This window comes from Carassius auratus, chromosome 17 (genome assembly GCF_003368295.1).
Source record: "Carassius auratus strain Wakin chromosome 17, ASM336829v1, whole genome shotgun sequence".
NCBI lineage: Eukaryota > Metazoa > Chordata > Actinopteri > Cypriniformes > Cyprinidae > Carassius > Carassius auratus.
This window is the reverse complement of record NC_039259.1, coordinates 17,680,534-17,968,891: the sequence shown is the minus strand read 5'-3', so window position 1 is coordinate 17,968,891 and position 288,358 is coordinate 17,680,534. Positions and strand designations below refer to the sequence as shown.

At 36.8% G+C, this 288,358-nt stretch overlaps 12 protein-coding genes and 1 pseudogene across 28 annotated transcripts in view; 6 read left to right on the top strand and 7 right to left on the bottom strand.

The window, feature by feature from the left end:
• The window catches only part of gdf7 (growth differentiation factor 7), a 7,605-nt gene extending 6,870 nt beyond the window's left edge, over positions 1–735 (top strand). The window contains exon 2 of the mRNA XM_026286168.1: positions 1–735. This exon is cut by the window's left edge and continues 3,407 nt beyond it. The gene's annotated coding sequence lies outside the window, so the exon portion shown is untranslated.
• A 4,628-nt stretch (positions 736–5,363) lies between these two features.
• On the bottom strand, positions 5,364–44,416 carry ldah (lipid droplet associated hydrolase). 3 transcript variants are annotated; one of them, XM_026286165.1, is made up of 7 exons: positions 44,321–44,416; positions 43,378–43,572; positions 34,718–34,852; positions 26,694–26,863; positions 19,867–20,107; positions 9,583–9,665; positions 5,364–6,246 (listed from the first exon to the last, which is right to left on the bottom strand). In XM_026286165.1, the coding sequence occupies exons 2-7, from the start codon at positions 43,535–43,537 to the stop codon at positions 6,067–6,069; spliced, it is 969 nt and encodes a 322-aa protein (XP_026141950.1). In that variant the 5' UTR covers positions 43,538–43,572; positions 44,321–44,416; the 3' UTR covers positions 5,364–6,066. The 3 variants fall into 3 exon arrangements, with proteins under 3 accessions (XP_026141950.1, XP_026141949.1, XP_026141951.1); XM_026286164.1 differs by having other exon boundaries at positions 44,251–44,368; XM_026286166.1 differs by lacking the exon at positions 44,321–44,416 and adding an exon at positions 43,706–43,851.
• A 10,292-nt stretch (positions 44,417–54,708) lies between these two features.
• Positions 54,709–74,132, bottom strand: apoba (apolipoprotein Ba). The gene is made up of 29 exons (XM_026286163.1): positions 73,995–74,132; positions 73,595–73,651; positions 73,067–73,179; positions 72,577–72,722; positions 72,280–72,427; positions 71,823–71,975; positions 71,597–71,721; positions 71,247–71,335; positions 70,677–71,124; positions 70,440–70,554; positions 70,207–70,350; positions 69,824–70,029; positions 69,105–69,309; positions 68,831–69,010; positions 68,553–68,756; positions 68,268–68,435; positions 67,982–68,187; positions 67,624–67,806; positions 67,408–67,538; positions 66,419–66,629; positions 66,163–66,335; positions 65,903–66,078; positions 65,659–65,780; positions 65,020–65,393; positions 57,306–64,889; positions 57,005–57,116; positions 56,893–56,922; positions 56,625–56,811; positions 54,709–56,543 (listed from the first exon to the last, which is right to left on the bottom strand). The coding sequence occupies exons 1-29, from the start codon at positions 74,044–74,046 to the stop codon at positions 55,323–55,325; spliced, it is 13,263 nt and encodes a 4,420-aa protein (XP_026141948.1). The 5' UTR covers positions 74,047–74,132; the 3' UTR covers positions 54,709–55,322.
• A 1,690-nt stretch (positions 74,133–75,822) lies between these two features.
• On the top strand, positions 75,823–77,508 carry LOC113117466 (uncharacterized protein C1orf115 homolog). Its single transcript, XM_026286162.1, has 2 exons — positions 75,823–76,204; positions 76,797–77,508. Exons 1-2 carry the CDS (start codon positions 75,911–75,913, stop codon positions 76,932–76,934), a joined length of 432 nt encoding a protein of 143 aa, XP_026141947.1. The 5' UTR covers positions 75,823–75,910; the 3' UTR covers positions 76,935–77,508.
• Positions 77,509–87,595: 10,087 nt separating this feature from the next.
• On the bottom strand, positions 87,596–92,810 carry LOC113117465 (uncharacterized). 3 transcript variants are annotated; one of them, XR_003294166.1, is made up of 5 exons: positions 92,785–92,810; positions 89,519–89,587; positions 89,241–89,409; positions 89,029–89,161; positions 87,596–88,803 (listed from the first exon to the last, which is right to left on the bottom strand). XR_003294166.1 is itself a non-coding variant. In XM_026286161.1 (5 exons), exons 1-4 carry the CDS (start codon positions 90,311–90,313, stop codon positions 89,032–89,034), a joined length of 990 nt encoding a protein of 329 aa, XP_026141946.1. In that variant the 5' UTR covers positions 90,314–91,055; the 3' UTR covers positions 87,596–88,803; positions 89,029–89,031. The 3 variants fall into 3 exon arrangements, 1 of the variants encoding a protein (XP_026141946.1); XM_026286161.1 differs by lacking the exon at positions 92,785–92,810 and adding an exon at positions 89,692–91,055; XR_003294165.1 differs by having other exon boundaries at positions 89,241–89,587; positions 92,785–92,808.
• Positions 92,811–101,393: 8,583 nt separating this feature from the next.
• LOC113117464 (ALK and LTK ligand 2-like) lies at positions 101,394–105,274 on the top strand (annotated as a pseudogene).
• A 6,600-nt stretch (positions 105,275–111,874) lies between these two features.
• Positions 111,875–135,457, top strand: LOC113117463 (SH3 domain-containing YSC84-like protein 1). Of its 2 annotated transcripts, XR_003294164.1 has the most exons (8): positions 111,875–112,009; positions 117,434–117,509; positions 118,710–118,823; positions 120,195–120,241; positions 126,630–126,702; positions 126,869–126,925; positions 134,102–134,666; positions 134,747–135,457. XR_003294164.1 is itself a non-coding variant. In XM_026286159.1 (7 exons), the coding sequence occupies exons 2-7, from the start codon at positions 117,485–117,487 to the stop codon at positions 134,149–134,151; spliced, it is 366 nt and encodes a 121-aa protein (XP_026141944.1). In that variant the 5' UTR covers positions 111,875–112,009; positions 117,434–117,484; the 3' UTR covers positions 134,152–135,457. The 2 variants fall into 2 exon arrangements, 1 of the variants encoding a protein (XP_026141944.1); XM_026286159.1 differs by having other exon boundaries at positions 134,102–135,457.
• A 175-nt stretch (positions 135,458–135,632) lies between these two features.
• LOC113117462 (solute carrier family 22 member 8-like) lies at positions 135,633–140,960 on the bottom strand. The gene is made up of 10 exons (XM_026286158.1): positions 139,822–140,960; positions 139,636–139,736; positions 139,389–139,543; positions 138,917–139,085; positions 138,703–138,805; positions 138,484–138,614; positions 137,833–138,050; positions 137,578–137,686; positions 136,564–136,794; positions 135,633–136,262 (listed from the first exon to the last, which is right to left on the bottom strand). The coding sequence occupies exons 1-10, from the start codon at positions 140,047–140,049 to the stop codon at positions 136,169–136,171; spliced, it is 1,539 nt and encodes a 512-aa protein (XP_026141943.1). The 5' UTR covers positions 140,050–140,960; the 3' UTR covers positions 135,633–136,168.
• Positions 140,961–143,847: 2,887 nt separating this feature from the next.
• LOC113117461 (NHS-like protein 1) lies at positions 143,848–190,247 on the bottom strand. 7 transcript variants are annotated; one of them, XM_026286153.1, is made up of 9 exons: positions 189,801–190,247; positions 158,868–159,020; positions 155,207–155,334; positions 153,844–154,030; positions 152,661–152,792; positions 148,824–151,991; positions 148,014–148,137; positions 145,495–146,096; positions 143,848–145,442 (listed from the first exon to the last, which is right to left on the bottom strand). In XM_026286153.1, exons 1-8 carry the CDS (start codon positions 190,084–190,086, stop codon positions 145,496–145,498), a joined length of 4,779 nt encoding a protein of 1,592 aa, XP_026141938.1. In that variant the 5' UTR covers positions 190,087–190,247; the 3' UTR covers positions 143,848–145,442; position 145,495. The 7 variants fall into 7 exon arrangements, with proteins under 7 accessions (XP_026141938.1, XP_026141936.1, XP_026141935.1 ...); XM_026286151.1 differs by lacking the exon at positions 189,801–190,247 and adding an exon at positions 167,871–168,564 and having other exon boundaries at positions 143,849–146,096; XM_026286150.1 differs by having other exon boundaries at positions 143,850–146,096.
• A 2,240-nt stretch (positions 190,248–192,487) lies between these two features.
• LOC113117460 (intersectin-2-like) lies at positions 192,488–222,209 on the top strand. Of its 2 annotated transcripts, XM_026286148.1 has the most exons (39): positions 192,488–192,712; positions 197,406–197,481; positions 198,930–199,022; positions 199,230–199,293; positions 199,375–199,541; positions 200,382–200,588; positions 201,401–201,482; positions 201,587–201,729; positions 202,492–202,555; positions 203,946–204,083; positions 204,237–204,340; positions 204,781–205,043; positions 205,124–205,273; positions 205,392–205,532; positions 205,654–205,741; positions 206,410–206,549; positions 207,806–207,942; positions 208,074–208,831; positions 208,918–209,042; positions 210,219–210,376; positions 210,712–210,802; positions 210,895–211,091; positions 211,349–211,392; positions 212,348–212,514; positions 212,598–212,643; positions 212,738–212,859; positions 213,103–213,199; positions 213,317–213,511; positions 215,506–215,627; positions 216,720–216,826; positions 216,905–217,088; positions 217,687–217,785; positions 218,199–218,366; positions 218,930–219,142; positions 219,244–219,365; positions 219,611–219,693; positions 220,167–220,250; positions 220,699–220,872; positions 221,015–222,209. In XM_026286148.1, the coding sequence occupies exons 2-39, from the start codon at positions 197,475–197,477 to the stop codon at positions 221,170–221,172; spliced, it is 5,502 nt and encodes a 1,833-aa protein (XP_026141933.1). In that variant the 5' UTR covers positions 192,488–192,712; positions 197,406–197,474; the 3' UTR covers positions 221,173–222,209. The 2 variants fall into 2 exon arrangements, with proteins under 2 accessions (XP_026141933.1, XP_026141934.1); XM_026286149.1 differs by lacking the exons at positions 210,712–210,802; positions 210,895–211,091.
• A 129-nt stretch (positions 222,210–222,338) lies between these two features.
• On the top strand, positions 222,339–227,203 carry LOC113117459 (profilin-4-like). Of its 2 annotated transcripts, none has more exons than XM_026286147.1 (5): positions 222,339–222,549; positions 222,671–222,805; positions 223,255–223,360; positions 223,438–223,578; positions 227,117–227,203. In XM_026286147.1, exons 1-4 carry the CDS (start codon positions 222,436–222,438, stop codon positions 223,464–223,466), a joined length of 384 nt encoding a protein of 127 aa, XP_026141932.1. In that variant the 5' UTR covers positions 222,339–222,435; the 3' UTR covers positions 223,467–223,578; positions 227,117–227,203. The 2 variants fall into 2 exon arrangements, with proteins under 2 accessions (XP_026141932.1, XP_026141931.1); XM_026286146.1 differs by lacking the exon at positions 227,117–227,203 and adding an exon at positions 226,956–227,057.
• Positions 224,551–241,066, bottom strand: LOC113117458 (phosphatidate phosphatase LPIN1-like). Of its 3 annotated transcripts, none has more exons than XM_026286143.1 (22): positions 240,581–241,066; positions 237,017–237,217; positions 235,924–236,019; positions 233,834–234,135; positions 232,366–232,455; positions 231,636–231,734; positions 230,802–230,931; positions 230,432–230,717; positions 230,237–230,330; positions 229,966–230,147; positions 229,532–229,625; positions 229,323–229,392; positions 228,635–228,712; positions 228,427–228,519; positions 228,205–228,266; positions 227,142–227,280; positions 226,908–227,056; positions 226,736–226,822; positions 226,497–226,649; positions 226,286–226,400; positions 226,103–226,206; positions 224,551–225,639 (listed from the first exon to the last, which is right to left on the bottom strand). In XM_026286143.1, exons 2-22 carry the CDS (start codon positions 237,206–237,208, stop codon positions 225,480–225,482), a joined length of 2,775 nt encoding a protein of 924 aa, XP_026141928.1. In that variant the 5' UTR covers positions 237,209–237,217; positions 240,581–241,066; the 3' UTR covers positions 224,551–225,479. The 3 variants fall into 3 exon arrangements, with proteins under 3 accessions (XP_026141928.1, XP_026141927.1, XP_026141930.1); XM_026286142.1 differs by having other exon boundaries at positions 240,590–241,064; XM_026286145.1 differs by lacking the exon at positions 228,635–228,712 and having other exon boundaries at positions 224,552–225,639; positions 240,590–241,062.
• Positions 241,067–249,168: 8,102 nt separating this feature from the next.
• On the bottom strand, positions 249,169–273,205 carry greb1 (growth regulating estrogen receptor binding 1). Of its 2 annotated transcripts, XM_026286141.1 has the most exons (32): positions 273,071–273,205; positions 267,084–267,243; positions 266,885–266,989; positions 266,570–266,746; positions 265,680–265,862; positions 265,004–265,126; positions 264,728–264,859; positions 263,316–263,438; positions 261,159–261,281; positions 260,609–260,794; positions 259,294–259,644; positions 258,679–258,807; positions 258,493–258,594; positions 258,199–258,396; positions 256,984–257,164; positions 256,716–256,899; positions 256,483–256,619; positions 256,041–256,389; positions 255,808–255,923; positions 254,870–255,075; positions 253,560–254,035; positions 253,376–253,478; positions 252,777–252,932; positions 252,523–252,662; positions 252,239–252,391; positions 251,889–252,093; positions 251,638–251,800; positions 251,282–251,503; positions 251,059–251,194; positions 250,745–250,945; positions 249,883–250,021; positions 249,170–249,790 (listed from the first exon to the last, which is right to left on the bottom strand). In XM_026286141.1, the coding sequence occupies exons 2-32, from the start codon at positions 267,238–267,240 to the stop codon at positions 249,627–249,629; spliced, it is 5,520 nt and encodes a 1,839-aa protein (XP_026141926.1). In that variant the 5' UTR covers positions 267,241–267,243; positions 273,071–273,205; the 3' UTR covers positions 249,170–249,626. The 2 variants fall into 2 exon arrangements, with proteins under 2 accessions (XP_026141925.1, XP_026141926.1); XM_026286140.1 differs by having other exon boundaries at positions 249,169–249,790; positions 258,199–258,594.
• Between the last annotated feature and the right edge of the window lie 15,153 nt (positions 273,206–288,358).

The following is a 288,358-nucleotide window of genomic DNA, read 5'->3' as shown; positions in this document are numbered from 1 at the left end:
AGCCTTTATTTTAGTATTGACATGATCATGATACCACACCTAGCTGGAAAAGAATAACATTTGGGGACGCCATCTTTGGTTCAAGGAGATAAAGCAGCATGAAGAGTGCCTTTGCCGCGTCGGTTTTCGGAGGTCTGGAGGTTATCAGCTTAAGCGCTGCATGGGTTACCTCAGTTGTGCCTCGCTATTTGACTAAAGTGAAAAGCCTCAGGAGACATTAAGTAGAGAAGGAGTTTCAATTTACTATGCCAAGTGCTCTCAGAGAAATGAATGCAAAGCCTGCAGGACTGTCATGGTTCAGTTAAGGGGTTTGGCACCCCTGGAATATACATGCTGATCAGTGCTAAGCAATGTTAACTTACCTTCACCGACATCTGTTTTACTTTACTGTACTTAAGCTGGTAAAATATATGTTGCTTAAAAAAATATGGAGGGGACCATAAAGCCGTGACTGATTTGTTTTATTAGAACAAAGGGTTCAAATATAAGTGTAAATTATTGTACACTTGCCAAAGTGCTTTTCCTAATTTAATGCATTTAGTGTATTTATCTGGCTAAGAAAATTATCATTTTATACTACAAAAAAATGGGAGAATGTCTTTTTTTGTTATTGACTTTTTATTGTAAATGCACTGTGTATGTGAGAGTATGTATACTGTTAGATAAGGAAGTGTACATAATTCAAATGTAAATATCTGCAATATATTGCTTTCTTTTCTTTTTCTTTTGGATATATTGTTTACTGGTTTATATATATGAAATAAATATATAAAAAAACTAACTGTAATGTAAAAACAAAATGTAAACACACTTAGTATCTTTTCACTGTCTTTCACTGTCATTTGTTGTTCAGATGATAAAAAAAAAAAAAAAGTGTATTGATGGAAAGAAAAAAAAAAACAGTCCCGCACTCCCGCAGCAAATCTTCTTTCCCAGACATCCACATGAAAGTGAACCCTCAGTGACTGTCTGACTCACCCACGGTTCCGGAATCATTGTTGGGTTTGTATTTTGTCTCATTTTTTTGCCAGCAAGTATTCAGGAAGTTTCCAGGTGATTGTAAATTCCATACAACACCGGGTGAAGAGGGGGATATGGTATTGTCAGGCGCTGGTAGGGGAGCTGTGCTGAACTCCAGGAACTTTTTTTAATGAATGACTTTGTGCCCTGCCATTGAGCAAATGTCCAGAGAAGGTTATGATGTAACAGCAACTGGAGGAGATGGATCATCAGTCATTTTTATTACAATACCTCCAATATTTAAAAAGGAGTAACAGAGATAACTTATTCAAATGCCGTCTGCTAATCTGTATTTGATGGATAGTATAACTAATCTAAATCAAGGTCACTAATATTTCCTTTGCTGTGTCTACAGATACTGCAATAATACACTATATCAAACAATTATTAGGGACAGAAAATAGGTGGCCTCTAACCAAGTCCATTTCTCCGATGGTTTTAAATGAGCGCTGACTCCCAAATATTTGAACAACTGCCTGGAGTCCATGAGAACAGGGGATGCAGTTTTTCTTTAAGAGAGGAAGGATGTTTTTAAACACGCTTGTTTCTTTTTTACTGAATCATGTCACAGTCACAATTGAGACCAAAAACAGCACTGCAGTGTCCAGACTTTGACATCTGTCCAGACGTCTTTTCCTGAGAGCCACTTTGGTCATATAAATTCTCATTCAGGTCAAAAAGTTGATAGACATTTTGAGCTGGAGGAAATGATGAGGCTGTCATCCAAATGTTTCCTTGGCATTTGGAACAAATACAGTCTGATGCTGTAGTACTACTGGCCTGAATCTTTCATTTAGAAATCAAGGCTTAACATTTGAAAGTGGGTACTAATGCTGTTTTTAAAGATAATAAATATATATGACGCAATAAATATTTTAAACTCAAAAAAGATTTTTGATAAGCTGCAATATATTGGTCATTTATTTATTTCTACATGATTTTTATTGAAATATTTGAAACAAAGCAATCCTTAAGTGTAAAAGTCTATAATTTCAACAAGTAGTGAAATGTCCATTGCGAGTGCATGTCTTAACTGCATATTTCAAACAGGTTCATTATAAATACAAAGGGGAAACTGTAGGATCACATGCATTCATAACGGTTTTCTAATAGGATACATTTTAGTTTGCACTTAAAATACAACTGTATAATGAAACCCATGTTCTTTCCAAAAGATTTGGGCATTTTACTATTTTATAAAGCTTTTCCAGAACTGTGAATCAGCTTGCCAAATTTTTCACACCTGTTTCATGCGTCCCTTCTGAATGTACGATATGCAATATGCAGCATTACATAGACCTTAATTATGAAACTAGCGCCCACAAAATACTAAAGACTGGTAAAGTAGTAACTGAAGCATTTCATGCACATGGTTATCAGAACTTTAATATTAGCTGAATACAAAGGCAGGTCATTTCATCAAACTCAGCATTGGCCGGCTTGTCTTATAGTGTGTTTTTCCCATTAAGATTTTCATACATTTCTGCTCATTGTATTTCACTTCATCTTCAAGCATATGATTCCACTGTTACACTCTGACGTTAATGTAAATACTGAATTAAAACTAAACTAATTCCCCTAAACCGAATCAATAGCAATGATGGGCCACCGTGGGGGACAATTCTGGCTCTCTGTAAGTTACACAATCTGAAAAACATTTTCAATACTCCCGTGAGAACAGGCTTGTGGGATGGGATGCACTGTTTGCTTTTCCTACACTCACAGTTTGTGTCATTGTAGGAGAATGTGGGACCTGAATTATATATATGCATAGGAAATGGCCACAGTATTGTTGCTGATAATAAGAAAATACTGTTTTGGAAGACAAACCTTACAACACCACCAAATGCAGTAGGCTTACATATAGTAGAAAAGATCTATTTCGGTTTTATCCCCAGATCAGTGTGTATCAGATGATGTTAAGTTGGTACAAAATTGAGAGAGAGGGGAACAAAGAGTAACTATTGCCATGTCAAAACAAAACATAACACAAACCAGGGGAAAAGAAAACGATCTATTGCAGATGATATTTGGCAGGAAAATACCAGAATATCTCTGGAATGATTCTTCATCACCACAAGAGAACCCAAACCACTCTGGAGACATAAAACAGTAAAGCTTGTTTGCTTTGCCACAATTCAATCCACCCGGGCAGGATTACTCCATTTCCTTCTATGAACTAGCCCTGCCTCCTGGTTTAAATCAAGGATAAGCAAATTAAGGGGCTTTGTCATTCTTTTTGAGAAGCCTGGAATGGAAGATTAAAGAGACCTGGGCTTACACGGAGAGTCCCGACTCTCCGAGAGAAGGGGAAACGGATCAGCTGGAAATATTTATTCTCCGTTTGCTGAGCCGCTTGGATGCGCCAATCACTGCCAGAGTGTACAGGACGTCCTGGTACTGAAGAAGACAGATTTCAAATCAACTGAACAAGTTGGTGTGGAAGGGCCATGTGGCGATGCTTGTTGAGGATCAGTATGGTGTTGTACCAAAGCCTGTCCCCATTTCTAAATAAATAGCTCACCCATAAATGAAAATGCTGTACTCATTTAATGACCCTCAAGTGAATTAGAATAGCCACGTTTTGACATATACTTAAAGCACTTGTGCTGTTAAGCTCCAAAGTGGCAAAAAAAGCACAATGAGGGCCAGTCCACACACTGAAAAAACTGTTGATGAAACCATTTTCACTTAGAAACGGCTAGTAAATTTCATAAATAATTACAAAGAAATGGCAAGTGATACATTGAATGAAGTTTCTTATAAAACACCAATAATCATGTACTTTGTAATAAATAATCAACTCTAAAAAAGAAAAGAAAAAACATTGTTAAAAGTGCAGAACACTACTTTGTTTCACTGTGTTGCTTTTAAGATGCAATATCTGTAATTATTTTAACATGTGCTAGACTTATGTCTTTGAGATCGAGTCGCACCTCACTTACAAAGAAACGAGTAGAAATCCTGCCTTGATTTCCAGTAAACAACATTGCGCCTCTGCAGTTGGACCCTATTTTAAAATGCAAAAATGCATCTCTGTAAACAGACCCTAAAAGTATCACAAAAGTGGTCCAAGTGACTCATGCACTATATTCTAAGTCTTTTGAAGCAGACTGAAATTTAGTTATTGACTCATATCAGTGGGCTGTTAATCGTTTCAACAAGGCTGAGACAATGAATTGAACTTGAGAACCCGAAGATCTGATTTGTAAACAAATCTTTCCAATGATTTGTTGAAAAGATCTCACTCAAAAGAATGATTAGTTTAGGAATTGGACATCACCACTTCCCTCAGGAATGCAGCAGGGGGAAAATGGTGAATCTCACGCCTTTGTAAAAAAAATAAAAATTACTGATCTACATTTTGGTCTTAGGCTTTAGATTCATGCGGACCATTTTATGACACATTTATGGTGCTTTCTTTTGTCATTTTGGAGCTTGACGGTTAAAGTTCTTGTTAATTTTCATGAAATATAAAGGAAGTCATACAGGTTTGAAACTGTGAGTAAATGATTACAGAATATTCATTTTCGGGTGAACTGTTCCTTTAAGGTCAGGAATACCATATCAAGTCAATTTGAGCATCAGAGTAAAATATGAGAGTTTTGATGTTTCAATACATTGACTGAGGTGGTTAGAGGACTGAATTATATTACTAGTCCCTGGGCTGTTGAGGTAAACTGTCAAAATATTTCACTTGGTAACCCCCAGGAAGCCACGCAAGCAGAGAACAAACCTACAGCAGGCTTTTCTTATAAGGGGCCCCGCTTTGGCTCCTCCATTCACCATAAACCAAACTCTTGGGAGGTGTCAGGAGCCAAGCTGATTCCTAAAGAATCCAAATAGATCAGCTTTACAGGTACAGCGCTATTCCAAAGTCCTGCTGATGCCGTCTGGAAAATAAAAATGATCCAGGGGTAATGTTGAGGTCCATTCATATGGAGAAAGCTCAAATATGCAGAATTTTCCAGCCTTCGATGAGGGTTAGCCAGAGCTTCGTTAAAATTCATAATTTTGTGGTTCTACAAGGTCCCAGTTCATTGCTGACAGGACCGTATTTGACCCGTTCTAGTACAGGCAAGTTCACTTCAGACAGAAATAAAATCACATGTAACATGTTTTATGTGTGAAACAATTCACTGAAAAACCTGAAAGAATCATACAAGAGTGCTATACAATGGGAAATAAATATTAAGCATAAGCAAAAACTCTTAACATACTACGGATTTAAAATATTTTATTCATAATGAACATTGTTATTTAACTGTATTAAATGAATATAGTAATACATAGAAGTACAAATGTTACATTTGAAATTAGCAAAAAAAAAAAAAATGGACAAGTTTGTCTCTTAACCAGCTTTTATTGATTCAACTGCAAATGTGTTTATTAACAATGGGACATTCTATGAACAGAAACGCAGTTTTAATCTTTTGCGGTCTAAATAATTATCTGTGAAGGTAGTAATATGCATTGTTTTTTAACCTTCTGATGTTATTGAATAATAATATAAAATAATTTAAATTATAAAAATAAATTTTCCATCAAGAGATCAATATCTTTATTCCAGGTTGATATATATAAGAAGTTTCTTCTTATGTGAGCGGTCTGGTTAACTCAAGTTCAAAAGATAACCATGTTCCACTATAATAAATAAATAATTGACTTGTGTCCTGCTCCACACTCCACTGCACATTTGTGTGTTTAGAAATCATTCCCATAAACATCACAAACAGACAATTACAATTTCCACTTGACAGAAACGAGAGATTCTTGAAGTAAACTACAGCAATACACCGCATAACAATAATAACCAGATATTTTACAATCATGAATATTTGAAAAATAAAATGCCATCAATACATCAGTGATACCGCACCTTTTTAAAGTGTTTTGTTACAAGCATGATGCTTTGCCATGGAAATAGGTACGTAATACATCTTAAAATATTGGTTGCATTAAAAAACACAGAGGGGGCTCAGTTTGAATACTTGGCTGGTAGAGGTTAAAGAGGAATGAAATGTTAATCTTGCAGTCAGAGCGTCCTCAATTATCAAAGATCCACTCTGCCGTCATGTTAGCCATTTCCTCCCCTGCATCCAGGACAAATGCATGCCGGATGCCCCTTTCACACAGACGGATGTCCCCTTCAGGGAAGTCTTTTTTGATATCATGGTAATACTGCACAGGGCACCAGTGATCCGTGGCTCCGTAGTAAAAAATAAGCTGACAGAAGAAAACAAAATCAGCAGAGCCGATTAAGACATTAACATGATTTAAGTTTCTTCTCATACTGTATGTGGGATTCACCGCTATGACCATGTCTCATAAGGGCAGAACTAAAACAATATATACATCGAAAGGTTTTTCTGTTTTTCTGACAGCCACTTAAGCGAGAGCTAGTACCTGTATGTCATTGCTCGATAAAAACCTCATCTTTCATTTTAAAGGCACAATCGGTGATGTTAGAATAATAAAAGTAGCAGCCCTCCCATTTGATTTACATAGAAACTCAGACCACCACTGGAGTCTGCAGTATGCTGCTCCTTCATGTTCCTCAGCACACCTCAAGATGTCAGAAGGAACTAGAAGTATCAAATTATGAATGATGTCTTAGTTTGAAGCTCTAAAACTTTTTTTTGCTTTGTGAAAAAGTTTAACCAATGGATGTCAATTAAAACATTTATCGAATTGAATGGCATTATGCACTAATGACAAATGACTGCATCAATCAATATTTGTTGAGGAAAGCCCCAATATAAAAGATCATTTGTCTGATTAAAATACAGTGACCCTGGACCACAGTCATAAAGGCAATTTTTTTAAAATTGAGATTTATACATCACCCGAAAGCTGAATAAATAAGCTTTCAATTTATGTATGGTTTATTTGGCTGAGATACAACTATTTGAAAATCTGGAATCTGAGGGTAAAAAAAAAAAAAAAATCTCAATATTGAGAAAATTGCCTTTAAAGTTGTCGAAATTTAGTCTTTAGCAATGCATATTACTAATCAAAAATTAAGTTTTTATATATTTACGGTAGGAAATTTGCAAAATATCTCCATGGAAGATGATCTTTACTTAATATCCTAATGATTTCTGGTATAAAAGAAAAATCGTTAATTGTGACCCATACTATGTATTTTTGGCTATTGCTATTAATATACCCATGCTACTTAAGACATAATTAAGGCAATAAATTGACAGCTCAAGTCAAGATATAAACAGTCACATCTTTGGCAGATAAAATTCATCATGTGCCATAAATCTCTAAAGCAGAATAACTTAATAAATCATATAGAAAGTCTTTAACAAAGGCGAGGCACACTGAGAACTTCACAGAGGATCCAAATGGGAAAACAATCAAGATTGTGTTTCAATAAAACTAAATTTAAGAAAGATTGACATTAAATCCACAACGTCTACCACGTCCCCTCGGACACCAGTGTGGACACTTGAAGGGTTTTTCCTTGCCGTAACCTCGGCCGAACGGTGCCAATAACATCAATGCGAAAGGAAAAACCACCCGTGCAGATTTCTAAAGGCTATTTATTGGTGAGACTTCGAGAGCCATACACAATAGAAAGATCAAATTCTCTTGTCAACTGCTTTGCATGATTTCTATGACAAACTGCATAATGTTTGGCTTTTGCCGACTGTACCAGTTAATCGTGATGGGTTCTACATCTGTCGGCCTGATCGATTTCACCACAGCCCATAAATCTAATAGAGAAGTCAGATGCATGTGGTTTAAGGCTGAGAGGGGTTTAAACATATGACCTCCTGTCTTCACCTTCAGCTTTTTCGGAAGACAATTATTCTAGCATTATATTGGCAAACAAGACGGACTGCGAAGCCGATACCAAAGAACACCACATACACTGACACCCATACAGACAATGGTTGTCAGAGTAATGGAAGAGCTTCCTTCCTCCCTCGAATTATGGGTGGGATGCACAAATCAGACCGGGAAAAATTCGACCCGTTTCCAGGCTCAAGGGATTTTCTGAAGCTTTGACGAGGAATTTGCTAAGTGTAACATTAGACACAGGTCTTGAGTATGCGACTCTTAAGAGCAGTGAAGATATCACCTATTTAACTGATGACAGAAATAGACCATCAGCAGCCCTGTCCTCCTCCCTCTGCATATGTACGCAGTCTCTGCTTTGCATCACACCATGGTATTGAAAGGTACATATGGTTCTTCCGCCCATGCATCCGATGAGAAAACGGAAGGGTTGGTTGGAGGAACGTGCTTTGAGATCTTATATTGTTTGATTGGTTATCAGCTCTCCAAGGGTGAGTCAGTGTGGGCTTCATCTGTGTCTAACATGTTTAGAGGCTTCCCAAATCTCTTTGATCAGTGCCGTTAATATGTAGGAAATTAAGGAGAGCTGCGTCATCAAATTGTTCCAGTAAAACAAACACCCGTGCATGGGGAACAACGCTTTTGGCAAGATACTGCACTTATTTGTTGAATTTATTACAGTCATCTTCTAGTTATGCATTAACATCCCACAGACTAAGAAAAATGGCCAAAATATGAACAAGAACCTCTATTTGAAAAGGGATGCACAACATATCTGAAGTATATTGATCATCAGTAATTATTAGTTTTTTTTATTTTTTTTAAATCCGTAACATTCAATTTTCCATATTTAATTGTGCATTCCACTATTTTACATTGAGATTACCGTTGCGATCATACAACGCTCACTTTAAGATACTTTTAAAAAACAATAATAAATGTGATCTGTAGCAAAGTAAATATGCAATATAATAAGTACATTATGATGCCTAAATTCACTTGTAGCATTTAAAATGACTGCTTTTAGTCTTTTAATTGTATTTATTCAGACAAAATAGTATAAAAATAGTATTACTGGCCATCTATTAGCAACATAATTTTTATATCATTTTAATATCACTGAATCCCTACCTAATTCTAATATTTATCTATGTTAAATATAATAATGTTTTTCTGGAAGTGACAGTGGATGTGTACATTGACTGATCAATATACAGATCACACTTGTTTGACTTATGCAGGGACAGTAGCTATGTTTCCATCCACCCATTTTTATGCACATTTTGGAATATCGCATAAAAAAAAGAACACTGGATGGAATGCCAAGATGCACATAAATTCTAAAAATGCACATAAAAATAATGTATGTTTTATTCACAAATGTTTTTTTTTTGCAATATTCCTGTTTCACGCACAAGTTAAATTTGCATCTTTGGATGGAAACATAGCTCGCGATAGTCTAATGCAACATTGCATGTAATGCACTGAAGGATACAGATGTTCTTGTATTAGACACAAATCAGTTCAAGATGGCTCGGAGTTTGTTTAAAGTCAATTGATAAATTTTGACACTTATTTCTATACTGTCAACAACATTTCAAATATTGTTTCTTCCTTCCTACGTGAAGAACCCAGTTCCCTTTAAAAGATATCTTCAAAATATTAATAGAAATGTTTGTTATTCCAAACAAAGGCTAATTTAGAATTAGTGTTTTTGTTTTATTTACTGTTCAAATGTTGTGTGATCATTACCTTGCTGAGGTGTTGACGTACAGTTGCGTTGTCTCTTTCTACAACCAGTCTCATTTCTTGGCTTCCCATGTACATACCGTTGGCTGCAGAGACAACAACAGAGACAAACATGTAGATTAGTATGTTACAAAACTGTAATAAATCAGGTAGTGCAAACATAACTTAGTAAACATTTGCATAACATATCAGCCTCTGTGGGTTTACTAAACACGAAGTGTATCAAAATGAAACACACACACACACAGCCACAACCTCAAAGGCCAGAGCTCGTACAAACACAGAAACAGCAACCAGATCATGAGGATTACATCTGTTCCCATTCACATTTACTGGATGTACACTCCTACTAACAGTTTAATGGTGTGCAATGATGTCATTGTTTTCACGTTTAGATTCTGTGTGTTGAAATGATTTGTGTCTTTTGTGAAGATTTCATACTGCGTGCCCCCAGTTTATGAAAAAATGAGTTGCGTGATACAAATTACTGATATCTTTTTTGCATTTCAATATAAAGCAATTTATATTTTATATTAAACACAAACAGTATCATATATATATATATATATATATATATATATATATATATATATATATATATATATATATTTCTATATAAAACATGTCTGTCTCTTGATCAGTGCCATCCAGCAGACATAGTTTTGAATTTAGCAGCTGATGTATGTATGTGCGTATGTTCTAATCACGCTGTTGTGATTGCATAAAATATAAAAAACATTATTCAGCAATTTATTTATTTATTTTCACATAACTCAAAATCTGAGGCACACTTGCCTCTGTCTGTGTGTGTGTGTGTGTGTGTGTGTGTGTGTGTGTGTGTGTGTGTATTTGTGTATCACATATCACATTATATACACACACACACACACACACACATGTATATATAAGATGCCGGTATATATATAAAAAAAAAAATTTAAATAAATAAATAAAACATTTTTTTTTTCAAAGATACCACAAAATAAATCAAAATTTTCAATGCTGCATTTGAAAGAAACTACTTTTTTTTTAATCAGCAGAGCTACTGTCATGCCGCTAAAAATGGAAGTTAAATTAGTAGCATTGCTACTTTTAGTTAGTTAAATAAAACCGGTCCACGCTCAGCAGTCTGGACATCACAGAGGTCTTTCACACACATATCCCTGCTCAAAACTCTAAGATTCATGAGTAAATACAAGCTGCTTGACCTGGATGACCTTGGCAGCTATTCAGAGAGACCGATCCTGATCTTGTGCAGACTAAACGTTTGGCCAAGAGATGTGTTAATATCCTTTCTCATCAGGACATTCTTCACAGTGATGATTGTTCAGCCTCAGACTGTGGAGGAAGTGTGTACATATGTGTGTGTGTGTGCGGGGGTACATGAAGAAAGCATGTGTGTGTTGTGTGTGTGTGTGTGTGTGTGTGTAAGGGAAAAACTCAAATGACTTGCTTCCACTGAGTGAAGAGGAAGTGTGGGTATGATCACACATCCGCACGGCTTTAACACTATAATATTAATCACGGCCTGTGTACTATATCATCCAGCACTGTTACCACATTTCACAAGACTCAGAGCTACATACTAAAAAGGGGGAACGAAAGGAGAGTAATCAATTTGATCCCTTTCTTAATGCAGAAAAACATGGAATTAAAAAAAAAAAAAATTAAGTTACGCCATGTTTCATTAGAATGTTCATTCTTAATGATTAATTCAGCACTATATTTAATTTTACAGAGGAAATGATTTTTGGAAATGGGGAAAACTGAATGAAAGCCTTCTGTGCAGAAAACTAAGGGGTTTTCCATTTTTCATTAGTGTTGCTTGCAAAAAGTATCCTAGGTCTGAATATGCCCGTTTCCCTACTAAATAGTTAGCAAAAAACACAGTGCTTTAAATCACTATTAAGTCGAAATCCAAAGTATTCATAAAAGAATGAAAATACCCAGATCACGTACTGCTTGTGCCAAAACTTTCCTGTCCCAAGAGGCATGGAAATGCTGAGCAACAATGACACAGCTGTTGTCATAGGTCACAGACATGCATACAGAAAATACTTTATTATTGGTCAAGAAGTTAAATAAAAGCAGAGTTATCTGACTGTACTGTACCGAATGAGGTGAGCTGCTGCTGCCACATTATTGACTATTTTCTCCCTGGTGGACAATAAAACAAGAAGAAAAAAATCCCATAGATAGCGGGAACGAGCCGTATCTCTAGACTAGAATATCAAAGCTTGGAGGCGAAACGGAGAGTGCCAGTCATATTTCAAAGAACTGAGTGAGAGAGACTCATGGCAGAATGTGTCCTGTATTCCCAGCATCAGAGAGATTTCAGAGTCCCTTATGTGTGTTTGGGTTGGCTGCGTGTTTGCTTCTAAATAAATGTTAAAGCTACATGTATGCTTTCCTTAGCATTTTGATGTGTGCTAAAGGGAGACATAAGTCATTTGAGATGAGGTGCAAACAAATATTTACCAAAGAATACAATGAACTCACTGAACACTCAGTGAGATATCTAATTTTATTACACTAAACAACATCTCCACCCACTGAGGTAAACTGGTTTAGAGGATGTTTAAACTAGAGGGTTTACAGAAGAGTAAAGTTCACTGCGTTTCCACTACTTTACCTTTGACTGTAGGCAAATTACCCTCTTGTTGCAGTTATTTTAACCAAATCATCGTAATCTGTGATGACTACAATCACTGTGCAGTTTAAATACTGTTCACCTATCTTATATCTAAACAAGAACATATTTCTGGTATTTTCTGGCACATTAAGAGTTTGATTCACCTTAGTTTTTTAAATTCTCAAACTTAAAAGGTATTTATTTATTTGGTATTTCCTAATTAGCATACCCTATTAATTACATTTTGGGTGTTTATCAGTATTTTTAAAGCATTTATTCTACATGATCATATTCTAGATCCCTAATCCCAACCAATACTTAAACTTAACTCAATTTTAATAAGCAGCAAATTAGGAGTTTATTGAGGCAAAAGTCGTAGTTAATGGTTTATTAATAGTGAGAATTGGACCTTAAAATTGACTGCCCTATAATACACCCTGCCCAATGCAAAAGTGGAAAGAAAGAAAGAAAGAAAGAAAGAAAGAAAGAAAGAAAGAGAGAAAGAAAGAAGAAAAAAAGAAGCTTGATGGTTGAAAATAAAGAAAAATAAGACAGAAATGTTGCATATTATTTGTGATAAACAAATAAATAAAAGTATTCTTTATTTTATTCATATTCAAGTGGGCATATTACAAAAAACACGAGAGCAAATGGAGATTGTAATTACATTTATTGAAACATTATTAAGAAATTTTATTTAATATTTAGAATTTTTGAATAATATTTCTCAACCCTGTGAAATTATTTGTAAATAATCATCAGTCAAAATTTGAGAAATGTTTCAGACTTTTGGTTTGGGGTGGAGGGGGGAGGAAGACAAATATACATACCGGTACATACACACAGTGCCCTAGTATTGTAAGTATTGTAACAGTAAAGACAAAATTGTTCTATTTGCTGTGGAGTCAAGAAATCTGCAAGTATGATTAAAGATGAATATGAGACAAAACAGTATTTCACATTTTATTATTGGGCGATTCAACACAAAGATGTTTTAGCAGCTAAGAATATCAGCACTTTTAGAGTTTCATCTTCCTATCTGATGTGAGCATAAGTATTGGAACAGTTGCCTCACAGGTCTTTCTAAGTGTCCTGCTGCATGAATTTTTCAGATATTAAAAGCAGGGAATGTGTCGTATCAGTTATATCCATCGTTTCTGCATTCTAAGTCTTGCATTCAGCAATGACACACACAAACCAGGATGAAGACAAAGAAGCTGACTGAGAGAAAAGCAAGCTATTTGGATGCTAAAAGAAAAGAGGAAGTCAATTAGAACTATAGGAAAAACAAAGGGCATGGAAACTACCGGCGACATCAGCAACCAACGATGACCTGACCTGAAGACAAACAACAGTTGTCGATGACAGACAAATCATAAAAGCTGTGAAAAAGTATGGTGACCCATTCATGCTCTGCATTTAACCCATCCAAATTGCACACACACACAGCAGTGAACACACACAAACCGTGATCACACACCCGGAGCAGTGGGCAGCCATTCATGCCGTGGCGCCCGGGAGCAGTTGGGGGTTCAGTGCCTTGCTCAAGGGCGCCTCAGTCATGGTAGTGCCAGCCCGAGACTCAAACCCACAACCTTAGGGTTAGGAGTCAAACACTCTAACCACTAATTTGACACAGAATTACACAGCAAGAAGCTACACAGCAAGATGCAAATCTCTGATAAGCGCCAAAAATAGAAAGGCAAGATTCTTCACAATTGTGAGCCAGTAGAGTTTTAGAACTGAGTTGATGGACCGATGAGACAAAGATTAACTTTTATCTAAGTGCTTGGAAAGCAAAAGTGTGGAGAAAAAAGGAAACTGCAAATGATCCTAGGCAATCAATCCCATCTGTAAAGCTTGGTGGAGGTGGTGTCATGGGCATGCATGGCTGTCTCTAGAACAGGACCTCTTAATTTTAATGATGACTCAATGTATGATGGCTGTAGCAGAATGAATTTGGTATGGTACAAAATCATCTTGGCTATCAATGTTCAAGAAAATGCCACTAATTAGAAAGCACTTCATACTGTTTCAGGACAATGACCCAAAACACCCTGCCAGTTCAGTCAATGAGTTTATCAGGGCAAAGAAATGTAAAGTCTTAGATTTCCCAAATCAGTCTCTAGATTTAAATCCGACTGAACATTAATTTCACCAGCTGAAGGGGAGACTAAAGACAGAAACTCCCCAAAACAAGCAACAGCTGGAATTGTCTGCATTAAAGGCTGGGAAAAGCATTTCAAAGGATGAGACCAAGAGTCTGGTGAAGTCTATGGGTCACAGACTCACTGCTCTGACTACATGCAAGGGATCTGCAACTAAATATTAGCTTTTAATCTTTTATATCTGTCTTAAATTCAACTTTTCCAATACTTATGCTCACATCAAATAGTGGGATGAACTCTAAAAGTGCTGTTCTTTTTATTTGTTAAAACGTGTGTGTCGAAAGACCTAATAATAAAATGTGACATTCTGTAGTTTTGTCACATATTGATCTTTTAATCATATTTGTCTTGACTCCACAGCAGAGAAAGCCATTTTATCTTTACTGTTCCAATACTTCTGGAGGGCACTATATATATATATATATATATTTTTTTTTTTTTTTTTTTTACCAGGGGTCCACTGCAAAATATTTTGAGTTTTTTTTGGATTATTTAAATTAAATGATTGTATAAATGTATGGCCATTTTCAAATAACAAACTTTATACAGGTAATGCAAATGTTAGGACTATACGTGTAGGAGGAAAATCCCATGAATGAGGAGAAGGTACGGGAAAAGGAGGGAGACGGGTGTGCCAGTCTTGGGGCAGTGATCTGCGAGACATCCCCTGTTCTTTCTCACTTATCTCCAGGGGGGTATGGGGCTGGGGGGTTTGGCAGGGCACAGCATTCCAGTCAATTTTACACATCCTCACACATGCACCTAGTTAACAACTGACTGGAGAGGTAGAAATGAGGGATACGTGCACAAAAAACACACACACAGACACAAACAGACAAGCACGTGGTGATATTTTATAATCTCCCGTGAGCATCCTTCCATGTGGCAAGACACAAAAACGAGATGGGTATTTGAACAGAACGTTTTCGATGTGGATTTTCTACATCCACATTAAGATTTTATTTTAGTTTCAGAAAGTTTAGTACATTTCTGTTGAAATTGCCAGATCAACTAACCATATCCACACTGAAAGTGATCAAGCTGATTATAATTCATAATTGAGCCAAATGTTCGACTACTAATCAAAGTAAACATCTAATCTTTTATAGAAGAAAATCAACTGTAAAACACTGTCGTGATTCAAGGAGCAGAAGGAGCCTCACAAATAAACAAAAGCTTTTAAATGTTTCATCCTGTTCAGTTCAGATACAGATGGGAACAAAAAGTTTTCTTCTTCCACTGTGCCTAATGTGCCCCTTTACTCCTTGCATTTGCTTTAAATTGTCCTGTCGATATTTATTTTACACCACACACTCCTTTATTGGTTCTAAAACCATCAATTTACTTCTTTCTTCCAGTCACTTTGCATTAGTCACACAAACAGGACAATTTTAAGTTCATGACGGCAAAAATGTCTGAATTCCACGGACACAGAAAGTCCAGCGTATTATCCAGTCTCTCCTCCGTTTACACAGACCACAGAATCACAATGTGCTTCTCTTTATTCTATTTGCCTTTAAAAGAGCTAAGCGAATGTGACAATTATATTCTCCCTTCCAATTCAATAACGCAAAAGCCACATCAGCCGAAATACAACACAGGTTTCATTTTCGTTACTTTAAAAACAGCACAAAGTGGGTGGCCGTGATCCCTTGCACCTCAAGTAAAGTCACACAGAGCAGAAATTTAGGAGAGTTACATTAATAAACAAACCTTGCATTATCATCTGTCATCACTTTTTCATTCATGAACCCCAAATGAACAGGATATTCTTGTTCGGCCCTTTGGGGTGGCTTGTGTTGTCTTTTTTCATGATATATCACACCTGATGACCAGATTGTGAAATTAACTATAACTACTGTACTAACTACTACTAGAGAAACTACAATTTCAGCATGGCTTTATTATTAGGAAAGGTCAACCGTTCAGCCATATATCAAAAACCACAACGAGAAAATGACTGCCGTTACATACTGGATGAGGGAAAAAAATCCACATTTTTAGGGGATTTTTACTGCCCTCTGGGCTAACACAAGAGTTGCAGATGTGGTTCTTGGATCTCAAGTAAAATAATAATATAAAAATAATATAAATGACTAGCCCATGGACACAATGTCATAAAATGACAAACCTTTAATATCAGGAGGCACAACGCTCTCCGGAGTGTGGAAAATCAGGAATCTATGTATTCAGCTTCAACATGATCAAAACCTGACACTCCATTGTATTACATAATGATTTTCAAATGGAGTAAATGATGCAAGTCACAATCCTCGGCCCTTCAAACCTTCAACAGATAATGAAAGCAAACCAAGTTCTCATCACATCTGTGATTATAACAGACAATGACACCACATTTAGTTCTTAACAAAAGCTCAGGATAATCAAAATTACCTGACTACAATGCAATTTAACTCTAACACTGACAACAGATGCAACAAGCTCATCCATAAAAAAAGGATATTTCCAATCCAAAAGAGGTCTTATCATGTGGATCGGCTTATTTTAAGATTTAAAAGATGATCCTGTCCGTTTTGTAAAACCGTTATGGTAAGTATCTCAAAGATGCCTGGCACCACATTGAGCACTGCATCTTTCTATAGCGTCCTGCTCCATCTAATGGTGATGTGCAGGCAAATACTAGAACAGCTTCTTCCATGGACATGGTGACTAAACTGTTTTAAGACTACTTCTTGTTAGGGTTGCCGGATGATGTACTGTATCTTTTGTCTGTTAATGCAAAATGGTCCAGATGAGTCTTTCTCAAGGTTATAAAATAAGAACATCTGCAAGGAAATAGACTGATGACTGTAAAACATGGTAGAGCATTATGGTTATATGTCTGACATCATGAATGTTATATGGCTACTGCCAAGACGCTTAAAGGGGCAGTTCATCCAAAAATTACAGTTCTGTCATTAACTTGCCTTCATGTCATTCCAAATCCGTATGACATTTTTTATTCTAAAAAAAAAAACAAGAATGTTGGTAAACAAACATTAAATTACAACGTATTGACAAAATTTGTCAAAAAAAGGAAAGTCATACAGGTTTGGAACAACATGTGGGTGAGTAAATGCTGACAGGATGTTCCCTTTTGAGTGAACAAACCTCAAAACAAAAACAAAAAATACCACTAGACTTCCCATTGTGCTTTGACCGTCAGTGAGGAACAAAACTTACAGGAAGCAACAATAATTGATCAACAGCCAAGTAATTTTGTGTTTTGTTCAGTTACATTTCTACTAATATAAAGGTGTTCCGCATACTAGCCGACTTTCCAACCAGAAACAGGTGGCCGGAGGAGGAAGTGAACAGGACTCAAAAGCAAGGTGGCAGATAAGAAGTTCAGGAGTTTAGCCTCTAGGTTCCAAAATCAGGTCGACGTTAACTTTGTTCCGCTCTAACGGGAAAGGAAGCCACTTGCCGCTACGCTCTGTTTTCCCGCTTTGCCAGGTGAGTCAAATTATGATTGGAACAGCAAAAAGAACTAAAGACAGAGGAGTTTAATCTGAGTCTCCAAAGATGGTGGGTCAAATCTCTCGGTTCTCATGAATTAGGCCAACAGAAGCCTGGATAGAAAAGTGTTATGGGTGTTCAATCATAAAAAACATGTCATGAGAACTGGCACAAGTGGTTAGGCGAGTGGAAACAGAAGCTGTGTGGAAGTGTTGCAGTCTACTGAAAGGATAAAGCATATTAGAGACCGTTACATAGCCGCTTTCCCTACGGATTTGCAAGCAGGCACGCCTCATTGACGTTTATGCTCCTAGATGCAGAACCTTGATGTCTGCATGACAGACATTGTATGCATGCTCCACATGCAGTTAACATCAAAATATCAACATTCTCCGTTTCAAGGAAAGGGATTTCTGAGCAAATAAATCCTTAAATGTGCCCAGGAAGTTCCAGCTAATAGCAACATGCTTTCTTAATTAAGTCTGTCAACTCGCCATTAATTACGGATGTAATACAAGACAGAGAGTCGGCGCAGCTTTTGGTACGCAGTCACGGGCCAGCACTCAATAGTACAAAACGCATGCATGCACATGTGTACATACAGGACCACCTGGCCTTTTCAATGAATAACAAGAGCTTAAACTTCCCCGCAGCAAAGTATTTCAACATTTGTTGGTATTTAATAAGCAACGGGGAAAAAAGTTGAACATTTGAACACTTGAACATTTGAAACCTAAATCCATTCCAATTGACACTACATGAGAAGTGCTAATGATTAAAAGCATGCTTACAAGCGCTGTCAGGAGCAAAAACCTCCAACTCCCTCCGCAACATAGGGAGAGAAAAAGAGAAAAGAACCTAAAGGTAGAACTGACAGCATGAAAAAAGGAGAAAAGAAGTGCGAGCGAGCGAGAGAACTGGTTCTTCAGAGCGACTAGAGAGTGGAGCTCACACTAATGCCTCTGGGCTCTACTGAGGCCTCTTTGGCAGAGACTCTCCGGCCATCACAACATCCATCACTCTCCTCCCAGGACAGACAGGGAAAACACTCAGCCTTTCACCTAGAGAGAGACTACGTTAGCAGTCGGTTCGCTCGTCGGAGAGGCCTCTTAATTACTCCTACTCACAACACTTCATCTGCACCATTAGTTCATGTACCGAAAGCCTTAGAGATTAAATATGAGTTATGATAAATAAAACTTTATTCAAAACAATGAGAGACAATGCTCTCTTGGCTGCCACTCAAATATTATTAGCCTTTTCCCCCTCTTCAGCCTCGACTTTTTTTATCGGCCAAACCATCTTTGAAGTGGTGATATACTTCTTATCGTCCGATAAAAAGAGAGAGAAACTCATCTGAGCACTCGGGGTTTGGAGGGATGCCAGCATGTGAACTTTAGAAGGTTTCAGCACCTCATTGAAACAAGGATTAGGTCCAAACTGGAAATGGAGAAGTGAGGGGACATCGCTGAGGTTGCGTGAGAGTTACACTTTAGCGGAATATTAAAGATTCTGCACTAGATTATCACATGCTGAGATGCATCTGACAACAAGAAATCATCACCGCTGCCAGCTGACATCTCTGGGCCAAAAAACACATTATTATTAGTTGCTTAGAAATTAATTAACTTATTTAATAAACAAACACACAAGGGCTGGAAGAACCAGCCAGTATTTGGTTATTTATTGTAAAAGTCAATAAATGTTCTAACCAGGAATAAAAGCTGTATATTTGAAACGATTTAAAGTTTAAACATGTACAGATTTTGTGTAAACTGTACACAAGTCAAATATTAGTGCAGATAGGAATCAATAATTAAAAAATATAATACTTGATTCATGTAAATTCAGCACTTTTGTGCACATTTGACTTTTGTGCACACGCGCACACACACACACACAATTAATTAATTAATTAACTACAGAAAAATCGTTTTGGTTATTCACAAAATTACACCACCCAACACACATTAAAATGGATTTCTGGAGCTTGTTCTATCGAAACAACAAAGTAAAGCGTTTACTCACCTGCACAGTCTACATTGATCAGGCTGACAGTGGCTGGGATGATGGAGGTATCCACTGCATAAATGTTCCTCAGAGCCAGATTCACTATGCTGACCTTCAGCCTCTCTGGAAGGAGGGAGAGCAGGAAGATGGGCAGATAGAAGACGTACCGCAGCCGGCAGAGCACTGGGGTCATGACCTTGCCTTGAGGGCTACAGGCCATGCGCTCAATCGTGGGGAAGAGCATCACCGCCTTCACAACCTGAGGATGACAAGTACAGATGGATTATAGAGATGAATGTAGGTCAGGAGAACTCAGCTTTCTCTACAACCATCTACTTTTGGTTGACTGTTTGGTTAAGTAACAGACACTTAGGAAAAACAAGAGCAGCAGAGCAATATGTGACTTGCTGAGATGCAACGTTTAATATTTATGACAGCAATGCGAGCAGTTTTAATCATAACAAATGACATAACTAAATTTCAATGCTCAAGAGTTATCAAGCTATGAAAAATGACATTTCTGTGTTCTCACTATATTATGAAATCGATAGGAGAGACAAAGGAAGGAGGGAACCGAGAGGAGAGAGAGACTTCCAGAAACAGGAAACACCTGCCTCTGTTTGGCCATTGAGTAGAAGGCAGCTAGACTCATTCAGTGAGTAAGACAGAGTGGATGTGCTTCATCTGTCTCTACAATCCTTTGCAGTTGCAGCCAAGTATTTTTCAATGAAACTAAACAGTGCAATATCTTCAATTCTCTTGTGTAAAATATGTGATAGCCAGCACAATTCTTTGTCAGCAGTGCCAAATGCAATCTATTCAGCTTCAAACCACTAAACTTCAAACTCAGCTAGTTCTGCAATCCTGAAAGAGTGCTGGTTTCATCACGCCCCGGCAACAGGCAAAGTTCTGCTGCCGCTGAATTTATCTTCTGAATGGGCCTTATGGAACTGAAAAATATCTATTGCTGTCAGTGGAAAAGATATCAAACCCCAAATGGATGAGAGGTTTCCAATCCAGAGTCCCTCTGTCATAACAATTACACTACAAACCATCAAATGAGCGGAGATTAAATGAGTTGTTAATAATCAGATTTCTTCAATATACAAAGTACTCAACTATAAACTACTTTTTTGGAGTGAGTGTGAACAGTGCTTGAGGTGTAAAACCATGATGCTAGGTGTTCTGGGTGGTTGCCAAGACTCTACTATGCAGTTGCTCGTGTTTTCTGAACAATTGTTAGCACATTGCTATGTGTTTGTTGCCACTCTAAGCAGCTGTAAGCACATTACAATGCAGCTGACAGTGTGTTCAAAGGTGCTAGCATCTTACTGTATGTTTGCTTGTGAGTTCTAAACGTATACTTATTTTTCCACATTCTACTTTATCTTGTGCACAGTATGTCCACACAGCTTTCAAAAGTATGGGTCTGTCCAAAAACCCTCACTTGCACTCTTGGTCACTTGAAAAAGCGTGCACAAAACAGTGCGCAAGCCTGTCCCAAGTCTTAAAAATGCCAAAGCACACTAAATCCACACTATCCAAACCACTCCGGAGCGGTGTTCGAGGCTATAATTATCCCATCATGCAACTTATGGAAATAAATTGGGAGACTTTTTCCAGAGATCTTACGAAATTTCATAGAAACATTTACAGTCTAATATTAATGATAATTAGATACCATCTATAATTTGGTAGTAAAACAAAATGTTCTACATTTTAGTATTTAGACAAGCCCTAAACTCACTCTTGGATGAATGAGTTTGACACATGCAGTACCACCTTGTGGATTCACCTTGTGCCTGCGCTGTTACACGTGGTCTGTCCACACAAACACAAAAAATGGATTTGCAGAACAGAATGCAGACACTTTTGATTACGAAATCAGCATCACGCAGACAGTGTACGGACTGTGGAAAGTGGATGGACGAAGTATATTTAAGCAGTTCTTAACACGTTAACTATGTGTTTGTGAAGGTATTCCAAGCACACTGCTATGCAAATGACCCTTTGCAAATACCCCCCCCCCTTAGTTATTATTGCTATGACTGACAAGCCATGCCGCTCTCATGCCACACATCATGTTCTCACGCAATGAAAATAATATTATGGAGGAAGAGGACACTGACAATACTCCAACAGACAAGACAGAGCAGGTTAGTTTTGGTATGAAACAAAGTCTTAGATTTAATTTCATAAAAAAAAAAAAATCTAATATAAATACAGTTTTCTGTCTCTTCAATGTGTGGTGACAGATAATTGTAGCGCCTCAGTTCAAGCAGCACACAAACAAATAATCTCTTCCTTTTTACTACTTATTATAGCATAAAATAAACATGAATGAACATCAGAGGGAATGAAAATGTTGTTTCAACCGCGGAATGACGTCAATACACACCATTTCTTAAGTTAAAGTTCACAGACATTAATACAGTAACTCATCAGATTTGTAAATGCAGATTCTACTTTATGATTGGTCACATCTCCGATCAATCAAATTCCCTGTGAACAATACTAAGATATTCTGCTGCTGCATAGTTTCTAATGTGTTTTGGGTGCTTTTCAGAGTGTTCAAACCCAGTTCTTCCCAACACTGTTGCTAGGTTATTCTAAGTGGATGTTAATACATTGCTTTGCAGATGCTAAGTATGAATAAGCATAATAGTTATAATGACAGTGGGCACTAATAAATCTAGACAAAACCATCTAGTCCACATACTGCTCCAGGAAGCATTCCACCCCCACATAATACATTTCATCTGCTATTTCACTGCTCATCCTGATGCCCATCAGTTGTCAGACAAAGAGAGAGAGAGTGGAAAAGAAGCAGTGAAAGAGAGAGGGAAAGGTGAAGAAGAGGGAGTGTGTTCAGAGCAGGTGATCTTTGATGTGCAAGTAGTAGTGCTTTTGACAAGAAGCAGTTCCTCTTCCTGGAGGTCACTGGAATGTAACAGAGAACACAGAACAATCTGACAGAGTCTTTGGGAGTGTCTCTTTAATCAGAGAGACAGACGGCTAAGTCACACACACACACACACACACACACACGCACACTTCTACTTTTAGAGGGTTCCTTCTCTGGTACTGCTGAGGTCAGGAAGGGGGAAGGAGTTCTCTGCATCTGGAGAAGGGGCGAAGAGAGTTTAAACGTCACAATCTGACTTCCACGGATCTGAGATGTGAGGGTGCGATCTGATAGTGGAGGAATGTTAATGATGCACAGATCTACTGGAGCTTCAGACAGCATGATGGATCATGCGGCAGTCCAGACCACATCTCTTTCAACTCAACCACTTACAGCGAGTATCTCAATGGGAATGTGTTGCAAGGGCCGCCTCCACTCACGTCAACACTGCTCCGCTGTTTTCGAACGTAGCCTTGCTGCCAGGCTCCAGAGTGGGAACAGGCATGATAGCTGAGTGGTGACATAATGAAAACTGCTGGAAGGCCCACCTGAAGTTGACAGTGCCCTGTCACAGCTAACCTTAAATGCCAAATGCCTCTTTGGGAAAAAACACTGGTCAGCTCCTCATAGGTCCCAGGAGAAAGCATAAAGGAGATCCTAGGGGTGGGCAATATGACCAAAATCTTATATCACAACATAAGTCATGGACAACAGTCCAAAATCTCTACAAGTTGACAATTTCTTTCTACAAAATCAAGTCTATCGGTATAAATGCCCACCCTTAGGAAATCCCATGTCACTTTTATTTAGACAAAAAATGAAAACACCAGGTCAAGCCAGGATGCCACGCCACCATAAACTATGCTCTGCAGAGGGTCAAGGGAACCCACTGCTTTTGCATCCCAAAAATGAACAATAACAAAAAATGTCATTGCAAGTGTTTTCTCAACCATGTGACTGCATGTCCAGTGGGCTGGACTGTCCGTGTTCACGTCTGGGAGCTTTAAAATCTGGAGATGTTGTGAGGGTAATCTGAGCCAGGTCTATGTGCTGTAATGTTTCTGCTTGTGTTTGGCTAATGACTGTGACAATGTTTTATTTGAGTGAAGTATGAAATCATACCAATACTTCAGTACTGTCGGTGTGACCTCTGCTCCCCGAATAGAGGCCCACCCAGAACGCTGCGACACACACTCGTACACAAGTTAATCTACACACCCAAATCGTCATGCCCTGGACAAGAAAGAAACATTGTAGTTTCAGGGGAACTTGAGCGTGCCATCAGTCCACTGAAAAGAATGACAGGACTTGTTAAGTATTCTTCCTAGAAACCATCTCCAATCCTTCCAATAGAATGCATCTGGTACAGATAAGAACATAAATGATAACGATTTAGAACAACATGAGGGTGAGGAACAGAATTGAGATGACCTTTCCCTTTAATCTACTTTTGATTGCAATCAGAGTAGTTCACTGTCATAAGAAATGTTATCTGTTAATAATTAAACTCAAAGCAACACTTGCAGTCAACAGCTGTTAAACTAAACTATACATCTGTGCATACAGATGTAGGAAATGGCATCACCTTCATGGGGCAGAATGCAAGATGGTTGCTACAGGAGGACGTATAAAGAATTTTCCTCCTCACCTAAAAGTCCCAAGAGCTCTACCTCAGGCTGAGGTGTCAGGTGGAAAAAGGTATTTTCTGCAGCCTCACATCTGACTTTCTTTGGACTGTCTATTCTACAACTGACACATATACAGTGTCACTTTCTTACAACAAGCAAGTACTTCAAAGGCAACAGGGAAGACTTGTGAACTGAACTCATGTCAGACATACAATTGAACACCTCCATATGCAGTTAGTCAAACTCTTCCTCTAGTTTTAGGGAGGTTTTCCAACCTCTCTCATGCTGCTCATGGTCTGAGGCTGAAATCGGCAAACATTCTCCTCCAGAAATGAACTAAAGAAACCCCTACCATCATTTAAACTGACTGGTCTCTTCCATTCCAAAGTAAATATCTAGAGCCCATAGTAACAGTTTCTGATTATCACACATCATATGTTACCAGGCATAATCGCCAGGTTGGCTTCCTGGCAGCCTGCAATCTGGGACGAAAAAGGACATATTTTTCTCCTTTGTGCATGTTTACTCCGAGCCATGCCATATCTGCCTACATCGTAGAGGGAACTAGCCATAATTCGAAAAGAACAGATTCAGACAAGTAACAAAAAAGGTCTACATGGTTGGCAATGTTTTAATGACCTGGAATTAAAATTTTTTCACAGATTATGAAAGAGGACCTTAAAATCTATGAGTGAGATTGAGATTGGGACCAGCTTTTCAACTGAAGTTCCTGAACTAAATCCCTAAATGTAGTTTGGACGTGGACTGTCTCCAAAAGTATCAGAACATATTTTTATCGCACTGCAAAAAGTGGTACATAACTGCACTGGCCCCATTAATGAAGCTAAAATACATTTCTCTTTGCCAGGAGGAATACATGCCCCTCTAGTTAGAGGAAATACTAAAAAAAAAAAAAAAAAAAGTTGAAAGAGAAAAAGAAAAAAAAAAAGATTTCTGGGTAGAGAAAATGCTTAAATATAAAAATGATGAAGAGCACATCTTAGAGCAGGAAAACCCCAGAGGGAGAAAGAAAATCAAGGTTCTTTTCCATGTTATTTAATCTCCTGACCTTCTACACAGCAAGGAAAGGGAACAGAAGTGTCTTATTATGCTGCTGATTGGCAGAGTCTCACTTTGCTTTCACACATTACATACTTTCTTGCAGCGTCCATGTTTTGGCGGCATGTCCTATAATGGCAAAGTTGCAAATCGCTGAGGTGGTCTGCGGAGGTTATGCAGACAGCAATACTGTAGACATTATTCATACTGTTTTAAGTGTAGAATCAGACAGAATCAGTAGATAGTCTAGGCATTTATTAGAAATAATTTAAATAAAAAATAAATAAAATGAATGAATTAAAATCAAATAAAATAATATATTCAATGTCACAATTTTATATGGCTTGGAATTTAAACTGAATGAAAAAAAATGATGCAAGTTTGCTTTGCAATTTGTAAATTGTAGTTTATAACTGATTCTGAATCTGCTGAAATTTGCCTGTACAATATACATTTTAATTGTTACTTTAATGTTGTTTTTGCATTTAAATGTTAAATTAAAAATTTATAAATTAATTTACTATAAAATAATACATGCAATTTTGAATTCCACATACACAATAATATATTATTTATACATATATACAAACCCTGGTTCTCATAAGAGCACCTGGAGATTTGGTTTGGTCCACAGACTACACATTGTGTAACCCATTAAAAATAACTATAAAAAAAAAAAAAAAGTAATAATATTATCGCATTTTATTTATTTAGCTTTTTTAAATAAAATAAACAAAATAATAAAGTGTGATAATACTATCATAATACTATAAAAAATGGAGTATTAAATAAAAATACAATTCTAATATTTACTTTTTTTAAATTAACTTTCATCAGTTTGAAACTTAAAATCAGCAAGCTTTTATTTTGGTGCGTTGTCAGGAAGTAAGTATATGCGCTACTGGGTTTATCGCTGCCCATTCAAGAGTTCTGAAAACGGCAGTGGATAGCCTTGAATTATGCTTTCAGCTTGAATAGAAAATATATTCAGTATTACAGTTTGTCAATATAAAATTGTAATTTTGCATCAATAGCTGTTCACCATGTCGGTATGCAAATGAGAAGTCTATACTTACACAGCGCATTTTTTATTTTGGTTGTGCATGTGCACCTACATACCACTTATGTGCACAATAAATATAATACTGTTCATATAATATAGTAATGCATTCCTTAAAAAGTCTGACCATATCCAGCAACTAGTAGGATGCGTGCTTCATTAACCGTTTTCCTTCTTAACAAGTTGTTTATACCTTTAGCTCTGGGTCTCTCTTCAGCATCTCCAAAATGATGTAGCAACCGATGGAGTGACCAATCAGCAGCAGGTTCATGTCCCGAGGCACATGCTTTCGAAGGAAGGCCAGCTTGTGTTCAATCTGCCCGTTTAGCCCAAAAACATCCTCCTTCTCAGTCACAGATGCATCTTGAAATAAAAAGAGGGGAAAAAAAACTGCATAAAGCTCTCACACCGAACCCAATGTACATCACCACATGGTGGCCAGGACTGTTGCCAGTCCTTTCATCATGACCTAGAACTAATAAATACAGCAAATAATATAATTAGACAAAGCTGCCTAGTTTGATCGATTGTGGAGCTCCGATCACAGCTGAATGAGAACTGTAAAGGATCCAGAAGACACATTCAATTGTTAAGCGCTCCATATAAGAAGTTTTCTTTCATCATCTTGATCTTGTTCTTCATTATTTCTTTGGAAAGGAGTAAAATTACGCTCTGTTGAACAATCGCAGTAACTGGAGATCCTGATAATGCTTGGCAGGCTTTGATATTAATATCTTCCTACAGGTGCTGAATTCACCAGTTTGAACCCGAGAAAGGGTAAGAATTAGAAAGACAATGGACTGCTCAGAAACAAAGGAATGACAGAGGAAGAGAGAAGAAGCTGGACTGAGGTGGGGTGAGGCTGAAGCATTCATCACTATGATGAGTTATGGGAGCAGAACTGTTAATGATGAGACAGGGGGAGAGAGGAGTACCAGAGGGGAGAGAGAAATAACTCATATTAGCTTCAAGACATAAATAGACAAAGTGCTCCTTCATGAGACATCTCACAATATATGGTTCCTGGAGCACTCTGCATCTTCTCTTCTTTCTAAAATAATAAAGATATCTCAGCTGACGTAGTTGCACATGGCTAATTACTTCGACCTTTTATGATGAGATGTGCTGGGACAACAAATCCTGAGGGTCTCGTGGATAACCTCGGATTGGACTATTGTTGAAAGACAAATTAAGGTATTTTATAAACTGTCTGCAACACAGAGAAGGGACACCCTCAAAAAAATTTTTTATTTTTATTAAAAACAATTATTTTCAAGGAAAGTTACATTCATGAAGTGTGCAATACTGTAAAAGAGATCTGCTACTTCCACGGATCTTCAAATTTATACAGAAGATAAAAACAGATTTCAAAAAGGAAAGGATGTTGGATGGGGGTATTAGAGGGTGAGCAGGATGGATGGAGGAACAGGAGGGGGACCAAAAAGGAGTGCATATGACCTTAAGGTACAGACTCATGCAGGAGAGATAAAAAAGAAGCCGAAGAGAGGAGGAACCTATGAAACCCATTCAAAAGGTTCAAAACATTAAATCATTTTCATTACATAAAATACCAGTGGATGTACAAGAATGATAAGATAAGATGGTAAAAAAAAAAGAATAGAAACACATTCTGAGACTAAAGGCAAAAGTGAAAACTACATGCCATGTGCAATACAGCTTAAAGCTTGGTTTGGGTTTGATGGACAATTGCTGTGGTACAAAGCAGGCAAATTCACTGCCAAGCATTAATATATCAGGAGAAAATATAGACTTGATTAAAGATTCACCAGCTATGTCTGTTCGACATAAAAAATAAAAAAAGTTCATAGAACAAATCAGCCAATAACATGTTAAAGTATTATGAGTACTGAGTATGTATTATGGGTTATGATTTCACAAATAACTGAGTCTGCTCAATCTAGAAATCTTTCATGGGAGAGCAGAAAATGTTAATGTTATAGGCTATCCATACAGTGATGTTATACAGATTAAAAAAAATAAAAAATATCCAAGAAATTAATCATATTAATAATTTTATTAAGCAAAGGCACAATAAATCATTCAAAAGTCATTAAATCAATCAAAAAAATTTAAAGATGCATCAGAACAGCAGCACAACTGCTTTCAAGATTGGTGATATTAAGAAATGTTTCTTGAGCAGCAAATAAGCTCTAGAATGATTTCTGATGGATCATGTGACACTGAAGATGGAGTAAGAGCTGCTCAAACTAAATTACTTAAAAAGATTTATATTTCAGTAGAAAACATGTATTTTAAATTGTAATAATATTTCACATTGTTATTGTTTTTACTGTCTTTGTGATCAAATGAATTCAGTATCCGAGGAACATAAGAGACGTCTTTATTATAACTATTTATTGGATACGACAGTTTTGGGACACTGAGTAGGACCTTGAAAGGGACACACTCTACAGCAGCAAACACATAAATTCAGAAAAAAGTATTTACGCAATAATATTTTTTTAAAGGTACTGACAGGCACTCAATCCAGGGCTATTTTCATTCATGAATGTAAGTGAGAGATCAGACAGTGAGCAATGAAGTCAGTGACCTGTGCATGCACACACATTTAGCTCTCCCCAACCACTCCTTACCCCTCATTTCCCATTTTCCAAATCCGATCTTGATTTTTTCCGAAGTTTCCCACTGAAGTTTGGCTACAAAGGGGCCCTACATGTTTATCTACCAGCACAGAGGGGCACTATGAGCTCAGAGCCCAAACACCAATGAGAGCAGTTTACACATTGAGTGGCCTCTCAGGATTACCTCATGAACATTTAAGACTATCCTACTCGTAAAACATACAAAACCTACATCCAGCTACAATGATTAACTACAGTCACTTATATGAAAGAAATCTTTAATTGTGGGAAAGTGGTTAGACAAAAAAGTAAATAAATATAATCCAAACATACAAGATAATGTGCACGGTTGACCTGTGCATAATAAGACCGGGAATGATTACTGAGAAACTAAATATATAAGCCAATTTGGACTTCATGTTGATCTTAAGGCTGTATAGGTTTATCCTATGGTAAGAAATCCAAAGGATATCCTTCTGGATATGGAACAGGAACAAAATCAGAGCAACCTGTAATGGGTCCAAAGAAACATGTATGCAACATATGGCAAACACAAATTCCTCAATATAAAATAACGATCTGTTGGCAAGAGCAAGCGATGTATAGGGAGCAGGCTGTTAAGTGATTATATCCCCCTCTAAAAAATGTGCAATAAATGTGTGGTGCATGTTTCATCCAGGGATCAGTTTACTGAATATTAATGTCAAGAGGAACCACAACAGAGTTGTGTTGATGATTAAAAAATGGGTTGATACAGCGGGCTTCTCATTTTGCTTTTGCTCAGAGAATCTTACAAAAAAAAAAGAGAGAGAGAGAGAGCTGCAAGATTTTTCAAACACAGGAGAATGCTGTTTACATGTAAAGTATGTGTGTGCATTAATGCCTAAAGAAATACATGAAAATGTATTCACACTCAGGGAATACAAGATGTAGATGAGATTGTTTCTTCATCGGAACCGATTTGGAGAAATGTAGCATTTGCTTTCGATCACCAGTGAATCCTCTGCAGTGAATGGGTGCTGTTAGAATGAGGGCATAAACAGCTGATAAAAAACATCTTAAAATAATTCACAAGTAATGTAATTAATCGACAAACTGTGTTTTTGTAATAAACAAAAATATGTCAGTGGATTTTAAAATAAAATGTTTTGCCTTTATTATGATAGGACAGTATGTAGACAGGAAGCAAAGTTTGGGAGAGAGGGGCGGGGATTGTGAAAAGTCCATGAGTCTGGATTCGAACTTGGGACACACAAAGCGCAACGACGCTCTATGTCTTTTATTTGTATGTGAGAAGAGAATAAGGGATGGACTTTTCACTGAAGGAAGCATTATTATGGGTTACGGACTGGTATTTGGCCAGAAGTGACCGTTTAAATTTAAAATGCTTTATTGATGCAAACACAGCTTTCTGCTTCACAAGACATTCATTGGTGGACTGAAGGATTACTTATGGATTATTGTGATGTTTTTTATAAGTTGTTTGGACTCCCATTCTGACGGCACGCATTCACTGGTGATTGGTGATCAAGTGATATAATGCTAAATTTCTCCAAATCTGTTCTGATGAAGAAACTCAGTTATATCGAGGCTGGCCTGAGGGTGAGTAAACTTTCTGCAAACATAGGTGAACCATGAATGCATCTTACATCAGCCTCTACTGCCAAATACAACTAATGTAAAGGTAATCTGTAGCATTCAAAATAAACCATTACAACCAACCAACAATTATTTCAAAGAGGTATTAGACAACTCTTGTTTTAAATGCTAAACGTTAAAAAGGGCCAATAGGCTTCCCACCAATGCCCATGCCTCCCATCAGCAAGACAAACATGAAACCCAACCTGACTACAACTGGTCACAAAAAGTCACATCAACCAAACTGCTCAGAACAATCTATTTCCCCTTTACTATACCCCAGGCAATCTTACAAGAATGAGGGAAATTCCTTTTTTTGCCTATTTTAATAGCCTGGGCATAAATGGAGGGTAATTTAGTCATATCAGAGAAGGGAAAGTAGATTTTGAGTAGTAGCTCTCTTAACACGCTCTGACAAAATGAATGAGATGTGTAAGTCTGGAGGACGGCTTGACCCAGGGCAGGGTTATTGACATTGGCAAAGTCCAAAATGTTCCCCATGTTTGCATTAACAGATATTTTTACTGTAATCAAAAGGCATCAATCACGAATCGCCAACCACAGGAACAGTTCCTCCACAGAGATTTGGCATGTTTACCCCACTACCATTTCCCCCGCTTTTGTTTATGTTTCCAAGACACAGGGATGTAATATCACTTAATGTATGCCATTAAATACGACCAGCCCTATATTGCCAATGGGAATGAAATGTTTGGCATTGAGAGTTTAAGATCTCATCAATGAACTCAATGAAGTCTCTCTGTGGCTGTGCTGGACTCGATGAAGTGAGGTTTCTGTGGGCTCCGAATGGCTGTGCCTGCTGCTGACCGCTGGCTGACCAAGAGCTCTTTGAACAGTAGTAAATCAATGGGCAGCATTCACATGGAAAGCCACCAGTGACTTCTGGACAAGGAAGTTGAATTTGAAAACCAAAAGCTGTTTGAAGGGTCATCATAAGAAGAAACCGCAAACTAGATCTGATGCCCAAGTCAGTGACGCCATCGTCTTACGGAAACCAAATTCTACAATCAGCTCTTTTTAACATAATAAAAGTGATTAGTAAAAATATCAACGTTTTCAAATATAGTTTAAATAGTGAGTTTCAAATTAATTAAATGTTAATTTAGTTAATTAAAAAAATACTTGAACAGTGTTATTTTAGCATTATTTATATACTATAATAGTTTTTTACGAATGTTAAATTAACATTTTCATTGAAATGTTATTTGAAAGTAATTTTTATTAGTTTTTAATCACTATTTATATTATAGTTTTAATAATTTATTTATTTACATTTAGTAATTTTAGCACTTCATCTTATTTCAGTTAGTTGCCATTGTAACATCTCATTTTTTTATCAGTTTAAGTTATTTTATCTGATATTTATATTCTACGTTATTTTAATTACAATCAACAAAATTGATTTAGTTAACAATAATGAGATAATAAGCCTAATTATTTACATATTAATTAGATCATTTCTGTGTCACTAGTTTCAATAAATAAGAACAGCAAAAATAAAGTTTCTTGGACACACCCACTGTCCGCCATTGGGCAGCTAAATGGATAGTCCCCCCCTCACATCGTCCCACTGGTTGATCTAACATTGCCCTTTTAGCCTGCAAAAGCGAAAAGAAAACTAAAAACTATCCAAACTACTTAAATAGTTAATTTAATCTAACAACAAAAAAATATATATATATTCTGCACATGCCTGCACAATAAAAAACAAAAGTTTTCAATGATCTCTTTAGCAGTTTTCAGTTGATTGCAGTCTGATATACTAAATCCTCAGCATGAGAAGCAACACAATCAGCTATTTCCTTAGACAGGGGCATCTGCGAACCAAATGGCAGAACATGATGAGGGATGGATCATTGAGATGAACAAGACAATGTGCCGTGGAAAGAAAAGTCCAGCGTATTTGATACCGCCCTCCTTAAGACAGCCATTGATTGTAATCAAGATTGTCACTCAAATCGCGAGATTGGGGAAATGAAATATAACTGTTAATTGCGTCCCCTCTTTCATCTGCGCTGGCTTGGCAAACGCCTGCCGCTTGTTGTCATCTCTTGGCACATCTGAATCCACTGCCGAGATTTGACTTTTAATCATCCAGCTCGTGATTGCACAACATTATATGAACAGCCATGGATGTCACTGTCTGTTGTGTGAGCCAGAGATCAGCTGTCTGTCACTGAATACTTTAAGACTGTGATTCCGGTAAAAAGTATTCCATGTGTTCACATTCAAAAAAGCAGTTGTTTGATACTTAGTTTAAGAATAATATATACTTGAACCAGCTACGAGATTGCCAGAAAATTTCAGAGGATTTCAGACTTCAGGAAGTTTTGCTGTTCGTGAGCAAGCTTGTCTGTCCGAACAGCAGACCTGATGTGACCAACGTTCACCTAGACTGTCCAATCCATCAAGCGAGCCAGTACAAATGCTGTTTTTGGAGATCTGAGCCATCTGCATGTGGTTTGTCTTATTACAGGTGAGGGCTTGGTAATGTCTTTCCCACGTAGCAAGCTCAATAAAAACGTCCATGCTGCTTTATGGATGAACATGCTGGACTTTCATATACTGGTTCAGGCAGAGGAGGGAGACGAGGCTTGGCTCGTTCGTCAGTCCCGGATGCATTCCACCTTACTGTTCGCTCTGTGAAAGGATTCCAGGAGGAGCATCCAGCAACCTGACAGACACTACAAACCAGCATATCAGTCAGGACAGTGTACGGCGGTGTCTGAAACTGTCAGGGGACTTCACGGCCAGTGTTTGTGTGTGAAGGTACAACATGTCCTAAATAAATTTGTTTCAGAGTCTTTCAAGTCTTTCACCATAATGTGTTGTTTAATAATTTACTCAAGTGAGCTTTAGTGATAACTAAGGCTGATTAAATATAAATCAGAATACATTAATAGAATTATATGCATCATAAATTGATATTTATATTGAAACAAGAACCTGAACCATGCAATATTGTGAGAAAATTAAGTGATAACCAAATGCAAATTTATTTATTTGAAAAAATAAAGAATGTTTTATATGAATTAATTATTTATGATAATAGCATTAATTAATGATAGTCTTATAATAATAATAATAATAATATTCTTAATTAACGACAATTATTTAATAATAGTAGCACTTTATTTTACAGTCCTGTTCCTAGTGTACATACTACGTACTTATTATAGTAATTACAATAACTATGTAATACTAGGTACAAACCCTGAACCTACCCAATAAACCTAACCCTAACCCATGTAGTTACCTTGTATTACCAGAAGTTTCTTAGATAGTTTACTTACGGTGTATTTAAGTACATGTAAGTACACGTACTGTAAAATAAAGTGCAACCGTAATGATAATAATAATATCTTGAATGGTAAATAAAGGGGAAAAACTATCTAAAAATTACAAAATTATAAACAATTATTCCCCTAAATAACCAAAGTCCCTTAATTATCTGCTGCCATCTACTGTCTCATTTATAACAGTGGTAATGACATCATGCTGAGAGTGAGAGGACAGCAAACAGTGGTTTCTGCACATCACTCAAAGATCGTTCTCTATATGAAATTTATGTAGAACCAAAAAGCTTTAAGAAGTGCTTAAATGTTAGCTCATGAGAAGAAAAACTATTTTGACTATTTGTAATATAGTTCACATCTGAAAAGGCTGACACTTTGAGTTAACTTTTAAAACCACAAGCTACTTTGAAGTCCGTGGACAACTCTGAATTGGGACAGATCATATGTCAACCACTTACATGACTGTCCTTTATTGTTTTCAATATGGGCCACTTCAGGTGATCACTTCACCTTCAGAAGGACTGTACCATAACTGTATGTTGGATTTTATACACCGGTCAGACATGGCATAGCTGAAATACCCAATCTGAATAATTAGAAAGCAGGTGTCCACATGTACTTTTGGCTGTGCAGTGAATGTAAAGAGGAAAATATCCCACCTTCAATCATATCATAGGTGTCTGGAGGCATACAGTGTCCAGCATGGCTCACAGCCCACACTGGATATCTCTGGATGAATGTCTGATACAGCGTCCACATGTATGTCTTGTAGAAGCCCACCACACCTGGGTTACCTGTGGAAAGGTGAAAACTTAATTTAGCTCAACTTTCACTTCAGTATAAGGATTGTTGTGAGACATGGTGTTCATTGTTTAGACAAGAGCAGACCAGGTCTGCTGATGTAGCTCTGCTGCTCTTCACAGATGAGGTTAACTGCAAGTGAGGGGAGATAAGGGGATAAATGGCATCTCTGATACCCAGCTGCCTTCAGTGCAGAACAATGGGCACTCTGTGTGGTCACAGGGAACTCACTCTCTCGCTCCAAAGAGTATCGATGGGCCACAGCCTCGCAGACCGATCCGTTAACCACAACTGTTGTGTGTCTACTTGAGGTGAGATTACACGTAAATGCATCTCACAAGTGTTTGAATAATAATGTTTAAATTGGCTAAGTATTAAAGAATCACTCATCATATTCATAGGACATATTTAAACTAATTATGGCACTTTTGTGAGTTATGTAAATGTAACCCAAAAGTACTTCAATCCAGGCTAGTAAACCTGTTTTTTCTTTTCCAATTCATATTAACATGCAAAACACAATATACTCTGACATTACAAAGTAACATCAAATTCTAAATGGTCCCATATACTATACAATGAAAAGTAAATATACTAGATAAGTGTGACATATGAAAAAAAATGTATATTAAAAAATATTATAAATATATATATAAAATATCAAAGAATTGTGGTTTCGAATGTGAGGTGTAAAACATAATGCAAAAAATAACAATATAAATTATGAATACGTTTACTATAGCTTTTACAGCAAAAAATACATGTACTGTCCCACGAACTGAAGGGGGCTGTTTTTGGACGTTTTCACACAAGATTGCCCTTTACGTGCTAAAAAGTATGTACCATCTATCAGAAAGCAGAAGGAATGTAGTAGATTGTATGCAACAGGTTTTTCAGCAGTTTTGATAATTTTACTATTTAAGAGGCCTAGGAGTTCATGCATCAAATATGACACAATAGGTTTTTTGGGTTAAAGCATGACTAGTGAAGCAAAGTTCTCCACCATCCGTCCCAGTCTTCACAGCAGGGGCAGTGTTCGCTGAGATACACTGCTCTGATATGAGCAGCGAGGGCCAACAGCAGCCCTTCTCGGCTCTTTTCAAACTGATTAATTCCATTTGTATGTTTTTATTCATGCTGAAGGTTCCCAAATCTCTTTCAGATGGAACTTGACGTGCTCAAAGTCCGAACTGCTTCAAGCCAGTGTTATTAGAAATGGCAGGTTTTTCCCAACCAGTCACCACAATAAAGTCACAGGCTCTCTCGCTCTAAATGCAGATGGAATCAAAGAATGCACTGTCACACATGGGCCCATGGATAGATTTCATCTATAGGGGCAGGGGAGGTCGAAGAGGAGACAAGTGCTCTACAGCTTTAAACACCGCTCCACCCTTGATCTAGCCGAAAATCACATCTGCTTTCCAATTTTTCTGTCCACACTGTAGGTGAAAATGCTGCACAAAACTAAAAGCAATAAAACCACAGACAATCAGACAAATTTTCACTATGTGGGATGCATTGCTGGTCCAATGAGATTTCACTTTGAGAAACCAAGCAACCAACAAAATGCCTTGTTTCTTGACATGACGCAGCTGTGAAGAACAGAAACTGAAATTCAAGGGAAATCCTGTCATCATTTACTCACCCTCATGTCCTTTCAGACCCGTATGAGTTTCTTTCTTCCATAAAATGAAAGTGGATGGAAACCATGAGCTGTGAAGCTCCACAAAGGATGCATTGTAAAAACAGTCCATATAACTTATTCATTCTGAAACAGCTAATACAGCTTGTGAGAGGGAGAGAATGAAATTTAAATTTAAACAATTTAACAGTTGTCACCAGTTTACTCTCAACAGGGATGCACTAATATTAGAAATCAGGCTGATACTGATGTATTTATGTCAGATAACCAATAAACTATTATATAACCGATAACCGATAAAGATAACCGATAAATGAGAAGTAAACTAAATTTAAAAACAGGAAAATAAGCTGTATCCAGTTTCAACTAATACCAATAAATTATCTAAATTATCTATAAAAATCTAATAGCAGCCGATAACCAATATTGAACAAATATATTGTGTATCCCTACCAAATAGCCATTACCACCATTCACTTTCATTATGTGAAGCTTGGAAACGTCATTATAAATAACACCCATTTATGGTGAATAAATGATGACAATATTCAATTTTGGACGACCATTAACTTATTTCTTTAATACTTTGTTGAGTTGCACCATGTTTTGACACTGAATAGTCTCAATCATGACTATATTTGAATGTCTAATTCTCTCTATTAACTATGACTTTTGCCTCAATAAACTCCTACTTTGCTGCTTATTAATAGTTAGTAAGGTAGATGTTAAATTTTGTCATTAAAATATGGTCATGCAAAATATACGCTTATTAGTCCTGATAAACAGCCAATGTGTTAATAACAGGCGTGCTAATAAGCAACTAGTTAACAGTGTCACTGGTCCCTATATTAAAGTGTTATCTTTGGTTTTGTGTGTGTATCAGTACACCAGGGAATTGCTGTAGAAGATCTTCTCCCCTTGTTAATTGTGTCTGTTCCATTCCTGGGTTAAAACTATAACAGCCTCTCTATATGGACATCACAGAGCTTACAGTGAGTCCAGACTAGCGTTTGCCTCTGTGTGGGGAGAAAGAATGCAAAGGAGGCATTCCTACCAGAAAAAGACGACAGAAGCATGAGCTATCCTCTCCTCTCCCACACGTTATCATTTCCCCCTCTCCCTGAGTTCATAAATTCAGGGCTGCTCACCGGGACATTAAACAGATACCCTGCCTGCCGTCTCTGACCCCAAGGCTGCCTGGACTACCACACCACTGACGTAGCCCTGCAGGTGCAGGACCCACTCACACACACCCCATCCTGCTTGCTTACCAACCACACTGATTCACAAATACACACAAGGGAAGCCACTAAATCAATGCATAAACACCAGCAGTGATGTAGGACCCTAGTGGATATCAAAAAATAAAATGCACAGTTGAAAATATATTGCCACTCAAATAAAGAGTCTCCTTCTGGTTTAGTTTGTGAATGCTGCATTAAACCAGTGTTATTTTAGCATCATTGAGATACTATTAGTTTTGTTTTATGGTTTATTTATATATTTATTCTATTTTCATTAAAATTTTGGTTAAGGTTTTAGTAGTTTCATTTGTTGCTTTTGGGCATTTTTATTATAGCTATTTGAATGTTTAAAAAAATATATAAAAAAGGGGATTTTATTATTATTTTTTCATCATTTTAAGATAAAAATTATAAATATTGCTTCTGGCAACAAGCTAAAATAATTGTTTATTTATTTTTTATTTTTTTCATTTTATCTCACAGGAACAAAGTTTTTTAAACGGATTTAGTTAACTATAATAACCTTGCATTTAACATATATTTTAGCATTTAATCTTTCATAGAAAATGTCTGTCAACAGACACCACCATTTAATAGCATTAAAGTGCAGACAAAAACAGGAATGGAGTTAAACAGGTTAAGGAGACCTGCCGTAAGGAAGGCATTAGCAAGTGCTGGAATTCGTTCATGCAGACAGTGTGTGAAGTTGTCTTTAACTTATTAGCTCCAACATGCCATAAAGCTGATCCAGTCTGCAGAGAGAGAAGAACAAGTGAAAATGCTTATTGACTCTGGCAAACATGCAGACACAAGGGTGACTAAAGCCAGATCTCCTGACAGATTGCCCTCTGAGGGTTGTTTCAATCTATTCAAGAGGTATTGTAATCCAGGATAAAAAGCAGTAGGGGAGTTGTCAACCTCAGGAGGTGGAAAAGTTTGGATGGATGAGGAACAATTTACGAATCAACAGAGAATACCACAACAGGTATTTTTAATATAACAGTCAGTTTAAACTCAATTGGCCCAGTAAATGTGCCTTACTGTATTGTCTGAGTTTACAAATACTATTCAAACAAACAAGAAAAACACCACAAAAACTCAAAGTTAATACAAGCATGTTTATATATTTAAATATGTCAAGCACACTAATGAATAGCATTTACACACATTTGTGCATTTTGGAATTGTGAGGCTGTTTAGAAAGAAACGATCAAAATTCAATCAATCAAAGAGTCCTGAAAAAATGATGAGGGTTTCCACAAAAATATTAGGCGGCACTCTTTTCAACATTGATAATAATAATAAGAAATGTCTATTGATGACTAAATCAACAATTTATTACATTACATACAAGTGTATTAAAATAATAAAGAGTAAAGGACTCGCTGCAAGACTAGAAGGGAGGGTAAAAGGTCACTGCTGGACTGGCAATCAAATACAACCTCCGGGTAACATTCCTGAAAGCATTATGCCAGAAATCCCAGAAATGCATGAAAAAGCAAAAATAATAACCTCCTTGGCAAGCCCATCGTAACTCCTGATCCACCTGCTCATCAAATGCAAGCAAGGGAATCGTAATTGCAGAACGTATACAATTTTATATAGTAGCAAGGTGGTCAGCGGAGTTGGCTGGAGTGGAGTTGTTCCATGAAAACTGACATAAATATTAGTTTCCATATCCAAAAAGAGAGGGAAACCCCTTGGAAACTTTTGGTGATTAAAAAAAGGCCATGTTATAAGGAACAGAGAGTAAAGTTCACACTGATTTACTCTGTGAACACAATGTGCCTCAACCTCAAGTGGAAACCAACATACTGTCGAAAGATGACAAAGAAAAGAAGAATCTTTGTAAGATTATTATGAATTATCAAACAATGTGATACTGTGGGCTATTGGATGCAGCTGGTGGGACAAGCAGAGTGCTTTGCACAGCAGGTTCCTGTGAATCAAAACCATCTGGATAAGCTATCCCTGACCCATTGAACATCTCTGGGCTTTAAATAGGACTCATCATAAGCAATTTTTCTTCTTTTGAAATGATAAGGGGCTGAACAATTTTCTTTTACAATTCAATATATAAAATAGCCTTCATTATACTTATAAATCATTATACATTCTGCGAGGTCAGACGAGATCACCTTTAAGTCTGATGTACTTTAGCTGAAAACATGACAATTTGTTATCGACAGTGGGACATTTAGATAAAAAGACATATCTAAAAACATTTGAAACAGATTAAATATGAACAACATGTAGATAAGTCTAAAAGCTCTCTAAAAGAAAGATTTCAAACAGACAGTTCCTATAAAACAACAAAAACAATTGCTAAGCTGACTGCTAAACTAATTCATGTTAGCCGGCTAATTTCAGTGCTGTACTATTACAGTTCCACTGAAAACTTTTCGAGATAGGAAACAACATTGAAACAGTTCATGTTCAGCAGGGGACATACAAAATCAGAAATAACACAGCAAACCTGCTGCCATCCAGTGGTTTAGTCAGTTAACACGGTTAGCATGCTACGTGAACTGAGGTGATTTAGCATTTATGCATCGCACACAAATCTCAGTGTGACGGTTTCTAACGGGACTGAATTGGAACCTGAACTTTTTCGGAGATATATGCCTTAAATACATAAAAAGACACTCAACAATTTGTATTTTGATTAACAATAACTATTAACGAGTAACACTCATTAATAAATCCAGATCTTTCTGGGAAAGCATGATTGCTTTGTTACACCATGCAATAAAAATGTTCAATTTAGTATCATTTACACTAAGCTGGTGTAAAAAGACTATATAATGTTTAAAAAAAAATCTTCCAATGGCAAATAAAATATTATTTGTGTTTGTATCCTTTTACTCTCCTCAGTCAGTGTGCTTGTTTCAATAATACAACACCGATCCTCATACTTATAGCGTGAGCCCATTAAAACAGTAGCACCTGCGCCGGCTCTGGAGGATATAAGAGCCAAGGGAGCCTCTGGCCAGACTGCAGAGATTATTGCTGTTATCTCTGGAGAAAAGGGCACAGGTTCTACAATAACAGTGTCGGCGTATGGGCTCTCCATTTCCCATAAAGACTCTATTGAGCACAATGCTCAGTGACATTCAGAGCCTGGTGAAAAGCGGCCCTCTTTAAGGTCATCAGTTTGACCGTGCTCTCTCTGCAGGACATCTGCAGCTGGGGTTTCTCTTTTTTTAATAGCTTACGTCAGGAATTTAAAAAGTGCTATATGTACACCGTTATTTAAAAAAAGACTGGGCAGTAACTTTTGTTGGTTAAAATTAATAAATTGAAATTGTTTTATTCAGGAAGGACATGCAACTGATCAAAACTGACAGTAAAGACATTTATAAAGATGTTCATCAAATGTTAAAAAAATCCTGAAAAAAATAATTTTCTCGGTTTCCACAAAAATTTTCAGTAACAAAGCCGTTTTCAACAGTGATGATACGAAATGTTTCTTAAGCAGCAATTTAGCATATAAGAATGATTTCTGAAAGATCATGTGACTCTGAAGACTGGAGTAATGGCTGTTGAAAATTCAGCTTTGCATCACAGGAATAAATAACATGTTTAAATATATTCAAAAAGACAACATTTCTTTTAATTTCATTTGTAATGAAAGCATAAGAGACTTCTTTCAAAAGCATTTAAAAAAATGTTTTACCAACCCCAAACCTTTGAATGATAGTATAAATCATTCCAAAATGAGAATAAAGAGACTTTGTTAGCTTTCTATATTTGGAGATGGACAAACAAAGAGGAACTGGGAGATGAGATTTCATAAGTATGACATTTGGTGACAACATAAGACGCTTCACTGAAAGCTAAACTGCTTTAAGAAGAAACTATAAAAAAAAAAACGTGCTATGCAGTAATTCAATGAATCAGGAACACATGACGACTGCCTGGACATGATAGCTTTCGGCAAAACTAAGCTGTCTTTGTTATGAACATTCATAAACAGCAATGGATATGACTAGAGCGTTCAATCTTCAAGAAAAGAATCATAAAATTGGCATAAAATTGGTCCATATAACTTGTATAACTTGTTATTGTTACTCCAACAGATTCATATTGATGAACAATTTGTTCTTTGGAGGCTGAGTTTTTCAATGATTTGGCCAATTTGGCTCACAAAACGGACCTGAATTGTTTACGAACATAGTTTTTCTGACTTGGTGTAATAGTCTGAAATAATATTTTTAGTGCTTAACATCTGCCCCTGAGCTACACAGCTTTTCCATGAAGTCAGTGTGCTAGAAGCTGCTGTCAGGGGAAGAATGGTGGCCCGTAGAGCCATTTTCCACTGGGGTTTTCCTCTTGACCCAGAGCCAAGTGTAAAAAAGGTAGACTCCCGACTGCGCTGAACTTTTCCTCATATCCCCTGCATCTGTTGGACTGTGTTATGTCCAATTCTTCAGATAGCTGTGACGCACTCACCCACCTGTGTACCAATCACTGCTAAACAAGTTTGGCTAGATCCATTAGTTATGTTTATTTATGCCTTGGAAACCAAGACCTAACACAGCTCAGTCTACAATATGCATTTCGGCTCAAGACAGGTTTATTTGGTGCTTGGTCTTAATTATGGAAGTGAAGTCATAGGAATGAAGCTGAACAAAACTTAAAAAGATTGAATGTTCATGCAAACAATGACTGACATTCAAAATGTAACATTCAAAAATATTATGTATAGAAACAGCAAAATAAAAAATAAAACAGAAAGTATACATAGCAATGCCCAAGTTGGATATTTTGGCTGTCTTATTTTAAAATAAAATAAAATAAAATATAGAATTATATTATATAAAATATAATATAATATAGTTATCGTGCAATATATATTAAAAACTTTTTTTGCCATTGTTGTATCATTGAGTTGAAATGCTTGAGTTGAGGAGCTAAAAGGAATAAAATACAATTTGTAATATAAAAATATAAGATATCATACAAAACAAAATCTATTATAATTAGGGCTGATGATTTAACAGGTTAATCAGGCAAGATTAATTATGGAAAAAAGGGCTAAAACTAGGCCTAGACCAAGACCTGTTGCTCACGAGTCACGAACACGATGAAGGACGACTCACTGCACAATAGCCTTTATATGATCCTAAAATTCAAGATATGAGGGCAAAAAATGCACCTGTGGGGTTTTGTTTTAAATCAAGTGATACCTTTTAAGCAATATGAAATGAGCAAGAGTGCTGTTTTTCCCAGTTGCAAATATTATATTGATTTTATTCAAGAGTAAAAAAAAAAAAAAAAAAATGTGTTATATTTTGGACACAATATTGTCACTATTGCCTGTTTTGTTCAATCTCACCAGTGAAAATAGATCTAAACAAAGCTACAGAAGAACAGTTATGCCGGTCTGAGCTACACACAGCACTGTTTGTTACTGAATGGATCCACATTTTTGAACTAATCAAATGAGCTAGTGATTCAGAAATATGACTTATTTTAGAATACATTCAAAATTCTATTTTAATATACAAACAGTATATTAAAATATAAAGGAAGGTCTGAACTGTTGTTTCTTCCTAATTTACAAGCTAAATATATATTGAAAACTAACTACAAACAATATTGTATATTTAGACTTCTTGAGCCATCTTACCTGGAATGACAAGGATGAGCATTTTGGGAGGATTGGGGCTTCTGCTGGCAGCATGCAGGTCTGTTGGTCCATATTTAAGCAGCTCTGTGATTGCTCCGCTGCAGTACACAAACTCTACAGAGGCATCCTCTCCAGGCCCCCCCGATCCTGGACTGCACATCACATCAACCGAATCAGCTCCACACAGTTCTGGGCCTAAATAAAGAAATCAGACAAAAGCAACTGATTATATTATATAAAACCTGCTACACTACAACTAACCAATAAGAGATAAATGTCAAAAGGGAAGGTATTAAAGTACTATAAATTATGAAATCTATTTTCTTACTCAGAGAAAAAAAATATGAATTGAATAATTAAGATGCAGCTACAAGTTGCTGATTAAATGCACAGTAAAACACAGCTTAAAAAAATTGTTGAATCAGCCTGTATTGATTATGGTCACAACAAGCTGCAGAACTCTGTCCCAGAATCCCTGCAATCAGTTCTCAAAGAGCCAGCTGAGCTGCTGCATGATCAAAAGTCAACCTCTGACACCTAATGCCAAAATGACAGCTTGCAACACACTGAACTTTGTAGTTTAGAGTCTGTTATCTTGTTAAGTCCTTTGTTCAGATCATTCAGTTCAGGCCCAACATGCATACAGAAACAATAGAATAGAATAGAATAGAATAGAATAGAATAGAATAGAATAGAATAGAGCAAAGTACAGGTAATTTATATTCAAGCAATTAATTTTGTTATTATCTGGAATCGAAGCTTGTCACTGAAGGTCTTCGATATAATCACTAGTAAATCTACCTTCGACTTTAAACATAAAATTCCAACTTTAACACGCCTGTGTCATTTGAATGACTTCGTCGCATTTCTTACCGACAGACGGTATTCTTTTGAGTGTTTGTGAACGGAGAAAGTTTGTAAGGAGAGATGGAATGACATTTACCGGTAATCTTCCCAAAGCAGGTACCATTAAACCCAAGGAGCGAAACACTTCCTAATATTTCTTCTCCTCAGTCTGAGAACCAACCGAAGCTTATATCGCCACCTACTGTACTGTATGTACTCATTCATACTTTATACACTCAGTTTTACAAGGAATCAAAAATAGAGGGGGTTACTTATATGTAAGCATATGCCATAATTTTTTCAAATTTATTTATCAATTGAACGACTTTTTATCCCTCTTTTTAATCATACATTTTTGATTTAAAACTGTTGATTTTAATATAATTTGATAAAAATCATGTCTTGTCTAAAAAAAATAGCCTAAATGAAATGTTATTGTTACAGCTACATCATAGATTACATGTTTGTCATTGTATGTAATTATCTCAATACCTCACAATTAATTCACATGTCAGGAAACAAACAGGAGTTATACACACACACACACACACACACACACACACATATATATGTATGTATATATATATATATATATATATATATATATATATATATATATATATATACAGCTCTTAAAATTTTGCATATGAACTCTTCACACACACACAGAAACACACACACATGTTTTTTTTTTTGTTTTTTTTTTGTGAAAAGTGGGGACATCCTATAGGTGTCATCTAGGTTGTCCTCAGACGAGCCTTGCATCGTTGCCTCCAGTCATCCCGATTCTCCATGCATCTGGCCAGTTCATTGGTACTCTGGGCTCCTGCATCCCTCTTGAGTATGTCCACGTAAGTTAGCGAGGGACGTCCTCTTGACCGATGGCCATGTGTTGGTTCCCATAGCACCAGCTTGCTGGCTGGCAGCTCTCGATGCCTTCGGCAATGTCCTATAAAACTCATTCTCCTCAAAGCAATCTTATTGCTCACTCTTGGTACTCCCTCATACAGGATTTTGTTGGTTACATGCTCACTCTTGCTGATATTAAGCACTGATATTGTAGCACCCGTCCAGGGACTTCTCTAAGGTTGGATTCAGGTTCCAGCATTCACTGCCATAAGAAGCTGAGCTTGATTTTGGCGGGAAAGGTTGGAGTTCCATACACTGTTCATGCCGTTCAGGGCCCTCCATGCAAGTGCCTTCCTCACTTTTAGATCTTGCTCAGTTGAGTTGACCCATGCGCCCAGGTGTTTGAAGTCCTCAACTTCTTTCAGCACAGTGTCTCCTGCTGTGTAATGGTTTTTATACAGTAGAAACTGTATGTTCTATGGCCCTACACCAACCCTACCCCTAACCCTAACCCTCACAGGAAACTTTGTGCATTTTTACTTTCTCAAAAAAACTAATTCTGTATGATTTAAAAGCGTTTTGAAAAATGGGGACATGGGTTATGTCCTCATAAGTCACTCTCTCCTTGTAATACCTGTGTCATACCCATGTCATTACTCATTATAGTACAAAGTTGTATCCTGATATGTCACAAAAACATGCACACACACACACACATACACACACACACATACTTTATGTATGAAGAGTTCAGATGTAAAAGTTTCAGTGCATTATTATTTTTTTTAATTTCACTTTATGGCAATAAAAATAACCTATTCATTGCACAAATGAAATTACTGAACCTACACATAGAAGCCTGAAAAAATGCCAATGATATATGTACAAATGCACACACTCACACATGACATGATCATTCCCATTTATTGAATAAAATGTAGCCCCATTTAACCTTAATTTCGCCCATGTGTGATATTGCATTGATTGTTGTTGATAACAGGTTTTGCTATCAGGTCCACATAGCACATTCCAATAGTTTGCATCATCTGCACAACTATGCTGGAAAGTCCCCATTGCCTGCATTAGGTCATCTGCATATGTGTGAGAAAGAAAGAGCACAAAATGTCCTTGAATTTTTGGGCTGGGGAACTAAAGAAAACAAAAGATAAGGCACAAAAAGATGATGGCATATACTATTTCGATAGGAGACACACGTATTTAGGGCTGGACAACCGGGAACGTTGTCCCAGACCTTATAAGAAAGCGGGCCTGCTAAATGCATCTTTACACAATACTTTAATTGCGAATTCAAGCAACAGCCACGATCACATTTTGCCACTGTCATTACATTATATGACAAACACTCAGTTTGACCTCCCAGAACTGGTCAGTTTCAGCAGATGTCCTGGATCCCCGCCCCGACGTGTGGACTCGAACCTGCAGGCCACACACAGCAGCGCTCTACAAATACATTTACCTTTAGATATCAAATAGAATCTTTATCTAGTCGCATGCTGTGAGCTTTCAGAAAGACGAATGCATAGTAACAGACTAACTGCCTTCTGTTGCATGCGTATCCAATAAGTCTCAACTGCAACTGTTTTAAATATCAGTCTTAACCATCATGAGTTCCACAGTGATATCTGGACATAATCCATTCTGGTACAGAAATATGTTGAATCTGATTTTCTGCCGCTGCTGTGACAGCCAGTAAAATGTCAGCAGTAAATCCAAGCAAAGCACAAAAGGCTCCAATACTGGCTGAGGCAGTAATCTCAGTATTCTTTCAACACACTATCACAAAATCATGAGTCAATCACTGAAAGAAATGAACTGATTAAAACTTTAAAAAAAAAAAAAGTTTTAGGAGCCAAATGGGGAAAAGAGTTCCACACACTTTTTATTAGATCAAGATTAGTTTCAGGAAAGAGCATGCAATATGACATTATACCTTTGCACTGTACCTGTGTTTTCTCATGTTGGACAGATACTGTGACACAGGCTTAGATGCAGATTTCTCATACAGAATCAGGTGTCCTGTGAGTTCTCACCTGAAAGTAAACCCATATGTAATCAGCAGCCAGATCGATGTTTGATGTATTAGGTCCAATACCGCAAGCGCACATGTAAGCAGACTGAGACAGCGTCACCTAGCAACATAATTTAAAAGGTATTCAGAGAATATCTGGAAAGTGTAAGTCTTACTCACTCTAATAAACTGGTCCTTTGACAAAAAGATACATTTTGTGATGCCTAAAGGGGGTTTTGGCGTATTAATGTCTAAAATAAAATGTATTCATGATAATGTTCACAGAAAAAAAACAAATATTTAAAAGTAAGAAAGAGAAGACAAAGTGCTGCAAATTTCACTTTTGCTGGCCTGCTCAATGTGACAGAGGTTAGTGAGACAGCTGTAAATACTGTGAATGTCTTAATAATTAATTTAAATGCTTGATCAAAGTTATTCAGCTGACTAATAAGAAGTAAGCCAAACCTTGTCAAACCGGTTCTCAAAAGCACACACTGATGTATCTTGCATTCTTGTAAAAATAAGTACATAATTTCATAAATTATAATTTCAATAGATATGATTAGAAAATAATAAGGAAATCGTCTTTAATTGTATATGTTGTTTGTTGTGCACTTTTAGCCATGCAAAGCAGCGTTTCTCAACTTTAATATATAAAAGGTTAGCATCGCTTGAATTCTGGGATATGAGACATTGCAGATTGTGAAGCCAAGGATACATAATATGAATCGATGCAGTGTTATTTTTTATTAGAGGCGGTTCACAAAGAACAAGATTTGAATTCCACTCCGCTGCTTTTCTATTGCTTGTCTATGTAAACATGCAACAACGATAAATGAGCATATTTTACTTTTGAGCATTGCTTCTATTAAAAACTTGCTTGAGGAAATTTCACAATCTTTTTTACCATTGCACTGTCCTGCTCCTTACATTTTTAATTTTGGTAATGGCCGGTGTGATGTAAAATGCAATGGCTATTTGTTTAGCAACAAGCCACCAATCAGAAACGGAATAGCACTTGCCTCTTTAAATATTTATGCTTTGTATAGTCATAGAAATTTCCATGCTCTGTATTTTAAATCTTATTGCAGTTTGAATGATAATCACTGGATTCTTATAATCTGAAAAGTGTGAAAAGCTTTTTAGGGTGTGTTTTAAACAGGAGGAAATAAGCTTGACTTTAATATTTTCTGGTGTAAAGATTGTCAGATCACCCCTGACCCCCACATACAGTATTTGGTCTCAAACATATGCTTATGCCATTGGTCTAAAGAGCATTGCTTATATACATACTATTTATGTCTGCAGATATGCCAAGAATTCCATGCTTCTGACCTGACATTCTCACATCTCAATCTAATCAATAATAATGATATTTTACTGGAAACACATTTAACGTTTAACCACACACACAGTCAAACACATTTACTCCAAGCTGCTTGAGGACAAAAGGGAATACTTAGTGCACCTGTGAAAACACAGTATCAAAATATTGGTAGAGAGATCTGTTGTTTGAATATGAAAAAAGAGAGATTATAATGTTAAGTATTTCCTGAATACATCTTGATGCATGACAATGTGAATATCAGTCATTCATTAATAAACATAACACAGCTGCTTTTCTTGGTATGTTCCTTCTTTTTTTCCTTTTTAACTAAGAGAATTAATCAAAAGTTTCACAAGACTTGAGGACTGAGGACACAAGACTGAAGTTCAGATGTGATTACAAGGAATCAGCTATATGTGGTTTTTGATATTCATATGAATTCACAAACAAAAAGAGGCATGACACTTTAACTTTACAGAGAAACATAGAGAAATGTTACAAGTGAATGCATTTTATTCCTGATCCTAAAGATGATGTTTGCCTAAAGATATAAATTTGTTTTTTAGGCCAAGGCCAAGCAATAACACTGATTTGTACTGCAAAAAGTATGAGCATGAAATGTTGATCATATTTAAAGGTTAATTAATTGATTTCAGGATAGAAAGGTAAATGTAATGACAGGTGAAGGAACCCCGCAATGTTACTAGGTCCCCAACATGGGATGGATCCCGGAATCAATCCCGGGACGTGTTTGCAATATGGCAAACACGCAATATTGATCAAACATTTGAAAACTAAAAACTAAATTTTTTTTAAAAGATTAATAATATAACAGCTGCATAAACAGCTTCATTTTGCATGGAGCACCTCCTGAGGTTGACTACTTTCCATCACATGACCAGCCATGTACAAACCAAGTTAATCTCAGCCACCTCCATGCTATTAAAGAACTTTCCTTGTGAAATCAATTAATCATAGCTCCCTGCAAATAAAGCATTTCTTTAATGCCATTGGTAGCTGAAAGTATTTACGATGCCGCATCCACACCACTAATTTTCAGACGATTATTGTCCAGTGCAACATACACAAAAATACTGCAATTAAAATCTATTTGCATGTCATCCGTTTTTTTTTTAAGACACTAATCACTTTGAATGAATGGCTAAACGCAGCTTCCACACATCTGACACAAAAGTGCCTGGAAATGTTTCAAAATTCCAAGTGCCACACAGAAAGGATTCACTCTGCTGCCATATCTGTAAAATGTTGCTCAGTCAGTGGCCAGCTGTTGTTTTATGCTCCAGCTTGGTTGTAAATCGTCACAAGATTTAGAGAGACACTTTGAAACCTGCTGCAGTGATTTACTTGTAAGACAGACCCAACAGGTTGAGCTACATTATCTGAGCTCTCAAGGGGGGAACTGCTGTCCATTAGAGGGACTGCACAACCCACACATACATTATCTGTAGCCAAAATGGCTAGAAACAGATGCATCCAAAATCTTCAAGTGCCCTGTGTGGTTAAAAGTTCGTATTAGTGTCTTGCTCCTGTGGGGCCTTTAGTTCTTGAGAGCATGTGTGAGCATGGCGTGTGTGTGTATTAGTGAAAAGAAGGTGATTTACACATGCAGGGGTCAGAAGGAAGAGGGGGCGCCTGGTGTTTGCTAAAGCACCTGGCCCGTCATATCTGATCGCATCAGTTTCTTCTTTCTCCCCTTTGTTACTCGGAGACATTTATCAAACAAGTTCTTCATCACTACAACCTCTAAATCCTGCCTCAGCACATCTGAAGAAAAAACTTTCCCCATTCAACCATCTGTGCCTTTATTCAAAGAATAATACAGAATTTATTGCTTTATTGTTAAGGAAGTAGTGCCCTGGAAAGGTGTCCAGGGCACTTTTCAATATGCATTTAGAGCTAATTTTAGTTTGTTTTGAATTTCTTACATAAGAGAATTATATATATATATATATATATATATATATATATATGAAATATTATTAGCTTATATTTAAATATTAATAAATAAATAATTAAAAAATTATTTATATTATAATTTAAAAACATTATGCACTGCTATTTATAAATTAACTATATGTCATATTTATGATTTTACATACACGCAAATAGTCACAAATCAGCACTTTATATTAATGATAATAATAATTCATTACATCTATATAGTGCTTTTCTAGTCACTCAAAGCACTTTACATTGTGAGGGGGAGACAGAGCAGATTTGGGGATTTTTAGGAGTCCAATGGGCAAAGTTGGCCAGGATGCCGAGGTCACACCTCTGAAGAACATCCTGGGATTTTACAATATATTAGAATTAGTTAATACGAATATAGGCCTATGTATTCGCAGAAGCGTTACAACTGAATATGCAATAGCTTTAACTTGAAAATCATGCTAAACAAAATTAAATCACAATATTATTTTCCATCTGGTTCAGTGCCCATATATGATACCACACGCTCTGTACTGGTGGTGTGTGTCTATGATGGGCTGCAATTATGTCATTTCCTGCCTGTTACTAGTGGCAAATTCATCCAGCAGATTTCATTACATTTGACATTTCAAACAGAAAAAAATGGCAGCGCTGCTCTTTGTCTGGCAAGGCTTGTCCAGCATCAGGTCTCTGTTACTGGGTGATGGGGCAAACTGGTTTAGGGTCACCCTCAGCTGCCATTAATTAAACACAGAAAGCAAAGATGAATGACAGACTGTCACCACTGCCAGCATGTGCCTTTCAACCTTTACATATGAAACTGTTTTATGTAATTAAAGAGATGACCATTGCAATATTCTCTGTCCACAGCCAAAACATTGAGGGCACAAGGGGGTTTCCTTGATGTCTCAAGGGTTGATTTGAATTAAAACTAAACTTACAAAGAAATTTTTTTTATTTATATAGCATTATTTTTTTTTTTATATTGCATAGTCCATTAAAATGGTTTCAAAAACATATATACGAATATATATATATATATATATATATATATATATATATATATATATATATATTTTTTTTTTTTCATAGGCCTTTTATGTATTTTAGATTTGTACCATCATTTAAAGCACAACAAAATAAACAAAGTTTTGTAAAGTATATAAAAATGTAAATAAAACATATAAAGAAAAATAAATAAATCAATTTTAGTTTAATTTCTAAATGTGTCTGTGTCCATAGAAACACCTATGTGTGTTTTTCAGCTCTGCCTGGCTTCTCAACCTCTAAATTTGAGAGCATTTATATTATATGGTATGCATTTTCATCAGTTGACTTAGCACCATATAGAGGAAACGTAAAACAGGCTACTTATTTTAGCTTCCAAACTTCTTGAAAATGTCAGTAGATGGTCGGGAGCCACATGAAATCACCATTTTAACGTGTGGAAGGTAATACATCATTTCAAGCCTTCATGCTGTCATAACTGTGATGTATTCAGTAGAATGCATTTGAAGAAATGTTTACAAATCAATGCAGTGCCATGTAGATATTTACACAAACTGACAGAAAACACTGCAATATTGTTATACTGCAATATGTTTGACATTAAAAACTAAATATGATGGTAAAATTATCTCCTTCATTTAAAATAACAATAATACAAAATAATAGACCAATTCATTGCAATGAATGAAGTTCTTTGGAAGTTTGAAGAAAGGCCTTATTTGCTCCTGCACCATTTGAGGGTCCGAGAGCATGTAATAAATAGATGAGTAAAAGTACAAATGGGAAATCTGAAACCTGCTCATCCACCGAACTTTCTTTTTAAAAGTTCCCTCAAAATACTAAAATCCCTGTAATTTATGAACAGCCAAGCATAGATGATTATAAAGATTTTTGTTTTGTTTTGTCTCTGTGGAAAAAAAGAAAGACATGCATATTGGAAAATGTATAAATTCTAACTGGTGTTTACTGCATGAAAAAAAAGCACCAGTGTGTCACATTAAGTTTAACTCTTAAGCCACCTGATTAGCTTAAACAAGAAAGTAGACAGGTTTCAATTTTTCACAAATTTTCATTTTAGTTTGTAGTCAATCAGCTTGAACTGTGTCACTCTGTATGAAAAGTTCACTAAGGAGTGGAGAAAATGAATGACCTTTTGATAAATATGATGCTGGTGTGAGGAGCTGATGATACCCAAATGCCAGCGACTAGCAGAGAGACGGACAGCATTTGATCTGTAAGAAGGTCAAGTGAAAAGCGAAACAGCTAAGAAGCATGAAATCATCTGTCCATGTGATTTTTTTTTTTTTATCAGCTTCCAGCTGCAGCAAATCTGGATGGTGGAGTGGGTGGAGCGGCGTCGAGCAGCGCGTGTTTTATTGCTTTTTCCACACCCTGTAAATCATTGACATTTTGTTTTCACCTGTTAACCTAATCCTCTGTAAAAATGAGATTATTTAGAGCTGGCACTGAATCAGATCAGGGATATATGAAGATCAGGGATGTTGTTATGAAATGTCTTGCTAACATCTGTGCATATGTTACTGAAGCTGCTTTGTTTAGGCTTTTAACTTTGCTACTTATTGGATTCTAGCTAAATCCGCAACACAGACAAGTGTACTTTCACTGCAATGTTTAAGTATTTTACTATTCATTTGATTACTATTCAGTATTTTACTATAAACATCTTAAGAAAAAAAACGGGAGTAAAATTTAATTGGACATTAAGATTATTTTTTATGAATTTTTTTATGGAAAGTTTTGGAAAATTTATGTTTTTTGCTGTTGCAATAAAATAAAACAAGAAAAGAAATAATCTTTAGGAGTTAATCACCAGTAAAAAAAAAAAAATATATATATATAGCAGGTGGCTATTGATTTTAGACCGGTGTCTTTAACAATCTTGTTAATTCTTGCTTAAATGTGATTTATCTAAAGGTCAAAATCATGCCCAACAGAATGAATCTTCACTGAACTTTTAACCAACCCAATGTATGAACACTGTCTGTTAGGAAAAAGCAATATGTTATGTCTGGGTGATCACACACTACAAAAATGTTGGGGGTCACAACTGGGAGGCTGATTCTACATCTTCACATGCTGTGGCTCCACAATATAAGGCGACCTTGAATAAAACTAACAACAAACGTCCTTTGATTCACAGCATCATCAAATATTTCAGTGTATTTTTTGGATACTTCTTCCAAATTTAAGGCAGAGATATTATATATGAATCTCGGGATTGGGAACCCCAGTGGTGAGAGGAAAAAAAAGTTTAGCAACCAATTTACTTGCTGCTTCCATTTGGAAATCCTTCGGAAAACAGCAGACAGCTACTCTGTGCTACTCCGTTCCTTGTGAAACATCAACTAAAGTTGTTTTGCCAAGTATCCATGGCTAAATAATAACTGGCATACTCTTCGGAGTGTTACATTAAACCTCTGACAGGTGAATGAACGAAAGCCAAAAGAAATGGAAAACGTCTTTCCTAAGAAAGCACTTCATCATGAATATGGTAGCAGGCTACTGCTTTAATTCCCTTTATTCCAGGAGCAGATGCACTAATGTTGATAGTACTTTTGGCAAGACAAAAATAATCACATCCTGAAGAACTGAATATGGAAACGCAATCCATCAAATGCACCGAACCGATTTTATGCTTTTATTACACATGTACCTTGTCATCAAACTTCAGTTTTTTTATATTAAGGCTGGTCAAACGGATCAGCTATCAAAAGCAGATATGTTATCCATCTGTTGCATGAGATTTAGAAAGAGAAATTATTATTTGAAAGGCTCACATCTTTCTAGCGCCATGATGCATAGTTGGAATAATATTGACAAGTTCCTAAGAAACAACACAGGTTTTGATGCAATATGAGCGTGAAGACATTCTTTGGGTCTAGACGTCACCATAAACTCAGGCTATGCTTAGTGTGTGTAAGGATTTGTGGCTGTCAATTTGGAAGAAAAAATTATGTACTGCATCCAGGTACCAAAAAACAAACAAACAAACAAAAAACAGATGAGGCTTACATCCTATCCTTCACACCCCCACTCTGGTGCTGATGACCTTTGACCTTGTCTAAAAAGACTGCTGTGGGAAAAGCAGCACGCACTTGGACATAGCACAGACCCAGATTCCAAACAGGTGGCAGTCTCTCTGCTTAGCAACATTTGTTTTGGGGCTCTTTTGATGAGGTTATATGAAATAACGGCAGGAGGGAACTGTTCCCCACCAGGTAACCAGGGGCAGTATATGGTGGGAATGTAACCCACTATATTAGACTGGTGTGACCATGCACTGAGTTGAGTGAAACGCATGGCTGGTTAACCATTTATTATTGTACAAGGTGCCAGAAGTGAAATCCACAGCTGTGCGGTCATTTGTTGTCATGAAGACATCGCCCTCTTTTGGCTAAAACCTGTAAACACTGTAATCACAAATCCAATGGCGTAATATATTAACAATGTTGCAGAACTGTAAAGGACATTTCTAAGAATGTGTCATCCAGTATCTGTTGCAGCACCAGCAAACAACAATCTGATGACCTGAGGATTGTTATTCTTTCAACACTTCATTAAATAAGCATACACCAGCACTCCAAAGTCCTCTGATTATGTAAACACTTGTTTTTGTGATTATCTTTGCACACTGCATATGGCTTTTACTCCAATTTAAGTTATGTCTTGCAGCTTTTTATTTATACATTTCTTTAAATACAATATTTTCCAAAATCATGTAATCTTAATTACATTCTCAAAACAATGTTCACCAAGACAGACATTCATTACATAAGTATATTATTTATACTTTAATTTACTGCAATTAAATTAAATTAAATACTACAATGACATACAAAAGTCAAAAACACTAATGGACAGAAGAAAACGGTAGACAAAAAAACTGTTTCTACTGCAGAATTTTTAGATAAAAGATTATGTCATGCTGGGCCATTCACTAAAAGATTTCCAATAGAAAGGAAGAGGAATATCCACATCCGTCTTTTTGTTAGAAACCCGTACATATGGCTCTGTATATGAAGGCAATGATTTCATTAATGCAATGTAGCTCTTAAACAGACTACTGATGTAAGAATCGACCAGCATGAGAAAATCATTTAGATAAGAGATGAGCTTCTCCATTGATATTTCATCGTAGAGCTCCTGGATTTTATTTTTGCTGAAGTCTTTGAGCTCAGATGAACCTCTTTTAGCCTCCCGCATCCATTCACGAATCTTCTGCGTAACTTGTAAATTCCCAACTTCTTTGTAAATCCCATTGATGTGAGAGTAAACTTCTTCCAGTTTTTCAGTCTTGAGAGAGTTCAGGAACTCCTCTGCGTTTTGGACGTAAACCTTTACAGAGTTTAACAGATCCTGGAACACTTTCTCCACTTTGAGGTTTTCCCATCCCTCTATCGCTTGCATGATCTGATTTTTAGCTGATTTCATGGCAGCCCTCAGATCCTTCAAAATTTTCTTCCCACTAATAACCTTAGTGGTACCAGGAACAGTAAAATCTATTTTGTTAATGTGACCTGAAACAGTGTCAGCAATGGCTTCCATGAGACTAAAAAAACTTGTAGTGGCTCTATCAGTCACTTTGGAAATGGACTGCCTGATCCTATTGTACAACTCCTGCCCAGTAAGCTTCTCCTCCAGACCTGGCAAGTGGAATTTGGTATCCCTCAAGAACTTCATGGCAGCATCCAAAAGAACCCGCATGTTTGACTCATACTTCTGAAGGAATTCATTAGTGCTGATGAAGAAACTTCTGCTCAACTCTTGAAGATCAATTTGGGGTAAGTTCTCCAGCATTCTCCTCCACATCTTTTTACCCTGTTGTCTGAACTGCTCAAATGAGTTCTGCAGAGCATCAATTGTGCGTGGGATCTCCTGGTAAGCTCTGTCAATGCCATTGGAGAGTGCGTTCTTCAGCTTTAGGGCAGCACGGTTAAGGTCTATGCCAAGGTAACTGATGTGGTACTGGTTGATAAACTTTTGAAGAGATGCTATGATGGAAGGAAGTCTGTTTTTAAGGCCATTTATCATGTCTGATAGTCCATTGATATGATAGCCAACCTGAATACTCAGCTTTTCAGAGTTCTTCAACGTCACCTTGAAACTCATCAGGTCTGTGTCCTTGTCAGAGGTTGACTGAATAAACAATACAGACATTTTGTTAGAATATTTCAATAAGCTATACAAACTGCTGACTAAAGATTACCATTCTCTTACCAAATATCTGCTGAAAAGTTTCGCATAAAATTGAGATGGTGATCTTCTAGTGAACTGGAACCCGACGAAGCCGGCTGCTGGTGTGGATATCGAGGATGTGATTCCATTGTTGTGTGATGCATAACGAAAGCTCAAGTCAGCAAAAGTCTGGCTTATTACATCAATGCCCAGTGTATGCCGTGAGGGACTGTGGAGTTAAAACACATTGCTATTTTGGTACACGTAAAGCAAAACAAGGCCAATGTAAAACAAAAATTCAAGAGATTACCTGGAACCTGAAGACTCATCCCGTCTCATTCTGAAGAAACATCAAACATTATTAGGAAACTATGACAGGAGACTGTATGTGTAGGTTTGAGAAATTAATATGTTGTTCTTACCTTAGATTCTGACGAAGATCATGCTTCCAGTTTATATTCACATCCTGATGGGTAAAGGTACATTTTCCATCTAGACCCACAGCTCCATTTTCAAGAAGGATGGTGGCAGTCGCTAAAATTGGAAATGTGAAATGGAATAAATAGAATATCAATATCAATTAATCATATTCATTGACAAACATTGCACAATGCTTGACAAATGAATTGTATATATACGTTTAATTATTTGTTTAGTATGATATAATATTATGTTTGTGCTATTAAATACTTATATGAAAATGTAAAAGCCTTTTAAGCTTACCATCCAAACTATACTCCAGGAAAACCATGGTGGAAGTGCAGGTGGACTTCAATGCACATACAATTCCTGACTCTGTGTTTTCTACATTTCCAGTCCATGTATTGTTATAAACTGGAGAAAACACTTTGACAGTGGCCGACAAGGAACCAAAGGTTGGAATAAACACACCAACTGGGAGATGAAGTGATATCTCTGGGACTTCGATTTTTTGTTCTGGGATGACAACATCGGGCATTTCAAAATGATAGAGTGTTTTTGTGATGTCATCCAGACGAATTGGGTAGTCACCAATGTCAAATGCTTTGGGAAGGATAAATGGTGAGATGGTGATTTCATAATGTGGAAAACTGACAAACAAATGAGCCATTTTTTCTTTCAGATATTTGGTTTTTACATTAATGCTAGGGATTTCCACTTTTGGTAAACCAGGCAAAGTAATATCAAAGGTAGGTGTACTGATATCATTGGGGATTTTTAGATTTGTCAAATCAATGACAAAGGATGGTACGTAGAGAGAAGTAAAAGGTATGGTAAAATCTGGAACAGTTATTAATGGTGGTATTGAAATATAATCCTGCTGGTCAGGTTCTATAAATCGCATATCCACTTCCCTAATAATTTTCAGAAGTTCTTTAGACCAATTAGGAACTCCGACTGTTATTTGTGGGATATTAAACGTGACTCCATTTTCAAACAATCTTGTAGGTAATGCAAATAGGGTTCCCTCCTTGCTCTTAGTGTATATCACAACAGTCGAAGCATTGAGGAACTGCATTTGGTCAGTACTGGTCACCTCACCAAATTTAAATATGTCCCATAGACTCTTATGGTAGACTGGTAATTTGACAGTCTTCAAGAATGCAACATTGCCCTCAATGGATTCAGACAATTCCATGCGGATTTCAGACTGATCGTTTGATAGTGTCAGATCAGAGGAATGGATCAATGTTGCTAGTTGTTCCTTGCCACTCCAAAGTAATTTTTGCTTGTCTGAAGTGATGGACAGATCTACGTTCTGCACTATGCCAACATGACCGAGGTTACTAGGTTGTGATATATCAATACCAAGATTAGCTGATAAAGTTGTCAGTGGAACAAACTCAAGCACTGCCCTCATATTTTGCTTTCCGTTTGTTGAAAATGATGCAATACTAGCTGCATTGTTGCTTGTGTATGTCAATGTAGCATAAACACGTCGCAGAGAAGCTTCGAGAGCGAGGTTCTTAGTGGCATCCATATTCCAGGAACCAACATTTTTGTGATAGACCTTAGAGGTTAAATCAGTTTTCAGTGTGGAGCGAAAACCATTGGCATTCAAATAAATAGTTGCTTCATTGTCTAAAGATCCAGCAATATTCGCACTCTCCATGATGGTTGCATCTGTTGTTCCTTTCCAAGTGCTTTCTAAAGAGAAGTAAGATGATAGCGCTTCGAGAGCAAAATTGTGATCAATGCTGCCTTGCATCTCTATTACGGGAAAATTACAAAGGTAGCTAACTTTGATTTTAGAGGCTATATTAGGTTTTCCCTTAGTATTAGCTTGGAGCACTTGATTTAGGTCCATCGTAAAAACTGGGAGCTTAACTTTAGCCAGGTTTGTTAAGGAAGCCTCCATATTCCTCTTGGTGAGGCTCACAGTGCTTTCATGACTACATTCAGCATTCATATGTACAAAGGACAAACTTGAGGCCATCTTTAGACCTCTCCGTTTATTGATGGTGGTACTGCCGTCAAGTTTACCTTTGAGGACATCAAACACGGATGTTGACGAGACATCAAACTTGATCACAACATCAGACTGATTATACAGGCCACCATTGGCATTCAGAGTTATTACAGGGGACTTGACTGAGAACTCGTACGTCATATTTCCAAATGCAGGTATCAAAATGTTATTCTGAATTTCTGGTATTGTAAATGTGGGCAGGGTCAAGACTCGAAGGGTCTCAGGGACATGCAAGACTGGTAGCTCAAAAGATGGAAGCACAAGGGTGTATGATGGTACTGAAAAGCCCATTAAAGGAACTTTAAAGCTTGGTGTGCTTACCTCCTTGGGTATGAAATAACTGAATGCGGGCAATTCTGCTCGGAAGGCTGAAACCTCAATGTTTAGCATAGGTATTGTGTATCCAGGAACAGTGAAATATCTTGGTGGCTGATTTGACGTGTCAATTTTGTACTTTTCATACTGAATTCTGGCTTCATTGTAGGAATTGGTGAGTGCATCCAAAATATGGTCTCGTCTGAGTTCAAAATGCAGACTCAATATCTTTGCATTTTCAATGAAAGCTTCGTAGATTGGCTCAAGGTTTAGATCAAATGTGTGTTTGTCAGGGTTTTTCTGATACAAGAGCTTGAAATCAATGTCAAATGATTGTTGAGGAGTGATCAGAAGATGTTTCAGACCGTAATCATCCCAAAGAGAAAACTCTTCAATTTTTGGTGTTTTCATATCCAGGTATGGGATTATAATTTCTGGGATACTGAGTGGAACAGTCAAGAAGTCAAGATTGGCTTCACCATCAACAAAAGCATAGATTCCAGCTTCATTTTCACTGTTATCCAAAGTAAAGTTGTGTTTATATTTGTACTGATTGAAGCGCGCCAGACCTACCCAAAATACATTTTGCTTATTGTAGTTCAAAGTAAATCCAAAGTCATCTTGGAGATCAATTTTTCCAGTCAACTTCAGAGGCAAGAGAATTTTAGAGTTCCCTTTATTTCTGCAATCAAGTGTGACCTCAAATGGTTGAGCCAAGAACTCACATCCATTGGATATACTTCCACTCACTTTTCCAATGAGCTCAGCCTTATGTGAAATTCCTATTTCCAGTCGGACATCCTCCATTTGAGCCTTTCCTTTAAGTGTCAAAATACTGCCCTTGATGAAGGGCGCCTCAGTCTCAGCCCTGGCATCAACGGTGATGTGGCTCAGAATGACAGACTCTGCATTAACCGACTGCTTCATCTTAAGGTTTCTGCTGTTTGTTTCTCCATCAAAATTGAGCTTTGCTGTGCCAGCATTGACAGTGAACTCCAAATTGCTCTTGTGTGTAATTTCATCAGAATAGTCATCAATGGATTTGGTGGTCCTTGATGGACTTGATGGAGACCACTTTCCACTTCCCACTGTTCCAACTGTTAAGGATATTGTTCCGGATTCAAAGCGAGCCACTGCTGTTTTGGTTATTATAGCCTGACTGGAAAGATCTATGATGGGGATGTTCAGATTATGGGTGTACGTTGTGTCCATATTTGCTGATATTCCATTCTTTAAAGCAATGCCTATATTATTAATCAAATCAGCTGTGTATATATGAGTGGTGAATTTGGCAGCTGTCTTGGCTGTTGCTTCTGCTGAGGTACCACTTAAGATGACAGAACCCTCATGGTCAATTCCAAAGGCCATGTGACTGACTTTCATGGTCTCACTAATAACCATTTTTCTCATTTTTGGAGCTTCTATTAGAAGCATTGCATCCAGATTATGGTCAAGGAATTCAAGGTTTCCCTTTGACTTTCCTTTTGAGTTCAGTGTAGCTTTTAACTGTGGCGATTTCAGCGTTCTTGTTGTGTTCTCAAGAGCTGCTGATGTCAACAATGTATAATGAGGAGAATCTACTTTGAATTCTCCATAAAGTTTTCCAAAAGCTGGTAGACATGGTTCAAATGAAATTTCAGGGATTTTGACTTCAGGGATGGGCAACATGGTAATCTCAAAACTCTCCAGTTTCAGTTTTGGAACAGTTATCTCTGGGAATTTGATCTCTGAAAGAGTGATCTCTGAGAAAGTAAAATCAGGCAAATCGGAAAGGTAAAGGGCTCGTAAATCCCCAAAGATGGCATCAGGATCCACTTCTGGCATTTCTATCTGGCGAACTTTGTCAATGATGTCAATAATGCTCTGCTTGATTTTATCAAAGTCAACTGTGATGGATGGAAGACTGAACAAGTCCAGAATGGTGAATTCCGGTATTTTTATCAGTGCTGGAATTGTAATATCATGTATCCTTGACATTTTAATCTTGAAGGCAGGAACCTGAAGAGTTGTGAATGGAAGAACAAAGGTGGGAACATCAAATTCTGCTGTCTTTAGAGCATTGAGAACTCCCTCCACAGCTTGATTGATTTGATTGAGGAGCTCCTTATCTTCAACCATTTTCTTAATTTCATCAAAGAGTTTTGTGAACTGTGATGAAATGTATTCGATCATATTGACGTAACCAACACTCGCTCTTTCCAAGTAAACTGAGATTTCATATCTGATGTCCATGTCACTTATTCTTTGCCTCACATCATCAATAATGTCTTGGATCTTCAGTTTTATGTCTTTATATGCAGTAGTGTCAATTACATCTATAATATTCCTGCAAACCTCAGCTATTCTTGTATTTTTTAGTTTCTCCAAATAATCAACAACAGTCACCTGCATCTCTTTTATAAATTCTCTGGATGCCTCTATTTTTTGTGGGATTTTATAAACTTCATTTATCTGCTTGTTAATATAATTGACTACATCCTTAAGTTTTTCATTTACGTCATCAACAAATGTGTTGTAATCAAAAGTTCTTAAGGTATTTATAATCAAGAGAATGTACTCATTTAAATCATTTAAAATCTGTTTGAAATCCATCAGCTTCAATAGAGAAACAACACTGTCTAATACCTCCATAACCTTATCTGAGATGTACTCAAACTGGATAGATTTTAAAGTATCCACTACAGCCTGTACCAACTCTTGGATTCTGTACTGCTTGACTAATATAATGGCCTGCTCCACAAAAACTTCAATTTTCTTGTCAATTTCATACCGTAAAATAAGCTCTTGTGCATTTAAGTACACTCTGTTGATTTTCTCTGGAATTTCATACTCCTCTATCCAGTTTACAATTACATCTTTTGCAGTATCCAGCACTCTCTCTATGTCTTCATATGGAACTTGATCAGACAGTTCTTCCACATATTCAGTCAAGTCAAATGAAATTATATATTCTCTCAGACCCTCAAGTAACATCTTGATGTCAAATGTTTCAACAATGTTCCTCAGTTCACTAAGCTTATCCTGAAGTTTGGTTTTAATTTCGTATTTTTTATCTAGTTGTTTCAACCAAGCTGCACTGCTGTCCTGCAGCTTTTGTAAATCAATCTGTCTTATTATATCTTCAATACCATCAATGCCTCTGATGATTGTTTTGGTTATTTCATACTTCTCATCAAAAACTTTAAGTTCATCTCCAATTTGTATCAAAATGTCAGAGACAGAATTGGCCCACGATCCACTCTCAATGCCATCTTTGATTTTAATAATCAGGTCCCTAATTCTTGTTGCTAAATCAATAATATTCTTTTTTGAAGACTCCTTAAATTTCTCAGCATATGCATCAAGGTCATCTATTGATATAGTGTAGTCATGTATGAAGGAAATCAGCTGGTCCTTGACAATGTTTACTTTATTCTCTAGGTCCATGTCTACTATGATGTCATTCACTTTTTGAGGGAGTTCATCCAACTTGTTCCTAAAATGACCAATCAATCCATTGATATCTAGGCTGTTGAGGTAGTTTTGGAGGGATTCAAATGTATGCAGAATTGCATTTTTCATTCTTTCAAAGGCAGCTGGAAAGCTCTCAATGAATGGGAAATAAATACTGTGACAGCCACTGTTCTTATCATACTTGACAAACCCAGAAGCACTAAACTTTTGATTGTCTAATGGAATATCACTAGATTTTGATTCTGTGTTCAAAAGGTTGGTTTGAAGCACTCCAGAGAGCTGGACCCCCATGTCATCTTCTTTGTTGTAAATATTGACATCTTGGTTGTAGGCATGATTATTTAGCTTTGACTTAAACTTCCACAACGCAGACTGTTCATTAGGTATCAGCAAGCTGTCAAACTTGCTTTCAATGTGCGTTTCAACTGACTCTCCATTTCGCAACATGTGTACACCAGAAGCTCTGTATTCATGGGACTTAGCAATGGCCAATGGCTCAGCTTTCAAAAGGAACTTACTGTAGAGGTGACCAGTGTGTTTTCCATAAAACTTCACAGTGCCATCGCTGTTCAAAATGGCATCGATCGTGAGGCTAAATGGCATGGCCATTGTGCGAATGTCATTTTCAAGACGTAAAGATTCACAATTTACTTGTGTCTTGCTGTGCATAACAGAAGACAGTCCTGCAAAATCCAAGTCAAAGTTGTTACTTATCTGGGAATCGAAAACGTTTGCTGTTGTATTGCACTTCATGGTGCCAGCCATATCTGCGTAAGTAAACTGACAGCTGTGCTTAACGTTGTCCTCTTCCCCATACTTTCCACTGAGGCTTCCAGCTACATCCATCTTGAATGGCTCCATCTTAAGGTGGCCATCACCGCTCAGTCCAAAATCAAAAATCTCAAGTTCATTATTTGAACTTATCGATGTGACAAATGGCCTCATATTAACCTTAATGTCATGGTTGTAGGATGCTCCATCACAGATGAAATTGTCAGTTTTGGAGCGGAAAGCCAAGGTCCATAAAGTAACAGTCAGGGTATGTGTGCACTCTGATCGCATTTTCTGTAAAGTACCCATCATAGTATTAGACAGACTCAGTCCTTGCTTATTAAAACCAAAGTTCATTGTGTTTCTTGCAGTTCCATCAAAGGCATTCCCTTTAACAACACTGGTTAGATACACTTCTTTGGGTGAAATCTTACCCTCCGCACTTAGCTCAAATGTGTTATCCTGTGCTGATCCTTTTGATACAAGAGACAAAGAGGCTCCATCACCATCGATACCAGCATTGATGGTATTCTCAAAAGTCAAAGTGTTTCCCTCAATGGTTGTCATGCAACTGGTGGTCAACCCATTTGCTCCTAAAGTAAGTGTGCCTTTGTGTGTCCCACGTCCATCTTTGAAATTCAGCAAACTTTCTATGTTCATTTCAAGACCGTTACTGTTGAGGGATCCAGTAAGAAGGGAGTATGCACGATGTGTTGCATCATCAACCTGGGTTTCAACTTTCAGTCTGGCTTCTTCACTCATGACATCAAGTTCAGCTTTACAGCTCAGAGCATTTCCAAGGCCTGTCGTACTACCATCCGACTTCACAGACAGCTGGCCTTTCTTGTGCTTTAACTCTGCTACATGCTTCAGAACATCATTTTGTGCATTTGTTTTGGACAAAAGCGACAGTTCTCCATTGACATAGGATCCTTTGATCACATTCTGACCCTGGATGATTGAGGAGTCAAACTTTAATGTGGACTCTCCTTTTCCTTCTCTTTTGAGCATATTGAAGATATAGGATTGGCTGAGGGTGGAGTTGGCATAGAGAGAGCCTATCCTGATAAATCCATCTAAGTTTCCATCTCCAGTGATCTCATCATTCATGGAAGCTGACTGAGCCGAATAATACACAGAGGTGTGCAGACCAAGTGGACTAGATGCTTCAATCCTGTAGTTGGTCCTACCACTGATTTTATCAGCCATACTCATAGTTTCAAAGACACTCATGCTGGCATCAAGTAAAAAATGACTGACAGATCCATTTACAAGGTACTTCAGCGTATCATTGACTGTACCAGTGATCATGCCCATACCTATGTGAAAAGGAAAAGAAATCTATATTTAAATGTAAGTGAACAAAAACAAATTCCAACAAATTGAAGATTCCATAATGAAAGTCAACTTTGTAGATTAGGATAATATGATTTTTGATGACATGAATACCTTCAATTTTGTATGACAGTGGTGTCACAGGGCAGCTGGCCATCATTTTGTACTTAGCAATGTAATTGGGAACATCAACAGTGTTGTTTCCCCCTAAGATAGAGCCTTCCCAATCATAAAAGTTGCTGTTCATCTTGACAGACAATTCTGCTAAACCTAACATGGGTAAAGAGAAATCCAAAGCTCGGGGAATTGTGAACGATGGAATCTTGTAGTTGTTCTCAGGAATATCCAGGCCAATGAGGGGAATTTGAATCTGTGGGAGTCTGAGGGTGGGAGGGATGTTGAGTTCAGCAGATGACTTTCCTCCCAAGAGAAGAGGAAGTGAAATGGAGATTCTGCCTTTGTTGAACTGGTATCTCATCAATGCATCACTGAACACAAAAAAGAGAGCTAAGTTTATAGTCAATATCAATGTATATAATATACCTGTATATAAAGATCAGTCAGAAGTTTGGGCACACATCATTGTATTTTCATTATATTGCATAAAATATAATACAAAACGTCTTTTGTGACAACATGCCCTAATCCAATCCTAATTTCCATATATGCCTCATCTGACACCTAGCCTCTCCCCTATATGATTTTTTATTTTGTTTGGAATCTATCAAAAAGTATCAAAAAGTTATCACTCACGATTTAAGATATAATTTTTCTGGCAAAGATGGCAAGGTGAGATCTGGTGTGCTTCTCTTGCTCCTCTGTACGTTTACAAATGTACTGCCTGCCGCTAATTTATCCAGCCATATATTCACTGCCTAGGGACAAAATGATTGATTATGAAATGTTAATTTTCAACAAAGCCATTCAAAAATGTAAATGTAAATGGTAAGAAAACATGTAATTTATACAAATCTCAAGCTTGATTTAATGCACTTACCTCCAACCCTTTCGAAACAATGTGACGAAGTTTCATGTCAGTCTTGGTGACTTTCTGATCAAGGACATCATCAATTCTCGCCTCCAGCAGGCTACGGTACTCCTCCATATTTGGGAAAAGTTTATCAACTTCAGAATTTATGTCTGACTTCATTTCAAGTTCAACCTTGTTGTTATCTGCAGATTCACCAAGAAACTAGTTAAAAAACCAACGTCAAATTAATTTCAGGAACATTTGCTTCATTAAGCATGCTTCATTACCGTATCTGAGGATGGCTTTCTGCACAGATGTAGTCTCTGGCATGTTAAGGGCTGTTTCAAGCTGCAGGATGAGCCCGTTGTTATTCTTTAGGGTGGCAGTGGCAGAGGTGTCCATCTGTAGTGCTGGCACTGCCAACTTAAGTTCAATCAGACCATCCCTCATAGACTCTAACCTGCTCAAAAACACATAAATATCTAGGTTAACATCAATCTTATGTTACTATACTACATTTTTTTAATTTTTTTTTTACTATACCTGGCATGTCCAACTAGGGAAAGCTGTGGGATGTCTTTGTTTGTTACATCAATCGTAATGCCATGCATCTTCTTTCCTTTAGCATTGCTATCTGTAACTGCCAACTTGATCCCAGCTTCGAGGTCATAATCAGGGATCTGAAGGTCGGTGGTGAGAATGTTCTTATTGCGGTTGTATTTTACAACTGCTGTGGCTTCAGTTGGCTCAGCACCTAAAATAAGAGGAACATATATTTAGATAGATTTCAAATTCATACACATCAGATAACTCTCATTCACAGAAATGCAAGCAATGTTGAACAAATAAATAAGTTTAAAAGTGCACGATTTCCTGAGTTTACGTATTTTTTATTAAATAGCCCAATTTAGTTACATCACAGCCTTGAACAATGATTTACTACTTGTTAATTGGTTGCAGGTGGATTTGACTGGAGAAAATCTGTGTAGTGTAAGATTATCCTTACTTTGTTTTCTCAAAAGGTAGAAATGGCACATTTTTAAAGCATGTACACAACCGCTAAAATGTGGAGTTTTCAATGTTTATGAAAGAAGTTTCTTATGCTCACAAAGCTGCATTTATTTGATCATAAATACAGTAAAATCTGTAATATTGAGAAACATTATTACGTGCTCAAGAAACAAACAAAAAAAGAAACATTTGAAAACAATTGATAATATTTTTGTTAAAACCATGATGCATTATCCAGTATTATTTTAAGAATAAAAAGCATTTATTTGAAATATAATTTTTGTAATATTGTAAATGTGTTCACTGCCGTCATTGCTTAAAGTATTAATTTATTAAATAAAAATAATGCTAATAATAACTTTTAATGATTTAAAGATAGTTTATGCATATGACCTTAAAAACATAAAAATCACAAAACATTTGAATCTATGCTTCTTAAAGCATAAAGATATATGTTCGATGCCACTGTTAGAAATAAAATAAGAAACTAGTAATATCATTAAAATTTTCTGAGGACTTGCCTTCAGCCTTGAGAACAATTTTCACAGAGTCGACTTTATGGCGCCCCTCCTTTCCTTCCCTCAGCAATGCATAGGCAATGGTTGCCGTATACTCAGGTACTTCGCCTGTTGGTTGAAGTTCCAGAGCAAGCCTGGAAAGAAATGTTTTTTTTTAAGCACATAGATCTTGGAAGTACTGTCAGTTGTCAACAAACTCTACATCCAACTGTTTCTCACCTTGTCTCTCCTGTGAGAGGATAGTATGGAGCATTATTGGTGGAACTAGCATTTGAATAGCGCAAAATAGTGCAGTAATTCATCCCTGGAAAGATAGGATTACATTCTGTAGAGTCGATCCTGTCCTCTACCATGGAAGGGACAATCTTAGTCTGAGTGGAGGTCACTGAGAGCATCTTGTTGCTGTAGTGGAAGAAAGAGAAGAAACATCTATTACATTCTAGTTTTTGCTAAATCGGTACTACAAAATAAAAGTGATCCTTAAATATGTCAAAATATGCCAAAGTATGACTGCATGGTAAGAGAGCATCTGATAAGGAACAGTAAATGTAGGATGCAGAGAGTTCAGATGGCCTACCTGATGCTAAAGAGCTGGATGTTTCCCTGTGGTGCAGGGATGGAGAGCTTGATCTCACGGTCACTTACGGTGACCTTGGCATTCACAGCGCTTTCATGGTACATGTTTGTGTGTGTTTCAATCCCAGCTGCCACAAACTCTGGGATATAAACACCCATTTGGGTAACAAACTCCATTCCCGCAGAAGGCATGAATGAGAGCTGTTGCTGTGAACAACAACAGAAAACATCAACACTCTGCTACTTCATTGTGACATCACAAAATTCACACTAGTGAGAAGGATTACCATCATGCGGTCAATGGTCAGGCCTCCTTTGGCCCCAGGGGCTAAAACTCCAGATAGGGAAAGCTTCAGTGGAAAACCAGCACTTGTAGGTAGCGTAAAGGCTTTGTCCAGGAACATATAGTGGACAAAAAGCTCATTCTCTAAACTAGATATCAGCCTTCCCATAAACTGCAATAAAAAGAGATTAACACAAATACTACAGTTAGATTTGGTTGAAGAAGACTTATATTTTCAGGGTTGTACAGTTAATATATCATATTTTCAAAATCTATGGATAACACTTACATTCACAGTCATTGACTTAAATGTTTCAGTGTAAAGTTTAATGTAGTGAATAATGAGATTGAGCTCATTAGTCTTCAAATATCCCAGTTCTGTTCCCATAAACCGCAGGTAGGCTAAGCCTTTAGGAGCATCTTCGGTCTGTTCAAGGCGTTTTTTGAACTCTGAGAGGTATTCTTCAACACCCCTCATGATATCCTGAGGGACCTAAGGGAGAAGATGTTTTTAAGCTTAATTTGATGAATTTTCATTATACACTCAAAACATTCTTTATTACATACCTGTCTTTTCATCCTTTCACCTCTTAGTGGGGAAATCCACTTATCCAAAACCCTTTTAACGGGATGTGGAATCTTTTCGTTGACCCAATACATGGCTTTTGAGATGGTATCGGGGAAGAAACCGTTTTCACCAAAGAGAACTTCAATGGCTGGCTCAAAGCCTTCACCTTCAAAACCAATCTAAGAAAGAAGTCATCACATGCATTCAAAAAAGGTAAAATATGGGTACAACACATAGAATATACAGCCTTTTAATGATAAACTCATACACTACCTCCAGTATTTCTGCATTTAAACTGTCAAGAGTGGTGGCTAACATGACTTCTCTGGGCATGTAATTGGCAGAGTCAAAAATCATGTTACTTTCTACTGAGCCAACCAGTGGGACTTCAATTTTGTAGTTATGTGAGAACTTTGTGAAGTCTGCAGGTTTAAAGCTTGCATCCCCCATTACAGCTTTAAGAATGTAGTCCTTTGTTCTAAAAAATAAACAAAAAATTATTAGGGATGCACAATACAGTATATCTTTACCTATATTATTTATCGACCAATATTATAATGTTATGATGCTTATATTCACTTATAGCTTTTTAAACAACTCCCTTTAGTTTTTTGTGTTTTATTTTTAATTTGTTATGACAAAATAATGCATAAGTTTAATATTAGCAACTTATCAGTTATCTGCAATAACATGAAATTAATTATAACTGTTAATATTAATGCATTCCTAAAGTTATGTCTGATAAAAGTTATAAAGTCTGAGGCTATCTAGACAACATGAAAAGTATTAATTTAGTTTGAGGTTAGAATTTATCTTCTAGAGACAAAGATCTTTATAGACAACGCTGCCAAAATTTCAAACTGTTTTGAACATTCTTTGTTCAACATCCTCAGCACATTTTCTGTTTCCAACAAAAACATCAAGATAAATAATTTTGAACTATAAGGTCTTAATAATAAATACATTCAGCATTTGAAGTATTTTGTACATACGTGCTCAGAGTTGGGTCTTCTGATTCCAATATGTTAGCGATATGGGAGGAGACAAAGCTTTTAACTTGCTGATTTTGCTCTCTCTTAATTGTCCTCAGCACCTTGTTTGCCTCCTCGGGGTCCCTCATGAGCATCAGATATGCGGCAATGCGTTTTTGGGCAGGTGCCTCTGAATTGTCATACTGTTGTACCAGGGCAGTTTTCACCTAGTAACAAGAAATCCAAAAATCAAGCACTTTAGCAATAAATCATGATCATATTGGCTGTGTGTATGTTTCAAGTACTAAATTTAAATTATTTGGCTGACTGATGCATCTTTAAGAAATTCTAGTTTGGAATAAGGATCATTTAAACACTGTAAATCTTAACAAGAGTTGATTTACATCTGAATCCATTTCCATGAGTCTGAAAGCCTGGATAGCTGCTTTCTGTACTGGCAGAGAAGCGTACGTCTGGCCCATGCATTTTAGGAGAGAAGACTTCAGAGATGGGAATCCCTCCATGTACTTTCCCATGACACCAATAACCTATACAAGAAATACTTGGGTTAATATTGAATAATTAATGTTCATTACATATACATAGATAGACAGAGTCTTTTTACATGGATACATACCCTTAATGTGAGGTAAGTACTGTCTTCATCTCCAGAACAATCACCTAGCATGAACTCCATGAATTCAGCTACTTCCTTAACTTCTGGTGTTGATGTTGCTTGGTCTTGAGGAAGTCTGGTGCAAAATATGGACATTTATCCATAATAATTTCAATTAATATAATCTGATTCTGAACAAACAAACAAAAATCACATGATCTACAGTATCCTAACTGAGTAAATATCATTAGCACTTACTGTTTCACTGTGTTGGCAAGAGCATACATGATGACTTTGCTTGGCTTGTTTTGGGCCATGCTTAGCATATCTCTAACCTTCTGGGGGCTGGCCTGGGGTAAGAGACTCAAAGCATAAACTATAGCATCCACTTCTCTGGCTGACTCATCAAAAGTCCTGAGGATCTGCATGATGGCACTGGTGCATTCATCAGTTCCACACTGAAAGAGCGTCTGCCACGTTAGCCACTCTGAGATCTTCATCATCTCATCAGCGGCTCCAGACAGTGTCTCGTTTTTCAAGCCACGGATTTCAGACACCAACTTGTGGAAGAGGCTGGCTCTCTGTTGACTTTTTCCTGAGCTACTAAGCATATTTAGCTCTCTCATTGTGGTAAGCACATCATCCTTTGACTGAATAGGAAGTTTGTCCTCCACCTCCTCTAAAAAGAGCTTCTTCTCAAGAGTGTCTGCACAGAGAAAAGATGTTTGCTTGTTCGTATTTTCATACCTCTAAACATCTGAAAATCTGAATAGTTCTTGTAAAATACCAAGTATTTTTTTATTATTCTTACAACTTAATGCTACCCACCATCTTTGTTGAAATATCTGTTGTTTATTTTCACGGAATCCTGTAGAATTAGACTCTGTTTTACTTCTGAGGAGATACCATACTGCCCCCTATAGGATAAAAAATATATCACATTTACGCTTCGTGAACACAAGATGTACACGTTCTGTCATCATTTAATTGTTATTAATTGATATTTAATTAAGTATTAAATGAAATCATTCCCCTAACTATCAAATCAAATTGACTGCAGCATAATATTACCATATTATCTATATATATATTATATCATATATGTGCTATGGCAGGTTTGACATCAGTTGTGATGTCATCATTATGAAACAAAGCATTTCTGGGCAGAGATTACATACTCATGTGAGAATGGGATAAAGAGATGCTTCTCTGTACACTGAGCTTCAGTCATGTGCTTTCTCCTGTTATCAAACTGATAGTTGCAAGTCTGTGTGCTTCTGATAAGCTTGGAAATAAGCCCATTCTGCAAAGATAAATTTGTTCCAAAGTTGTTTGAATAACATTTTTGACTGACACTAACATGAAAGAATAAATATTGAAAGAAATAAGGCATGTTTGTCCTACCAGGCCAGGCAAGAGGGACAAGGGGCTGGTGGGGAGACTGTGAGGTGAGAAATGGCTGCAGTCGGACAGATCTCTGACCACAGTGACATCCGTGTCGATATCTTTCCGTGTGTTGACTGTGACATCAGTCTTGCATATACCATGAATTGTACTCTTAAAAATTTTAGAACAGAGAAGTAGTTAGGGAAAATCTTTAGCGTGGGATCCAAAGTCTGAAACCACATTGAAAATCAGCATATTTTGAACCTTGAAATAAACAAAGTATCTCTATTCTGGCTCACTACTCAAACATGAAAGCAAATGTATGACACTGACCACACTGAAACAGGATGACAAGTGATCTTATTGCACATAGGAAATTATGTGTTTTATAAGTCATTTACACAAACAACAAATGAAACATTAATTATGTAGACTGTGTTTATGTGAGCACTTTACATTTTAGTTTTAATCTCACCATTTTTCCATTGTGTTCTTTCTCCGGCACTGGCACGAGAAGAGCAGAGATGATTCCTCTTTTGATGTTCAAAATGTTTTCTGGTTCATCCTTCTCTGGATAAATGGAAACACTGGTTACCTGCTCCACCACAAAATTCAGAGGGTTCCTGGAAAGGGGGTTTTATAAGCAAATGCTCAATGACCAAAATACAAGATGCATCATCATTACGGAAGGAACATGTATTTATTTCCTGTTTCTTCTAAGGGGGGGGGGGGGGGTGTATGACAGATATTAATTATGGGCTGTTCCACATACTTCTCCATGGCGAGCTGGAAGGCCTCGGCTCCAGCAGCCTGCTTGTAAACAGGCTGGCCCTGTGCATCGATGACGGACACCTCGCTCAGGACACATTCTGTTGTGCGAAGGACAAAGCTGCAGGTCTGTGGGACCTCAATTTCAACCTGATGGTGGAGAGAGAAAATACAGGAAGAGTATATGCATGAAATAAAGCATTTTGATAAAATAGACTACGTGTAATGTTATAATAATTTTAAACAGCACACATTTTTACAACAGTGATAATAATAAGAAATGTTTTTTGAGCACCAAATCAGCATAATAGAATGATATCTGAAGGATCTAATTTTTTAATTGGTTATATAAAATCGAAAAAAAATAGGATTTGAGAACACAAGAGTGTTAAAGAATGTTTCTTTCTTCAAAAACAGTACAGACCCCAAAGTTTTGAACAGTATGTGTGCTTATATAAAAGGAGGTTGTGCCATATTAATGATTTTTTTTGTACCTGACAGGAGATCTTTGGCCCATTCCTGAGGTTAGCTGTACCCGTCACCCCATTTTTGCTCTCGGCTGAATACTGATAAACATATTTTCTGAGGTTCTTGAACCTTGCAGACACTTTAAAAGAAAAACAAGCATTTAATAATTGTACATAGGTGTTACTAGGATGCCAATGATAAATATAACAACTTTGTTGTTGTAATTGTTTCACAGTTATCTGGTTTCACACGTTTAGAGTTGATCGTGATTTGTGCAGCATTTCAGAGTCAGTTCTAAGTAATCAGATGAGCTGGAGACCTTTGGACCACTTGTTGACAGAGGGGCACCTCTCTGATTCAATACTCTCGTACTCTCAACACATACATACACAAGGTTCATGTACCAGGGTTCACCGCTGATATCTTCTGCAGTCAATAGTAGCACAGTAGGCCAGACTAAAGAAACTAATCCTGATTGGTTACAGACAAGTCACAACTAGCTGACCTAAGGGTTAGTTAGATGAGAATCAACATGTTGTGAATTGGTCACTTACATGGGCATACGGGTAGCTGTCCTTCTCCACTGTCTTCCTCAACTACCTCAGTGTTTGCTTCAACAGAGGCATGGAAAAAAATGGCAGAATTAAATAAGTTTTATTTGACAAAACACAACAAATCTACGTAACTAGACTTCTATTTTAGGAAAGGAGGACAGAAAACTCTAAATTAAATGTAAGAACTTCTAGATTTGCGTTCAATCACTGCAATATCTTAACATTTATAATGAACACTAAAAAATCTATTAAAAAAAGACAAGGTATATGAGTTAATACTTTCAAAGGTTTTAATATTTTCAAAGGATGAAAATTATAAAAAAAAAAAAAAAAGGGTAAATAGCATAAATATTACAGGAGAAATAAGAAAATACATATAAAGATACATATAAAATCTTACCTGTCAGTAAATGTGCACCAAGGATGAGTAATAGACACAACTTAGTGTCCATCGTTATGGGCACTGAAACTTCTTCTTATGTTTTTTCACCAGCTTCTCTTTAATACTCCCACCCGAGCCTTTATAACATAATCACCCCCCACCCCTGGGCCTCCAAATGAAACCTCCTCCAATCAGTCAAAAGACCACAAAATGACCACTCTGACTTGTCATTCAAAGTTCAGCGCATGAGCACATCCAATCCACACAAGGATAACACAAGACAAAAATACCATTATAAATGCAATGCACAAATTCTTGACTAATGAAAAAAGTGTATTACAATACATACAATTGCAAAATAAAATTTGAGTAAAATGAAATTGCAAGTTGCAGGAGGTGATGTTTCATGGTCAATTAAAACTTAAGTGACAATTTCTGGGGTCTTCAACCCCTGTACTGTTTCCTAACTTTCTGACTGTACTGTATTTACCCACTGTCCTACTTTAAAAGGCAAGTTGTAACACCTGATTCACACGTGTAATCAAGATGTTAATTAAGGAACAGTGTATAGGAGTCCAAGCTGATATGTTCAACATGTAATGTAACTTTCAAATAGTTACTACATAGGAGCGGTGCATAATATTCACAATCATCCTGACAGTGGGGTACAAAGTTAGCATTTAAACCTCTTCTTAAAGTTATAAAACAAAACAAATAGCAATTTCACAATGCATACAATGTGTATGTACATTTGTTGATAAACAGGCACACATCTTGTGGTCATTATGTGCAACTTCCACTGATGTTTGTTATAAAACACAGTGATTAGTAGAGGTGGGCAGATCGATACTAATATCGATAATATCGATACCAACGTTGGTATCGGTATTGATCGATACCAACGGGAAAATATCGATACTTAAGTTTCAGTTTCTCTCGTTTTGCCACCTGGCCGTGTTTGTCAAAATGCTGCTGCTGTCACAGAGCAGAGCAAGCTCTAAGAGTGCTGCTCGTGCTCGACACTGCTCTCCTCTCCCTCTCCTGTGTTGTACCGTCACGTGACTCACCACTAGCGCTACCACCAGCAGTCAGGCGCGCGCACCGCTCAGCCGCGCATTTCTAACAGCAGTCAGTCAGAGGCGGAGAGAAAGAAGAGCGTTGTATGGCTGTATTTTCAGGCCGATCTACCCTTTTTGTGTTAGCTGTGAAAGGGATACTAGTTTCTATATTTAAACTTCACCTAGATGTGCACCAGAATTAATTATTTTTTATTATTTTATCAATAACTGATTCTCCAAGAGCAGTGGATATTACAAGGCGCCTATCAGAAATGATTGTGAAGGACCTGCAGCCTCTTTCCATAGTGGAAGAGGTCGGCTTCAGGAATTTTGTATAAGGAGAATTTGTTTTACAATTGTGAAGTAAAACGTTGTGACTTTAAGAAAACAATCCTGAAAAGAAGTGCACAAGAGGAGAAACATTTTTTTATTAACATGCTACTTGAAAAGAGAATTTGTTTTTACATTTTTTATATTTGTGAAGTAATCATTTTGTAACTTTGTTTATTTAAATAAATCAGAAGTAACCAAAAGTTGTTTCTGAACAAAAGCTTTCGTAGTACTGATTAATAACCCAAAATGCAAATCACAAAAACAAATTAAAAGTCATGAAAATTCATTTAGATTTAGGTTGAAGACGCATCCACCTTAATTATTAAAAAGTATCGATATTGGTATCGGTATCGGCGATACTGGCCCTGTATTTACTTGGTATCGGATCGTTACCAAATCTAGCGGTATCGCACACCTCTAGTGATTAGGCCGCGCTGACCTGCGCATGCGCAGAACTATTCTGGTCGAAGTTCCGTGGAGTGAACTTCGCACCTGACACCTTCAGTAGATTCCGATGGACAGTGTACTTTAGATGTGAGTAAAATGTCTCTAAAACGCGTCAAATCCAAGCGCAAATCAAATCATAAAAAGAAGAACAAATCTAAAATAGTTTCTTCGAACTACGATCAACCAGCTAAGGAAGAACTCAAGGTTCAAGACGAGCCGCCTGTGCTGAACTCATCGACGAGCGTGAACAAGAAAAAGAAGTCCGCCAAACAAGCGCGCATCGCTTTTCTACCAGAGAAATACCAACCGCTGGTCGAGGATGAGATTGTTGACCATCCACGAGATGACAATATCAAGAAAAAACAAGACAAATATAAAAAGTTAAGAAAAGTACGTGATTTACTTTGAAAGTTCGTTGTTTGTCTGATCATGATTATTTACACAAATAGTTAACACTGCTTAACGTCTGAGTATCTCACAAATAATTGTTTAATGGAGACAGACAGAAACAGTATTGCGCATTTTTTTAAAATCAACTACAAATTATTTGAAAAATGTATGTATTTTTGTGAGTTTCATAACTGGTTGGGTATAGGCTGTTTTATCATGTAAACACAGAGACCAAATAATAATAATTAGGCTACTATATTATATATTAATTACATTTCTTTTTTTCCATTTTCCATTTCCATTTACTTATTTTGTTAACTGTTCTTATTCAATACCATAGGCCTATAGCTATTTTTGAAACGTAATCACATTACCACAGATAAATATTTTAATGTTAAAATAATACATTTTAACCAGAGATTCTCTTTAACAACAACAACAATAATCGTTTAAAAACAAGCTGCTTCATCATTGGTAGTTTGCATGTATTTGCAAAGGAACTTAGAATGTCTAAAGTGGACTACCAAAATAAAGTGTAACCTCATATTCAAACTCAATATCTTTGTTTATCCAACCTTTTTTTTTCTTACAGAATATGGGGAAGGCTCTTCGTTACAGCTGGAAGTGTCTGGTGGTTGGATTGCAGAATCTGAGCACAGCCTATTCTATGCCGTTGGGTGCCGGTGCCACAATAGTGCCAGACATCCACAGAGCCAGAGCTCACGTCTAACACGTGACCCGAGACCAGCCGGTTACATCATGAGTAGAACAGTATAATCACTGTTGGATCTCCATTTTTACTACAGCCACTTATCTGTGATATGAACCTCTGATTTGGAAGTGCAATAAATGTATTTTTACCACATTTTTACCACTGTTGGCAAGAGAGAATTGCATGGAGGAGACAAAAATATTAAGTAGCAGATGCTGTGATGGACTGTGATTAACACTTCTATTCTATTCTATTCTCTTTTGTAATTAACACACATTCTTCTGGTAATGCACAACTCATTTAAAGGGATAGTTCACCTAAATTATTATTTTGTGATTATTTACTCATCCTCATGTTGTTCAAAACCTTTATGAGTTTGTTTCTTATGTTGAACATAAAATAAGATATTTTGAAGAATGCTGGTAATCAAAGAGTTGATGGTACCCATTGACTTCCATAGTATTTCTTTAAAGTCAGTGGAGACCAAGAACTGTTTGGTTCTTCAAAATTCTTTCTTTTGTGTTCAAAACTCATACAGGTTTGGAACAACATGAAGATGAGTAAATGATCAAAACATTATAATTATAATTTAACTTTAAATTCATTGCTTTCATGTTTCAGGTCTGCACATACTGCAGCCAACAGGCACGTTGATGGAATGGAATGAGCGTGACAAAGTCAGTGCATATGAACTACATTCACCGCAACATACCATATAGTGTAAGCCTATGCATGGAAAGCCACCAGATAAGTTCTAGGCATTTGTAAAGTGAATTCAACATATAAACCACTGCTGTTTCACAAAGGGAGGGATGGTAAAAGTCAGCCAACAAGATGGCCATCAGCAAGGAGGGGAGCAGCTGTTACAGAGATAAGAGTTTGAGACTTAAACTGCACTTTTTTTTATTTATCAGAGGGCGTTGGACAGGGATGCATGGCTGAAGTGTGATCTATGGACCAAAGGAGATTAAAGGTTCATGGGTGTATTCAGCTGGCACTCTCCTCCTTACAGGTGCTATGGTAGAACATGACTTAATAGGTGGGCTGTGATCACTCAGTTACGAGATAAGAAAATGCTCTTGTCGCCAGGCCATTCTTCAGTATGGAGTGAAGAAATGGACATGTTTTTATGAACAGACCTAATAATAACACACTCATTACTTAATAATCTAAAAGTCATAATAAAGAACAAAAATGTATTAGTGCTCATATTTTTGAGTTGATTTGAGAGGCATTTAAGACAACCACTTGCCACCAGAAATATATCAGCAGTAATTTGAAATAAAAATGAAATGCATACTTTATGTATTTTTTTTTTTTTTTTAGATTTTTGTATTATTCTAATATTTTGTTTTATACTTTTTAGATACTTTTACATTAGAAATCATTCATTTTTATGTTTGTATTTTTGTCATTTTGTTGTTTTGTATACAATATATATATATATATATATATATATATATATTTTTTTTTTTTTTTTTTTTTTTTTTTTTTTTTGTTAAGATGAACCCAATTTTACACAATGTAGACAATGTAGTTAAAAAAAAGAAAAAACACTACAAAAACACAAGAACAAATCTGTTTTTGTTCCCAAAGCATCTTCTTACTGATGAAGGCCATTGTGTTACAAGAAATAATATTCTGATTATTATAATAATATTTTCACTTTGATCTTATCAAGTTATCCCGTTAACAGTAATTGTCAAACTAATTCAAGTCAACATCAACCATTTTTTTAAAGTCTGCCAATATTCCACACAGCTTTCTGTTGTATTGCCATTATTTATTAGACCTCCCAAAAGCTGAATTTAGAAAGCTGAATCCAATTAAAAAGACATGATGCCACTGATGTTGTCTGATAAATGAGGTATTTACTTCCAGCTCCCTATATTCATTTTCAATTACTGTCAGTTAGTCTCATTTAATAAATTTAAGCAAGGTGTTTTTGTTAGGGATAAAACCCAAAGTCTTGTAGTCTATGACGAACATGCCTCTCTGATAAAAAAAGACAGCTGAGAAATTATTAGAAGCAGGAGGCTGCAATTATTAAAATCTGCCATTCAGTCCCAAAGTTCATCCTTCTGCTGGTCAGCTTGGCCTTATGTGGGTTAATATCGGTCATGCAATTACTCCAAGACACAAAAGGATGCGATGACTTCATCATCTAAATAATCTGCCTTTGTCAATAAATATACTGGGTGCAAATTAAAAAGCAGAAATCTTCCCAGCACTTGAAGACATTGACAGTTTGAGTTCATAATGTCACAATCAAACACAGACTGTTTCTGACGCCGTTCCAATAATATCATCTGACCTACAAAGACGACCTGGTGGAATATTTAAACTTGGAATATTTTCTAATTTATTGCAACAAAAAAGATCGGAGACAACAACATTTGGATAACAGGATATAACTGGCAACATTTCTATTTCAGTTTTGCCTTGTTAAATCTACGAAACAAAAACTATGACAAAATATTACTGATATTATATTAATAGTACCATTATATGAAGGCGGTCAAAAGAGTTGAATGTAAATCTAAAACCAAAAAAAAAAAAAACCTCCCAGTTACTTACTGATAAACTAATCTAAAACTAAATGTCTAATAATATATAATAAAATAATAATAATATATAAATAACACTTTGAGTTTAAACAAACATATTTTTGGTTTAGTGTCAATTTAAGGGAGCCTTAGTGATGAAGCTGTGAAGCTACGAATGACATAAAACATATTGTGAAACGCTGTGTCCGATTAATCATTCACTTCATAAAGAATCCAAACCTTTAAAACCTGTTTTAAATTTACTGTTGCTCTTATGATATACCTGGCTTATTGATCACGGGTGGATGGTGCAGGGCTCCTATCACGGAGGTCTCTGCTCCGGCTGGCTGAGTCACTGCTTCAGGCACCTTATTAATCAAACTACGCCTACACTATCTCTAGCCCTCTGATACATCTCTCTCTAACACTGACATTTAGCTATCCGGCCACCAATCAAGAGCGCTGCTATTTAACCCAGCCCAATTTAACCTCAGCGTTTGGGCTCTTGCCAATGAGACATTTTACTGAAAAATGACAACATATGAAAACGGCAAGGACACATCAGGATATAAATGTATGATTATAATACAGAGTTTGAATGTATAAGCTAGGGAAATCAAAATAACTTTTTTAGTTGGAATATATTTTAATATTTAATTCATTCCTGTGATGAAAAGCTGAAATTTCAGCAACCATTAGTGCAGTCTGTGGAAACATTTCTTCTTATTATCAGTGTTGTGCTGCGTATTTTGGTTTTAGAAACCCGGGTACATTTTCTTCAGGCTTCTTTGATCAAAAGAACAGCCTTTATCTGAAACATGAATCTTTTGTAACATTATGAATATATTTGACTAAATAGCACTTTCTTGTGGTCAATTAAATATATAAAAGTAGCAATTTCTTAAAAATTTTTAAATCTTACTGACCCCAAACTCTTACAGCACTTTTTGTCCATACAGTAGATCATGCAGCTCCTTTACAGCTTCCAAAACTTAAAGGCAATTACATAAACTGCGTATGAATTCAGGAATGTTGGACGATGCTCAGTGAACTATGAGGTATGCCAGCATACAGGTGTGTATTATTGCTTAATGTAGATAACTGGGATCTGATAAGGATTTAATACTCACTTAAGGCCCAAAAACGTGCATCTGGGTCTAACTGAAGAATGGTTAGACAACGTTTTCAGTGTCGTCACAACAATAATGACTGGATCATTAGATGTGTACAGCATACATCATGTTTTTCCTCGTCTAGAAATATCCACTGACCATGCATTTGCAGTTCTACTAAAACCTAGCTTTGCAATTAAAGGAAATCCATGTCGGAGTCTTTTAATTGATGAAATACAAAATCTCTTAAGACAAGTATGCCTTTCTCATCCAAGTGTGGGTGGCTAAATAGGATCAGCCTGTAGTCACTTTGAACCATCAAATACTTTGCTGTGGCTTATGGTGGATTAGCCTTAAGTCACCTTGTGTGAGCTACTTACCAGCTTACCAGCTAGCTTGAACTGAGACACAGGGAACCAGCAATCGCTCTATCAATAAAGTTCTTTAGATCACAGATTCAGAGCTGTGAATTCACTTTGTGGGTTTTTAGTTGGATTAGCTCATCCACAAACTCATGGGGGCAGAAAATCTTCAGATCTCCTCTTACACGGTGTAGACACTTCTTGACACAGATGAACATTTTGCTGCTCAGACGTTGACTTAAAACTTTCCCCTGAAATTCCTAAAGAGAAATAAAGACAATGAGAGAGTTAGGATTGGCATACGCTCTCAGGAAAAAAAAGGTTACTGGGGGAGAACCCTTTCAAAAGGAACACATTTGTATTTTATTTACCCCTAAAGTATATATATTGGTACCCTAAAGGTGCAAACTCTTATCTAAAGTATGCATATTATTACCTAAATGGTACATATTTGTACGTTTTGAAAATATACAGCTTTTGTACCTTTTATCTCTCTTAGTGTGTATACAGTAAGACTATGAAGTTATCAAATTAATATTTACAGCATAGCTCTGATAATTGGCCTTAGTGTACTTGCAATTCTGATCTTTTTTTATCTGCACTGAAGCCTTTTTTTCCTTTTAACAATAGTAAATACTCAACATCCACTACTGTTTAAAGGTTTGGAGTCAGTAAGATTTGTCCATGTTTTTGAAAGAAGTACCTTATGCTCACCTGTATTTATTTAATCAAAAATATAGTTCAAACTAATATATATATATATATATATATATATATATATATATATATATATATATATATATATATATATATATATATATATTAGTTTGAACTATATTTTTGATTAAATAAATACAGGTAAGCATATATATATATCACAATTTAAAGTAACCATTGTCTATTCTAATGTAATTTATTCCAGTGATGGTAAATCTAAATTGTATGCAGCCATTCTTCAGTGTTACAGGATTTGTTTGTTGTTACATGATACATGAAAAAGTGCAAAGGGACATTGCATTAATTAACAGCATTAATTGGTCACTTTTGATCAATTTAATGCATCCAAAAGTACTAATATATATCTTTTGAATTACTACCCCTAATTTTGAACGGCAGTGTAGTATGCCAGTCATCTCCATTGGCATTTTCAGTTGTTCCTGATGAAGGCATAGATAAGACAGAAGACAAAAACATAACAGGACAGTACATTATTTCATAAGTTCATTGCAAGAGCAGTTGCAAGCTTGCGTTAAGTGCCAGCACACTACACGCTCAGCTGCTTAGATAAATATGTAGCATTGGGCTGTTAAAGCTGAAGAGAAAACTTGAGAGGGATAAATAAATACAAATATATATTACACACACACATGCTCTACACAGTCAAAAGACGGGCTTTGTTTTAGCCTGCCGACTGTGCAGCTGGTAAGTGATGATATGGGGCAGTAACACCTGCAGTAGCAGCCAAGATGTGGGCCTGTCTTATAAACTATAGACACACTCCCCAAGAAAGATCCATCAGGCCTGACTGACCAGGTGGAATCCTGCATTGTGCAATTTTGTGAACAGAGGTTATATTAGGATACAGAACAAACAAGAGCTTGCCAAGATCAATAAACACATGACTTCCTACAGACAAAATGGCAATTCAGTTACTTCAGTTTGAGAAATAAACCATTGGTTTACATTTCTTCGAGTTCTTTCTAAACATTTTCTGGCTGATTTGCTAATGTTTTCCCACAGGAAAGAAAAATCATAAAGGAGCTCTTTTTAATCTTGGTTATTTCCTGCCAGGATAAGAAATATGCAATTAATAGGCAAATGTTTTCCATGGTGCCCTCAGTTTGTAAGAGGAGCATCTGAGAAGTTAACAGTTAATTGAAACTTAAGTACAGTATAAACTCCAATAAGACTATGAGCTTTGAAAGAGCATCCTCTGAGCAATACGATTTGGGTTGTTTTGAATGTGAAATACACAGAATGTCTTCTGTTTGTCTTCAGCTTCTTTCTCACAGCACAGAAGCTGAAATCCCTCCCTATTTACAAATCTTCAACATTTTTTATTTGTAAGTCAGATATGGTAAAAGAATGTGTCAGTGGACATTAAGAAAACAATAAATTAACAAATCTCAGTTTCAAGAATTGCAAGATTTCATAACATGAAATATTGCCAGATACATTAGTTCCACTGCATACTGGAATCTTTATTAAGCATATTATAATGAGCTCCTTTTAGTGAATTTACATAAGGCCTTATGTATTCATTATTACAGAAGCCACTGAAATATAACATGTCATACTGTATTTTAAAATATCTGGTACTAAGTTTTAGTCAGTTTGTGCATTTTAGCAATCACATTTTATAAGTTATTTTCTCATATTTCACTGATAATTACCATCAATAGTGTGTTGAGTTCTACTCAAATACAAATATGTAATAATGAACAGAAAGTAAACAATAACAGTTGTAAATTATATAGTTGCAAAGCACTAGACATACAGTAGTACATAAAAAACCCTCAGACCTCAAACCATCCAGCTTCTAATCTGATCTGATCCAAAAATTCTAATATGTCAAATGTGGAAACTTCTTGTTCTTGATAGTGAAATAAAAATAAATATGTAACCCTTAAGTCTCTCTCAACATTTCCTCAAAAGACTTGCCTAGATGAGGTAAACAGAGGGTTTTCCTGTCCGATTTGCTCTGCAGCTTGTTGTTCCGATGCTTTGATCTCGGAGCAAGAGGGATTCCCTCATGTTCAGAGCTACCGTAACAGCAGATTGGGGACAGCTGAGGTCTGTGATCTGAAATCAACCCACGTATCTTTCTCCCACGGTTGGAGATTTTCAAAGCCCACATATATATGGCATATATATATGGAACTTGTAAAACGTATGTCCACCTAGACCTCCTAACTTACAGACAAGCAGAATTAATTTTACAGTGAAAAGTTTTTGACTAACTAACTGTAACACATTCTGGAGGGGGATTATTTTGCCTCAGATAAACTTTCAGAGCCACAGCACCAGGAGGAGCTGATTCAAAATAATGATTCATTTCCAGCCTCCCCTCAATTGCAAGAAAACTCTTCCACAACATAATTTATGAATGGTATGTAGTATAATTCAAAGTAACATTACGTTTTTTTTTTCTTAACAGTCGGTCTTAAATAAATCCATGGAAAATTTTAGGCTTATACTTTGTGCTGTTATAACCTCTACAAAATATAACCTCTCTAAAGTCCACAAAAGCGGTTTTCCCTGTCATATTTAAATGAAGGAGGCAGTGGCATGCACATATTTCTCTTTTGGTAAACCTTCTCCTTTTGATGCTAATTTCTTAAACAAACAATAAAACAGTTTTCCTGACAGTCTCCTTTAATATGTCAAATGTGGAAACTTCTTGTTCTTGATAGTGAAATAAAAATAAATATGTAACCCTTAAGTCTCTCTCAACATTTCCTCAAAAGACTTGCCTAGATGAGGTAAACAGAGGGTTTTCCTGTCCGATTTGCTCTGCAGCTTGTTGTTCCGATGCTTTGATCTCGGAGCAAGAGGGATTCCCTCATGTTCAGAGCTACCGTAACAGCAGATTGGGGACAGCTGAGGTCTGTGATCTGAAATCAACCCACGTATCTTTCTCCCACGGTTGGAGATTTTCAAAGCCCACATATATATGGCATATATATATGGAACTTGTAAAAACGTATGTCCACCTAGACCTCCTAACTTACAGACAAGCAGAATTAATTTTACAGTGAAAAGTTTTTTGACTAACTAACTGTAACACATTCTGGAGGGGGATTATTTTGCCTCAGATAAACTTTCAGAGCCACAGCACCAGGAGGAGCTGATTCAAAATAATGATTCATTTCCAGCCTCCCCTCAACTGCAAGAAAACTCTTCCACAACATAATTTATGAATGGTATGTAGTATAAATTCAAAGTAACATTACGTTTTTTTTTTCTTAACAGTCGGTCTTAAATAAATCCATGGAAAATTGTAGGCTTATACTTTGTGCTGTTATAACCTCTACAAAATATAACCTCTCTAAAGTCCACAAAAGCGGTTTTCCCTGTCATATTAAATGAAGGAGGCAGTGTGCATGCACATATTTCTCTTTTGGTAAACCTTCTCCGTTTTGATGCTAATTTCTTAAACAAACAATAAAACAGTTTTCCTGACAGTCTCCTTTAACAGCCTCTCCTTTCTTCACGTCAACATCCATATACACTCCCCTAAAAATAAAAGCGCTTAAAAGGTTCTTCACAGCGATGCCATGCTAGAAGAACCATTTTTGGTTCCACAAAAAAACATTCAGTCAAAGATTCTTTATAGGAAAAATCTCTTTCTTACTTTTTTATAATCTGAAAAGCCTTCTTTCTCCACAAAGAACCTTTCTTCAGATGTTAAAGGCACTTAACTGAACCATTTAAACAAAAAAAGGTTCCTCTATGGATTCATGAAGCACCTTTTTTTATTAAGAGTTGTAAACGTTTTCAAGTATATATTTATCATTCTAAGGCACACTGTAAAAAATAAATGGATTTTTACAGAAAAAAAACGGTAGAATTTAACAGTATTATGACATTTTGACCAGAACTGTGAAATTCCATAAAAATGCTAACTTTTACATCTAATGTACATTTTCCCTGTTTTTTAACTATTTAAATTTGTTACTGCAAAAAAATTACATTTTCCTTTAAATAACAGTATAGTTGTTGTCTATTGTTATCCTGACATGTCCTTAAAAAAACATTCCTGTATATTTTTTGGTCAGAGTTGAAAAAAAATTTAGTTTTACAGAGAAAACCAGTAGAATTTCACAGTCATTTCTCATTTTCATCAGAACGGTGAAATTCCACTAAAAATGCATACATTAACACCAAATATAGCCTACATTTTTCCAGTTGAATTAGGCAGTGACTATGCACTAAGTGCAAAAAGCAACAGTTGTGATTTACACTAAAAACAAATAGCTATATATTCTATTTACATCATGTAAATGTCGCGAAAGTTTGCAATAAGTGTAAATAGTAATTAGATATTCTATATTTTGGCAGATTCTGTTTGCATCTCAGTAATTGTGTACATTAACAGGATGCAATAATAGTATAAAGTGTTTTATTAAACACTCGTTAGACACTTTATTTCTACTTCATTTTTGTTGAAAATAAATGCCTTTTCGATGTGATTTGTGATACCAAAAGGTATAAACTACAGTTTCGAACCAAGGACTTTGAAACAAGCATCAAATAAACGAGGCTTCCACACTAGTGCCTGTGCCACTGAAGACATTAGGTTAAATTGCGCATCTTTTCTAAACTTTATTGGTGATGTTGTTTCCTTGATTTATAGTCAGCGTTTAGCCTACTATTGTCTACTATTGTTGTTATGCATATCATACATATCGTTCGTTTGTTAAAGAAGCGATCTGGCGCTGGACTGTGTTGTTTATAAAACCTGTTGTTTTTTTGCCGCTGTGGTTAATGGTGAAAGGCATCAGTTTTCTCTTGTGGCTGTTAGAGAATTTTATTACTGTGGGGTCAGTTGTAGCTTAGTGGTTAGAGAGTCGGGCTTGTAACCAAAGAGTTGCCGGTTCGAGTCTCACGGCCAGCGTGTTGCGACTTATCCTAATTGCTCCCTGCACTGCTCCGGGGGTGTGTGTGCTCACCCCTCACTGAGATGGGTTAAAGAGGTCACATTTCGAGTATGCGTTTCACTTATTGGTATCCTCATCCAAACACACACTCCTGTCCAACCCACTTGTTACACCACTTTAGGAAAATCATTCCTTGTTAAGGTAAGCTAATTGTCATGATTTCCATATCAAAATCCGAAGTAACCAGCAGTAGATGATATTTACTACGGAGCCCTCAAAGGGACGTGGTGGTGGAAATTTTTTTGCAAATCTTTTGCCTTCACCCGAGAAACTTAGCGTTCCCACGTAAAACCTGTTTTGAGCTCGGACAGACACTTCCTGTTTAATGTCCCGCTGGCAGTGTTTCAGAGCTCCGTATACGTTAATGGAGCGTTTCATAGTGTTTGAACTTGGACTCAAATATAAAGAAATGTGGTCAGTTCTTAACTCAAGAAGGAGTTTAGTGAAGTTGGTAATATTCACATAGGCTATTCGAACTTCCCTATTCTTGAGCTAAACGTTAAAACACAAATGACACCTATTTAAAATCACAGTCACCTAGACAACGAGCTACAACCCAATTAATTTTTACGTAATGCTATTTACATTAGGTGTAAATAATTTTCATTTAATAAATAGAATTATCAAATTTGCAGTAAGTGTAAATACTAATTAGATGCTATCTATATCGGCAGATAGTTGCACCTTACTATTTTTGTAGATTAACAGGATCCAATAATTATCAGAGTGCAAATGATTATATTAAAATTGTTAAATGGATGCTACATTGTTGTGAGAATAAAAGCCCTTATACACCGACCCCTAAGCCTACCCAATAAATACTTTATTTTTAATAAACACTCTTCTCTTAATAAAGCACTTTATTTCCACTTTTCAAACATTTTCTAAATTTTCATTGCAAATAAATAAATTTAATCACAAAAAAGCCAAATCTATAAGCCAGTGGTTCTTAAACTTCCTCGGTGTACATTAGTCAAAATAAAATAATTTGTTCTGCTAACCACAAAGAAAGTTATACAACCTGAGAGTACAAGACAGATTTTCAGTTTTATCACATTAAAGGTAAATAGCAAGCATCTTAACTTAAAATGTGCTAATATTGTTTTTGGCAGAGAAAATACAACTAACTTCAGGATGAATTTGAATGTTTTCTACGAGTAAACTATCAATGTGCAAGAACAGAATTGCAGCAGCTCCCTTCCATAATGACCAAATAAAAAATAAGTGCAATTAGCAACCATTACTGGCAGGTCAGGCACAAAAAGGGTTAAGGGACGCTTTCATAAAGGAAATTTCCTACAAATGCATATCCAATAAAGATGCAATAATCACTGTATATGCCTTTCTATCATGTCTTCTGAAAACCCTGACACATTCAGAAAGTGTGCACTGCCACAAATAGTTAGCAAATCTGGGCTTACATGTTTTCATGCCATAATCTTTTTCTAGTGAATTTATTTATTTAAACCAAATGTAGAGGGACATCTTTGTATACTGTGTGACAGAAGTAATGCTAAAAACTAATTAAAAATACTCTTGAAACACAAATTTTTGTAAAATGTTATACAATAAATTATGGTAGCCAGAGTATTGCTGTAAACAACTTCAGCTTTTTATTATATAGCAAACCTTCAAGATCAAACAATGGAAAAACACTTCCCAGCAAAAGTCATGTTTTAGAAAACAAATTTGTTCAATTAAAAAAAAAAAAAAAAAAATCGACATTAATTCTGATAATCCTGAACATGTCACATGGAGAAAATGGATAAAGCATGTTTCAGAACACAAATGTGTTCAGTTTAAAAGAAACAAAAACACTGGGCCTGGATTCTGATAATTTTGAAGTTGAATGAATTTTCAAGTATTAGGTGAATATTGTATACGGGGCTTTAGCTAATTTATTGATAAACGATGTACTAACTGTAGATGTAAATTTTATTATGTAATGTTTTGTGACCCGTGTGATTTTAGCCGTGGGACTACGGATGGAAATTAGCCTTTGGCTACAATCCAGCATGTTTACATGCATGTATTCCATGTTTGTTCATTAACATGCACTGTCCCAATCAAATAAATAAATATAAACTAAATCCTAATCACGTCACAAGGTAATAAAAATGATTTAAGCAACAAAGCGCTGCACTGAAGTACAAAAAGTCGGTCGGTCCTGTTCTTCAGCGAAATGTCAATCTTCTGAAAGACCACATCTGTGGGGACACAAACAGTTACAATTAAAACCCAAACCAAAAGAAGAGCAGAGACAGCAACAAGCCTTAACCAAATACTCTCAGTTTTGGCCACAGACAATTACATCACATTTATTGGAGTTAATTCTAAAAATGATTGTCCTTTGGTCCACTTTATCATCGATGAATGATAAACACAGAAGATGAAGTCTACCACTACTATACAAGACAACAGAGCTTCTATACCTGTTACTCTCCCCAATCAAATGCAGCAATTTTTGATGTCAGACTCAATACTCTGGGGTTGACAGAGTACGCTCTCTTTTTCTCTCTCTTTTCCACCTTGGTACCTTTATGAGGATTTATCCTAAAGATGCACCTTTAAAACACAACACAAACAATATCCTTAAATAATTGTTGTATGCTTCTTAACCAAAGGAATGCAGTCTATGAAATACCTTTGCAAGAATTCTAGTGTGGCTCCCAGTTCTACAGGGTAACTGATGTTCAATATATAGTAAAGAGAGAACATCAGATACAGGGCTTCTGTAAAACTCAAGAGATGGTCATTTACAATCATCTGGTCTACTGCTACCATGTACACACTGGCTGTCAGTGGGTTCTCTCCTTTGAAAAAACACAAAATCAGTAAGACATAATATTTAACAGAATGTGAGTTCTGATCACCCAAAACCAGGAATTATTGTGTTGCAAGATCATAGTAAATAATACCCACCACACACTACTATACATGGTGTTGCTGGAAGCTGTTCTGAGCATATATCACTTGGAACAGAGGTGTCTTCTACCATCACAAGAAAGTGGTCTTGGTCATTTTTGAAATGGGTTAGCAGCAACATCTTTCTGTGCACTGAAATTGAAAGTAGTCCAATATTCTTCTGAACTTACTGGAAGCAGATTCTTCAAAGCTGTTGTTTATGTCAATGCCAGTGAGCTCTTTAAAGTGTGCTTTCATTCCTGCTGGCTGAAAAAGATATGGCCACTCATCAAGTAAATCTTTGGTTTCCTTTCCAGATTGGATGCTGTTTCTTTGAGGGGTGTATGTAGAAGTCATTAAGTCATAGATTGTCTTTACATCACTTTCATTATTTTGAAACATTACTACCAACTTCTCTTTCTTTTCCTGCTGCAATTCAGATGTTTCTCCAACTAGCAGTTGTGGATCAGAATTTATACAACCATATAACAATTTTTGTTTCTTTGTTGATACTTCTAGAGTACCACAAAGTGGTATACTAATAGCTTTTGCTCTTTTCAAATTGTCAATTCTACACACCAGTTGTTTGAGGAGAGAATCATATCCACTTCCTACAACCTGGGAATTAATCTCATCTCTGAAAGACTTTGGGTATGCAATCACCATTTGTCGGGCTATTTCTGATACATGTTTTTTTGCTGGACATTTGCTGACTTCCAGGATCTCAGAAGCAACAATGCGGACCGACTTTCTTCTCTCAGAGCAACTTGGCCTTCCGCCATTTTGCAACTTTCCCATAAAACTTGCTGGCATTTTTTGTCATGGAACATCAAAACTATAATGCCAGTCATGGTCATAAAACGAAGTTTCACAGCTACTGTCACCTAGAAGATAAGCCAATGTCCACAGGTTACAGGATGAACACTTTTCATGCAGCTGTAATTTTTTGGCAAAATTGCCTATTCCCAAGCTGCAGATTTATTGAAGTTTAATAACGGACAAACAGAGATGGCATGGGGCTTTGTGGGTTGTTCATGTGCCACTATATATAGTATGCATTTAAAGTGGTGCACAGACTTGTTTTATGTCCGCAGTGCATTATTGTCAGAGGGGAGACGGTTGTGCATTTTTCACAGGGACCACAGGACCACAGTGCAACAAATCACTAGCATGAAATGGGCACATGTAACGTGTTGCTGGTGATTTGCTGCACTGTGGCCCTGTAGTTGCTCTGAACAATGCACAACAGTCTTCACTCTCCGCTGGCATTAGCTGCGGACTCAACTGGAGACGTTTTGGCCATTCATGCACCAGGTAATCACCACAGTGGCACATGTATGGATCACAATGTATGCAATTTCCAAAATCAATGTTTTGAGGCCCCGTGCCATCACAGTTTGATTTGTACCATCAAACTACACTAGTCAAAATTTTAAGAGGATCAAAACCTTTCATAATAGTTGTCTTAAAACCAATACCCAAAACTCTTCAAATGTTGACTAGTGTACAATAAATCTGCAGATTTGTATACATATACGCCTACACATATACAAACCCGATTCCAAAAAAGTTGGGACACTGTAGAAATTGTGAGTAAAAAAGGAATGGAATAATTTACAAATCTCATAAACTTCTATTTTATTTACAATAGAATATAGATAACATCAAATGTTGAAAGTGAGACATTTTGAAATGTCATGCCAAATATTGGCTCATTTTAGATTTCATGAGAGCTACACATTCCAAAAAAGTTGGGACAAGGCCATGTTTACCACTGTGTGTCATCCCCTCTTCTTTTTATAACAGTCTGCAAACGTCTGGGGACTGAGGAGACAAGTTGCTCAAGTTTAGGAATAGGAATGTTGTCCCATTCTTGTCTAATACAAGCTTCTAGTTGCTCAACTGTCTTAGGTCTTCTTTGTCGCATCTTCCTCTTTACGATGTGCCAAATGTTTTCTAAGGGTGAAAGATCTGGACTGCAGGCTGGCCATTTCAGTACCCGGATCCTTCTACGCAGCCATGATGTTGTAATTGATGCAGTATGTGGTCTGGCATTGTCATTTTAAATGAGCCTTGGCCCAGAGAAAATGCCCTGCACTTCTGAATCATGTTTAGATATGGCTTCTTTTTTGACCTATAGAGTTTTAGCCGGCAACGGCGAATGGCTCGGTGGATCGTGTTCACAGACAATGTTTTCTGGAAGTATTCCTGAGCCCATGTTGTGATTTCCATTACAGAAGCATTCCTGTACGTGATGCAGTGCCATCTAAGGGCCCGAAGATGGTTTTCTGGCCTTGACCCTTACGCACAGTGATTGTTCCAGATTCTCTGAATGATATTATGCACTGCAGATGATGATAACTTCAAACTCTTTGCAATTTTTCTCTGAGAAATTCCTTTCTGATATTGCTCCACTATCATCTGAATGGTTGACGATGGCACCAGGTATTTTGCTTGTAGCTGCATATAAAACAGGCAGAGATTTTTCATGTACAATGACTTTGCGTTACATTTCGTCAGGGAGTCAGTGAATTCACTTTCATCAACCTCCTCCTCAGTAACATCAAAAAATGCTGAAGAAGGTTGCTCAGATAAAGTATCCATAATCCGTACTTGTGCAAATGTAGAAGTCCTGTGCTTTCGTGAAACATGGGCAGTGAAACTTGATCTTAAACTGAAATTTTTGTCACATTTTTCAAAAGGACAACACACCACCTCTCCCTTGGCTAAATGTGACCTGAGATGAGAAAGGACATTGTTCATGTCTGTAAATTGTTGTTGACAGTCTGTATTGTTGCAAACAAACGTGCCCGTCGAATCATCAAAATGAGTATGTGGTCTTTTGTGATGGCGATAAACATGAGCTTTGAGAGCATTGTATTTTGAGAATTTAAATTTGCATTCTGGGAAGCAACATGGAAACTGAGCATTTGCTTCATGTCGGTGTACGATTTGATGATTAACATATCCCTTAACTGTCTTCAGAGAGCAATCACAAAATTTGCACAAATACATCATCATCCATATGGTTAAAGGTAACACACCTCATAAGATGAAATCCGTTGTCCATGCATATGAGTGTTCTTAAATGATTGTGAAAGCAACGTTCTAAAACAACAACACAATTCTGAAACACCTTTATACTTTTTAATGCAACTTGCGTCAAACATTAAGAATAAGATTTCAAAACGTATGTGATTAGCCATTGTAATTGTATTCACCTGTTGCAAATTAACTTTTAAATTACGTTGGATGATACGTCAACAGATTTTTTTAACACTTACCCTTCACCACTCGACATCGAGGTCCATGATTGTTTTGTTGACATTCTGTAATATATTGCATGCATACAGCAGAATATGTTGCCTTAACGGTCACGTTTACTCACAAAGCTACTTAACAAAGTCACTTACGATTTTTGAAAACAAACTGACGCCTGTAAATATTCCAGCGAACCCAACTCCCCTCCGTGTTTTAGCTTATTTGCCATGTCAATGAGCACGTTTCCCGACCAAAACAAAAACAGAGATTTTTTCCTTGAGGTATTTGTACGCTGTTTTGGAGCCATGATGTGCCACCTGCAGTTAACAGGCTGCTGCTTTGTCTCTTGGCTGATGCCGTTGGGCCGAGGCCAATGATTGAGAAGCAGTTTGACCAATGGCGTGCGTAAGGCGGGACTTAACAAAAAAGGTCAAAACAGTGCAGAAACGCACACAAAAAAATTGTCTACCATAGAAAGCAAAAGGGGAAATTTCCTGTGACATTGTGAGGTCATCATACTGGGTAAATATGCTGGCATGTAATATTAAATATAAAATTGTAATCAACAAGTGTTACTGTATTTACGTTGTTTCTTCTGTTGCAGTGCACCCTTGGCCTTGTCAGTGGGTGAGGTCACATCACTAAACTGTCTGAAGAAGTAAGGTGTCATGGACCATCATAAAATTTGTAAGTGCATTACATATTTAATGAACAAAAAAAATTTTGAAGTAAAAAAACAATATTTTTTTTTTATGTACGAAACTCAAGAACATATAAAAAGAGTAACATGATCAGACATAATGAATATAGATATGTGATGTATGATATATAACCATTTTCTCTCTTATTTTTTAAAGGCATCAACATGGAGATTGAGTTGGAGACCATTGTTCTGTTCGAAGTGTAGTTTGTGGAAGATGCAATGATGAAATTAATTTGAATTGTCAGTGTTGTATTTTAAGCATATAAGCGATGTTCAGATGATGGTACTGTAGCACTGTTTAAAGTTTTTAATATTGTTGTTATTTACAATGGAAACTACTGTAACAGAAGAAAATAAAGAGGGAAAAATACAAATTATTTTCTCTAATTACTTTTTGTGACATATAACATACATTTCATGAACTACATATACAATTATCTGTGAGCCATAATCAAAATCAAAATGCTGTACATCCCTTTCAAAATTATGGTCCATCACAGTTCATTTTTTCAAATAACGGTCAACACATGTTATTTCAATTTACAGTCAAACTGTTAAATAATGATCAAAACATGATTTCAGTTTACAGTCAAAACATGCTTTATAAAGTAATGTTGTCAACATGTCATTTATATCTACATTCAAATCATGTTTAGTTAAACAACTGCTACACCAAGTTTTTACATTTACAGTTAAAACATGTTTTATTAAATAAGGGTTTAAACATGTTACGTGAACTTACAGTCAAATAATGCCATTACATTTAATGGTCTATGCATGTATTTGCAATTATACAGACAAAATATGTTATTTCAGATTACGTTTTAAACATTTTATAGTACTGTATGGTCAATGTTCTTTTTTCCTGTTGCTGTGTAAGCATGTTACTTCAGTTCATGAGGTTTTACCGTTATTTTCATTAATGGCAAACGTTTGGCACCCTGTGCTGCCATGCATTTGCTCGTTTTTTTTCATGTTTTTTTTTTACAGTGCAGCAAAAGATGCTCATCTGTAGTCCAAAGTCTTGAAGAATGAATCAGCTTTTGGACATCACAGAGGAATTTTCTGCACAGAATGTATGAGGCTCTTCATCACATGCAGGACTGCCTAAAATGTCTTTTCTCTGATGACTTTTAGGGAGTTGTGCACTGATGACCTTTATGTCTACACAAGGGACGTGTTAAAATTACTCACACAGAGTGATTTCAGCCTTCACTATTGCAGTCTTTCTCAAAAGATTTAGATATAGCTTAAGAGACTAATTAGTCTCACATTTTTTTTGTTTTGTGGTGTCTGAATGCACATGATGTCATCATAAAATGATTTAACCCTTTAAAAGAATAGGCTAGTTCACCCAATTTGTTGACAATTTACTCACCCTCAGGTCATCCAAGATGTAGATGAGTTTGTTTCTTCATCGGACCAGGTTTGGAGAAATGTAGCATTGCATCACTTGCGCACCAATTGAGAGCCATGACATCAGATTGGATGAGCAAGTGCATGCAAAAATTTTCCAAACCTGTTCCAATGAAAAAACATACTTATCACCCAATTGTGAGTAAATTACTTGCAAATGATTTTTTTGTTACTATTTTCTCAATCAACTGGTATATTTTGATAGCACATGGTGAAAATTAAGGGTGAATAGAGTGTGAACTATTTCAATCATTTCATTCACACTCCTACATTTTACAGTATGTTCATATTTTACGGATTTAGAATATTCATGTTTTAAAATACGTAAAAATGCTATTTGTTTTATGTATTTTTTAATAAAATACAAATGACAGGAATTCATAGCAAAAATTCAGAAACAGCTCGAGCTGTAATCAGCTTTAATGTGAGTAGTTATATTTTAGAAACAAGACTATTTGAACTTTTAAAACTGAAACGCGGTTTTGGCTCCACATTCTCTTGTACGTGTGATTCTTCAGGTAGTGATTTGACACCCGTCAAGTTCATGTTTGCATTATGTATCTTAAGTAATCTCAGCACAGAGCTTTAAAAAAGGTTTCTATGTAAAAGTGTCAGAAAAATGTCGATTAGTTATCATTACAGCTTTTGGCAAGGCACAGAGTGTGTAATGACATTAATGGTCTTTAGCTAATGCCATCGTAAAGCTTTCGAAATCCTTCTGAGCTTTTGAAATCCTTAGCAAATGTGTTGTTGTCACTTACTGAGATTTTTTGACTCGCTAGTAGAGAAATTAATAGAACAGAAGAGCAATATCTGTTTGCAACACAAACTGAACCAGTGGTTTTTCATTGCCATAAGGTTCCTTTAATTTAGTTTGTATTAATGTACATTTTTTTGTTTGGTTTTACAGAGTGAATATCGTGAGGACATAATTAGCAGATAATTTCCCACCAGGTCTGATGAAGGTAAGAGACATTACTATTGATTATTGTTTTCCAGGTATTTTATCTGCTGTGGATAGTAAGATGATATGCTATTCATTTTCTCTGTTAGCGTCATAAGGATATTCCATCAGACTGGAGCTCAGTCTCTCAGTACATACCACCATCCATAAATTATCAAAAGGAATTCCCTCTTTCATTTAGGCCGTCAAATTTAAACATCAAAGAGAAATATTAACAGATGACAGTATCAGTGTGAGCTTTGAAAGTACGACTGCAAAATGAATCACAGTGATTTTGACTTACCTGATAGATTTGCTAAAAAAAAAAAAAAAATAATAATCTTAAATGAACGTGCCATCAAACTTTGTAGTATTTACAAAATGCACACAAGAACAGACAGACTGGTATGGAGTCTCTATTACCATAATATCAACTTTAAAAATCTGAAAATTCAGGGAAATGTTAAAATAAACTGTCATGGTTGAGCTCTACTGTATATGTAAAAAGCTTGTATACAGTATGCCACACTTTTATAGAAAGTCATTTGTGTGGTATAAGCCCTTGAGCAACGGTAAATCTTTTTCCAGTGTGGTGTCAAACCGACTGCTTGTCTGAAAGATCCTGTGAAATTACTCTTCAAGTGAAGTCATGTTTTACTAAGGATTTCTGGCTTTTCACAAAGGTCTATGGGCTTTCAAAAAAGATAGATGGGAATAGAAATGTATGAATTCGTAATCCTGTATAAACAATAACCACATAGTTTGTCTTCAAACTACTCAATGCTTCGTCCGTCACAGAAGCTTTCACTCTGAAGATTGTTCACAAGCCTCAACACAGACGTTTTATTCCATCAAAACACCGCAGTGGATTTCTGTAGACAGGCTGTTAGTAAGACAAAGCAGCAGAGAATCCTAATGATTAAAGGAATTTTTCACCCTAGAACTAAAATTCTGTCTTTATTTACACACCTTCATGTATTTCCAAACCCGTTTTTTTTTTTTTGGTATATCTGTGCAAAACAGAAAAAAATGGCCAGTTTATCAGTGTATGGGAAAGAGCTGCATTTGTCATTCTCCAAAAAGGACAACAGCACAACAAGTTTGGAATGATATGACGGTGAGAAAATAATGACCAAATGTTTTTTTGGATGAACTATTCCTTTAAGATTAAATCCGTTTACATGCATTCTGCCCCTGAATGAGTCATTTCAGAAGTGTCTCTGCTTGCTTGTCTCTAAGGTTACCGACGATAAACCACATACACACATCCAGAGATGGGATAATAGTTTTGCTGGATACATGAGACATGTTCACACATCTATTTCCCAACAGGAAAACGACCAACGTTTTCGCATTCATGAGTTCAGGTTCCTCATACCATGAAATCAAATTGTCCTTGATGTTTTGAAATAAAACAGGGAAATTATATAAGAAAATATCCTGCAGCTTTTAAAACTTGAAACTATACTGTAAAAAGAACAGCAATTATCTAACTAAAACCCTAAATAAATTAAATTATGACTGTTATAAAAGTTATAAAGTTATCCTGTCTGCTTACTTGAAGCAAAAATAAATAAATAAATAAATAATAATAATATATATATATATATTTCAGCAAGACCCCTGCGTCTTTTCTAAGTGGGATTCCTTGGTGATGCTAAATAATCAGAACATGTGCTCTAACATATTACTGTTCTTTAACTCTGCACACATGCTATTTATGGATGCATGCTTAGTAAAACGAACCTGACAATCAAACTTTGTGTTTTATTAAAAATAAATTCATAAACTTATGCTGCACAATCAATCAATATATATTAGATCCCTAACCATTGATAACCATTCAAAATGTACACTACCGTTTAAAAGAAATGAATACTTACAGTATATTCTGCAAGGATAGCTACAGTAAATTGATCAGAAGTTACAGAAAATATATTTATAATGTTACAAAAGATTTCTGTGTAAAATAAAGTCTATTCATTAAAAGAACACTAAAAAAAAGTATCAAAACTTTTACAAAAATATTAAACAGCAGTTTGTTTTCAACATGGTTGTTTCTTGAGCAGTAAATCAGCATATTAGAAAGATTTCTGAATGATCATGTGACACTAAAGAGATGGGAAGAATGATGCAGAAAATTCAGCTTTGTCAACACAGGAAAAAAATACATTTTAAAATATATTAAAATAGAAACAGTTATTTTAAATTGTAGTTTTATTTTACAATATTACTGTTTTTAAGGATTTATTTTTTTAATTTTTTTTTATTAAATAAATGTAGCCTTGGTGAGCATGAGAGATTTCTTTTTAAAAACATAAAAAAAATCTTAACCTTTGAACATTAGTGGGTGAAGAAACAGTTATTTTTACAATTGACTTTAGTGCTGGAAATAATACATTTTACTTTTAAGCTACTTGAGCAGTCTAGTCATTTTACTAGACACTTGAGCAGACTAGTTATTAGTGACAACCTTTAAGTAAAGCATGGCACTACAAATACAGCATTAGCTAACCAAGCTCACTGACTCAGCAGGTTTACACTGTAAAAAGCTCCCAACAAACTTTCTGTTACAAACAAGTCTCAGAATGCCTGGAAAAACTGGAATCATCAGGTATGGCCGTGTATGGACAGCTGCTTTGGCGTTCAGTCAAAACCAAACATATGGTGCTGACGTGACATCGAACAGACGTAACTAATCACGCAAACATATCAAAACTGCTGTCAAAGTTGTCTGTGATATCAAATATGGCAAAGAGGTCAGCAGGGATTAAGGCTGCGGACAGGGAACTGGCATGAGCCAAGATTAATGAGTTAAAAGCTGAAAGAAGATCAGTGGATTTTAGGATCAGTGGCTGTGTGTGTAAGCTGAACCGTGCACTGCATGTTTGGATACGGGGCGACATGGCTGGTGTCATGCTAAGCACTGAAATACGACTGATCTGGAGCGCTTATTATGTGATAGTAGATGTAGAGGATCACTGCAGCTAGTTCTAGTGGATGAGAGCAGGATCTGTTGTTTGTTAAGAAAGAGTCTGATGACAGATTGGTCTGTAGGGAGGCAGAGAGGAGATAAAGGCCACACGTGGGAGGCTTACTGTCGCTGTTTGTGCCGTATCAAGCATGTGCTGCATACTTAATTATCTTGCAGTGAAATAAGTTTAAGCGCAAACTTGTAGAACAGTTGCCATTCTCATAGTATACAGTTGGAATGTACGATGCATTTCATATTCAACAAGTGATGCTTAGCAGGAAGGGGCATTTTTTGTGTTTTGGGAGTTCAAACTAATTTAGCGGGTTTAATTGTATTTAATGATTTAATTATTATTATTATTTATTTTATTTATTTTTGACTTGATTTGTGGTTGTATGCAGTTAGATTATCTTACTGTTTATCTCACAAGACCTATAGGGGGCAATATGCATGCATTTAAGAGTACATATATAAGATACATACAGTATATGTATCATTAAATGGTTTATATCAATCTCCTGCTCAATACCTTTTTAAATTTAAATTCAAATTCAATTAATCTTAAATGAATTCAAATTCTTAAATTAGAATTAATTCACATTTAATTCATGTATAGTAAGCTATTTAGTAACAGGTTTCCATTGTCACAAAGACCATAGTGTCATTGTGAAAAGTACCATGTTGTCACAATAGGTTGATGCATGTAAATTAACTATATTTTTACTGTGCAGGAATAAGACTTACCTTAAAAAAAATGACTGGGCAAAAGTCAAACTTGGATAACATTTTTTTAAAAAGTCTCCCCAATAAGCTCTGGGAAAACATAAAAAATATGTGTCGAGCATGTGCTGCATAAATTATGCCTACTACTTAATTTTCTTGCATTGTTTTAATTCAATAAAGTATTTATAAAGGAATACAATTTTAACATTTACATACTGAATAAGTATTCAATTAATGCTAAAAAAAATTACAGCTTTCCCCAGTCTTTCCAAATATACACTCTAAGTAAAAAATAAAAACTTTTAAAACACTGATTCTGTTTTCGGAATACTCACAATTTTTGGAAGGGCATTTTGTTAAAAATTAGTTGGTTGAAAAAATATCTACATTGAAAAACAAATTGTAGATACTGTTTTCACTCAGGAATTGCAAGTCAATTTCCCAATTAATTGCAATTAAATCTGATAATTTGATATACTAACATATTCATTTCTTGTAAAATGTACTCCAATACTTTGTTTCATTTAACTTTTACATGTTTTTTAGAGTATATGCACATTTAGTAGAAAACTAAAATAACTTCACAAACCAAACATAAATGGAATGCAGCTTTGAACCAATGATAATATCAACGCTGAGATGGGGCTCAAAAATCTTGTGGTTTCAAGGTCTCCGCAATGTTACAGTGCACACAATAGTGTATCTGTAAGATGTCGTCCGTAAACAACACAGAATACTTCACACATGTAGGAATTGTGGGCGACAGCTTGCCACTACTTGTGTTGTTATCTTGTACCCGCTCATGTGGTGCATTATCTCAAGTTTAGTAAGTCGCTTAGGGGCAGCTTTGAAGAACATTTTAACCACAGATGATAAAATAAGGGAAGCAGGAACATTTCATTCACAAGTACAGTATGGCTAATTTGTGAAGAGACAGTGAGAGAGAGAGAGAGAGAGAGAGAGGATGGAGAAAAGTGAGGGTGGGGCAGGATTAAAAGATAGAGGGTCTGGGGGCAATAAATGAGAGGAGATGGGCTATTAATAAAATGCAACAATGCATCATTTACTGGCACAAAGACAGGAACAACTGTGTGGCCACTGATGTGAGAGTGAGTTACTCTCTTAAGTTCTTTAAAAAAGCTTTTATCAATATTTTATAGCTTTACATGTCATTCATTTAATCTGTCACGATTTGTGATTTCTACTCATTTTTTGAGATTTAATTGCGCTGAACTCATAACTTTATGCTGCAACTTTGGAACAACTTGGTTTTAATGAAAACATTTATGAATGCAATTATATTTACGTTTATTCATTTAGCAGAAACTTTTATCCAAAGTGACTCATAAATGAAAAACATCATAAACAATTTATCATAAGACACAAGTAATTAAAGTTAAGTTAAGTTTAGTTCAAGTTAAGTTTTCTAGTTCAGTGGGTTTATTGTGCAAGGTAACTTTTTATATTTCATGTGCGTTATGATCAAGTTAAAGGAATAGTCCATTTACTCCAATTTGCTTCCTTCTCTCTCTATATATTTTTTAAAGATTACAATTTTTAAATAATTGTATTTAGAAGAAATGAAGTCATACAGGTTTGAAACTACAACAGGGTGATTAAACGATGACAGAATTTTATTTATTTATTTATTTATTTAAATAAAATCTCTATAAGACACCGTATGTTTACCTTGTGAACATTTCACAACACTTATCAAACTAACGCATTCACACTGTGTGGCACTGTTGAGCTGTGCCTCAACACCGCATCGCGTTATCCCAGAGAAATCCATGCAACATGATTAATAATAGTTCCCAAGGTATATAATCCTGATTATCATCAGCTATGGGCATGGAAGCGCGCAGCAGAATGGTGTGCAACGCTGATTTAAAACCGTTTGCGAGCCAAAGAGGAGGGGAATGAAATATGAGTGATTTTTTTTTCTATACTCAAAGGGAGTGGTATAATGTCGAGATTGAGAACGAAACCAATATTGGAGAAGGCCTCAGTCTTCTCATAAACGCTGCTGTGGAGAAGTCTCCAGGAGATTCTGCCTTCCCAATCCAGCTCTAACCATGATGCTTTCTGCTGGTATTTTGCGCTGAAATACAAAACTGCAGCATCCTCTTTGGGGAAACTTTGAAGATAAAGGAGCACAGAAGCACCGCGCGTACGTACTTGATAAGAAAATACAAAGAGGCATTGGGACAGAAACACTTCTGGTGAGAATCTTTCCACTCGTGCCAAATTGGACCACCGGAAGATGCGCGTTACGAGACGGTGATCCAACAGAATTAAAATGCATTTTTTAAGGAGTGCTCTTAACGCGTTTCTAATTAAAGACATGCCGGGGTAATCCACATGGGACAGCTCCTTACGTCTGCAACTGATAATAAAAAGTGAGGAACCCATGCCGGATGATCTGAAGCAACTTTACGCACTGGAGGGGGAAATAAATAAATAAAAAGCTGCGGACTTTCGTCAATTTCCACCCACTTCGAGTCAACACGATCAACAGATGACCACGGCTGTCTTTAAACATATAAAAGGGACTCGCTCTGCTCGTGTCATGGTGCGCTAGAGCCTGTGGAAGTACCTTTGGAGAAGCGACGCCAGCGGAGTCTATTTGATGTGTTTTGCGTTAACATTATTAATCTTTAAACACGCGGGAAGGCTGTCAAACAAGTGTAAACTAAATCTGCATTGAGGAGAAACAGGTAATTCGTTACTTTTTCAAACAGACACTTGTTTCCAAACCGTATTTGCGCAAGAGCGTAAAAGGGAAGAGAACTCGGGATTCTTGCGTGGATCTGTGATACTGTGATTTGTATACTTAGTATCGGACAGTGCCTGAAGCTACATTTACTTGTTTTAAAGTGAATCGAAAACGTATTTATTGCACGTTACAACTTAATATTAATAGAAAGGATATAATAATGCGTAATATGTGTATTACCAGAATATTATTAAACTAACAACAAACATTCAGCATTTGTATGTAGCTATGTTGTTGACAAAAATACCTGTTGGAAGTTGCTCTACGTCATCTAAAACGTTTTTAAACAACTTTTTGTTAATTATTTTAGAATTATACATGCAGCTTTCTTGACCTCATACAATGGCGTAGAAACAGTTTTTACTCTGAAATTGCTAAATTTTACAATTAATTACAAAGTAGCAGCAAGTAACTCTTTGAATCAAACGAGTATTTTGGATGTAAAAAAAAAAGAAGTCGTTTTTAAACTTCTCCAGTAATCTATTTACTTTAATGACTTGGATTTTTTTCTTTTATTATTATTATTTTTATTTATTTTTTTATAATGTATTGACTGAAAGATCCACAAAATATTTGTAATTTTAAAATGTTTAAAATTGTCAAACTTAAAAGACGTGTACATTCATACACATTCCATCCTCAAATCTTTAAATATCCCTAGAAATTATATTTCAACTACATATAAATGGCGTATTTTAAGCAGATTTACATGAATCGATTAATCAAGTATTGGCACTGGGCACTGAAATGATCTTGTTGTGTTTGCAGGGCTATACGACTGGACGCAGGGCAGAGGGGCTCTCGTTGCCCACCTTTCAGCATGAGTGCAGTGCGCACACCTGTCTTCATAGGGCTCCTTTTGATGATCCTCACCACTGGCTACTGCAGACCGAGAGACAGGGACGACACCAGTCTGCTGGACCTCCTAAGAGACAGAGGGAGACTAGCACAGGAGCATCACAGTGAGGGAAACACACAGCATCCCCCCGAGATCGCCGAGCACTCGGCAGAAACAAAAGGCGTTAATAAAGTTACAAAGTCATATCAGCATGAACGCATTCTTGGTAAGCATCACCACATTCAATCGCTGACAAAATGAGATAAGGAGAACTGCTCGAATACTTGAATACAGTAGTGGTTGTTTGATCTGTTGGGTGGCATTACATATCTTGTGAGCAGTATATGAATAATACATTTTATGTACAACAATTTACAAGCTGAGGAATTTCTCCATTTTTAACAGAGGTCTTTCCGAGAGATATTCAACCGAAGGATAAGATTTTAAAACATTTAACAGGTGAGCAAGTGTCAGCATCTCTATTCCCGTTCTCCATTATGTTTGCAAATTGAAAGCAACTTAAAACCTGTCTTTTTCTGTGTTTGCAGGGCCGCTTTATTTTAGCCCCAAATGCAGCAAACACTTTTATAAACTGTATAATAATACCAGGGACTGCACAATACCAGCCTGTAAGTGCCACCTCATTGAATAGCATTCGCATGACTTTATAAGCGTTGGGAGTGTTAGAAATATTTACCTTGAATAATTAATCTGAACTGTTTTGCCATATATTCAGGTAAATAATTGCGCATGCACATTTTTTATTTGGATGTTTTTACACTATTTTGATTATGATTTTCTGTATGGTGCCATGTTTTAAATCTGTTTAACTCTTGTTTTTTTTTCTTTTCTTTCTAGATTATAAAAGATGTGCCCGGCTTCTTACAAGGCTAGCAGGAAGCCAGCGGTGCTCAGAGGGATAGATGTCACAGGTGAATAGTTAACATAATGTATACATTGATTGATTTAATAGGAAACTTGTTTCCGCTGTGTGATATATTACTGCTAAAATGTTTGTTATGGAAATTTTTGCCCAGAACACACAATAAGTGATCAAATGTCTGTTTGTTTGTTTTAAGGACACAATCATCCCACTGTTCTTGCTACTACATTCTAAAAAAAAAAGAACTTGATAGACAGTTTATGGTTACACACGGTGTCTTATCTACGTACAGAAGTATAAAACGTAACTCTGCGTAAGAAATATTCCACCTGTTTTATGACCTTTCTAATATTACAGAGTACCCAGATTATCTTTTACTTCACCTGATTGGAATGAAAGGGTTTGCACATTTTAGCTAAAAGGCTGTTTTGGTGGAGCTTCTAGTGCAGAGGTTAAATAGTTAAGTTAGTTCCTCTAATTAAACACAAATATCAGAAAAGCAAAAACAGGTGGCACCCGTACATCTGTCAAAGAAAGTACATGAATATAATCAGGGATTACATTCTCAATTGACTGTAAATGGCATGTTAACCATTTGAAGTTAAGAGCCACACTTGTGGACAATGGCCCTTTTCTTAATGACACTGCTTTAGTTCTCAATGTAACATTAAACCTTCAGTCCTTTCACATCTGTGTTGCACAATTTGCTCTTCTGTGGTGTTTTGTACCCACACTATTGTGCCTTTGAGGAGCAGAAACTATATAATATATAAAGGTTTATTTGAGATCTTTTCATCCTCTGCCCAGTAAAAACTAATTATAGCTATAACTTGCATTTATAATGGCTTTCTATACTAAAATAAAAAGAATTGGCAATATTTTCCAAATAGAAATGTTAAAATAAATACATAAGGAGATATCTAGGTGGATAATAATAATACTTATTTTTCTTAAATAAATAACATCAGAACTTTCTAATGTCCCCTTTTATTTTTTGCATGAATCAGTTCTCCAGCATGAATTTCTAGTATGTATTTTAGACATTTTACCAGCGTCCCAAAGGGTTTTATTAAGGTTTATTATGTTGAAGTAATTTTTGTTCATGTCAATCGTTTTGTTTCGTTTTACAGATTTCAAAAGACCTGAAGAATTAAAGAGAACCAAGAAAAGTGCCTTGGAGAAAAACAGGGAAACGAAATGAATTCTGAACAATCATATTTATCATGTGAACAGCTTTTTTTTTTTTTTGCAATGAAATAGAACTCCTCTTTTTATCTTTTCTTCTCACATACAGCTTGTGAATCTTGTGAGTTGACAAAACTGATGTTAGAACCAAGTTTACTGGCAATGGTCATGGTGAAAATGAAGAAGACAATGTTTTATGGGAAAAACAAACACAAAAAAGTCCTGCTGCCAAATAATAAACTCTGGGTGTCACATTCGACTGCATATATTCGAAGTTGAATTTGCCTTCACAGGTTGTGTGTCCAGTAGTTTTTGATTGAAGAAGAATTTAGATGTGGTTTTGCAGATGTTTAAAGGTGTTTACTGGCTGAACGCAGCCTTTGGTCCAATATTCCTGACAACCTCAAAGTCACATTCCTCAAAGCCAGAGCTAAATCCTTTGATTGAATTATGAAATACGGGATTTTTTCTTGCCTTTTTTTGTCTTTACAAGACATGACTTGGCAGTGATTAACGCTGGTTGCAGTTTATTCTGTGAAAGAAATTAATTGCATTTTGCTAATATTGAATGTCTCATATTATGTATTTATACATTCAAGCTATTAAATATTGCTATTGTCAAATAAACATCTAAGTTAGAGTTCAGTTTGTAAATATTGTAAATATATACAGTATATATATATATAACATATGATCTTTAAAATAAACATGTTTGTTATATAATGTTTAAAGAGTGTTGAATTTTAAGTTATTTTTTTCTAATAAATGCTAAATCTATTGCTGCTTTTCATAGTTTCCCACTCCATTTTGGCTGTAAATCCATCTTTGAGAGGTATGAGACCCATTTAAGGGTGTGGGAAAGCAGTACTCTGCTCTCAGCTGATGTCATAAAAGCACATTTAAGTGACAGTCTTCTAAAATAATGTTTGCATTGGCATTCTACTCAGGATAAAAAGCAAAAAAGAAAACATTTCAAATTGTTAAGGAAAAACAAGGGGGATTTTTTTGTGTTTGTCGGCAAACTCTATTAGTGTCCATTAAGCAGAGGAAGTATATAATTTCATCATTACAGCTAGTTAGAATCCAATCTAACTTACTGTGTTCAAATCAGCCAGTCCATATGTATTTACAGTGCATTTATTAGTCTATATAAGTCTATGCCCATCAATTTGACTTAGAAGTTAATGCATGTCATAAGTATGCTGTCTATTAAACCATGGTAAAACCCTCTATTATCTCTAGTTTACTATTACAGAGTTCTTCTACTTGATTTGTCTAGACATGCTAGTGACACTTGTGCTCAAGCTTAAGTAAGCGAAAGATTAATTTCAGAAAAGTTTTTGAAATGCGCTACCTTTCTACAAGAACATTTTAGTTAGAAAAAAATCTAGTTAGCAGAATCACTACATATCAGTAGATGAAGAGAATTCTTGTTTTGCCAAAAGCACCAGTGTAGCATCCAAGTTTACTGCATAAACGTTCTGTTGTTACGTTCAGCCATATTGCAAGCAATTATATCAGTCTGCTGAGGTAATGCATGTGTATCTCTTTCTTGCTTTCTTAGGAACTCCCACTAGTTACCTGATGCCAACACTGTGGTTTAGCTGGTCTGACTATAATTTTGGGCTGCGGCCAAGTAAGAGTAAGAGTACAAAGCAACAAATGGTACATTTACCATTAGGACTTTACTGACCATCAAGAGAAGAATATTAAGACTTTGGAATATCTGTAACTTAATAATGTAGAAATTCAATGCACACAGGTTATAAGGATTTGGAATTTGTCACAGCCATACGGTTTTAAACAGCCACTGATGGCAATGTAAAGTGACACGGATGGCCGGAGAGCAGTGATTTAAAACCAAAGATCAGGAACAAAACTGGCCAAATCTGACCTGATGATTATAAATGAACCGTTCAAAATTTGGTGACTCATACTTCCACGTCAGCCTTAACCGCATACAATGAATGTGACACAAGCAACTGAGCAACAGCACTGCAATATGTGTTTGCTTTATAATCTAGTCTAGAAGTCGAGATATTCATCAAGAAACTCGTTCCATATCAAAAAAATATCATGGATGAAATATATGCAAAAAATGGCCAAAAATATATTGCTAATATGGATGTTAAATATATTTATATTTATATGTTTTGCATTCACAAATGCATTCTAGGAATTTTGGATTATGTCTTTAGAAAGAGATTTTGTGCTTTGTAATTTACAAAGTTGAAGGACAATTTCTTCGAGACAGCTCTAACAGAAGCCAAAACCATTGTCTGGAAAGTTGTCTGGATAGGTGTCCCACAAAATGCCATTCTAGGCTTAATGCTCATTCCCCTTTCCCACTTCAGTTGGTAATATGCTGGAAAAAGTTCCCGGAAAGGTGACATTAAGCATTCAAAGAACTCCATAAGCTGATTACTGGACCTATGTTGAGCACATGATCTGAGATTGTTCAAAGTAACAATGTATCTGCCAATGAAAGCGCCTCAAGCATCTATAGCATCAGATAAAATTAATAAATCAGATAAGATTCCGATAAAATTTGAGAAAAGATATATACCCATCCTTTTCTTTATAAACAATACTGCCATTAAAACTGCCAGATTTGTTATTATTATAAATGCTGAAACCAGTTGTGCTGCTTAATATTTTGTGGAAACAGATATTTTTTTTCAGTATTCTTGAAGGAATACAAAATTTCAAAGAACAGCATTTATTTGAAATAGAAATTGTTTGTAACATCGTAAAAGTCTTCACTGTCAGTTGATAAATATTCTGCATCCTTGCTGAGTGAAAGTATTATTTCCAAAAATAGTTATAAATAACTCTACAAATTATTGACAAAAAAAATATGTCTATCCTAGATGATTTTCACATTATAAGACCCTCAAGCATCACATTATAGGACCTAAGCCTGAAAATCTGTTACAATGAAATTACTAAAATAACCCCTGAGAATCTCTTCCATTGGTTATGGTCATTGGTCATGTTCAGAACTTAAGAGTCAAAATCAATTAGAAGATTTTCCAAATATCCAAAGTGCAGTCTTTAATCCTCTAATTTAGGATTTCTGCAGAGTCAGAGTTCAAACAGTGGTGTTACAGACTCTTGAGAGGATCACAGACTTTGGAAAGCTGTGTTGAACCCATCAGACTTGGCTTTGTTTACGTTGAAGCCATGCAGGTGTTTGTTAAATGCCAGAATGCGGTCTACTACGCAGAGGATGAGACACACGTTACATTTCTTACATAGCTGGGTGTGGATGACTGACAGCCAAGGGGGTGGTTGTATAAAGCCCAGACGGGAGCAGCGAGCTGCACGCCTTTCTCTCAGCTTCCAAACAGAGGCATGCCTCTGCCATTTAGAAGTCAGAACATAGCGGGTCATCTCAGGCAAAGGGTCTTAAAATTCTGCCTGTTTGATCACTTGAGATCAGAGCGCACATGACACACCAGATCTGCCAAGAGCCCACCAGATGAATGGCTAAGTGATAATGTGTGAGGATAGCATGAAAATAGTCTCTGTGTTTTCATAATTTCATAAAAAATCTATTAATGCTATATAAGTGATATTAACGCTAAGTCCATTTCAAATAAATTCTGTTCACTCAGCAGTCATATTTGCAAACCCTCTGGACAGATATTTTGGGCATCCAAGACAAAGTCCTACCTACTTGAATTCATTTTAAAACTAAATCTGACATAAACTGTCCCATAGATATTGTTTCTTCTGCTCAAATATAAAAAAGGTTATATTTTAGGCTGGTCTAGCCAAAGCAGTTCTAAGACATTGATTAAACGGGTCATGATGTGATTTCAATTTTTCCTTTCTCTTTGGAGTGTTACAAGCCCTTGGTGCAAAGATCTATAAAGTTGCAAAGACTAAAGTCTCAAATCCAAAGAGATATTGTTTATGAAAGATAAGAGTCAACCATGACATCCTAAAACGGCTCATTCAAACACAAATGTTCACGCAAAGAAAGAAGGCGTAACTTTGATTCACGCTGTTGCCACCAGCACCACGTCGTGGCGATGTTGTGTGTTTCATTGTGAAAGCAAAACTACTTTGTTTGGCCTTTCAAAAGAGGACACAACTAGAAATCAGTGGTTAAGTTGTATTTACAACCAATATTCATATGTGTGCACTGCACTTTACAGAGGACAAGAAATGTTTCCAAAACCAGCCTACAATGCTTCTGTGCACAAAGGCTTTTTCTATAAAATGGGGCAATATCAACTTTGTAAGAACAGTCTGACGCTTCTGACTCACAGTCTGTAAGTACGTTTACATATTTAAAGAATTTGCCACTGACGATTCAAATGTGAGTTTTTAGCAGTGTAGAGTAATGCTTGTTGTTTGTTGTTTCTCCAATCACAAATGCAGACATGGGTTTATATTGACGGAGCGTGATATGCATAAAAAGATAGTACAAGTTATTATAATCAGTAATTATGTCCCCACTGGATGAAACAAATGGTGTTTGTAATGTTTGTAATGGGTTTTATTGGTTTTGTCTCACTCTGCTGGGACACAGCATCACTGTATGTTAAGGGTCGTAACCTTTCCGTCACATGCTTGAGGTATTCAGCCAATCACAATGCACTGGATAGCTGGCCAGTCAGAGCACACCTCACTTTTCAAACTGATGAGCTTTGTAAGTATCAATGCATTTCAGAAAGGCGGGGCATAGAGGAGAAACAATAATGTGCAGTATGTGGAAAATAATGTGTTTTTTTTTTTTTACCTTAAACTGCATAAACACATTGCATTACACAAAATTGTCTTTTTAGCAACATCATATGACCCCTGTAAAGTTTAATTATTATTTGAGATACTTGAAATATTGCACTACATTTAATTAGTACAATTTAACAATTCAATTGGGTTGGAAGTCGTGACCTAATGGTTAGAGTGTCGGACTCCCAATCGAAGGGTTGTGAGTTCTAGTCTCGGGGCCGGATGGAATTGTGGGTGGGGGGAGTGCATGAGCAGTTCTCTCTCCACCTTCAATACCACGACTTAGGTGCCCTTGAGCAAGGCATCGAACCCCAAACTGCTCCCCGGGCGCCGCAGCATAGATGGCTGCCCACTGCTCCGGGTGTGTGCTCACAGTGTGTGTGTGTGTGTGTGTTCACTGCTCTGTGTGTGTGCATTTCGGATGGGTTAAATGCAGAGCACAAATTCTGAGTATGGGTCAACCATACTTGGCTGAATGTCACTTCACTTCACTTCACTTAAGTACTCAATTTATAATTAATGGTCCTCTCTCTCTCTATACACACACACATACATATATATTTGTGTGTGTATGTTCTTATGCATTCTGAACTGGAATTAAAACACACACACACACACACACACATATATGTATATATAAAAGTTTTTATGAAGATAGTATTAAACAAGATGACTGCACTGAAATAAGAATAAGTGTAGAATGATAGTTAATAATGTTTTTAAACACATATGTTTGATTATTTCAAAATAACTTTCCTAAGCACCTACATAACAATCTTCTATTTTTATGCTGTATTTTTATAATGAGAACCTAAAATGTACATTTAAGACCCAGATGGCAATTATTTTTTTCCCGCTTGTAGACACAAAAAGGATTGCATTATGTTATAATATTAATAAAGAATAAATAATTTGACTTTTCATGGGTTCAAAATTAATGTTGACAAATGCTCTTGTGGATAGTGGTTTAAAAAAATCATATTACAGACAAAAAAAAAAAAAAAGACATAATGTGTGAAAATATATTTTATGTGTGTGTGTGTGTGTGTGTGTGTGTGTGTGTGTGTGAAGAAAGCAAACTTCAAGAATAACCAATCAAGCCAAGAATTTCAGAGGTAATTTTTTTTTAGCACAACATGACCCATTCTAAATTCTCTAACAACAGACATTTTTGTTTTTTGGCACAATATAAATGTCCCAGGGGAAACAGGCCTTAGAGTTCTGTTTATAGATTGTAACAACAACAGTGTAAATGAGACACGTTTCTAAAAAACCTTCGAGTCCAGATTTACCACGCATTTACATTGTGCTCACCGCAGAAGATTCCTCATGAGGAGGAATATCAAACTCAAGATAATCTGCAACCGGGAGACAAAGATAATTACCAAAATGTAAAACCTTGCTGGCAGATTAAAAAAAAAAACTAAAAAAAGCAACAACATGTAAATCTCTTTGTTCACTCACACAAACATTTATACTCAAACTTATTAAGTTTTTCTGGAAAGATAAGTTTTTCTGTTTTTATCAGCGGGAATGGTTTTTATTACACATTACTTCTAATGATACACTTTTATATAAGCATACTGTCTATTTAAAGACCGCTATCAACATTGCAATAAATTAGAAATATCACTTGTCATCACAACTACGCGTGTCTGTTTGTTTTCACACGTGAGTCTGTGTACACGAGAGCGCGCAAGGGTCCTATTGTTGTCAAATGACATTTTCCTTGCTGTGTCCCATTGTTGCCTGAATCAAAAATGCTAAATATAACTTTGAATCCTGTGTAGCTTAAAATAATGGTCTGTAATTGTGACATGCGACTTTTTTTTCACGGCATTCCTTCGAAAATATTATTTACCAAGCGAACTGAAGTACTTTTATATTTGGTTTTATTTCCTTACAGGTCCTTTAAGACTAAGTAAACGGGTTTGGCAGGTGTATCGGAAGTGTACACCATGGCGTTTAACTTCTCTTACCTGCACCAGGTGAGACTGCATAAAAGTCAACTTGAAACTTCGAGAAGTCTCCGGTCCTGGCGAATAAAGAACGTTTTTGATAAGAGTGAGTACTAAAGAAGGTTTTTCATGTTTCCCTGAAATGAATAGCTAACCCAGCGTTTGATCGAGTCTCTCTGCAAATTTTCACACGCACTGTGAGGCGGCTTTGTTTCTACATATTAGTGAAGTGGCATTTATATTACTTTTCGGCAAATTTTTACTAAATTGTAAAGCACAATCTCAGCTGCAGCTGCTAAATAGTGTTGATTGACCAAAAACAAACAAACAAACAACAACAACAACAACATTTCAGAGTATTTATTCACAGTCAGTGTAATTCTGTTATATGTCCCTTACAGGAAAACTGAAAGAGTATGTTTAATAGAAAATCAGATCAGATTCAGATTATGACACATTTATCACAGATAGGACAAGACACATGAGTGCACTTTATTTACATTTTTTTTTTTACTATTTACGAAAAGGTGACTAAGAATAGATGACGTAAATGCCAGCTTTCATTATGACGTGCACTTTATTTCGCGTCACAGCTGTCACACGTGACAATACGGACGGTCTGCGGTCTTTATTGACAAAAGCAATACATTTAACCCCTGTGGGAAAATAGATCTAAGATCTCCACCTTGAAACAGACAACTTGTCATGATTTGGAGTGTCCCTTCGACATTCCTGAAGCTCTGTTTACATGCATGAGGATTTGTCGCATGGTTTTAAAGCTATAATTAACGAATTACCACTAAGGGTCAATTTAAGTTGTACTTAAGGGATTTGTTGGAAATTCTTCAAGGAGTCCATCATACTTTTTTACCATTTTTGGACTTGATTTACTGACATATATTTTTAGAACCACACTAATTGCATTTATCTTGACCTTTGACCTATTTGATTTGATCCCTTTAACAAAAAAAAAAAAAAAAAAACATAAAAAGGCCCTGAAAGAAGATTCTCACTGTGAATGTCAGTAACAAAAATATGTTTGCGTGCTCTCTCTCTCTGGATCAATGCTGCATTCGTAATTGTTTATTATCTCTTCCAACTACAAATTAAGACATAATTGCACTGTCCCAGGTATTTGCATTTTACATGCTTTATTTTGCTAGGTTAATAAGGAATTGACTAATTAGCTGCGTAAGCAGTAATTATTTGTACAGTAATAATCACAAAAATTGTATTCACATTATGTTTGATATGACAGCTGCATTTATTAGCCCACCTCCTCTGTATGGCAGCTCAGGTTTTACAGGCATGAGGAAATGAGTAGAATAGGGCTTAATAAGATGCACCCCAAAAAAGCTTTGTTGCTACCGGTCCTTGTCAGATCTGGGGGACGACTACTTTATACAATGCAAAATTACAGAATTACTCAAACCTTAAGAAAATGTTTATCATGTAAGAGAGAGAGAGAGAGAGCTACATCAACCCTGCATATCCCCAGATGTTCTCAGGTCACAAAGTTCAGTGCTTTTTTTGCTTCGTGACTGTCCCCGTTTGAATTCACTCTTTAATGGTACAGTGTTTTTTTTTCTGCCAAAGACACATGTATTGAAGCTGTAGGCTAGAACAGAAAAAGGAAATTCTCAACTACAACAGAAAGAGTGGATTCTTGTACTAAACATAAATCAGAAAAAGACCCAAGGCTCACACTATTCTGTGGCAGCTGACATTAAGGTTGGAAATAGGGCTTCAGTTGCTCTTTAGTGGTGTTTTTCAAAAGATTTCCGCTTCAGGACAAAAAAATAAATAAATCACATTGGGCATCAAAGTACCAAAATTGATTATTGTACCAGCTAAAATAAAAAGTAAAAAAAATCTTTGAAAACAAGCATGGAGGATTATACAGTATTGCCAAAACCTGCAGAGGCCCACTAATATTCAAAGTTCTGTTTGGTTTGCAAATGTTTGTGTCCTTGGAAGTCAGTAATTAAGCACATTGTGTGGTGTATACAAACCATGTTTATGCTTACTCAAAACCATATTGCTTGCATTTGGGTTATATTGTCTGTTATATTATGTAGAATTGCTCAAGGTTTTTGAGAACGAGGGCATCTCATGCAATCTCTTCCTGGCATCTGCTGATTTTCTTTCTACAGGAGCTTCAACCAAGAGACATATATTTGGACCAAAATATTATACACAATATGGAAAGTGTTTACTCATAAAATATGCATGACTACATGATTAGTTGCAGGGCTCAAAAAGTAAGATTTTGGGATTTTATGGACTTGAATCAGTATATGCCATCATTGAATAGAAAGCAGCATTTATTTGAAATAAAAATATTTGGTAACTTATGTCTTTATTTTTGCTTTACATGAACACTGCCACAGAGATAACATAATACAATGATATAAACAAACGATTGGGTTATGGGTTGAGATGACTTATTGACTATAATTCAGCCAAATAAAAACCATTTAATTTGCATGACATAATAATGAAATGTCAGCCTCTTGCACGGGACTTTTTACCAACTCCGGAAGTTTCATATGAAAATCCTTATTAGTCTGAATTTGTAAGCATTACTGCATATGTGTGCAAGTAACTATCTATGCAGCAGAACTCACTGATGTCTTCACAGACATTTTCAACATCTCACTTAGTCAGGCTGTTGTTCCCACATGTTTCAAAACTACCACCATCATTCCAGTCCCGAAGAAGCCATTTCCATCCTGCTTCAATGACTACCGTCCTGTTGCACTTACTCCCATCCTTATGAAATGCTTTGAACAGTCATGCACCACATCAAGTCTGACCTCCCCTCCTCCCTTGACCCCTTCCAGTTTGCTGATTTTTTTAGGCTCTACTGTTAGTGTTATCTGTATGCACCGGGGTCTGAGAGTAACGCAATTTCGATTCTCTGTATATACTGTACATGTGGAAGAATTGACAATAAAGCAGACTTGATTTGATGTGGTCTGTCACATCACATGAGATCACTAATACACCTTTACCACTGATAAAACGTTTGTTTTGGTTTGTTTGTATCTGGTCCCTTAAACACCATTACGTTGTTCGGTGCGTACTAATCTACTTTAAAAACACGTCATGAGATCAGGTTAGACTGATGACTCAGACAGACATTCTTTCGTGAGGTGATTTGGCAGAATATCTGATAGATGAAATGCTATTTGACAAAGTTGCTTACGTAGAAGTCTTTAGGTTTCTCAGAATGTAACGTTTTATTTACGTTGACAGCAGTTTGGGAGAGTAATTATTCTAATGCATTACATCAAGAGCTATATGACAAATGGGAGAAGAATTCACAGCACACAGCTGTTTAATACTAGAAATGACGAGAGTGAAAGAGAATCATAGAGGTGTTACCAGCCGCAGCCTGGCATTTACCGCTACATTGTATATGTGAATGAGAGATTATTATTACTTAACTGCACTTTGTGTAAATTGAGAAAGTTTGATACAAGTTCTACAGTAGGTTGGTCTTTCAGGCCTTACAAAGTTCAGTACTCCAATTCACTTTCCCAAACCTTGTGCCCTATTGTATGCAGTTCTTTTCAAGCTAGAGCACTGTTTACGCTTCTTAAAATAAATAATGGTTTGTAGGCACTTGAAGCAGTACAAAAACATTTTTTACTTTGGAAATAATCTGAAGTGACTGTGAATGAGTGCTTTGTTAGTCATCTGCTTTTTCATGTGATGTCCTGATCTTGGGGTAATTATTGGGTGAAGGCAAGAATCTGTTTTACTATTGCTCAGACCGTAACCTTATAATAAACTTGGTGTGTGACTCTTCCTGCACATTCATGATATACAGATATAATATGAATGAGCCAGATCTATGGATTTTTGGCCCTTTTTGGACCCTAGGCTCTTAAAAATAAAGGTTTCAAATGGGGGTTTTGCAGTGATGCCATGGAGGGTTCCCCAAATAATTTTTCTTAAAATAATAATTTTTTTGTTTGAAGATTCTGAAAAACATTTAAATAAAACAAAAAAAAAAAAAACTTTTTTTCAATATAAAGAGCCATTTGTGGAATGGAACACTTAACAGAACACTTCATCTTGGATCCATAGATTCCAATAAAGGACTTTTTAAAAAGTGTTTTATAAAGGTTTAGTGACCCTTGTGTAAAAGTACTGTAATTAAGTAACATTTCTCAAGTAACCTTGAGTGATTCATTTAAAGCTGTACATAATAATAAAAATAAAAAATAAACTATTTCAAGGATGCCAAATAGTAACTGCTCTTATCAGTTGGTTAATTTACCTACTCTGTAGCCAAAGTCATTACTTATCATTACTTTCAAAAGTCAAAGTCTCCTCAAAAATGTCTTGAAAAGGCTTAACTGGACAGAATGGCCTAATTGGTGGCAGTTCTGGTATTACTGTATTAAAGCAGGTGCTAAGGGGAGAATAGTCCTGTTGATGTGACTGGTTTCGAAAGAATTCTACAACTGGAAAGTCTGCATGTGCCTTAAAGTGACGCTTTGAAAACACCTCCCTGCGTAAACCACAGAAACAGTGCACCTGCCAAAAGCAACTCTCATTTGTAGCAGAAGGGTGCTGGATCACCCCAATATATCCAGTGATTCATCCTTAAAAAATCAGTTTGCAGAATGTGATGCATTTATGACACAAAATGAGGGTGTGGTGCTATTTAAAAGGAATGCTTTTGTAGTATAGATTGATGAAGTGACATGGCACGTAGTTTTTAAATCATTTATATAAAAATACTTTAAAAATGTCACGTGACTTTAATATTACATGGGCATGTTTATAAGTTTCATGCTTGTGATTTTATTTTTTTGTATTTTAAGTCAAATAGCTCTTGAAAATAGCTGATATCAATGTTTGAGTAATTGTTAATTAATTATATTTGCCAAATAATAGCTACACCATATGGCATATGGCAATCTTAGACACTGTTATTTGTCTATAGGATGTTCACTTTATATACAGTATGCTATTCAACCAGCATCAGTGCCATGGCTTGTAGAATGGCTCAAATAAATTGAGAAAGAACAGGAATAGAGGCAATCTGACTCAGACTGTATCTCGTGGGGGACACAATTTTTAACCCAAAGTCATCAGCATGAATGCTAAGAACCTAATCACTGACTGTATCGCTAATATAATTAGTGCAATTATCAATGAGATTAGAAAAATAACCATTTGGTTATGCTGACATTTGATACTGAATTGTTAACAGTTTGTCATATTCAAATGGAGAGACTTTATAATAGAGGAACAGGTCATTGTTGTGTCGTGTTTAACAACAAGTGGTTAAATATAGCCTATAGCCTTTAAATCATTTTGACATCTGAATCATGTTTCAGGTTCATTGTAGCATAGATGCCGCAAGAGAAATGTTTTCGCATTGTAGAATTTAAAGCATTCAGGAAGATGCAAACTTGTCAAATTTGTCGTAATAGTCATTTGATGGTTCAGATTATTGGAATGTGACGCAGGGCCAGATGAGTTTATATTGCTTCTGATGTTTCTTTTACAGTGAATAACCCTATTCCTGCTAACCTAAGATCTGAGAGCACTGAAGGATCCAATGGGACCTGGCAAACTTATTCCAGGTAACTGTGGTCTCTGCTCTCGTAAAAGAAAGCAATGCAAAAACATTTGTCTTTTAGAATGAATTCAATTAAGTCAAAATGATGATTCTCTTGAATCTCTGTAAAAGTCAGACAGAATCGTGTGATATTTGTACCTTATTTGTTCTTGGAAAACCATGCCTAAAAACACTGTAAGATTCATGAAAATGTCAGTTTTGTTTCAGTTGATTTATGATGAATGGCAAATTTTCTTTTTAGGTAAATTCAGTGTGTAAGTTATTAAATGAATTATTGCAAATCATCAAAATGATTAGATTAATTACTCCTTCTGACCCATTTTTTTCATTAAGTCTTAATTTGATTATTTGTAGTTAATGTAATGTCTTAATCTTTTGGCAGCCCTAACTACATTGAATACTTTTCTTGGTACAATAGGAGTGATGTTTTTTTCTTATTTACACAATACAGTTGACCCACAAAGTATTTGAACACTTACAGTAAGTAACACTTAGAAATATCAATGCATTAAATACGAAAACATCAAACCAAGTGGCATCATCACACAAATGATTCAAGACCACGAACCTAACAGAGCCATTTATACCAAAGCTTAACCAGTCAGCTCCCCCAAAATTGATCACATTAACTATGGACATGCTCTTCATTTTGAATAAGTATTTAATTTAACAATTGAAACATAATTTTGTGAAATCTTTTAAAAGAGTTTGGTGTCAAAAAAGAAATGCCACTTTGATACATTGATATCTCTATGCATACATTTTTTATTTGTGTGTCAGAAAATGTTGGGGCCACAGTTTCTCATGCTTTTTCACACCGTAGACTAATCCTGATGCAGTAAGAGTGCCCATGCCAGACACGTAACTGCTTTTAACTGCTCAAAGTTAGCATTTCTGTTGACTGATGTCATCTGTGTACATGACTAGCAGTCTTTCTTCATGTCCATTGCCAAGTATCTGTTCATGCATGTCTTCAGAAAGTGACATGAATGCAACTCACTCAGATCTGTGCAACCTCTGCAAAAACACAATGCACCAATCAACTCTGCCTATACCGTGCCTGTTTCATCTTGCATTTGCAGATTAATTGAGTTTTTATCATATTTCAGCCCTTCTATTTAGATGCAGAACAGCTGTGCCTGCACAAGTTCAATTCTAATATCTCATGTTCATTTACTCTATCTTTTCCTCCACTTGACACCAGCCCATGTGATTGCCAAGCCTCATGGACTGGCCGTCCTGTCACTCTTCAATGCAGGTTTCATGATTACTGTGAGGGATGGCAGTGGGATAGTGATCGCAAGGCACACTGATGGAAGTAAGTGCATTTTCAGTGTGCATGTTTATTTGCTTGGTAAGGTCAGAAAATGATATACGAGTTGATTTATATTCTTATGTCTTATGTTTAAAAGTTAAATCGTATTTTTTCTTCCTGTCTAAACCAAAACTATTACTACAAAATAGACCAATTTGAGTAATAAGGGAGGTTTCATGGGTTTGGAGTAATTGATGTCTGGCAGCTGCCTTAGCAACATTCTAAACTGAATAAACAAAACACTCCTTAAGGTCATTTAGAGCTTCATTGACTATGAATGTTAGTGTTTTGTTAGTGTACATTAAGCAGAGCTAATACAAGTTTGGAGGTGGCCTTTAATTTTTTGTGTTGTGTGATCTTTATTTTGATATGGGATTAATATCTGTATTTAATTGATAGTAACATATACTTTGATTTAAACTTCTGTAATACTTATAATAATGGACAATTGGGCTTATGTTTTAGGTGTGCTATATGTATTTTAATCTCAAAAAGAAGTCTTATATTGCAAATTACATTAAAGGAACAGTTCACCCAAAATGAAATGTTATGTTTATCTGCTTACCCCTGGAGCATCCGAGATGTAGGTGACTTTGTTTCTTCAGTAGAACACAAACCAAGATCTCAAACCGTTGCAGTATATTAGTCTTATAACGTAAGTGGATGGGAATCACGGCTAAATAACACAATAAAACAAAAAAATACATACACAAACAAAACCAAATTAAACCCTGCAGCTCGTGATGATACACTGATGTGTAAAGACCCAAAACGATCGGTCTGTGCAAGAAACTGAACAGTATTTATATAGTTTTTTTTACGCAATTCACGCAATGTCTGAACTATTAGAACTCTCCTGAGCACGTTTAAGAAGCAGACACATTAGGCGCCGCCTTCTTGCTTTATGGCGGATCGCAGAATTGTAAGTGCATTACCGACACCTATCTCTTAAATGGACCATTGACATTATATCTACAATCTCAATTAGGGGTTTCAATTATTTTATTTTTTAAGCTTTTTTGTATGTTTTAGCTGTGATTCCCATACACGTATTAAGACTGATAGACTGCAATGTTTCAGTTTAAAATCTTCTACTGAAGAAACTACTTCACCTTCATCTTGGATGCCCTTGGGTAAGCAGATAAAACTCACATTTTCATTTTTGAGTGAACTATCTCTTTAACAGGTTGCTATCAGTCTGTTTCTGCTTATTTAAAAATATAAACAAATTCTAGAGTAGGGCATCCCAAATTAAAGTTTTATTTTTTATTTTTTTATAAATGCATAGTGTGACGTTTGTGTATTTTTTCCTTTTAATGTTAAATTATGTATTTGTTGATGTATTCTGTGCTGAAAGATGGTCTGCTCCCTCAGCCATTGACATTGCTGGACTCGGTGGAGGATTTAAACTTGGTCTGGAGGTAATATGTTTTTCTGTATATAAACTCTAAAAAATAAAGGTGCTTCACGATGCCATATAAGAACCTTTTGGTCTAAATGTTTCCATAAAGAACCTTTAACATCTGAAGAACCTTTCTGTTTCACAAAAGATTATAAAAAGGTCAGAAAGAGATGGTTCTTTAAAGAACATTTGACTGTATGGTTCCTTTTTGGACCAAAATGTTTCTGGTATGGCATCGTTGTGAAGAACCTTTGAAGCACCTTTATTTTTAGGAGTGTACCATGTACATATTGGGTTAATTACTTTTTGTTAAAATTCCTCTTGGCTTCTTATTTGATAGTGCTATGATAGTTCTCTCTTTTTTTCTTTTTTTTAATAATCATTTTATGGCTTCTAAAATTAAGTGTTGACAGGTTTTATAGGTATTTTTTTAACCATTCCAGTCTCACATAGTTTGTGCTGAATCAGTGTTCAAGAATAATTACGCAACATGTTTATTCATGTATCAGATTAACATTTTGGACTACACTATGCTGTATGCCTAATGTTTAGGCTCTGTATGCAGACATATAGGTGGTTCATCAGGATATAATTAGTAAATTAATTCACATGCAGTGTAATGCAAAAAATATGTTTTCTTTCAGTCGAGATTGTCTGAGTCATGCATAGACAAGAACATCAAGACACTGAAATATTTGCCCTGTCTGACTTGGCTGTCTTGTTTTGTATTTCTTTTTCATTCCATCATCTCCCAAATAAAACATGTATGTTATTAGAGCTGTCAATCAATTAGCTTTTTCAAATATAAATAATCTCATAGTTTTAACTATGAAGAAAGACAATATTCTTAAATAAATAAAAACAAGAATAAATCATTGTGCAATTAACTCTAAAACTATAAGAACATAATTAACTTTCCCCACACTTTATGGACGTCATCTTGTAAAAAGATTTTGGGGTCTTTCTCCATTATTTATTAATAAACAGGTGCTCCCTTTAATAATTATACATTTTCTTTTTTTGATTTTAAGTAAAGTCACATTAATAGTAAGTTTCCTATGAATCTTACATGGTGTTCTGTTAAAGCATGTAAATAATGAACCACTCATTCTGACCGTTTTCCAAAATCAGAGGCCAGCCTTTTGTCTGGATCTATTTATTTTTCACTGCATAGAGTGGATCCTCCTGTCTCTGGCACAGGAATTCACTCTGCTTGTGTCCAGCGAGTCATTTGTCAGCATCAGGCAGAAGTTGCACTTTGTTTTCTGACCTTGGGTTGCAGCTTGGATGAGTCATTTGGGAACCGAGCGCCGGTGCATCTTGACAGTCTTGATTAATTTCTCGAGTAGCCTTCAGGCGCAGTGGTTAGCTCTGCGGTCTGTGTCTCTCAGTTAGTACCAGCACACCTGATAAGTTGAGAGGGAGTGCAGGAAATATCGATTTTTATCTTTAGGCATTAAAACTAGAGCATGTCTGAAATGGGTCCAAATCTTACGACACCATCCAGCATTTAAAAAGCATTAAAACTATTGCTGAGAGTATAGTGCTTCTTTTTAATGTTTTGATGGCGACAGATGCACAGTAGTTGGCCGGGTGCGTGTCAGAGTGATTTATAGCGAGATCTCATGTTCTGGTGCTCAAAAAACCTGATATAATTTAGTAAATATAGAAAATTATGAAAAGAGTGATGCCGGTTGTAACACTAGAATAGGCAGATCGGAGTATCTTGTAAAACGTGTGTTTAGTGTTTTAGGTCTGGGATGTTTGAAGGTACTGTATACCATGCTGCGGTGGAAATGTCCACCAGTAGAGATTCAGCTATATCATTTATACTGCAGCATACTGTCTTTGGCACTTTTTTATAAATCCGACAAAGCAGAAAACAAAGTTGATTATATTTATTAATTAACGATAGTGGTTTAGTTTTTATTTATACTCAGGTGAAGGAACAGGGTAAACTAGAGGATAAAGTTTGTGACAAACTTTGATGTTGGCTTGACAAAGCCAAAATGGGCAGCTTGAGGCAAAAGAGCTAGATCACATTTCTGTGGCCCTGCAACAACAACAAAAAATAAAAAAAGTAATAGTTTTTCTAATATTTTATAGACCTTTATTATTTTGAGATTGCTGTTTAATTAAAGCTTTAGAAGGAATAGAAGTCAGAAATTTTAGTCTAAAATTATCACTTTCTTTAAAAGGACAGCTTCTCGTCATATTTTAAGAAATATTATTTCTAATATTTAAACATTAGATTAAATATTAAAGGAAGTAAATATTTAATTTAGTTTAATTTAATAAAAATAATATTTATACAGATATTAAATAAATATTTGAATATATATTATTAACTATAAACTATAAAATAATTAAATGTAATATTTTATATAATTTAATGCTACCTGTGAAAATTATTTAAATATAGTACAAAATGAATTCAATGTAATCTAATGGGGAAAAAAATATATAACACTATACATAAGCAAGAACGTATGTTTTCTTTTTTCATCTCCAGGCATGAGATTTTGTTATCATCCTGACTCAGAGGAGATCACTGTGGCTGTTGCGCCTCTTGGCAGTTAAGCAAGTTCATTTACATTCATTTATTTGGCAGACTCTTTTATCCAAATCGACTTACAGCTTAGGAACAGAACAAGCAATTTTACAGTTGCACTCTGCAAGTGTAGTACACCATTCTTTTGCCAGGGGGCAGAAGAGAGGAAATAATATACACTAATGGTTTGGAAACTTGGGTGATTTGAGCAAATGTCCCGCTGTTAAGTATCAGTGTCAGAATTTGAAATGACAGTTTTATTAGTGTTTTATTTTTTTATCTAGATGCATCTGCGTCACCTGGCTGACTTTTGATTAAAATCAAAGGTTATGGCTTCAGGGCGAAACATTTGATTTATATTCGGCAATTCGTATTATGATTTTTTTTTTTTTTATAAATGTTACTGCAAGCGCTGCCAGGCCCATGTGGACCGGAATGAGAAGAGGTTTTTGGAGTCCTTGAGCTCTTGTGAGTTTCATTATGTTACACTGGTTTGTAAATCAACTGTTGAGGTCCATTTGTTTGGAGAAAGTTTTTTAAGGTGTTTACATAGGTGATGGAGAGCTTTGACAGTTTTTATCTGAGGGTATAAATTAGCTGTCTAATGTTTTTGAACTGCAGTTTTGGTGCATTTATGGAAGGCAATGAGGGAAAACCTTTTCCTCTTGCTGAATGTTAAATGTAAAATCAACAGAATATGAAAGCCATCTGTATTTTGATCACATTCACAAGGTACTCATTTTCTCCCATGGCATGTTTATACAAAAAAATTATACAGTTGTGAGCTGCCAGCTTCAGCTTTTACCTACAACACAGTCATTCATAATTTGACAAGCATGAGCCTGTGCAGAAAATACAGTGAGAATTATAGATAATGACAGGTGTCCATACTGTACATTAGGAGCCATTCAGAAGTGCTAGTGTAAATGACAGCTGCGTTGTTCTGAGGCGAATCAGTGATTTTACTCTTTATTGATGGATCCTGCTGTGTTTGTGCTTGTGTGGAAAGTCCTTTTTTATTCTCACTGCTTTAATTGTTGTTTATGGATCTTGCTGGAATAGAGCTGCAAGCGATATTGTGCCGAATGGTTGCCTGCACTACATTAGCTTTGAAAACTAGGACTTAAGATTCCACTTAATGTGGATGTGCTTGATTTGTTGGCTTGGATTAGATCGGGTTTGGATTTGGTTTGGCAGCAATGACTGCAGGGTGTATGTGCTCTTTTGAAACAAGTTATTTTTGGATTAGAACCAACCTACCACCTACTTGGATATTTTTATATAAATGTCACATCTCATGATTTTAATAAAAATCAGTGGTTACATACAAATCAAGGTCTCTTTAAAGAATACAGTTATTACTCATTAAGTGGACAATGGATCTTGGACATTTTATAAACATTTTATAGGGGTAATATTATATGATATTTTTTAAATAAAAAAGAATAAGGTGTAATACCAAATTCAACTGAAATTTGGAAAGCATAGTTTATTGAAACTAAGCTAGCTATACCATTTAAAAATTACATTAATATTTTATTATACTATTTCAGTCCACATTTACACACAGTCTGTGCCTTTTTTGACTGTATTTAGCAGCTACTACTCTGCACATCCTTTAAGAGACATTTCTGTTAGAAAAGAAAGTCTGTGTTTGTTAAAGTCAGGGTCATTTGAGCCTGACCTTCATAGTTAGTGAGGGATGTTGAAAATGGAAATGGTATTAAAACACTAAATTATGACGGGTCAGTATTTATCTATTTATTTTTTGATTAAATACAATTTTTTTTGGCAAATATGCATTAAATAGAACAAAAGTTGGAATAAAGTCATTTACTGTATATTGGACTTCATTTACTGTATTATCGCACAAAAAATGTCTGCTAGAAATCTGAAAATACAGCTTTGCCATCATAAGAATAAATTATATTTTAAACTACATCGTAATATTATTTTAAATTGTAATAATTCAATGATGATATTACATTTTTTACTGTGTTTTTTATTAAATAAATCAATTTGTAATTTGCTTTGGATAAGAGTCTGCTAAATGATTAAATGTAAATGTAAATAATTTAAGCCTTAGAGACTTTTTTTATTTATTATTCCCAATCCAAACAAATACCAGTTATTAATGACTGAAAATATTAATATTTCCAATAGATTTCACTATGAGCTTTGACTGTTTTGTTTATTCCTTCCTTATACAAGTCTGACTAAGCATCTTTGACAGGAATTTGGAGGCAGATGTGGTATTTCGCAGTACAGCAGCTGTCTACTGGTACTGCAAATCTCGTGACCTTTATGCTGTAGTGTCTCTCGTCGGTTCTTAACTCACCGAATGCAAAGAAACAAACTGAAAGTAAGCACATTGCAGTGTTCGAGGTTAAAGAGTTTAAATGCTGCATCAAAGCCCGTCACTGATGTTTCCATTGTGTTACAGTTTCAATATCTTATGTGTGCTTTACTTTTGATTAGGTTTTATGGCCAAGACATTCATGGAGATGTGAAACCCCCACCTGAAGCATATGTTTTGTACACCATTTTTCAGGACTACCCTTAGAAATACACCATCGACTGGCAGAACAAACAAATGCAAGCCTCCAAGAAGGTCACTGTTTGTGTACTATTGCCCCACGTTGGACAAACATGAATGGAACCAAGCAACTTTTACCCAGAATTTTGTAGCAGTATACAATTAGGTCCCATTAACTTACAAAGAGCAATACATATGATGCAAAACATCTTAGTTCTTTAAGATACAAATAAAGTGAAACTGTGAGAGGACAGTTTAGGCAGTTTCCCAACATTATCGAATGTAGAGAGATTTTTTTTCTTCAAGAATCATATTGCATGGCAATGTAGCAAGGGATTAAATTTAATGAAAACATTTCCAAATGGCATACTGCTTAAATAGGTACTTTTACACTGCTCTTTTGCATCACTAGATTAGCAACAAAATAAATATTCCTGACCCATCCAGATCCACTCTTTTGCTCGGTTTAGAAATGCTCATGTGATTTGTCATTGCATGCTAAAACATCACATTAATTTGACTGACAACATCATTAATTATTTCAAGATTGCTGTAAATTAAAATAACAAAATTACTTTAATCGCTATACTTGATGGGATTTGAAGTCATGCTATTTTCCAATTACTCCGGTCTTTTTTTGTTCTCTCAGGCAAAATAACAAACCTTTTGACTCATTTGAGTCAAAAATATTGTTTATTTGAGTCTGTGATACAAAGAGTGCGCAGAGAGACCCTTCTAGAGACAAACATGATAGTACATATTTTCTTCAAAAGTTTGAAGTAGTTTGGAATGAAGAAATGAATAAATTACATGAAGCACGAGAGGTAAAATCTTTCTGCACATTAAAAGCTAATTGTGAGTTTTATTTGATGGCTACTATAAATCAGACTACTATAAAACACAGTAGATGACAGTAATATAGGCTTTCCACTTGGCAGCTCATAGTTTGTGTGGCATGTTTTGGTCATTGGGTTTATGTGGAAAAATAAAGATTGGTCCCATGAAATCAGGTCAACACAACTCAAGGGATTCCCTATCATAATAACGAGTAAAATGAAAAGTTACTGTGCAAATCATGTTTTGAGACCTCAAAGTTATGTATCTGTATGCCACTATTAGCAATGCATATTTAGTTGCTTATTTACTTAATACAAATTAATATTTTATTGTTAAACTGAGCTTACATAAAAAAAGTTGAATTGCTCTTTCAATGACTTAAACTAATTGATTTTATGGCATCAGTGCCAGTCTCTGTTTATGAAGTTCACTGAGTGAAAGACAAGCCTGTTGATGTATATTCGGGGGTCTTTGTTTTCACAGATGAGTTCAGCACCAGCTAGACCACGGCCTCCCACACAGAGAGCTGCTTCCTCCTACATACCCAAGACACAGGGTAAGCCCCCGAGTGACCTCTCAAATCCTCACACCTTTCATCTTTCAGAGTACTAATGACTGACTGAACTGGTGCTGTTCTAATGTTGAAGGGAAGTTTCTATATCTTTGCTTCTGACATTGTGACTTATTTATGCTTGTGTTGATAAAAAGTAATATTTTTGCAGCTTCTGCAGCTGTGAAACCAGCTCTGTATCCAAACTTGGACAACCGGGATACCGAAGGTGAGAATTAAATTAAATTAAATTAAATTAAATTAAATTAAATTAAATTAAATTAAATTAAATTAAATTAAATTAAATTAAATTAAATTAAATTAAATTAAATTACAAATTACAAATTACAAATTAATTACATTTAAACTCAAATTTAAATTAAAATTAAATTATATTTATTTTTGAGTAATATGTCTAAGTCCCAAAAGAAAACAGTATTCAAAAATTTCTGTCAAGAAATTATGCAGTATTATTAAAGACACTTTGCACCTGCGCCTATGGTAATAACATAACAGAAGAGGAATTTACTGTATATTTTGTATCTCACCCTGCGTGTTCAAGCATATTATCAAGCAGAATATCCGAACAAAAGGGATTATTCCTTCTGTTTATGATGAGGTTAATCAGACACTTTTTAAAACAACAAGAAATACCTTTGAGAAATAAAGATTACAATGTGGTCATGCATTTCAGTTGACACTGATAAATTATAAAGTGGATTAAAACCGCAAGATTAGGAACGGCTAATTAAATTGCAGAAATGCACAAGAAGAAACACCCAGTGCTGTGTGAGATCCTTTCATTAATCAGCTCAGCCTTTGGAGGATGATTTGTGTTGTCATCAATTCAGCTCCACTAACGGTCTCATTTATTTTCATTAGGTTCCTAAAGGCCCATGTTTAAAGTTGAATTATAGGGATTAGATAAAAACACGCTATGGAGTGGCTTTGCCTGCCCTGTTTCGAGAAAAGTCACTCTGTCTGGCTGGGAAGAATTCGAAAAGGAGCCATGAACTGGAGACTGGCCGTTTTCCCATCTTCCTATACCCCGGAAGGTCCTCGATGCTCTTTGCCATGTCACAAGTCTGCTACGCAGCAAACACATTCTTTCCCACAGCGAGATGACATTATCATCCGTGAGGGTAGAGGCCACTTGCTATTAAATGATGTGTTTGTTTTTGAATTAATTCTGAACTGGTGGATTTTGTCACATATAAAACAAAGCATCAAAACATTTGGCAACCTCCCTGTCCTTTAAATAGGAAAAAACTTGGAGGAGGTGAAGTCTTGGATCACCCCAAGTCCTTAAGGCTATTTTATGGCTAATTGTACACTTTATTCCCCACTAAACAGCATAAGGGTATTTGTGCCCATCTTTAGTGCAAATGACAGCGATGATTGATCATGAAAACATTATAATAATAACATTACACAGTGACTTCATGTTCAGGGCAGCCAACTTTTATCATAGTGGATTATAGTGGGTTCTGCTTATACAGGATAACTGAAAGGAATTAAATGCGGAAGTCTTAAAAGAACAGCTAGATGCAATGCACCAGTAACTTGTCTCTGAATAGTTAATTAAAAGAACCTTGAATATTCAGCTTTATTCACTGCATTCAGTCCATTTGACTAGCAAGCTGGAGGAAAACACTGAATGTCACTTGCATGTGTTTGTGATGGTGTCAGGGGTCTTCTTGGATTCTTCGTGGTTAGAAAGAAACCCCAGAAGAAAAACATGAGTTGCAGAACGTTGCAGGTTGTGTTTGCTTCTGGTGTCTCTGGCTTGCGCAACTGGCGTTGATTCAGTGTGAGCGAATGACGCTATGAGAGAGGGCGATCAAGCGTGCTAAGGCTAACATAAACTAAAGACACGTTCTGCGATCGTAGATAAATGATGTGGGGTTTGTTGTTCTAGGTAAAGGCGTTCTTGAATGCATTGATGCCAAGTCAAACATTTCGCCTTAGCCACTAAAAAAGTTGGCTGTACATTTGCCTTTTTTTAATTACATAAATGATTGATACTTAATTCACTTATACATTTATTTGAACAGTAAAACCTTGTCAAACTGTACACAACAACTAACTAAATTTAGATTGAAACTAAATTAACATGTGTATTTTAATATCATCTCCTCTTCTCTTGCTTAAACGGCAGCCTGAAGCATGTGTTATTAGGATGATTAGCTGATATCCCTCATTTCCCGTGTTTACTCTTTAATTAATTTAGGTGCTATTATGGTGCATTTGTTTGTTATTTTTATCTCTGTTGATTCTGATGTATAAATGAAGTTAATTGATTCAAATGTGCACGTGCCTCAGCATGAATCAGACAGTTAGAGACTGCCGTAGATAAGGTTTCATTGTTCGCGTCTCCTTCAGGTGGGAATAGGTTTCCAGTTCCACTGTGTGATGCTTAATTACCGGATTTTGTCAAATTACATGTTAATATTCTACTAGTTGATAACAGTCATTCAAAAACAACAAGTGCCTGGCAACCTAAATGATGTGTCAAGCTTTGACTGTCAACTGCATAAGACACCAAACCCTCAGCCAACAGCAATTTTTTGGCCAGAGGAGAATCATGTGTAAGAGAGCCAAGTGCATTGTACAGGGACTAGATACTGTTAGCCAAATACTAGACACGTCTTTCAACAGTCAGTTGTCATTGCTTAATTCAGGATAAGTATACAGGTACATCTGTTGTATGTCAAAGCATGACATTGGATGACTTCATCAAAATCAGGACAACAGATGTCTCTCTTTTTATTTTACGAACTTGTATTGGCACAGCAAAACCATATAGACCAATGCAAATACTCTACAGGGAGTACAAGGGAATTTTACTATAAATTTAAGGGGCTGTTCATACAGAATGTGATTTTGCTTTGAAAAACATGAGACTGAGGCAGTAATTTGGAGTAACATTAGGTCTCAAGATGCTGAACTTATTTTAACTTGAGTGTCGTGTCTTAATGATGAGTCATCTTTGAGACAACGCAAAATACACACAAGCGAAAAAAGGTCAACGGTTTAGCATGTGTTTACATAGAAACCGTTCTGTGTAAATCAGGCCAAATTTTGTTGGTTGTTTTTAAAAAGGTTTCCCAAACACTTTTGCTCTCTGCCATTGGTTGAACAAACACTTATGCCCACCCCAAACTCCTGCTATTGGTTGACCCAGTGTTGCTGTTGTCGGGCGCTTGGGATGTTTTGAACATGCCTCACAGACACCGTGTTTAAACTTCTTCAAAGAATAAATCTTTTAAAATATCTTCTTTTGTTAAACTGAACTGTCAACAAATGGAATGAAACAAATAGTGTTCTTGTCATGTTTCTCAAATACTTTACATTACTTCAAAACTTTAAAGTAGGGAGATTTAAGCTAAAAATCCATTACATTTAATGAAATGGTTTGGAGGGAATGACTTTTTTTTCCTAAGTTTTCTGTACACCTTCATAGAAGTTGCAGATGTCTTACTAGAAAGACTCCATCTTGATAAAGCTAACTACAGTCTTTTGATGATGAGTCAAAGAGATTCTCATCTGCATTGTTGCAAGCTGGAAAAAAGTCCCTGGGTGTGTGTTCACATGGCTTATTTTACTGGCAGACATTTCTTTCCCCCCAATTATCATGATATCATTTGTGAAAAATGAGACCTGGAAAACTCTCACTCCTCACTGTTTCATTAACACTCCTTCCCCTGAAGATCATTATAGCCGTAAATAATACAGTCATTTAGATGGATCCCTGGCCTTAGGAAAAGGTGGTTATAGAGCCACCCTGATTTCTAAAGACTCCTTTGTCTATAAAGGGAAACTGTTTTATGAGGTTTTGATTTGTTAAGTGTAATGGCACGCTGAGCAGCTGTTGTACAGGTTTCTCTGATACATCCCGCTTTACCTTTTCCTTCAGAATTAAAAGTGAATCCAGGTTGTCAGCGTTTTCTTTTTTTAGGCCTTCCACCATAACCAGGTGCCAGTGATTATCTATGGTTACATCAGTTGGATTTGGTCACCTTATACCTGATAGGGCTTAGCAAACCCTCCAATCTGATTAGCAGTGCAGAAAATGCAGGCCCTCCTTCCTGTCATGAACTGTCACTTTTTCAGATATTGCGTGTGCAAGTAAAAAACCACATAGCTCAGATGTCACCACTCTGCCAAAATACACAGCCCTTTCAGATCTGAAGAAACTCTCTGGATTGTATTGCTGTCTTGTGGCCGGCTTGTCATATCTTGCACTTGTGGTAGCGGGAATGAGCATTATGTCGAATGGATGCAGTTATTTTAGGATACAAGTCAAAAGCGTTTAGTGTGAAAAACGGCTCGACTGAAGCTTTTGGCAACGCCTGAGGTTTATTTGGATTCAGGAGATTTCACAGCAGGTGCCAACAGTGTGAAACCACATTCCACCTCCATCTGATTCCCTGCTCCTGTCTTGTATGTCTTCACTCCTCGACACCCGTTTCCCTTCACTTTCCCAGCAAAGCAGATATTATCATTCAGCCAGCTCAATGCATGTTGAATGTCACTCTGCTTATGTTGATACATGAATGAAACGATCTGAAACCACGTGGGAAATCTGGAATCCAAAATCCGTTTTAAATATATACTATACTACCAAATTCGGCTGTTTTTACACTGTTGCCGTGGATTAAAGCGATCTCTCCTTCGCCGCCACAGAATACCAGAGAAGTTTTGTATAGCATTTCACCCTTCGCAAAGACCTGCCCCACTTTGTTACTGTTGCTATGTTCGACAAGCCATGCCGCTTTCTAACCACATCATATTGTCATTTTTTAAAGAAATTCAAACAATAAATGCCATTTTGTGGCTCTTTAATGTGTCGTGACAGATTGCTATAACGTCTCAGTTCAAGTGGCACATAAACTGATCATCTTTTCCTATAAACGTGAATGAACATGAGAAGGTATTTTATTTTAACAGCGGAAAGATGTCAATACTTCAGAAGTTAATTCAGGTGCAAGATCTCAAGTGCACATGAAGTGTGCAATTTGGGACAAGGCCCTACTCCCCTGTCTGATTTGTTTGTCGGATAAAAATGTTATGTCAGATTTGACATAACGATTGGTCATATTTCCTGTCAATCAAACTCACTGCTGTTGGGCTGGTGTTGTTTTGCAGACCTGGCAACCCTGCATGGGAAAGAAAAAGAAGCCATTCCTCTTATTACAAGTCGGTTCATCAGAATGAATTTGGAAACTGATATTTCAAAATAAAACATTCAGTTGCTTTAGAAAAATCTGCACTATTTGTAGGCCAGGTGTGTCTTGCACTTTTGTGACACTTAACCACGCATCGAGAATAGAGTGTTTTGCATTTTGCTTAAATGTCCGTTTCCTAAAAGACCTCTAAAGGAAGGAATAAAACAACTTACTCTAAATCTATAAGTTCCACAAACAAAGTGCATTTATTCCTGCTCTGTGTTAAAACGCATAGTCAAGAGTTTCAGTAATTGAAGGTTTACATTTGCTGTGTGATAACCTGACAGGAGAAATGATTGCACAGTTGTTTATATCTTAACATGTTGATAGACAGGTAAAGAAAAGGGTTTTGCCCCTGGCTGACAGATCCTATCTGCAGATGTTAATACTGTGTTTCGCACCACCATCTATTAGAGTACGAGCTGGAAAGTTTTGTGGTGTTGGAAGTACAACACTGTGTGTGTTTGAGGAAGAGTGCCAGTCAACTGAGCCAAAGTGGGCTCAGTATCTGTTTTAGGAGTACACATGCTGCTCTCTAGTGTTGACAATTTGGCATTACAACCTTATATAGGCACGTTTTCAATACCATACATATTTATAGATTGCTAATGCCACTGTATGTGCAACATTTATACATTTACATGCAATTATGTATCAAACTACCATACAAATAATGAAAAGCATTAAAAACTGCATCATACAGTTTAATTAAATGCATATAGCTCTTTTTTTTATATCGTTCCAAGCACTGCTGAAATACCATCAAGGGATTTTTTAGGAAATCAAATAAATTTCTGCAGTAAATAAATGCAAAAGCAAATGCACACTACATGTTTATGAATTTTTTTTAAATTTATTTAATCTAAATTTAATAATAAGTTCATGAATGTTTCACTAATTGTTTTATGGCCTTTAATAATGTGGCATCAGTGTATATACCTGAGATACTATTGTATTTTTATTCATATTTTTATTTTAGTTTTATAAATGCTTTGTAGTTTTTTTTATTAGTTTTACTTGATTTATTTTTAGTTATTTAAATACAAGTTAAAATGAGAAATGTTTCCTTGACAACTAGCTGGAATACACTGTAAAAAATATTCCGTAAATATACGGTAAAAAAATGGGAGCTGTGGTTGCCAGAATTATACCGTAAAAAATATGGTAACATCGTTTTTAGTTTAACGGTTTTATACTGTTAAAAATACAGTAACAGTTAACAGTTTTACATTAAATTTACAGTTTTATACCATAATTTAACTGACATAATATTAATATACCAACTTATTGAAGTACTGAAATCTGTTTTGTACCTTTGTAATACACTGGTAACCACCAAAAGCAGATGGTGATGAGAAAGTAATGAGATAAAGCCCATCACAAGCAGCTTTTAAATAACATGATACATAGAAGGTGCAGACTGTCATTCACACAAGCACTAAACACCATCATGGTGAGACTCATTAAACTTAAATATGCAATAAACATTATAATTAATTTAACAACATTATATGTAATATACAACTCCAATAAACATAACAGATAAGAAAAAAATAAGAAACCTAAGTTATTTCAAAGAAAAAACATCAAATTCAAACTAAATTTGAAACGCAACGAAGAGAATTCTGGGAACGTAAGTTTACAGGAAAGTTTACAGGAAATTACCATTAACCATTTAACAGGTTAGTACTGTAGCATTTTTACAGTTTTTTTACAGTTAAAATCAGTCATTTTTTACAGTGTAGTACTTTTTTTTAAAGTAATGAAAATGAGTTTGTATGGTCTTAATTTCAGTTTTAACCGTAGTAAACCGTAGAAAAGCACTAGTGTATAATAATAATAATAATAACCCTCAGTGGAATTACCATTTGAGAATCATTTATAGGACCTTCACACTGATTTGTAACTAGAAAATGCTGCAGTAACACAAACTTTTTTTTATTTATTAGTATTTTATGCATGTATTTATTTATATTTTTTAATCAGGTTGTATGTTTTACTAAATGTTTTATTGTCTTTAGTAATGAAGAATAACAGTTTGGGGATCATTTTGTATGTTACTAATCTTTAAATTACCTTTACACTGATTTGTTGTTCGAATTACACTTTCAAAATTGCTCCAATAATGGAAAGTGTTTTCAGCCAAACAGTGATCTCTCCTCTCTAATGTGTTCTAGATCAAGCATCAGGTGGTGCTTTAGTGGTCGCCAGCAGCCTGGAGATCTGAGCTTTGTTCTAGAAGATCACATCACTGTTTTCACCAAAAGCTACACGCAGAACGACTGGTGGGAAGGAGAACTAAGAGTTCAGGTTGGGATATTCCAGCTTATTGTGTGTCCTATAGCTGAAGGTACAAAAAAAGAAAAGAAAAGAAAAGAAACATCTCAAACTGATGACAAATGATGTCTGGCATTGAAGGGTCCTTTTCTTTTGCACAGTTTGAAATGACATTTCATGATGAAGGAGTATATTTTTAAGAGCACTTGGGGTCAGTGATCCCCCTTAGGGCTCTGTTTTTCAATGTTCCTGGCATTGGTGAAATATTTTCTTTATTTAATTTCTGCCATTCAGTTACTGGAATGTGGGTCGACTACTAAAGTGTTCTCATTTTATATGTTTAGTTATGGAATAGTTTAGACACACACACATATACAATTATGCTTTATATGCATACACAGAAACCAAAAAAGTGACATTGTGGTATTTTAAGTTAAGTTGCTCCAGGTATTTGACAGCACAATGGTTTTCCATTGTGGGCTGCTTGTTTTCCCTCTGATAGCACTGCACAGCTGTTGCAAACAAATGTAATTACAAATGATAAGCTTCGTAGTTTATAACAAGCCTTATTTATTGTTTTATGAATTAAAATCTTTTAACTTCACGTCTGCCTTATTGCTACTTCCTTTTTAGGAAGCGAATGAATAATTGCTTTTGTTGCTTTAATTTATTGCTGTTTGCACAAATGTTAATCAAACATGAATTGTTTTCCTACTGGTTTTAAATGCCAATAAATGTATATCAGTTCTGATAAAGATTATTACGTAACTTTTAACTTACAATTTGTCTGTGGTGCTGGTTTAAGTCTTGATTCTTCTTACTGTAACAAACGAGTTAGAAGTTAAAATGTATCATATTGACACTTGCTCATTCTTGCAAGTGTCCTTGCCTACTAGGTGTCAATACAAGCTAAAGATCTTGTTCTGAGTACGGAGTACAACAATCAAGTAGAAAATAGCTATTGTGCATCTCCTTTGAAAAGTCTTGTTAAATAGGCAACTTATATAATGCAATAAGCAAAATGCTAATTCTTTTTACAGCTGGTAAGAATAACAGCTATAGCTGAATTTTCAAACACAGCAGATATATGCATAGGTCAGTGCATAAATATGTGCAGAGAGTTGTTCCTGTTGAAAGACTTCAACTGATTGAATGTGTTTGGAACTTTTTTTAGTCCACACTTCTCTACAGTACATGGAAATTTTAGTAAGCAGCTGGATTGGAAAAATTGAATTAAATGGTAGAAAAGTTCAAGAGACATAAGTTCTAGCAACTATTTTATTTCACTTAAGCAAACACAACGGAATGCAGTTCTGTATGTCTACTGTATGATATAGTGTGAAAAACATTTTAATAATTAAAGAACATTTTGTGCAATGGAAAGCATCAATGCAAATAAATATCCTTTATTTGTTAGAATTAATTTTAATTGAAGGTGCATCATACAGTACAGTACATCTGAGTTAAAGGTTTTTGCATGGTATATACATAAGCTGTTAAAAACAATGATTTAACCGGTTGTCTATTTCAGAGAAACACAAGACTTTGCCCCCAAGTGTTTGTGAAGGTAAAAAATTTTCTTTGGAAATCCAAGAACATTGCAAAATCCATTTCTCAATAAACCTTTAAAAAAAAACGTATACTTTCAAAGCATTTTTTTTTACTGTGTGTGTTTTTGAACTAAAGAACTCCTATATAAAAGTATCTAATAGCAGCACTGAATGATTCCAGTATAAAATGAAATATTGTGAGATGTTCCAGTATCATACTTATCCAGAAATAAAATAAATTACAAACACATCCAAAACCTCATTACACAGTATCACTCCTTGAAATATATTTGTAAAATGTTGGCATCCCAAGAATACTGTAGGCCCTCACTTGTACTTGATTTTCACAGGAAAGACATGAAAACAAATAAAAACATAATATGAATAAGTCAGTGTTTGCTATGTTCCTCTTGTTAATTACACTGAGAGGGGACTGCATTCCAGTTGGTTCTTCATGTCATTCTCCTTGTTAAAAGAAGCATCCGACTCCTGTTTAGGCTTCACAGGCCAACTGATATGAAAACAAAAACTATTTTTTTAATTAGTCCAGAATATATCCAATTATACATACAAATTTTGAAAAATTGATATTTGAATGCTAACCAGTATTTTTATCTTTAAACGTTATGCTATCAATTGGTTATATATATTGATATAGATGGCATGCTGATGAAAAGAAATGCTGTCATGGCATGACGTTTATTGATGCGCTTTATATCTGATGCTGTGCTGCAAACTAGTTTAGAACACAAGTCTGACATATTGTCCTACTGACCTCCCTAGCACTCATTTTTAAAGAGTTTTATTCTTACCGTGCACAGCATGAGAACTTCATACTGGGCTGTTTCTCACAGTCTTTTACGGTGTCTGGTAAAGGGATGCCGCTGGTCTCTGGAAGAAGCAGGCAGAGGGCTGCACCAATGATCGGCCCACTGCTGTAACAGATCATAGCTGGCAGAGGGATCCCGCCGTCAGGGCTCACCACCGCGTTTATAATACAGGCCACTCGGTAACAGAGACTAACCAGGCCCACACACTTCTGCCTGCATAGTGTCAAATATTTTGTTAGTGAGAAACAGATTCACATTTCATGAACAACAAGGTTCTTGATAGAAAATATTTACTATATTAGAAAAATAGTTACATTTTCTTATTTAAAAATTGTATACAGCATCTACTTTTACTACATCTTACAAGTTAATAACTACACATTTTGAGTTTTGGCAGTCTATCTTCATCTGTGATTTATCTTTTGATGAATGGGATTAGCACACCTTTGAGAAATCGAAGTGTGTTCATCAGTATAATATTAATACATTTTTCTACCTACTCTGTTTCAGCGTTGGTGTAAAAATGTTTGCAGCAGCAACTACTTATCTGTACATACAGATTAATTTTATCTCTTATTGTCTATTACTGTGCTGTTAGCTTACTTAGTATTGCCAACACAGCACATTATGTTATGTAACTTGAGGTAAAAAAAAAAGTGTTTTATAAGCTCTACAATGATTCAGTATATTAACTGTCTGCCTGCACAACAATCCAATATCTTTAACAATTTCTAGCAGGAAATGCCAGAGGTTGTAATATATCTCAATCTCTTTTCATGTGGAATAAGAAAAAAAATGCTCTTACAGATCAGCACATGCTCATATTTCATTTCATTTTTTTTTTTTTAAAGTTAGCTGTTATAAAGATACTTTCTAAAATGCTAAAATTACTCCAAATTGCATTTAATTTCGCACAAACAAAGATGCTCTACAGTTGTATTCGTTATCTGACCAATAAAATGCTTTATCAGGTAGGTCTGTTTGGATATTGTGTACCTTATTACAGTTGGGAACAGCTCAATCCCATAGAGCACCGAGACACAGTAGGTGGACTGCATGCACAGCTTGCCCATCAGTGCCAGAGTCATAACAAGAGCAGGCATGTCTGTTCAGAAAGAGAGCTGATTGCAAATCATCAGTTTTAAGAGTGGTATTCTTCAAAAAAAAGCATAATGAGCACCAAGCAATATCAGATCATGATCAGTCTGTGCTTACGTGTATGTATTGTATTTCAATGACTTTGTCTCTCACCGCAGAACTTGGAAACGAGGAGGGACAGCATACAGGAAATGCCACTGAGGAACAGCGAGCCCATGCTGAACGGCCTACGGCCCCATCGCTTCAACAGAAATGGAAGCAGCAAAGAGGGAGCCTCTGACAGGCCAGAGAAAAACTGTGCCAGATAGATATTTACACCGAAACTTCCCACACTGAAGCAGATCCCATAATAAGTGAGAGCAGACGCAAAACTGTAAAAGAAAAAACACATTACAGCAATTGTTCATGAAGGTTTATATGAGCAGCAAACTGTTTGGATTTAAAAAACAACACCACCACATCTATAAATTTATTCAGATATGGCTAATAGTTGCAGAGGAAAGAAGTGTCTCTAAGTTAAGACAAATTCGCCTTTTATTTTTATTTTTATTGAACACCCCCTCAAAGTTACATCGTTCAGTCAAGTGATTTACTTTGAGCTTTAAAAAACAACTCATAAAGGAAATACATTCCTTTAGTGGGAAAGTCATACTCCCTCTGTGTTACATTCTTAAAAATCCTTCAAATCTGTGAAAACCCCTGTGCTATGTTGCAATACAGCACATGCATTCAAAAGTGAGAGGAAAATTATTTTAGGACTAAATCACAGAAATGATATTACCAACCACAGTTAAACTTCCCTACCCAATGTAACTCATGACAAACAGACGCAGGAGTATAGTAGGTGACGTAAAGTTGGCGAAATTAGTCTCTGTCTTAGTTGGGGTCTTCTCTGAGAGTGGCTTCTGTGTCTCATTGTCCACAGAATCCAAAAGCTGTCAAGAAAAAAAGGATTTTGTACAATTTATGTTTCCACTTTCCACAAACATTTGAGCCATTTTAGAGTATGACATTGTGTCTTACCAGACCCAAATAGTGCTTGTCCTCAGGACTTCTATTCTGATAGCCCTCTAGTGTTTTCATCCTCTTATTTAGAAGCAGCCATCTAGGAGATTCTGGAAGAAAGCTAATAATTGCAAGAATGAGTGAATAAACAAAAACAAGCACTTAATAATAATAATAATATTAATAATTCAACACTTTAATCATGCACTGAAAATTTGTGTTTGTTACTAACAAATAAAGAGGTAGGAAAAGGATCTGAGGGATGCCCAGTGCCAGATGAAACTGCATCCAACCACTGGCCAAGAAAGCTACAGCTGCCAATCCCATCATTCCCAGACTGAAGATGAAGGAAAACAGAGTGGGTGGCCAGATACGATACTTGGGCAGGCTCCATTCAACTCCTGAGAAATCAGAGGCACTGGTAATTTATAAAGCATTATACAGTAAATACACTTGATTGTGTTAGGCCTATATTCTAAAATGAATCTATAATGTGCATTTTTTTTTTACATATTTCACTCTCTGGCAAAGTGGTTAGTGGTCTAGTGAAGTAGTTCTACAGGAGCAAGACTGAACAGCGTTGTTTAGTTTATTTTAAAAGGTAGAAGAAAAAACTGCCTTCTTGCCACATTTTTTTTTTTTTTTTTTTTTTTTTTTTTTTGTCCAACAGTATTACATAGTGACACGCATAAGCGTAGCTGTACCTAAACTGTAGGTGCAGATGTGGATGGCACAGCAGGCTGCTCCACTGATGCCGCGCGCGGTCAAGTACACGGGAACAAACGGAAGAAATGCCACTACAAGAGTAGCAACTGCGAGGACCGCTGAGCAGCAGATTAGAAGTAATTTCTTTCCATACCTGATTAGAGGGGGGAAATACATTTTTTTTTTCATAATTAACTTGTACGTAGCAACGTCAGACGTCGCAAACAGAAAGGAGCAAATACCAACTTGTCAGAAACAGCGCCACCGAATAAAGAGCCGACAAGTAAACCCGTCATGTACGTCGCTTGCCCATGTGCAAAACGATTCGGCTCGCGACACGTGAGACTCTGCAGCAAAACAGATAAGTGTGTAACTCACTGAATACATGTGCTAGGCTCTAAATAGATATGTTGTGCAATCTTTATTACTCACACGTGTGAGGTCGCTGCCCGTCCAACTTGTGGAAATGTTGAAAATATTAGTGTCCAGAGTTTCGTTCAAAGACTTGTTCGCTATATCATCACTGCAAGGCATAATGTGTAACGTAAAGACATCCACGAAAAATGTAAAGGCTGTGAAAAAGATCGGTAAAGTAAGGATAAAATAGACATGTCTTTGTAGTGGACCAGCAAACTGACGAAATGCGCCGTCCGTCTTCATTTCGTCTGCTAAACAAATTAAGTTGTGCCTCTAAGTAAACTTAAGGTAAGCACGAGCACTGATCTTTCACTGAGGTTTACTGTCAGCATTTGTAACGTGTTACTGTCACCACGACTGGGACTTCTGAAGAAGACGAATCCCAACGCTTCTGAAGAAGTCTTCTCTCCACCCTCAGTAAGTCTTTATGTAAGCGGAGTTGTTGGTTTGGATTCCTAGAGTTTAAGTCAGACAGGTGCGAATGGGTCAAGGCAAAGCAGCAACTGTCACACTCCGTCTACCCCACTCTTTATCCAGGGGGTGAATTTAAAAAGGATTCTGTAACGATTGATAGATAAATAAATGGTTTAAAAAGAAGATACTAAACCATACAAAATAAATAAAATTACATTATATTGCATTTGTATAGGCTATTACATTGTATTTTTTTCTGATTTCCGTAGGTTGTGTGTACTTCAAATGTGTTACTTATTATTAGAATCCAGAGAAATTCATTGCATTTACAGGAATCTTCGGATTAATCTTTTACAGATTAAAAATCAACCACTAATCCAGAATATTACAGTAGCAACTCATTGCTTACCTGCTAGTGATTGGGTATAAATAAATGTTTTGAATAGATCAAATATAATTTTTTTTTATTTTATTTTTTTATTTTATTTTTTTACAAAATAGCTACTACATTAGGCTTTACCAGTTGTTCACAAAGCTGGTCCTGGAGAGCCCCCAACACTGCACATTAGATGTCTCCCTATTCAAACACACCTGATTCAACTACATAGACCTCAAGACCTTAAATGTGTGTGTTAGATAAGAGAGACACCAAAAACGTTCTCCAGGACCAGGAACGTATTGGGAACCACAGGGCTATAGGCTATGATCAAATTTCCATCTCCATCAGTTTAAGACTTAAACTACTTCAGTCTGTGTGCATTGAATTAATTTAATACATGAGTATCACAATTTGAGTTGAATTACTGAAATAAATGAACTTTTCCACAACATTCTAATCTATTGAGATGCACCTGTAAATAAGTAAAAGTTAATGTGTGTAGCCTAAAAGCTTGAAAGGTAGGCTCATACCATCTAATATGAATAAAAGTTCTAGTTTATTAAAACTTAATTTTTACAGACTGCGATCATAGATGTGATTAATCAACCTAGATTGCCGCCCACTAATATTTGCACCCTTGGTAAATATGAGCAAAGGCGGCTGTGAAAATACATATCCATCATTTATCTTTTTGATCTTTCATTAAAAAAAAAAAAAATTCTAAACTTTAAAGGGGTCATATGATGCTACTAAAAAAGAACATTATTTTGTGTATTTGGTGTAATGAATGTGTTTATGCGGTTTAAGGTAAAAAAAAAAAAAAAACGCATTATTTTCCACATACTGTGCATTGTTTCTCCTCTATGCCCCGGCTTCTGAACTATCGATTTCCACAAGGTTCATCTCTCTGAAAAGCGAGGTGTGCTGTGATTGGCCGAATGCCTCAAGCCTGAGACTGAAATGTTATGCCACTTAACATATTGTGAAGCCTTGTCCGGCCAGAGCAATGGAATAAAAACAAAAAACCCCATTATAAACAGGATTTCTAGTCGTGTCTTCTTTTGGAAGGCAAAAACGAAGTACACTCCAAAGAAAAGGACAATTTGAACATCGCATCATTTGATCCCTTTAATCAAAGTAAAACAATTGAAAGTGGGGTAAACTCAGATTATTAAAACACTGAGCCCACTCCCTTTGTTGTAAAGCAACCCCACACATGGATGGACGGTCCCAGGATGCTTCACTGTTGGCACAACACAGGACTCATGGTAGCATTCACCTTTTCTTCTTCGAACAATCGATTTTCCGGATGACCCAAACAGTTAGAAGGGAGCTTCAGAGAAAGTAACTTTGCACCAGTCTTCTGCTGTCCAATCCTTGTACTTCCTGCAGAATTTCAATCTGTCCTTTAATTTTTTCTTGGAAAGAAGCAGCTTCTTGGCTGCCCTTCTTGACACCCAGCCGTTGTCTAAAAGTCTTGGCCTCACTGTTTGTGCAGATGCTCTCTGATGCCATTCCTGAGCAAGCTCTGCACTGCTGGTGACACGTTTCTGTAGCTGACTCCTCAGGAGGAGACAATCCTGGCACTTGCTGGACATTCTGGGGCGTCCTGAAGACATCTTCACTGCAGTTGTACCTCTCTCCTTGAAGTTTTTGATGATCCAGTAAATGGTTCTTTCAGGTGCAATATTCTTTGTAGAAATATCCTTGCATGTGAGGCCATTTTGATGCAAAGCAATGATGGTTTTTGGAGGTAACCCTTGCTAACAAGAACACAATGATTGGAAGCACTTCCCTTCATTTATAGCAATCAGTCTGCTCTTACAAACTAATTAGTATGAAAGTGATTAACCTGAATAGTACTCATTTACACTTTCGCATGTGCTGTTGATATGATTAGTCCGTTTATGTTAGCTGGTCATTTGATTAGTAAATTTGTTTGTGTGTGTGTGAAAAGTTCATTTTTTGGACAGTGAAGTTTTTAGCAATTATTTAAAATGCATCTGATTATTTTGATCAATAATCTAGAAACAATGTGAATGGACCCCATGAACAGCTAAGCAGCAAACTTTGCAAAACACAAAATGTATGTTTGGAACTCCTGGTTCAACCAAAAACAAACTCCAGCACATTCAGTTGTCAGACACGACTGAAACTTCAAATAGGACTGGCTTCTATGGTCAGATGAAATATAAAAAAGCCCTTTCTGGCAGCAAATAAATAAAAAGTAGCCCATGCCCACAGTTATACGTATACTGCTGGATCTTTTTTATTTTGGGCCTATTTTTCTGCCGGAGCTCCATGAAATCTTGCTCCAATGCATGTCATCTTGGATCCTATCAAATACCAACAGATAAAAAAAATCTAAGCCTGACTGCCTCTGTTAGAAATCTTATAATTGACCATGGTTGGATCTTCCATGGACCTGAGAATCTGGGGAGACTCTGAATAAAGGAAAGGTCTCTGCTCTCTTGTCAGGTGTTCTCCAAACTTATCAGGCATTATAGGAGAAAACTCAGAGCTGTAATTCTGGGAACAGGACTTTGCAATAATTGGGTGCCAATAACCATGGCTAACGTGAACTGGAGAAAAACATTAATTTCATAATTTGAGTTTCTCCCCTCTTTCCATTGTTTTACTTCAGTGAAAGGTTAGAATTGTGTAAATTTGTTAAATGAAAGATCAAAAGGATAAACAATGCAGATTTTATTTTCACAACCTCCTTTGCTCATATTTACTAAGTAGTATGCCAATATTAGTGGGCAGCACTGTAAGATATGTCGCATTCTGTGAAACTGGGTCCCTTAAAGAGATGTTTTTACTTAAAATACAATTAAACTTAAAACCTGGCCGTAGCATACATTTTTAAAGAAGACAGTTATTTAAAACATGTATGAGAACCAGATTTAAATCTTCCCATGTAAGCCTGAACCAAATGTTAAATATAAAAACAATATTTATGAATGTAAAATAAAATGTTTTATAATATTTTATACGTTTTATATATATTATAACATTTAAAATGTTTCACAGAAATGATTTGGTTTGGCCTAGTGGGTAAGTTTTACCTCAAAAACTGAGCCTTCTCAAGGGCCCAAAGGCATCATTACCTATTAAGAAATCCTACCGGAAATAATTAACTTTAGAATAAAATAAAAATTGATAATCACACTGTTGAATTTAGTGGTTTTAAAGCTACCTAAAATTCTCAGTTTGTCAAATTAAAGTTAGTAAAGTATAATAACTTACCTGTTAGTATAGGGCCTTGTCAGCCTGAAAACTCAGGTGTGCAAATATGTACAGTATGTATAGCAATACAGTTGTGTTTTTAGCAATGTTAAATCTCCTTTGCTACTAATAAAAATGTCTGCTAAAATGTATCAAATACCCCTGATTCATTTGCTCCCGCATCCAACAACATAAGGGATCACTCTTGTCTCAGGGTTTTTCATCTAAAAACAGATTTAATTGCGTAAGAGATCACATGTCTGTGGTTTCTTTGCATCACTTGCCAACAGCCCAGATGTACTCAAGTTTTGAGATCAATGCAGCAATGTGTATTTTTTTTTTTTTTTTTGCTGGAGCAGAATGCAGACTGTGTTTGGCCAGGCAAGAACTTGGCCTTGTCTGTGCTCTGTGTATCTCAGCAAGGATAACAGCAATCAGATGTGATTACCTAAATGACGTCAGTGGAGTGTGTGTCATCCTACCTTAGTCACTACTGTAATATAAAGCACTGAAGAAGTAGATCGGAAATAATATGCATATATTTCACAGAGAACAAGTGTTTTTTTTATGATAAATGCCACATTTTATTTCTTTCACAGAAACACTTGCAATCTATGCCTTTTACCATTTCTCTATGACCATTCTGCTGGTGTTCAGTACTAGTAAATAGACTAAACAGTACCTCCCTTTGGAAATAAGAAATGTAAAAATGTACAAATTGACATATCGGGTAAATGTGAGACAGACAAAAGCAAGGAATTTCTCAAGCTTTTGAAGAATAAAAAGACCTAAACAGACACTTTTAGTTTCTATAAATGAAACAGAATGGTTTGTAAAGGCTGGATTATTTACATTGTTCGAGTATAGTGAAGTATTATTATTGTCTAAATGTAAACAGATACAATTCTATTTAGTTAGTTTGAATTGGCTTGCACTAACTGAATAACTTTCTGTTTAGAGTCCCATCTCTCTCGTTGCTCTAACTGAAGATTGTTGGACACAGCTGAAAATAAATGAAGAATGGAAAGGTGTGTAAAATATACATATTTTAAATCAGTCTCTAAACACTTCTTAGAATTCAATTTAATCACCACACTCATTCTTTAGCAACTTCACCGTTAACAGTCATGTGCCACCCTTCAAACTTAACATGCTTGATAATGCCAATACTTCTTTAATGCCACCTCTTCCACGAATGTGATCTGGATGTGGATTCTGTGAATTCAGACTTTAAGTGCTCACTTTGGTCGAGTCTTCCATTGTCACAGAGACAGAAACACATCAGCATGGACCAATCGAAACAAAATCCCTCAAAGACATTCTGCTTCCATTCATTCTTCCCTCAACTTACCACCAAGAAGGAAACATACCTTTCCTCATTAACCTGCATACAGCAAGCTAAGAACATTCGATTCAACAAACCAGTAACCCTCTGTTATTTTCCATTTTTTTTAGAACACTAATGTTTTATGAAAGATAAAGCTTTCACTCTCATAAGAGCAAAACTACAGTTTACAGTACTTCCCCCATTCCCCCGTCTCCCTTATTCCTTGGGGACTGCTATTGGCCAGCACAAGCATGGCCTTCCAGTCTTTAGAGTTTAGACCTCTGTGGTCTTCATATTGAATGGACAGCTATCTTTTACAAGTTAGGTTTGAGTTGACAGCCCTAAGTGCTGCCTTGAGCGCAGACCGTGCTGCTGGAGGAAATGGGCAGGGCAAAATGACTCTCAGAGCTAATGCAGCAGTCTGTAGACTCGGCCATCTCTCCTTCTCTTTCGCAGATGGCAGTCATTGGTCCACTGGGAATGCGACTACGGCTGTTGTACCGGCTGCTGGCTGCAGACGGTGGTGTGCGTGAACGCCCATATTTTAGGGTTGTTAGTCCAGTGGTAAGACGGGGCAAGGCTCCCTCTGTACGTGCCCACTCTTCATATGCTCTCCTGCTGCTTGTCGGAGAGGTGCACAGTGTGTCAGATTGTGCATGCTCTGAATTAGCCCTCTGAAAACGGGGGTCTGTGCATTTGAGAATCTCAGTGGCTGACATGCGGAAGCCGGATTCTGAGCGGCTGCCCTTCTTCAGAAGCAGAGCTTTAAAACTGTCATTGCTCGTGGATGAGCGCCGCAGATTGCGCTGAATGGAGCCGGTCTGACGTGGCAATGATGTTAGGCTGGGGCTAGAGCCTGTTGGAGTGACAGGTGGGGACGGGAGGAAGTTACGGCAGCGTTCCTCTTCAGAGTCGCCACGGCCCAGTACCTTCCTCTTTGACCTGTGGATTAACAGACAGCAGGACAGGTTCTCAGGTAAGACTTTGGCATGGTTACTGCATGTCTTGCTGTTGATGTTGTTGGTACCATGAGTGTAGAAATTCCATGTGTAGCTTTTTTAAAATCTATAAATAAGTGAAAGTGCATCTGTCATTTGTTTCAGGACTGTAAACAGATGCCACAGTCTACTTGGATAAAAATGTTGGAAAATATCATTTTGAAGGGATGGTTATCTGATAACAGATAACTAAATACTACTACTTTTAGTACTTTATTGCTTGTATTATCTTGTAGGAGTTACGGTTAAAGTTGAGGTAACAGTAAATTTGCATTTAAATAATTCCTTAAATAATACCACCCTGCTTCCTTAAGATTCAGAACATCATGTTCCCTTAAAGTTGTTTAATCTGAGCACTTGGATGTTAGCTCTTTCTAGGCATTAAACTTTGATTCACACAAATTAATAATGACAAAACTTCTAAGAATAACACTGCATCATGTGCTTTTTAGTTCTGTCCTACAACACTATGACAGTCATACCAGAATAATCTACCCAGCTCTGTTTGCTTACTTTCAGGTTGGTTGAAATACATTCAATCGTAACCTAACAAAAGGTGTGACACCACAATACAAACACTGTGAAGCAGAGCTTGGGGATTAGAGAGGGCAAAAAAAAAAAAAAAGAGATTGATCAATTCTTGTAAAGGAGCTACTAAATTATGGGTGTAATCTGACTCTAGCCAAACTACAAATAGACAACAGCAGCCAAGGGCTTGATTACTTGCCAGTCCAATCCACACCTGTAATTTGATGTTCATGTTCTGTCTGTGCAGACTGCTCCAGATGACACGTTTAGACAAACAATTCAACACAAATGCATGAAAACATGACAAAACTCTAATAACAATCAAATTGAATGATTAAAAGATCCCAGCTTGTAATAAAAGTCGGAATCATAAAATTTGTCCAGACCATCCAAAATACATGGGTCATTAATAATTCAATTCAAAGAAATACTAAAATGCATTCTATAGAACTTTGCATCAGCCAAATAAAAAAAAAATGTGTTTGTGTAAATTGAAAATATCTATATTAGTATATTATTTCTTAAAAATATATATTTTTATTATTAAGTATTATTATTATTATTATTATTATTAGTGATTCTGATGAAAGAATGAATAGCTTCACAGACTGATTCATCTATTATGATCTATTATTCATCTATTATCATCATGGTTGTGTGCATGAAAATAAATTAAAGTATTAAAGCTGAATAAAATGTAATAATATAAGTGTACATAGAGTTGACTTTAATTTTTAATAATGCATTCGTTTTTTCCGTATGAATAACCCATAAACCCATATATACACACTATATTCAGTATTTTTATTTTCTGATTTTCTGTGGCATAAATAAAAAAATAAATCTATTTGATGTCTAAATTTGGCTAATATGTGGGGAAAAGATATAATTAAATCCTCTTCCTGTAATTATTAGTCAGTTCTGAGAATCTACATTTTTCTCAATCCTGTTTATTAGACAAAACAAAGTTATTTTGATGATCTGGTAACTAATCACATTAAAATGAATTGGCACAAAAAAAAATTGTGAGGATTAAATATTCTGAGCTTTCCTGAATAAATTATGTCAGGTGTTTTTACAGGTCAATACAAATGTAATACAATGCTTTTTAATGCAAATATATATAACTGATTCATATTGAGTAGTGCAAGAGGAACTAAATTATCCATTTACAAGTAAATTATCCATATTACGATCCATCAAAACTTTTAAACTACATTTCCTTTTCAAGCACAGCCTACAGCAGTTTTATGCTCATATTTATCCAAATAACATTTTACTTGTATGCATAATGCAGGCTCTACTGGCTAAATAGAGGAAAACATAACATTACCTATGAATTGCAGCAAAGAGGTCCTCTGTAGTACGGGGACGAACAGGCGTCACCATCTCCCCCACAGCCTCTCCGTTAGCATTAATACTAGATGCACTTTCAGTGCTCGAGTCAAACACGGCACCTACAACCCACACATAAACACTCAGCTTACCTCTCAAAGTGAGAAGAAACAATGGAGACTGCGCCTACACTGACTGAAAATCAGAAAGGCATAAAACCCATGCTGCAAAAGACATTTTCTGCTCCTTAAATTATTCACACTCCTTTGGTAGTCCTGCTGTTGTGCAATAACTGCACTTTAGTGAGCTCTGCTGAGAATATTATAGTATAAGCCCGCTAACCATCACAGACTCAAGGGCTCTCATTCAACTTTCTTAGCTGATTCAAGGGTAAATAGTTATGTAATGGATAAATGGAATCATAGAGTTCTAGTCATTCCTGTAGCACGTAAAGCAGGACCTGTGTGGGTGGTAATGAAGAGCATCCACTCTGCTTCACTCACAAAGGGGGATACATGTGAGGGTTGGAGGGGTGTTGATATAATTATATTAAAACAATTTAATTAAACTTTTCAGAAGAAAGATGATCAAGATCATTGAGGCTGTATAATACAGAACATATAACCTAATAAACATAATATTATTTAGTAATTCATGCAACAAAAATGCAGCTTTGCAGATGGATCCAACGCTGATAATGAATTTAAATGCATGATCAAATGGCACAATCATTGTTTGACACACTAAAGTGATCCTCCATACACAGAAACTTTCTTTCTTTTAGGCAAGTAATAATAGAAGCCCTTACCATTTTCCTCATGGTCGTCCTCTTTAAAGCTGATGGATCCCGAGCTGCTGCTTGAACCATCATCTGATGTACTTTTATCATCACAGAGCCCAAAGTCCTTATCACTCAGGCCGAGGTCATGCTCATGAAGAATGAGATCAGAGAGTTGCAGGTCTTGCAGACTGCTTGATGACAACTCACTGCTGAGAGACTGTCTGCCTTTGACCACAGGGGTTGAAGAGTCTGAGTCACTCTCTTCCTCAACCTCTAGGTCCAAAGGAATTGCTTGCATATTAACTGCATTTGTCGAGGATGTGCCATTCAGTTGCCCTGACTCAAGAATTTCTTGCACTCCATGAACCTTTTGAAGTTTGAGTCCATGAGAGACAGGAGGATGCATAATGGGTGGTATAATAAGGGAAAGACTGGGTTTCTTAGGTGATATAGGAGGCTTCTGTTTTAGCTGAGAACTTTGAGAAGAAACTGAGGAGTTTGTGCATTGCAGAAGCTCATGGGAAGATAAAACTGGAGATGTCTCAGAGAGGTGCACTAAAACATTCTGGCCAGTATTCCTGACACGTTCATCTGGGCCAGGAGGTAAAGAACCAGTTGATGCCTCAGGGAAATCTTGTAGAAATTTGTTAACTAAATATTCGTGTTGAGATGCATTCATACCATTTTCTGACTGACCAACACAGAAAGCAGTCCATGTTTGATCTGTAGTGTCACTTTCCAGAGACTTTCCTAAGTTTGTTTTAAAATGGTTATTTGCTTGGTCATCAAAATCATCAAAACTGGCTGCTGTAAAAATATCTTCTATTTGCATGAGCTTGACAGGTCTTAGCTGCACCATCTGAAGAGCTTGGGCAGTGATTATTGGTCTCTGAGTCTTCTCTTGCTCTTCAGTGTGGTTGATGTTAAGTGCTTTTTCAATTTCCACAGCCTTCTTAAATGTAGGACAACTCTCTGTGTTCAAAATGCCTGCTGTTTGAAGACCCATCTCAAGTAATGGTGGAGGAGGAGGAGGAGGAGGAGGAGGGGGAGATAGAATGCACGGTGAAAGTTTCGGTGGAAGAGGTGAAGGAGGTGGAGGACTATTTATACCTCCGTTGCTTGACAGAGATTCAGAGATCTTTGGTGGGGGAGGGGGGAAATCAATAGTGTCAAACTTTTCAGATGTCTTGGATGAATCTGAAAGTAAATTATGTCTCTCTTCCAAGTCAGAGGATAAGTCGGGTAGAAAAGGAAGAGGTGGGGTTGAGTTTACCATGGCTGCTGTCGGAGAGCAAGAAGCAGGGCTGGGTGATTCACATGATGTAATGGTCATGTCAGGTAGAGGTGGAGGTAGTGGTATGTTTCTGATGGAATCTGAGGTGTTGGAGGACAAGGATGTAGAGGAGGAAGACACAGAAGACCGCAGGGAGGACTTTCTTTCAGGCACTTTTGGTTTCAGCTTCCCTGCAGGTGATTTTGCTCTTATTAGAGAAGTAACTGGAGTGCCTGCAGTCGGAGTGTTGGACTGACTTGAATAACCACTTGATGGTGATGTCAGGCGATGAACCTTGTCAGGTGATGAGGCCAGTTTTGACTGAATCCCACTACTGTTGCAGTGGGACGATGGGAATCCGATGTTGTAGGCTGCGTTGCCCATGATTACTTGATTCTCCTCAGTGCTTGCAGATATTCTGATTTGGGAGGAGAGACCCTGGTCAGACCGTGGACCTTGGTAATCCATGTAGAAGTCCCAGGACTCTGCGTATTCTGAGCGCTGACTGCTGCTATCACTGTGTGTAGGTGTGACCGGACAAACAGCAGCTGGTGCAGACATCCCACTGCTTGCTGCACTTATGGTGCTCTGGCTTCTGGGTCGGAGTACCCAAGGGTCTTCAAACCCATTGCAGGGTGCCTGTTCAGAGCAAGTTTTTAGGTTAAGCTCTAAGGATTGCTGGAGACTAGAAATCAGCTGCTCACTAAGGACCGAACCATTGTGGTGAGTCTTCCTCTGAGGTTTGCGCCTTAAGGAATCAGTCCTCGCTGGTGGGAGTGGGGGCTTTTTGGCTTTCCGCAGGGAAATGCTGCGAGTCAAGGAGCGGTTGCTGTGCAGACTTGCACGATCCCCTTGACTGTGGTGGTCCTTGCACTCATACAAACTGTGCCTTGCATCTCCCGCTTTATTGATGGAGCCATGACTATGCGACTTCAAACCGGAGTCCAGGTGCATGGAGCTGTAGAATCCTTCATTGTCAACAGAAAACAATGAGTTTGAGTCCATCATGCTGGTAGAATGTTCCTCACTGACAGATGAGGAGCAGCTTGAGGTGACCTTGTCTTTTGGAGAAACGTCATACATCCACTGGTCAGTGGTTAGAGTGCTGCAGCTTTGATTGCTGCTCTCCGAGAAGTTGGAATCCCTGCGGACACAGTTACGACTGCCACAGTTTCTGCCATCAAGTGTGCTGCACTGGGACTCCGTCTCTGTATGGAAGCCTGTACAGAGGGAGGTTGTGGATTCATAGCATGAGGAGACAGCCGACAATGAGGCATCAGCAGTACTAAACAACTGGGCTGAAGACTGAGGTGATTGCATCTGGTTATCCTCTGTTCTTTTGTGTCCGTAAAGAATGGAGTTCTGTAGTGCACCACTGAGAATGAACAAGCTTGGGCTATTATTTTGATCAGAGCCTTGGTCATTTGGATTTTCAGCAAGTTTGGAGCTGTTTAATGTACTGCTTCTGGAATCGGACAGCATATGCAGTGATGATGAAGAACCATGCTGCATGTCAAACTGGTAGGACAAGGAGCTTGTAGAGCCAGAATTTATCCTGTAGGGGGAGCTGGTGTACTTTGGTTCACAGTGCTGATGCGCGATGTGAGAACCTTGGCGTGGCAAACTGTGAAAGCTCTGATCACTGTCATTAAGCTGAGTGTAACTAATATCATTACAGTCACTCATGGTGGAAATGCTGCTTGAGGAGGAGACACTGGCCATTTGGGCAGCAATTCCGTGGCCTCTCTGTGCTCTGATTCTGCGTACTGAGGGAGGAACAATCTTCACCTCTTCTGTTTGGCAGCTGGAGTCACGGGTGTTTAAGCATCTCAGGGTGGAGTTTACGCTTCCCACTCGACTGAGGGTGGAGTACTGATCTGCCATACACATAGAGTGAATTCTGTCATCTTGTTCTTTATTTGCTGTAAGAAAATAAGGAATGAGAATTACAGATATATGGTGTATGTTTACACTTGATTGTCTTTATTAATACATATACATATATATAAATTAAATTATTGTAGTTAGAAATTGTTATTTAATATACAGGATATAGTATAATATAAATATTAATTAGTAAAATAAATAATAATTCACTAAAATCAGTGATAATTCATTATATATATATAATTTAATATATATATAATATATATAATTTAAGGTTCCAACATGTACTTAAAGATGCATTCAATAATTTTATATTTATTTTGTGTTAACATGACATCTTGGACCACACTAACATCTAGTGACATAAACACAGAATCATGTTGAAAAAGAAAACTTTAAGTACCAATGCCATAGCACAAATTCTATACTGGCAGACAGATTAATGCATTTCCAAAAGTGAAAATGTCCAACAATTGGGGATGCCAGCCTCTAGGAGGTGACATTCAATGTAAAATATAACAGCTTTTATTAAGATTACTGATATGACTGGACAAATTTTTGGTTTGGGGACATAATTTTTGTTAAAGGAACATTCATTCCTACATGTATAAAACTTCTAATAAAGTGAGTGAGTGCACCCTTTACATTGTTTGAGAATGGTGCAGTGTACTGTATAGGATTGCAACAATGAATAGGAATCACACCTAGTTCAGTCTGGATGTTGTCAGGAACTCCTGTTATTGTCTTTCTTCTTTGCACCCTCTTGGGTCTTCGTATTATGGTATCAGTATTTGCTGCAGAGCGACGGAAACTGGCCTGACGATCAAAGTTCTCACCTAAAGATGTAACAACAGAAGTATATAAAATAAAACAAATAAAGTTTTTGTTTACATAATATATGTGCGTGTATACGGTGTATATTATGTATAAATAAATACAAACAGGCATGTATATATTTAAGAAACATTTTGTTTATACAGTATATTCAATGTATACACTATATTAAATAAAATATAAGAATATAAATATATTAATGTATATACATGTTAATATTTTGAAAATATATACAATGTGTGTGTATTTATATATACTTAAAAAATATACACAGTATACACACATGTAATTTACAAACTTTTATTTTGGATGCGATTAATAGCGATTAATCATTTGACAGCTCTTATTTATATATATATATATATATATATATATATATATATATATATATATATATATATATATATATATATATATATATATATATATGTGTGTGTGTGTGTGTGTGTGAGTATTGGCTAATTTTCCCTATTTTTACTGTTAGATTACCTTTGACATCATCTTATGCTCACACTTATAGTTTAATAATGGTAACACTGTTAAACGTAATCTTTATCAGATCTCAAATTAATCTCATTTTAATTATTATAACATGGTAAATGGTAAATGGACTGCATTTATATAGCGCTTTCAACAGACCACATGGCCATCCAAAGCGCTTTACAATTTTGCCTCACATTCACCCATCCACTCACTCATTCACACACCGACAGCGGTGTCTGCCATACAAGGCGCCATCCAGCTCGTCGGGAGCAGCTGGGGTTAGGTGTCTTGCTCAAGGACACCTCAACACTTGGTCAGGTGGAGCCGGGGATCGAACCACCAACCTTCCGGTTTGTAGACAACCTACATGAACCACTGAGCCACTGCTGCCCCATGACAAACATCTAATGGCCCGTGTTTTAATATTGGTCTTATTCAAATTATTATTATCCAACTGTACAAAACAACTGTTTACTGAAAAGATATGTGATTATCAATGGAATAGTTAAGAACACCTCACTAAAAACATATTATTACAAATTATATTTGATTATTTAACGATGGATGTACCTGTAATGTTGATGGGAATGATATCAGTGGCCACCGACTGGGCCTGCAGTTTCATCTTCTCCTCGGGAGTGGGCAACGGCAAACAGCTGGTCCAGCTTCTCTGGATGTCCATGTCATGTTCCAGCAGAGGGGTCTGAGGAGGCATCGAGTACACAAGCTTCTCCTCTTCATTAGGTGACTCTGAATCCTGCGCACAACACAAACAGACTGATTTAATGAGGTCAGGCTTCGGTGAATGATAGCCTAGCCAATGCCCAGAGATAGGTATTGTCTGATATTTGGTCATTTTTATTGTTTATCAGTCGAGTGCTTTCCAAAAAGAGCAAAGTAAAAAAGACTCTTGAAGTGCATTTCCCTCCAGTAACGTCGTGTGACTGAAATATTTCTCTGAGCAATAAGCCCAGGGGAGCCCTGAATGGAGGAGAGCTACAGTCTAAATTATTCATGTTAATTTGAGATCAGTGTTACAGTCAGTGTATTCAACCATAATGTGTCTCGATACTCTTTTATTTATTTTTAAAAAAATTTGGCAAAGAGACAACTTTGATTCTTTTGTCCTGCTTTGCATAACCAGTTAGTATAAATTTGCAAGACTGCTTGAGGGAAATACACCATCTAATTATGTATTAATGTCTAATTTGTGTAATTTACCATACTCAATGGCACTAGGTCTTTGAGGTGAAAAGACGCTCACGGCGGGTGACTTGCACTAGTAGGTTCGGTTGTATATGAAGGTGCTATAAGGACTTATTAGGATCTGAAGCCACCTTTCACAAAGCACAGCGCTACCACTGACTAGCAACTGCAGTGAGAGCGGTACCTTTCTGTTCCAAGATCTCAAATGACAGCAGAGAGAGAGGCAAGACTGAGATAGGCAGTCTAGGACTTTAAACCGCTTGGTGGGAGGAAAGACAAAATTGTAAATAAAAGAACAAAACATGACCAAGTGAAGTGAGACATTACCTTTATTTAGGATTACAGAATGTGGAATAAATATTTATTGCAGTGCTGGACTAAACAGATAGCACGCAAACAGCCACTAGGGGGCAGTGCAGAACAAGTGACCCGAATCATGTCTTCAAGTTGAGTATTTAGGAGAAAAATGGGCCTTTGTCTGTTTCATGCACATATGAGCATACATTAGCTCTCATTATAATACAATACAACAGTTCATTAATTATTGGACTACATAACCAAAAATATTTTCAATGACAGGATTTTGGTGATAAAACGGTGAAACTGATTATAAATGGCATGCCATACTGCATAGCCAAACTAAATAAAGTTGTTTTTCTAGCAGCAGCATGCATGTTAATGTAAAGGGAAGGACTGTGATTAAATTTGTGTCTAAGGTTAGGTTTACCTTCTTTTTCTTCTCTGTCTTCTCCTCATCCAGGTGCACATTTTCACAAAGGCTGGTTGCAGAGAAGGCAGGGGTTTGGGAGTAGTACTGGGAACTACGGAATCCATCTTTCCTGAGCTTGTCACACTCTGGAGAGGTAAACATAACCATCCAGTCATTAACAATTTGTAGTGTTAATGAGTCTGTAAAGACTATTAAACATATCGCAGTCCTATAGCAAGAATTTAAACATTAATTCATGCTTGTTGTGCACAAGCAGCTCAAACTGATATTTTTTTTAAATAATAGAGGCAATAAAATCAAATATTTATTTCCTTCAGACAAAAATCACCCTGTGGAAAACTAAATGAAGCAATAAAAGTAAAAAAAAAAAAAAGCATATTTCTTAGAAAAAACAGCTGCAGTGCACATGTTCTGTAAGGTGAAGGACTAGTCATCAGCAGAATTTAAATAAATGAAATGCATAACTGTTTTTGAGAACAATGGAAAGAAGATTTCACATAAAGGCTGAGGACTCTTGTATAACACTCAGAAAATTACTTAACAACTGCAGAGCCACAGTGTCCTTTTGCCCTCAGTCCAGAAAGGTGAAAGGAGAATGATAGACTGTGAACTTATGCTCTAGCAAAAGTATGGCAGAACAATGGATAGATAAATAGACACATAGACACATAGATAGATAGATAGATAGATAGATAGATAGATAGATAGATAGATAGATAGAGAGATATTTATGTCACTAAGAGCTCCAGCCAAATAAAAGAGTAGTGTCTGTTTTTACTGTAGGACTTTAGAAGTACTGTAGGAGTTCAACCTGAATATGTCATAACTGACTGTTGGGTTATGGATGGCCTGCAGAGTTGGGGTCTCCACCTCCACCTAATGCCGCTGACATTATTCATTTATTTCAGCTGATCACCTCCTCTGGCACCTTCATAATGAGCGCCTGCTGAGAAACGCTATTAGCTATTCTCTCTCTCCCTTTCTCGCTCTCTCTCTTCTGTCTTTATGCAGAGCTCAATGTAATCACTAATCTTCCTGCAGTAGCACATGATAAGACACGGCGCCTTATGCAGCGTAGCTTGCAGTTTGCACAAACTGCACAATATCTCAGCTGGTTACTGTGTTATAATCTATAAAATGTAAGCAGAGCAAATCTTGAGTCCTACATTCGCTTTACTTTCAGGATATAAACTGATCATTATTATTTTTTATTAAAAAAAAAAATCAACTTTAGGCACTACATACTGTAAATATATATATATATATATATATATATATATATATATATATATATATATATATATATATACACACACACACATAGTCTTACAAAGATATTAATAATGCATAGAGGATGGTAATAATCTTATATGTATATTGTGCACTGACCAGGTGATGAGTAAACTTCAGACCTGCACAAACCTGCAAAATCAGCAAGCCTGCAAACAACGTATAATGCAAGAAGGAACAGCTTAGCCTGCATTCTTAATGTATATTAATATTTCTCACACAAATGCTGGACAGAGACAAGAGGTTCATTTAAAATACATGAATTATAAAACACATCACTTTACCCAGAAGTAAGCTGTGTTTCTCTTGCTGTGTTTTATGAGAAGCACATTATTAGCGTATATAACAGTGTGGGTATGATTAAGGAGGCTTAAAATAAGTCAATAATTATAATTAGCTGTGCATTTTGAGCTGTGATCAGTGAGTAGAGGCTAAAACAGTTTATAATGTTAGTAGCTCAAAGAGTGAAGGATAGACAAAGAATTAAAGAGAGAGAGTATAATCCTTAGGAGTTAAGAGGACTTAACTTCAAAACTTTCACTTTACCTCTCATTTCTCATCTTATTGCAGGCAACATAGTGTCCATAACAATTACTTCATGTTTCTAAAAGCAGCTTCGTCTACCATCTAAGAAGGGGTTAAAGTAATAGATCGGTCAAAAATGTAAATTCTGTCATAATTTATTCACTTTTAAGTCAATACAAGAATTTCTTCTGTCATATGAACATCTAACAAAACATCTCCTTTTGTTTTCATCTTCATTGTAAGCAAGAATGTTTTACAGGTTTGGAATGACATGAGGGTATCAATGGATGATAGTGTCTGATTGGTGCAAAGGAACCATTCAGTACAAATGACTGTTGTCACAGAGGAGGAGAAGAACATTCAGAAGCTGTGATGGGGGTGGTTGATGAATGCAAATATACATATATTTAATTCACAATTATAACAGACAGACAACAGCCATGACCCTGCCAATGCTCACTGGGAAAAAGGGAAAAACAGACATTTGGTGTGCCACCTGCTGTCCCCGCTGGAGCCAAGACAACTCACAAACATGCACAAGTACATTAGCATTCCAGAACACCTCAGAGGACTAGTTATTTAGGCAATAGTAAGGTCAAATGAGAGAAGAGCCCTGAAAGTAAAATGTATCTGGTTTCCAGATACAAAGGGAAGTGATGTTGTCCGCCTGTTATAGGATAATATACCCGAGTGCAGCAGCAGCAGCATATTTTAAAAATCCCTGTGGAGAGTATATTGATGCGAGGTAACATGAACCAAAAAACGTAGAAGATTCAGAAACATAGAGAGTGTAAAGTCGACAAGAAACATTATTCACAATCCAATTACTTCATTAAGTGGAACTAATGGATATAGACATTACGTGCTAATGGGTATGGTGCCACTTAATGGGAAAAATTTGGTTATTGTCTCTTATTTTAAACGACTATGTCAAGCATCTCTCCAAAATCACGGAGAGGACATGCATTTGCTTCCAGTATATTAGAGACAATTTGTGGTCTATGCTCCTGTGAAATAATTTTTTTTTTTGTTTTGCAGTGAGATTGCATTTGAAAGCCGACCCTCTGGTCCATACTTGGATGCTGAGGGGCAAGTACTGTACATCTTTGAAGATATCAATGTATCCCTACTAATGCTGCCATTGTATTGTTACTATTGTCAAAACATTTATTACGTTAACATTTTATGGCTATAAGATTTTGAAGATTTTTGAAATCCTGTATTAGAGTAGTCTAAAACACTGGTTTTCATTGTGATTCATATTATGTTTATTATTAACATTTTGATTCATATCAACAGTTCATAACAACTAAGTTAATGGAAGGTACACAATACATGATTTTAGGCCTGATTAATTAGCTGCCAACATGTTTTTCTGGAGATCACCATCAGGCAGGTAACATTTTGATGAAAGATTATACTACTTTAGAAAAACCTGCGCTATGCAACAAGTAAATCAACCAGTGCAGATTATTATATGTAGTGGAAAATAAAACGGTATTAGCAGTCAATATGGACCTCTGAGGTCTAGAGTTGAAGCAGGTTTATAACATTTGTATCAGGCAGTGTACTGTCAAAATGCTCTGCCGTTTTTTCTGCCCTTCTCATTAAAGGGTAAAATGGTTGTGCAAGAGAACTCTCTGCACAGTGGAAATGTTATCTTCATTATAATGGTCAGTGGAGAAATCACATATTCCTCGGCAGGGCATTTTGTATTTGCAGATTATACATGAAACAATTATGCTGAATCTTATTTTCGAATGAATCAACGTGGTACTGTTTAGCTTCTATTTAGAAAAGAAAAAAAATGGGGAAAAAATTTACTGTAGTTTTAGTCTCTGACCTCTTAGGACTGTTTTCAGGTTGACTTTGGCCTGATGGTGAAGGTCCTCAACGCAGGCTGGTCTGGATCCTGGCACGAAGACATTCTCCTGTTGGTGCGAGGGGGCTGTGTAGTGCACGGACCACTTGCTCTCCTCATCTAGACTGGACACCGCTATAAGAAACAAGGACAGATTCAACATGTTTAAAGGAAGAAGGTCAGGGGTTTCCGTAAAAGCAATCTGTAACTACTTAGACTGCTGAAAATGGTATATGTGACTATGGACCACAAAACCAGTCGTAAGTCGCTGGGGTATAATTGTAGCAATAGCCAAAAAGACATTGTATGGATCAAAATTATTGATTTTTCTTTTATGCCAAAAATCATTAATATATTAAGATCATGTTCCATGATGATATCTTGTAAATTTTAATATCGTAAATATATAAAAACTTCTGTTTTGATTAGTAATATGCATTGCTAAGAACTCATTTGGACAACTTTAAAGGCGATTTTCTCAATATTTTGATGTTTTTACACCCTCAGATTCCAGATTTTCAAATAGCTGTATCTCGGCCAAATATTGTCCTATCCTAACAAACCATACATCAATGGAAAGCTTATTTATTCAAAAAAAATGTACAATTAAGAATGGTTTTGTGGTCAAGGGACACATTTAAAAAATTTAATTGTCTTTTAGAACTATTTAGGGGTGCAAATACAGCTACCTGGCTGATATTAGTTATATTTTTTAATCAGCGCCATTTTAAAACTCCGAGATAATCTTTAAAAATATTAATACATTAGTAAGTCTCAAAATGTATTTATTTATATACATTACATAAAAGAGTACAACATTATAATAATAGCCATAATAAAAAAAATGAGCCAGAATTTTTCAATTAGTTTTAGTTCTAATCAACTAAATCCAGATGTCAGTAGGAAAGAGATATAATTCAGACAGAAAGAAAAACTCAGCCTTTGGCTGCAGCCGCTGGGCACATAAGATTTGGGATCTGCAGTCATGTGCAGTCTCTTAAGCTCCCTCACAGAGAACACACGGACCAATCAAACACTTCTGCACCACTGCGTCTAAAGACACTGGAGACATGCTTGTCTCGGGCTGGTGCCTGGACAACCCAGATTAAACGATCAATTATGCCAAGGCCCTCCAGGTAAGATTAACCAGGTCAGTCTTATACATGCAGTTTTCCATAGAAAAAGTATGACAGTGATTATTGATTATACACAATAATAGTTTCCTCAAGTGCAAAAGGTCATGACCTCAACAAACACACAAAGGTATAATTCACTAGTCCACCAAAACGTCAATGACTCTGTTGCAATATACCCTAAGGCTAATTCAAATTAACCAGTATTGTTATTGGTAGTCATATATACATACACACACACACACACACCATTGTCTCACGCCAAACCAACAGTTCATATAAGTAAAAAAACTATGATATATATTGATAAAATTATTATTAATATAAACTAAATAAGATTTAAATATTTGTATTTAATATATTTGAAATATAATCAGAGAATGTATATGCATTGCTCCTTTAAAATTAAAATTTGAAGCTATATCACACCAGCAGCAAGAGCGATATAACACGAGTGCTGTTTTTGTCATGAAGAACACGAGCGCAAATGTGATTTTATACAACAGTTCAGTAAATAAGAAATTAATATTGTGTTGTTTATTAAACACAATATTGTGTGTTTTTGTTCAATTTGACAATGAAAATATTACCTAAAAAGCCCACAGCAGAACTGTTGTGTGTCTCCGAGCAACACAGTAGTGTTGAACCAACGTGTGAACCAATGGCTGCGTTTACACTTGGCACTGCGTTTACACATTAACATTCAATCACCATGAGCCGATCAAACAAAGTTGCAATGTTAACCTGAAGTGGTTTTATTTCTTTCTTTTTTTTTTAAGCATTTTCAGTCGCAGGACATTTTACAAATCAAAGATAAGTGTAGTAGGAGTCTAACTAGTGCTCCACATGGGTGTTTTCCATCTCTCTTTGGACAGTTTGCGAAAGAGGGGGCGGTGTTCTGTGTGACGTCCACCTGCTGGCTGGATCGCATTTACATTACGCTGAAATCCAATCATGATGTGTCCTTGACTACCTCTGGACCAGGACAGGCTGGATCCGGATACAGGCCGCATGTTAATGCCAAGTGTAAACGCAGCCAATGATTCAAAGAGCCATTTACCTCATTCCTGAATGAATCAGCCATTTGAACGAATTTAGCGCAACCTACTGGCCTATTTAGTATCATTTAATTTATAAAAAAATATTTTAAAACATTCAAGGGATAGTTCACCAAAAATAAATAAATAAATTCTGTCATCATTTACTCACCCTCATGATGTTTCAAACCTGATTGACTTATTTTCTTTTGCACAGCATAAAACAAGGTATTTTGAAGACTGTTGGTAACAAAGCTGTTTTGATCACCAGTGACTTTTTTTAATTGCATGAACAAAAAATACTGAGATGTTTCTCAAATGATCTTCTTTCATGTTCAGTACTTTATGTTAGGCCATTGTAGCCTAAACATTTAACACAATATTAGCTTTAAATTATCTTATATATATAATATAAGATAAGATATATATAATCTGCAACATTTGGTGAAAACTCAAGGTAGAATATATAAAAAATGATCAAAACCGGGCACCATAGCATTACATCATCAATCCAAAAAAAAAGAAAAAAAAAATCACTCAAAGTTGCAGAACAAGGTTGCTATAAGTCCAATGCCCGGCTATAAAAAGAAACTCGTAAGCAATTGTAGCATGCGTTCCAAATCAGATACATGCAACCCACAGCAGCAGTGATGAATAACTCCACAGTCTACTTGACCTTGAGATGCACGTGTGATAAGATAAACCAAAACCTTGATAAGAGGAGCTTACCCTTCTTTTTGAAGTACTTAAGGACAGATTTAAGAGTGGTCGAGATGAACACCATTGTGACGGGTGATCGATCCCCCGAGAGATGTGCGCATAAAGATGTATTAGTCCACCATCGGAGCGAGTGAGAGTGAAGAAGAGAAAAGGAGGAAAACCCCACCACTACCCATACAACACTCTCTCTTTTCTCATTTTACGCTGACTGGCACAGCATGCAACACTCCCCCTCCTCTTCTACCTCTCTCTCTTTCTCTGTCACTCTCTCTCACACACATTTGCCCACCCTAGAGGATACTCATGTACTGTTTGAGTTGTACTCTCTCTCTTTCTGCGTCTGCCTTCCTCTGCTCATCAGTTGTGCCTCTCTCCTCCCCTCGTGTCTAGCTGTAGCGCATGTCTCTCTGTCGCACTGCATAGGTTTAAGTCTCTCTCACCTTGCCTGTACTGCTGTGGATGTATAACAAACTCGGATCTGTGCCAAGCACTATGGATCACTGACAGTCAGCCTATTGTGTTTCTCTACACCGCCACAGCCCCCGCCACTCCTCCTTTCACTCTGTCCTTTTTCTTTTGAGCTGGGGGGCCCAAGACGAGTTTGAAAAGGATCCTAGGGCATTCAGCAGAGATTAAGGTGGTGGTAACCCACCCAGCTCCTATTTAGGGGCTCATTGCTGCAGTATTTCATTAGTGTTGAAGCAAGTGTAAGTTTCTTTTTCTTCCTTGCTCCATTTTTTTTTTCTTTTTTCTAATGAACCGTGAACGGCCACTCAGCATTTTCGTACGTGAGGCTAGTCAGAACTGCATTTGGATTTTGATTCAGTGCCCATGACTCTGTGGGTTTTCAATATTACTTTATGCCTTTGACATACAGTTAACCTTTGGGGCAGAGAAAACACATTTAGTATTCAGACCTTCAAGTTAGGTTTCTTGAGCAAAAGACAATTAGACCTAGTATTTACTAAGCATGGTGTGCCAATCAGCGGTGCTGTAAATTAGAGCCCTCTGTTCATCATAACACACTCAGATGACACACAGATGGCCATGATGCATTGACATTGATCCAACGCAGCTACCATCATATAGAGCGTGACGACCACTCAGTGGCACAGCAAATGGCTCTCCCTGGTTCTTGCACTTCATGAATAAGAATAGGCTACAAAAATCTGAAGTATGCTGTAACCGTTTGTTAGAGCGATTTTACAACAGTGGTAAAAATGTTAACTGCCCCTTTGCCACTACTAAACTGATTTGGTAGTTTTCCCTTTTGTCAAATTTAAATTTACTGGAATTTATTCCAGTAATTCACTTTATTTTGGGCAAATCTGAATAAATATTGTGCAACAAAATTGCAGCTTTGTGTATTTTTAATCTGTAGTGAAGGAATTTTATGATTTTGATTTTGGTTCCTCTCACAAATTCTGGTTATTGAAAATGGTGTATTTAAAGTCGTGATGACCAAAAATCGGAAAAATGCCTGGTAGAAGGGCTACCAGAGGTTTTAGCATTTTGCAGCACCAGCCCTGAAACACACATACTCATATACACACACAAACTAGCACTCTTCCTCTACCATGTCCCAGACAAGACATTACCTGAAGAAGACAAACTTGTCCATGTAAAGCAGCTGGAGGGCCAACATAAATGCCCATTTAATAACCCAAGATTGTTTTTCAATCACTGTATACCCAAAGAACATATGGCAAATTGCATACCTATGGAAGAAACAACTCTAAAATGACTTGCATCGATATACAAACCATGGTCCAGTAGGGATTTTAATGCTGCATTCATGCTGATACAATAGAAATGAATAGGACCGTAATGAGACAGAATGGGGATTGTGAAAAAAACTCCAGCAGTGTGTGGACTCCCTCGAAGATGTCTCAGCTATTGTGTGTCGCTGTGTGAAAATGCCAGACAGACAGAAAAATGCAGTATACCACAAAAAACAGGAAGGAAAAGAAAGAAAGCACTTGAACTGTAATGAGGAATGGGTTTATTATGTATTATTATGTATAATATATAAGCAAAAAAATAAAAAATAAAACGAGTTTAAATATGCATCATTTATTTTTTTATTTTTTAAGTTGCAATGCTGGCTTCCAATTGGTGCCCAAATGAAATAAAAAAAAACACACAAAATTTTACATATAAGTGCATCCCTATTTAAAATCCATTTGCTGCATGATGCTTTTGCTATGAAGATCAGCAGGGCAATATCCTTAGTATTTTGAAGTCAGAAAGGTTTCATAAGTGAAAACTATTAAATCCTGAATCAGAATTTTCCATCTCGATGTTTATTCCACTTTCCTCTGAATAAACAGCCTTAACAAATGCAAATAAATATTCACCGCAATCACTCTCATATTCATATATGCATAAGAGAGATAATAGTAGCTGAAAAGGTCAGGATGTTCTATCACCTTTAATCAAAGCAGTCATCACACTGACGACGTTCCCTTCATAGTGAGCAAAAACATGGCTGATTAGAGAGAATGCAAATAAGAGTCCCCTAGCAACAGCAGAGGAAAGAGAGGGCGAGTCACGTGAGGCCTGCCCACACCTGCACAACAGCCCTTATCATCCGGCCTGCATGCTACGCTTCACACAACGGACCCACTGTTGGCAACAGTTTAAAGGATTCTGATTGACTGAAGTATTTGGTTAAATGTAAGTATTTGATGTTTAAGACATTAAAGTGGTGATAAAAATTGCCCTCACAAATGTAAGAAGTGCCCCTTAATGGAAAAGTACATTTCTGACCCTTCTAGCAACACCCTTGCAACCACAGCATCTTAGTAACTGCATAACACCACTCTGAAAACCTTTCAGAACACCTCAGCAAGTGCAGAGCAACAGCCATAGTAAACATGTAGCACTGGCAAAAAAAAAAAAAGTGTATTTTACTATTTAAAGTACTTTCTCCTCAGAAAGGCTTTTACAGTACATTTAAATGTACTGTTTCGCCAATGTAAAATAGCTGATCTATTTAAACTTGTGGTGAACATTCAAGTTGCCACATTGCTTCATAAACAGCCTAATGCATTATATTACTTAGTGGAAAAAGTGATTATGGTCATTAATACATTTCCACCATTTTATGAATGCAATAAGTCTGCTAAGGCAGTGTAACAAACAGTCTCTCTTAACTTATTGCTTTATTACTGGGTGGGTGACTACTTATGACCATCAAAATAAAGGCTATAAGACAATACTGTTGACTGCTAGAATTTATGATAATTACGCATGGCAATAAAATCACAACATTAAAAATATTGTATGGTAAGACAGAGCGAAATAAACATGCATATGCAAAAGAATCTAAGTCTGTATGAGACTGGAGCTCTTTCTCTGCTTATAACACACAGCGATAGCCCTTGTGCCTGACTCTTACATGACCTGCATGGTTACTAGGGTAGCTGTGTTTGATTTCGCTGATAAAATCCATCAAGGGCTCTACATCTCGGCTCAATTCTAAATCAACAAGACCCACACACAATATTGCCTGCGTGGAGCATGTGAAGAGGAACTGATGATTTTCAAGAGCACTTGATGTGCAAATGCTTCTTGGTTTTGATTGAAAGCAATATGTGGACTGATTTACAGATTCAAACATTTGGTGTGTTGGTCAAAGAGATGATGTTATGTGTCCATCTACTGAACTAAGCAGAGGTGGTTTCTGTGATCATTTGATAGCAAGAAGGTCAGCCACTGCAGAGCCACAGGGTCAGCTCTAGCTGTAAGCCAGTGAGATCAGGACAGTGACTCAGACTGTGAAGAAAGCTCTTGTGTCAGCACAAAGCAGACCAGCTCGAATAAAAGCCCAACTACACACACAACATGCACATAAACGTAAAGATGTATAGGAATATTCATCACTTTAGATAGACACTGAATTTTCTTTCTATGGTTCACAAATGAACATTAATCTCTCCTTTCACTGGAGAACAGTTAGGAGGAACAGACATTCAGATTTCTAAGTGCGGAGCATTATAACATCACTCGAGTCCCACCCAGACACAGGCCTGATAAATAATACAGCAGCTAGCCACTCTGCTGTGTCTGCTCAGACATATGTGGAGTATTGATCATTAACATGTCTGTCCCAGCATCGGCTCCAAAGTGTGCCAATATCTGTGTCAGAAAACTGGGCCAGTTCCAGCACAGTGAGAAATACGATCCCCTATAGCATCTCCTGAGCTCATATTGGGATTTGGGATGGTATTTTTACAACCTGGCGTAAAGAAACTCTCTTCTATTCTCATCTTATTGAGTACTAAATATGGTTATGTTAATGTTAATGTTGCATACATTTGTTAAGAGTTTTGTAGTGGACAATTTTTATGTGCTGTAAAAGAGATACCATGTGTGCAGACATGAGAGACATCTGTGTTTGGACGTATTCCCAGACTGATCTACATTTTGATATCAGATTTTTTTTCTCAGTTTCCGTTCACTTTCCAACTTTCGTATGGAAGAGAGCAGTACGAACAATCTGTTAAACTTCTCCATTTGTGTTCCACAGAAGAAAGTAAGGCATACATTTTTGGCATAACATGAGGGCGAGTAAATGACGACCGAAATTTTATTTTTGGGTAAACTGAGGTCCAAGTCCTCTCAGATGCCTTAGTAAAAAAATAAAATAAAATAACATTCAAGCTGAAAATAAATAATGAATCTGCAGTTTAAAAGAATGGCGCCATCTTGTGGTACTACATAGTATCTCAGCATTTCATAAACTGACACTTGAGAGGGGAAACTTGATGATGGCAAAAGGAAGTGCAGGTCAGTGCCCCGTTGTAGTGACATTCATAGAGAAAGAGGTGGGCATGTGTGTGTGCTTCCCTGAGCAGCTGTGTGTAGCACAAAGCCTATTTGAAAGTCATTACACTAATTAGACCGCATTAGAAGTGTTTACCACACCGTATGGACTGTAGGCCACCACACTAAATAAGTATGTGTTACTGTCCAACACAGAAGCTGAATCCAAATGACTGCCTACAAACATACAAATTAGTTCGAACGATACATATTAGGACAGTTGATTTTGTAAATATTTAGTCATATTTGGTATAGTTTGTCTTGCTTTACTGACAGTAGCACTTGAAAGTAGTGAATGCCACAAGTTTGTGTAAAACCCTAAGAACATGATTTGAGAATTATCCAAAGCGAATCAAGAACTGGATTTTAACTGTAGGTCAGTATGTTTTTTTTTTCAGAGACATCTGTCTGCACATCTGATGTAAGTGAAGGGAGCAGCTTGCCTGGTGGATGGGATCAGATTTTAACAACCCTAAGAAATCAGCTATGTCCTGTGCCAAGAACTTGAGGCTTAGTCAACGTTACACACTCTACAATCTTTTAATATAAGGCCCAAACTAAAACTTTGCATCTAAACAAGCGTGTTCTAAGACTGCACATGAAAAGGGATTTATATTACATGCAATATGCACACATATTTAGTTCTGGATTTAACTTCAGATGCAGTGGGCTTAATCTGAGCAAATTGGCTCACTGGCTTCTTGAGAATCAGGTTTGTTTGTGACACATATTAAGACTGCAGAAGTACATCTTGTTAACTACATTTTTACAGTTTGTAAATATAAAGTCAAAATGATAAAAGCACAGAAGAATGAATACATTAAACTTAAAACATAGATTAAAAAAAAAAATTTGAAGTTTACTGTGAAATATCCTTTAAAGACAGCTAAAACCTAAATTGAAGGACATCTCATTGAACATTCCTGTATTCTCTTAATGGAGCAGATTATCAAGAAATCTCTCTTTAGTTCAGAAACACTTGCTCTATTGTGTATCTCCGCACTAGACTTGTCATGGCCTGCCTTGTTCCAGACTCTAAACTGGGCAACACATTAAACTACACTTTAATCACCGCACTTCTACTTTTTGCCACCTGGTTAACTTGTTAAAACCCATCTCTGAAGTTTTAACTCCTGCTAATACCACTGGCCATTCTTTGTTATGCCAACAGAAAATACAAAGTGAGAGAATAAATCTATCTTTGAGCACCGGCTTTTGCAACAAATGTTTTTCTGATGAACAAGAGCGAACTAGATTTGAAGCGCTACCTTTCCGGTCCTGGCAGGATGGACTGAAAGTGTAGTTGGGGTGGCCCTGCAGTGGGACGCCCTTTCGAGCTGGTGGTCCTGCCCAGGGTTTGGGCGCCCATAGTGCATCTTGCTGCTGATGTATTTTGGAGGTGAGGAGTCTGCGGCGAAGGCTGCCCTCCGTCTTGGGCTGGAGGCGCAGTTTGTGAGTATAAAGAGGAAGAAGTTCATCTTCGTCCTCATAGTAGGTCCTATTCCAGCATTTCCCAGCTGGTTCGGTAGAGAGGCAGTCTACGTATGCAATCATCTCAACTTTAGTCCAGGTTGGGACATTCAACCACAGTTTCCCACATCCACCCTTTTCCTTTTTATCTCCACAAAGCAAGGACAACGATAGGCGTCCAGAGAAACCTCCACACACATTAGATACTAGCCAGAGTTGGACAATATTCTACAAGAGAAAATCTGGGTTCTCCATAGACAAAAAAAAAGTCAATCAAGAATCAGTGAAAACACATCAGGTATGTTGTTTTCCTCTCGCTAACTACCTGTAACTACCTAAAGCTTTAGACTGAGGGAATACGCAAGTTAGCCTGCTTGTCTAATCTGTAAACCAGGATTATCCTTTCACATCCAAGCGCTGCTGAAGGCAGGCTTTGCACTGCAGATGGTCACCTGGGAAAAGGTGAAAATAACACTTAACTAAAGGTGGTTCAATTATCATTTTTACCTAAATGCTTACAAAAAGGTTAAAAAAAAATACCATGGCTGAGCAGATGAGAAGAGTTTAACAGTAATCTCTATTAAAACTCCAAAAAATGTTTAAAAAGGGACAGTGTCCAAGACAATATTTAACACAAAGCATCTGCACATGTCTTTTGTCTTTTTTTTAATTTATTTTTTTATTGTTAGTCTATATTTTAACCATTCTGTTGAACATTTTATTAAAATTTTTTATAAACTGCATAAAATCAAGTCGAACTGTTTGATGGAGGTTGGTATAAAAAGTATCAATGTATTAATTTGATAATAAAAAAAAGAATTACATATAAAAGCTTTTAGTAAATCGCTATTAATCGCTACTTTTTAATAAATAGCTACTAAATAAACAAATACAGATCAACACTTTACTGAGCCATTAAAGCAAAAAGTGTTCAACTGGGTCTAACATATCTTCTTAAACCATCTTGGGTCACTTACACAGCTGTTTGATGTCTATAAGAAGAGTAGAAACTAAGAATTAGAGAGGGAGAGAAAGACGATATGACCAACAGATAGCAGGACAGAAAGAGTATTGTACTCTGTTAAACCAGCGAATGTAACCTGTCTAAGTCCAGATACTGTGTTGAGCCTCAGGATGGGTGGCAGAAATCTGGGGCTGGAAAGAGAGCCCTCACCCAAATAGATTGACAACACACTCCTAAATTGTATTTCAGCACTTTATGTGTACATAGACAAGCTGGATATAACATAATCGTCCATTTCATCGTGATCAGATCTGATTAAACTCCATCCGGGGTCTAATCCAAACCCTTGAGCCCAATTCTTTGGATGACCGCCAATGGCAGGAACTGGACCAGATGAGAATTCCAGCAACCAGAAGCTGTCCTGCCAAGAGCTTAAACTTACATACAGCCACCCTGGCCCAAAGAGAGCTTTTCACAGAAATACTATCAGATCCACATAAATCTAAGCTTATCATTTAATTAACATGCTTGGCTGCAAGTACTGAATGCATGTCAGTTCTGTGCTCTGCGTTGACCTAAATGAGCCACTTTGAGGGTTTATCGTGGTGCAGACAATTCAGTTTTCTAAGGCTCCTTCCCAGAAACATCTTTTGTTGCAAGCAGTAAAGTATGTGTTCGTGTGGTCATTGCTCACTAGTCTGCAAAGCATCTGGATCCACTTAATTGAATGAGCAGTAATGCATTTGTGGAGATGCACTGCAGATTTGTTAAGCTAAGAGATACAGAGGTTTCACAAATGTAGCACTTTTTGAGATACGAGAGAAGAAATACGAAATGGCGTGTTTATTCGTTATGAATAAGAGCGAGAGAATGTGAAAACACCTAACCAAATTAGACACCTAATAGAATCCCACTTGCTTCCAAATGTCTTTTGCCTCCTACAGAAGAAAGTACATTTAGATTAGTTCCTTCAACGAATCACACAAACCAGCGGCTCTGAATAGAGATTGTGCGCCCCCACTAGGTGCAAGTCTGCACCGCCCGGGTTCCTGCTTGCTTGGGCGCACAAAATACAAGGTCGGACGGTTTCAACAAAAGTTGCTATGGAGTCCCTGTAAGTGGGCCAGAAACACCTGCTGGAGCAGACAGTATGCTCAACTCTGCGTGCACAGCTCTATTGTTGTGTCCATTTGGATCGTATCCTTTGTCATTCTCGACTCGGTGGACGTGACCTTGATCAGACAGAGCTGTTGTGTGGGAAGTTGGCTGTCATTTAATATCCTGTATACTAGAGGTGCATGAATGTTGGAGTAGATCTGCATATGGATTTTACCTTTAGCTGACGTTATTTTTGGTTGTTTTTAGGTTGTGTAACCAAGAACCGATCTTAAATCAATGTTGCATTGGTGTCAGATACAGAATACCAAAATACAACAGCATCAACCTGACGTTATATTGATATATAAATCATTTAATAGAATTAAATAACCTTTAAATAGTACACCTCAAAATGAATAACCATATTTATACTGTAAATAATGAAAGTGTGATGCCTGAATTCACATTTAGGCTACAGTAGCATTTAAAAGCAATTCATTCTATTTTTTATTGTCTTAGTTTTCATTTATTTAGCCAAATGCTACAAAAATTTAATATTGACCATAACATAACAAAATATGATCGGCTTATCCTATACGCCAGAATTAATGAACTGGAGCATCCCTAATCTCAAATCAGGCTTTACACAAACTTGTGGAGTTCATTTCAGCTGAAAAGCTGCTGTCATTACAGCAAAAGGAAGACGTGCACAAATGTACATGTTTCAGATTCCACTTCACTTGTATATATATAGAGAGCTGTCTACTGTATACATCCATGTCCAATATGGATTATTGGAATGCCAATGTAAAGCTGTTTATGACCTTCCCTCGGTATTCCAGTATTTGGACCACCAGTGTTCCCAGCTAGACTGCTACAGTATATATATTTGGTGAACTTTCAATGTTTTAACTACACAGTAATGCTAGTGCACCACACAATCCTTTTAAGCAATAGATAACTTGATTACAAAAGACATTTGTACAGTGCAAACATGCAGCCCATAAAACAAATTGTACAGATGCACTGCATCACACACTCCTACGAAGAAGCATCTTGGAGGAGGAAACCATTTTCAACTTTAGGGGATGCTTTTGGACTGCATTTCCAAATCCTCCCATCTGTCAATCTCTCAATGTTTTGTCCCCCATTCCTTCCACAGTGTTTTAAAGAATGCAGTAACACCCGGAGACTTTGAATCAACAATAAAATCACTAACTCCCTCGAACGCTACCATCTTGGAATCGTCCCCTATGGCATTTCTGAAATGAATAATGACCGCTCTTTGCCTATTATCTCAACCCTGAAAATATGTGCAGGCCAAACTCGATGGTCTCCACCAATGTTCCAGGGATCAGAATTCCACTTATGTGGAAGGGAGGCTCGGCTCTGCACACGCCTAGCGACTGAGACCCTCATGTGGAGCTGACATATCTGGAATGGCCATCATTCTTCAGGCTCCAGGCCAACGCTGGCTAATGTTCATGATTCATAACTGTCACAGGAACCGTGAATGCCTTGTGTGAAATGGGAAAAAGTGCATAATGAGACATTCATGCTTGCATGAGATTCTAACCCAGGTGTTTTAACAATTAAGCCTTTGGAAAAATGATCATCCTCACAGCTGAGACACCCATAAGAGACTCCATCTCCTGCATCTTCAGTCCAAAGCAAGCAAGAACAAGGCTAAGTCCTCCTACTTGAACAGATATGATGGGATGATTGGTCCTATGGGTTGGATCGCAAAAAAAGCCAGACAATAACTGGATTACGTCCAATTAGCTGCTCTGGCTCTTCTGGAAAACAGCAAAATGGAGAGGGAGGAGGCAGGTACCTTTATCTAGGTCAAGGAAGCTTCATTTATTAAAAAAAAAAAAAAAATCTTACACAGAAGAGCACTTTGAGGCTTTTAAAGTGAATTACAGTCCACGAAATACCAGTCCCTGCCTCCCACGAGAGACGTCTTCACTTTTCATTTAAGTCACAGAAGGACGCTGATTTGATTCAAGACCTGAGGAGCAGCTGACTAACAGAATGCCCTTTTAGCTGCTCATTAGGGAGCCGCTAAACCGTCTCTCCATCATGTGACACTTTTAGAGAAGCCTGTGGGTTGTGGGTCACCGCATACATTTGCACCCGGTGATTACACCTCTGACAACAGGAGTCAGTCCATAAAGCAAACTTTACTTTATGAGAGCAGATGCACTCACTTGGAGGCTGGTGTGCAGTGTGTTGGTGTACAATTAGCTGAAAAAGGAAAATCCACAAGGGTTTTTGAGGGAAGAGGAGGAGTGCTGCTGGTGTTGATATGAGTGATATGAATGCACTTATTATGGAGCTTGACTTTAAAACACGAGCCTGTCTCAACCTGCAGAGAGCCCTCAGCTACAGGCTGACTGAATCCAAGGTCATGGTGCTGCTGCAAAGCACAGATTTTTGTAAACAATACTGTTCACAGAACAGTGAAGTATGCTTTAGGCCAGTTTAATGGATCTGAGCCATTACATATCTATTTCAATCTATCAAGTGCAGAAAATAATGAAAGAAAATGCACTATTCAACCCAAATAGCCAGCAAATAGAATAGTTTTAATAAAATAGAAGTATTTTTCTGAAGTTTAGTATAGGAGATTGGGGCTATTTGTCACAGTTCACAGTTAAAAGAGAGTTCATTTAATGCACACTTTCTGTTTTGTGACAACATGCCCCATTAGCAATGTAGGAGTTGTCACAAACTTGCCATTATTTCTAATATAGACTTTTTTTTATCATAAAAAGCTATGAATAATGGAACAAACTAAATTTAGAGTAAAATATTACATTTGAAAAACAAAACAAAACTAACAATTGTTTTGATAAACATATAAAAAATGAAATAAAATTATAATGTGTGAAATGTGACGCATAAAGAAAAATGACACCACTTAGAACCGTTTTGTGTTCCCTTAACTTAAAAAGGTAAACATGCCAAAACTGTTGAAAGAGTAACCATTTAGGCTATTTTTAATTTACCCTACTATCAAAACACTAAAGAAAAAAGTCAGGAAAGATAACTTTGAAGACTTTCACTTTGAAAATCATTGGCACTAACCAGTCATAACAAAAAGCACTAAATACCAATGTGACTTTTCATAACATGACCTTCAGGTCACTGGTGAGTAAAAGAGGTGACCAGCGTCAAAAAAATCAGGTCACCATACTGAGCAGATTATTTATGCTTGACATGAAAAATACACTGGATAACAAAAAGTCACAAATCAACAGACAAGTAAAAAGAAAAAAAGAGAAAAAAAGAGGTGAACGAGAGCAGATCATCCACTCAAAAGAAACACACACTTGGACAAACACACACAACATTGCAAAACAAAAAATTACTATATTCATGTATCATTCGTGTAAAACAAAATGTGCTTTTTTTAAAAGAATATCCTTTCTATTATTTTTTCATATGATAAACATAAAGGAGAATGAGACTGTCAAGATCCAAACGGACAAAAACACCATAAAAACACTTCTATGATACTTCTGAAGCTTCATTATAACCACACAGAAAAGAGCAACCTGCACATTCTTCAAAATGTCTTATTCACATGCAGGTTTGTAATGCCAAGAATGAATAAATGATGATTCATTTCAATGTCTGACTGAACTATCCCTTTAAACTAAATGCAAATTTAATTCCATACACTATTTAAAGAGCAGATGAGGAACACAAAATGCCCGCACGGACCCGAAACCAGAAAGAATGACAAAGCTGCAACACTTGCAATTCAAACTTGTTTTTCTAAAGAGAAATATGCCACGGAATCACGGCTCGCTGGAGTTCACATAAAAGACAGATCAGATAAAAGTTTCCTCCTTCCTTATAAACAACCTCGCTCTCATCACCTCAAAACTCTGGTACGGTAACCGTAACTTTTCTGACAGATTCCCACTCGGAGCCGCACTTCCTAGCAAGAAAACAAAGGATCCGGAGGAGAGAGCAGTGCTTTGAAACAGAGCAGGACATTAAACTAACAGCTGAGCTCGATCCCCTCCCTTTGTTTTCCATCAGGGAATTCTTGCCCTCTGAAACTGCAATGACTTACGTATGTCTCCTAGCTGTTCTTTGTCTTTCTTCTTCCAGTCCTGAAGGTCTGACACTTACCTCTCAGGCAGAACATGTCTCTCCTGTCTCTTCCACTGCGTGCTGGTATTCGCGGGGAAGTGTGTCAAGAGTTTTGCAGCGCACTGTCCTCACACAGCCCCCGTCCCTCCAGAGCACAAACACTCACACAGGTTCATAGACACTATCTGTAACCCCCTCCCTCGCTTTCACCCACGTATACACACACACACGGTGGCAACCTGCCAGCTCATGCGCCCTGGGAAAGTGTTATCCCAGCCCATAGTCCAGCCGTTCCATAGGACTGACACTGCAGGACAAAGGACAGAGAGGTGGAGAGATTGTGTGTGTGAGAGAGAGAGAGAGAGAGACCCCCTCCTTCTCTCTCTCTCTCTTCATCCCCATCTGCAGCACTGCAGAGCATTGATTGTTCTTAACTTTGCTGTCAGCAGTTCAGCCGTCGTTGGCTTTTGACACACACAAAGTTAAATATAGCTAAATCCCCTTGACTCAATTGTTTGTTACAGGAATAAAAGGTCATTGTCCTAGGCTGTCATCGACCGCTAATGCTCAGTCTAATAGCCAAAACACACAAAACATGCTTTGTGCGCTGCATTTTAAACATGTCATGTGTAGATAGTTAATCTAACAACATCTGAATGCAAATACAGTATACATGAAACCCTTTTCAACTCTACTAGAACGTCATTTCTGTCAATGTAATAGTTTTGTCAATGCCAGTGCTGTTTTACTTTAACTGAAAACACTGGTGTTGACTGTGGAGTGAGAATAAATAGGATGTCTTCTTAACTAATTAAATCAAACTGTTAAACTTGGACTCCTTACAAGAAAATCCCAGACTATCACAAGGTAAATCAAATCACGTTGCTGGGAACCTAGTTTTAAATTCTGTATTTTTACTAAACCTGTGTGATAGACCTAATAAACACAGTTAAGTGAGACTATACAGACATTTTATTAAAATAGGGTGAATCTGTTAATCAGCCAATTCAAAAATGTCCAGGTCATCTCGAAAATTAAAAGAAAAATAAGAAATTATACGTGGTATAAGGAAAATTATTTTCATGACAATCAAGCATATTTTAACCCAAATTTTCATTGCCATAATGCCACATAAACAATCCTTTTTTTTTTCTTTTTTTTTTGCCAAATTAGATTTTTTTTTTCTGATAACATTGTGCAGGAAAATCTCAGTCCCATCTCAGGTTTTTTTTCTCTCAAAGCAAAACATTTGTTTTATTTTTATTTACTAATTTTTATTTTAGTGTAACATACTGGCTACATGTTCTTAAAGTTCACCCATTAATAGACCAGGTTTATATTTCAAAAAAGCGCTGGTCTTTGAACTTTCTATTCAAATAACCATATATAAATGTAGGTAACACTTTAGTATAGGGTCCAATTCACACTGATAACTAGCAGCTTATTAGCATGTCTATTATTAACATATTGGCTGTTTATTAGTGCTTATAAAGTACATATAATGCATGACATCCATAATCCTACCCAATTCCCTAAACTTAACAACTACCTTATAAACTATAAGTAAGCATCAAATAAGGAGTTAATTGAGGCAAAAGTTATAGTTAATGGTTAGTTAATAGTGTGAATTGGACCCTAAAATAAAGTGTGACCACATGTATCATGGATTCCACAAAATATTGAGCAGCACAGCAGTTTTCAACATTAATAATTATAAGAAAGGTTTCTTAAGCACTAAATCAGCATGATTTCTGAAGGATCATGTGATGCTGAGGACTGGAGTAATGGCTGATGAAAATTCAGCTTTGCCATCACAATAATAAATTACTTTTTCAAATATTTTAACACAGAGAACAGTTATTTTAATGTGTAATAATATTTGGTAATATTTGTTTTTTGTTTGATCAAATACATGCAGTCAGTAAGAGCATTTCCTTCAAAAAATATCTCACTGAACTTTTGAACACTAGCATAGTAACTGTTGCATGTGCAATGACAATGCCAAACCCATACTCTGTCGGTCACCCTGACACCTTCCAGTCCTGATGAAACCCTCGACAAAATGTTCTGTACAGGCGATAGCACAAACCGACAAGCTCCACGTGTCCTCTGCTTACCTCTGTGATGGAGAGGAGCATAAACCCACTCATCATAGTCATCGTCATTATCCAGCTGCTCTCTGTGGCAGGGGAGGAATCGTCCACGCTGCTCAGAAAGAGTGGAAAGACCCAGAGCACCAAGGGTTCGAGGTACAGGGTGACCCTTGCCTTCTGCCAACTCCCCTCTGTACCTCAGAAAACTCCTCTCTCCCCACATCTCCAAGAACCAGTGCCAACAAAAGCCTGACTTGAACCGAAGAGTCAGGCTCGTCTCCAGATGCCCCACATTTACGCAAAACAGCAGCTTAAATCACTCAAACATGAAGGGATTTATAAACAAGGGCGGGCCCTTCTAGAATATCCATGCTTCAAAATATGATGAAATTGTCCTCATTAGCTGCACTACAAGTAGTGCTGGTCTTCGGCATGCCTTTAAGCTCCAAAATACATTCTTCTTTGTTTGTCTAAGTGAGTTTGACTCCAAACAAGCAAAGTGCACTCTCAGGAAGTCCTAAGAAAAACTTTTGGACACAAAGTAGGGAACTTCCTCTGCTCCCCAGCTGTGACACGTCGGTGCGCTGGCGTGAGCAAGTGTGTGTGTGTGTGCGTGAGCGTGCACACTCATGTGCTCCACCAGCTCGGCTGTGTCTGCTCCAGCACTGTTTCTGTATACTCTTTCTTTAGGTGGAGCAAAATAAACTCCATCTGTTATGAATAAGGCGATTTGAAGTGATATTAAACTGAACAGCTCCTGGCTAAACCTCAAGATTCTCACACTACTCCTGTCTGATCTTCATAAGGCAACACTTTAGCGTGGTCCACATGTACTCTATAAATAGATAAGGCGGATTAATCGCTTTAGAGCGTCTTATGGCTGAGCAGGGAAAGGCTCTTAGTCCTGACACATAATGTGTCTGTTATTTTAATGAATTTTGCATGATTATTCATCTATGATGAGTACAGACGGACAGTACAGAAACAAATACACAAAAACAGGTTAATGTGAATGTATCCAATACAAAAACACTGCAAAATCAGAGCAGATATGAAATGTTACTTGTTCATTGACTTTGATCAGCTGCAGTAATAGCATTGCTTTCAGAGAAAAAAAGGAATAAAAAAAAAACACAATATTTAAAATCTCACATTTAGAGGTGGATATACATCTCTTTCTTAGTTTAAAGACTGTCCTTTGATATAAAGAATTATTTATGTGATTCATACATCAGCTAATGCCGTACAAATTGGAGTTTCAAAAGTCTGTACATTTTCAGAGTTCCAGACTGTGACTAAAATGTTTGCTAATGCAATAAAAATGTGACATTTTAAAGTGTAGTCATGAAAACCTTGTGTAAGGTATCATCTCATAGGATTCCAATATTAAATGATATTATAAGATTGCTATATTTGTTTTCAACATGCAAAAACCACTGCAGCACGAATTGTGATGTCCCATTTTCAAACAAGTGACTCTTTTGAACGAGTTCTTTTTAACGAGTCAGTGAAAAAGATTCAAGGATTTGCTTATGAGTGACATTTATATCGCACAAATAGTATTTTTATCAATCAGCAAATTAAAGAAATTCTTCTGAATGAGTCCTTCTCCCTTGTGGTGTGTTTCTTGGGTTGCACGTTTTTTACCATTTACCCATATCGGTGCCACCAAAGAATGTTTGATAATAGTGAGAACGTGTGCCAATTGGCACAATCCGCTTGCCCATAGTCAAATTTTTCCCAAAAGCTTTGAAATCTAGCAGCAATCCAAATCTTCCAGACTGTTTTACATGGCATTAATCTTGAAGCTACACACTCTGACCCTAAAACGCTCTGAGGATGGCACCAAAACAGTTCCAAAGTCTTATATGCCATGCATAGTTTTGTTCAACACAACTCCGCAGCAATGCATATAAACTGACATTGACTTTAAAACATTATTTTAATTGACATGAAAAAATTGTAATTGTATTTGGGTCAAAGTCATTAAGATGTATACATCAAAAGAAATGTACAAAAGTGATTTTATGTCCATTTAAGCACATTAAATTTAAGTAAAGTGCCTACTTTTCAAATAAGTTTTTGGAGAATAAAACGTCACAATTTGGTTCAAATAATGTTACATTGTAAGTCAGTGTAAAACAATATTTAAGTGAAAAATAAAAAAAAAACATGCTTATTCTGACATGCACATATTAAAATATATAAAATAATAAGGGAGCATGAGTAAAACATTCTTACTGACAAATGGGCAAAACCTAGTGGCAAATTTAAAAATGTCATATGTCATATGTCAAAAATCCTAAATTGATTTTTGTTGTAAATATGCCTGTCAAGATTGTTGCACTGAATGACATTTTAGTGGGTGTTTTCTGTAAATCAAGGAGAAATTTATGATATTTATAATAATTTTTGCTTAGAAAAACAAAAGCAAAATTGAAATTTAATTAAACAGACTTTTAAAAATGGGGGTGGGGGTGGCAAAAACAATTTAAAGCAGTATTACAATTTTTTTTTTATGCTTAAACCCTTTTTCGTCTTTGACCCATTTACATTGTATTAAAAAAACTTTTTATGTGCTCTTGGCATGCTTAAAAGGATCATTAAAGTCTAGTTTCTGGGGCTGTCTAGTTAGTTAATATCTAGTTTCTGCTGCTTAAGGGTGTTACAGTAATAATAACTTGAAACAATAATGCAGTCGATTACTTTTGACATTGTTAGGATATTTTATATCTGAACATAAATGTACACTATGTCCAACTGCAAATTAGCAAACATATTTCAGCCACAAGAGGGTGCTATGAACTCAAACATTCTCTTTCACTCTAAGATTTGCTTAAAAGGAAAACACTTTTGTAGCCAGCTACTAAATTTGTTAATGTCAATCAAGGCATCATTATTCCTTATATTCTGGGATGATATTCAAAACTTTAAAAACATCAGATAAGGCATGATAAATAAAGAGAGGGAGAGACAAACCATCAAGCCAGAGCTGTAACAGATACCTGATACAGAAGCTTGTCTGAAACGCTTAGCTACCTTCCTGTTTACACAAGATTTTCACTTCTGCACAGTGTTTTTCTGCCATTTTGCCATTTAAACAGCATCAATTATTTTAATTAATTTAAGAATTCATTTTATTTTGAGGTTATAGTTTGAGGTTATTCTCATGACAACTTTCCTTTTGGCAAGAAGGTTGCCATATAAACACATAAAAACAAAGTTCAGTTTGGTTCTGTATTTCAATGCATAAAGAAGCACTGAATAAAATGTAATGACGCTTATGGTTTTCAGTAACTACTGGAATCTCTACAAGGAGCATGTGCTCAGACTGCAAAGTTGAAATGAAATGGAAATGCAATCTATTCCAGACAGACCATAACTGCGGCTTTAATTATGAGTTGGTCGACTCCACCCAAATAAACCAATGAATTCAAATTTCTTCTTCTCCACACATATACTCATTCCAAAAATTAATGTTGGAGGTATTTTGAAAGGCACTTTCCCCCTCTAAAGCAGGACTAAACAACCCTAGGATCAGATGTTTTAAATTAGGACTCAATTGGAAAAAGGAAGCAGATTTCAAGTCCAGTCATATGACCTTTGCAAACTAATAAGTCACATCAAGGGCACTTGTTGAACCATTACCAATGACCTTAACTGACTAATTTTACCCTACATTTCCCCTTTTATCTGTTTTATTTCTCTAGGTTGCTTGTTTGTTTTTGCACAAAAATGCAATAAGCGATCTGAAAATCGCTTAGTTTTCTTCTCACCACTCCTTGTGGAAACAGACCAAACCCAGAGCAGTTTCTATTAATTATTATAAATAGATATATAGTCTTAAGACCTTTCACAATATTCCTTCTGCGTGTATTATTTATTGCATCCGGCTCGGAAATTCAGACACAGACATTAAGACATTAACTTGTAGAAAGGTGATTCTAGGTGATTCTGGCCTACTTGAAATACGTTAAATAATGAATTATATTTGTTTCATGGATCTTGCAAAGAGGCTTGATGAAATTATAAACAAAGACCATCCCAATGAGAATTTAGCGTTATTCATAACTTGAGATGAATTTGAAGAGCTCTTTCATCTTCGCTTTCATTTGTAGAAGCCAAGCAAAAAACGACACCAGATATATCTCTGATCAAGAAGACGCCATATATTTTTCATACAACACGTCTACAAAAAGCTGAAGGCTTCATTTCAAGTTCAGGGAGATTTCTTCACAGATTTTCCCCTACAGGCTGCTGCCAGTTGTTATAAGGTTTCTTTCACTCTATAGCCAGACTTCACAAACAGGAAACATTCGCGAAACCAGAAGGAAATCCTAAAGTCTGTCACTGTCCTATATCTCATGATATCTTGAATGATCATATCTTTGTTATTCCAGTATCACAGCTGTCACCACAGACTTCAGTAAGGTCAACATCTGTATCAGCAACCATCTTGACCACAGCGTCGTATACTATAGTGCAATTTAGTAATCTTTTAAAGAAATAAACTTTTGACTGTGAGATATGAAATCACAATAAACACTGGTGGGAAGTGTGGAAACATATGAAATGGAGATTCTCAACCAAGTCAAACGCCAAAATATGAGTTCATGCAGTAAACAACCCTACAAATTTTGAGGAAGATCCTTTCAAAAATACTTTTGACCACCCATTGTGACGGTGCAAACACTGACTGTTAATAAGCAAAATACTGGCCTTCATATTATTACAGCACGGATCCAAAATTATAAAAAATGATCAGTGTTTTTTGCTACTTTGAGACAGATTTAATAAGACTAACATACATTGTCTAAGCCTGTGTGTGTGTTAATGGTATATGGGAGTATGGGTTGAAAACGATAACTCAAACTCGGTTAGACTGCACCGTGGCAGGGGGGCGATTCTTCGCTTCCAGACTTCCAGGTGTGAATCTGCTGGCTGACTGAGGGATTTAGGAATGTGCTGGATTTTTCCGCCAAGGAAAATCATATTTCTCTTTCAGCCCGAATAAGCATCCCTCACTGACCTACTTCTCCACATTCCCGTGGGATCTTTTAATTAGTCTGAAGTGAAGGGCAAACTGAAGGGGAATCTACACAAAAGACACCCACATGCTGAAGAAAAACGATTCCCAGATACCGTCATCTGGAATACAGGGAGTAGAATTCAGTCGTAAACAGATTAAAGCCTACAGTTATGCAAAACTTTTGGAATTCCCAAAACACAATAAGCAATTAGAGCTATTTTGTATAATTAAACAACAAAACTCTGTTGGAAAAAAACCATCTTGAACTAGCCTAAGGTGATTTGCTGTTTTTAGCTGGTCTCCCAGTCTGATCAGGATGGTTTTAGAGGGATTGGGAAACCAGCTTTGCTCACTTGCCCAGAATGTGAGACCTGCTTAAACCAGCTCAGACCACCAAACCAGCTTAGGCTACTTTAAGATGGCCTTTTCAGCCAAGAATAAAATGAAAACCATTCCAATGCCATTTTTTATAACATTTTACAACTTACATTCCTTGCAAATGTTATTCTGAGCTAGTTAGGCAAAACAGTCTCGACAGAAAGTTGGACTGAGGCCAGAAACAGAAGGCAAATGATCTGGAACAGTAGAGACTGAGAGGCTTTTGCACTGGAAATGGGACTAAAGGCCAAGAGGACTTGAATCAAACTCAATGAAAACATCAGCCCCTGACCTCTGTGAGTCATGTTGGCCTGAACCCGAAGCAGTCCTTTACTCCAACTCTGCCATGACTAAATAAACTCAATAACAAAAGCGTTTCAATCTCAGAGACTCTACTCTCGGTGCCAAGCTGGATGTAAGTTCAGGGCCCCTTCGTCCAAGCACAAGACACCTATTGTTAAAACAGAGCTGCCACAGGGCAGAGAAGTCCCTTAATGACGCTGAATGCACAGTAAACTTTCCGCTTAAAAAGAAAAGGTATGTTGGATTATTCGATTCTGACATGGTATACACTCAAACTTTTACATTAGAGAAAGTAAAACCACACTTCAGTCCCATTATTGCACTACTCTGTAACTCCTCCATATCTACCATTAATACTCCCCACTGCTCTAGTCCTTTGTTCTATGTAAGAAGTACCTGCCATTCTCCTTCCATTATTGTAATTCAATCAGACCTCCTCCTTTTGTTCTATCAAATTAGATTCTCTGAGAAAACCGATGAGTTGAAATCTCACCTGACGTGGTCTGCTCACTAGAGCCTTTCATATCAAGCATGCTTTTTAGTCCAGCTCATGAATCCTGCTATTGAAAATCACCATGAGAGAGGATTCATAATGCATAAAGAATAAAAATGTAAAAAAAAACGAAATTCTGTACAAGTGCTAATACATACAACAGCTTATTAGAGCTTTTACAAATTAGCCAGATTTCCTAATATGTAAAAAGATGTTTTACCAAACAACTTTACGGCCAAAATAATGTATTTAATTAATTAAAATGGAAAAGTAGTAAATAGTGTGTAAATACAAAGCCCTCTGCCTCCATTTACATAACTCACTACACAGAATCATTTCCCAACAACAGCTTACATAAGGAAATACAAATAGTCCGGAGCGCCCATAAAAATCAGTCATGAAATAAAAACAAGCCCACCAAGTTCCACCAAGATGGACTTTACAGAAGTTCCAGTTGGAATCTATTGTCTGGCTGAGAGAGATATGTGATACAACTGTTTAAACAACAGGATGTCACAAGAGTGCAAAACTTTCCCATATGAGTGAAACAGCAGAGTGATCACGAGTTGTATTTCAGTCAGTGAGCATAAAAACACATTTAACAGAGATACATAAAATGTACAAGTACATGTAAGAAGTTTTTCTCTTTTTAGTAAAGTAAAAAGTACAGCAAATATCTAATCATTATTCATTTATCTCCATAGTAAAATTGTAATGATAAAGATCAAGTAACTTCATAATCAACATATGTGCGCAGCGAAATAGTTTGTAGGAACTCTACAATGCACCCATTATTGCCATTTAACTTAACTCCATTCACTAAAGACGTGTGCCTTGAACTTCACTAACTTGTAAATAAAATATTCAAAGAAAAACATTCTGATCCAATTATAGTCTATTGTTGGATAAACTTCCAGTATTTTGGTCAGGCCATTTTTGAAATAAGCATTCAACCTTCTGCAGGCCAGATTTCGAATCTTAGCTTGCAACAGTCCATATTTCCTTCAATATGGACTTCAGAGGATTTTAAACTGATACCAGATTTTCATGGATTTGAATAGATTAACACACCAAGGTTCCAGCTTTCAACTCTTAGGAACTCAAAGCTCTCTGCTCGTATTAAGTTATTGCCCAGTTGAGCAGAAGATAAAAAATACAACGTCAGTGTCCATTCCATTTGCAGATAAAGAGTTGGAGGAAAAAAGAAAAGCACACAAACAATGGGAAAAAATTACATTTCCCTAATTATAATGAGGAAAATATATCCCGAAAAAGAGAGAGGGTGTGCATCCATCTGGCTGTGATAAAAACAAAAACAAAAGTTTCAATGAAAGCCTTCATAAGGGCTGGACCAACATCTGGTTTCGACATGCATTCCCCCTGCAGACGAACTCTGAGGTATGGGTTGGAGTTGCTCTCTGAGGGAAGGAGGGAGGAGTAGGAATAAAACAGCTGGACTGCATACAGTCACACAATGTCTGTATGGTTTATATATTTCAGACCCAACAATAAATATACTACGCTTTATTGCTGCTATTGTCAAAACAAACAAAATATGGGGGGCTAATGTGCAGAAACAATCGTGTTTATGCAAAATGTTTAATTCCTTTGTGCATTATAACAAACCTTGACTGCATACAAATATATCAGGTATTGATTCATGTATTTATTCTGTGTGCATTTATTTATTAATAAAAATTAAACTACTTCTGCCTCCGAAACAGAAAACTTTTTTTTTTTTTTTTTTTTTTATGGACATCACCACCACGGACATTGCAGGCGATTCAAAATAATGGTCAATTTATATATATATTTATATATATATTTATATAAATATATATATATATATATATATATATATATATATATATATATATATATATATATATATATTTTTTTTTTTTTTTATATGTCCCCGTCTTTAACCATAAATATAATTTTTCAAGATCCAACCAATTTCCCATACACAAAGTCAAGTCTTAGCCTTCTTTTTTTTTCTCAATAAATATATGATTTGAAAAAAATGTAAGCAAAATGGGATGCAAATATGTTGAATCAAATTTCCATCCTTTTGTTAGTGTGCATAACAATAAGGTTTGCAAAGACTATAAATTAAAAATAAAATAAACTACACCAAGCAATGAATACAAAATATATAAAAAATATATATTTATAGTTTAAAAAAAAAATTCATGTACATCTGATACAAACCAATTAATACATACTTCATAAAAAACTAATCTGGTAAAAAAGTTTTGGGGAGTCCAACAAGTGTGTTTCAATTATTTATAGGAACTTTAAAGAGCCAGTAAGATGAAAATTGTAAGCTTCCTATCACTGTTTATAAGTCCTGTACATTAGGTTTAAATCCATCCAAGGTTTAAAAAATATTGTCATTTTGTCAAAATATCATTTTAAAATGACCTCAATTCTCAGAGATCCCCAAACGGTTCGCACGAAGCTGTTCAACTTCAAAAGATTCAGTTTCCTTAAACCCCACCTTTCGGTAGCATACTGTGTTCTGATTGGTTAACTAACATAACCAGTTTGGATAGGTTGTTCCGCACACACCTCCACGGTAAACTATGCGTTAGCATCTGTTTGGGGTGAATTATGTCTTATTCCTCTCATCGCGAAGCAAACAGTTAAATAAAAAACTTGAACAGCCTGGCTGCTTTTTCTTCTGTGTGTGTGTATTCAAGCCGAGCGCTTCAGTTTGAATCTGAATAGCACGTTCAGCGCGGGGCGTGGTCACATATAATGAAGGGAGACATGAAAAACAGACATCGCGTTGTTTTCATATGGATTACTTTATCACAGAATATCTGTTCGCAGCACTTGTTTAGTTTTAAAGTAGACATGTCAAGCTTTCTATAGATATCTCTCTCATGTCTCTTCGTTGAGTATTCACGGAGTTACACTTCATTTTAATGACGTGTTTGTACATGACGATCAGCGCAGACAGGCTGCAGACAGCACACATACTGATAAGACGCTCGGGAGAAAACAGACCATACCTGTCAAGTTTTGGATTTGAAAATAAGGGAAATTTTCCAGCGCCCATTGCGAGCAGTCCCACCACCCCAACAAAGCTCCAGTATCCCTTACATTTTAAGACAGGTGTTATAGCCCAAATGAAAACACAAAAGGGTATATATGAAGAGCATTTATTTAAAGGCTTATTTGCATATTTTCTGTTAAATTAACATTGCTTGTTTTTACATTTGCATTTTATTTTAATTCCACACATTCTTTTCATTTCATATTGCTTTTCTTTTACAGTTTTTCTTTTCATTTCACAACTTTTCTTTTACTCTTTTAGTGAGTTGTTGTACCAATTTGGTGCAGACTTTGCATTCTTTAAAAAAGTAAATTCGCTGTCCCATTTATCACGGTATTTACACATGGGTTTTGGTTTTTTGGCAGGTGTGCCTTCACTCTCTATCGTAGCATCCATTATCCGTCTCTGTTTTTTCTTTTGTTGTTGTTGTTTTTCCCACGTTATAACTCATGTCATCTGACCTCACACACCCCTCGCGACAGGCTACTACAGGTGGGAGTTATCGCGAGACTAGTGACAGAGCTCAGATTGGGAATGTTTTTATTATTATTATTTTATTAATAACGCAGGTAAAAAAAATAAAATAAATAAAAATACGGGAGATTTACGGGAAAATACTAATACGGGAGGACGGCGGGAAAGAAGGGTAAAATACGTGACTTTCCCGGCCAAAACGGGATACTTGACAGGTATGAAACAGACACATAACTTCAGAATCATACTTCGCGTTGTGATTCGGAGATGCTCGTTGTTCTAAATAAAGTTGGTAATGAACCATCTTTTATGGCCAAACGCTTCGTTCGCTTTACTCACCGAGATTAGAAAAGCAGTCATCAGTGAAATGTTGTGAACACAACAAAAGGGATTTGTTGTACTGCTCTGGTATTGTGGTGAAAATGAATTTTAGCCATTGGTTCTTCTGATCTTCATTCTTTGGCAGTGAAAATAAAACACACTGTCTCCTTGACATGATGCTATCACACCAAACAGAGCGTCTGTGTGGGGGTGGGGCAGCTCAGAGTTCGTTTCTCTCAAGAGGTAGGCGGAGATTATTATGCAAAGTGTCCCTAGTGACGTACATAGAGATGGGTAGGGGTGTGCCGGTTTCAGAATTGGTGATGACGGTTATGACGTGAGTCAAATGTGACGGTTCATAACATAACCGTCGGGGGGGGGGGGCGTCCAAGTCAATTGGTTGTTCTTAGAGATAGCGGGTTAACTCCGTGTCAGCGCGCGCTCTGATCGGTAAAGGGGCAGAGATTTCAGACCTCCGTTTATTAAGGAGATCTGTCACAAAACTCATCATCCGCGCCAACGTTTTTTGAGCAAATTTCAAAGCCGCACCCGCCCGCCATCCGCTGATTGTTTTGGGGTCTATGCCGATGCAATGCTTTGCTGATGCGAGCCGCAAAAAAAAGCCATTGCCATTTGCCCATTAGCTCCGCCCACTACCGGAGAAACTGGTATGTCTTCTGCTTGTTCGAAAATGAATATGAATAATTCTAAATTAAATCCATTATTTTGACAGGAGAAGACAACAAAGAATAGTTTACATATAGCGTGTTGTTTAAGCGTGGTAAGACTCTCGCTCTCTCTCTCTTTGCATGTGTGAGAAACAGCGCTATCAGTAAAGTGACGGTGAGTCATGCGCATTCACAAAGAGTTTACAGAGTGTCAAATACAGGTGCGCTGTGTGTCCATTGAGATGAGCTGAAAAGTTCAGATCGCTTGAAGGAGAGAGAACTCTGAAGCTCAGATGCTGAAATTAATGCAAGCGTCATGCGCTTCAGTCTATGTAGTAAACAAACCTGCACGTCACTGCCATTCATTAATTCACACAGAGACACGCAGAACACGGATTTATATTTTAAACAACTTTTGCGGCTTAACATTTACAGATACTGGTCCATATGGAGATTTGATTTGATTATTTTATGCTAACTTTGGCAAATTCCATGACTGTCCATATTAAAATGCAAGTTTCATTTTCATGACTGGATTTCGAGATTCCGTCCTTGTTTTTTGCTTCATGGAAATCATAGAGCAAATTTCAAAGCCGCACCCGCCCGCCATCCGCTGCTTGTTTTGCGGTCTATGGCGATGCAATGCTTTGCTGATGCGAGCCGCAAAAGATGCAGCAAAGATATTTAATGCTAAAGGATGAGGCATAGGCCTACGCTGAGTTTCATTTACGATGAGATTCGCTCTAGTTCACAGTGCAGTGCAAGTGAACGCGGCGCGCTGGTGCTTCCATGTCACGGTTATCATTGTCTGCTTTACTTGCTTTTTATTTATTAAAATACATGCAATTGGTTGATGAAACATTTATTAAAATTAAGATAAAATTTGTACAAAACGAAATTCGTTTTTAAGAAAGGTTTTCTACAAAGCAAAATTTTATGAAGTGGTAAATATCATGTCTGACGATTTACAAAACTTCATTAAGTGGTAAAAAAACATGTCTCCCGATATATTGCGCATCTTATGATCTAAAAAATGAAAATAATTTTTGATAAAAAATGTTTGTAAAAAATATTTTAATGACACGGTTTTGGCGGTTATAGAGTTCTAATGACGGTGTTCAACTATAACCGTCGGTCTCACGGTTATATACTAACCGTCACACCCCTAGAGATGGGCAAAAGATTTGAAATCTATAACGACTCGTTTCAGCGATTCAGAGTCGACTCCTTACTTTAGAAGCCAATAACTTTATAAATCGTGTACTTTTTGGTTTAATTATTTGCACATTGTTTACACAGATGGACAGCTACATCATACACTGTAATACAGGTAATTTTTGATTTCCCATCTGTGTGGCTCTTTAAAATCACAACTGAGATCACCATATTCTACATATATTTGATCGATGCATTTTCTATATCTATTGAAGATAGTCTTGTGTTATTTGTCATTTGTCTGATCGTTTAAATTGTATATCCATTGTATCCAGTGTCTATAGATTCCATGTCATAGCATACAGCAGACAAAGAATCACACACTTTCTTTTTCTCAGTACCTTATAATATATAGTCCAGGGCTGGAAGTCTGGAGCACACATGTATCCACTTATGCTCTGCTTCCTGCACTCCACTCACCTTACTCTAGGCTTAGTTCTGGAGGGAGGGCCAGTGAAAACACCCATTGTTTTCTTTGGAGGTGAAAGCATTGCAGGGAATCGCAGAACAGAAAGTGCAACATATCAACCATGGAGATACAAAGAAATATGTGGGTGTAGAGAAAAAAGGAAATAAAGAAGACTTGTTTCTGCCACCTTGAACAAATCCTACAAATATATTCCAGAATAATCCATCGTGAGCAGAAAGACAGCATTCACATGCTCAGCACAATGGTGAACATCGGCCCTGAGAAGACCTCAATGAGTGCTGGGCCAACCATTATACTGGCACAGTAGTCTGTCCCAAAAGCCTCTATTTTTTATGTTCTAATTGGAGCTGGAGTTCACAAACAGAGAGTGAAAAGTGGCAGGCAACCACAGGTGCCATGAGATAAAAGTACAACACAGCACAAGCCTGAAAGGAATTCCACATCCAGACAAAGCTAAGCATCTAGAAAGGAATTTGGAATTAATGATCTGGAATCATGCACTGCTGTTATGGCAAGCCATTTTAACGTTTATTCCTAAAATTAACATGCATATTTGATCTTAATAGCATTTAATTTAATATTTTAGTATTCAAAAAATACTGTAGCAACTTTTACATTAGCTACAATATATTTAGTTAATCACTGCTTATTTGTTTGCTAGTCAGTATCCAAGTAACAGGTATCCGTTGGTTTTGCCACTGGATTCTATGGCTAAATCGTGTAGGAACACTTTTCATTTAAAAATTGCTAGTCAATTTCTCAAATAATGTCACACATTGAACTAAACATGGCATTTTGAATTAGAAGACTATTTTTTTTTTCATGTGTGCTATACTTATTTCTTAGTTATAATCGGTTCCACATTCTGAATAAATAGATAAGTAGGCCTTGTGGTATCTAATGAATAGTAAAATCTAAATTGTGAATAGTAATGTAAAGAATACTGAAACAAAACAAAAACAAACAAAAAAGGTTGCATACTAATCATTTAAAAATGCGTACTGTAATATAAAAAAAAAGAAATAGGCTACTTGTTAGTTTTAAGGAATATGCTTGCCACATTGTAGTTGAATAGATGAAGGTAAAGCACTCACGGATCGTGGTCCTCTTGTGGTTGAGATGTCGCACAGTGTCCTGCAGTGAGTCGAGCCTGTGCTGCAGCGCAGAAGCTTTACTGATGACCAGCGCTGATTCAGTCTGGATCTCCGCAAACATGCTGCTCGCGTGCCGTGACAGATCGGACAGCTGACGGAGGATGTTAATCAAAGTGTGACAGTTCACAGCATCCAGGGAAGCAAACACATCACCGTTAACTTCCAGTCGTTCTCTGTTTATTCTGCCCAGACTCCGGGGCTCCACTATTCTCTTATGAAACGGCATTTTTTTTTCATGGAAAAGATACTTTTTTTTGGTTTAATTACAATAAGTCCACTTGTTCTTTATTAGTGCTGTTGTCCATTCCGGTGTCTTAACCTGTTCTGCAACCATCCTGACATCCCGCCTCGTGATTCAAAGGATCCTGCCCTTATTCTTCTGTTTGAGTGCTTTCTTAAACTTTCTTCTGGGGGAATCGGTTATCAGGACAGACTCAAACCCCGGAACCCGGAGGAGCCCAATGTGAGGATCTGGAGTTTGAGCAGGACTGCGGATCTCACGCCAGCTTCTGATAAACTAGCATTGCTTTAATCAGAGGTGGACAGTAGTGAAGTATTTTTACTTTACTCAACTACATTTAAAAAGTATCTGTAGTTTACCAGAGTGTTTTACATCGGAAAACTTTACTTCACTACATTCCAAAGCATGTTACTGTACTACATTTTTATAAATTAAAATTACTGACACTTCAAAAGTACTTTTACAGCAAAGTAAAAAAATACTTCACTACTGTCCTCCTCTGACTTTAATTAATTAATACGGAATTGAATTTTTTTTTTACAATAATTATTTTGTTATGGCATGATCAGAGTTTGTTTTACTAATGATATCAGGAGAGAGAAGATTAATCTCTGACATTTGTCGAAATTGATAATGATGCTCCAGTCGACAAGTTAGCCATTTGTGCATACGTTGTGCCTTTACAGAGATATGTTATACTTAACAGGAAGCACACTTTAAGAATAAAATATTACAAGAACGAAAGTGTTTCATTACTTCATTTAGCAGGAAACCTAATTGGAAAGGTATGCATTAATGTTATGCAGGTAAAGTGCGCCCTCGTGTGGCATCTATTTGGAAATGTAATTTCTTTTCTTTTCTTTTCTTTTCTTTTCTTTTCTTTTCTTTTCTTTTTCTTTTCTTTTCTTTTCTTTTCTTATTTTTTTCTAGCCTAAACGAGAAAAATAGCTCTTGTCTCAAGTTCATGAAATACTTGGTGTTTGCAGAAACCTTCTCTGTCAAAGTAATTATTTTCATAATATTATTTTCACAAGAGTAATTAGATCCATAAGATTAGGATTCAAATGTAGGCCTATATACTGTACGACGATCCATATAGACATGATTGAAAATTATATTTGGTTAAATAAGTCATTTAAATATATAGACTATATTGCTGTAAAACATTAGTATTTAGTAACTGTGAATTGAAAACAAGCTAGATGGATACACTTATTTCTGAAGCTGATTTGTGTGGCAATATAAAGAATTTATTGTTTTGGATAGATAGATAGATAGATAGATAGATAGATAGATAGATAGATAGATAGATAGATAGATAGATAGATAGATAGATAGATAGATAGATAGATAGATAGAAAGATAGATATAGATAGATTCGATTAGATTCGATTAGATTCAACTTTATTGTCACTACATGTAAGGTACAAGGCAACTAAATGCATCTAGCAGAAGTGCAATAAGCAGTAAGTACAGAATATACAAGGTCTACAATATGTACAATACATAATTTACAGATTTTAAATACTATCAGCATGGTCTAGGTGTAATATGAACATACTATACAGATTGATTATGTAAAAGTGTATGTAGGCAGAATCTATGAACATAATTTACACTAGTAGTAATGGAGAGTAAAGTGCATAGAAAATATTTCAGAGTGCAAATGTATTACTCAGTGTCCCTGGATGAACAGACAGTATAGTGCAAGTAATAACAACTGTTTTTTGCTTGTTGTAAATAAATAAATAAATCAGTCAGATGTAGTGATGAGGAGGGCTGAGGAGTCTGTGTGTGTGTGTGTGTGTGTGTGTGTGTTGAGGGGTGTCAGAGGGCAGAGTTCAGTAAGGAGACAGCTGTAGGGAAAAATCCTATGGAAAAAAGCTGTTCCTGAATTTTGTGGTCCTTGTCCGGAGGCTCCTGAAGCTCCTACCGGAGGGCAGGAGGTTAAACAGTCCATGGTCAGGGTGAGAGGAGTCCTTGAGAATGCTGCGAGCTCGATGTAGACAGCGTTTCCTCTGGATGTCCTCATGCAGGAAGTGTTGTCCCTGTGATGCGTTGGGCAGTTTTCACCACCCTCTGCCGTCAGCAACTGAGCAGTTCCCATACCAGACTGTGATGCAACTGGTCAGGATGCTCTTAAAAGCACACCGGTAGAAGTTCACCAGGATTGCTAAAGACAGCTGGTTCTTCTTCAGTGTCCTAGATAGATAGATAGATAGATAGATAGATAGATAGATAGATAGATAGATAGATAGATAGATAGAGAAGGGCCTGGTGTGGATTGAGTGTAATGTTTTGTGTCTAGGGAGGGAGGGGCTGAACAGATGTGTTGCACTGAAACGCTCGTAGCTCCTCCCATCATCTGCTCTTAAAGGCTCTTGTGCGCGCAGCGCTCGTGCACGTCTCGTCGTCAGCCATGTTGTCATGTTGTTTGTCTGACAGCGCCGTATAGCAACAGGTTGTCAAAGACTCTCAATAAAACACTGCAGAAATTCTTTAAAGAAACCCTGAAAGCCGCTTGTCATCACGTTAATTCAGAGGACAATGGAAAAGGATATGTTTTCCTCCCAGGAGAGTTTTCGCGCAGTCAATAATGCTGTTGTGTAATGTGAGTAACGTTAACGTACCTCTTGTAATACTGCTCAAATGTCTGCTCATGTTAATGGTATATGAATTAATCACACTTTATAGCTAGTTAGAATACAGATACAGTACCTGTTATACAAATACAGTCTATGGTAACTTGCATGTAACGTAATTGAACATTTTCTGCTGGTTTTACAGTGGTTGTGTGATGAGTTGGGAAGTGTCCAGTTTCACACTTTTCGAAGTCCTTCAGAGCTTCATAGTACAAATATTAGAGTTCATTGTGAGTCATGTGTCAACTCATGTAAAAGACATGATTCAAAGTGCCTTCGAGCATACTTTCTTCTCACAAACCTGCCAGACGAGAGGCAAACCCGTCTTTCTGCCTTTCACTCTCAGATAAGATGAAGCAGATACTGTCTAGTGGAGTTAAACAAAATACGTTAGTATAAGTTAGTATAAATGGTTATTTGCTTTTGTATGAGATATTTTATTGCTACAATGACTCATTCTCTACGTGACAGTTTCCGGAACATGATCTAATAGATAATGATGATGATGGTTGTTTTTCTAAACTTAATGCATTGGCTAACTAGACAAAAATTTTGGCCATCACAGTCATTGGTCAGTGTTTCTGATCCTTTTATTGGTCTGCCGTCTTTTTTGTTCCATAGCCTGGACTTCATATTGATCAATTTGCTCCTGATCTCTCTCTCTCTCTTAATAATGTGCTATAATTTACTCTATTCTGTAAACAGTTATATGACATCACATAACAATCTTGTTGGGCTTTTAGGGCTCTTTTAAATTAATATTAATCTGTGTTAGTTGATTCCTTTTCAGGAAATGTCCTTGTAAATTCTGGATCAGTGAAGGAGAATGATTTGTCAAACCATAATGACTGATTTTTGCCCTTTGTTTGCAGGTGAATGAGCACATTGCACATAAAATATGTTGGTGGAACAGTGCACTTATTGTTAACTAAAACAATTTATAATGTGATCATTGAAATACAACCGAAATAAAATAATAATTGGCAAAAAATAAATCGCAGAAACTCGTAACCAGATGAATAATTTTAAAATGAAAACTGAAAATATAAAAATAAAAGCTAATACTAAAGCTATAATACTAAAATATATATGTACAAGAAAAATGGCAGTTTTTAAACCTAGGCCTACAGCCAGGGAAAATGTTGGCAGGGCAAGTAAAAATTAAAAACTCATGGCCCAATAACTGCGCCATCAAGATCCTTTTTGTTGAGCCCTGATGCAGTGATGTTTTAGTAGTGTGATGTTTATGTACAGTGTATTATGCTTTCTTGCCAGCTGTCTGTCTGTTTGTTCAGGCTTCACTGACGTGACCTGCATGACCTTCTGCACATAAAGCCATCTGACAACGTCTCTCAGAAAGTGGAAGAGCTCTGGGTTCTTGAAATCAGTCAAACAGACGTATTTCAGTTAAATGGATTACAAAACTAACTAATTGACGAATAAGCAAATATAATTTAACAGTATAGGGACATGAAATTGTACCAACCGCCCTCAGCACCTCTGGTAATAATGCCAGAGATGTTTTATTTATTTATTTATCTATTTATTTATTTTATTACATGATCAAGGCTACACGCTCACTTCTACAAGCAATGCTTTCATTTTATGAGATCTGAGGATTCAGTGGCAAGAACAAAAGTGAACGGTCTGACACACAGACAGGGTTTGTTGGTCTTAATGTGGCTTAATGTCCTCTCCGACCACGAGGCTGTGGGTCCAGAGCGTTTAACATTGTTTGTGACCTGTTGACATCCTGTTTCGTTTTTGCTTTCCTCCCACTTCCTTTGTTCTTTTGTGGCTGTTAAATCATACACAGGGTGGAGGCAGGAGGTGGCGGGACATGCCCAGCTATGACCTCACAGTCTATCTTTGCAGTTCTCACATTGTACTGTATACGTCATTAAAATAAAGTTAGTGAAGGAAGCATGACACCATTACATTGTCCTTTTCTCTGTGATTGAGGGTTTCCAAAGAATTCATATAGTACCAAAGAATTTGACGTTATAATTGACAAGCAAATGATAATATTATGGAAAGAAAAATTTATTTTTAAATGTTTTATTAAGAGCAGAATTTTCGATATTTGCTGTAGATCAATCCATGCAAAATTTGACCCAGCTGCAAGTAACATGCAAAGCCACAATGAAATAACATTGGTCTCTCAAAGCTCTCAGGAACACAGCGGTTTTGGGTGATTTCCCTTTGACTCAATATGTACTGGAAAGAGAGCTATGCAACGCATGCAGTTTCCAATTTAAATATAGTTATTCTCATTTAAATATGCAGTTTGTGAAAGATCATTCAATTTAAATTTTACATTTAATGTTTGTTTGCTTTTTATTAATTGTTTTATTTAGCCGTAATGGTAACGACATTTTTAATGTTACAAAAATTAAATAAATGCTTTTTTGAATGTTTTTATTTTTTTCATCCAAGAATCCTTAAAAGGTATCATTGTGTCTACTCAAATATTAAGTAGCGCTTAATACAAATGTTTTTTTTTGTAAATAATGATAATAATTAAAAAGTTTCTCAAGTAGCTTTGCCATAATCACAGGAAAAAAATGACATCTTAAATATTCAAATAGAAAATGGCAATTTTAAACCGTATTAATGTCACACTATTATGACTTGATGAGCATTAACAATTTCTTAAAAAAAATAAAAAATAAAAACACCTGACCTGCCTAATATTTGCACAGATTTGGTGTCATGGCATTAAATGCAAATAAACAAGTCACTCAATCTGTCCACCGCTCTTTGAAAAAAAGAAAAGCACAGCCAGTGTGTTAGATGGGGAGAGAATGAGAGAAAAGGGAGTGATACGACACGCATGACAAGCTTGCCCTATCCGAGCGCTTTTCTGGAAGCTTGTCCTGTCTAACTGCATTCTGTTCCTCTATTGACCTGCTCCCACAGCCCCACCAAATACTGCCACACATCACTTCCTGTCAGCTACTTTCTCCCTGTTTTCAACGTGTGTATATTCTGCTATCAGTGATTGGTTTTGAAGACCTGACAGCTGTCAGTTACAGCAAAACTGGTCTGTTAAATGACTTCTGATTAGTGGTAGTCCTATATTAACCTAGCTGATGCTTGGACATTTTGGGATCGGCCGATATTAGATATTAGACAAAAAAAAAAAAGTCATAAGTCTGGGTGGTCTAAATGACTTGTCTGTGGTGGGACAGTCTTGTATAATTATGCTGGATGGTGTCTGCCAGCTTGGACTGGCCGATATGTTGATATGATCAAAAATATATATATATATATATATATATATATATATATATGTATATATATATAGAGAGAGAGAGAATGAGAGAGAGAGAGAATGAGAGAGAGAGAGAATGAGAGAGAGAATGAGAATGACAAATCATAAACCTAGTAAGTTGCAAAAACTTAAAGTTGCAAGAATGAAATAATTTAGTAGAAGGGTTGGGAATCGGAAAGCTATTCTCTATAGCCCTACTGCCAGCCCCCGGCCTGGTCAGATGTGTTTCTCAGGGATATACAGACAAAGATACAGTCCTTCAGTTTTCAAATAAACTAATAGTTTTATATTTGCTCATCCTTTTTTCCCTGTGGCAGCTGCATATCGTAAGGCTGCATTTATATGACTGTAATTTATTCCTGTGATGGCAGAGCTAAAATTTTGGCATATTTGTGTTTGTGTGCGTGTGAATGAAATGTAATGCAAATAGGATCTATATACATGTTTTTGTACTTGCATATATGTAAATCATTGTCCATTATGTCTGTTTTGGTCTCTGCCTGTACCCATATCAACTCACCCCAGTCATATTTAATATAATTATCTGCCATCTCGATCTTTTTTCATGTGTACAGTACAGAGATGATGTCAGAATATAATTGATTTAATGTGTGAATCAGAGTTCTTGGCTGACTCCCATTAGTGACCCCCACCTCTGACATTTACCGGAAGCATTACCGTAATATTTATTCAATTTGCAAGAGTTATATATGATTTCATCCATCAGTGTCAGGCTTACAGGAATAAACCTACATAGTGCTTTTATTTCATTATACGTCCGAAGACATTATTAGGAGATATAGAGTGACAGCTTACAATTTTTGTTGATTTAAATTTTGCATTTGTACCAATTGACATATTTTTGCTCAGTTTAGGCCTTTTTATAGACTTGAGGTATTTTTCCTCTTTGAGAGTGAGCTTTATATTCTACTGTATCAAATTCATTAAAAGTTCAGTTTGTTGGGTTTTCTTGGCTCTTATTTCATGATTCAGGTTTTACGGGGTTCAAGTGTTGTTTCCACCCAAAGTAATGATCAAGCTTTCTTTGATCGCAGTGAAATCAGTTTCTCATGTTATTAGAAGGAGGATATCGATGCAGTCAGTCATAAAAGTGTCATTGTTTATTAAGATTTTGCACATAGAGCATTAGTCTGTTGAAAACATTTGTATGGGGAGTTTATAGCGCTCATCTCCTCCCTCTCACCCTTCCTCTCTCCTTTACACATCCTCTTCTCTCTCTTTCACTCTGAGAGTGCAGGACGGAGATAGCGACAGCCCTGCACTCCCCTGCCTGCATTATTAATGAGTGGACATTTCTTCTTTCTCTCTTTGTGTGTGTGTGTGTGTGTGTGTGTGTGTGTGTGTGTGTGTGTGTGTGTGTGGTGCAGATGACTGATCTAGCCAGCTGAGACGAGGAGATCAGGACCGCGCTCCTCATATCCCTGCCACCTGCAGCCATGAATGGTAAGAGCTCTGCTTTATATTTCTATGTGTGTGTGTTTACCCACGTGTCCCAACCAAGAGGATTTGTGTGTCAGAGGACCTTTAGCCTCATAAATGCAGTAGAACGTGAGTTCTTTCCTATTTATCGTGTCTCTATCATATTTGCGGCGTGTGTGCAGGTGCTACGCTGCTCTCACACACTGCAGCATGCGTTGCTCACACACACTAGCGGCTCTGACCATCCGCTTTGATTTCTGCCTGTCAGCAGCCCATCTGTCACACTGACACCTCACTGCTTATTGATTTAGCTTTTTTGATAGCTGACTTGTGCTTGTTAAAATGGATATACAACATGCATATTGCTGTACATTTGAATAACTTTTATCCGTTCACCCTGTAAATGTTTCAAGGGATGTTGTTTATTGAACGTTAAGTTTTATAAGATATTCTGTGGCATGTCTGCCTTTTCTTTTGGAGAATGGTTGTTTTTAAGAAAGGTGAATGAATTAATGAAAATGAATGTGTTTGGTTATTCAGACAATTCCAGCCAAAATGGCTGCTGTTCTCCTTGTTTTGGATAAGCATTCAAGAGTTAAATTCAAGGGACTGGTAGAAAAAAAAAATGTATCTAGCTATATAATGTGATGGAATGGATATGTTATGCTCGGCTAATCATATTGTGAATGTTAAATGGCAGTTTAAATTGCCAGATTTTAAACTTGGCTCCTCAAATGATGTCATTTCCTCTTCATTTAAAATGGCAGCTCACTCTTAATGTTATGTAAAAATTGAATGCAGTTGGTGGTGATAATTTTGTAAAACGGAAAATGTACACTTTTTCAAGTTTTTTTTAATGAAATAGTTGAAATGGAATATATGTGACTTGCAAATGCATGTACAACTTGTTAAAAAAAATCAGAAGAATGTCATTATATTTTTATAGAAAATGTGTATAGGTTTTTTGAAAGAGTGTTATGTCTACTGCAGCTTTAAGCTGACATAACTCTGTAATTTCAATAAATATCAGGGTGACACGAAGTAATATTTAATTTAAATATTTTCATCTTAAATCTTATGAAGTCAGACCTAGACAACACAAATGGGAATGTGAAATAGTGTATATATATATATATATATATATATATTATTATTATTATTATTATTATTATTATTATTATTATTTTTATTATTATTTTTATTTTTTTATTTATTTTTTTTTTATTTTTTTTTTTGTCTTTGCATTGTACACTTGAACCGAAAGACCGAAGCGATGTGCCACATATATAATTCGAACAGCCTGACTATGCATTATGCAAATCTCAGTGTAGCTTGACTGTAACTGTGCATTTAAATGTACCTGCTGATATTAGAATATTGAATCTGCCTGCACTATTAGTAGTTTATTTCTTATCCCTATTTCTTTTTTCTCTTCTTTATCTTTTATTCATTTTGTCTACGTTTCTTGTAAGGTGGTCGGAGTATTTGGGCTATAACCCCAGAGGAGAGGGACAAACATGATCAGAAGTTTGACACCCTCTTGCCAGTACAGGGCTTTGTTACAGGTATGTGATGGGGAGCCATTGTTCAAATGTGTTAATTTTAAAAACCTTTTATATTTTCCTAATTATTATTATTTCAATTTTTAATGTGAGTTTAATCTCTTGAAGTTAATAATATATAAATTCATTTACATTGTACTTCATATAAAATTATTTACCAAATATTTCATTTTATTTAATATTTATATTTTATTACATTTTTGTGTATAGGGGAGAAAGCAAGAAACTTCTTCATTCAGTCAGGGCTTCCCCAGTCTGTGCTAGCTGAGATCTGGTAAGAAATCCTGACCATGCACAGTCTTTAAAAAGAAAAAATCGATGGAGAAGTCTTGACCCGTTTGTTTGTGTTTGGTAGGACCCTGGCTGATATGAATAAAGATGGTAGGATGGACCGGCTGGAGTTTTCTATAGCCATGAAGCTGATCAAGATGAAACTGCAGGGACAGAATCTTCCTACAGCTCTGCCCATCATCATGAAGCAGCCACCTGTGCCAGTTCCAACCATGCCAGCAACACCTCTCGGTACGCTGCCTAACTACACTATATCCTGCAGAGTGATGATCTAAGAGGGCACTGGGATTGTAGCACGCTTGCACTGTAACCAAAATGTGAATCAGTACACCATTTGTTGTTGTGCCTATAGATTATTAATGTTAATCTAATTATCACAATACAGAACAGGCCAAAGTATTTCTTTAGTTACCATATCCGGCCGTAAGCACACATGAATGCTGCCCAAACAACAATATTTACTGTTCAGCAATCTGGCCTGCATTGTATGGAGGTCATTGAAGTCTTAAAGGTACAGTAGCAGTTTAGTGTTAAAAGGATACCCTCAAGTCATTCCGAACCCGTAAGACCTACAAGAACACGTTTTGTGTGCAAAGAAAACAAGCTGTTGCTTGCCTCCATTTTGGAGAGTATCACGCTCATCATGTATGAGCACACTTCCACTTCCACACGCATTAACACGGACATGCGTCGGCACGCAAGACACAGCAGACTGGATGAGGAGGAGAAGAAGAATTATTGATTTAAAGGTTGATAAAAGTGCAAAAGATACTTCCCCATTTGCTAGTAGAACCTCAATCCTCGTGAAAGACCTTCGTATGACAGCAGGTGCACAGCTTGATGGCCACAAGAAGAGTTGAGTTGTAATGTGGAACAGATGGCTGTAACCACGACCTTCAAAGTGTACAGGAGAAACATGTCTTTAGCTTTTTAGCTTCAAGATTTAGCTCTTGTTTTTGATATTTGTAAAAAAGCTTTCTATAAACAGAAGTGGTTTGAAAACCTCTCAAGCAACCTTGTTGTCTTATTGTCTAGATGTGTCTGTTTGAATTTGACCTTGTGCTTTTACAGGAATGGGAACAATGCCAAATGTACCCATGATGCCCAGCGTGCCCATTCTGACCCCTATACCAATGACCACCATGAGCCCCATGCCGGGCATGACTCCCATGATGGGCACCGGGCTGTCAGTGCCAGTGATGCCCACCATCAGCACTCCAGCCCTGCCTAATGGACCTATAGGCATTTTACAGCCGACCCACATCCCTCTCTCTTCCAGTAAGACAGCAAGTCAAGCCTGAATCTAGTGAAATTGTGCTATTTGTCTTTTAAGATTATGACAGTTCGTAGATTCAGTGTGGCATTTCTGATGGTACACTTCAGGTCTTTATTTTGATGATATTTATTTTACACATTATTAAACCGTTTGGGATCAGTAAGATATACTGTGTGTGTGTGTGTGTGTATAAGTGCTTTCAAATGATTAATGGCAATTAATCTCATCCAAAATAAAGGTTTTTGTTTACATAACATATGAGTGTGTACTGTGTATATTTATTATGTGTAGATATACATAAATAAATACACATGCATGTATATAAGAGAAAAGTTATGTTTATATATTATTTTGGATATATATATATATATATATATATATATATATATATATATATATATATATATATATTATTTTTATTTTATTTATTTTTTTATAAACTTCTTCCAAAAACTTTTAAGAATCTTACTGAGCCCATACTTTTGAATGTTAGTGTTACGTCATTGTGGATACGTTGTAAAGCCAAGAGCCAATGTGAATATACAGTGTGCCAAAGGTGAAATGACACTGATCTCTCACTGCAGTCAGCATTTTCTTTGCTTCAGCTTGTAGCTTGTACCTATAAGACTGAGCTATATCGTGATTTAACAAGCAGTCCTTTATGCATAAACTGTCTCAAAATGACAACTTTGCAGCTTATGTTATTGTGCACGATGTGTTCCTTCATTAATTGCTTGTACACTCTGTCTCTGAAAGAGTGTTACTGCCTAAATTTTTCTTTAAGGTGTGTTTGTTTGTGTTTTTTTTCCCGTAGCTCTCCCAGTTTCAAGTTCCTTTTCCTCTTCTCCACTGGGCTTCTCTGCCACTCCATCTTTGCTGGACCTGGGCACGAGCAGGTCAGGAACTTCCACACATAGACCTTTATAGTGTATAATTAATCCACTGCCTGTGTACATAATACTATCTGCACACAAAGTGACGTGTGCGCTTATGTCTACAGCTCAAACTCCTCCTCCTCCACTTCACTGACCAGCAACTCTCCTAAGGGTGGCCCTTCTGATTGGACCATCCCACAGGCATCACGACTCAAATACAGGCAGCAGTTTAACAGCCTGGACAAGCAAATGATTGGTTATCTAACAGGTATTTAATTACAAAGGCTTTAAAAAAGAAAACAGTCGTTTGTCTTATTATTGTGCAAATAATTGCCAGACCGAATAGTTCAGATAGCACTTATGGGTTCAGATAACACTTATGTACTGTAGGTTGTCTTAAGGATGCCTGGGGACAAAACTTTTAAAATGCCTCTGTGATAATCTCATGGTTTTATGGTTAATATGGGATGTAGAGACTTTAGCTGAAGGCTAGTAGTGCATTAGGATGGCAATCCACACCCATGTGGCTCATCCACAAAGCAGTTGACTGTATCACTTACATACCTCATGACAAAGACCCATGTGCTAGAGAGTTTCAGGAATGAGGACGTGGGTACAACATGACTTTGGAAGGTTTATTTCACAGGTTTATGGCATTGAGTATAAGCCCACTGCCTACATCTCAGGGGCAAGCTGTTTTGTTACACGAAATTTGAGAATGGCACTCATTTTTCTGTGTGAAAAGAGTTTCTAGATGTCGTAATGTGTTGATGGTTTAGGAGGTTTCTAGCATTGTGACAATAGAAATGGCAACCAGCTCTAGTCAGACCAGTTGTTTTAGTACAGCAACAGTATCAACAAGCTGGTTGTAAAAAAAAAAAAAAAGAGAAAAAAAAACCTTCAGTAAAAAAAGACATGGCAAATAGGCATTTTTCTCCCCTATAAATCTAGTAAAAATCATTTTCTATGAATATGGTAATTAGCATCCATATGAGTTCTTTTATTGCTTTTTTTTATTTTATTTCTACAGGTCCTCAAGTGAGAACTGCAATGGCTACAACAATGCTTACTCAGACTCAGCTAGCTGCCATCTGGTAGGTGTTTGCCCCTTCCCAGTATTTGCATAAAGCATTTTTTTTTTTTTTTTTTTTTAAGAAATCTTGGTAACACTTTCTATGAAGCCCGTATTTATAACACATTATAAGTGTATTCTTAAGGCATTATAATGAATGCATAATACATTATAAAAAACATAATATGTTGTATCATCTAATGAATATTCATAAGAACAGTTTTAATATATTATAATATTTACTTATTTGTGGTTATAGCTTTTAGGAGTATATTGATTTATAACACAATGAACACGTTTTATTCACTCTTACAATTTATTATATTTCTCATAGTTATAATGTATTCTAAGTCTCATAGCTTGCCGTTTTTCTGATGCTACTTTACTTAGAGCGGTCAAAGACTTCTTATATGTAATAAGAAGAAGAAAAAGAAGACCAACCATAAGATGAGATGAATGTGTAATATGACGCATTTGCTTTGAACTATTTTTATTGTAATATCAGTTGGATTATTTTGATGGTACCCTTTAGTCACCTGTTGATAAGTAACTATGCAACTACATGTCAACTAGAGTATTAGTATGTCTGCTACTGTAAACATATGCTAACATTTTATTTTGATGGTCAACCAACAGATAAACTGACTATATTGTTTTTGCAAGTACATCATCTTACTCTACCATACTAGATTCTACCGTTCTTGAGCTAACTAATACTCTAATGAGAGTTAGTTGGCATGTAGTTGATTGATTAAGGGGACCAACAAAATAAAATGTAACCATATAAAACATAGAATTTTTTTCAGTAGGAGTATTAAGCTCACATCAATTAATTAACATTAGCTCCACAGGAAACACTCAAATAACACTCAACATTTAACCACTCACAAGCTGTAGTAAGATACTGTGCAGATCTTAAACAATGTCAAGACATGATACTGTCCATTATTCTGTAAATTAAGTTTTTTAATTTTTAATATGGTGTTCATTGTGTGTTATATAAACTTAAAACCACATAGACGTAAGTATGTTTTATTATAATTGTTATGATTATTCATGAGTTGATATATTATTAGGTTTTTTTATAATGCATAATGTATTCATGATAATGCCTTAAGAATACCCTTATAATGTATAATAAATACGGGCTTCATAGAAATTGTTATTACCGAAATCTTAATTAAGGGATATTATATTGCACAAGAGCAGGTGCATGCAATTTATATATATGTGATTAACAGTTGTTTACGACAGGCCTAATATTATGAAACATGTAAAAGTGGCTTCAAAATACTTCTTTTCTTTGTATATGACATTTTCTGTTTAAAATTTAAGTTAGCACATTTCAGATTGTATAAACGTATAGTTACATGCCTTGATTTACTGACATGTTTTGTATGTTTCTTTGTCAGGAATCTTGCTGATGTGAATAAGGATGGTAAACTACAGGCTGAGGAGTTTATTCTTGCTATGCATCTGGTAGACATGGCTAAAATGGGACAGCCGCTGCCTATGGCACTTCCTTCAGAGCTGCTAGCGCCAACAATGAGGTACTGTTGACTAGCTTGTTACCTGATATCCGATTGGCTGAAAACTTTCACATCCAAACCATTGTTCATCAATGTAAAAGACATTTTAAATTACTGTCTGAATTGCTTAAATTGTTTTGTCAATGTTTTTTCTCCATAAATATGAACATTTAGGGGGAAGCTTGGTGATTCTGTGAATGGAACCACTCCCTCGATCTATGCAGGCCTGGCTGAGGACCTCTATGAGCCTGAGCCTCCACAGAAATCAAGGAACAATTGTATGGGTTTAGTCCACACCCATTATTACATAATACAAATATCTATTACTGTCACTTTAAAAAAAGAATCCTCCCACGTTTACACCAGGTATCAAAGAGTTCAAACAGACACATTCTATTTAGGCACACAGATTGTGTAATATTATTTGTTTTGGGGAAAGACATTTAAACAATTGGTATAAATAATTTTCTGAATATTGAATAAATATAATTTTAGTCTGCTTACCTGGCTGTGATTTGCACCCTACTGATTTTTCAGCTCCCTCTCTCCATATTGCTAAAAATTTATAAATATTGTTGTATTAAAAAAGAGGGATATGTTGCCAAAAAGAGGGATAAAACATTTCACAAAAACAAGTTCTATTTATTTTTTTATCAAATATAACAGCTGCTTGAAAATTCCAGTTTATTGTAATAATATGAGTGCTTTGTCTATCTAGTGACTTTTGAGGATAAGTTTAAGAAAAATATGGAGATGGGTAATGCTGAGCTGGAGAAGCGCCGACAGGCCCTGCTTGAGCAGCAGCGCAGAGAAGAGGAAAAGAGGGCACAGAAGGCCAGAGAAGAACAGGAGAGAAGAGAGAGGGAGGCACGAGAGCTGGAGCTGAAGAGGAAGAGGGAGGAAGAGCTCCGACTGGAGCGACAGAGGGAGCTGGAGAGACAAAGAGAGGAGGAGAGACTCCGAGAGCTGGAGAGGAAGGAGGTGAGAGGAGGTTTCAGATTCCTTTAAAAAAAAAATGTGTTTAAATTTTATACTAACCGCTGCTTTGGTGCTCCTTACAGGCAGCCAAGAAGGAGCTGGAGCGCCAGCAGCAGCTTGAGTGGGAGAGGAGGAGAAAGCAGGAGCTCCTAAACCAGAAGAGTGAGGAGCAGGACGAGATCATCAAGCTCCGAGCCAAGAAGAGGAGTCTGGAGATGGAGCTGGAGGCTGTGGTGAGGATTTAGGACATCAATTTAACAACACGTTTCTATTATGTACAAAATTGTTATTATACCTATTTTTTGATAAAAGATCAAAAATGCTTGATAAAAGATTTCTCTCTCTTTTTAGGGCAACAAGCAGAAACAAATCTCTGACAAGCTTCGAGATGCTGAAGGCAAAAAGAGAATTCATAAAAATGAGCTTCAGATGATCAACCAGAAGAGAGACTCCTGCATCACAGACATCAGCTCTCTGCAGAAACAGTTAGAGGTCTGACTGCTGCATCCGTAACGGCACATATGAATTCTGAACGGGTCTTTGTGTATTCAAGTTAAATCTATTGATTAATTTCTTACTAAAATGTCCATTTATTCTTTAAAATCTTTTGCAGGAATTTAAAAGGAAGTTGGGACAGTCGACCATAGAACAGCAAAAACTCAATGACAGACTCCGCAGCCTGAGTCTGAACAACCTCCCTAGTAAGACACATGTGGCCAGTTTTGCTATTTTTAAACTTTTTTTTGTGTGTGTATGATATAAGCATCTGGAATTGTGAACAAAAACTTGAGCATGTGAACTTTTTCCCTTATAATTGTGTGTAGTTTTTGACCTATCTGTGTTTTTTGACAGCCGATGCCAATGCAGATTATCTTTGGAAGCGGATATAATCCCGATATAATTTTTCTATTATTAATATTTAAGAAATTTTAAATAATTTGACTATGGCTTAAAAAATAAATTTGTAAAAGTTTTTTTTTTTTTTCACAAATAAATACATATTTTATAAAGTTATAATATAAAATAAAAGTAAACACTGTAAACAACAGGGCACTCAGTATTCTGGGAAGTTTGTGTGCATTGGGAATCATATTTTTCAAATAAAGCCAGGGTAACCCTCATTTTACATACAGCACACAGTGAAAACGACATGAATATGACACATATGTATAAAGCGCAGCATAATTTGAAATCACAATCTCTCAGCGCCGTCAAAATAAAAGTCCTGCCTCGAACACATCGGCCAAGAAAAAAAACGTATCGACCAATGCCGATTTAAAAAAAAAAAAAAGTCATATATTGGTCGACCACTAATTGTGAGAGCACATATAATTTGCACGTTTGTTTGTTTGTTTGTTTTTTGATGCAGCTGTGGCAGTGAAAACTTTACAGAGGAATGTAGAAGACAAGGATCTTACCTGTCGGAAGCTTAAAGAACAGCTTAATGCTTTGGAGAAGGAAGCTGCAGTTAAATTAGCAGATATGGATCAGTATAAGAAAGAGATCCAGGTAAGCCATTAATATCTCTCAGCCATGACTAATAAATACCTGCAAACCATTCAGAGCAGCACAAACTGAGCTGCATGTTTAGTTAGACTAGTTGCACTAGTTTACAAGATGCTGCTGACTGACAGAGGACATTTTAACTTGAGTGAAAATATTTTATTCCCCAGCTATTTACCTTTTCTGTAACAAATCTTTCTTAACCGATCAGTGCTAACAGCATATAGACTGCTCCTGATGACACTAATGCGAGTAACCCCTATGCTTTTGTCCCTGTGTCTTTATCACTAGCTGTAGAGCTTTTCTGTCTGTCTGTCTACTTGTCTGTCTCTCCCTGGCTTTCGCTGCAGTTTGAGGAAATGGATGACTGCATGCTTAAAGGCCTGCTCTCTTTACTGCGTTGCCTCAGCAATCTCTTCTTCCTTTTGAAGGTCTCTTTTTTTCCCCCTTTTCCTGCTCACTTTTACTGTAGCAGCTTCACCTTTTTTTCATTACCAAAGGTTCTTTATGGCACGTATTATCAGGGATGGAAATTCAATTCACTATGCATTCTGAGTGAAACAATATTTCAGTGTGAGATAATTTAGGGGGAGATTTGGGGTTGAATGTAAACAAGTTATGTGACACTGTATTACTGATTTTATAATATTTCCTGTCTATCTGATCTGGTTTACATTAGAAGTCATTTCAGAGGTGGGGAAACATTACATTTTTAATTATTATTCGTAAAGGTTCCCACGTAATATTTATTTTAGGAAGTGTCAGTTAGGAGCAGTGTTATTTTAGCATCATCGGTAGACTATATTGTTTTTCGTAATATTTTTAATTAGTATTTATTTTTAGTGTTTGTTTTAATTTGTTTTTAATTTTTATTCATTTTGTTGTGTGTTTTTGTCATTTTTATTAGTTTGTGTTTAAGTTTTTGTATAGTTAACTAAGAAAGCACTGTTTTAGAGTGCATTCTGGCTTAAAAGTTAGTGCGAATCCTTTTATTGTGATGTCCTTCTGAGTGGAAAAGGATATTCCATGAGGAGTCTAAATGGATTTTGAATGTGGAAAATAATGCATTGCATACCAGAATGGAGTCAGATGTCTGCAAGTTTGCTAAAAACATTACCTTATGGTCTAAATTACAGGTTGTGTTTATTTTTTATAAAAATTTTAGCTAAAAGGTATCAGGTATCTGTGTTAAGAATGTGAACTGGGTTGTTTTGGGTTACAGTTGAGTTCAGTGTGTCATAATCTTTTGGTTTGTTAATCAGGATCTCCGAGAGAGCCAGAGGACACAACAGTCTGCTTTGGAAAAACTACGCGCCATTAAGGAAGAAAAAATCAGAGAGCTAAAGAAACGCAAGCAGGAGGAACTGGAAAAGAAGAGGAGAGAAGAGGAAGAGCAGAAGTAAGCTTTTTATAAAAAAAAAAAAAAAAAAAAGCTTTTCTGTTTTCTTTTTTTCCTATAATACACTCAAACTCACATGGAACTTCTAAAGAATTCATGATTTCACAAGCAAAAATTCTTGCACTATACAGGCGCATCAAACTGGAGAAGGAGCGACAGTGGCAGGAGAAACTGCGGCGTGAAGAGGACGAGAAACAGAGGAAAATACAGGAGGAAAGAGAAGCCAAACTTCGTGAGGAGGAGGAGAAGGAGAGACAAGCTCGTTTACAGGCTGCTAGAGAACAAGCAGAACGAGAGCGCAAGGCCCGCGAGGACGAGGAGAGGAGGCGCAGGGAGGAAGAGGAAGAAAGGAGAGAACAAGAGAGACGCAGACTCGAGGAGAAACGGAGGCAGGAGGAGGAGGAGGACCGCAGGCGGCGAGATGAAGAAAGGAGGAAACTGGAGGAGGAGCGGAGAAAACTGGAGGAAGAAAGGAGAAAACTGGAGGAGGAACGAAAGAGACAGGAGGAGTTAAGATTGGAGGAGGAGAGGAAGCGTGAGGAGCGGAGAAGGAAAGAGGAGGAGAGACGAGAAGAGGAGAGAAGAAGGGAGCGTGAGGAGGAGGAGAGGAGGCGACTTCGTGCACAGGAGGCTGCCATGAGAGATGCGGAGGAGAGGAAGAAACTAGAAGAGGAGAGGAAAAGAAAAGAGGAGGACCGGAAAAGACAGGAAGAGGAGGACAGGAGGCTTCGGGAGGAGGAACAAAGGAAACAGGATGAGGAGAGGAAGAAGAAACAGCAGGAGGAAGAGGCTGCAGCTGTACGAATAAGAGTCGATGAACACAACAAGAAGAACTCCGTTAAATCAGACATTGTTGCTGCTCTTCTGCGCGGCCTGGAGGAGAGGAAAGGTGAGAAAAAGCGTACTGTAAGAGTTAGTTCAGTTCTCGTATCTCTGATATGATTGGAATGATTGAAAAGAACCTCGTGATTTCAGGCAGCAGACATCCTCGTGGCACACAGCACAGGAGATCAGCGGCACTGACAACGTTTAAAGCCCTCTACCCCTTCACTGCCAGAAACGATGATGAGCTCTCCTTCGAAAGCGATGACCTGATTGAGGTCAGTTTGGGAGCAAATCTCACAAAACTTGCTAGTCATCTGCACCAAATCTCGAAGACAAAATATAAAATGCTAGCGTTCTCTTTTCTTTATTATATTTTGAAAAAAATGTACCTGTTAACTGTCACTCTGTCCCGTATACGGGACGCCTACGTTTACTTCACTATATTACAATTAAATCCTAATCTAATCATGACAAACTATATATCGTTGGAAAGGTCTAAGACTCCTAAATAGATATTTTACCAATCTTGTTTTGTTAAAAATTATGTAAGAAAAGTAATAAATTAATTTATGGCAAGAGTGCACCTCAAAAACCTACATCATAACAGGAGTTCTGACCCTTGTCAAAAAAAAAAGAAATTCATCCTTTGAAACCCATTTTAAAATCAAACATTGCTTTACTATGAAAACGGTACATCAAAGTCATGTTACAAAATATTTCAGTCATGAATTATAAAAATGTAGGTTTGGATCATGCACTTTCAAGTCTGTTCAAAAATGTGAGTGACAGTTAAAAGGTGAAACCTTTATATATGCATTATTTTATTTATTTTTTTCTTTTACTGATGCCACATTCAATTTCTGACATACTATTATTTAACGCATTAAATAGATAAAATGTGGCACAGAATTTTACATTATTATAAAAGATTGATAGTTTAAACAAATACTGTTCTTTTAACTTTAAAAAATAAAAAATAAAAAAAATAAAAATCCTGAAATGTGTCATGGTTTTGGTGTCATTTTTCTTGACCATTATATCGGCATTTTATTATCGGCATAAATTATGTAACATGGAACACGTAGTAGTAGTGGCTGCTCTATGGCTAATGATAAAGAAACAAGGACAGTTACTTTAAATGGTAATAATATTTCTCAATATTACTGTTTTTACTGGATTTTTGATTTAGCTTGGTGACCAAGACTTTCAAAAAAATGTTTTACTCATTTATAGTACACACACACACACACACACACACACACATTCTGATGTGTGTTCTCATATTTATCTGTAATTTCAAATAGATTTTTCTTTGTATGTTCTGTGTTGCAGTAATAACAACTGGCATTGAAAATATTTGTGATTGTGGGAACGTGTAGTGAAGCTGTGAAACTCTGGTCAGCCTAAGGTTCAGATTTCGAGTTTACTCAGCTGGATGTGTGTTTGTTTAGGTGGATGAGAGTGTGGAGCGAGAGCAGGGTTGGCTGTATGGCAGTCGGCAGGGGAAGATGGGCTGGTTCCCTGAGAGCTATGTGGAGAAGCAGGCCAAATCAGAGGCTCCGCTCATGGCCAAACAGGCCCTAAAGCCACCGGCCTCCATCTCTGTCAGGTGTGCTCTCCAATCTGAATACCTCATACTGTTCAAATGCTTCATTTACACCTCTTGCACAATCATTTTGTACAACCTTTCTCAATCTGCACTCACAGACAAAGTCCATGTGGGTACAGAGCCATTATAGAAAACATTCACAGCTACAAACTGCATTTCTTTCAAGACATGTTCACACCAAGTCTGAAAGTATAAACTGTTATGAAGTCACAGTACAAATTATCTGTCAATATTTAGACTTTGTGTGAATACAGTTCATGAAGATGCACCGTTTCATTTCGAATGTTGAGCATGATGGTAGAACATGTGGAATATTGTAAAACCTTCTTCACCAGCAAACTGAACGAAGGACCGAGTGGATCACGGTTGAACTCCGCTTTCACCCCCACCCATGCCACAGGCTCCGCCTCCTCCAACCATGGTCAGGTATGCAGGACTCCTTGAGAATAACCGCTTAGTGTTTATGTTCGCTACAATCCTTGTGGTTAAATGCAATGACATTTGCTGCGTGTTTTCAGGTGGTGGGGAATGTGCAAGCTCGAGCTCTGTGTTCATGGACCGCAAAGACGGACAACCATCTCAACTTCTCCAAAGATGATGTGATCACAGTCCTGGAGCAGCAGGAGAACTGGTGGCTTGGAGAGCTTAATGGGGTTCAGGGGTGGTTCCCCAAAAGCTATGTTTCAGTGCTGAGCACCAGTGATGCACAAGCAGAGTAAATACAAACACTGTGCCGAAGTGGTTTAATATGAATAAAAACAATGCTGAGTGTGTAGCTGTGAGTGTTACATGTACTTTGTCTGTGGAAAAAGCTAACATGAAATGGTGTTTTCAAACTAAATCAAGTGATTTTTTTTGCATACTAAAACTCACTGGTGTCTTGAGGTGCAGAGAGACTAATTCTGATGTTGTGTTGCTATACTTTCTCTGTTTGCGGTTGTCATTATTCATTTGGGATTATTCACCCCTTAGTTCCACTGATGGATCTGATACAGCAGATGGATCCAGCTATGAAGGTAAGAGAAAATACATTAGGTTTTTTTTCTCTGAGGCAGAGTCTCAAAAAAGTACAGTTTCCCTTAGTAGCTAAGAGAAGATATCTTTGGTGCAAAACTGCATATGATACTGCAACATAAAAATGATTTGCTATTATGCAATAAGAAACAAAATGTGGTTTCGTGGTTCACAAAAATTGACATCATGAAGATTGCTCAATTATTAAATTTCTTATCTTATTATTGAATTTAAAGTATTTTAAGTATTTTAAGTATTTAAGTATTTTAAGTATTTTTACATTTTAATATATTTAGTTATATTTTTGATATATTTAGTTTAATATATTTAGTTAATTTTTTGAAAGAAGCAGTTCTCTCCACTGTATTTATTTGATTTAAAATGCTTTGTTTTTTAATGTTGTAAAATGTAATTTATTCCTGAGATGATGAAGCTGAATTTTCAGCAGCCATTACTCCAGTCTTCAGAAATCATTCGAATATGCCAATTTGCTGTTCAAGAAATATTTTTTGTTGTTATAAATGCTAAAATCAGTACATATATTTAATATTTACTTAATACTAATCCTTTGATTGGGGTAAATCTTTTTTCTTTGATGAATGAAATATTCAAAAGAACAGAATGTTTTTTAAAATAGAAATTTAGTAATTTTTGATCAATTAAATGCACCTTTGCTGGGGGAAAGAATTGATGTATTCATTTATTTTAATTTAAAGTCTTACTGACCCCAAACCTTTGAACGGTAGTGTAATTATTTATTTAATAATTGATTCTTTTAAACATTCTTTGAGGGCAACCCTGACATTTATTTCCTGTGTATGTACGGTTTATTAATTTCCTGTGTATTCTGTGTCTGTTATGCTTGTGAACACACCACACATGAATCTCTCGACATCAGTATTGTCCTTGTGTTCTGAGTTACCCTGAACCATGTTTGTATGTTGATCCTGTCATCAGAATATGTGGCTCTGTACACTTACGAGAGCCCTGAGCCCGGAGACCTGACCTTCACTGAGGGAGACACCATCCTGGTATCAGAGAGAGAAGGGGAGTGGTGGAGAGGCAGCATCGGAGACCGAGCAGGAGTCTTCCCCTCCAATTACGTCAAGCCAAAGGAGGCCGATGTAATTTTATTTTGGAATTTAATAAGATTTATACATTATGTTGGTTTGTGATTTTAATAATAATACAAAATTCTCCTTGTCAGGCATCAAGTCTCTCTGGGAAACTTGGAACACCTGCAAAGAAACCAGGTCAGTACATAACAACATCAAGTTATATGTCAAAATGAAATCACAGTAATTAAATCTAGCTGTTTAAACCTATAATGTGGTGTGTTGTTTGTAGAAGTGGCCCAGGTGACCACTGCGCACACAGCTGCAGGTGCAGAGCAGCTGAATCTCGCCCCAGGACAGCTCATCCTCATCCTCACCAAGAACCCATCCGGCTGGTGGCTCGGGGAACTGCAGGTGAGGGAGCAGTTCATGCTTAAATGAGCCGTTACCTCCAATTACGTTAACTAAAGAACTAATAAAAGTGATTTTACTTGATACTTTTTCCATGTGTTCCATCATATGGCCCATATGATTTATAATGGATGTATTTGTGTTATTCAGTTTTTGGTTTACTGTCAATAGTTATACAGTATATCTGGAATTGTACACACAATAATGTGTTTAAGTTTTTGAATAAGTTTTTGATTGTGTCTTCAGGCCAGGGGGAAGAAGCGTCAGAAGGGCTGGTTCCCTGCTTCACACGTCAAGCTTCTGGGCTCAAACAGCGGCAAATCTACACCTGCGTCTGCGGCTGGTAAGAAACAGAACAGCTTTCCAGGGTTGGGGTTTTTCGGGGGAATCTCTCCTCATCTCTCTCTCTCTCTCTCTCTCTCTCTCTCTCTCTCTCTCTCTCTCTCTGTGCTCACTCTAGTCGGCCAAGTCATCGCCATATACGACTACACTGCAGTGAATGAGGATGAGCTGAGCTTCTCAAAGAGTCAAGTTATCAACGTGCTAGACAAAAGCGATCCTGACTGGTGGAAAGGAGAGCTCAATGGGGTCAGGGGCTTGATTCCTACCAACTATGTGAAACTGACCACCTCTGATTCTGACCCCAGTCAGCATTGTAAGTAGAGACCCATAAACAGACCAGTCTATTTTGGTTATGTTTCTAATCATTTTACCGGGTTCTGGTTGCGTCTGCAACTATAAAATATGCTCTCTTTTTTTATTTTGAAAATTAAATTGGTTTCAGATTATTTAAAGAAAATGTTTTTGCTGTCTATGTTTCTTAAATGTGGGTGTTTATTATATGAAATGATTTGTATTTATGTATTACATGTATTACAATTGTTACATTATTATAAAGACATTTTTATCCTGCTTTAAATATAATCAGTATTTAGTGTTATTTTATGGTGCCTTATGGTTCAATTTATTTTTGCAGTTATAACAGAAAGGGTTTTTCCAGTCTTTAACACTTGTACATGTAGTATCTAATCTAATCTTAGACCTTTCCTCTTCTCAGACTCCATATTTGGCTACACGTTTATTTCTCACACAATCCTTTCCCCTTCGACTTTGTTCTTCGTTTTTGTCCTTCTCTGTAGGGTCGTAACACTTTTCCTTCCCTCATAAGAGACCCACTGTCCCCCTCTCACAGTGGAGGTGGTCCTGTTAAACCACCATTTACTCACCCAATCACCCTCCTGTATCTTTTCTCACCAGTCTTATTCCTTTTAAACTAAAACAAGGGTTTTTTATTCCATTGACTGCTAATCCAGACTGATCTTAACGGATTTGTATTGGGTTAGTGAATCTGGTTTTCCTTTTTTGAATTTTCGTACATTTTTAGTTTGTTAAAGGTGGCAGCTTCTTTTATATGTTCATTTTGGGATGGTGAGATTTCACAGTAAAGCTGTTGCTCCTCAGTTAGGTCATTTTAAAAGATGTTACACTTTAAGTGTGAAACTGCCTCAGTAAGTCATCACAATCAAATCAGTGATAAACATTACTTGTATAAGCTGGTTATAATGCAACTTTAATCTTAGTATTATTAGCCTCTGGTTATTGAAGGCATCAAAGAACAAACTTGTCAGTTTTTGGAGGCACTTTCACCTTGAATCTTTAGATGGTTTTCACTCTTTTGCTTCCATTTTATTTATATTACATATATATAATCTCATTATATTAAGTTTTAGTTTGAAATCAATGTAAGAACAAAAATGAAAGACAACTTGTTACTGTCTATGGTGTATTTGCAAATATAGTTCTGCTGATGCTGTTTTAAACCCAATGCTTTTGCCTTATATTTACTGCGTTTTATGCCATGTTTGTGCATGACTCGCTTCTGTATAAACAGATTTGTTAATAATATATAGGAAACTATGCAAACAGTTGTGAAGTTGTGGACCAATGCCTTAATATCATTTTATTGGATGTTGTTAATGATACTCAAGATATCTCAAATACTTGGATCTTGTACTTATTTGATTTGAAGAAATCTAGACATTAAAGTCTTTTGAAAAAAACAAAACAAACGTTGTTCCTTTTTTAAAAAGAGTTCAGTGCCAAAAACACTTCCAGATATGCATTTTTATGTAGCCATGTAATGATCTAATTGTTTGATTATTATTCATATTTAATTAGATAGTTGTGTCTCATATATTTCACCACCTTCATGATCAGTTTCTAGTGACTTGCTGATAGTATTCCTCTAGCTAATCTTCACTGCCATCTGGTTATAATTATCCTACTGTTGTATTATGGGTAAACAGAATAATCCCGCATGCTTGCAGTGTTCATTACAGTAAATGAGCAGGTTTACAAAACACATTCAGGGGGGTAAACTGCTGTTTTTACGGCTCTGGGATGTGGACGATGAAGGCACCTCTAAAGGCACCCCGGATGGTCACACGGACAGACCATCAACAGGTAAGGATTGATGCTGAAGCGGTTTGCAGTGTCATCAACATGCCGCAACTGACATTTATCCTGCTTTAAAGTGTGCTTGTGTGTGTTTGCAGTAAGGTTGTTGACGGATCTTCAGCTTGTGTGTGTTTTGTTGTGTTTATGGGCTTCAAGTGTCTGGGTGAGTTCACCTGTACTGTTTTCTTTTAGGGTGTGCTGACCAGAGCACTCTGGATTCAATAAGCCCGGAGGAGAGGAAACGGCAAATATACATCCATGAGCTCATTGAGACAGAAGAGAAATACATTGAAGACCTACAACTAGTCCTTGAGGTACACCGTCACCGATCAGTTAATTCACATTTATTTATTGAGTTTTTTTTTTTTTTTTGCTTTTATCCAAATCAACTTAGTAATATGAATAAAACAAGCAAATTACAGAAAAGCTGCCAACCGTTTTAGTGGTACCACAATACCAAGAAGAGTACTCCAAAGTTAAATTTGACTTTTTTTTCTTTTTTTTTACACTTGAATTATATTTTATGTTATTTATTTAGTATGTTATTAAATGGAAGTTTGTGTTTTCAGTTTAAATATTTTTATGATTTCATTAAATTATATAAATATAAATAATATTAAGCTTTTTTTGCAGTATTCAGTATGACACGATTTTGTGAAAGTAAAATATCCAAAGTAGTGTAAGAACTGTTCTTCAGAAAAATCTTTAAGGTCTTGCAGATTCTTCTATATATACACTACCAGTCAAATGCTTTTGAACAATAAGATTTGTAATGTTTTTTTAAAGAAGTATCATCTGCTCACCAAGCCTGCATTTATTTAATCTAAAGTACAGCAAAACAGTATTTCTATATATATATACTGTTTAATATAACTTTGTTCTTTTTTTATATTTTGTAATTTATTCCTGTTATTTCAAAGCTGACTTTTTAGCCTCATTTCTCCAGCCCCATTATCCTTCAGAAATCCTTCTAATATTCTGATTTGCTGCTCAAGAAACATTATTATTATTATTATTATGTTGAAAATAGCAGAGTAGAAGTTTCTTTGATGAATAGAAAGATCAGAAGAACAGATTTAATCTGAAATAGAAACCTTTTGTAACGTTATTAATGTAATAATTAAATAGATTTTACTATATATATATATATATATATGTATGTATATATATATATATATATATATATATATATATATATATATATATATATATATATATATATATATATATATATATAATATGTGTATATATATATATATATATATATATATATATATATATATATATATATATATATATATATATATATATATATATATATATATATATATATATATAGTATGTATATATATAGTATGTATGTTGTTGTTTCTAAAAATTATATTTTTCTTGTTGTCCTTCTTAAGGTCTTTTACAAGCCCATGTCTGAATCCGGTCGTCTCACTGAGGCTGAAATGAGCATGATATTTGTCAACTGGAGGGACCTTATCCAATGCAACTCCAAGATGCTCAAGTATGTGAGGTTAACTTGCAAATATTCTTTGTCTTTTACCAATGCAAAGTGTATCATGCATGATGTGTGCATTATCAGGGCACTGAAAGCAAGGAAAAAGACCGGGGGAGAGAATATGCCTGTTCAGATGATCGGAGACATCCTGGCCTCTGAGCTGTCACACATGCAGGCCTATATCGGCTTCTGCAGCTGCCAGCTGAACGGTGCCACGCTGCTGCAAAAGAGAACCGATCAGGAGCCAGACTTCAAAACCTTCCTCAAGGTAGCCTCACATACATCACTTAAACCCTGGACCACAAAACCAGTTATAAGGGTCAGAGACTGAGATGTATACATCATCTGAAAGCTGAATAAATTAGCATTTATGTATTGTTTGTTAGGATCGGACAATATTTGGCCAAGAGACAACGATTTGAAAATCAGGAATCTAAGGGTGCAAGTCCTTAAAAATGCATATTACTAATCAAAAATTAAGTTTTGATATATTTACTGTAGGACATGTACAAAATATCTTCATGGAACATGACGTTTATTTAATATTCTAATTATTTTTGGCATAAAAGAAAAATTGATTATTTTGACCCATACAATATATTGTTGGCTATTGCTAGAATTATACTCCAATGACTTTATTTGATAAATTATTAAGTGAAAGGCTATATTTTCAAATAATTATGTATGGCATATACATTTTTGAAAGAATATATATCCCAGTAGTATAATAATATAGTATAGTAACGATTAATAGTGTAATAAAATATTATAATTGTACGTAATTTATATCATAATCAATGTGAGTTTTTGGTTTGAATATTTTCTTGGGAATAATGTTAATTTTATTTATTTAATTTTTTCTTCAGAAAATTGCTACAGACTACCGTTGTAAAGGAATGCCTTTGTCCAGCTTTTTACTCAAACCTATGCAGCGGATCACTCGCTATCCTCTCCTTATTAAAAAGGTGAGTACATTGAAAATAACTTATTTTAGATCCGTTTCATTATTCTGTATCTGTTATTTTAGATGATTATCGTTAATGCAAATAATTAGTTAATCAAACCACTGAGGGTGCTTCTCAAATTAGTGAGGGTGTGAGGGTCTTATATCATCACAATCTCACATAGTTGCATTATAATCAATGAAGTTTTCTACACATGCACAATGAATCTCCTATTTACATGGTGTCTACACTGTTATAATGAGATGATTTGTTCTGAAAACAACTCCTGAACAAAAACTCTGACTATTTGAGCAGTGAGTGGATTCTAATTAAAATGCCTCTGATTGCCTGTTCAAGAAATCAGCAGATAGCTTAGCACTCACTAGCACCCCCTTTGAACCGGGCCTGTTGTTAACCAATATTTGTGTGTCCAGATCCTGGAAAGTACTCCAGGCAGTCACATGGACTATAATCAGCTGCAAGAGGCTTTGGAGAAGGCAGAGCTGCTGTGCACACAGGTGAACGAAGGTGTCAGGGAGAAGGAGAACTCTGAGAGGCTGGAGTGGATCCAGTCCCATGTGCAGTGTGAAGGCATCACAGAGGTAAATTAACACAGCACAGTATCTTTTTTTTTGATACAAGAAATAGCTGATTGTCAAAACATGCATTACAAGATCAGTCGTAAGCCATCGTCTAGATGTACACTACCATTCAATAGTTTTGAGTCAGTGAGATTTATTTTGAAGAAGTATCATCTGCTTATCAATGCTTCATTTACTGAACATAAATGAAGTAGAAACAGTAATACTGTGAAATATTACAATTTCAAAATAATGGTTTTCTGTTTAAAACATTTTGTAATACAAAATGTAATTCATTCATGTGATGTGATTCATGTGATTACTCCACTCTTTAGTGTCACATGATTCTTCATTCTAATATGCTGATTTGCTACTAAAGAAAAATTCAATACATAATACATTTAATAATCATTTAATGCATACTTTCTCAATAAAGTGTTAAATTCTTTTAAAAAGATCTTACTGACTAAGCTTTTGAATGGTACCAAGAAATTTGAGGGCTGATTGGTTGAAAGACTTTGGCTTAAACTTTCACATACAGCAGTGCATTCGATTTCTACTCTTCTGTTGTGCCACTCGTCTAGAATCTGACCTTCAGCTCTCTGACCAACTGCTTGGGTCCTCGGAAACTGCTGCACAGCGGGAAGGTGTTTAAGACCAAGAGCAATAAGGAGTTATACATCTTTCTGTTCAACGACTTTCTGCTGTTCACTCAAGCGGTCAAGCAGTTCACTTTCTCAGGAACGGACAAGCTCTTTAGCCCCAAGTCCAACACCCAGTACAAGATGTATAAGACGGTAGGGTTCCACTCCTCTTTACAGAGTAGTCTTCCTTTATGGTTAAACCTTTGAACAAAAGAAAAAAAGCACTGGGGCATTGTATGTGTTTGTGTTCCTAGCCTGTGTTCCTCAATGAAGTTCTGGCGAAGCTTCCATCAGATCCGTCCAGCGATGAGCCCGTCTTCCACATTTCCCACATAGATCGTGTGTACACACTGAAGACCGAGAACATTAAAGAGAGGTCTGTTTCAGCCAACTGTTCACATGATCGGCCGCTATTTACATGACACATGAGAGGCTTTATGAACCCTTAAAGGAATGTTGTTATCGCCACACTGTATGGGCAGAGAAAAAACATCGCTTTTCATGCTGCTGAAATGCCACTGCAATTTTGATGCAAATGAATGTTTAGAAAAAAACACGTAGTTTTTGCTTCAAGCTACATTTTATGACCGGAAATGTTTGATCTTCTTGGTATCCTGCTAGGACTGCATGGGTTCAGAAGATCAAAGCGGCATCAGAAGCATTCATTGAGGCCGAGAAGAAGAAACAGGAAAAGAATTATCAATGTAAGTTTTATTTATATATCATTTGGAACACTGAATAGGAGTATTCACCTAATACACAATGATCCAAAGGTTTGAGGTCAGTAATATTTTTGTGAATTTTTTATTCAGTAAGGTACAGTAAATTGATCAAAATTGACAGTAAATGTATAATGTTACATAGGATATCCATTTAAAAATGCTTTTGTTCTGAAAAGATGAATACCAGTATTTTATTAAGTAACAAGTTTGTTTTGAACATTGATGACAATAAGAAATGTTTCTCGAGTACTAAATCAGAATATTAGAATGATTTCTGAAGGATCATGTGACACTAAAGACTAGAATAATGGCTGCTTAAAATTCAGCTTTGCCATCACAAAAATAAATTACATTTTAAAATGTATCAAAAGAGAAAGAAGCTATTTTAAATTATAATATTTTGATCAATTAGAGACTTCATGTTCATGTTTTTATATATATATATTTTTTTACAGCTCTATCAATGAAGGCAAGTGGAATTGGTCGCCTGCTTGTCACCATCTTGGAGGCAACAGAGCTAAAATCCTCCAAACCAAATGGTGAGTGGTTTTATTAAATGAGACCCTGAACCACAAAACCATTGATATGGGTCGATTTTTTATTTTTTAGGATCGGACAATATTTGGCTGAGATACAAATATTTGAAAATCTGGAATTTGAGGGTGCAAAAAAATAACAATTCTGAGAAAATTGGCTTTAAAGTTATCCAAAAGTCCTTAGCAACATATTACTAATCAAAAGTTAAGTTTTACCAAATATTTTCATGGAGCATGATCTTCACTTAATATCCTAATGGTTTTGGCATAAAATAAAAATCAACCATTTTGACCCATACAATGTATTGTTGCCTTTAGCTACAAATATTCCCACGCTACTTATGAATGTTTTTTTTGGTCCAGGGTCACGAATAACAATAATAATAATGATCAGTTTTTTAATTCCCCAAAACATTACTTAATACATGCACCTTCTTTTCTTTTTTTTCAGGAAAGGGTAATCCATACTGTGAAGTGACCATGGGCTCTCAGTGTTACACTTCCCGACCCATCAATGACACTGTCAACCCCAAATGGAATTTCAGTTGTCAGTTTCACATTAAAGACCTGTATCAAGATGTCCTCTGTATTACGATTCTTGATCGGGAGCAATTTTCACCAGATAGTGAGTGTGAAAATAGCAAGTATAATACTGTTTCAATAGAAGTAAATTTGAAACTGAACTACAGTATATTTATAATTTAGCATGTATAACTTCACATTCCCTAAAAACTGGCATTGTTCCATTTGTCTTTCTCGCTCAATAGACTTCTTAGGTCGCACTGAGGTTCCTGTAGCCACTATAAAGAAAGAGTTTGAGAATAAAGGTCCATCCACTAGGAGTCTGCTGCTTCATGAAGTTCCCACTGGAGAGGTTTGGGTTCAGCTTGACCTGCAGCTGTTTGACCACAAAGCCCCCAATTGATGAGGATTGACTTCAAGACTGCACTTCAAGCACATCTTCTCAAGATTGCCTTAAAATGTTCTCAACTACTTTGGAACGTACTAATAAATGTGTGACCATAAGGAAGATGAGTTAACGTTCACAACTTTGCCAAGTTTAGATTTTTGATTTAGTGACGGGAACAAAAAGGGAGAATTTGAGATTATTTTTCTTAGTTTTATTGCCAAAATAATTTACTACTGGATGTAGAGATATCTCAGGACCTATATTTTGCTTCAGATATACTTTCTTTATTGCTGTACAGAAAGCTATATTTGTTATAATCGTAAATTGCCTAGATCTGAAGTTGATGAGAACTTGAATATTCTCATCAGCAACTCTAAACCAGGTGGTGCTGTTTTTAATTCATTATCAGTTTGCTTTTCCTGCCAGTTCTTCCATTTAACTTCACCATTATAGAATTAAGTTGCACCAACTAGGTGATTTTCTAAAGTCTTACAACCGCTTGTTCACCTGTGTAACATGGAAGGAACTTTTCTTTGCAGAAGCTTACTAGTTTTTATGTAGGAAGGTACAAATGAGGTGATTAACCAGAGATGATTAGTGAAGGTCAAATCACTGTTGATTTTGTGTGCCTGACTGAGTTTTATTTGTTAATTTATGTGTCTTGGACTATCTGCACATTTAGGCTGCCCACTATATCTGGATTGCTGTAAAGCATTCAGAAAATGTCTTAATATTGTTTATTTTTGCTAAGTTGGAGTAGTATGAACGTTTACTCACGTCACTGCGTTTGTCTCTTGGGTTTTATTTGTTTTAGTTATAAATGTAATAAAGTTGTTGAATATTCTGAAACTGTTTTTGTTCTTAAAATGTATTTTTTCCTCACACTCTATTTTCCTTCTCTTTCTCTCGCCATTTTTCGTTTCTTTTTTTGCCAAGTATCCGTTTTGAAAAACAGTCTGATTTTGTATTGTATTGTCAGAAAGACCTCTTAAGCACAAGTATGCAACAGAATCAGGTTTCAGATGCAAATAAAATGAAAATACTGTAACGTATAATGGTTTATTGTCTTCATTACAAATTAAATGTTTTATTAGTTGTAAGAGAACAAGTTTATATACAGTCATACGTCAATAGTCATGAATATTAATTAGGGCCCTGTTAATATTCATGAGTCGGGAGGTTGTTATGGGCGACAGCGTTCACCAACTTTGTTGTGAATGGACAACATGTATAATAAAAGTTTCAAACACTTTCTGAGGTTATGAGTTACATATAAATATGAACCCATTTCCAAAGTTATTAGAAGGCAGTCTCATCGACACAAAACATGTAGAGTCCGCAGCGATATTTGTGGCGAGAACTGGCGACGTAAGGGCAGCGTCCAACTTTACAGTAAGTTTACTGCATCTCTACATTCTGGCAGACAAACGTGTGTCATTGAAGGTTTTATCGATTATATTTGTTTACAACAGACATTTCCATTTAGATGAATCAGTTTACTCTCTTAAAACAGGTCTGTCCAGAACAAACTCGGACGTTTCTAGACGCATTCAAGCAGGTGAATGTAACGAGGCAGAGAGGACTCGACTTCAGGAGCAAACACTACACCTGTGTGCGTGCCGACAAACACTCCATATACACCAAATGTGTAGGTAACACACCAAATATACTCTTATATTTAATCAGACCTGCTCAAAAATGCGCATTCCGACATATAAACCCAGTCAATGTAACGTATATTAACGCACTTTCGTCCCGTTTTTTTTTTTTTTTTTTGTTCACATTGTACAAGTTTTTTAGTTACAAAACTGCTTCATCTTAAAAAAAAATGAATATGTATATATATTTTTTTCAAATTAATAATGCCAACAATGCCAATTTTTTTCCTCTCTAGACAGTAACAACACCAGTTTAAACATCTTTGGGAAGTAAAAAACAAAACAAAACAAAACTTTAATTCAAAAATAAAAACGGTGTCTGTATAAACTGGATATTTTCAATGACGAGATCAAACAAATGTAAACACATCATCAATATTTAATCATGTCATCACATAATACACTGATTTATTTATTTTTCTTTACTGTTTTTGTGTAGGAAGGACATGGCCTGATATTGGTGAGAACGGCACTGTATGTGATTGTTGCCACATATTCACAGAGCATGTATCCAAGTATCTGTGTCGAAGCAGTTGAGAAACTAGGTGGGCTCAAATTGTATCCACATTGTTCAAAATAAACTTTTCTGCTCAACTGTCTGATAATAATTTTTGTATTTTAGCCGAGTATCTGCGTGAAAAGGGAAACTGAAGCTCGTCGTGTAAGACCAGAAGAGGTGAAGAATCGATTCAGTGGGATTTTTAACACTATTGATGAGAAACTATGGACTGTACTCAATCTGTTTAGTAACAGTGACACCAAGGTAGGTTGTTTCAGTATGAAACAGATAAACAAGAAACATAAAAAGCATGTTTTTGCATTCATGTAATGGGATTTTAATTTACACATTGAGATTTAGCATCTTAAAATATACACACGACTGTAGTTTTACATCTCAACATTAAACATAACAAACTCAACTGCCACAACTTAGGCAACAAGATCTTTCACAGAAAGAATATAAAACTCCATAGAGACAGCAAACAGAATGAAAGCTATTGCAACTGAATGTTATTTGTGTTACCATTCATATAAACAGTGAACATGTTACACAGTCTTATATTATTCAGCTTTTTTGTTTAGAATAAGAAATCTCAATGAACTGAAGATGTTAAGTATTGTAAGTAAGAGCAGAAACAAATCTATAATGTTTAACCTGATCATTCACAGTGTTGAAGTTTGTAGCAGTCAACCAATTAGAGATCAGTACAATTTGCATTTTCATGTTGCACACATATTTTACTATATACTCTGTTTTTTCATTGCAGAACAATAATACGTTAAAATACACAGTTCTTTCAAATCAATCCCATAAGCCCATTTATCATTCATGCATCACATCAGTGCTTATTTAATGTGCTCCTTGATAACCATGGACCTAAGAATAAGCAAGAGCTTGTCCATTTACGTATCACGCAAAAACCTTATTAATTTACTAGAGACATATTTCAGAATACAGTAATTTCATAATACACAGTCCATTTCATCCTTTAATAAGATAGAAATAATACACACAATTGGGTAAAGGTGTTGGTAGAATATAAGGATTCTTTAAAAAATAAAAGAAAATTAACACAATAATAGTATGCACCATGAATCAGGAGATGTTATATACTTAATGATTGAAATAAGCACATAATTACATAATTCTCAGGTGTGTGTGTTTATGTATATATATATATATATATATATATATATATATATATATATATATATATATATATATATATATATATTATGAAAATAAGTAAGATTAAATATGACTTTGATATGAAAGAATTAATACAGGTAGGAAATGACCTGAGTGTTCTTTGCATTGTTGTTTGCTTTTGTTGAGTTTCTGTTTTTCTGCATGATTCAGATTTGCTGGTCAGAATTATCAACTTTACATCAAATACACACAAATAGTAAGGAATGCAATGTTATCACATAATAATAAGCATTTGGCAAAACGTAAAGTGTATATGTGGTAAAAAGGTCTTCAGGATGGACAATTAAGATCGATCCACTTGCGTTTGTTGTTTTGTTGTTAAGGAAATGGAGTGGCAAAATAATTTAGACTGACAGTAATATTTTTTTTTGTTTGTTATGAAAGGTCACTTTAAGTTTCAAAAGATTACCTTGAGTAAATTCTGTATCACCTGAGAAATACTAAACTGGCTTTATAACTACATCTGAGTTCATTTACTGTTTTTTTATTTTTTAGTTTGATGAAACTTTTACATTTCTCTCAGCATGTTTTTTTTTAAACAAATGCTCAAAAACTTTTTATACTATGTACTAAAATAACTGTTCCCTCATACATCCTTACAACCTTGGACAAAGCCATTAGACATTTTTTTAATAGCATAATGTAATTGTATTGTTGGTTATGAATAATGCTTTTGACACTTTAAAATAACTGTAACCTCATCAATAAACAAAAAAATTCCCTAATATGAGCTGTGTAATATGCTACCAGATTATTTCCAGTAAAACAAAATATTAGCACACACAGAAATGATAAATGTTTGTAAAAATGTCAAATAATTAAGGAACAGGAAGAGGGCGGCATACGGTCTGCAAAGTGCTAAGTTGCTTGTGCGTAGAGGAATATCTGTGGCAGTGCAGCGTCAGAGCTGAGTTTCTAGGGGATGCTATCTTTTTACAGAACTGTATGTCCTTTTAGCTGCTCTCGGCATGTTTATCCTGCTTGTCTACCTCTGGTAACTGATCTCTCCAGAAGGTGAACTGGCTGAAGGTGTCTGAACAGGGGAAGTCGGTGGTGTTCCCTCTTATCAGAAGAGGGAAGACATGATCCACAACCTCACATAGACGTCCGTAACTAAAACACACAAGAATATACAGATGAATTTCCTGACAGACTGACAAATTTCAAACTATCAGACACTACTAAATTACCTACTGTTAGATTCTAATGAGAATCATTGCTGATAATGTAATGGTATTATAAATATTTCAATGTGAAATGTCCAGATGCATTTAAATGAGACTTTAGAAGGAAATAGGGACTTAATTATTATACATAATAATTATAAATAATTTTAAAACAAAAAAATAGTAGTTTTTCTTTTAATTTTGGATAATGGAAATGACAAAAACAATCAAAAGTATACAAATGTCTGAATGCATTTAAATTAAAAATAAAAAAATGAGATAATTATAATATAAATGATGTACCAAACAAACAAAACAGGGTTAGTTTTATTACAATATATCTTTTTCTTTCTTTAACAATGAGACACAGACACGTTTTGATTCGAACCAGAACTGCTGCAGTCACTTACGATGATATGTTGGTCTTTGCATGTTCTTGGATGAGCTCTCCCTTAGGATTCACAGTGAATATTCTGTTCAAAGGCACTCCAACCTCTTTATATGAATAAACATCCTGGAGAGAAGAACATTCCTTAGAAATGTGTATATATCAGATGAAGGTAACGTTAGCAATTATTGCTCCTAGTACTTACTGTTTCTCTGTTTCCAAAAGCAGCATAGAAGGGTTCTGTGCTTGGATAGAACAGGTTTTTAATATCGGTCAGACATTCAATTTTAAACTTCTCTGGCTTCTTCTCAATGATCTCTCTGAAATTAAAAGAAAAGACATCAGTAACTTTTAATTAGGCATTCTCTCAGTTTTACATGTTATACAAATTATACATGTTTTGTGTGTGTTACAACCTGTGAAATGCAGATAACAGACTACTGGGACTAAGCAGCACAGGTCCCATGGGTAGCATGGTGCCTCGTTCATTAACCCAGTGCAGGTAACCCCGGGTCATATCAGCCATGCCAATCGCCCGAGCTGAACAGTACATAAACTTGTAGCCATTCCTGTTAGGCAAAGATAATTAGATATTTTAGACATTTTGAAAATGGGTCAAAAATCTTTTTGTTCACATGTGTGGTGTGGGACTCACTGGCTGACTTTGTGGTAGAGTCGGGCAATGCCCTGATGGGTCCAGTCTTTACCCAGAGTGGGTAAAATGTGTCCCAGGGTGTCAGACCTGAAGGAGATTTTGCTATTTAGACCGTACCTTTATCTGACAAGCCCATTACATTGCCACAGAAAGTTGCCTTGAGTAGTCTAACCTTGTGATGGTGCCATCGATATCTGAAATCACTATCTTGTCATCCCAGTTCCACAGATAGATGGTGCCCTCACAGCGGCAGGTGCCCTGATACTGGGTGGTGACGCTGAAGACCACATCATTGGGGCCATCTTTTAAGTGGAGACTGGCCTGTGAGGAATATGCTTGTAGCGTGGGTTTCCATAACCTATTCTGTGAATGGATTTACAGGCTTCATGGAAAATGAGACGCTTACTAGCTGTTCTGAGGACAAACGAAGTGTCTTCCTGTAGCAGTGGCCTCCAGTGCAGAGGAGAACCTCAGGCTGATTGCTCACAGGATTCTGTTTAGCACCTCCACTGTCATCTTCACTGGATGATGATTCATCTTTTAATCTATGAAAAATACCACCAGTAAAAATCTATACTCTATACATAATCTACATTCTCAGTCTTCTAAATTATGTTTTGTTTGATAAGAAACAAGATTGAGCTCATATTCTAAAATTGAGTTCCTATTCATGTTTTACGACTTTTTTTTTTTTTTTTTGTGGGGTGGGGGGGTGGGGCGTTAAATAAATGTGCAAATACCAATAATTTGATGAGAAATTGTATTAAAAACTCATGCGTGATTCATTCGAATACTCTCCTCCCTTACATTTTGTGTCTGAAAGGGAAATTCCTACAAATGCATATTCAATAAGGTTAGGCAAAAAAATAACTTTGTCCATGCATTTTCAGCACTAACTCTTCACTGCATGTTTTTAGTAAAACCTGACAGTACTATTTTAACACCAAAAGACAGGCCCTAAGTCTGTTGAATTCTAAAGACCTGAGAGATGATGTAAGATGTTAGTGTTAAGCTTAATTACATCTTTTGGATTGACTAAAGACAGATATGAATGTTCAGTGCAAATATTTGGTGCGATCAACATTATAATTTGAATGAACGCTATTAATGTGTCTTTACAGACTGATTTGCAAACTGTCAATGAAACAGTTTTTTATGGAGAGTCAAAAAAAATCTCTTTTCCAGTGCGCTGCGTATGAAACTGACAAACCAATAAGATTTGCGCTTATGATCACATGTCCAGAGCTGCTGCTGTTACACATACTTACGACTCGGTGGTGCTTACGAACAGACTTTTTTGCTAAGTGGAAAAATAGGCATAGAGGAATGTGGAAGCGACTCAGTTTCTACTCTTGTATTTGGTGTTATTTTTTATACAACTGTACTTCAGCTGAAATATGCTAAGAGGTACCCTTTAATCTATTAGGCAGAACAATGCTGTGTATTTCTAAATATGAAACATCAGGTACCTGCTCACAGATGCTGTTCTTATAGAATCCTCTCCACCTTCAATCTGGTCAGATGCTGATTCCTGTTGCAGTAGGAATGATAGTAACTCATTTGCATGTTTTTTTTTTTTTGCATATATAATATTTGCAAACCTGCCAAGTCAAAAAGACTTGTCATAAATCTGGTGTTGATTCACCCCCTTAATTCAATTCAATTTCCTTTATGCGATAATGCAACTATACCGATTTGGAGCTGTTGTTTCTGCCCCGCCATGAAAACCACCAGCGTCCTGCTTTCTTGGGCATCTTCTCCTTCATGATGTTCTCCACTGTGGCCTGGAGCAAACGCACAGAGCCCCTGATACTCAAAACTCAAAAACTAAATGACAGGATGACTGTGATTGAACGAACATGCAGCTAATAAAATCAACACAAATCCACAAAGACGTACAGGACTAGAGCCGAACACGCTAGGAAAACAGTATGTGAAGAAACCAAGAGCAGAGTAGACGTAACTCAGACAGGAATACTTGGGATGGGATGAGGGGAGATCAATTAAAAAGAAAAAAAAAAAAAGAAGAAGAAAAACAGGGAGGAGGGAAGAGACAAATTTAAATGCTCTGGAGTGCCATGAGAGCCGGGGTGTAATATACACAAGGACTTTAAAAAGCCATGAAACACTTGTAGACCACTTGAGAAGACAAACAATACAGAAACAAAACGGTATTTATTTTCTACCACTTTAATCATCATTTACCTATTTAAACTGTGCTATTCATTTGGTTAGTATTGAGGTAGTGCTGACATTTAAATAAAACCTAAATAAGCAAAGGTGTCCAAATTATTATAAATATTCAAAAGTGAGACATGTATAAATGTATTTGACAGAAAGTTATGTTTTCAAATAAACATGTTCTTTGTTGCACTGTAATCCACCTGCAGGGGGCGCATGAATCCAACCCTCAACTAATTTAGTTTAAGTCACTTACATATAGTACATGTACATCACTGGGCAATCAATGTTTGACTTTGATATTAACAAGCTTTAGTTAAACTACTATAAGGTTACATTGTCAGTGTTTGTTGAACGAATACCTAAAGACCTTTATGTATGTGTGTGTTGTTTATGCAGTCCTTACCATTGGCAAGGGCTTCTGGAAAACCTGCATGGCTAGTACGATAGGAGCGGCCGTGGTCCAATTATAATACCTTCGTGGAGAGAACAAAATGTGCGGAAATAATTGACAAATGTAATGAACCACGTAATTGTAAGTTTAGGTGTATTTTGAAAACATTTTGATGAATGACGTTATTTAAGTGCTTTTACGTGGCAGGATGTGTGACATACTTAGTGCCAATCTTTACGACCAGGTTGGGATCATCAATGATAGATGGATTATCTGCAAACTCCTGATAAGGTATTGCTCGTTCCTCAAATTCCTCTGTGAATGAAAGATTGTAAAAACTATTTACTCCCCTAGCTAATGAAATCTAGAAAAAAAACTGGATATTAATACAGAACATACAGAAAAACAGAACAGCCACAAAAAATTGTTCAAAGGTGGCAGTAATGACATTTTACATCAATTTTTTTTTTTTAAATACTTTAAAATATAAATCAGTTAAATTAACTGCAACAATATTTAACAATTTTACTGTTTTTACTGTTATCAAAATAAATTATCAAATAAATAAGCTTCTTTCTTTTAAAAACATAAAAAATATGACCATCCCCAGACTGTTTACTAGTAGTTTACAGTACATCACAACATGTTCTTTCACCTCTAGTGATCTCTCTGTTTTCTGTCAGTCCTCCACAAAGAGAGATGGCAATATGAGGCAAGTCTCCTAACTGGTCAGAAAAGCTGTCCACTCCACTGTCCATCCCACTGCTGCCTACTGATTGAGGGGACTGACTGGCACTTCTCGAATCTGCCCCGCCCCTCGAAGAAGTTGCTCCATCACTGAACAACACAAAATCATTCTGACAATTAAAAATCATTTAAAATACTCACATTACACCTGGATCATAAATGAACAAGTGAACATGTACCTCTTTGGAAAGTACAAGGCTGCCACCTCAGGCTCCAACTCTGTGATGTCATCCAGGTACACTCCATCTGATCCCAGGTGTCGGCTCCTTTTGTCTAGGAATCAATGTAGGATGGCATTATATGCTTCAGCCAAATACATTTTGCTTTTTAAGTTAATCATAAAAAGGCATTTTTAGAGCCTTAATGCTCTTTACCTTTTTTCTTGGATGGAGAGTCTGTCTTTCTAATGGCAAGAGCTCCAGGACTGTGCCGCCCCTCTTCTGGGTCTGTGATAAGATGGGCGGCTGCACTGATGGCCTCCACATCTACAGCAGCGGCAGATGTTACCTCTCCAACCCTGAGATCTTCCACATAGACATCACTGCTGTGAGCCTCCACCATCTCATCCCCAGAGATGGCTCTGAAGTGTGTGCTTTCAGATGGTGGGATTGATCTTGGGGTCACCACCATGGGCTCCAACATGGGCTGCAGGAATGACGGCTGTGGAAAGAGAAGATGTAAAGTTAGCCGCCTCACATTTGTTAAGTGGTTGTTGTTATGTGGCATGTCTTGTGATTATTGTACTTTGGCAGCATGAGGCAGCTCTCCCCACGTCCAAAGCATCTCAGGGTTGTCCGGTTTCCCTCCGCTCCTCTGACTGGACAGCAATTCGGAGTCACTCTTGGGTGTAGATGGCAAGGAGCCATTTGGGCTGCTGTAGGGAAAAATGACAGACATTTGAATTAACTGTAGATTTGTATTTATACAGCTGTTGTGAAATAAGCTAGGACCAATGCCTTCAACTTTTAATTCTTTGTCCTGCAAAACTAAATTCTATGCTTGACAAACAGGACAAAATCTTTCAATTGGACAAAACTCTAGAGAAATGTAGGGCTTTTTAATACAAGGGTCAATATCACCATAGAGTGCCTTTCAACCTTCAAAATACTCAAACATTTTGAATCAAATCATAAATAGTATACACTAAAGTACTATAGAAACATATTAGCTGAGCTCGCATCCACATCACATCACATCAAATTGAGTAATCTATTTTTTAACAAAATATTAATGATAATTTTTTTTATTCTATTATTTGACAATATTCTATTATCATTCAAATTTAATGAGCAGAGTGCATCCACATAGCAAAATAACACGCATCTTCTTACAAAAACCCAAAAAAAATCTAGAAAATGTTCAAATGTATCTAAAGAGCCCAGTAAAGCTTTTGTTATGAATATGAAAACTTAGCCTAATATAACACACCCTTTCAAAATTCATTTTTATGTTAATTTATCATGGTAAATGAGTTGTTAATTTGCAGGACACCAAAAGACACCCTACAGTGATATTGACCCACACGTTATGGCTTCGTTTCAAATTGAATTACTCTTCTATAGTGGCAGCAGTGGTTACCTGGGTGTGGACTGAAACATGGCTGTTTGTTGAGGGCAGGAAATGGACAATCCTGAATTGGTGCAAATGGGTAAGGTGCAGATCTTCTCCAATCCTTTGCTGTGGGTCAGAAAACAAAGATCTATTTTTCAAATGTCTATTAGTTTGAATGTCATACAATAATAAATAATATACAGTATAAGCATAATAGTCTGTTGTAAAATAAACACATCTGAATGTATTGGTATGTATTATGATATATAAGTTTAATCATCATATTGTAGCTGTAGGAACAGTTGCTGATGATGATCAATCAAATTGATAAAGCCTTCAGTCCGGTCTCGGTTACAGTCAGCAATACAGCATATACTGGGTTTATTGGTGTGAGAAACATTCCTGTTGGCCTGAATATTTATTTTACGTGTAATCAAATACAATATGATGCAGATGTACACGTTTTTGGATTTGGATTTCACTTCACAGACATCTTACTGTCTTTGCACTGAATTGTTGGCACTGTAGTTTTTCGTTTAGATTAATTCAACTGACAGGCACAAATACAATTCTGTTTTTTTTTCTTTTAAATGTAAACAAGAACTAGTAGTCGTGGTACATTGTTGTCTCTTTTGCTATGTATTATATACATGGTGTGTTCATTCTCTTTGTTGCAATTTTGCAACTTTATATATTGCAATTGTGTCTTTGTTTTTCATAATGAATGGCTGAAAGTAGGGAGTCTTAAGTGGCATACCTTTGAACAGCAGTCCAGCTCCTTTCATACTGTGTGTATGTGCTGCTAGTTCCTTTCACCCGCTCAGCAAATAGTTCATGAGACATGGCTCTGAAAACACATACAGTATATGCAAACATATAAGTAAGTGTATATATACAGTATCTGCAAAAGTTAAGAGTAAGACATTGTTTACATTTGTAGTACATTTTTACTTCATGCGTATAGATATAGCCAGTGATAATCTGCAGTGCTTGTCATCAACAGGCTCATTCTTCCATGAAGACAGAGAGCATTGTGGGGTTTCTAAAGAGCTGAATTCAAACTGCCGCTTTGCCGAACAACACATTCTTGAGTTCAGATTCATTCCCAGCTGACTGTTTTGTCAGTGGCCTTTACAGTCACTTTTTTCATTTATTACTGGTACCTGGGAAACAGATTATTGGTAATGCAAAGCATGTAGTGCACTAAAAGTTTGACCTTTTAACTTGCTAATACAGATTGAACAGATAAAATACATAACTTGTCGTCCCCTGGGAGTGAAAGAAGGGAAAAGGATGTTTATGTCGTTAAACTGGTTTATATTGCAAATAATTTATTTTCTTAGATATGTGGGGGTAATGCTAGATTGCCCAACATTACAAAGGACTCCCATCGAGCTGGAGCCAGAATTGGCATGGTTTCATGTATTTCGTGGAAAAACATTGGAGGAGCTGTTTGAGCCACTTGTTTACTTCAGCAATAGGACTGGCAACCTCTTTTTCTCCACTTAGCCCACCTCCCTCTCTCCACTGGAGAGCTTATTCGAGGAGTGAACAAACAGACAGCCCACATCACAATACCACTGCAACTGGATTCATTCCAGCAAACTTGCAGCAAAATAATTATGCCACTGCAATCACACAATTGGCAGTGTTTTCAAATGGGTTATGAGAAAGAGGATCTCTCTGCATTATCAGAACCATCTGCTCTGTCCTAAATTCTGTATGCTCTCTATGCTCTATGCAGGAAATAAGATAAGCTTCACAGCTCCTGCCAAGTTGAGCCCGCAGAAAAGTGGGATTTAGATTCCGTGTGAGATCTTGGCAAGACCACTATCCCCATTTACCCACATACAATGAAAGTGAATGGTGACCCCGGGGCTGTCATACTTCAAAAAACACCATTCATCTCAGCACTCAAAACTCATTTATGTTCTCACATACATTAAAAAAATCCCAAAAATGTCAATTATACATTAATTATATTACATGTCTCAAATCCATTTGCAATGTGCTAAATTAGAACGTGCAAGGCCATATGGTCTACTATGGTCTATAGTTTTAATTTTTATTTTTGATGTTTGGCAGCCCCTGGTATGCAAAAAGAATGGCATGGATGCTTTTTGTATTTCAAAAAAACTCATACAGGTTTGGAATGACATGAATGTCATTTGGAATATTATTTATCAGAATAAAGACTTTCTCTATATCTTCAGTTTTTTTCTGACCTGCTTCCTGTAGTCTCTGTGTCATCATCAGAACTCATATCAATGGGAAACATGTCTTCATCTTCCGAAAAGTCTCCATTGTCCTCTCGCTTCATGCTGTCTACTTGAGATTTTCTCCTCCTCTTCCTTCGCTTCTTCATTATTGAACTGTCACAAGGGGACTGCATGGATCCCAGGGTTTGAATGGAGGTTTCGTTTCCAGAGTCAGACAGACGTGATGTGCCTTTTCCAACTTGGGCCTCCATTAAGGCAGAGCCCTCTGAAATTATGGGCGATGTAGCCAAGTGGGACGGCACCATCTCCTGTAGGGAGAGTAATAATAGTCCTAAATGTGGAGGAAAACATCTGTATATCTGCAAACACAACCATTCACTCATATAACCACAAATGTAGACCGTAGCCATAGATTTGGTTTGACTTTCCACTTAAATCCCAGAAGCACAACACTGTGACCCTAATGCCTTGTGATAGATCACTACATCTTAAATTAGAAACAAACTCATGCACGTGCACAGTTTTGAACTGTCTCAAAGTCATGGTTTCATGAGACATAAGTGCATGGCTGACCATTAATATATGATAGTATAATGTTCAGTTGTTTATGTCACTCAATAGCCCTTGAGAACCAGACAACCAGCTCATACATCAGTTATCACTTCCATTCAAACAGACAGAGCATTATTAACTCTAGCTCTGCCAAACATCATCACCACAACATATACGCTGATTATAGTCAACAGCAGGAACCATAACAATAACTAATACAGGAAACCAGTGTTCTGGAGCACTTTCACTTTCTTTAAAGTAGGACAGGTTAAAGTTAGTTAATTATTTGCACCCCAAACTAATGCCATTGGTTGAGGTTGGCAGAGGGTCAAATCCAAGTCTGAATGGCTAATATAGATTATTTTCTACCCTTTATAAATTCTTTGGCTGCCAGCCTGCCACAGAGAAAAATGTGATTTATCAGGATACCTATTTAAGTAATATATGTTATCTGACAATTTGTGTATGGTATTACAAAAAAACAACAAAAAAAAAACAAATCCCTTTCAGGAGCTTTAATCCCAAATTCACTGGACTTCAGTGAAATAGATAAAACATACAAATCTTAGCCTTAGCAGTAACTGTCACATTACATGAATGCCGTACACTTTGGTTTCCCATTGCTTTTTACTATAAGATACAATATGCTAATATATGCATGAAACTAATATAGGTTTAAATATTAGCTTTTTTTTATTTTATACAATTTAATTTCAATACATACCTTTCAATACAAGTGCAATTACATCAGCATAAGATCCTAAAATGCTACACCAGAGATTCAATGTATTCAGTGTCCTTCTCTAGAACTGTTACACTTATATTCATAACAGAATATCATATTAACATAAATTATGGTTTTCAAGTTTCTCTGGTGAATGCAATCCAGTGATAGCTCTCTGTTTGCTACTATTTAGTCAAATGAAGCAAAAACATCTAAAACGGTTCAGACAAATAGACAGGGATTCTGCTGGAATTAATAATAACACAATTTAGTGAGCAACACAATAACACAAGGCAAATGTTGAGGGATCACAGGAAAAGGGTAACCATTCTAAACGCAGTGTACCTCAGCAGATATTCATCTAAGGCATCTGTGCCTGTGATGAGCAAGAAACCATCTGTGGTCAGAAAGTAATGAGGAAGTTTGAAAGACTAAGCCATGAGGATAACCGACATACACGGACAGAGCTTTTCTTATCTTAGCTGTCGGACAGTATTCAGGGCTTTTCTCTGGTACATTACGTTGCCCTTTAAATTGTCTGGCTTTTGCTTCCAAGCTTGGGAAGCATAAAGATGGTGCCTTTGCAGACAGAACAACAGTGCCCTTGGCTCAAAAAGTCTGTTCTAGAGCAAAGTTTGCAAGCTCGGGTAACAGAATGCATGCAGCTGGATTGTTTCCAGTAAACAAGTTCAGATTTCAAGCTATACTCATGATAAGACTTGCATACCTCGTGTTACATTTCTCAGTGCACAATAATTCTTGGCTGCAGTAAAAGCAGTGCGCCATGATTTATTGTTTGGTACAGGACGCCGGTACTCACCTCATCACTTTCTGTTTCTTTGACAAAGAATGCCTCTCCATTTTGACCTAGTTTCATCTGTAAGCTGACCGGCTCCCCATTTATCTCAATGTCAACCTGAGGAGAAAGGGAACATGGAATGCTGTCACTATAATAAAGGCAACTTACAACAGTAAGCCATGTGCAACACAAGGCCAGTGACAATGCTAATTTTATCCCATCTTCAAACAACAACTTCAACTATCCTCGGAACACAAGTTATGTTTTATATATATATATATATATAATCCTTTTTTTTCCCTTCTTTTAAAGTCCACACAATCTATATTTGTTTTACACATCAAAAAGTACAAAAAGACATTGTAAAAGTAATCCATTTGAACAGATTTAATTTAGGCTTTTATTCACATTTAAACATTGATCACTGCACATAAATAGAGGACTTTAAACATGGTTAACGGAAGCCTAAACGGAAACTGGACTTGGTTGATGCAAGATAAAAACCCTAATTGAGCATGTTTACATGCATACCAATGGGCTGATATAACTACCAACAATCAGTTTATTGCATTAATCTGATTTACTGGTTTGCATCAACATCAATAACCTCGTAATAAAAGTAAACATTGTTTACAAAAGTTTGGCTTATGGTTACTTCCATGTAATTATTCATATTATTATAATAGTAAGTACATGTAATGTGTAACAAGGACAACTTAAAATAATTTTAACTTTTTTGAATCAAGAAAAATTGGATGGTCCACAGCAGGTGGATGCAGGTTAAGGTGTTTATATGCTGGACAAAATGGGTAAATATACAACTGTGTCAAGTTTATGACCTTATGCCACCAGTTTGCCATATTTACGTGACCACATGCTTTGACCACAAACATAATTGGTTTAAGAACGTGAATGTAAAAACACTCATTGGACTTGCAGAAGCTTGAATATGCTTGTGTGACACATGACCTCAAAAGTAAAAAATTAAAGAATATAATTTTTGGGAGGTCAAAAACCCTTTAACACACAAGATGAATCAGTGAAATGGTAAGCTGCAAAAGTATGGAAAATCTCATATGCTGCCACCCTAAAGCATGTCTGTGTTAGTGCTTACCACTTTCTCCCGGGAGCGCAGAACTCCCATCTTGCCGAAACGGACGTGAAAAGGCGAGCACTGCAGAGTGCCGTCGGGCTGACGCACCACAATAACATCGATACAGCCGGACAGGGTGGCGGGGTTAAGGCCTCTGTACAGCTCCTTCACCTGCACAAAAACCTGACCGGCTAGCTGGCCCACGTAGTTCATAGTCTGAATCTGAAATAGAGAGAAGGCAAACACAAAACTATTCAAGTCAAAACCTTAAAATAATCCTACAAATTTCCCTTATTGTTTTATTGTTACAATTAGAATGTTCTGTGCTGCTTTTTCATATGTAATTTTTTTCTGTTAATACTTTTTTTATCATTAAAACAAGCTGTATATTTCTCTGTCAACTTCAGCACTACAATTAATAACTGTTTGTGTGAAAGTGCACAGGTCTGTAAAGTGTGTAAAGACAAATGTGATTTCGATGAGCCATTTGTGTGTGTTTAGTGAGCATGATCAAGCTCAACATCTCTATAATAAACACTTTTCTAGGATTGTGCAAAATATTGCAGTTGCAAGCCTAACCGTTAAGAAAAAACCTGTAGGGTGAACTAGTTCTTATAAAAACATGCAGTCTTGCTCAACTCAAGCCCAGATTTCTTTGGCAATTTAGGTGAAAGGTAAATGATCATAGAACCCCTTAAGACAGCACACAGAAGATACAATGACGTTGCTCAAAAAAGGATTACAAGTGGTGTTCCTCAAGCATTGCCAAGGATTTAATAATGCCTGGTTATTAAACCCAACCCAGAAAACTACTGTCTTTCTGTAGTGCACAGCACGTAATGTTTAAAGTAATTAGCTAATTGCAAGTGTCTGCAATTTAAAAAAAAAATAGTGTGCACTATTACAATATGCAAGTTAGGGCTTGCGTATTTCCGACAAGGCAGAGCAAGTTGGCATTATAAAGGGAAGGAAAGAAAGAAAATGTATTTTGTATGCTTGAAGAGCTCCCGCACTTTTTGAACAATTAATTTAATGACTTGCCCAATGACCCCTCCAGCTGTTCATGATTACTAAAAGGATTTATTTAGAATTAGATTTCTGGCCGGATTTGCATTTGTTCGTCAAGTGCCAATTTTCTGAATTAACAGAATTAAACATTTACGTTAAGTTCTGTACAAATGACCCTCAACGGACCGACTGAAGCTGCCTGTGGTCAAACATTTCAAGCCAAAGATATATATTCTGTATATTAATTACAGACTTTGCCTGGAAATCACAGTTTTAAAATTCACTAATCTTTTTAGGATTTCCCTGACTGGAAAGTCTGGCTTTTAGAAAAACCTGACAATCTTATTAGCCCAAATAATTTGCCCCCTAAATTCAACCCTGAGATTGTGTAAAAACCTTCATTGTTCATACGCGACAGAATTAAACTGCACATTTACACAAATACACAGTCACATGGGACTAACATGGCTCCAATAGTTCTGCTGTTAGATACTGGTGCCAATAATAGCACAAGCATCCAAATGTACAGTGCATCTATGATGTTTGATCTCAGGCACGTGCACAGGTAGGGCTCAACCTGTGCAGAGCACATGCCCTTTTTGCCCTTACACTCCGAAGTGCCCTTTTTTTGGTGGTGTTTTTTTTTTTAACGTGTTTTTTTACGCCTTTACGTCTGTCTGTCTGTTTTACAAATATTTAGCAAATGAAAGTTCTTAAAACGAGCTTGTGTAAATCTTATTCGATCCTCAAGCTGTCAGTAAGCTGATAACTCCGCCCCCTCTATATTCATTGAATCAACTGAAGTTCCACATCAGCCGCACTGTAGACAACAGCTGAGCTAAACAAAGTTTTGCGAAGGGTAAATAAATATCTTGTTGTTTGAATAAGTACTACTAAACACTATGTCTATAAAGGCTCATATTTTATTTATTTGATGTCTGACTGACTCACTGACTGAGACATGTGGGACGTCGCCTGAGAGACAGGGCTAGCATTTGCCATCTAGTCATAGCCAACACTTAAATAGCCTGTGCATACAGTTGCATTTCATCTTTAATAAAATGCTATTTTGGCCAAATGCATTTTACCACAGGAAAAACTGAGCGCTCCGTCTATATAGCTACAAAAACTAATTTGTAACCTAGAAGAAAATGTAATGTGATCCCCGCAGCGTCAGGCGCCGTCGCCGTTTTAATGACGGACAGAAAAACAATAACATTTGCACACATTCGCTGGTCAAAACCGATATATTGATAAGTAATACAACAACATATAATTTGTTTTTACCATCGGAAAATCATAACAGGTGCGCCCCCGCGCTGTTTCGTACTGGAACTTACACAAAGCGACGAGTGATCCTCGTCACCTGATAATAAATTTCTTTTTGGATTTATGATTGCTGATACACTTAATTTATTAACATTTAGGCTAATCATGTTATGGTATACTCTCCGCTCGTCCTCACATGTATAAAATGTTGTAAAACATTGTTTTACTACAGTAATTTAGTAGTAACAAAAAAAAAATTAAAAATTACAGAAGATCACTGAAATCTTTATATTTTATCATGCAGAATGTAATTCATGATTCATTCCAAGGCTTCATTTATTTGATCCAAAATACAGCAAAATCAGTAATATTGTGTAATATTTTTACAATTTTAAATAACTGTTTTCTATTTGAATATTTTAAAATGTAATTTATTTTTGTGATCAAAGCTGAATTTTCAGCATCATTACTCCAGTTCATCCAGTTCAGTACTCTTCAGTGTCACATGATCCTTCAGAAATGCTTTTCACTGCAACTGTACTTTTCACACTATTTTTATTTATTTTTTCATTGCTGGCTTATTTTAGGGGAAAGTGTAGTGAATAAGAGACCTTCAAGAGACCAACATCCCTGGTCCACCACAGTATCAAATTTTTGCCAGATACATGGCTCACAGAAGGTTGCTGTTGTATTAGGTTTAAAGAAGCCCTTAAAACCCTGTTTATCTATATTATCTAATTATCTAATACTATTATTATGGTTGTTATTAATCGTGAATAAATCTAAAGCTTTTGAGACTATTATTTTGTGTTATTGAATTTGTCATGAAGATGTGACCATTTCTTCCTTTTATGCAGGCTTACTAAATAATCTTGATATAAAAATGGGGGGGGGGGGGTGCCCTTTTTCAGTTTCAGCACATGCCCCTCAAAAGGTCTGTGCACGGCCCTGTTTGATCTGACACTAGAGCTACAGGACAACTACTGCATAACTACCTAATCACAAACACTTTAAGACTCATTTCAACTGATTAAAACAGAATATCATCCAAAGAACAAGGAGGTCAATGCTAAGGTCATTAAAAAGAAAAAAAGCAATAATGATGCATATATATATATATATATATATATATATATAATTGCACGACGGACCCTTACTGTCACATACCCAATGAATGTAAACAATCATTCGCTGTGCTATAAAAACAGAAGCCCTTCACAGTTAACCCAAACAAGTGCATGCATTTACTTTTGCAAATGATTATACAAAGGATGGAAATGAGAGGCCAGGGATGGATGAAATACATACTGTACATACGTTGGATGCGGCAGAGGCGTTAAGATGTCACAGCCATTCAAAAGTACTCAGCGGATCCTCGGACGCGGCTGAACCCGGTTGATGCTCGCTGTTCTTCGCTCATGTATTTTGTCTGGTCACTGACTGTCTGTGTTGGTGTTGTATTTAAAGCAGGGTGGAAACTGTTTGCAGTGAGTAGCAGTCCGTGCCTCTGCAGCTGACATCACAGTTAACCCTTTGCACCCATCTACATTAGCTACGCGACGCGACAAATAGCTATAAACCCCCATTTACAGTCAATGAAGCTGCCTAGTGCCTACTGTATCCGCGCGACGCGTCTTTCAAGGTTGGGTTTGGAGTCATGACGTTGCCACACAGTGGACCAATCAAACACTTTGTTGATGCGATGCGACGCGACAAGAACGCTAGCGTTGGCTATTCGACACCGCAAACGTGTCAACATTACCTGTGCACTCAAGTTTTTTTTTTTTTAAGCAGTTAACGTTTATTCGAGGCTATTTTTGTTCACTGTTGTGGTTGCGTTTTAAATAGGCAATGTTTAAATCATCGACTGAAATCCTCATTTATCTGTCTAATTTGTATTTAATTATAATTCCTTGCTGAATATGGCATTGCGGTGGTGAAATATGCTGACCATGCATTACATTTAATGCACGCATTTAATGGATTTTACACGCCCAATTTTGGTCACGTGGCAGGAAAGCAGCAGCAGCTGAACTGGCATTCATCTGTTTACAAAAGCATGAGCATTTGTGTCTGTGACTGTAATCATAGAAGGAGATACGTGGGTGCTTGAGTGGTGGTTTACTGATTTTTATTCCACCACCATTGCAAGCTGTCAAAATTGACATGTTTTGCTTGTATTTAATGGCTCATACAGCTTGTTCATAATTGCATATGGGGACAAAAAGAAAAACTGCACAGAGAAACTGTTACGAAATAGTGTGGATGTTGGTTTAGATCCTGTACATGCCACTAAAATCATACTTTCTTCTCATTCTGATATAGCAGTTATTGTGTAGTGTAATGTACCGTGGTAACCCAGGTGTCATTTGAGAGGAATTTCAGACCTTGTGTTTGTTTGAATGGTTCAGAGGACAATGTGTGTGTGTTTAAACTGCTGGAACTGCTGTCTTTCTCTGAAAAGGGTTACTTAAGAAATCAAAGTCACGTGTATATGCATGAGTGTATGTTTCTGTGAAGTGCTATTCAGGCAATAAACAACCTAAGAGAGTTTGGTCATGTTAAAGCAAAGCCTGCCCAGCTATCCGATTGCACAGCGTACTCTCAGCATGCACTATCTATTTCATCATGATCTGTTGAATTCTCCACAGGATACACCAGAACTCTAGAGTATATTCCAGATACACTGGTGGGGTCTGTAGGAATCAGAAAATGTGATTTAAAGAGTCTGGGGTCGTGGAGGAGACTACCAATGCTTTATGCTAATAAACACATTAATGTTAACTAATATTAACATACTTCATGCTGTATCTTGATTAGTTTAGCTGTCTCTTGTCAGTCATAACAAGACTTTGTACATAAATAGATCAAATATTCAAAATGATTCAAATGATCAAATTCATTTAGCTTAATTATTATCTTATCTTCCTTTAAGCCTGCCCATATGATTCTTTACAGTGCAGTCTATAAGCTTATAGCACATGACTGATTGTGAGAATACATTCCCAAGAAAACTAGTGAATGCATTCCTGTGGAGGAAGGGGGAGTTGACTGGGTTGGACTATCTCCACCAATCAGAGCCAGAGGGGTCTATGACACAAGGCATGTGGGGTCATGTGTTGACTAAACTGCTGACATTACTATTGTAGGAGGGAAGATTGACACTGAGACTCTTCGGTGAATTGGGGCCTGTTTTTCTGCATCGCTTCATTGTATTCCTGACATCCCAGAGCAGTACAGCATGTACTACAGGCAGTAGTTAGTATGATGGATTGGGTTGTAAACAAGTGGTGAAAGTATGTTTGAGAGCATAACATATGACGATGCACCACAGACTGTGTGAACATTTACAAACAATTTAATAATAATAATAAGGATTACGCCTATAACCGGATTTAAAAAATCTGTCAAATGAAATAAAAATGGTATGATGATTAATTTAATTAATCAATTAATTAAATGTATCATTATTTGCTAAAAAAAAAAAGATTATTTACAAGACTCTCTAAATTTGATTGCAGACTCTCAAAAATCAAAAGTGTGAATTCAAACCTGAATTTCTCAGATGGTAGTAAAAGTAATTAGTACATTTTTATTTATAATTTGATTTATACATGTACATTTTTTAAATATATATATATATATATAAACTTTTATATTTTTAGCAATTAAAGACACTAAATAAACACTTTATATTAGCAGGCCTAATTAAATTAAATTATATACTGATAATAATATAAAATAATGTCACACCCAGGGGCGGCTATGCTTTGACTAAGCCACACCCCTTCTCAACTTCCACCTCGAGGAGGTCCCCAAAGCCAACCCAATGGCCAAACAACACGAGAACAAGTAAGTGATAAAACAATCTTTATTTAAATATTTAAAAATAGCTTGGGGAATATGGAAAGGGCAATTAAAACTAAACTCTGACTCGGCCCTCCAGATGGGCTATGGCCGGGAAAGGGTCAGGGAGCAAGGGGGCCACGGGGATCCGGGGCGTGGGACTCGGGGCCCGGCCAGAGTCTTAGGTATCCGTAGCGCCCTCCTTCTTCCTCCTCTTCGCTGAATACAACTCACGGTAAGTACTGGTTCACACAGTTCGTTCTCGGGGTGCTCACTCTCTTTCTCTTCCTCCACAGGCAACGGCTGGGACGCAAAGGCACAGTTAATTCGGCTTGGTTTTGCTCTCACCTCTTCGCTGATTGCAGCTCACAGTAAGTACTGGTTCACACAGTTCGTTCCTTGGGTGCTCACTCGCTTTCTCTTTCTCCACAGGCAGCGGCGTAAGTACAGGTTTCCTCGGTCTCTCCTCATGTTACCCACTCTCTCTCCTTTTCTCTCCACAGGTATCAACTTGGGCACAATAGCACAGTTAGTCTGCTTTGAATGGCTCTCACCTCTGGGCTGGACACAGCGTACTGTAAGTACAGGTTTCGCTCTATTTCTCCTCGCGTTATCCACTCTCTCTCCTCCTCTCTACAGGTATCAACTTGGACACAAAACACAGTTACTCTGCTTTGGATGGCGTTCACCTCTGGGTTGGACACAACGTACTGTAAGTACAGGGTTCGCTCTATTCCTCCTCGTGTTATTCACTCTCTCTCCTTTTCTCTCCACAGGTATCAACTTGGGCACAATAGCACAGTTAGTTTGCTTTGAATGACTCTCACCTCTGGGCTGAGCACGGCGTACTGTAAGTACAGGTTTCCTCTGTTTCTCCTTGAGAGGACGTCCGCGTTCGTGTGTTCACGCCCTGGTCGGTACTGTAGTTGATAGTCAAAGTTGGCCAGTTGGGCCACCCACCGCTGCTCCACGGCTCCCAGCTTCGCCGTCTGTAAGTGTACTAATGGGTTATTGTCTGTAATGATCGTCACCTTGGCACCCCAGAGGTAGTCTTTAAATTTCTCACTTAGGGCCCACTTCAATGCCAGCAGCTCCAATTTGAAAGAACTATAGTTCGCATCGTTCCTCTCGGCTGGGTGGAGGCTCCGGCTGGCGTACGCGATGACCCTCTCGACTCCGTCCTGCCGTTGAGCCAACACCGCTCCCAGCCCGAGATTGCTGGCATCTGTATACAGAAGGAATGGTTTTGTGAAATCTGCGTATGCCAAGATAGGGGCCTGTAGCAGCTCCTGCTTCAATGTCTGGAACGCCGACTCACAATTTGCATCCCAGTCTACGTTGGGCGACCCCCGGCCCCGGTTACGACCTGTGCCAACCAGCAACTGATTAAGGGGTTTAGCAATTTTTGAAAAGTCCTTTATGAAACGCCTATAGTATCCCACAAATCCTAAAAAGGATCGCACTTGCCTCACTGTCCTCGGGGGCTTCCAGTCTTTCACGGCCGATACCTTTCCAGGATCTACGGACACTCCAGCCGCACTGACCACGTGGCCCAAAAAGTTGACTTCTCTCCGTAGTAAGTGACACTTATTGGGCTGTAGTTTCAATCCGTACTTCTCCATGGCCCGAAAGACTTCCTCGAGGTGCCTCAGGTGTGAATCAAAATCTGGGGAGTAGACAATCACATCATCCAGGTAAACTAATACTGACTCCATTAACTGACCTCCCAAGCACCGCTGCATCAGCCGCTGGAAGGTGGCCGGAGCGTTACAGAGCCCGAAAGGCATCCGGTCCCATTCAAATAGTCCAAACGGGGTTGTAAAGGCAGTCTTCTCCCGGTCTGCTTCGGCCACCTGCACCTGCCAGTAGCCACTGGCCAAATCTAGGGTAGAGTACCATGCCGACTGCGTGAGGCTGGCAAGCGAATCTTCGATCCGCGGCAAAGGGAAAGCGTCTTTCTTAGTCACGAGGTTCAGCTTACGGTAGTCCACGCAGAATCTCCAAGCCCCCGTCTTCTTTTGCACCAGCACTATGGGGGCCGCCCACGGGCTGCTGCTTTCCCTGACAACTCCTTGCTTCAGCATGCCTTGCAGGAGTGTACGTACCTCGGTATACAAAGTGGGCGGAATTGGGCGATACCTCTCCCGGCTGGGCCCTGCATCCCCGGTAGGTATATGATGTTGTACCACCTGGGTGCATCCGTAGTCTTCATCGTGGGTGGCGAACACATGCTGCCATCTCCGAAGGAGGGCCTGTAACTTCTGTGTCTGTGCTTGTTCTAAATCCTCCCCTTGTAATGACTCACCCGCCAGGTGGCTCGGCACACTCCTCTCCATACCACCCCATGGGGTGTCTACTTGTGTCAGGGCCACCTCGATGACAGTGGGGCACACCTGACGAAAACTAATATCCCTCTCTTCCCTTACATGGTGGGGTGTAACCGTTGTCAGAGGGGCTAATCGTTGGTGCCGATGTAGTTGCACCGCGTATGGGTGTACATTCCGTATCCTCACGGGGACTCTCCCCCGCCGGACCGTCGCTAGTCCTCGTGCCACTTCCACTTGTGGACAATCCACATGGGGCTCCACCAGCACCCACTCTTCTGGGCCCGCTCTTCGGGGCGGTACTCGCGCCCACACAACAGCCTCACTTTTTGCGGGGACAGACAAAGCAAAACGACACATCACTCTTCTGGGTAACACGAGGAGAGACCGAGGAAACCTGTACTTACGCCGCTGCCTGTGGAGAAAGAGAAAGCGAGTGAGCACCCAAGGAACGAACTGTGTGAACCAGTACTTACTGTGAGCTGCAATCAGCGAAGAGGTGAGAGCAAAACCAAGCCGAATTAACTGTGCCTTTGCGTCCCAGCCGTTGCCTGTGGAGGAAGAGAAAGAGAGTGAGCACCCCGAGAACGAACTGTGTGAACCAGTACTTACCGTGAGTTGTATTCAGCGAAGAGGAGGAAGAAGGAGGGAGCTACGGATACCTAAGACTCTGGCCGGGCCCCGAGTCCCACGCCCCGGATCCCCGTGGCCCCCTTGCTCCCTGACCCTTTCCCGGCCATAGCCCATCTGGAGGGCCGAGTCAGAGTTTAGTTTTAATTGCCCTTTCCCTATTCCCCAAGCTATTTTTAAATATTTAAATAAAGATTGTTTTATCACTTACTTGTTCTCGTGTTGTTTGGCCATTGGGTTGGCTTTGGGGACCTCCTCGAGGTGGAAGTTGAGAAGGGGTGTGGCTTAGTCAAAGCATAGCCGCCCCTGGGTGTGACAATAATACTTTTTTCTTTAATTCCCCAAAACAATTTCAAGGCCCCCAGCCCATTTTATTAACTTTTTATTTTCTAAACTTATTATATTCTATGGACATTTTTAGACAATCCCATGAATTTATAAGTTATTATATAGTATAAGGGGTGAAAATGCTCCATATTTTACAATTTGGCATAACAAGAAAAATATTAATTTTACTTTTCCAGGTCTCCAAATCACTTTTTATCATCTTTAAAAACTTTATTTATTCATTCATTTATTTATTTGTTTTTATAAGTCCTTGGTTGAGAACCACGGGACTTAAGAACCTTGCAGGAACACAATGAAAGAACATGAGGGGAGATATTGAGACTATATTGTACCCTCTTGTCTTTTCTGAACCACACCACTCAGACTCAGTTTGCAAAAGTGGTATCCGAAGAACAGGCTTGGCTGGAATATCATGCTGATGTCTGTTTATTATCAATCAAGCTAAAGACCCTGTTCTCAACAAACAGCAAAACAGTTTCCCTGGTCTCAGCACAAGCAGGCTCTCTCTTTACATCAGTTATTTTAGCCTTGACGTAGCACTGGCCGTACTTAACTGCAAAAGGGGGTTCAGTTACATCACTCAGTATTAACCTGCATTCTGCGTACTTCTGCCTGACCTTTAATTAAACATCTTATGGCACCCCTTATTAAAAATACTCTAGCTGAATAATAACATTGTACAGACGTCCAAACACTTTGAAGAATGAATTTGCTCCGAGGTTGAACCCAAACCTGGTCAGTTTATTTGGAAATGCTTGTGTAATCAGACACAGTGACGCACTCAATGCTCTTTGGTTCTAGGTCACATAACATGTCTCTGCCGATGGACCGTCCCTCAGTTCAGCCTAACGGGACATTTGACATGCAGGTGCCAAAAGCTCCTCACAATTTACAGACTAATTAATAAACATCAAAATATAAGAATTATGCAAATCATATAAAATTCTAGAAAATGTTCTCAAACCCATGCATATCATTCACACTTTTATTAGAACGTGCTAATAATTTGTTCCTGAAGTGCGAACCTTATTTGAAAATAATTATTTCAGAACAATCATTCATGCCACAATCAACACAAAAATACGTAGAATATGCTATGAAACACTAAAGCTATTCAAAAAGCTATTAAACTAATTAAATCATGTTTCTATAATATCTATCTCAGACAGACATTTTTCAGTGTTTTAGTCCATCATACTGAATATTAAACTGACAAATCATGGTGTGTTACCCATGTCCAGCTCGTCTCATTTGGGCTGAATCTCTCATTGTATCCTTCCACCTGATCCTCTGCTATCATGTTTCTATTATCCACTCGTGTATATGAAATAAGCCTTTACTAAAACTGAGACTATAGTCAATGTAGAGCAATGCTTGTGCTAACAACTGAGCAGTGAGCTATATACTGGGCTTGAAGGTGTTTTTGTATACTAATTTTACCAAGTGTTTTCTTGGAATGGTGTCCACAGGCGAAACTTGAGAGGCCTGGCATGAAGAGCTTCAAGCGGTCAGGCCCGCTCTGAGAGAGGGGATTCATTGAATCATTCATTAAAACAATTCGTTCCAAACAATGATTCATTCATGTAACAGTGCAACTATTCTGTGTTGCTCTGAGACAGGCGACAGATGATTTCTGCTTTGACTTTGAAGTGTTGTAGCAATTTATTATTTAAAACCTAAGTTACTAAGTATTAACTTCTCATGTATTGAACTGTAGTATGAAACACTACTACACTTGAAATCATGTTAATCTGAATATCAGAACTGTGCTTTTGTGCTACCTCGTGCCTGTGGTAGATTTATATTTGACTGAGCATGATCTTCACTGTTCACACTAACCATTCCCACTAACATTTGAAGAAATAAAAACTTGAATATGGACAAAATTGTTGTAGTTTGTGTAAGTAAATTAAGTGTAAGTCAATTATTTTCATACAACAACCAAATATTGAACTGGTTTAAGTTTATTTATAAGTTCTGAATTTTGATGAAAAATATATAATTATAATGGATTTTTATATTTTAACACACAAAAAAGTTAAAGACCATGTGTCAGATCATGTCACATGTCATTTCAGGAGGGGCGGGTTATGATGTTGCTGACTGACCCTTACCCCACCAGAGATGGCCAGAATGTACACTTGCAACACACTGTTTCCACTTGCTTCAGAGAAGATGACATAAACATTCATACAGTACCGATGACAGACTGTGTGTGTGCTCTTAAGAAGCTGAGTTACATTTGAATGGCTGAATATGACAAATGGCTAGCACAAATATGCTGTATTTTAGCTCAAAGATTGAGTGTACTCAGCAACCTATCGTGGATTGATTTCCAAATGATTTATGATTGAATGATATGTAATCCTAAGAGTGACACCGATGAATTTAACTGCAAGTTGCAGTCGTGTTTGGGGATGGTGTGGGATTACACAGAAACGTGACACATGCAGTGGTTGCTGTAAACATTTTGAGTGACACATTGATCCCTTATTAACAGAATGACGAATGGTACATGCTGTTAACTGTTACATAACATGCCTTGAGGACATGTTATGCATGATAAGCAGGATAATGCTCCCATCCTGAGTATGAGTATGATGCTGAGAAGATGTGTTGAAATGGTTGAATAGATTTATACTTTCCTTCAGGCGGTAAAAACGTGATTGTGATTGCTCTCTAGTGTTCATACAGTGGTACAGCGGAGACTAGAGATTTGAAATGTGTAACATAAGGACAGACATACAGTAAGACATAAGTACTTTAATGACATTACGCCCTCATCACAAAACACGCCAAACACAGCTACAAAAATACTCTTTTCTACAAAATACTTCAAATTGTTCTTTTAACACTTCATAACTGTGCATTAAGCTTACGTTAAAAGATCCGGCGGTGACAGAAAAAAACTATTAAAACACCACACCGTAAAAAATAAAAACAGAAAGGTCACAGTAAATAAATACATTTTAAACAAAGATGTGAGTAAATCTGGTTTTGATGGTGCATCTATATGTAATACAATAATCTAATCTTATACATTTCCTGTATGATCTTAGAGAGAGAGAGAGAGAGAGAGAGAGAGAGAGAGAGAGAGAGAGAGAGAAACAACAACAACAGCAAGCAAGCAGTAGATTTACAGCACATCCAGTGCATTATATACAGAGCGTATGTTATATACAGACAGGACAGTTGTGATTGACTTGTCATATGTGTTTTCCTGTGAGGAAAAAGAGAGGCTGGTCCTCTTTGGCATTGGCGGTCTGAAACTCATCGCTGAGACGAAACCTCCACTCCTCCTCCAGTTCCAGACGAACTACAGTCTGACGCAGAGAGCTGCGGTTAGGACCGATCACACACAGAGTGGCTCCTGGAGCAAAAAAAAAAGGGCAAATACTTATTAAACAGAGGATCATTTTTAGACAGATTGATGGATATATTATTTATCTCCCTGGTCTTTACCTTTCAGGAACTGGAACTTTTTAAGGAATCCAGGAGTCACAAAGGAATCACAGAAGTATAAGAGGAGGCCACTGAAGAGCAGCCCAGTAGTGCTGAAGTTAACAGAGTGAGGTCTGGAGCTGACAAAACAAACAGTCACCTGGGAACAGACAACAAAACAAAAATACTATTTCATGTCAAACTATGGAGGATAGATCACACCGTGGCGATACAAGAGGTAAGAACCATGATATTACCATCTAGTTCCACCAATTCAGGGCTGCAAGATTTGGGAAAACACACAGACACACGCACACACAGACACACACATGGTCTCAAAACTTAATTTAACTAAAAAAAATTAATTAGTTAAATAAACTGTGACTATGATTTCAAATGCAATTTAAAAATATAATAGGGCTGCAAAATTTAGCCCAAAATCAATATGATTCTATAATAATAATAATAATAATAATAATATAAAAAGTATTTTTTTTTACTATTGTTATATTTCACAGTAAAAAACAAACAGACAAACAATTAAGTAGAAATGTTATAATTTTATTTTACAATACATCGACAACAATTATAGTCCTAATTCTTAATTTGTCAAACATTAAACCAGCTTTTATTTAGGCAGAAAACTGCTTTAACAGCTTCACCTTTGTTGACAACAGTGGGTTTATATGCCACATTGCTTTCCCATATGCACATCTGAAGCCATCCATACCAGCACATGCACAGATGGAGTTTTGCGATTCTCTGAAACATGCAGTGCATCTATTTAATTGCAATTGAGATTTCCAATTGAGAACTCCAATTGTCCAAACCTACATCACTTTACTCTGGAATGTTTTAAGCTATTAATGGTCTGTAGAAGTACCTCTGGGCCGAGGTTCAGGTAGCAATCGACAGAGAGGACGGGGTGGCTGTAGTTTTGGGCGCTGAGGGGGAAGAGGTGATGGCTGGTGTGCTGGAGGTATTTCTCCAGCAGTAGCTGAGCTGGGGTGGCCAGGAACAGGTGCTTGCTGTCTGGAGCACAGATGTACTGAGTAGGCTGGATTGTGGTGGGGACATCAGTCATCTGTGGAGAATTTATAAGAACCATTATTATAGTAGTTGCACGGAATATGATTGATATTACAGATCTATAAAGTAAGACATCAGTACAGTTTTGGATGTTGATTAGAAGCTTGCCTTGGTCTTGATGATGAAGGTCTCATATCCACCAATGGCGATCTGCTTCTTCATCACGCTGAAGCTGTTAAACCTGCAGATGAGGAGGCCTGCACTGTGGGCACGCAGGTTGAAGTCCACATCATCACATGTGAAACTATTGTGGAGAGAGTGAGATGTTAATATACTTGGACAATAATGGAGGAAGTGACAACCAAAGTAGCTGGACCTTCTAGAAACTCACCGGTTCTGGTTGTACTGCACATTCTGTGTGAGGTCCACGTTGAGTAGCAGGAAGTCGTGTAGGTGTCCACGCGAGAAGGGCTCTTTTTGCTGTCCGGCCCCACCTCCACGACTGGACCACTTCCTCATCCCGCATAAGCCATATTGAGCAATATCTGGAGAAGACTCCATGTGCTGAAGAACCTGTTTCAAGGACACATTTCTTTCTGTCCCTGCGGTACCGCTGAAAAACATACATAGACAAAAAGTGATGGACCAATATTGAAATTCTGTTCCTATATTTCTTGACCAATCTCAGTGTTTTATGAGGACTGGATACATCTAATTGTAAATAAATGAAATCACAAAATGAAGCACCTTTTTGGATCAACGTCAACACTGTTCCACATTACACAAGAATCATCTGCGAGGATGATGAAGGGCCAGACGTCTTGTGGCCGACTGCCATGCTCCACTCTCCGGCTCCGCTCTAACTCCAGGTTATGATAAGACAGCTCTTTAATCAGAAAATGAGCTGCTCCTGAGTATGTGGGAGAGAAGGCAACTTTATTAAAGACCTCACTGACATCAGCATCAATAGATCAATATGATAATCTCCTGATGGTTACCTATTCCAGCTCCATTGAAGATAGTGGGTAGGACAAGCATTATATGGTTGGGCCAGTATTTCTTGTAGACGGCCATCTCGTACTCTTTAATCACTAGAATGTGCAGGTGAGCGGCTCCTTCCATGGCATGATACAGATTAAACAAGCCGTGCTCATGGCGACCAGTGGTGGGCGTGAATATTGGGCTTTTGATGGCATCAGGATTCTGTAAACATCAAATCTGGCATCAGTTATCAAGCTTATTTAAAAAGAAGACAGTAGCTGTATATTAAAACTATTCAGTGAACATGTAATTTCTATCATGTACTCATGGCACATTTTGCCTCTACTAGTTGACTGCTGGTTTGTACCCAATCGGAAGTGAGGGGCAGTCTCATACTCTCCAACTGGCCTCCTGATTGGCTGAAGGAGAAGTGATGCTCCTTGGATTTGGGAATGATGAAGTAGAGCTGGATTTCCTCTCCCAGTAGAAGGTGAGAGAAGGTAAAGGCATGCAGGGTGGACTACAAAATACAGTCAGACCAAAACACACACATAATAATATAGATTAGTCTATGGATCAGAATCTCAATGGTACCAGTGACCAGATTCAAGCATTCAAGAGCGCTGTGTAATAAACTGTATTAGGGCTCACCTGATACTGCGGATTGAAACCCATATACTGGTGACACTGCTCACAATGATGGTATGTGTTGTAAGCTGCATATTTAGAGAGTTTTATCCGTGCCGTTCGCCTGTGTAGATACACATCTTCATGCCTTCTGGAGTTTCCATCTAAAGCATTAAAGAAATAAACAAACCATTTCAATTATACTAGCCTATTAAAATAGCCAGAACTACTATAGTAGGGCTCAACTAAACCCTATGTGATCGACTTGATGGTCTCACCATTTGAATTTGGAGTGAAGTCTGGTGAGTAGACAGTGCTGATGTCCTCGTATTTAGGATCATGGATGGTGTAATCAAAGGGCATCCCTTGTAAAGTGTCTGTATTGGGCCACAATGCAATGGGCTGATGATAACGCACCAAATCTTTCTCGCAGTCTGGAGAAAAAGGTATTAATCAGTTCACTGATACAGCGCTAGTGTAGCAAGACTCCTGAAGAAATGAAACTTATGAGTCCAACAGAAGACCAATATGTGCTAATTTAACTGACTGAATATTTGGTACACTTTAGACGTATCAGCTAACACTTTAGTTTGGGGAACAATTGTCATTATTAACTAAAACCTTTGGCTCAATAAATTCCTAATTGGCTGCTTATTAATAGTAAGGTAGCTTAGGTATGGGGAAGGATTACTACTATACCATTAAACTATGGCCATGCAGAATAAGGCATTAATACATGCTTTATAAGTACTAATAAACAGCCAATTTGCTAGTAATATGCAAGCTAATAAGCAACTAGCTAGCAATAAAAATTAGTGCCTAAAGTGTTAACATATGACATCATATTACAACATTTGCGATATAATATAATACTTACTGCAGTTGATGTCCTCCTCATCGTAGATGTCCACCTCCATCAGCCTGATCAGCATGCGAGAGAGAATACCCAGAAACTGCAGATATGCCCCAGTCTTCCCCACCTGGACACACATAACAAATTCCATTTGAACCTAGCAGCCAAATACTGACAGTAGCATCCAGTGTTTCAGGTGCTTGTTTACCTGAGGTGGCCCACTTAGCAGCAGCTTTCGTGGGTGGAAGTTATCGGTGCGGCCTTCAGCTCGGTTGCTGCTGTCCATGTGGTGGGGTTTGGGGACCGTCCACTGGCGATAGTAAAGCGACTGCTCGGTGCAGGTCATCATTTTGCTGAGGAGGGGTCTAAAGGAGCTGACCCACTCTACCGCAGAGTGAGGGAGGAAGGAAGTGGACTTGGGCAGGCCACTGGAATCCACTGTGGTGATGAGGTCGTAGATGGCTTTAGGCAGCAGCACCACTGGAGGGCGGCTGAGATTGCGCGCCCAGGAGCAGCTCCGCCGTAGAGGAGAGGCCTGTGTGGACGAAGAGCCGGATGAGGTGGACTTGGACTGCCGCCTCTGGTTGGGCTGCTTGTCTGGATCCAAAGGAGTCCAGTCAGACTGAGGGTGCTGAGAGCCAGCTGGGGAGGCCTGGTTACCCAGTTTAGGGAGATCGTTGTTTACTATAGACCACCAGAGAGATAAGGTCAGTGCGAGAGAAGTATGTAAGTGTGTACGACCTTTGAATTCACCAGTTTCAGGAATCTTATCTTATCCTAAATCCCAAAACAGACCTGTTTCACATGCTTTATAAGCATCAAAGCAAATTTAGGCACTCCACTCAGGATATCAGTTTTATTTATTCAGTATACCAGTTATAAACAGAAAAAAATGGTTTGAAATTGAAAGAATGATGCTACAACTTACATTTGGTCCAAGAATTACAGGCACTTTTGTAAGGCATGATTTTAACTAACAGCCCAGTGTTACAATTAAAGGACAACTTCTGCCGACAAATAAACATGGGGCAGGTAACGTGGAGAAAGAATATACATACTTCATTAACATATACTACAGGCAATGAAACAATACAAAGCTTGTTGAAAGTTATCCTTCATTTTAATTTGAAGTCATTTTTAAACAATTATGGACATATTTTTGGAAATGTCTCCCAAAGGATGAAACAGTAGTCACTCCATTTCCTCTTACTTCCTTACACGAGGTGTTGAAGGATAACAAGAAGATGCTGCATTCTCGGGAGTGAATCCTCTTCCTCCCAAAAGCTGTTTTGAAGACTGTGTTAAAACTCAGATGGCATGAGACTGAGCTGACTAATAGCTTGAGTCTTTTTCTCTGGCTGTCTGAAGGTTTGGGGCAGTTATGGTGTGCCTTCATCATGTCAATGTTCGTCCAATTTAGTTTTTACATATACCAAATCATTTCCTATATATTTAAAATAAAAAGCTTTATTCTCAGTTTAGTCAATTCTTCATATTTTCTGGTTTTGCAATACTGACCATCCACTACAACCTCCTCATCCTCGTTGTCAGTGCTGCTGAGTTTTTCCGGGTCACTCTCAGACAGGTCACAGCGTGCGTGCGGCCCGAGCTGGGCATCTTGTTTGGTCTTCAGCAGGTACGCGGCCAACCCCAGCTCCTGCTCGAGAGTGGTGCGCTGCAGAGACCAGCAGCTGATAACACGCAGGTCACAGTACTTCAGAGACCTGAGGACAGAGGAACCACACAGGAGGCCTGAGTATAAACCATCAGAGTAAAGCTGTTGTTTTAAGAACTACTCTTTTGCTAAGACTCTATTTGACCATAGAATTTCCATGAATTTTCCATTTCTAATCATTTGTGATTATTAAATGTATGAATGATTCATTTGGATTCAGATTGATTTACTAATGAACCATTCATACTAACATACTAAATGAATGATCTTGTTTAAAAAAAAATGACATTAAAAAAACTGAACTACTAAAGCTTGCAAGCATGTTTTATTATACATTATTGCTCTGCATAAGAGCAAAATTGTATATTTTACAGACATTTATAAATATTTTATAATATTATATTATATAAAAAATATTTAAAGCTGTATTCATTTTTATGACTTTTTGAATATAATAAAACTCTGTCAAATAACCTCTAAACTAAACTAAACTAAAACAGCACAACCTATTTGAGTAAAATTGCAACAGGTAACAATTTTTCTGAAGTTTAGCAGACCTGTGCAATTTCCCAAAACCATTATTTGGACTAACAAAGTGGGCCTTTTATAGCTTGCTAATTTAATGATTGATGAATCATTTCTAGGAAACTACTCTTAAGTAGTTTTAATTACATGAAATGCAATAAAAGCGCTGGATGCCTGTAATGTTGTCTAAAAAAATAACAAACGTTTTACATCAAGCTTATTCAAGTCAACAACTTAGTTCCTGTGAGTGTTTTACCTGGGTAAAGACTCTCCAAGAGGATCCATGCCGGTTAAGATGAGGATACAAGGTAAAGCCTCCAGCTCTAGATATGTCAGAGGAGCCCAGTCTGGGTCCAAGATTTTCAGCCATACCTGGAGCCATATAAAAAGCAAAATGATCTATGATTTAGGGATATAAAGTAGAATATGGACACAAGAACAAATTTTATTTATTGAAAAAAAAAAAAAAAAAAGATTAAAATGAAATACCCTCAGCTGGTCCAAGAAGTGTTTTCCTACAGTGAGAGCAGAGCATGGATCCCCCAGGATGACCTCAAACTGCTTGTGAAGGCCGAGTCTGTTGCGGACATGGCAGAGGCGCTGGTGAGCGAAGGCAGCGAGAGCTGGGGAGGGGATCCTCAGGAGCAGCATGTGACCGTGATGGCTGGGACACCGCTGGGATGTGTTGAGAAGGCACTGCACCATCTCCAGCGTCTCCACTGAGATGTGCTTCTGCAGAGCCTGTAAAGCCTGGCCGCCCGCTGTTGCCATCAGGGCCAGAGAGTAATGCTGGATCAGCACATGGGTGCGAATCACTGCACTGTGTAGTTTCGGGAACCTGAGACCACATAAAGAGATTTGTCAAGCTGCTAAAGCTTCATACAAAGAGAAGGAACAAGGCCAAAGTTTGGGATCTTTACTGAAAACAAACCTCTCTTCCAGAGCAGCAGCCATGCTCTCAAATGAACTGTCATATCGTAGCAGAGGAAGGCCACTTCCAGAGCGGGTCGTCTCCAGCAGCTCGGACACACCAAAGTACTTTGTCTTCTCGTGATAAAGATCCACATCCTAGGTGTGAAAAAACAAATGGACAAAATGTAAAATTATTAGTCATGGTTAACCGCAATGGAGCTGGTTTAAACAGTTAGTATGTGGTATTCTTACATTGTTGAATCCAGAAGGCCAGTGGATTTCATTGTAAGGGCTGATTCGTGTGTACTGAGTCTGCAAGGTGAAGGGGAATGAAGTCACGTGGAGCGTCAGGATGTTGGGAGCTTCTCGAATCTGCCTGCAGTTCAACAGACCGTCCACTAGTCCTAGACTGGAGTCTCCTCCACTGCACTGCCCACTGTCACAAGAAAAAAGACACAGAGATTGTTCCACCAACAGCCAAGCAAAGAAGAGGCTTAAAAGAGAATCATAGGAGACATACCTGCTGATGTCCCAGTGTGCGTGATCGTGCACGAGTATGAAGAGCGTGTAGGGGTTCATCTTAGATTTCTGAATGAGGCTGTTGATTTTTCCCACTGCGCTCTGGTTCAGTTTTACCACGTACTGCTCAGCCTCCTTCACCGACAGGCAGTCTTGGTCCAGTCCTAACTCCCGTAACACCCCTGCAAATACAAAGCAGGAAGTGAGATCTATCTGCAATATGTAACGGACAAGACCTTCAACTTTCTTTTAAAAAGGGAAATATGTCAAAATGGGGAACTGTGTACTTTTGGGCTTTTTTTTTAAAACAAAATGTAGATTAATGACAGAGTAGATTTTATATTTATCAGGGATATACTTATTATACTTAAGCATCCTTGCCTTATTCTGTCATATATTGTATGTACTCTATTTCACATATACTGAAAAGTTTACTATATTTTCTGCACTATAAGGCGCACCTTCAATGAATGGCCTATTTTAGAACTGTTTTCATATACAGGGCGCACCGGATTGCTTTAGAATAGAATAGAAGATACTGCAGTCAAACGTTTGACTGTGTTTGCGTTATGTATCCAGTAGATGGAGCTGTGCTAAAGGGAATGTCAACTAAACCTTGATCCATAAATAAGGTGCTCCGGATTATAAGGCGCACTGTCGTTTTTTTTTAGTAAATTAAAGGCTTTCAAGTGCGCCATACAGTGCGGAAATACAATAAGTACATCTGGCCCAACTTGTATTTAAAGATACTTTTGGGACAATTAAATAAAAAATATTATATAATTTAGTATACTAGCTTTATATGTAAAGTACACACACACACACACACATAACTATTATAACTGCGTTATAAAAACTACCTAGTCGTTTACTGAGAGTATACTTCAAAGTTTACTTTCGTAAACTAAAAAGTGGACTAAAACTGAATAATTGTAACAGTATCAGTACAAAAACATGGTTTACAACTGTTACACTTAAAATTATACTTCTGTAAACTATGTGGGACAATTTACTTCCAAGAAATAGTACACTTACAGGTATTCTAATAGGAGACTGAGTTTAGTTTACTTATTTAAACTTTACTTAAGTTTTCTTGATGATATTAAAAACAAGTAAACTTTTTGTTTTAGCGTTATCTTTATAGTTATCGTTCTTGGTGTGAATGGGGCTTAAGGGTGTAGTAGAGTCTCATGGGTATTGAGTAGCAGTGCTCTACCTGAGTTCCACAGGTGAAGGACGACTTGATGAAAAGTGACCTCTGAAGGCGGAACGCAGATTAAGAACTCAACCTTGTCGAAGGAACCGAGGTCCAGGTTCTGTGTGCTGGAATCAGCGATGGCACAAACATGCGAGAGCAGCTTCCGAGCCACGGCAAGCTGTATGGGCCGGATCTCGTGCCACTCTACATAGTATTCTATTGAGAAATATGAAGTGTCAACACACCTTATGCTCAATGTATACATCTCATGAACTTCATACTTGGATACTTCCAAGCACAAGTCAGTCTCACCCGCACACTTGGCTTTAGGACTGTCTCCTGATGGTTCTATGCTAGAATACTGGGCATTGTTCTCAGGACTGGCTTGCTCCAGCAAGGCCTCCACATCTCCATCTGATAAGTGGTATAGAAATGCACTTAAACTCTGTATGGGGAAACCACAGCAGTGAGATCCATGTATGAAACCAGAAGCCTTACCTGGACCCAGGGAACTGAAATAGGATCCTAACTCTGCTGCCATCCCAGAAGACAGTTCATGGACGATCTCTCTCACACAATCACTGGGAGAGAGGAGACTCTCAGCTAAAGCACGAGTCTGGTGCTTCCCTGTGTGATAACGTGGATATCGTAAAATTTTAATTAAATTTCAGTTTACATTTTGGATCGACATGATTATTGCACATGGTTATTAAAATTATGGGCAAAACAGATAAATACATTTTCAATGTTAAAACTTGAAAACTATAAATGTATAATATTTTGTGTAAATAAATCAAAATAAAATTTATTTTTAGCATTTTCAAAGTTAAAGTGATATAATTAAGATAGGAAATAAGTTGAATGCTATAATGTTAAGCACATTTACCAAATTTTAATGTAAAGCTTTGTTATTATTTAAAAAAAAATGATAATAATTTACAATTTAATTATACATATAACAGTGCTATTAGATAACATTGAACATGCACAAATAAATAGCTAATATGCATATCTATAATATGATACAGCCAATATGATACTGATATATTGTGCATCTATAGTCTAAAAGCATAAAAAGCATCCCTTTTAGTATTACATTTATAACCCACATACCGGTCACCACCACACATGACTCTATTTCCTGGCTCCTGTTCATGCAGATGATCACCACATAATTGGTCTTGTTCAGTCTGCCTTCTACTAGTCTGTGGAAGGTGTCCTCCAGCGCTTCAGCTAGAGAGGGCGCCGTGTCCAGCACCAGAACTCCTTCCCCGCATGAGCTGGTGGCCAGTTTGGCCAGCCATGGGAGCTGAGAGGGAGTGAGGGGCTGTGCGAGGCAGGGGAGAGGAGGTGGAAACTGTGCATGCGTCTGCTGATACTGCCGGATCTCCGTCAGGTGGGACTCGCGCCAGGAACGCATGAAGATCTGCTCCAAGTCTTCCATCAGAGGAGCCTGGTCAGGTGCTTTTGAAACATCATAGGAAAATGCACTTACACATACTGTACAGACACATTTAATATTAAGGAGTCATTTACAGTATATAATGTAAAATAAGAAATCACGGTTACAAAATAATAAAATATTATATTTTAGATATACGGTCCCGGGGTAGCCTCAAGGGGGGTGCTAAGAGGGCCATAAATGTATTAATTCTTTATTTTTTTTTCTTTTATATTTAAGTTTTTTGAACAGTGTTATGGTTAAAGTTTTAAACTTCAGATTTTAAATATGTTAAATGTGATAATGTTTAACACTGAATTTAAATATTTGTACTGCTTTGCTTTCCTTTCTTAAAAAAATAAAAATTCTTTATTATTTTGTTTACTGTAGTTTTAAATTGTTAGCCCGTGTTTTTTTAATTACAGTAATTAATTTAGTTATAATTTATTTTTTCACACTCAATTAGCTTTTATTTGTATATTTTCCATTTTTTTATTTGGTTCATTGTAGTTTAGATTTAGTAATTTTGAGCATTTTTTTCTTTTTCTATTTAGCTTTCATTTATATTTATTTCAGTTTTAGTTTATCATTTTATTACATCAAACAAACCTTGTTACCTTGGCAACTAACTAAAATAAAACAGGAAAATGTTAATCTAATATTTAACAACACTGATGCAAGCAACTATTGTGCATAAAGCAAAGTTTAAAAAGTTAATATTATTTCATATTTTATTCAAGTGCTATTGTTTAAGTGCACTGTGACAATAAAAAGGGCAGTTATTTAATTTAGGAAACAACATCTTTATGATATTTATGTGCTTTATATTTTGCTCAAACAGTACAAATTGATCTTTTTACATGGAAATATAGCCGCCTTTATATTTTAAGAAGTGACTCATCATAATCGAGTTCTCTGGCTTCAAAATGTTTACTGTTGGGCTTAAACAGACTGTGTGGAAGGTGCATGAAATACTATAGTTCTCACCGAGCTGCACTAGATAGTAGACAGTCAGCAGGATGAGCATCTCAGTGGAGATGGGCTGAATGGGAGCGGTGCCGTACTGCTCGTAGACTCGTGGGAGGTTCTGGGAATTGCGATAGCATTTCTGCAGCAGGCCACTCACCAGCACATCCCCGAGGTTCCCACACAAATGTGGCAGTGTCCCGTGTCCTACAGACAAAAACACACACACAAACACAGTCTAGCTGAACAGCTGGCCCAAGATAAAGTGGTGGGAACCGCTATCGGGTACATTTCACGTTCCACAGTAGACAAAACAGATACAACACACAGAAAACTAAAAATTGTTTACGTGTCTAGGTCGATCCTATATGTTTTTTTGTTATTTCTAAAAATCTATAAACATTTTCAATATTTAAAGCACACAAAGTGTAATTAATTTTTATTTCACAATGTAATTTTAAAAAAATATCATTACAGAAACTGGCATTATTGTAAATAGAGTCTGAAAAATGCATATCTTTGTCATTGGTGAAAAACAGATCGCAAGAACAAAACAATGTTGAGTTTTTACCTTTAAAAATGACCGGTCGTAATCCACAAGTATAGAGCAGGTGATCAGGCACTGTGACAGACTCCCCAGGAGCAAGGGGTGGCGAGGACCCAATCGACAAACACCCAGATGCCCCACTATCCGCTGAGGACAAACACATCCCCAGATACATTATTAAAGCTGATATATTAGTAAGTAGCCATCCACAGTCCCTAAAAGCAATCACAATACTACATCTCTTAGTTCCGTGATTCCTAATCTGGATGCAATATTACAGTACATGTTTTGAGGCTAAAAAAGGCTTTATTGCAAGAAAAAAACTTTAATATCTAGGGATGCTCCAAACTGCTGATCAGTGATCATTTCCTTTGATTAGGACCATCACCTTCAGCTCAACCTTGCCAAGACAGAACAGCTTGTGGTTCCATCAAACCCATCTTCATCGCAATTTCACCATCCAGCAAGGCATATCATCCATAACTCCTTCAAAAACCAAGGAGTTTTGACTTTCTCCGACTACATTGCTTAAACTGCCTGGTCCTGCAGATTTGCTTTTTTCAACATCAAGAAGATCAAGCCCTTTCTTTTGGAACATGCTGCACAACTCCTTGTTCAAGCTGTTGTTCTGTCCAGGCTGGACTATTACGATGCTCTCTTGGCAGGTCTTCCAGCCAATTCTATCAAACCTTTACAATTAATTCAGAAGCAGCAGCAAAATCAATTTTTAATGAGCTGAAAAGAATACACCTGCAAAACGAAAGAATTTGCCTGCAAAACCACCACTGGCTCTGCACCCCTTTACCAAAATTCATTACTTCTGACTTATGTGTCCTCTACAAGCTTGCTTTCTGCAAGTGAACGTTGTTTTATTGTGCCATCACAAAGAGGCTCAAAATCACTTTCACAGACTTTTAAATTAAATGTTCCCTCCTGGTGGAATGACCTGCCTGACCTTTTAGACTTGTACTCTTTTCATTTAATAACTGCTTGTTTTCTTACAAAGAAAAAAAATAAACTAGTTTTTCTAAGCTTTTTGCATTCTATTCTTTTAATTTATTATTTTATTCATTCAATAAGCTAACTGAGACTTGTTATAGCACTTGTATATCATTGCTCTTTTGTTGATTTTGATTGCTTCCATTGTCCTTATTTGTAAGTCACTTTGGATAAAAGCGTCTGCTAAATGACTAAATGTAAATGTAAATGATTCAATACATGGTCAAAAGCTCAAAATAACATGGTTACAAGATACAGGTACTTTTTTTTAAATAACTCCCATCATTTGGAAAACCATAACTGTAGCTGCTGTTCAGTCTGCAAACATGTGCTGCTTTCTTTCCACTCTTTTCCGAACTATTTAAAGCAACCTGATCTGCTTTGGGTAGGAGACAGAATTGTCAAAACACGCACCTTAAAATGCAATTTAATATGCAAACATGGCAAAACTGTGCCAAAAAAAAAAAAAAAAAATGAAAGAGAAACTGATATTACAGTACCTATTTCCTACAAATTAAATTACATTTATTATGAATAAAATAAATAATAATGAATACAATATAAAATATTTACATTAAAACAACAAAACAATAAATTGGCATTGGGTTGAATTTCATATCAATCTGACATTAGCAAATAAGTATGCTGGGCACAAAAGGTACCAATGGGAACCACTGTCTTAAGTAACACTTGCTATTATAAGTGCTGATGAGTCACCCATTATTTCTAAATAATGCTGCTTTTTTGAGTGTTTGCTCAGTGTTCTCCAGAGAAAATCAGAAGCACATTCTGTTCAGGTTTGATGAAAAGCAAACATATCTGTAATTATAAAGGCCTCTTTGGCAGAACGTGTGCTGCAGTCAGATCGCATCACATTTTTGGCACTCAAGATACAGGGGTGTAGAAATCCCTGGGGTTTTGGGTTATAACCTCAAATGTTTTTTTGTTTTTTTCTCTCTAGCCTTAAGCCTTCTATCCATAAGGCCTTATAATAGTGCATAATGTATTCAATCCTATATATATCAGCACTAATTGCTAATTTAATGGGGGAAAAATCTAATATGATTCCTACAAAAGTATATAATATCTAACAGTAGAATGTAAGAACAGTAAATGTAGAAGCCAAAATACTGTCTCAAATGTAGCCCAAATATTGCTGTTCACTGACATATGAGTGTCTACCTGATTTAGTGCCATTGGTTGTGCTGTTGGGTGCAGGTCTGGGGGTGACTTCTGTGGTAGCAGAGGATTCCGGGGACCATCCCTTGTGCCTCTTTTTAGGAGGCCCAGAATTCGCCATAGAGCCTTGAAAAGAAGCACAACTGTTCAACAGGATTAACAGAAAAGTTGCAGAGAACATCCATCCATCCATTCTGTTTTATAACACTGTAAAACTTAAGAGTCTTTACCAAGCTTAAAGTTAACCCTGACAAACTTTTATTTTTTCTTACTTAATTGTAAGTCCCAAAACAACAGAATGTAAATACATTGCTAAATTCACATGCCATAGGAAGTGATTATTATGTTACACATTAACCAGACTGTAAATGTGAGTGCTTGTGTCCCTTGATATGCAAAGAGAAACAGAACAGAAAGGGAGATGTGTTAAGTCCAAATGAAAACCAAAGCATCAGGAAGTCTCACATTTTATAACACAGACAGAGAGCAGGAGAGAGAAGGGAAGAGACTTTACAGCAGCACTTTATGGAGGTGATAGTCAGAGAGTGCTGAAAGAAAAGAGGGATCTTTTACAGCCCCAAATGCTGAATGATGACAGACACCAACAACAAAAGAGAAGGAAAGGGTCTAGACAATACAGCTGTCTCTTTTTAAAGCATTTCAACATTTCAAAAGGGGTGCTCTCTTTCACTGGAGGTGTGAAGTCTAGATGGGGGGATTCATTTAGGGACAGCCCCTTAAAAATCTAGGTTTCCTTTTTCTTTGATCCAAGCTTGAAACATAAATACTGAGTTAATAGTAGGCTCTTTCGCACCGGAGTAACCTTTTCAAAGTTCCTAGAACTCTTGGCCAAAGTTCCTGTTTTTGGTGTTCGCACTGCAGGAACTAGGAATGGTTTTAGTTCTAGGAATTCCATTTGGGGGACGAATTTAGTTCTTGTTTCAGAGTAGGGTAGTAGTACCAGTACCAGTGGCATAAGTGTATGCTGATTGGGCAAATGGGCACAAAACACCAGCTATACGTCATTTTCAAAAAGCCATGTAAAAATATTTACTCCATGAACATGGAAAACCCATGTTTACCTGCTGTCTGCAGCATTGTGTTCTTTTCTCAGCCTTGATGATAACACTAAGTTTTTATAGGAGATTTAGTGAGAATTGTATGCTCTTTCAATTGCATAAATTGTGCGTTTACATTTAATTTCCATACGAAACCCATGACATGCAACAAAAACAACTCTGAACACAGCGTCCTCCATTCACCGGTTGTTGATGTCTGTAAATTCCACAGATAAAAACATTTTAGCAGGCAGCGAATCCTGGCAACCAGGAAAACGTCCCAAGCGATAAACTGGTTCTCTGGGAACTACGTGGTGCAAAAGCTCCTAGAGACTGACTGCTGGAGGGCAGGATTACCTATTACTGTGGGCTTTCCAGGACCATTGGCCACTATTCCAGGCTGTGCTGGAGGCTGCTGGGGTCCAGGAACATGACTGCCATTGGTTAAGGGAGGGGAACCCTCAGATATATGGAGATGGGTGTTTAGATCTGTGTGATGGGGACAGGATAATCATATATCATAGATTCTATACTTGAAAAAAAGTGAATAATCATCAGACATTCAGAGTTTAGAAACAAGATAGACAGTTAATGTCTTTTCCATCCATTCTTAACACACTGTGTGTTTCCTACCTGAATGGTTAATTGTGTTTAAGGCCGTGTGTCCTGAACTGGGAAGCAGGTCAGTGGGCCCATGTCCGGATTGTTCCTCTGGTCCAGCAGCTGCATTGCAGACTGCATGTCTCATTCGGCTGTCTGCACATAACATGAGGAACAAATCCATAAACCACAGTTTAACAATCCCTCTGCAAGCTTTGCCTGGCAAATAAATTAAGTTGAAAAAAATAGACCGACATTAAAAGAAATCACACTTAAGAGCCACATTACACCAGATGATATAATAACGATCATGATGAATTGAACAATATTAGTGTCCACAACACATCAACAAAAGTTATAATTAGTTAATGAAAAACATTCTGGAGTTATGTTGCCTTTCACTTTAAATGCTCACTTTAGGTGGATTCTGACTTGGCTGTTATTTTGATTGTTCATCATTTGGAATCATTTTCTTTTGTGGAGCATATAATGCTCACTAAATATGCGCATACACTGCCAAAGCTCTTCTGCCTAATGTTGACGTGTCTCCATGGTAGCAGTGAGCTAAACGGAGTGTGCTGGCCATCTGGACTGTCAGTCTGAGAAGGCAAGAGCTGCTGAATGGGTCAGGCTGACCCAGGATGCTGAACAGGGTCAAGTTAACCTTCCTGCTAGCCGCTAGTTGTCAATATCCCACCACCGATCTTACCTATTCCTTTCCAGCAGATTGGTGGTCCCTTGACTAGAATGCCCTGTGCATTTCTGAGCAGGTGGTACTTTAAGTGCTTCTGCTTCTTAGGCTGTGTGGTGAGCTTCAGGTTGATGTGATTGGCAAACTCAGTGAAGTAGCGGAAGCCCTTCTCTCCGCAGCCCATGCAGTTCCCTGAGAAACCTAAAACAGACAAGACATCCGGTGAATATCTGCTCTCTTATATGTAAGTCTTTGAGGGCCCAGATGTTGTCTACATTCCTTGAAGACCAAGCACTCAGTTTCCATAGCCACAAACCATCACCAGCGGTGAGGGTGCTGAGCGGAGTTGAGGTCCATAGAAACCCAAATTAAAGAGCTTAAAATGTCTCTCTGACAAATGAAAATGTGGTCCCATGAGGTTAGGGTACCCTGACCCAAGAACTGGCTCTATGCTTAGGGCTTTCCCATTTCTACCTCTCTCTCTAGATCTTTTGCTCTTTTTTTGTTGCAAGAGGCTGTTGCAATACACATTATGTACCAGAGAATCAAGCCTGGAGCCATCTTTAGATGTTTAGTATCATTAAGTAATGAAAAATCTATATTTTTAACAACACTAGTAACAACTATTTAGTAACCGCCCCAGAACAACCCACCAATCATCTAGTAATCATCCTGAATGATCTAGCAACTGTCTGTCTATCTATCAAGCTGCTTATATGAGGGTCATAGAAACCCAAATTAAAGACCCACAAATGCCTCTCTGACACATGGAAATGTGGTCTCTTGAGGTTGGGGTATCCTGACCCAAATCAGAGCTTTGCCATTTTATACTTCTCTTTCTGATTTGTATTTTTATTTTGCAATGCAGGGAATTAAAATACTGGTGCATCAGGCTCAGAGTGTCTTACCTAAAAGTGCGTTACGTCCACATTCATCAGGGAGAAAGCGCTGGTCGACCGCACACACCAGAATATGATCAGGCATGCTGGGAGATTTCGCTCCGACGAGCAGAAACCCAGGAGGGACTTCCAAAGACTCGGTGGCCATGGATGAGAGCCGAAGGTCTTTGCCTGCCTGACAGAACCCTGAAATGCACAAGTTTGTATCAAGGCACAGTGACTTTATGACCGTACCGAATCACATACTCTGGCTATAAATGTGCTGACTTACAGCTAAAATAGTCAATATTTATCTGTTGTTACATATGGCTCATATGATCTCACCATCTGTAGTACAGGATCCCTCTGGCGGAGACATCATCTGATATTGGATCGGAGGGCTGTTTGAATCGGAGCCATCCTCTTCATCATCATCCTCATCTCCTCGACCTGTAAACAATTATTTAAAATATAAGATACTCAAAACAAAAAAAGCAATTCATACAGAAGGTGTGATACCACAGAAGGCAAAGTAAAAGCTCACCATCATGAGAGTAAGGCCTTTGCTCTGCTTCCAGGTACAGCTGAGTGAACACAGGTCTGGGCACCACTGTGTTGGAGCGCAGTGATGCCTCGATGGAGTTGTGCAGCACCTCCTCAAACCGTGTGCTCTGAAGGTGTCCTGTATATGAATTCCCCATGACCTTTAATAGAATGAAGTTCATTCGTTATGAAAAATGTAAAAGGAAATGTGAATTAGCCTAATTAAAATGGCTAATTCACAAATGTTCTTCTCATGTACTTAATCTCAACAAATAAGTGATGTTTTTGCACTGTATTGTAAGCATTCTCTATTAAAAGTTTATAGACGTCAAAGGTACATTATTTCTGTCAAATTTTATTACACAAATTAAATGTATAATAAATGGTAATTTTTGAAAGTAAATAAAAGTATATAAAATAAAAGGAATATATTTGTCTGATAGTGATACTACTAAAAATGTATTATTAAAACATAAAGGTTAATTAATCATATTTCATTGTGGGGCCAATGGAAAGAAAAACAGTAATCATACTGAAAATTAACAAAATAAATTATTGCTACTACTTAGTTTTATTATTACTCTTATTTAAGGTTATTTGAGGACGTGATTCGGACAGCACACAAACATGCCACTCTGACTGTGGAGCCTGAAGTCAGCTCATATAATCTGATTTGATGTCAGTGACTCATCAGACAATCAACCTCTCTCTCCATGGTCAGTAAATATGATTACACCACAGAACAAGACCGAGCTCAAATCATTTACAACAGTTTCCCCGGAGGAAGAAAAAATAGAGGATTTTTGTAGGGTGTCCAATTTGCAACCTCATAAAGTCACCATGATCCAATGTCAGGGCGTCCTGACCCAGACTGAGAGAGGAGAGAGAGAGCGAGCAAACGAGAATGACCTACCTCCATCAATAAACAAAGTTAGGAACTGGAAAAGGCTGTGCTCACAGGATGAATAATGCCTTTTATAGATTAACTCATTCGAACGTTGTGTGAGGAACAAACTGGAAGAAGTTACGGAAAATCAAGACATAGCTATGCCGTCATTATTATTTTAAGTTGATTCAGTTCGCAAAACTTGTTTGAGAGACTGATCTGGGATGCTTTTCCCAAAAGCATTGTAAGTCAAAGTAGATCATATAAAAGAGACAGTTGGTGCTAATGATTTATACAGTCTACTAAAAGTGTAGTCATATTAGTGAAGTTTCATTCAAACTTTGCAGGCACTGTCATTAGTGTAGTGATGCACGAAGCTTTGCTCAAATACAAGTCACTTTCAAACCAAACAGCTGTTTGTCAACAAGGCAAAATATGTGAGACCAAATTAATAACAAAATCTGCATGGGGAACTTCTTCATCCATATGCGAAACTCGCAAAATGTGTGGGTTTCTACTAGTGCGGTCAAACGATTAATCGCGATTAATCGCATCCAAAATAAAAGTTTTTGTTTACATAATATATGTGTTTGTACTGTGTATATTATGTATAAATACACACATAGTATATATTTAGGAAATATGTAAAATATTTTAAGAAATATGTAATATTTAAAATATTTAATAAAATATTTTTCTGAAATATATACATATGTGTGTGTATTTATATAGGCTATACATGATAAATACACACAGCACACACACATATACTATGTAAATGAAAACTTTTTTAAATAATCGTTTGACAGCTCCAGTTTCTACAGAATCGATTGGATTTTGTCTGAAATTTTGCAGAGTAACAGTAAATGTGGTTTACTATGAGCTCAGTTCACAGATTTGATTCAGTCACAATGGTTAACAGCTCACAGGAAGAGATTATCAGTATATAATACATTGGATTAGTTGGCTTTGGTCCCGATTCATTGCAACTGCATAAAAAAGGACAACCAGCAAAGGCTTCACAATATGTTTTTTGTGTTCCGATAAAGAAAAGAAAGTCTTACAGGTTTGAAACAGCACGAGTGAAGACAGAATTTCCAAATTTGGAAGAACTATTCCTTTAACGTCTGCTTTTATTTTATATGTAGGTAAAGAACACCCAACCGTGTGAATGGCAGCACACTGAAGCCTCTAATGATAAAAAGCTCTAGGGCACCTTGGACATAATCCTCTCTCTTTTAAATGCTCTCTGCCATATGCTCCTTCTCTCCCCCTCGTCCCACACACTGGGAATTCACAACACGGTAACACCCTAAAACAATGAAGAAGACCAGCAACATGTCATATAAACATCAACCATTACCACCAATAAAACTTTTATAACCAGAAAGGGAAATTCACGTGCTCTCATAATATTGCTAGCCAGAATCTCTGGGGTCCCATGGCAAAACACCAACCTTTTTTGATTTGTTTGGGGATTTTGAGCTTGGCAGGAGCCCTGCCATGACCCAAAACATTAGCATTTTGTGCTGAGGGGGAGAATAGGCAGTTAAATAAACAAATGCTAACACAGACAGGCTCTGCAGATAGTCAAGGAGATAAAAGAGCAAGACGTGATAGCAGCGAGGATGTTCAGCAGCCCCATCCTCCCAAACAGAGCTTCCTTACAGGGAGGTGATGAGGTCTTTCATCTTTCCCGGACTCCCCCCCGGGATAACATCACCCAACTTTTATGTCTCTGTTTATGTCCTTCTCTCTTACAATCCCATGATCTCTCTCTCTGTCTGTCTTACCTACCTACACATCTTTTTTACCCCCTTTACGCTACACTTCAAATGTGGAAAGCTAGAAAATATCACAACTGTGACACATTTGTCCCCTCTATTTTACGTCACATTGCTCCACCAAATGCCAATAGGTTTACTGACCTAAGAAAAGCCAACAACTGGACATCAAAAATTGACAGTAAAAATATTCATTATGTTACAAAAGGTTTCTATTTTAAATAAATACTGTTCTTTTGAACCTTCTACTGATCAAAGAATCCTGAAAACACTGTTTCACAGTTTAGAAAAATATTAACTGTTTTCAACATTGATAATAATGATAATGTTTCTTGAGCACCAAATCAGCAAATTGGAATGATTTCTGAAGGATCATGCAACACTAAAGACCAAGGAAAATTCAGCTTTGCCATCACAGGAATAAATTACAATTTAACATATATTAAAACACAAAGCCGTTATTTTAATTTGTAATAATATCTCAGAATATTACAGTTTTTACTATGATATTACTATTACCGTACACAATTATTATTTTAATCAAATAAATGCAGGATTGGTTAGCATTAAACACTTTAAAATATTAATAAATAAAAATATTACTGATGCCATATTATTAATGGTATTGTATAAAAACATATATAATTTTATTTACTATTTTAACTGTATTTTGCTGAAAATATTACTCAAATTTTCTTAAAGGTCCAAAATTTCACTTTTTAACAACCACAAAGTCTTCTTCAGAATACTACAGTTCTACTAGGTGAAGAGATACACATAAAAATACAGACATTTGGACAGACTCTCTATATAGATGGGTATCTGAAGCTTTGAAAGAGAAAGAAAGTGCTACTTTCACTACTTTTCCTTCTCTAAAGAGGATGGAAGAAGGGGGTGGATGGCTTTAAAGACTTTTAGCCTTGGGAGTTGTATGTGTAAGTGGGGGCTGGGGTCATTCCACGCTCCTCACATACAATAAAACCGAGCAGACGACCAGAAGAAGAGCTGGAAATGAGAGAGGAAACTTATTGTTGAGCAGGGAGTGGGTGACACAGCAGGTCTGTGCTTCGCCTCTGCCCACTGCGTCTCTCTACTGGCGCACACACACACACACACACACACACACACACACACACACACACACACACACACACACACTTCTACGTGAAGCCTGCCGCATAGCAACAGGCCAAAGGTCAGGGCTGGCAAACAATGTTTGGGCAGTGCTTTGATGTGCTCAGGCATGGTCCAGCTAGAGGCTCAATGGACACAAAGAGGCTGAGAAGGGCAGTCAGATAGCACTGCTCCATTCTTCTCATCACCTTTAGCCTTTGACCTCTGCACTCCTGCGAGAGATCACATTTCAAGGATGGCCAGTTGCATTCAGACAGGTCTTTTTGTCCAATCTTAAGGATACTGCGGGAATAATTTGTTCATTTTCAGCAGGAGCAGGCATATAATTTGTGAATAAAAATGAAGATAACATCTCAAAGCATAGTGATGCGTCACATTCACAGACCACCTGTCCTAAATAAGCCACACTTCCAACAAGTTTTGCAAAGTCAACTGCGTCAACTGTGATATGTGCAGAAAATACCACTCTGGCTCTGAACATTGTGAACATTGCTTCACAGAGCCCAAACATCCTCTATTATAAAAAAACTAAGCTGTCTAGTGTCTTAATAACAGATATAAGTCATCTCTTGACAGCTGAAGTAAGTGGTCCGTTCTGAGTTTCAAGATGCCCTTTGTTCAGATCAACACCTGAGGCTCTTGTTACCGATTTCTATAATTACTACTTCAGTTTGACAAATAGTTTGGACTTTTGGAGCCTGAAAAGGCTTTTGTTTTCTTGTGACAGGACTTGTGAGGAATAAAGGCTATCTCCTAGGTTGTTTTCTTCTCTGTGGTTTTTGGCTTTTGAAACACTCTCATGGTAATTCGTAACTTTGGTGAAATGGTGGCTAATTCGAATGAGTGTGTAAGATCTCATTAGTGCGTTTTGTATGATTACACCCCACTGACAGATTAGGGGTGGACATTCATTGCATTTTTATATTAAATCCATACAAAATCTTAATGCTTTTTTTGCTTTCTCAAGTTATCGAGTTGGATTTTGTGGAACACTACAAAGAGGATCAACATAACACTGAATCAACAAACAGGCTAACTAATAGACATGCTACCTGTTCTACTTGAATAAATTTTCTAAAAGCACAATACAACTGCATCATTACTAAAGAATAATTTAATGCAGTATATAAGAAGATTCAGACAAATGTGAGGGAGTAACAGTAATTTTTCCTAATGTAAGCACACTTGATTTGCAGTTTCAGCTCTCAAACTTTACTGCACCGTGAGTTTTAAATTTCCCTCATTAATATTGTTACACTTTTGCTACATGGATATTAGTAAAAGTTAGTTTTTTATTTTTTAGATGCACACAATCACATGCGGCAAAATGTTGTTCTAGTGTCTGAATGTTTTTTTTTTTTCTACTATGCACTATACTTTTTATTTAAATCGGTATTGTAAAGCAAATGGTGGTGCTTTTACAGCCAAATTTTTAGGAAACTCATTGCAGCAAGCAGCAGTGTTTGTCCTTGAGAGAAGAGATAAAATGTTTGCTTTGTCTACAGTTTGAAATTGAGGGAAACCCAAAAAATCTGAGTTTACATTACAAACTTTCATACTCTTTCACATTATGAACAGAGTATACTTCTTATAAATGGGATAAGAATAGGAAGACATACACAATTCTTTTAGCCGCTATTTGTAATTGTATTAGACAAAAAGCTTTTATTTAAATAATCATTTATTAAAAAAAAAAGTTTAGAAAGAGCCCTGCAGTCAGATATAAATTGAATCACATTATGGACAACATTATTGTGCAACAGGTTAGCACTGTCAGCATGTAATATGATGAACAGAATGAAAAATTTAATACAATCCTCTACAGTATAGCCATTAACTCTTCAAAACATTTACAGTGCCTATTAATTACAATACATTTGTAAAACATTGTAGTTGTTTTCTCTTTGTATTTCATAAGTATGCATTTAAATGGTCGAGATGTTGACTTAAAATTATAAAATGTTTAAATCAGAAAGTTACATTAGTTGTAAGTGTGGAAGTTAGAGAGATTGCTTTTATCGAAACGCCTTTAAAGGTCTTTAAAACATACAGTCATAGTTTTCGTAGGAGATGTGCTGAGATCAGAGAACATCAGGATGGAAACAGCAGACTTTCCTATATATTTGTATTCAGTATACTATAGATCAAGTCATGCAATTACACTAAATGCAAGCACGATCTTACCTTTAATTCACTAGGAATGCACTCAGATATTCCAGGGGAAATTGACTGGGATCGTGCTGTTCATGAACATATCTCCGAGATGCGCGCGCACGAGCAGTCAGCCCTGCTGTGAAAATGCCGCTGGCCGCGTGTGAGGGTTTGTTACAGAGAACAGGACACCCCTCTCTCCTGATGTGTTGAAGTCGCCCCTTTATCCTCTGCCCTGTGATCTCACCCCTTATGTCTGTGTAGAGATGGTATCGCCCAACTCCACCGTTTGAGTGGCGTTGGAAAGGTTTTGGGAGTTTATGGAAACTGTCAGATGTGTTTTATACACCAGGTAACGTTAAGTTTATACTTTTTATCACAAATAATAAATACACAGGTCACAAATGCGTTGCGTCAGTACTGTTACTGAAGTAAAACCATGGTCAAAATAAAAACAAAATAAGTGACAATATTGTGATATTTGCTGCGCTTTTCTAGTATTTTTTCTAGAAAACAACTCTCTCTCTCTCTCTCTCTCTCACACACACACACACACACACACACACAAAATAAGTGACAATATAGTGATATTTGCTGCGTTTTTCTGGTATTTTTTTTTTTAGAAAACAACACACACACACTAACGTTATATACTTTACATATATAGTGGTCTCAGAGTTTTTCATGAACCTTATAAACAGTAACAAGTGTATGAATATGTAATTTATCGAAATATTGACGTACAAGCACGTATTCAAACATAAGTGTATCCACCAACTATTTATCACCATCTGCTGGACAAAGACAGTCACAACACAATTTGTGTTCAGAGTTTATTTCTTTTCTTTTCTTTCTTTTCTTTTCTTTTGTAGCCTACTATTTTCCCAATTCAAACATAGGTCCCATTGAATAACTGAGACTATATCATTAGCACTTTACAATATAGTTGTTTATTAAAATTAGTTAACACTAGGTAACATGACGTGATATTAAACACATTTTTTTCACAATTTTTTAATGTTATATATATAAAAAGCATGTAAGTATAAATAATTATTCAGTTACAACAAAATTTGTGTTTGGGAGATTGGCCAATGTTTTTTTTTTTTGCTTTTTTCCGAACTTCCAAGCTTCCACTATGTAACTGAGACTACATAGTAAAAATGGTCTAATTGAAAGATATACGTGAAAGAATAATCATGTGTTGTTTTTATTTTATTAATCTGGATTGTGATATTGCTGATGTAATAATCACATGCTAATATACACATGTAGTGAAATGCACCTCAGCATGTGAAACAACCCTGTAAGAAAAGAATTGTACTAAAATGTAATTTTAAGTTGGTTGCCATAAGCCATATATAACTATAGCATTATTCATAACAAACTGAGATATACTGATTGTCTGTAGATTATTAGATTCTGACCAATTAATCAGGAAGTCAAGTAATCTTGAGGCACATCACATTCCTGAACAATGAGTTTCATGCAATTTCACAATTCAGGGCTGCATTTCTTGCTTTAATGCTGAGATGTGAAACATGCAAACTCAAGATTAAACAATGTGCTGTTTTTGAAATCTCTAAAGAGTTGCTCTAACGTAACCCTTCACAGAATATGGAGGCCTGTATGAAGATAATGACTTCTCTCATATGTTCCCTCTTCGTCCGGTGACAGAATTATTAAATTGACATGAGCATATCACGTAACTGCCAGCCATCGTGTGCTGCCGCCACCAAATGTTCATTTCTCATTTTTCCCCACAAGTCCCCGTCTTTGGCAATCTGTCATCCTGACGGCTTCTTATTCCCCCACTAAGTGCCCACAGGCGAATGTGACGCTCATTGGTGACAAGAGCATTTTAGGTTGTCATGCACTAATGCAGAAGTTCCCGGGGACCCAACCCGTGTATTCATCTTCATCTGCTTGACTTTGCTCTTTCCGCTGTTGTCATAGCTTTGGTAAATTAAAGATAGCCCCTCCTTCTCCGTGAAGAGCGCTGTCAACAATTTACCCAAATGCACCTCATTAGCTGGTCACGCTGCCACTCAACTGCAGATTTAGGCTTTTAATCCAGGTGAGTTATTGTTACTTTGTCATTAACAGGCACTGGAACCTAATGAGAAAACAAGAGCTGGAACCAGGCCAAAAAAAAGAGAGCTTGCTGGTGATTCATTGGACCAGACCACACCAGATCCCCCCGTCCCAATGGGAGATAATAAGGCCATTTATATGGGTGTCAGTGGACAGGAAGCACGACCATATCTGGACTCTGAAGGGCAGACAATCAAGTCTTCAGAAGAAAATGTTAGAAGGTGAAAGCTGTTTTCCCCCTCCTAATAATACTTCTGGCCTTTTATGTTTTGTGTATGTATTTAGTTGTCTCTTGACCAAGAGTAACTTCAAAACTGTACAGGACGTCCCCCTCCCAAAATTACTAAATGTTGTCAGCCATCTAAACTGGCAAGACTTTATAATAAGGTTCAAATAAATAAAGTCTTAAATGTAAATTAAGATATATTGTTATGTTTGTTGATCATGATAAATAAATTGTAATGTTTACAACGTAAAACGCTAAAAATTTACTAGTGTATGTAAAATTAAAATGTGTAAATTGAAATGCAAAATTTTAGGAACTATAAATAAACAACAATTTTGCATCAATTATTAAGTTAATCTAAAAGATTAAATAATGTTATTTCATGTTTGTTCATAGTGCATTCATTTTAATTTATATAACTTGAAATGTTAAAAATATACAATATGTGAAATTTTCATTATGAATCAGGAACTTAAACAATTTTTGGTTATTCTAAGTTATTATATCTTAATGTGAATGATTCAATATTAATACATATACTTCATTCATGTTTGTTCAAAATGCATTAATTTTAAACGATACAACTTTTAAACCAAGACTAATAAATGTTAGTTATCATAAAGTAATACATTAATTATGAATGAAAACTTAATGCTAATGTTAAATATATACTAGGATGTTGACAAATTAGGACCAAATATAGCATTAGGTAGCGTGAACTAATAATGAATAACAATTCGAAATGCTTATTAATCTAGGTTAATGTAAATGAATAAATACAGTTAATTTGTTCATAATACAATTTTAATTCATACAGCTTGAAATATTGTAAATGTAAAATGAGCAAGAACCCAGACTGATAAATTCTAGTTATCATAAAGTAATGCATTAATGATATCTCTAAATTAGATAAGCATTGTCTTTTAAAGTGCAACCACTCATATCTCATATATTTATTTTTCTAGAAACCACACATACTTTTATAGTGATGAATGCTGTCTGGTGGGATGCTATCCCTTTAAACGTCTGCCGGCGGGACAGGTATTTCTAATTTACACACCGTGATTACCAAAGTCATTTTAATGAATATCATTGCGATTTTGCAAGCTGTAAAGCATATCATTACCATAAGGCTTTTACACACTGTCCTAACTAGGGATGCGTTCAGCAAAGCCTTAACAAAGTCGTTAAAACCATTTAAAAAGAGCCTTATTTGAGAAGCAATCAAATTTTAAATGATTTTATTACCAAAAGAGTATTTAACAAGTAGCTGATTAAATGCCAAAGGCAGGTTATCTAAGTTTAACCTTCAGAAGAGAAAATGATCAGAGGCTGCCCCTGGCATTGCTGGATAGAAATATCATCCCCCATTATCCCGCCACACCTGAAGTTGCAAATGGCCTTTTGTGGGAGGCATGGAGGAAAATTATGTGATTCAATTAATGACCGTCTTTATGTGAGAGGGGAACTGTGGCACATTGTATAGGATAGTATGGAGGTATGGAGGGCTGGGGGCTGGAGCAGAGTGGACTGAATACGAGTGGAATCATCTTTAAGATGGATAGCATTTGTGTAATATAAGAATAAATGATGATGACCTCATACGCCTGTGCTTATGTGTCATCCAGAGCGTCAAAAACTCATTTCCTTATTTTAATGAAAATTAATTGAGTGGGTAAAACAGTAAAGAGGAAACATATAAAATGCTTCTCATTATCATTAACAAATTATGATAGTATATAATGAAATCATGATAATACTATAAAATATTATATTTTAAGCCAGAATTCTACCTGTTTTTGAGTATGTGCATGATAAATCTAAAATATTTTACAACAAAGTTGCTCATAATGCCCCTCACGGTTAATTAAAAAGTGTCCTGTGCTTATCTGCATACAAAATACATTTAAACGGTGAAAAATGGAAAAGAAACACACAATCATCTATGAAATATGGCTCCTACCTTGCTGACCATTCATAATTATTCTTTTAATTATCTGACATATAATTTGAGTGCTGTGGCTTCTCGGGGTTGCAGATATTAGGCTGTAAATATTAATGGACGGAGGCAATTCACTCACAAGAGGGTTGCAGAAGTAATGAACAATGTGACAGCTGAGTCTTAATTAAGCAGGAAACACCAAGACCAGATCAGGTCTGGACCACCAGAGAGAAGAGTTCAATAACACTGTCTAATCATGCACTTACCAGTTTGTACTTGCTCATTCATTTCTTTCAAATATGCTAATTCATTTCAACGCAAAACATTGATGGATCGATCCAACAAATTTAATGATCGGGTACATTACGATTATAATACATTTTCATGACTTTTGGGATTCCTTGTTAAAGCAACAAAATGCACATTTACAGCCCTACAATGTATGCATATTGTTGTTATAAATTCACTTCATTTTAACCCTGAGATATTGTATCCGTAAGCAGTTTGCGTCAGGTGCTCTCGGTGGCTCCTGTGAGGCCACGGGTAGATGATGAAGTATCAAATGTTAGCCGGCCTCTGTGATGAAAGTCTGAAGCAATAAGCTCCAGTAGCTAAAAGGATCTGGTTCAATAGCGATTTACCTCTAAACTGCTTAAGGGTATCTCACAGGTGCCAAGAAGCTTTTTATTTGATACAGTACAGTAGTATTAATTCAGGTTTCTTGTTTTCATTTTTATCTCAATTTATGTAGTATGCCGTGAGTCTCCCTGGGAAAATATTGCCTCAAAGCGCTGTCATATGAAACGAATAACAATCGGCTGTTTGACCTGGCTGTAACAAGGTTAATTATATTTTGCCGTCTCTCTTTTCAGTTTTTCTGCCCGATGAATGAGTGATATGTGAGCTCTTGAATATTTCAAGGTGAGCAGAAACAGAATAATAGCTAGCAGTGTTTTGAAATACTTCATGTCACTGTGATCCGAATGTAATTAGGGCTAGGTTTTTTTTTTTCCTCAAGCTTTTACCCTGGACTGTCAGGCACATATTTGATAACACAGTCCACCTATTTTAAGGTTAAACTAAGTTAACTTTAGCCTGCAGTGACACAATTCATTGTATTAAGTGGTCACTCCCACAACAAAATGAAATGATAAACTATGCAAAGTAGTAGTGGGCCAGAATCAAATTAATATTATTAAAAAAATAGAATTATCTTTGAGCAAATTATAATACAGTTCCATTAGTTTTGTTTCCCTGTTTCTGTTTATAGAACATATTTAAAACATATAAAAATAAAACAGATATAAAAAATAAATTTGTTGGACAATGCCATGGCAAAAATGCACTGCTCTATAAAAAATAAAAACAATATAGTATGTTTAACAGATTTACACGCGCATTAACGACTGATCTCTATGATAAATGTTCTAATAATGCCTTCCTTAATGCAAGTTACTCGTGTAAGTGTTAGCTTGCAAAAATAAACGTCAATTGGTGCACTGTACGCTATTACAAGCCTACACAGTAGCATTCAGCCTTAATTGTCAATGGGTAATTAAAGTCCAAAACGCCATTGGTGTGATGGCTTTAATTGCCCCTTTAAACACAATACATTGTAATTAAGCGCAGGGCGCGCGGGGTGGAGGGTGAAGGTGACAAACGGATGGCAAATGATCTGAGGATACGCGGATTTGATCCACAAGTTTAATAAGATGTCACGCTCGTTCTCCGCCTCGCGAACGTCTGCTAATTTCGGCGCGCACGAGCATTCTCTGGAGGTGAATCAGCGCGCACGGCCCAGAGCTCCCACACACCTCTTTTTCTTTTCTATTCAGAGAGCAAACAGCTTGCATTGCCCTGCAGGTATCGCAGGCATACGCTTTCACCTTCACTCTTTCTCTCCGGTCACTCCCCAGAAGAGCGCGCGGCAAAGTTTTGCTCGCCTTCTGCCCCTTTTTCCGCGCGTATGCCGCGCGCAGGCAACGGTGCGTGGCCCCGCTCAGCCTTATTAAAAGTGGAAGGCGATATTTCACCCTCAAGAAATATAACAAGATAGACAAGTGAGCAAAGCTAATCCTGGGGATGAAATTAGCAGGCAGAGTCCGGGGCCTGCTGGAGATGATGAACGAGGTTGAACTACCTCACACAGGCGCGCGTCCGCTGGGATAATTACGCCAAGCTCCCGGGCTTGAATCTGTCGGTGGGACTTTTTGATGGCTCTATTTCAATGGGGGCTTGCCTGTGAAATACATAGTAAAAGCTATTAAAATTGAAATTGTTCTAGGGTGGTGTTGGGAGAGCGGGCTATTGACCCTATCAGGCAGTGTTTAATAAGGTGTGCCTTGCGTGGGGATTCTCAGGGCGCTCGGCGTGTCTTTGACAGTTTCACACACACTCACGCTCTCTGTTCCTCACATTCAACTTTTCAACGGAGACAAATTTCATGAAGATTAGTATCGATAACTAGACCACTCAACTGACTTAAATAGAATTTTTTTTTTTTTTTTGTGTGTGAATGTTTGTAAATGTGACAATATTACAATATCTAACGTGGTTTCAATTGCATTCGATTTATGAAACATTTATATATGGTTTTTTAAAATAGATATATGAATCCTTAAAATGTACATATTTATTAAAAACATTGTTTTAACAATGATAAAAACTTACATTTATATATTGTAAATATATTTTTATTTGATATATTATTATTAATATATGTTATATATTAATATTTTATCTAAATATTATTTATAATATAAATACGATCTATTATATTATCTTTGTTATAATTTTTCTATAAAATATATTTTTGATATATACTTTTTTATAGTATATAATTATAGTGATAATAAGTGATGCATGTAGCCATATCAAAAAAATAATTTATACATCCACTGATTAAAATAGGTAAAAACAGGTGTTGACAGCACGTATTATTGACTGTAAGAACATATATCATGAAGTATTAAAATGTGCTTAATTTGGTTATATCTCAGTTAACATTGTTTATTCAGTTCAAAGATCTACTCAACCTGGCTAGGTAACATCAATAAAAGTACATTTTAAGGACCATGAATGGCTGCCTGAGATACAAATAGCACAGTTTCACTATTGCTAGTGCTAGTTAAGTCGAGTTTCTTTAAATTACCAGCCAAGTTAAACATACAGTGCATGGGACCATGTCGAAATACGTTATCGCTTTACTGATATATACCAGATTCAGAATAACATGATATACACACATGATTTCTTCTACAAAGGCACACCAAAGACATTATTTATGCAAGTAAACATCAGAGGACGCATTGCAAACATCAAGGAGATGTTTGTGCATACGCTGCAGTTGGGAGGGAGATTTTACTGGAAATAAATGTGAGATTCCTCAGCACTTGGCTGTGGGTGGAGGTGTTCGGGTGCACATGAGGATAAAGCACAGTAGAGTCGCATCAGGCTTTGACCAATACGCTGACCCGTCTCCAGGGGAACAATGACTTTGAACATTTCTGCACCCGGCCCTGGCACCTTCATTGTACGAGTGATGGCGCCGGCAAACCTATTCATCACTTTCCACTAAGTTACCTCCTCTTTGTTTTAGTCCACAAATGTAGGTGGAGGGAAACAAAAACTGAGAAGCATACATACATTTACTCTGCATATACATTCACAAATACAAACATTCAAGATTAGGTACATCCTTAAAAGGAGTTTGAATCTTCATTTGGGTAAGACTATCAGTATACAGTTACAAAGTTGACCCACTGAATGACAAATTACAAGATTTGTTTCTTTACATGCTTATGCATTTAATATGCATGGCACATAATTCACTTATGTATAAAATACAATATAAGCAAACATATATTCTTGGATGAAAATGAAAGACACTTGGAAAAATCTGTTGTTGAATATGACCAGCAGATGGCACCCCTTACCATGAAATGGTACATTTTTCTTCCAAATCACCTTTGCAAAAGAACTCCGTGAAATTCAGAAAAAGCTAAATGTGTTGTTTAAGAGGATGATCCCACTCTCTTGTCTTTTTTATTTTTTTTAATTTTTTTTTTATATAATAATAATTTATGGAGTCTAGCAAAACTCCTGTCTTTTGTCCTTGGAAAATTAATTAAAGTCAAAATATGCAAGCTTTCACAATGATACACTGCATGTGCCTTAGTTTTGTCCTTCTGCTCTTTAAAACACTTTCAAAACCAACTCATTTTGCCTACAATATAAAACTCATGCCCCCGTAATTGTGTGAGTTAGAGAACTAATTTTAATTGTTTAGTTGCTAAAGTTGCATTAATGATGACACAGAGGCATTTTCATTACTTTGTGTGTGTGTGTGTGTGTGTGTGTGTTTGTGTGTGCAGGATTTGTATGCATTTCAAATTCCCTGTTTAGCATATCTGTTTATTTGAGTTATGAAAGGGCAGTCTTTATGAATTTTACTATTATGTCAAAAATGTCTTCCCATCAAAAATGTAGCATTGTTTTCAGAATGTTCGGGGTTAAAGTCGAGCATTTTTGTTTGACAAGGCTGCATGTTTATGCAAATGAAAAGCTTGTAAATTGTTCCCATCGTAGTTCTGTGAATTTCCAAAATTATTTAGCTGCCTGGTAGCTGTCTTCCTTCAGAAGAAAGGGAAAATATATATTCTTGGGAGAAGTTTTTGCTCATTTAGTGAAGCCGTAATGATATTTGACTGAAGATTAGAATGGTTGCTGTTGCTTAATTGAGTTACTTGAATGCTTAGAAAAAAGGAGAACATAGTGTAGATTAAAGGGAGATGAAGTAGAAATTAAGCTTTGTGTGAAATTATCATGTTAAAAAGCACATACAGTGTGCAGCTCAAAGAGAACACAAATTTTAGAATGTTAAATGTGCATAATTATATAGTGAATATAGTAAATGTTGTAAAGAATCAAATAAATAACATAATAATAAAAAAATGAATTTAGTTAAAATCCAGCCTAAAACTGTCCCATGGATTCCAGCAGTGCTGAGCGCAGCTGCCAGTGAGGGTAAATGAGAAAGTGTGTTTGCGGCTCCTGCCACACTTAGCAGTTACGCAAATCCAATTGAATTTCCTCTCATATGCTCTCACAGGTATCTTTTGTCCTTTAATCAAATTCTGTTTACGGTTGAGGCAATTATTTCCAATTTACCCACTTAAAGGAGAATGAAAGTGGTCCACCAGGAGACTTGCGAGGGGAGGGGTGCATTGCGCAAAAGTACACAGCTTGCAAACAGGTAACCTCTAAAAGAGCATTTTTGCTTTATCTATGCTCATTTCCCTGTGCTATGATTTAATTTCCCTGCTTTTAAACATGACGAATTACTGCTCTTGTCTTCACTTAATGCTTTTAACAGATCCCAATAAACTGCATTAATCGGCCGCGCGGCTGGCCCGAACCTTCAAGCTGGAGCTGCTCATTTGCCCTATTAGTGAAGAGACTTGAGCCCATAACCAGGTGGATAATCTCCCGGCTTTACTGCTTTAATTATGCCATAATCAGTGCAGCGGTTGGCCCTGTTTAAAAGCAGCCAGGAGCGACACCTAACTGATACCTCATCTCTCGCCGCTAGCCCATATTCTCTATGTCACAGCCAACCTCCTCTTTGACGAAGCATGATGAAGGGCGCACTAACTTTGTAAGACAAGACAAAGCTCAAACATATGGCCAGAATCCCCCAGGTGCCTTCTTCAAGAGGGCCGGTCTGTGATCCTTCCACAACTCAGTGCTGTTTTCTTTCAAATTCTTTCCTCTTGAGCATCCACCGTTGCTGGATCTCTGATTCATGACCAATTTTTTTTTTTGCCATATAATTGCATTAGTTGGTCTTGCATCAATTTCCAGAACCGTCATATGGTAAAAGATATATGACAGGACAAAATGTGAAGCTTTTAATGGCTTAATGAGAATATAGAGTCTCATCAGTGAGCCGTGTGCTCAACATGGCAACATTTCATTTCAATATTTACATGTTTGTTTCCTCAGTTTATCTTGTTAAATGCTTCAGTAAAATGTTTTAGGCCAAGAAATAAATATCTGCTATTTACCTTCATTATTATAAATCAAATGAGCTCTTTCCAGTGCGTTAATGAAGACAAAGTGAAATATGGATGTTTTTCTCATTGCATTCGAGACCAATTAAGTGGCCCATTTAAAGCTAATTAGCCACTAAACTTCAATTTGTGTCATGCTATTCACTCTTTTTGAATTTCTCTGCAGTCATATGTTAGTTTCTACAGCAAATCAACAACAGACATCAGTTTCAAAAATATTCACAAATGTTTTACTTCTCATAAACAGAAAGCACATTCAGAACAAGCTAATAGTCTTGACGCCTAAGCTGTGCCGACAGTCCTCCCATCAAAGTGCATTTCTAGTCCTGGAGGATTGCATTTACAGGTACCTCAACAGTTGTCACTTCTTTTTAGAACCGTTCCTGTTCTAAAAGCTGAAAAAGATATTATTTTGATATTGGGAGCGATGTCAACCCTGACATGCACTTTCAAAGTCATCCAAATAAGTCAAATAATATTTTAGTTAAACTGACAGGTGTAATTTGAGCAGTCAATAGGCAGTATGGTAAACAGCTCTCACTGGAATCTCTTTAAACAGTCAGAACCTGTTTAGACAGATTTGTGACAGCCACAGATATCTGCAACCCGGTTCAATTTCACCACTTGACATTTTCACAATAGGTGCTGGAAATAGCACAGAGCCATCCAAGATTAAAACAAGCATGCTAATGCATGCTTATTCAAGTGTTTGATGTAGCTGCGCAGTTGTAGCATGTGCCTTAAGACATGCAAAACACTCCTACGGTTTTACAGTCAAGCCTTTTTTTCCTCTCTTGTCAGTCAGTGGTAAAGAGTCATATGGTAATTCTTCTGGATGAGTTTTTGATGGCATGCCAGCAGTTTTCTTTTCCGCTGAGTAATTTTCCCAGCTTTCCCTCAATAAAGTGTAATCCTCCTTTCGTCTGTCTTGCTGCGAGCTTAACACTGCCAGAGAGAACGCAAGAGGGATGTGCACAATATTTTGACATTTATAAATGGCATGAATTGGAGAAGAGATGTGTAGTTAAGTGAAGCTCTTTTGGTGGAGAACGTGGGCGTTAAATTATATCGCCAATGGTTTTTATTACAGTTACTTTCAAAGAATGCAGGAATCATTATGAGAACATTTCACTTTCAAAACACATAACAAATTTGTAAAATTAAATTGACTTAGTTTAAGAGATTTATGAGCACAAATAACATTAAGCACACATACATCTTAATAATTTACTATTTTCTTAAGAGGCTTGTTTGAAGGTCAAAGTGAAAATAGCAAAATGTGTGAAAAATAAATATAAAAGTAAATATACTAACATTTATTTGGAATACATTTATTTCATGCATACTAGAAGTACACTACAAATACATTTACATATTTATGTACTTAATAAAAAATACCCTGCTGTTCTGCATTCTGCAGGTTTACTTAAAGTCTGCTAAATTTTGTAGTTAATGTATTTTAAGTAGGGCTGAAGTCCAAATAAAGATATACTGAAGTATATTTGATTGTGCTAAAGTGGAACTATTACAAATATATTTCAGCTACATTATATATTTTATATAATTTTTATATATTCAATATTTTATATATATATTTTTTATATAAAATGTATATTTTATATAATTATGTCTTATATATCAGGTACATCATATTCTTGCATTTAAAGACTGATGTTATACAGCGATCATACAGTCCTTATTAATAGTGACATTAAAACACATTTTAAAATTATTATTAAGAAATGTACATTGTGCATAAGTGGTACTCCAAATAAAGTTGAATTATTATTATTATTTCAAAGCGATATGTCAGTAAATATGTTAATAAGAGATTTAAACTATACTGTACTTAGTATTACTTTTACTTTTTTATATATATATTACCATTTTACTGTCAGTAATTTACCTACTGTATAGGGTGCAAAGACACATTTTTGGATCACTCTCTGATCCAACACAAGTTTTGTTTAAAATCAACAATTAAATAATAAAAGGTTTGATTTGATTATAAATTAGGTAAATTTAAAGGATGCCCCTACTATATTTCTACACAATATGACCTTTTATAAGTTGCAAGTGAGTGGTAAAAGGCAATAAAGTGAAATAGTGTGGATTTAATGTACTATAGGAGCTACAGTGCTAAGACAAAATTTGTCACAGTTTTCAAATGCTTGCAATAGCAAGGTGTGTATATAATTCACATCTGAAACTAATGTAATAAAATATTTGAGATGTTAAAATGTGCAAATGTGATATATATCTCATTTAAAGTAGAAGTTCTTAAAAAATCATTTAAATAAAATGATTCTTTAAACCTCACATTCTCCATAGAAAGACAATATTTTCTAATAATGTGCTCTCTTAATTGAATAGACGGACAAAACAATTACGGACACATCTGCATGAAAGGATAGAGCATGGGAAGTATTTTATCACTCCCATGTGCACACTCACTCTTTCTCTCAGCCCTTCACCTGCTCTTCTCCTGGAGGGCTACAAATGCAGCGGCTGATATGCATGGAGCTCCAGTTCCCCCCTCCTCCATCATCCAGTGGCAGGGGAGGCAGGTTCTCTGTGCTGGCCTGTGGTGATTGATAGGATAGGGGCCGCTGCGGTTTGGGTGGCTAGTAGGGTGCAGTTATCAGGAGGGTTGACACGTTTGCTAGCCCGACACTGGTGTTCTGGTGGGGCACACGTCGTGAGAGTAAAAGGCCCATCACTGCAGTTCTGTCATGAACTACAGGCTACAGAGATACCTGGCAGTCATATTTTATTTTTAGTTTGCTGTGAGATCATTTTTTTTTTTTTTTTGATTTTATTTATGGATAATAACAAAATCCAAAAAATTCTCACCAAAATTCTGCCTCAGTAAGACAATGATGTTTTGATAAATATAAAAATGTCAATCTAAAGTGAATTGTTTTACATGTATGAAAAAATACAGTGGTTAATTTAAGTATAAAAATGGGTATTCATTTTTTAGATTTATTCAATTGTTAATTTGAATTGTGTTTTTGAACTTGACCAATAGATGGTGGTAATCTAAAAGTAGAGTTAAGCTATGCAATGTAATGCAAAAATCATCAACAAAATCAGTTTTAGCATGTGTGGATGATTGTGTGCAGTTTTGAGCAGCATGTGATTTGGACATGGATCTGCCAGAGGGCTTAGTTTCTGTGGTAGCAAGTGGTATTTATTTTTGCAGATTTGCAGATGCACGTATAAAAGACGATGGTGAAATTGAATCAGAGAATTCAGGAAGATATAGTGACGGTCTCTGGAGACACCAGGGTCACATGGGAGGGTTTTCTATTCTAGCGCTCTCGTCACAACAAGAAAAAGCTTATTAATCAAGTCACTGAATAATCAAGTATGATACATTTTTGTTTCAGATTTTTTTTGTAATACTTAGGTGCTGTAAGAGAAGCACTTTTTAAAGTTTACTTAAAAAACAAAAACAAAGGTCAAATACCCAAACTCTCACTAGACAGAGACAAACAGCGCTTGTAACTAGAGGAAACATTAGGTAAAGAGAAAGAAAAAGCAAAAACGTCCTACAAAAAAAAAAGTATGAGGAGAACTTTGCGGGTTTTGCTGGACTGCAGAATTTCCAGTGGAGGGTCTCAGTGGACCGGGTTCTGGGGGGCTGCTGTGTCCAGAGGGGATGGGTGTCAGGCAGGTGTGCGTGTCAGTGAGTAATGGCACTATCAGCTCGCCGTTGTGATCCATCATGCACGGCGGCCACGGCCAGCACAGGAATCACAAGCACAGCAACATATCATTACACAAGGTTATCACTGCCCCATTACAAGCCCCGATCAATCTACTCTTCCACTGGGCCCTCCGTTCTTTTGTTTTCTTCCCTCCTCTCATTTTATAAAACGATGCTGAAGTAGTTTAGTACTTGCTAAATATTTTTTATGTTGGAAGGGCAGTTGCAAAGGCTGACGTTTAAGTCCTCCTTTCACTGCTTCTGACAGAACTGCTGGAAAGCCTACAAATCCTGTAGAATTCAACCTGATAACAACTTCCTTTGTGAGATGACCGCTAGTGTGTTAATACTGAAAAAAAAGCAGAATGGAAAGGGAAATTTAAGTTTCAGTTTCAAAGGAATGCTCTGGATTCTCATGCAAATTAAACAACTATAAATGCAAAAACTATTGTTTATTTGTAATATTTTAAATGAGAAGTAAAGCATTGCTTAATCAGCTTCAGCCTCTCCATATGTAGCTGTGTGCACTCTACAACAAAAGGCAAAAAGTCATTATCGTAAGGGGGTATTATAATTAGCCAAACAATAAAAGTTTATTAATGAACATTAAAATGCAAAATAGTGAAAAGAGATCCTATCAATCAAAGATGACTCCCTTTTTTAGTTTTAATTAGATATTGCAGTTAATGGCATGAGGGGGAGTTTTGAGCAACTTAATTGCAGTGGTTTAATGGACCAACATCTTTTAAAAGTTGAGGATTCAAAAAAATGCATTTTTATTTCTGCTGCTACTAATAAAAAGTCAAAGTACAGATCCCCACATGCTTTGAAACCAGTGAGGCTTGTGGTTCTTGTTGCTTTATTTATTATAAACACTTAGATGCAAAGTTATTATTTTAAATATTACATTGTGGACCTCTTCCCTTTGCAATTATGAAACTGAGCAGATAAGCAATGAGACAAAATCAAGCAAAGTATAAGTTATGCTTTAACATGAAATTAACCTAGCCAAAATATAAAAATAAAAGTGTGCTTTTCTTACAGTCTTTCTTGTATTTCACTTTTACCACTTTTTTTTTCTACATGTCATTCCTCTCTCAAGCTCCACCTGATTTGGGCTTTAAATATTACTAACAGTTCATTAGCTCTGGTGAAATGTTGAATTGGACCCAAGGAGCTATTTCAGAAGCAGGACAAATTCAAATCGGAGCGCTCTACTTTCCTTAGCTGGGTGGTAATTAGGACATGATTTGAACTCTCTTTAGCACTTGTGCAG

Bases quoted from the DNA above. Each gene is read 5' to 3' on its own strand.
- ldah (XM_026286164.1), bottom strand. From the start codon at position 44,347: ATGGTACCTGCTTTGGGAAGATTACCGGTAAATGTCATTCCATCTCTC. The intron at 43,573-44,250 runs GTAAGAAATGCG...TTCTTTATTTAG, and splicing joins CAAAAGAATACCGTCTGTCG to GCCCAGAACTGTGTGGAGCT. The intron at 26,864-34,717 runs GTGGGATATTTT...TTTTATTTCAAG, and splicing joins CACCTATGATATGATTGAAG to ATGCATCTGTGACTGAGAAG.
- apoba (XM_026286163.1), bottom strand. From the start codon at position 74,046: ATGGACACTAAGTTGTGTCTATTACTCATCCTTGGTGCACATTTACTG. The intron at 70,030-70,206 runs GTAAATCAACTC...TCTTGTTACTAG, and splicing joins TCATGGAAATGGATTCAGAT to GTGAAAACTGCCCTGGTACA. The intron at 57,117-57,305 runs GTAAGCTTAAAA...TTCCAATTTTAG, and splicing joins CCTGGAGTATAGTTTGGATG to CGACTGCCACCATCCTTCTT.
- LOC113117466 (XM_026286162.1), top strand. From the start codon at position 75,911: ATGTCTCTAAAACGCGTCAAATCCAAGCGCAAATCAAATCATAAAAAG. The intron at 76,205-76,796 runs GTACGTGATTTA...TTTTTCTTACAG, and splicing joins AATATAAAAAGTTAAGAAAA to AATATGGGGAAGGCTCTTCG.
- LOC113117465 (XM_026286161.1), bottom strand. From the start codon at position 90,313: ATGCCAGCAAGTTTTATGGGAAAGTTGCAAAATGGCGGAAGGCCAAGT. The intron at 89,410-89,518 runs GTGGGTATTATT...GTTTTTTCAAAG, and splicing joins ACCATGTATAGTAGTGTGTG to GAGAGAACCCACTGACAGCC. The intron at 89,162-89,240 runs GTATTTCATAGA...TGTGTTTTAAAG, and splicing joins ACACTAGAATTCTTGCAAAG to GTGCATCTTTAGGATAAATC.
- LOC113117463 (XM_026286159.1), top strand. From the start codon at position 117,485: ATGGGACCTGGCAAACTTATTCCAG. The intron at 118,824-120,194 runs GTAAGTGCATTT...CTGCTCCCTCAG, and splicing joins CGCAAGGCACACTGATGGAA to CCATTGACATTGCTGGACTC. The intron at 126,926-134,101 runs GTGAGAATTAAA...AATGTGTTCTAG, and splicing joins GGACAACCGGGATACCGAAG to ATCAAGCATCAGGTGGTGCT.
- LOC113117462 (XM_026286158.1), bottom strand. From the start codon at position 140,049: ATGAAGACGGACGGCGCATTTCGTCAGTTTGCTGGTCCACTACAAAGA. The intron at 138,051-138,483 runs GTAGGGAAGTTT...TTTCTTTTACAG, and splicing joins TTTGTCATGAGTTACATTGG to TTTTGCGTCTGCTCTCACTT. The intron at 136,795-137,577 runs GTACACAATATC...GACACTATGCAG, and splicing joins CTGTTCCCAACTGTAATAAG to GCAGAAGTGTGTGGGCCTGG.
- LOC113117461 (XM_026286153.1), bottom strand. From the start codon at position 190,086: ATGCCGTTTCATAAGAGAATAGTGGAGCCCCGGAGTCTGGGCAGAATA. The intron at 155,335-158,867 runs GTCAGAGACTAA...TTACCTCTCCAG, and splicing joins CCTGAAAACAGTCCTAAGAG to AGTGTGACAAGCTCAGGAAA. The intron at 151,992-152,660 runs GTGTGATTCCTA...ATTTTCTTACAG, and splicing joins CAACATCCAGACTGAACTAG to CAAATAAAGAACAAGATGAC.
- LOC113117460 (XM_026286148.1), top strand. The intron at 216,827-216,904 runs GTATGTGAGGTT...GTGCATTATCAG, and splicing joins TGCAACTCCAAGATGCTCAA to GGCACTGAAAGCAAGGAAAA. The intron at 219,366-219,610 runs GTCTGTTTCAGC...GTATCCTGCTAG, and splicing joins ACCGAGAACATTAAAGAGAG to GACTGCATGGGTTCAGAAGA.
- LOC113117459 (XM_026286147.1), top strand. From the start codon at position 222,436: ATGAACCCATTTCCAAAGTTATTAGAAGGCAGTCTCATCGACACAAAA. The intron at 222,806-223,254 runs GTAGGTAACACA...GTTTTTGTGTAG, and splicing joins ACTCCATATACACCAAATGT to GAAGGACATGGCCTGATATT. The intron at 223,361-223,437 runs GTGGGCTCAAAT...TTTGTATTTTAG, and splicing joins CGAAGCAGTTGAGAAACTAG to CCGAGTATCTGCGTGAAAAG.
- LOC113117458 (XM_026286143.1), bottom strand. From the start codon at position 237,208: ATGAACTACGTGGGCCAGCTAGCCGGTCAGGTTTTTGTGCAGGTGAAG. The intron at 229,626-229,965 runs GTGAAAGAACAT...TTTCATTCACAG, and splicing joins AAACAGAGAGATCACTAGAG to AGGAATTTGAGGAACGAGCA. The intron at 227,281-228,204 runs GTACCTGATGTT...TATTTTTCATAG, and splicing joins AGAACAGCATCTGTGAGCAG to ATTAAAAGATGAATCATCAT.
- greb1 (XM_026286140.1), bottom strand. From the start codon at position 267,240: ATGGGGAATTCATATACAGGACACCTTCAGAGCACACGGTTTGAGGAG. The intron at 258,808-259,293 runs GTATGTGGGTTA...GTTATCACACAG, and splicing joins GTCATGTGTGGTGGTGACCG to GGAAGCACCAGACTCGTGCT. The intron at 252,933-253,375 runs GTAAGTATTATA...CTTTTTCTCCAG, and splicing joins TGAGGAGGACATCAACTGCA to ACTGCGAGAAAGATTTGGTG.